The 255,823-nt window shown below is 41.4% G+C and overlaps 4 protein-coding genes across 21 annotated transcripts; 2 read left to right on the forward strand and 2 right to left on the reverse strand.

The window, feature by feature from the left end:
• Nucleotides 1–230: 230 nt before the first annotated feature.
• Nucleotides 231–143,734, reverse strand: UBR1 (ubiquitin protein ligase E3 component n-recognin 1). 6 transcript variants are annotated; one of them, XM_036299006.1, is made up of 48 exons: nt 143,673–143,734; nt 143,202–143,550; nt 128,752–129,008; nt 124,426–124,504; nt 115,787–115,897; nt 105,853–105,983; nt 103,111–103,249; nt 101,852–101,914; nt 101,453–101,576; nt 101,057–101,164; nt 100,329–100,417; nt 98,334–98,432; nt 97,302–97,459; nt 91,512–91,611; nt 90,096–90,224; nt 84,908–85,088; nt 82,390–82,451; nt 81,998–82,108; nt 81,146–81,211; nt 80,789–80,890; nt 75,934–75,997; nt 73,759–73,883; nt 70,085–70,137; nt 68,555–68,657; nt 68,033–68,081; nt 67,485–67,639; nt 65,690–65,789; nt 64,983–65,092; nt 61,465–61,551; nt 57,113–57,294; nt 52,334–52,539; nt 50,872–50,965; nt 49,493–49,642; nt 43,891–43,964; nt 39,621–39,714; nt 38,433–38,581; nt 36,484–36,539; nt 35,371–35,467; nt 33,355–33,422; nt 31,841–31,991; nt 31,307–31,394; nt 22,054–22,187; nt 20,546–20,654; nt 18,628–18,684; nt 13,757–13,834; nt 5,536–5,706; nt 3,708–3,809; nt 231–1,782 (listed from the first exon to the last, which is right to left on the reverse strand). In XM_036299006.1, exons 2-48 carry the CDS (start codon nt 143,280–143,282, stop codon nt 1,641–1,643), a joined length of 5,238 nt encoding a protein of 1,745 aa, XP_036154899.1. In that variant the 5' UTR covers nt 143,283–143,550; nt 143,673–143,734; the 3' UTR covers nt 231–1,640. The 6 variants fall into 6 exon arrangements, 5 of the variants coding, with proteins under 5 accessions (XP_036154899.1, XP_036154895.1, XP_036154904.1 ...); XM_036299002.1 differs by having other exon boundaries at nt 43,867–43,964; XM_036299011.1 differs by lacking the exons at nt 143,202–143,550; nt 143,673–143,734 and adding an exon at nt 132,583–132,605 and having other exon boundaries at nt 43,867–43,964.
• A 25,506-nt stretch (nt 143,735–169,240) lies between these two features.
• On the forward strand, nt 169,241–223,993 carry TMEM62 (transmembrane protein 62). Of its 9 annotated transcripts, XR_004966039.1 has the most exons (18): nt 169,241–169,669; nt 171,311–171,448; nt 174,212–174,257; nt 179,825–179,966; nt 182,796–182,920; nt 183,066–183,188; nt 188,879–189,031; nt 198,087–198,246; nt 206,142–206,255; nt 208,649–208,733; nt 212,323–212,427; nt 214,550–214,668; nt 217,229–218,751; nt 218,965–219,024; nt 219,309–219,394; nt 221,879–222,031; nt 223,074–223,147; nt 223,964–223,993. XR_004966039.1 is itself a non-coding variant. In XM_036299028.1 (14 exons), the coding sequence occupies exons 1-14, from the start codon at nt 169,490–169,492 to the stop codon at nt 217,553–217,555; spliced, it is 1,929 nt and encodes a 642-aa protein (XP_036154921.1). In that variant the 5' UTR covers nt 169,351–169,489; the 3' UTR covers nt 217,556–218,235. The 9 variants fall into 9 exon arrangements, 7 of the variants coding, with proteins under 7 accessions (XP_036154919.1, XP_036154924.1, XP_036154921.1 ...); XR_004966040.1 differs by lacking the exon at nt 218,965–219,024 and having other exon boundaries at nt 221,950–222,031; XM_036299028.1 differs by lacking the exons at nt 218,965–219,024; nt 219,309–219,394; nt 221,879–222,031; nt 223,074–223,147; nt 223,964–223,993 and adding an exon at nt 169,979–170,090 and having other exon boundaries at nt 169,351–169,669; nt 217,229–218,235.
• On the forward strand, nt 218,618–228,433 carry CCNDBP1 (cyclin D1 binding protein 1). 2 transcript variants are annotated; one of them, XM_036299062.1, is made up of 11 exons: nt 218,618–218,751; nt 218,965–219,024; nt 219,309–219,394; nt 221,950–222,031; nt 222,804–222,900; nt 223,074–223,147; nt 223,964–224,040; nt 224,380–224,660; nt 225,933–225,993; nt 227,655–227,701; nt 227,952–228,433. In XM_036299062.1, exons 1-11 carry the CDS (start codon nt 218,649–218,651, stop codon nt 228,064–228,066), a joined length of 1,083 nt encoding a protein of 360 aa, XP_036154955.1. In that variant the 5' UTR covers nt 218,618–218,648; the 3' UTR covers nt 228,067–228,433. The 2 variants fall into 2 exon arrangements, with proteins under 2 accessions (XP_036154955.1, XP_036154963.1); XM_036299070.1 differs by lacking the exon at nt 218,965–219,024 and having other exon boundaries at nt 218,624–218,751.
• A 3,065-nt stretch (nt 228,434–231,498) lies between these two features.
• Nucleotides 231,499–251,316, reverse strand: EPB42 (erythrocyte membrane protein band 4.2). 4 transcript variants are annotated; one of them, XM_036299084.1, is made up of 13 exons: nt 251,048–251,279; nt 249,367–249,552; nt 248,505–248,738; nt 245,481–245,599; nt 244,481–244,585; nt 242,881–243,058; nt 242,191–242,329; nt 241,825–241,928; nt 240,793–241,035; nt 239,158–239,457; nt 235,540–235,700; nt 234,336–234,469; nt 231,499–232,357 (listed from the first exon to the last, which is right to left on the reverse strand). In XM_036299084.1, exons 1-13 carry the CDS (start codon nt 251,055–251,057, stop codon nt 232,195–232,197), a joined length of 2,076 nt encoding a protein of 691 aa, XP_036154977.1. In that variant the 5' UTR covers nt 251,058–251,279; the 3' UTR covers nt 231,499–232,194. The 4 variants fall into 4 exon arrangements, with proteins under 4 accessions (XP_036154977.1, XP_036154986.1, XP_036155006.1 ...); XM_036299093.1 differs by lacking the exon at nt 239,158–239,457 and having other exon boundaries at nt 251,048–251,280; XM_036299102.1 differs by lacking the exons at nt 231,499–232,357; nt 234,336–234,469 and adding an exon at nt 238,386–238,539 and having other exon boundaries at nt 235,600–235,700; nt 251,048–251,316.
• Between the last annotated feature and the right edge of the window lie 4,507 nt (nt 251,317–255,823).

Below are 255,823 nucleotides of genomic sequence, written 5' to 3' on the forward strand. Positions count from 1 at the left end.
GTTCTAATCACTTAATCACACTGGCAAATTTGACAAACTGAATACTGAATTTTCTGATCCTCACCTATCAATTATTACAAATTGTTCAGTGAAGTTTAATCAATTTCCTGATACCTTCTCAATAATTATTCAAGTAGATCATGATTCTGATGCCTGTTCATGTCAATTACTTACTGCAAAATCCACCTTTACTTTACATAGAAATAACAAAAAAAATCTGACCCCAAATGTGCATCATCAATCACTTCACAAATTTTTATTTGCTTGCCTTTGCTGAGCACAAAGAAAGTAGGAAAACATTTACACACATATATGACACTAATCACTAAAGGAAAAATAAGATGATCTTTGAATGCATCTTTCAAACTCCTAACATTATTCCACATACAACAGAAGCTAAAATGGAAGATTTCAACTTATCTTCTGTCTGCTGTTTACATCACAAGTTCTTGATAAAAGTTAAAAGTTTGCACAGATTTTGGAGAGCTTGATTATTTATAAACAAGATGGCTCAACCACAGCATGTTATAACAGGACACAGACTATTGATCACATGGCTTTTTTGGTTGTTTGTACTAGTCATAAAAATCAGTTTATGAAAAGGTTACACACAGATAACAAATGAAGGATTAGTCTTTTATAAAGACATAGGAGGTTGTAGAATTGGCTTCAATTTGATTGTCCTAACTTACAGCTGTCATGCTCTGTTCACTGAGGGAATTTTCCTTTCTTCATTCTATAGATAGTTTACATCAGAACTGCATCAGATTTCTAAGAGTCAAATAGGATGGTACCACATCACGAGATAAGTGAATTCATTTTAGAAACTTGCCTTTGGAAAATGGAAAGTATAATTTCAAAACTCAATGAAGTTATTTGTGGTCAGAGGTGAGGATTATAGATAGACTGTCCCATCAGGGATGAATAATAAATGCACTATCCTAATACTGGCAGAAATTTGCCTTAGAAGTGGCAACTCAGTCCATATAGAGATTTCATTTAATTTCTAACTGAAACAGTAAGTAGCACACTAGGGTATTTCCTTAAAAGAGAAATGACTAAAAATTTACTTTTTTGGGAAAACTTTCTCAATTACAGAATTCTCCAATTGAAGCATACTGAATGATTTCTGCAATTCCTCTTTAGCTGCAAGAAGAAAATCACAGATTATTAGAATCTTGTCAGTGATCCAATGCTAGCCTAACTAGCATTAAATCGGGGGTGAGGGTGGGAACCACCAATAACAAAATTGCAGAGTTAACTAACATACAATAATGTCCAAAACTGCTTGATGTGACTTCATTGATCAGGGAGATGAAATGAAATGGGATTAGAAAGGGAAGTAAGTTTTCTGGATATATTAGCAGAATCAGACACTTGGGGTGAAGGAGCATTTCTTTAGTGTTCTAGAACATAGAACAGATTAGTTTATGCTCTTCTTTTCCTTCAAGCATATGTTCACTAATTGAAAGCAATACTCCATTAAGGAATATTTTATTGATTTATATGAATCTGGGCACAACTGGACAAGGAGCAAAAGACCCTCCAACACTTCTACAGCCCTCCAAAAGGTCTCCATAATTTTGAATCAGTCTTCATTATAGTCTTCATTCGTGATTGTCCCGAGGCAGAGCTGGAGCTCATAATAACTGCCAGTTGAATCCAAATAACATCTGATTCGTTTCCTGGCTCCTAGCAATCTCTTCTATTATGCAGTGTTGTTGCCACACCAAATGGAGCTTCCGATATCTCTCATGACACAAATGAAGGGGGTTGCCTCTCCTTCAGAGAAAAACAACAACAACATGTAAGTTTGATCAAATAATTGTCACTTTGTTGCCTAAATTAGCCTGAACTCTTGAGTTTTCTTTGAGCTGGGAGGAATCACCAGGACAGGGTTTTAAAAGGGATATTTTCCCTTCACCATTGATCACTAAGAACCTAATAGGTTATTTAGCTATTGAAGCAGAAATTTACTCCTTGATTATTCAGAAAATAGGTATTCCATGAGCATTATGAGACCTCATTTAAATGGCCAACAAGGTTTATAATTTGAAGCAGCTCTTTTTTAGGTGGTTAGTCTGAGTGGAGCTCTAATGGCTTTTTAGGTTCATCAGCTTTGATTTCTGATCTTTGCATAATAAAGGTTAGATTTGAGATGTAACACTAATCCCTCAAATTATATTCTGCTCCTCAGAAATATTTGGTTATAGCTGCCCTTGTGACACAATAAATTTGCTGGTGATTAGCACATATTTAAATCAATTTACTCCACAACAATTCTAAGGCTGCACAGTTGGTAACATTATATAACAACTAATCCAAAATGACTTAAGTTTGGCTGTTGCCAATAATGGAGAATTGTGAGATTCTCATTCCTGAGGCACTCGAGTATCTCAGCTAGTTGGGTATTTCTAAACTGCCTAATTAATTTTAAAATTCTGCTTCTTTGCACCTTTTTGGAACAAATCAGATCTCTTATCCTCAGTCAATAACAACTTTCACAACTCAGATTTTTTTTTAATCTTCACTTGAGGGTTCTTTTTTTAAATTCTTTATTGATTAAGGTATTATGTATGTGTCCTCATTCCCCCATTAGCCCCCCTCCCCCATACCCTCACCCCCTGTTGTCTGTGTCCACTGGTTAGGGGTAAGGGGGAGAGATCGAGGGTATTTTTCCATTGATTTTTAGGGAGAGTGAAAGAGAAGGAAAGAGAGAGAGAGAAACATGGATGTGAGAGAAACACATCGATTGGTTGCCTCCTGCACAAGCCCCGACCAGGGCCCGGTTTGGGGAGGAGCCCGCAACCAAGCACGCGCCCTTGACCGAACTGAACCTGGGACCCTTCGGTCGGCAGGCCGATGTTCTATCTACTGAGCCAAACTGGCTCGGGCTTTTCTCAGATTTTTAAATCCCAAAGAGTGTCTCTACAGGTCAATGCTGTCACAATAAAAACAAACCTCTATATGATAAAAGAGGTTCCAAACCCCTGCTAATTCCAAGTAATATATAAATATATATATTTTTAAAATATATTTTTATTGATTTTTTTACAGAGAGGAAGGGAGAGGGATAGAGAGTTAGAAACATCAATGAGCTAGAAACATTGGTCAGCTGCCTCCTGCACGCCCCCTACTGGGGATGTGCCTGCAACCAAGGTACGTGCCCTTGACCGGAACCGAACCTGGGACCATTCGGTCCGAAGGCCGATGCTCTATCCACTGAGCCAAACCAGTTAGGGCCCAAGTAATATTTTTTAAAAAACCCACACTTTCAATTAAACAAAGAGACAATTTACTGTATGGAGATCTAATCTTTATCTGTGTGTACTTTTGTAACTATTGTGCCTTATTTCCTCTTTCTCATACATCATGAACAGTCTCCAGTACCTAACACCAGGAACAATATAGAAAAATTCAGCTTCTAAGTATTTTGCTTTGCTAAAGCAAAGAAGGCTGATGTAGCTGACTAATAAAGAGTTTCAAGTATTGCAATGGAAACAATGAATATCCATTTTAGTCTGAAGTCTCTCACTGAACATTCCAGATTTCTTTCTTTATATATTAGTGTCAATTAAATCTAATTAATGATGAAGAATGGTTGATTAAAACAAACAGAGCATGCAAACCAGGACAGTTGGTATCTTAAAAATGTTGGAGAAGTATTACTCTTAATGTGACTAAAATTAAATAAAAAAAACTCTTACTTCAGGCCAGGATCTGTTTCACCATATTCATCCAAGTAAGGAGCCGGATAGGCACAGCCTCTGGCTTTACCTTCAACTAAGACCACTCTGCATTCTCTGATTCTGAAGGACAACCAACCAAGAGGAAGTAATATTAAGTGCATGTGTGCAAATGATAGGCACTGTATCAAAGTTAATCTAAAGAAAAGACAGCCAATATCTGTTAGGAATTCAGTATAAAGAAAATTATACATAAACAGATAAACTGTGTTTTGTCTAAATAAAGAGAATAAACATTACTCTATTTGTTAAAGCTATGAGAAAGCATCACTGGATTTAGAGACATGGAATCAGTAATACTGACTATATACACTGAAGAGAGAAAGGAGACTATCCTACTCGAGGCATAGGTAACCTAGGAAATGGTGACTGGAATAGTTTCTGTTATGTTTCCTGACCTATGAACTGGGGGGGAGAAAGCTAAACAGAAGAACAGCACCACATCTCCCAGTCTGATAACCTCGGGCCAGGAAGGTCAACTAGGTAAGTGTCAAGCCTTTCCTGGTTTGAACCAACCTCCAACAAGTGCCACTTTGAAGTATTTGGGACTCTAACAGCAGAGAAATGGAGACACAAAAAATAAGGCTTGTGTACACAGGTGATACGTACTATAGAGAGAAATTATAAAATGAACTAGGTAGTGGTTTTACTCGCTGCAGGTTCCCTGGAAGAAGAAAATAGGTGTTGGGGTTTGGCTTCCACACAGTCATCCCCTCATCTAACTGATGCCTACACTGATTACATATGCCATAGACAGGGAGATATTAGTGCTTATATAAACAAACACTATATTACACGGGGGAAATGGAAAGAAAAAGGACAAGCATCCTTCTCAATTTTATCTCACAAGACCAACTTGTTCTCTCCTTTCATAAATGAGTGACTATTGTACTACTCTCAGTTTTTTGCAGAGAGAACCAGGGAAAACACGGCTGATTGATAGAGGAAATGAAAATATTCAAAGGACAACCTAAAGTAACAATTTACATATACTTTAAAAATATAAGTTTTAGGATTCTAAGCTCTTTCACTATATCTTAATATTACACAATTCCAGAGTAATCAATACAAAGTCTGTTATATTTAAGATTTTCCACAAATAATCAAAATCTGAACAACATTCTACTGAAAAAAAAATTATCTTTATTGTTGAAAGTATTACAGATGTCCCCCCCTTTTCCCCACTGACCCCTCCCCCCCGACTCCACACCCCCCATAGGACAGAATCCTACTTAAATTTTTTATTTTTTACTACTTATTTTGTAACTAGAAGCCCAGTGCACGACATTTGTACACGGTGTGTGTGTGTGTGTGTGTGTGTGTGTGTGTGTGTGTATGTGAGAGAGTTCCTCAGCCCGGCCTGCGCCCTCTCGCTGCAGACATCCTGAGAGGATGTCTCGGCGGACATCCTGAGGGGTTTTTAGCACTGCTGCAGAGGTGGGAGAGGCTCCTGCCACTGTCGCTTCACTTGCCAGCCGTGAGCCTGGCTTCTGGCTGAGTGGTGCTTCCCCTGTGGGAGTGCACCGACCATCAGGGGGGGCAGCTCCTGCGTTAAGCGCCTGCTCCCTGGTGTGCGTCACAGCGACTGGTTATTCCACCAGTCAGTTGATTTGCATATTAGGGTTTTATTATATAGGATAGCTTCTCGAATGCAATCTCAGGTGAATAACTGGTCTCTACTCTAACTTGTGATATAATTTCCTATCAACACACTGATGTCATAATGGCCTCCAGATTGAATCCAAATTCCCTAAATTCATTATGAAGCTTTCAGAACACACATACTCACTTCAGGAAAATGCAGACTCCAGCTCCACAGTGAAGTGCATGAAAAATGCAAGCTCCAACCTCTTCCCCATTTACCGTTTCTTGGCAGCAAATGTTCTGAGAACACAGTATGGTCCCACAGAAAAGACAAAGGACAGGGTTCTTTTTCTCATCATCTGCAGACCGTGGGCACCTCAAAAGGGAAGAAAACATTCAGTATGGCAGAAGAACAAAAAAAAGCATGATATATCTAGTTAGCATGAAACATGTTCCCATCACTGGCTGCTTTGCAGCAAAGATAGCTCTTAAAAGACAAGGGAACATTTAATTGCATGATTCCTCTTTAATATTTTCCCCTAAGAAGACTTAACAACAAAAATCTTCTGATTAATCCATAGTAAGAAAATTTATTATTAAATATAGTATCCTGATAATTCTTATAAAGCTTGACAATTAAATATGCTTTGAGATTGAGATTTATTATAGAGTCCAGTCTTCATCTGACATGGCCAATTTATAGTCAACTGCTTCCTCTTGATTCATGTTTAGTCAAGCTTGTGTCCTATGTTGGAGGAATATGACAATATTTTTAAATCATAATTTGCAGTAAGGGTTCAAACACATTTCTCCCCATTTCTTTGAGGTATTAAGATCTTTAGGATTGAAATGAGAGACTGCAGTCTTTGAGTTGATGGCCCCTTCCACCTGGAAACACAGAAAGTCTTAGGAATAAAATAGTGGCCCTGATCGGTTTGGCTCAGTGGACAGAGTGTCGGCCTGCAGACTGAAGGGTTCCAGGTTCGATTCCGGTCAAGGGCATGTACCTTGGTTGGGAGCACATCCCCAGTAGGGGGTGTGCAGGAGGCAGCTGATTGATGTTTCTCTCTCATCGATGTTTCTGACTCTCTATCCCTCTCCCTTCCTCTCTGTAAAAAAAATCAATAAAATATATATTTTTTAAAAAGTGATAGAGTTGACTTACTTGAACCTAATAGTACTTTGAGATCCGATCATTTTATATAGTGGCATGGTACAGCCTTGCTATAATGCCCTCAAAGGGAGCATCACTTTTTGAATTAAAGTGATAATGGTTTTCTTTTAAAAAGGAATTTCCCATGCTCCTATCTCTGCTGTATACTGAACATAATAGAAACATCAAAAATTCCTTAATTTGGGCAGTAAAAAGTAAATGAAACCACAGTAGAGACCCAGCAAGGCTCTATTGTCTAATAGGAGCAAAGGGACTCTGCGCATAGGTCTTCCATTCCTGTCTCCTGTAGATGACAGAGCTGTTTCCACTTCCAGGGGGTTGCTCCAGAATGTAATCATAGCCCTTTTTTGATAAAGCCAACATCTTCTTTCACTTTTAGCACAGGATGGCTGATTCTGAGTCACCAGCTATTTTATAGAGAAAAATAGCTAAAGTATAATAACTGAGCGGCCACATTACACTGAAGCTGGTTCAGTCTTAATGTAAACTAGTGGTGACAATAAAACTGGAAGAAATCATAAGATTTATTTTCATTTTTACTTGAAACCGGTAAGTAGGAATATCATCCAGGAGGACCTTCATTGTGATTAATGACTAACACTCTTTTCAGATCCTCCTAAGAGCCAACAGCATGATAGATACCTTTTAGTGCCTGGGAGAAAATACCTATTCACTGGGCTTTGGGATAGCAATCCAGCCCTAAGATTATGAAAGTCAATGAACTTAAACTGGATGTAATCTTTGAAATCATCTAACTAATTTTTTGAGGGCTGAGAGATAAAGTGAATCAACCACTTCTTTAGTTGGCTGACCTTAATCTTCATGAGACAAGCATCAAGGAGCCAACACCAACAGCAATTCTATCTGGGAGCAGAGCCTGGACTATAAACTGCCTGAGCCCTGGCTGGGCCCTTTAAACCTCCTGGCGTCATGGCTCAAAGCATTCCTTAGTCATTTTTGTAGGGCAGATTCTTAAAGTGGGCCAAAGAAAGGCTCTTTAAGCTCTCAAAATGTTCCTAAACAGCAATCCCTTACTTTGTTCCTTCAAATGACAGCAAGTTATTTAACACATGATTAAGGACTACTAATCGTCACCTTGTACAGTAACTGGTATCCTTAAAACAAAATTAGAGTTAGTCGTGTTTAGTGGGAGTTGTAATTAATTTAAATTTACTAAGAAGTTTGGTTGCAGGACAATGCTTGGTAACATTACAAAACTCCTAAAGGAATTTTGGAATTCGGCAATTTGGGGAAAAGGTGCTTTCTTACTAGTATATCATTCACAAAGTGTTGAATGGGCTTTGACATTCAGGCTGCCGAGATTTTTGCCTTTTAATTACAAGTCACTGTTAGTTTCATGTCATCATTATCAATCTGGTTTGCTATAGGTGGTAGTGTGATGCCAATTGAATGCCAAGGATACATAACTGCATCAACAGGAATTTTGGCTTATTATTTTCAAGACATGATGTGCTGTGATTAAAATATGAAATATTCACATACCAATGGCTAAAGCAGATATGAATATAATTTCTCCACTCAGTGACACTGGTGGTGTACTACTACTTATGAATTTATGCTATTCAAGTAGTTTACATCAGATTATGGCAAGGTAAGTGTAAAACAAAAATTACTGTTAACTTTAGAGGATGTTATTTTATCATAGAGAATCATGTGTTTAAGCTCATATTGTTCTCTTACAAAAGTAACTAACACGTAATTCACCCATGGTATTAGTAATGAGTAGAATATAATTTGTTTATTCTGCTTCTCACCAGTCCTAATCATACAGTGCTTTTTAAAATTTTATTTTAAAGTGATAAGTGAAAAGGAAGATAAAGAAAAATTTTGAGAAACACTGCTTTGAGTAGTGTTTAATCTGACTGAGTTAGAGGGGCTTGGTACCAAAACAGGCTAAGGGGGTATATTCCCTCTTTCCCTTATCCAGGCTTGAACTTGAGTTACAATGCTATTATTTGTTTTACTGTTATAATGGGATTCTATAAAGATTTTGTTTGGGGGAGAAAAGGGTTCTTCAGTGTTTTTTTCAGTGAATCAATGTGGTCACCACACTGTAATGCATGTAAAACTGTTTAAAGATAGATGAATAAACAATGATTCTTACAATGGGGGAGGGGGGATGGAGGGAGAGCAGGAAAGAGGGAGAGAGAGAGAGAGAGAGAGAGAGAGAGAGAGAGAGAGAGAGAGAGAGAGAGAGAGAGAGAGAGAGAGAGAGAGAGTTCTTGTAGCTTTAAAAAAAATTGAGGAGGGATGTCATAGCAGATGGGGGAATAGGGCGCTCCAGGTATCAGTTATTGATCTGGCAAGAATTGACTGAAGCAACTACTCCGGAACTCTGGAGTGTAGATGGACACTCGCAGCGTCCAGAGGAGTACTTGACAAAGAAAGAGACTAGCAAATTTCAGCAAATCGCAGCGTTCTGTGTCGTGACCAGCACCCCCAGGCCTGTAGCAGGTAGCTGTGGGGGTGGCTGCCCGCAATCCTGGTGGGGCTACTGGATGGGCAATAGGAAACTAATCCTCAAAAATCAGGGTCGTATGTTCTGCACGGCAATTCATTGCCGGGCTGGACACAAATTGATCGTTGTTTCAACCACCATAGGCTGAAGTAACTTCTTTGGCAATGATGGTGAAGGGAATTAGACAGAATATTCTTTTTTTCTTCTTCTTTTTTCTGTCCTTATTGGATACAGGAATTTAAGGAAATCTTTGTCAATTCACTGGCTTACCATAGAAATAATGATACAAAGCCTTCAGTAAACACACAACAAGGAATAAAGTCTTTGCAAATAGTGTAGAAAAGTCACTACTAGTGACAATGGCAGCCTTTATCAAGTGACAAGGGCAATTCCTGGGGCAGTGGGGTGGGGCAGATTATCTGATTTCCAGAATTACTAGATCATAATATTCAAAATGTCCACTTTTCAACAAAAGTTACAAAGCTTAGAAAGAAACAAAAATCGATGGCCCATTCACAGGAAAAAAAGAAACTGATAGAAATCATTCCTGAGGAAGCCCAGACATGAGGCTTAAAAAACAAAGACTTTAAATTAGCTCTCTTAAATGCGTTAAAAGAGCTGAAGAAAACCAATGACAAAGAACTAAAGGAAATTAGGAAAATATATGAAAAAGTAGAAAATATTAGTAAAAAGAAATTATCAAAAGGTATGTGCCCCTGTCTGGAATCAAACCCAGGACCCTTCAGCCCGCAGGCTGGCACTATCCACTGAGCCAAACCGGCTAGGGCAGAATCAGTAAGTTTTAAGGCAGGGCAATTGAAATTACTGAGACAGAGGAGCAGAAAGAAATAAAAATTAAAGAAGTGAAGAAAAAAAAGGAACAGAGCCCTAAGGGATTTATGAGACACCATCAATCATGCCTACATACATACACATTACGGGAGTCCTAGAGACACACACACACACAATATTAAAACTAAGCTGATATCAATTCAAACTAAATTTAGGACATTAATTGTAATCCCTATGAACACCCAGCAAAGTTGCAGGGTGTAAGATCAACACATAATAATTAGTTGTGTTTTAATATACCAGCAATGAACAATACAAACAGGAAATTAAGAAAACAATTTCATTTATAATAACATCCAAAAGAATAAAATACCTAGAAATAAATTTAACCAAAAAGGGAAAGACTTCACAGTGAAAGCTACAAACATAGCAAAAAGAAATTAAAGGAGACCTAAATACAGGAAGGCATCCATGTTTATGATATGGAGACTACAGAAATGGAAAAGCCAACCTTCAAGTTCATGTGTTACTGCAAGGGATCCCAAATAATTAAAATGAAAAGGAAAAAGCTGGAAGGCTCAAATATTACAATTTCAAAACTTACTACAAAGCTACAGTAATTAAAATGTATGGTACTAGCATAAGAATAAGACATACAGACCACTGGAACAGAACTGAGAGTTCAGAAATAAACCCAAACATTTATGATCAATTGATTTTCAATGTGGCTGCCAAAACTATTCAATGGTGAAAAATAGTATCTTGAAAAACAGTGGTGGTGCCAACTGGACCCAGTTGAAAAGAAGAATGAAGCCCTAACCAGTCTGGCTCAGTGGATAGAACGTCGGCCTGTGGACTGAAGGGTCCCGGGTTCAATTCCAGTCAAGGGCACATGCCCAGGTTGTGGGCTTGATCCCCAGTGGGGGATGTGCAGGAGGCAGCCCATCAATGATTCTCTCATCACTGATGTTTTTCTCTCTCTCTCTCCCTCTCCCTTACCCTCTGAAATAAATAAAAATATATATAAAAAAGAAAGAAAAGAATGAAGTTGGACCTCCTACCTTATTTCAAAAATTAACTCAAAATGGATACACATCCTACCCTAGCTGGGTTTCTCAGTGGTTAGAACACCAGCCTGCAGTGCAAAGGGTCTCGGGTTTGATTCACAGTCGACGGCACAATACCTTGGCTGTAGGTTCCCCAGCCCTGGTGGGGGTGCAAGCAGGAGGCAACCAATCGATGCATCTCTCTCACATCGATGTCTCTCCCCCCCGCCCTCTAAAAATCAATGGAAAAATACCCTTGGATGAGGATTAAAAAAAACAAACAAAACCCCCCCTAAATCTAAGCGCTAAAATGATAAACCTATTAGAAAAAAACAGGAATAAATCTTTATGACCTCAGATTTGGCAATGGATTCTTTAGCACTGACATGAAAAGCCCAAGCAAAAAAGGAAAAAACAGAGAGAAAATGGACTTTTATGAATCAAAGGACATTATGAAAACACAACCTATAGAATGGGATAAGTTACTTGCAAATTAAGAATATGATTAGTGTTTAATGTCCAGAATATATAAAGAACTGTTAACAACTCAACAATAAAACAGTCTGATTATAAAATTGGGAAAGGACTTAAACATATACAAATGTCCAAGAGGCACATGAAAAGATGTCTGACATCACTGTCATTAAGGAAATGTATATCAAACCACAATGAGCTACTATTTTACAACCACTAGAATGGCTTTAATTTAACAAAACAGAAAGTAGTGTTGGCGAGGATATGGAGAAATAGGAGCCATCGTATATTGCTAGTGGGAATGTAAAATGATACAGTGGAAAACAGTTTAGTGGTTCCTCAAAAAGTTAAACATAGAATTGTCATAATAACCCAGCAATTCCACACCTAAGTAAAATTACTGGAGGAAAATTAAAATACATGTACACACAGAAACTTGTAAATGAATGTTAGTAGTATAATTCATAGTAATCAAAAAGGGGACACGATTTTAAATGCCCATTAGTGGATGAACAGATAAAAAAATTTGAAATATACAATGAAATATTATTTCTCTAAAAAACAAAAAGTACTGATACATGCTACAACTTGGATGAAACTTGAATACACTATGCTAAGTGAGAGAGGTAAGATACAAAAGGTCATACAGAGTATGATTCCTTTTATATAATACTAGAGGCCTGGTGCACAAAATTTGTGCACTGCATGGTGGGGGAGGGGGTGTCCCTCAGCCCAGCCTACACCCTCTCCAATCTTGGACCCCTCAAGGGATATCTGACTGCCCTCCCCTGTGGGATCAGGCCTAAACGGGCAGTCGGACATCCCTCTCACAATCTAGGACTGCTGGCTCCCAACTGCTCGCTTGCCTGCCTGCCAGCCTGATTGCCTCCTAACCACTCCCCTGGCTGATTGATTGACACCTAACTGCCCTCCCCTGCCGGCCCGGTCTCCCCATCTGACCTCCACTGCCGGCCCAGTCGCCCCCAACTGCCCTCCCCTGCTGTCCTGAACGCCCAAAACTGACCTCCCCTGCAGGCCATCTTGTGGTGGCCATCTCTGACCACATGGGGTGGCCAGCTTGTGTGTTGGAGTGATGGTCAATTTGCATACTGGTCATGACTAATTAGCATATCTGGTTGTGAGTGTGAGGGCTTCGTGGCCAATTTGCACATTACCCTTTTATTAGTCATGACTCATTAGCATATCCAGTCATGACTGTGAGGGCTTCATGACCAATTTGCATATTACCCTTTTATTAGTATTATTAGTATAGACTAGAGGCCCAGTGCACAAAATTTGTGGACAGGTAGGGTCCTTAGTGGCTGCTAGCTGCAGGCCAGGGCCTCCCTTCATTCCGTGCTGCCCTCTGGTGGTCAGCGCACATCATTGCAAGCAATTGAACTCCCGAGGGGACACTTTGCATATTAGGCTTTTATATATATTGACTAGAGGCCCAGTGCATGAAATTCATGCACTGGTAGGATCCCTAGTGGCTGCAGGCTGAGGCCTCTCTCCCTGCCCCCGGACCTCCTTCCCTTCCCCTGGCCACCTGCCAGCCCCAGGACCTACCTCCCTTCCCCCAGCTGGCCTGTGAGGGGACAATTTGCATACTACATTTTTATTATATAGGATATCCAGAATAGGCAAATCCACAGAGATAGAAAGCAGATTATTGATTACCAGGGGATTAGAGAAGAGGGGGATGGGGAGTAATTATTTAGTGGATACAAGGTGTTTCTCTGGGGTGATGAGAAAGCTTTGAAACTAGAGAGGTGGTGGTTACACAATATTGTAAATATACTAAATGACACAGAATTATACACTTTATCACGATTAATTGCATGTTATGTGGTTTTCACTTAGAGGAACCAGTTAGTGACCCTGAAACGGCAGGAAACAAGAGCATCCCCAAGAAAAGAGAAAATTTTCTTCAAAGGAGGAGCCACTCAGCAGTGGACCTGAAGAAGTGGCTGGTAGCAAGACTAGCAACTCCATGAAAAAGAAAAAGCACCAATAGCTATGCCAGGAAGATTAGAATAGATAGTACCCTGGTGGGTTATAATCACCCACAGTGCCCCATCCCGATCTCCCAATAAAAACAAATTCCTAAGAGTTGAAAAAAAAAAGTTTGCTAGTGGTGGTGTATATATCAACTGCAAGCTTAAACAAATTTTAATTATGTATTTCTCTCTCTCTCTCTCTCTCTCTCTTTTTTATTGATTTCAGAGAGCAAGGTAGAGGGAGAGAGAGATAGAAACATCAATGATAAGAGAGAATCACTGATTGGCTGCTTTCTGTACACTGTGCCCCCCCCCCCCCCCCCAATGGAGACCGAGCCTGCAACTCGGGTATGTGCCCTTGACCAGAATTCCAGAATTGAACCTGGGACCCTTTAGTCTGCAGGCCAAAACTCTATCCACTGAGCCAAACTGGCTAGAGAAAAATATATATTTCTTCTTACCTGAAATGAGAAGCTTGATTTAGAAGGCAGCTATAATCATCAGGAAGCTCTATCAAACTATTTCTTTTTCTAGGGTACCTAAAAATACAATTTAAAAGGCAATTTTATTAGGAAATAAGCCCAGATCAAAAATTGAGCAATAAAAAAGAAAGTCTTAAAAACAACAAAAGGACCCATACTTGCAATCCACAGTTAATAGATTCCCACTGCTACTAGATTAAAGGCAAATTTCTCAGCCTAGAATTCCAAATCCTTCATCAGCTAGCTTCCTTTCCAAACTCAACCTCCTAAGACTAAATTGTTTCAGCTAGATTTCTATACTATCTAGGATGGAAACATAAAACAGTGGTTAAGAACACAACCTTTGAAATCAGACAAACCTGGTTACAAATCCTAAATTCTCTGACACCTGACAAGTCACTGAACATAAGCTTGTATTTCCTGGTCTGAAACTGATGATGAATATATTATATTTTCTTAATCAAAGGCACACCATTGATTTAATAACACTTTTTTTTTTTGGGGGGGGGGGAACCATAAAAGATTCATGTTGATTTAAGAAATGTTATACGGAGATCAAGAAACATCATGGAGCTGTTGAGGGCTCAATAAGACATTGAAATGAAATATAATATACTTAGTACTTGATGCATGTTTGTAAAAGTTATTATACATTATCACCATACTAGATACAACAAAAGCCTTGCTTGCTGCCTTGGGGAAGGTCATCTGAATAACATGGAATTCTCCTCTCAAACTTCAAGCAATCTAAATTCTCTAATTCCTTCTATGTTCAGCTAAAAATTATTTCCTCTAAGACTAAACTTGTGTCATTAAGAATCTTTTACTCTTTAAATTTCTATAGCATTAACAGTATATTCCATATACAGGAGTGGGCAAAAGTAGGTTAAATTACCAGCCATCATTACATAAAAAACAAATCATAAGTAAGGATACAATATAATAATAAGACAAAAAATATAAATAAATAATACAATAATCTATCCTATCTAATAAAGAGGGAATATGCTAATTGACCCTTACATTGTCACAAAGATGGCGGAACCCACAGCCAATAAGGAAGGAATATGCTAATTTACTGCCTCGCCCTCAAATATGGTGGCGCCCACAGCAAATAAGGAAGGAATATGCTAATTGACTGCCCGCCCTCAAAGATGGCGGCGCCCACAGCCACAAGATGGCGGTGCCCAGTTCCCTCAGCCCCACCAGGGTGGCAGGTGCGTGGCAAGGATGGGCCCACTCCAGGCGGGTCTGGCCTCTCTGCACGCCTGCCTCTGGAGTTCTCCCAGTCTTCTCAGCCCCCCAGCCACCCAGGGCTGGCCCAAGGCACAGGCAAGCCTCAGGTGGCGGCTGTCCAGGGCCACCCGAGGCTCAGGTAACCAGGGCCGGCTGAGGCTTGTGCTGCCGGCAGTGGGAGCAGCAGAGGTGTGATGGGGTGTCACCTTCTCCTGATAGTTGGGTTGCCTCCCGCCCCTGAGAGCTCCTGGACTGTGAGAGGGGGCAGGCCAGGCTGAGAGACACCCCCTCAGTGCATGAATTTTCATGCACTGAGCCTCTAGTCCTATATAAGAAAAGGGTAATATGCAAACTGACCCTAACAGCAGAAAGACTGGGAATGACTGGTCACTATGACAGACACTGACCACCAGGGGGCAGATGCTCAATGCAGGAGCTGTCCCCTGGTGGTCAGTGTGCTCCCACATGGGGGAGCTCTGCTCAGCCACAAGCCAGGCTGATGGCTGCCAGCACAGTGGTGGTGGTGGGAGCCTCTCCCGCCTTCTCAGCAGCGCTAAGGATGTCCAACTGCAGCTTATGCCTGCTCCCCGCTGGCAAGTGGACATCCCCCGAGGGCTGCCAGAGGGATGTCTGACTGCCAGCTTGGGCCTGATCTCCCAGGGAGCGGGTCTAAGCCAGCAGGTGGACATCCTCCGAGGGGTCCCAGACTGCAAGAGGGCACAGGCCAAGCTGAGGAACACCCCCTCCCCGAGTGCACAAATTTTTGTGCACCAGGCCTCTAGTAATATAAATAAAAGCGTAATATGCTAATTAGACTGGACGTCCTTCCGGATGACCTTCCAGATGAAGCTGGGGCTGCGAGGGCTGAGGTGGCCACCGTGGCGGGTGGGGGCTGAGGCACCTGCCGCCGCGGCGGGAGCCAAGCCCCTTGCATGTATTTCATGCACTGGGCCTCTAGTTTATAATAATAAAAGTATAATATGCTAATTAGACTGGACGACCTTCTGGACGAAGCCGGGGCTGTGAGGGAAGCCTGAGTCCCGAGTGCCTGCTGGCGGCCGGAGGGAAGCCCGGATCCCGGGTGCCAGAGGGAAGCAGGTACCAGCAGCTGGGGAAGGAAGGCCCACTATTGCACAAATTTCGTGCACTGGGCCTCTAGTTAATAAACAATAATACAAGAATAAACTGTGTTTTATGTACTCACAACTATAAACATACTTTTGCCCACCCCTGTATTATATGTGTGTGTGTGTGTATGTATGTATATATATATATGTATATATATATATATATATATTTTTTTTAAATATATTTTATTGATTTTTTACAGAGAGGAAGGGCGAGGGAGAGTTAGAAACATTGATGACAGAGAAACATCCATCAGCCGCCTCCTGCACACCCCCTACTGGGGATGTGCCCACAGCCAAGGTACATGCCCTTGACCGGAATCAAACCTGGGACCGTTCAGTCCGCAGGCCGATGCTCCATCCACTAAGCCAAACAAGCTAGGGCCCCTGTATTATATTTTATCCTACTTATGTCTTGAATTTATGTATATAATTCGATTATAAACTACACATTACAAAGCTCTATGTGTTATGTCTTTTAACTCTCCCAGAGTATTTAGTATCATGCTGGGGAAGTAGCAGATGTCTAAAAGGTACACAATGAATTAGAACAAAGGAAAAATGGTATGAGATTAACTAGTCCTAAAATATGTATGTACTCATCTTCTAAACTTTTTTCTACTTTAAGATCTTTCTTTTCTTTTTTTTTGTAGCTTCTTGACCCCTTCTGCCATTCATAGGGCCCGTCTGTCCCCCCCCCTTTTTTTTTTTAGTTTTATTGCTTAAAGTATTACAAAGGGTATTACATACGTCTCCTTTTTTCCCCCACCCTTGACAATCCGATCTTTCTTTTCTTGGTGATGCGAATACTACTGCATCTGAGCACAGGAGCTGGATCTGTAATCTCTAAATCACTAAAGCTGGGTTAAAACAGGTTAAATTACCAGCCATCATACATAAAAAACAAATGGATAGCATGTGCACATTTACAAGGAAGGTGAAAGAGTTCAAAGGGTGAGAAAAGATGTAAAAAGAAAGTGGCAAATGTACATTGTCTCACAGTGTTTGCTTTAGTCATAGAAAAATGGTACTGGTGTTATATTTAAGGCTGAGCAGGTGGGTTTCAACTCCTCTGCTTGCTTATTGATGCAATTCAATTTAAATAAAAATCAGACACTGTACATAATATAAGCCAGGCCCTGGAGGGGATACACAGAAGATAAGCGTGCAGTTTTGGCCCTTGTTTACTGCTAGTGATGTAGTGTACTGGCACGTACACATGCACACACATGCCAACACACATTAGACGATATATTAGGATAGGCTTTTTGGAGGAGGGGATATTTGAATTAGTCCTTGAGGAAGAAGTGAATTTTGATGGAATCATAACTTGAGGAAGAGAGGAGGGCTAAAGAAGTTTTATTGGGCTGAAGCACTGTCCAGTTCTCCATCAGGAAGAACACTGGTGTTGAGACTATAACTCCACATCTTCCAGTACTTTGACAAAACCTCAGATGCATGGCCAGAAGGACCCATACTTGCAATCCATAACAGAAGGCCACACATCTGAGATTTCATATTGTTGGAATCAGCTTTCTATAAGTTTGGTGTGGCTGAACCAAGAAAGAAGGCATATGCAGATTTCCATAGATGCCATGAAATATTTTGAGGAGATGAGGAAGGCTGGTATCTTTCAGAGTACAAAGTGATGATCTTGGAATGTAAAAAACTTCTTTGGGTTGAATTCCATGGAAGTTTGTCACTGATCTGTGTCCCTGAACTACGAAACATGAATATCTGAGCTAAGGAATAATTTCTCTTGATAATTAAACAATTAAGAAATACTAAAAAAGAAAAGTTTTGTTGGGTAATCTAAAACCATATAGGTAGGAAGGGAAAAGAGAGGAAACAGTTCTATTTATATCTTTATATATTGCTGTATTCTCAAAGGAAAAAAAGTAATTTATAGGAATACTGTCACAACCATCTGATGGCTCCAAGATGCCATTCCCTTCCTTTGCCTTTTTTTTGTTGTTAATCCTCACCGAGGATATTTTTCCATTGATTTTTTTGAGAGAGGGGAAGGGAAGGCGGGGGCGGGTGGGGGATGTTCAGGCAGACATTCACACAAATGAGAGAGACACATTGATTGGTTGCCTCCCACACGTGCTCGACCTGGCGGTAATCGAACCTGTAACCCAGGTATGTGCCCTTGACTCGGAATCAAACCCAAGACCCTTTGATGTGCAGGCAGATGCGATACTCTATCAACTGAGCAACACCAGCCAGGGCACCTCTGCCTTTTAATGGACTTGCACTAACTTAAGGAAGAGGAGCTGGTGGGCATCAAACTATTTGGGAAAATGACAGTCAGTCCAAGTGAAAAACAAATGTAGGAATAATCTGACTTCTGGCAAAGACCTAAAAGAAATGTAGGAAACCAGGTACTTAGTGAGAATGAAGACAGACTAGAAAGCTCAACAAATCAACTACTTTTGGAAACATAACTTGTAGATGGGGAAAAAAGGACTAAAAAACAAAACCAACCTGACTATGGTGCTTTTTTGCTTCAAGCAGTTCAGTAAGGCAGGATCTGCACACCACCTATATGAGGAGCAAAAAGAAAAAGCAAATAGGTCATCACAACTTTAGTACAATAGTCACCACTGAGTCATTCTTTCCAAATCTTTCTGTTCCTTCTTTCCAAATTCCTTCTTTTAGACTTTTTACTTTATATCTTGTCCCCTCTCTCCCCTACTTTTTCTATATCTCCGTATTTATTGTTCCCCTCTTTTTATTAATTTCTTTTTTAAAGGGTTTATCAATCAAGGTCCTACTAGGAAAACAAAAACCATTCTGAGTACTTTAGCAAGAGGGACTTTAATCCCAGGAATTGGTAATAAAAGATAATAGAAAGGCTGAAGAGCCAACCAGGAGACAAAACAAAAAACAAAAAAACAAGGCAACCCAAAGATTAGCCAATAACAGGAAGCTCCCACCCCTCCTAGGCTGGAAGAATAAAAGAAAATAATGTATTACTGAAGCCCCGGGGCTAGGGTCACCAGTGGATTCTGGAACCACAGCAGCCTTGTCTGGTGGGAACTGGAGCAAGAGAAGAGCTACAGCCACTGCCAGAGATGCCCCCCCAGGCAGAGAGAGGCAGTCTAAGGACTCAGGCTTCTCTCATACTCCTGGCTTCTAATATCTTCCCAGTGTCTCCCACTGGCTAAACACAGGCAGAAGCCAATTGACAAGGAAGGGAGACTGGAAAAACCTGCAGGGGTCAGTCTCCTGCACGATAGAGCATAGGATGAGAAAGGGCTTTGAGGCAAGCAGGGTCAGGAATGGTACAAAGGGCAGGACTTTTTGTTCCAAAGTTTAAGTTTTTATCATTTGACTACCCTAGAATTAGCAAATTCAAAATGTATTAATTCCAAGAATATAAAAGTAAAATTAGTATAACCTACTGTGATTATTATAATCAACACAAAGGATGATACTGATTTTTTTTTACCCATTTTGATTCATTTTTAACACACTGAATACCTCGTGAAAAATGAGTAAACACAGAAAAGAACCTAACAAGAGATGAAAGCACAGAAAAAGATGACAAAAGACAGGCAGACATTCACACAAATCCTGACAGGGACATGGAAGGTCAAAAAACATTGATTAAAGAAAAAGGCAGACAGTTAAAGGTAATCATTAATCATTACCTTTAACTCAACCCGTGGTTCGCGAACAATGAATATACATCCTGCATATCAGATATTTACAATACGATTCATAACAGTAGCAAAATTACAGTTATGAAGTAGCAACGAAAATAATTTTATGGTTGGGGGTCACCACAACATGAGGAACTGTATTAAAGGGTTGTGGCATAAGGAAGGTTGAGAATCACTGTAAGGAAGTCATGGAGGTAAGAGTAACACAGTGGAAAATGACTGAAAATGGTGGCAGCAAAGACAAAAGTAAGGAGATTGCAGTTTAGGAGGGTAAAGAGTGATCAGGAAGACCAATAAGTAATGGGGTAGAAAAAAGCTTTTCTGAAAGCAAGACATACTTCTCCCAGGGAAATGTAACTGATACATTTTTTATCTACCAACTGTTTTGGATATAGCCCCCAAATGGGGTTCTTTTGATACTTAATTGTGACTTAATGGCTACTGGCAGCATGGTTTTTACTAACAGTCCTTCCCCCCGCCGCCCCAGTTTAAAACTGCGATGATGAGACAGTAGCTCTGGAGAAAATAAGTACAGTGAATGGTACTTGGTGGAACAAGTAGAAATTCCAGCTGCCCATGGCTCTTAGTCTTACCCCAATTCCTGTAGTGGGTAAATTAGGAATCACCTATATTTTTGCCATCTTCAATCAATGCTAATCAATTTAAAAGCTAGCAAGTAATTTTATCTTTCCTAAACTGTATCATAACTCAACAATGATATTTTGTCCCCATAGTACCTCTGGAGGAAGGGTTTTACAGTATGCCAATATTCCTGGAAAAGTAGGAACAAATTTGTGGGTAAAGATAGATAGGTACAGAGTGCACTGTACTCTCCTTCTGTAGAATCTGCAAGAGAATAAAAACACATTTAATAAGCACATTATTCTTTCCAGGTCAACCTGTTAATAGAGGTTTTTCATTGTTTATGTTCATTTCTATACGCTCTCTATACAGAGTGTATTTTGTACTCTATAAAACTCCATAAAAGCGATCCTTTTAAAACACAAATCTGATGAAGTCATTCTCCTGATCAGATGTCTTTAATGTTAAACCACCACATGATATGAAATACAAAGTCCTTATTGTGGCATACAGACCCTACATGACCTGCCCCTGGATGCCTCTTAGACCTCATCTCTATCACCCTCCCCTTGCTCATTATGCTTCAGCCACACTCTTCTTTTCATTATTCTTTGACTGTCAAGAAAAGCATTTGCATTTATTACTCCTTCTGCTTAGGAAAACTCTTTCTTCAACTCTCTGTCAGTTCAACCCTGCTCTGTTTTTTCAATGTCTCTTTGCTCAATGTCTCCTCACAGAAAACCCTCCCATTATTATTTTCCTTTGCAGTACTTATCACCATTTGACAAGTTTATCTGTCTATTTATATTTGGTCTCCCCCCAATAAAAGAAAGAACTTTACCATATTACAACACTGACTAGACTAGATAAATTAATACATGATTTTTTAAAACTGCAAACAACAGATCTATAATGGTAAGTACTTGAAAAGTAGCAACCTATTTTACATAGAATCAGGACAAACCTAGATTCAATAAGTCCTACTAAACTGAGTTCAAAACAAAGAAACTGATAGCCAGTAAAGTGGACCTGGTCAGTTTAATCTCAAAGGATAAAAGGAAGAATCTACAAGCAATTTTGGTGACTCTACCAAAATCATACAAGTGCTCTGATTTTTACCTATACAAAGCCACACGGAAGCCTTCCTGACTTTGATCTAGATTTAAGGCAAGTTAAGAAGAAAATGCCTCTGTTAAATATACATGGCCTTAGTTTAATACTGGAGACCTTTCCAGGAGCATTTTAATTCTTTTATAAAATAGACATGTTCAAAATTTAAACAACTGAGTGTACAGTAAAGTTTTCCTCCTACCTAGCCAAACATTTCTCTTCCCTAAGAGCAACCAATTTTCCAATTTCTTATATATCCCATCCTATCAGTTATATTCTGCATGCAGGCATTTTATAAACTCAAGCACATTAACTATACATAGAAAGGACCCATGAGTAGATTTTGTAGATTGTGAGGCTAATCTGGTTTTCGGTCTGACCTTTAACCTAACACCAGGGCAGGGACACACATGTTCAGAGTGAAAACTGATGAGTGAGGTGGGGAATACTAGAATTAGGAAGTTTTTTTAATGCTCTCCCTTTGTATTCTTGAGGCTGAAGGTAAGAAAAAATAGCCTCTCATTTACTACTATGATTTCATTTTTCTACTTACTGGTAAACAGGTCTTCAGGTGGAGTTACTCCAAGTAAATAGTGGAAAAACAATGCAGCACAACGAAGGTAAGGCATGATGCCATTCTTCAGCGAGACCCACAAATACCAGCCAGGAATATCACAGGCAACGCAGCTAAGAGGCAATAATTTCAGAACAGAACAGAATACTGATGAGCTTAAAATTCTAGATTTTAAACAGACCCTCTTTCAAAAACATAGCTAAGCATTTAAATAATTTTTATCCATTTAATTTTTAAACATTTGAAACAAAGTATTTAACTAGCTATAGCTTCAGTCTATACATCTAATAATTTCCTAAAGAAAACCACAGGTGACGTCAGAGGAATGGTAGCGTAAGAGATCCCCTTTGGTTTCTTCCCTTGAAATGTCAACAACTTGAACAGCTATCTCAACAAATGATTCCATGCTCAATGCACAAATACACCGGAGAGATCCACAGGTGTGGATCATCTAAAGATGTGGACAAGTAGAGCAAAAGGGGAAGGCAAAAGGGAGAGGGGCTGAAACGAGCCAGGCATGCTCACAGCGGGGCTCTGTTGGAGAGGGGAGGAATCCAGTGGTGACTGACACTCCTTGCAGCCAGGAGGAGACTCAGTGGGCGGGAGTGAGCAATACAAGCTGCAGCTGAGCTGAGAGACCTAAGCAAAGACACATACAGCACATGGCAGTATGGCCACGATTATCAAGCGGTTGGCATTTCAGATGGAGAAACAAAGCCATGGAGTTTGGCCACCTTTCCTTAGTCTCCCCGAGCAGTGGTCGCCAACCTTTCGGACCTCACAGACCACCAGTGGTCCGCAGACCGCCAGTTGGCGACCGCTGTCCCATAGCATGCCTCCCTTTGCCCTTGGTATTTATTGGGTTGCATAGCACATTATCTGCAAGCCTGAGAACTAGCACTACAAAGTAATCCCATTATTTTCTGAGTGAAAGGTGCACTCAGTGACCGGTCCCGGGGAGGGGGAACAAGGGGAACCCTGTGGAGGCCCAATGCATTGCAGCTACACAGCAGCCAGAGACAGTGGTGGTGGGTTGACACTGTGGTTTCACAGAGCTAATAAAAAAAACTAGTGATTCAGCGCCACCAACTGGAAAAGAATAGAAAGACCTCTTTATATTAATCTTGAAGTGCCACTCACACATAAATGTCTAGACATTTGATGGGAAGGAACCCATCAAATACCATGAATAACCAAGGTAGTGAGGCAGATAGAAAATGAAAAATCTCCAGAAAACACACTTAAAGACACAGAAACCTGTGACATAAGTGACAGAAAATTCAAGATTGCAGTTCTGAAACTACTCAGTGAGATGTGAGAAAATACAGCAGACAATTTAGAAAACAACTTAATGAACAAAACCAGTACTTTACCAAAGAGGTTGAAACTTTAAAAAAGAACCAAACAGAAATACTGGAGATGAAGAATTATATAAAATAGATCAAGAATAAACTAGTGCCCTAGTTGTTTTGGCGCAGTGGATAGAGCGTCGGCCTGTGGACTGAAGGGTCCCAAGTTCAATTCCGGTCAAGGGCATGTGCCCGGGTTGTGGGCTTGATCCCCAGTGGGGAGTGTACTGGAGGCAGTCGATCAGTGATTCTCTCTCATCATTGCTGTTTCTATCTCTCTTTCTCTCCCTCTCCCTTCCTCTCTGAAATCAATAAAATATATGTTTTTTAAAAAAAGACTAAACTAGTGAGCACAGAAAATAGAGCAAACCAAACAGAGGAAAGAATCTGTGATACAGAAATCTAGAAATGACAGAAAGGAAGAGAGTGATGTGAGCATAAAGAAAAAGAAAAACAGACCTCTACAAGAACTATCTGACTCTATATATTTAAAAGCCTAAGCCAGGGCTGGGCAAACTTTTTGACTCGAGGGCCACAATGGGTTCTTAAACTGGACCGGAGAGCCGGAACAAAAGCATGGATGGAGTGTTTGTGTGAACTAATATAAATTCAAAGTAAACATCATTGCATAAAAGGGTACGGTCTTTTTTTTTTTTTAGTTTTATTCATTTCAAACGGGCCGGATCCAGCCCGCGGGCCGTAGTTTGCCCACAGCTGGCCTAAGCAACCGTTACAACCGAACAACCGGTTGACCAGTAGCTATGACACGCACTGACCACCAGGGGGCTGACACTAAACACAGGAGCTGCCCCCTGGTGGTCAGTACGCTCCCACAGCCAACCTCCGGTGGCCCCTCCCCCTCAGCCGGCCAACCTCCCATGGTCCCTTCCCCTGGCCGGCCAACCTCCCAAAGTCCCTACCCCCAGCCAGTCCCGCATAGGCCTTGATTGCCGGCCAGGCTGAGGAACCCCACCCGGGCATGAATTCGTGCACTGGGCCTCTAGTATAAGAATAATAGGCATACCAGAAAGAGAGGGAGAAAGGGAAGAGAGCCTATTCAAACAAATAGTTGACGAAAATTTATCAAACCTATGAAAAGAACTAGATCCTCACTTCCAAGCAGTAAACCAAATACCTAGTTACCTCAATTCAAAGAGGCCTTCTCCAAGTCACATTGTATTAAAACTTAAAAATTAATGACAAAGAAAGAATTTTCAAGGCAGTCAGGGAAAAGAAAGTAACCTATAAAGGAAAGCCCACTAGGTTATCATTGGACTCCTCAGCAAGCCAAAAAAAGAGTGGAACCAAATATTCAAACGACTGAGAGAAATAATATCCACCAATAATAATATATCCAGAAAACTTATCCTTTAAATATGAAGAAAAAATAAACACTTTTCCAGACATACAGAAGCTGAGGGAATTCATTGCCAAAAGACCTATATTGCAAGAAATACTCAAGGGAGGTTTTTCTACCTGAAACAAAGAACAAAAGGTCACAGTCCAGCTAGTGTGGCTCAGTAGTTGAGCAATGACCTATGAACCAGGAGGTCAAAGTTCAATTCCTGGTCAGGGCACATGTCCGAGTTGCAGGCTCAATCCCCAGAGGGGGGCATGCAGGAGGCAGCTGATCAATGATTCTCTCTCATCACTGTTGTTTCTATCCCTCTGTCCCTCTTCCTTCCTCTTGGAAATCAATAAAAAAATTTTTTTTAAAAAAAGAAGTATGTCTTCTTGATATAGTGTCCCCATTATCATTATAAAATGTTCAACTTTGTCTCGTTACCTTTATTATCTTGAAATCTATTTCATCAGATATAAATATGGCTAAACCTGCTTTTCTGTGTATGTTATTTGCTAAAGAATTATTTTCCACCTTTTCAATTTGAATCTAGATGCATCTTTTTAGCTTAGATGTGTCTCCTGAAGGCAGCATATGGTGGGTTTTGTTTGCAGATCCACTCTGCTACTCTGTGCCTCTTTTTTGGTAAATTCAGTCCATTTACATTTAGGGTAATTATTGATGTGTTACTGGTCCCCCAATGGGACTGGGAATTGAACTATGACCTCCTGGTTCATAGGTCAACACTTAACCACTGAGCCACCATGGCTGGGCAATAGTTTTTTTTTTTAATATTTATATGTATATTTTTATTTACTTTTTTTAATCTATTTTTTATTATTATTAAAAATTAAATCTTTATTGTTCAGATTATTACATTTGTTCCTCTCCCCCCCCATAACTCCCCTCCTCCCAGTTTCCACCCCACCCTCTGCCCTCACTCCCCACCCACTGTCCTCATCCATAGGTGCACAATTTTTGTCCAGTCTCTTCCCGTATCCCCCACACCCCTTTCCCCCACAAGAATAGTCAGTCCATTCCCTTTCTATGTCCCTGATTCTATTATAATCACCAGTTCCTTCTGTTCATCAGATTATTTATTCACTTGATTTTCAGATTCACTTGTTGATAGATGTGTATTTGTTATTCATAATTTGTATCTTTACCTTTTTCTTCTTCTTCCTCTTCTTAAAGGATACCTTTCAGCATTTCATATAATACTGGTTTGGTGGTGATGAACTCCTTTAGCTTTTTCTTATCTGTGAAGCTCTTTATCTGACCTTCAATTCTGAATGATAGCTTTGCTAGGTAAAGTAATCTTGGTTGTAGGTTCTTGCTATTCATCACTTTGAATATTTCTTGCCACCCCCTTCTGGCCTGCAAAGTTTCTGTTGAGAAATCAGCTGACAGTCGTATGGGTACTCCCTTGTAGGTAACTGAGTTTCTTTCTCTTGCTGCTTTTAAGATTCTCTCTTTGTCTTTTGCTCTTGGCATTTTAATTATGATGTGACTTGGTGTGGTCCTCTTTGGATTCCTTTTGTTTGGGGTTCTCTGCGCTTCCTGAAATTGTAAGTCTATTTCTTTCACCAGGTAGGGGAAGTTTTCTGTCATTATTTCTTCAAATAGGTTTTCAATATCTTGCTCTCTCTCTTCTTCTGGCACCCCTATAATTCGGATGTTGGTGCGCTTGAAGCTGTCCCAGAGGCTCCTTACACTATCTTCGTATTTTTGGATTCTTTTTTCATTTTGCTTTTCCGGTTGGGTGTTTTTTGCTTCGTCATATTTCAAATCTTTGACTTGATTCTTGCGATCCTCTCATCTGCTGTTGGGAGTCTGTATAATATTCTTTATTTCAGTCAGTGTATGCTTAATTTCTAGTTGGTCCTTTATCACAACATCGAGGGTCTCACTAGATTTCTTGAGGATCTCACTATATTTATCGGCAGTTTCTAGAAAATTCTTAAAAAAGCTTAAAAGTGTGGTTTTGAACTCTATATCCAGTAGTTTGCTTTCCTCCATTTATGTTATTTGTGTCCTGTTTCTTTGTCTCGGCATTTTTTATGCTTCGCTGTGTCAATAGAGTGGCTTTCTGTGCTAGGTGTCCTATAGGGCCCAGTGGTCCAGCCTCCCTAATTACCTGAGGTAGACACTCTTGGTGCCCCCCCTTGTGGGCTTTGTGCACAGTCTTGTTGTAGTTAAGCCTTGATTGTTGTAGGTAACACTGGGAGGATTTGACCTCCAGGCCAATTGGCTGTGAGAATCAGCTGTGTCTATGGTGGGAGAACTTCTGTGCTGAAGACACCCTTATGGCGCAAGACTTGCTCCAGTGGGGCTTTGGTGCTCACTGAGTCTGCCCCCTGAGTGTGTCCCTTATGGATCTGCAGAGTTATAATTGGATGGTCCCACTCTGACCACTGGGTACACTGGCTCTTGGATCTATGGAGATGCTAATCTAGCCTTTGCCTGAGGCTACCCTGCAGAAGCCAGCTGTAAAGCAATGCAAGTTGCCCTGGGGCCTTGGGCAGCTGCAGTTTGTTAAGTAATTTTCAGATTACAAAGGGCCGGGCCTTTCATATGCAAAAGCCTCTGGGCACAGCTTGGGCGGGGCAGAGCCCCAGGGGATCAACTGGGCCAGCGGAGCGAGCAGTATGGCTGCTCTCAGTCCTGTCCTCAGAGGCCCCGGCAATCGTTGTGTGTGCCTCTGAGAGAAAGCTGACCTCGAGTTTCGACCGATGCCAGACAGTCCAGTTTCCCCCGTATGAGTCTGGGTCCCCAGAGACTCGCCCGGAACTGGAGCTCAGAGCCTGAGACTTCCTCCCGATTGAAAAAGACAATCGTGACCTCAGCCACCAGCCCTCTCCGCATGCACTTCCGCACCTTTGTAGTTTACTTCCGCACTGCACCTCCTCTTAGTCTCGGTATGCTTTTCTCTTTCCTTCTAGTTGTAGAATTTCCACTCAGCCAGCCTTCCTGTGGCTCTGGATGATGTCCGGTCCGTCTTTTAGTTGTATTTTTGAAGGGGTTGTGCAAGGCAGCAATCTCCAGTGTTTACCTATGCCGCCATCTTGGTTTTTTTCCTGGGCAACAGTTCTTAATATGTATGCACCCAATGAGGGAGCACCAAAATATATAAAGCAACTACTCACAGAATTAAAGGGAGAAATAGACCAAAACACAAAGTTGGGGAACTTAATACTTCATTGACAGCTCTAGACAGATCACCCAAACAGAAAATGGACAAAGAAATGTCCTTAAATTAGATCAAATGGACATAATTGACATTTACATAGTCTTGCATCCAAGGACATATAATACATTCTTCTCTAGTGCACATGGAACATTCTCAAGGCTAGACCATATGCTGGGCCACAAAACTAGGCTCAGCAAATTCAAGATGATTGAAATTATACCAAGCATATTCTCAGACCACAATACTTTAAAATTAGAAATCAATTGCAAAAAGGAAGTAAAGAAGCCTGCAAATTTGTGGAGATTAAACAACATATTACTGAAAAATTGAGAGCCCAGAAATAAAACTGCAGGTATATGGGAAAATACTTTTTTTTTTTTTTTTTTAATCCTCACCTGAGGATTTTTTCCTTTGATTTTTAGAGAAAGTGGAAGGGAGAAAGAGAGACAGAGAGAAACACTGATGTCAGAGAGACACATCAATTGGTTGCCTCCGGCATGCCCTGGACCAGGGCCAGGAGCCTGCAACCGAGTACATGCCCTTGAATGAAATTGAACCGGGACCCTTTAGTCTGCAGGCCAACGCTCTATCCACTGACCCAAACCAGCTAGGGGATAGGCAAATACTTTTTAAGAAAGGAGCTAAAAACACACAACGGAGAAAAAAGCCTCTTCAATAAATGGTGCTGGGAGAATTGTAAAGCCACATGCAAAAAAATGAAACTAGATAACTATTTGTCCCCTTGTACAAAAATTAATTCAAAGTTAATTAATTATAAAGACCTAAATATAAGATCTGAAATATAAAGTGCATTGAAGAAAACATAGGTACGTACTAAACTTATTGACCTGGGTCACAGAGAACATTTTATGAATTTGACCCCAAAAGCAAGGGAAGTAAAGGCAAAAATAAATGAATGGGACTATATCAAACTAAAAAGCTTCTGCACAGCAAAAGAAATTGGCAACAAAACAAAAAGGCAACCAACTAAATGGGAGATGATATTTGCAAACAACAGTTCTGACAAGGGGTTAATAAAAACATATAAAAAACTCATACAACTCCACACTAAACAAAAAATTCAATTAAAAAATGAGCAGAGGACCTGAACAGATACCTCTCCCAAGAAGACTTATAACTGGCCATCAGATATATGAAAAGATGTTCAACTTCACTAGCTATTAGGGAAATGCAAATCAAAACTACAATGAGATACTACCTCACACCTGTTAGAATGGCCATTATCAATAAGACATGTAATAACAAGTGTTGGAGAGGTTGTGAGAAAAAGGAACCCCCATTCACTGCTGGTGGGAATGTAAACTAGTACTAGTACTATGGAAATCAGTATGGCAATTCCTTAAAAAATTAAAAATAGAGTTACCATATGACACAGCAATCCCTTTTCTTAGTATCTATCTAAAAAAAACTCAAAATAATTTATTTGCAAAGATTTATGCACCCCTATCTTCATTGCAGCATTATTCATGGTGGCCAAGAAATGGGGACAACCAAAGCACCCTTTTTTAGAGGATTGGATAAAGAAGATATGGTACATATATACTATGAAATGTTACTTAGCCATAGGAAAAGATGAAATACTACCATTTGTGACAACATGCATGGAACTTGGGAATATTATGCTAAGCGAAATAAGTCAATAGAAAAGACTAAGAACTATAAGATTTCACTCATATATGGGATATAAAACTGAAACTCATAGACACAGACAGACAATGCTATGGTGGTTACCAGAAGGAAGGAGGTGGGAGGGTAGTAAAGGATAAAGTGGGCCAAATATATGGTGAAAGAATATGATTGGACTTTGGAAGATGGGCACACAATGCAATATACAGATCATATATCAAAGAAATGTACACTTGAAACCTATATGACCCTATTAACCAATGAATGTCACCCCAATAAATTTAATAGAATTAAAATTTAAAAAAAAGGAATTACAAATCCTACATCTTTACCATGTATATTTCTAAGACAAAGAACTACTTTCTTCTTTTTCCTAATCCTTATAATGAAATATAGAGCAGATACATTTATCACTAACCCAAGTAGCTAGGTGAGCTAAAACAAAATTAATAATTTCCTGATTTCTGTATTAAAATTAACTCGTGATTTGTAGAATAGTAAACTATCCTATATGATACTGTAATGGTAAGACACAAAGAGTGAATAGAATGTAAACTATGGACTTTAGTTAATAACAATCCTATATAATAAAAGCCTAATATGCAAATTGTCCCCTCGACCCAGAGTTTGACTGCTTGCTATGATGTATGCTGACCACCAGGGGGCGGTGCAGAACATGGTGGGCATCGGCGATGCAGCACTGGCAGTGGGCAGCAGTAGAAGCGCTGCCAGCTCCGATGACAGTGGGACCGTGGCAGGATGGTGAAGCAGGTGAGCAGGTGGCGCCAGGCCAAGGCAGGTGTGAGCAGGGCCCGATCACCCTGCCCATTGCCTCGCTGAAGGGGACCAGAGGCGGCAGGGGGTGGGGTTGCCACCTGGCTCCCATGACTTAGGCGGAGGGAGGGCAGGGGGGCGGGAGCCCAGAGGCCCAGGTACTGCCCAGGGCCCAGAGGTCAGCTGGGACCTGCCCTTCCACACCAGACGCTCGTGCTTCAATCACTGGCCAGGCCCAGGGACTGCACCCGTGCACAAATTTTGTGCACTGGGCCTCTAGTGTATTAATATTGGTTTATCAAATTTACCACACTAAAGGAAGATGTTAATAATAGGAGAAATTGTTAGAGGGAATATATGGGGAACACTGTACTTTCTGTTAAATTTTTCTGTGGTTATTGAACACTTACCAACCTATTTTCTATTTTTCTACATTTATTTAAACTAACTGCTGCCATTTAAAAAAATTCTATCAAACTTTGCCTATATTCCCATAATATTTACAAGAGTAAAGATGTGCCAAAACTTCTTTCAGTCTGAGAAACAAATACTATTAAATGGCTAGCTATTATTCCAAAAGCCCTCTGTTCCGTTTTTTAAAATTAAAATAATTCAAAAGTTATACTGTCAAACAACTGAACAAAGACGTGGAATTATTAAAACAATACTAAGAAAGCCCTAGTCAGCTTGGCTCAGTGGATAGAGCATCAGCCTGTGGACTGAAGGGTCCCAGGTTCGATTCGGGCAAAGGGCACATGCCTGGGTTGCAGGCTCAATCACCAGTAGGGGGTGTGCAGGAGGCAGCCGATCAATGATTCTCTCTCATCACTGATGTTTCTATCTCTCTCTCCTTCTCCCTTCTTCTCTGAAGTCAATAAAGAAAAAAAAAAATACTAAGGTAGATTATACTAATGGACTGCTGCTACTCACCCACTTGTATATTGAGAAACTTCTGCCATAAAAGAAGATGCAGAATGAGCCTCTTCACTGTCTTCTTGAATCTGAGCAAGGGGAAGGCCTGAAAAAGAATTCTGAAAGATAAATCTATAAACTGGCTATTCCATTTACAAATTACACCTCAATTTCATGGTTCCAGGATAATAAATAATGTCTTTTCAAGGGAAGATTTTTCCCTTGTTCTCAATCTAAATAGTTGATTCTGATATTAAAACTATTATGTAAACTTTATCAGTATCTTACCCAGAGAAACAAAAAGAGCAAAACCACAGCCTAGCTAAACATGGATATTTAATAAATATTTATTATTATATAATAATTTGTAATGATATATAAAGAGAATCCATAAAGAACAAATGAATGATCCTTCAACATCAGACAAAATACAGAACTTAGAAATATATGATTAACCACAGTACAATTAATTTTGCCAATAAATCATGGGCAAATGTTATTTATAGTTAAATAATGGGAATTTGTCAGTCAGTAAGATAGCAATGTAGTTACCTGTGTCTATGGTAAGAAGTATCTGAAGTATGTGTGCCATGGTGATCAAATGAAAGAGATAAAGGTGGTTATAAGAAGAACTAATTGATGAAGGCTGTAGATCAACAGTGTCATCCCAATACAAGGATGGGAATGCTAACACAGCACCTACCTATAAGAGAAAATGGACATCAACATGAGTAACAACAAAGACCAACACAAATTAATCTTATAACTAACTGTAAAGGGCACCAGATGCTGCATCATGTTTGTATGTTTTTTTTATAAATAACTATCAGAATTTTCCTAATTATTCAAGAGAATATCTTAGAATATAATGTACCATAAATGGAGGACAAAAGTCGTCATCAAACAGGCTATTCCTTTGCTGAGTCTGCTTATTCTAGCTCTAGGCAGTGGTCTCAACTCTGTGAGGTTCAGAAGATTCAATAAGTGAGGATTTTTTAGCAGATAGCTCAAAGGCTCTTAAAATAACACTGATACACAGGTTCCACTCCAGCCCAACCTAATCAAAATCTCAGGGTTTAGGGTTCTGTTTACTAGCATTCTTTTCAAAGTTCTCCCAAGAGATTCCAAAAGACAGGGTTGACAACCACTAGGCAGAGGCCTGCAAAATGAGGGATGAGAACACTGGCTAACACAAATTCCATGCTCCCAATCTCACCACTGCTTTCCCTAGAGAATGTGTTTCGAAGGAATTAGATCATTACAGGAATGGAAAAGTTCTTCAAGCAACTCACAAAACAGTTGCCAGACATCCATGTGTTTGGGGGAAGCCTAGCTGTGTCCCTGGCCAGTTCCTATCACCAAATAACTAACAATTTTAACACATTGCGTATCGCATAGAAATCTCTAAGACATACGCCAGGGTCCGCACGTTTTTGGGCAAACTGCACGTTATTTAAATCATCATAATGCACTTTAGGTGTTGTTTTTCAATAATTATAACATTTTTATTTACAAAAAACAATTAAACAATTAAAGTTCCTAGTACTTTTTTAACGTATGGTACTGCGTAAAACATTTTCCTCTATAAAGAGGGACCAAACAAAATTTACATAAGTATCTAGATTCGCTCCTTTTTCCATGGGCGTGAAAAACGAGAACACTCGTGAGCGGTCCGTAACAGATGGCGCGCGAAACACGAGAAAACTCCTGAGCGGTACGAAATGTGCTAAGATAGCGAAAGCTGTCATTCACTGCTTATAATGTACATAAGTTAAGAAAAAGGGGGAGAGGGAAAGCATTATATATTAGAAAAAGTTTGCTTGTATAATTATAATCAACCATGACAAGACCTATTACAAAGTAAAGAGTAAATGTGCTTTCATTTTTACAGTGGTTTTGATGGTCTCAGTCAAATCTGTATCTATTTGTAAACACAACAGACAAAAGAGACTTCATAGTTTGAGTACCAAAAGCTTATAATCTTGAACAAGGAGCATAGATTTGAATGAGAACACATGAAATTATAAACATGAGTGACTTTTAATAAAATTTCATTGAACACTTACCAAAACATGAAATAGATCTATAGATAGAAGGCAAGGTGTATCTTCTGATTTTAGGTTAGGAAGAACAACTAAAATAAAGAAATAATTATAGGTCAGTCAGTAAGACGGCAATGTAGTTAAATATAATGCAAAATGTAAACATCTAAAACAAATATATAATTGGATTATAGAATAAAGAATCTGATAAACTGGTACATTACAACTTTAAGATATGGGAATCATAATTAAATATAAACTAAACTGAGAAAAGGCTCCTGGAAAGCCTTGGATAAATCTAAGGGTTAGAAGATAGAATATAGGAGGTACAGGTAAAGAAACTAGGATAACTGAAATAGAGATTGTTCAATAAAATTTGCTGAATAAAAAGAATTACTTTTATGCAATGTTCTCTACTTTCACCCCCTAATTAAAAATTTCTAAATGTTCTGTGATAAATAAGTGAATAAATTTGAGGTCAGAAGCAGGGAGAGCATGCAAAGCTGTATAAGTGAAATGAGGATGGAGAAGAGCCTCCTAAACAAAATAATGGTTAATATGGATTGATGACTGGAAGGAAATGCAGATAGCTCAAAAGCTATTGACTTTCTAATTTAGTCAGTCTCTAAATTTACAAGTGAGGGAAGAAGTAAGAAGGAAGTAAATCAAGAATTTAAAACAACAGTAAGGGTTGTCTATATATAAAAATGAGAAAATTAACTGTATTTCAATAAAGCTGTAACTTTTTCAAGTGAAGGCAAGAAGACTCTTTCCAGACTAGGTTAATTTCTTAACCCCAAATTCAAGAGTCTGAACAAAAAGCATTAAAGTTAATTAGGAGCATAGATTTTTGAGTAAAGATGGGTTCCAGTAGTGGTTATGATTATTTGTCATATGCAAGTGACTTAACTTCTCTAAGTCTACAGTATACACAAGATTGTTAGTAGGTTCATTAGCATATGCATTTAAAGCACTTTTCCGAAGTCTGGCATATACTAACCATTTGATAAATGTTATTAATATTGGCTTTATAAAACAAACTAAAGTGATCACAGGGTGATGCCATTAACTAGCTCTTTGTTCTTGACAAGTCACTTGTTTCTAGTTCTTATTTCCTCATATGAAAAATTTTCAGTAATATTTTTGATAGATCAGTTAACATATCCATGACACTATCTTATTTTCTTCTGTGTTATAAACTTCTTTGTTCTCAAGACATTTTAATAACTCTAATCTCTTGTCCTGAATTCTATCATCTTTTCTGTCATATTTTGAGGTATTTTAAAAATCATAAATCCCATAATGTGTGATAAGTGCAAAAGCAGGGAGATGCCCTAGCCGATTTGGGCATAGCATCCGCCTGTGGACTGAAGGGTCCCAGGTTCGATTCCAGTCAAAGGCACATACCCGGGTTGTGAGCTCGATCTCCTGTAAGGGGTGTGAGGGAGGCAGCTGATCAATGAGTCTCTCTCATCATTGATGTTTCTCTCTCTCTCTCCTCCCTTCCTTTCTGAAATCAATAAAAATATATTTAAAAAAAATAAATAAAAAAGCCGGGAGATTATTTGGAAGTGCTAGTAAAACAAGGTATTCAAATTATGACTGAAATGAAAAGAGATACCAAGAAATTAAAAACAAAAACAAAATAGAACTATGCAAACAGGACAAATTGTTCAACATAGCAAGAGGTCTTTTTTATTTTTATTGACTTCAGAGAGGAAGGGGAGGGAAAGAGTGATAGAAACATCGATGAGAGAGAATCATTGATCTGCTGCCTCCTGCATGGCCCCTGCTGGGGATCGAGCCTGAAACCCTGGCATGTGCCCTTGACTGGAATCGAACTTGGGACCCTTCAGTCCACAGGCCAATGCTCTATCCTCTGAGGCAAACCGGCTAGGGCTGTATGTTTTTATTTATTATTTTTGTTTTTGCATGTTCAAAATGAGTGCAGTATGTTGTTTCTTAACAAATACACTGCCAGCCATGTGATGAAAAAGAAATGTAAATAATGACATAGTAATAATTCAGAGACGACTCTACCTGATAGGAGACGAATCAGAAGTTTCTGTATCAGGACCTGAGGACAGGTACTCCTCTGTGCAATGGCAAACTGCATTAATGCTTTCAGACCATTATGCTAAGTTGTAAGAAAGGGGAGGATAAAAAGATAAGGGAAGATAATAGACCTAAGTCATTCACTGTAAGAATAATTAGTTGCAGACTTATTATACATTGTACATTCTTACAAATAAATTACAATATTTTTAATACTTCTATACAATTTTATGACCTGCCCAAATTTTTAATCAATTTTCCATGACAAAGAGGTATTAAAGCTATAATCATTTCAATTTTCATTTAAGTATTCATTTTCTCCAGAGTCAATTTCTTAAATGCTTGATCCAATTTATTCTATTGAGACCCATACAAATAAATATGTTAATAGAAATTACAAAATGATGGCAGGAAACCAGTGAATTCAGGGAACAGTGCTTCTATTTCCCAAACAGAAGGAAGAGAACTAAAAGGAAGCCTACTGTGGACTATAAGTGCCCTGTGCCAGCTGTCAGAAGAATAAGAGGGTAATGGCTAGGAAGGAAGTGGTCTAGGAAGTCCTTGGTTGCCCATTCTGTGTTTACGGAACTACTGAGCACATTTCCTAAGTACCATTTTCAGGGCATGCAATGAGGCTTAGGTCTGAGGCAGGAGTACAGTCCTGTAGTGTCAGGATATGCCCATCAAGGAGCCATGGCTTAGTTTTATTCCATTATTATTATTATTATTATTATTATTCTTGAATTCGGTATGATGATTTATCTAGAGCTAAGCCACCATTAATAACTAAACTTAGTAAGAAGGAAAAAATGTAGGTTTTTAATTTTGCAATAAACAGAGAAGGGGAGAAAAATTAACTAGTAACATCTGAAATCTCTCTTAATTACATTGAACTACCAAGATTGAGTAAGCTTTAAAGTATACAATGGCCATTCAGGCTCTAGGAGACTGAAGTAGCTCCTTAAAAAACAATAACATAGAATTCTGATAATTTTATAGAAAAAGAAATGAATAAAGAATTTTGAGAAGATAAATTAATTGCAGATTCCTTAAAAGATCATACCATGAGTTACATGTACTCTGTAAGAACACACATACCTGTCTATTTTGAAGTGCTCCAAATAGAGGTTTTCCTTCATCTCCCAAGAGGTTTTCTCAAAGAGTAAAAAAAAAAAAAGTAATAAATCCTGAATATTTGGTTTCTGTCTAGCAGATGTTCTTTTACTAATTACATTTTTGACCAGATAATTTCCACTTCTCTGTTTCAAAGTTTCATGTTTAAGTCTATGCCAAAATTTTTAAATCTTTGAGTGAGAGAATATTATAGAGCCAAAGACAGACTGTTTACAAATTGCTACTATAGAATAATTTCCCTGTAGCAATCTATAAACAATACTTGGGCAAAACAAAGCTTCCTGGTTCATTTTTCCCCTTTTAACATCTCTTCTGGGCAAAAAAAATTTAAATAAATAATTTTTATATATAATCGCAACCTATTTTATTATAGTTGACATGTAAGTCAATCTATTGTGTTGAAAAATGCATAAGGCAGATGCAAATAAGTTTATTGTTGTTACAAACAGTATTAAAAAGAATTATAACAGATTAAGAGGAAAAAAGATAAAGTTAAAAATACAAAAAAATGAATTCAGGAATATATTCTGCCTTGTTGGCTAGCATATTTATTGCTAAGCTACTCTTTTCCTTTTTTTTCCCCCACCAATTCTCAGCAGCAGATACATCTATGAGTGGGGAAGACTTATTTCCTTTTTTCTTCCCCCCCAATATTGTAATGTTCTTAACTATGACAACACATTCTGTATATGTCGCTTCATTCTCATGGAAAATGAGATATGTTAGTTAGCAGCTTATGCACTAGGAATAAAGTACAGTATTATGTCCACTGGATAGAAAAGCACCATAGTAAAAACAATGTAACACTATGTTAATCAAATAGAGTCCAATTACTAGATTGCAGAACCACATATGAAGATACAGCCCTTTCTCCAGTGAATTTCTCATCTCGTTTATGACAAAACTGTGACCTTTTTTGTTTAGTGTCTAAATATAAATTCTTGATTCCTAATGCTTATATTCCTACACCGAAAGTCAGATTTTATTGTACTTCAACATACTGTTACTATTTCTCATTTAAAAAAAATATTTTTATTGACTTCAGAGAGTAAGGGAGAGGGATAGATAGATAGAAACATCAATGATGAGAGAGAATCATTAATTGACTGCCTCCTGTATATTCCACACTGGATATCGAGCCTGCAATCTAGGCAATGTATCCCGACTGGGAATCGAACCATGACTTTCTGGTTCATAGTTTGATGCTCAACCACTGAGCTATGCCGGCCAGGCTCAAATATTTTTTGCTTCTATTTCCTATTACCATTATTATAGTTAAAAAAGAGATCAATACAAAAATTCCCAGACTAAATGGCATCAGGCCACATTAATGTACTGAAATAGTCTTCAAACAAGTTAAACTATTTAGGGCTATCAGGGATAAAAAGGAATAATTTTTAGTTGGTCAATATTAATTCTATTTTTACTAGAGGCCCGATGCACAAATTTATTGCACTGCGGGGGGGCGGGGTGGCGGGGAGAGGGGTCTCTCAACCTAGCCTGCACCTTCTTGCAGCCCGGGACCCCTTGGGGGATGTCCGCCTGCTGGCTTATGCCTGACCCCCCTCTCACCCCCAGGGTCAATCCTAAGCTGGCAGTCAGACATCCCTCTCACAGTCCAGGGCTCTCACAATCTGGGACCCCTCGCTCCTTACTGCCTGCCTGCAGTGGAGGCTGGAGAGGCTCCCACCACCACCGCTATGCTCACAAGCCATGAACCTGGCTTCTGGCTGAGTGCGCTCCCCCTGTGGGAGTGCACTGACCACCAGGGGGCAGCTTCTGAGTTGAGTGTCTGCCCCCTGGTGGTCAGTGCATGTCATAGTGACCGGTCCTTCTGCTGTTTGGTCGATTTGCATATTAGGGTTTTATTATATAAGATAAAACACCCAAACCAGTTCTTTTATAGGCTTTACCTATGGCCTGGAGAGTGAAAGCACATGTGCTCCAGGTCATCATGGGGACTCGAGGATCCGTTTCATCAGGAGGCACTTTCAGTCCAATTCTATACACTGTTGTGGCAAAGAGAATGACCATTTCCTTGATGCTATTAGAGTATTTTATCCTAAAAACAAAATAGAAAAAACTTACATAATGATTTAGTCACAGGAGCTAACTACTGAGAAGTCTAATTAGGTATTGAAGCAACAAACAATTTAACTCCTTTTGACAAAATAAGTTGCCCTTTGTCAAGTTAGAGATTAGAGCCTCTGTAGAAAATGTATTCAGTAAGAAAAAATGGAAAAAACAGAACTGTGTCTCCTGTAAGTAGAAAAATCTTACAAAATAGCTTTACTTCCTATGAAAGATGCAGTAAATGATCACAGCAGAAAAGGGCCCAGGCACAAATTAAGGGATTGAACAGAAAAGAAATAAAATTAAGAGGAAAGAGATCAAACATAAGTTTTAGTGTCTGGAAAATGGACCTAGAAGTACTTTTGTGTTGAAAGACTGTGTGGGGGGGTGTTGATAATACCATGTACATGGAGCGATAATTTCTGGTATCCTGAACTTCCATTTGTAACAAGTAACACGCATTTTCAGTAGCAGTGGGATCCATAATATAAATAAGAATCATAAGTAGAAAAAAGTACCTCAGATAATATTCTTTATATAATTCCTGATTTGGATACATTATATTTTTCAAAGTGTCTTCACATAAATATATTTCCAATAATCTTATGAGGTGAGTTAGGAGCTCATTGTCTCAATTTTATAAACAAGAAAAATGAATTGGGGGAGGGGGAGGTGACCTGAAGCTTTTCAGAAGTCACAGAGCAAATTAGATTTGACTTTAACTGAAGTCTCTTAAATTCTGCTCTTCTTGTAGGTTGGACTAAATATAAATGGCATTACTGTTGGACAAAAATAGTTAATTATAGACATAGTTCACCCTAATATATATTACTCTAGTATTTCAAACCACTTAATTTTATTAATACAAATAAAACTCTAGGGAGAAAGAAAAAAGATAAAAATGGGATAAAGAAACAATTTTACAAATAAAACAGGAAGGAAATAAAATACAGAAGCAAGGAAGAATTGTTCTCTACTCTAATTTTCACAACTATCTACAAATTTCTCTTAATTACTTAGATACTTACGAAGACTGAATTCCATAACTCAGGATAGAATGGAACTCAAAAGTGGAATCACCCATCCCTTGATCAAATAATACTGGAATTGTTGGGTTTTCTCCTTATAAATTAAAAGGAAAAAAAAAGAAAAATCATGAGAGTTTAGTCTGACATACACTTTTGTAGCTTTTTAAAGTTATATATGATCATTTTCAAAAACTTTGAAAAAGCTAATAAATAACAAATCTTTCAAAGTTTCTCCATTCAGATAACTTTGTGCGATAGTCTTCTGTACTCCCTATAACTGTTACACATTAGATTTTTTTAAAAATTGATTTGAGAGAGAGAAAAAGAGAGAGAGATTGAGAGATCTGTTGTTCTATTTATTATGCATTAATTGGTTGATTCTTGTATGTGCCCTGAGAGGGGACTGCGCCCACTAGGGCTCGATGCTTTTTAAAAAAGGACAATAGCTATAGTACTGTTCTGTATCTTGTTTTTTCACTAATAGATCAGAAATGTCTTTCCACATCAATAACTTTCCACCTTATCTTTTCATTTTTAATAAATGCATAGTATTCTATTAGTAAAGCAGCATATATTAGTGAATAAGAGCAAAGGATTTGTAACCAAACTGCCTGGGTTTGAATCCTAGCACTGCCACTGACTGTTACAAAGACCTTGAGTGAATATTAAATCTCTCTGTGGTCTCATTTCCTCATCAAATCAGAACTGTTGTTCCCCTATCTGGAATAAGTTGTTTTTTGGTTTTTTTCCCTGGTTGCTTTCAATATTTCCCCCCCTCATCTTTGTTTTTTAGCAGTTTGCATGTGATCTGAGTGTGTTTATCTTTAAGTTTATCTGTCCGAGGTTCACTGTACTTCTTAAATCTGTCAATTTAAAGTCTTTCACCAAATTTGGTAAGTTTCTAGCCATTATTTCTTCAAAAAAAATTTTTCTGTACCATCCTTTTTCTTTTTGGGACTTTAATGAAACAAACATTGAATAAAAAATGATTCCATTATGTCCTAAGGCTATCTCTTTTTATTTCATTGCTTTTTCTGTCTATTCTACAGATAGGATAATTTCCACTGATCTAATTTCAAATTTACTGACTCTTATCTCTCAGTCTCCATTTTACTACTGAGCCCATCTAGTTAATCATTATTTCAGTAGAGGTCCAGCGCATGAAATTGTGCAGGTAGGGTCCCTAGGCCTAGCCTCCTGCGATCAGGGATATCTTCTGCCCATTCGCCAGTCCCCAGGCTGAACACTGCCTCCACCGCCGGGTTGTCAGGCCGTTGGGGTCACCAGCTCATCCCCAGCTGCTCGGGGGGCTCAGGCCTGTGAGAAAGCAGGCGCTGGAGACTTCACCTCCATGCATGTGCGCCCAGCCCGCTGCTGATGGAACTTGCTACCCTCTTGGGGCCACTCACGTGGGTGCCGCCGCCACCGCTGGGGCTTGCTTGAGGACTGATGGAAGCTGCGGGGCTCGCCGCGACCTATCTGCCCTGGTGAAAGTGGCCCCAAAAGGGCAGCACTTTCCATCAGCAGCCGGCCTGGTGCACATGCATGGAGGTGAAGTCGCTGGCGCCTGATTTTCTGCAGGCCTGAGCTCCTGAGCAGCCAGGGATGAGCTGGTGATCCCAATGGCATGACAGCCAGCCCGGTTCTCCCACCACCCACCCCGATTCCCCCGTTCACCATCACTGATCCATCAGAGCCTGCGGGCCAGGGGCAGGGACCAAGAGGTCAGCCGTTCAGCCAGCTTGCCAGTCCCAACCCTCCACCACTCGCAGGCCGGGGGGAGGGTCGGAGAGGTGGTCAATGCCACCTCATGACGACTGGTTGAGCAGTTGTTTGGTCATGACGCTTATGGCCTGTGGCCATTTATTGTATAGGACACTAGAGGCCCGATGCACAGAATTCCTGCAAGAGTAGGTCTTCCTTCCACAGCTGCCAGCACTGCCTTCCCTCTGGCACCTGGGACCTGGGCTTCCCTCCAGCGCCTGGGACCTGGGCTTCCCTTTGGCACCCGGGACCCAGGCTTCCCTCTGGCTGCCAGGAGGCACCTGGCACCCGGGCTTCCTTTGCAGCCCTGGCTTCATCCAGAAGGTTGTCTGGTCTAATTAGCTTTTATTATTTTATTATTATTAGCTTTTTTTATATTATACTTTTATTATTATAGACTAGTGGCCTGGTGCACAAAATTCATGCATTGTTGGGGGGTGTCCCTCAGCCTGGCCTGCACCCTCTCCAATCTGGGACCCATAGGGATCGGGCCTAAACCGGCAGTCGGACATCCCTTTCGCTATCCGGGGTCGCTGGCTCCTAACTGCTCACCTGCCTGCCTGCCTGATCGCCCTTAACCACTCTGCCTGATGGCCTGCTCGCTTCCACTGGCCTTCTTGCCCCCAACTGCCCCCCTGCTTGCCCCCAACTGCACCCCTTGCCAGCCTGCTAACCCCCAACTACCCCCCAACCCTGCCGGCCTGCTCATGCCCAACTGCCCTCCCCTCCTGGCCTGACTGCCCCTAACCGCCTCTGCCTGGGCCCCGCCACCATGGCTTTGTCCAGAAGGTCTCCTGGTTAGTTAGCATATTGACCTTTTATTAGTATAGTGTGGTTTTTTTTTCAATTCTATTATTTCCATTTAGATTTTTTTAGTTTTAGTTTTTTTCTGCTGACAACTCCTATCTTTCCATTCATTTCAAGAATGTTCACCTTTACCTATGTTTCATGATTATATGGCTGCTTTAAACTTTTTGCCTGAAAATTTCAATATTAAAACATCTAAGGATTGGCATTTGATTGTTGAATGATGTCAGGTTCTTTGTATATTGAGTAATTTTGGATTGTATCTTGAGTATTACATTGTACAGTTATGGCTCCTGTTAAAATTCTCTAGAAAAATTTACTTTGTTTTGGTGGGTAATTAACCCAATTAGGTTTAACAAGTTCTGTTGCATTGTATGTGGTTGGTTCCAGTGTTAGTTTTCAGCACCTTTGTCATACTGTTTGGGTGTGCCAGGATACAAACGACTCAGGGATTAGTCTGGGGCTTGAATGGTGATTTAATGTAGCTTCGATCTCAAAGCTGTTGCTAGGCTTCTTGGGCCCTGTTCTGCACAATGTACAGCTTGGAAGGGAGCCCAGGACTTGTGTTGATCTAAAAAATAGATTGCCCTTCTATAGTGCTTCCTCTCTGGAATTTCCCCCTTAACCTCTAGCTCCAAGGGATCCTTTTCCCCAGTTCTTTGGTCAAAATGATAAGTTTCTCTCAGTTTTAGTCCCCTGTGCTATCAGCAACCTTTTGGGGTAAAACTGTGAGATAAAGAGAAAAAAATAATTGAGGATTCACTCTGCATTCTTTGGAATACAGAGGTCTCCTTTTTCTAATTCCTCTGGCTGGAGGGATTGGCTTTCTCTTATGAATTTAGGCATCTACATGGCAGTGCAGCTCTATGACAGGGGCTAGCCTCAGGAGAGGGTCAGAAGAGGTAGGGGGAACCACAAAAGGAATTTCCTTTATACTCTCCAGGGGTTTCTTTGCCTGGTGCTATAGCCAGAGAGCACCTCTCTTGAATTTGTTGCTGGTCATGTCTGTTACAAAGTTCTGTGATTTGGGGTCAAAGCTAGAAAATAAAGGAGGGGGAGGGGGGGAAACCCAGGAAACTCAATGCCTATATTAATCACTCTTCAAATTTTGATTTTTCTCCTTAATCTGTCTGAATTGTTTATTTCTCAGTCTTTAGGTAGTCTTATCTCCAACTGTAAATATATATATATATGAGAGAACAGTTTTAAAATGTTGTTTTTGTAATTACTATTAATGATAACATTAATAATACTAGTAATAGTAATGGCTAACACATATAGTATTTATAGCTCTACTTTCCATAGGATAACTCAACACTTTAATCAATGAGATAGGTAATATTATTATTCCCACTTTATAAATTAGAAAGTCGAGGGTAAGTAACTTGTCCACGATCATATGAACAGTAAATGATGGATATAAGATTCAAACCCAAGCAGTGTGACTCCAGATTAATCACTGTCTATCCTGCTTCCCAGTATAAAAAAAATTATTAAATCAAGTAAAGTGTTTAAAACTAAACTTAGGGCTTTAAAAACCTCTATTTTCTGATACTTAACAAATATAGACTTTTAAACTATATCTTAAGAGCAATAAGTACATTTTTCTTAGAAAATTTATAGATTCTGATACTTAAATCCCACATAGCTAAGTAAAAGATAATTTCAAGCAAACCTTTAGCATGTTTTATATTATAACCTGATATTCTTGCCAGAACAGTTGGTATCCATCGTGCCAGGGTCAAAAGCTGAGCAAGAGCTTCTGCATTCTCACTGAAAAGAGATATTGAAAACTTATTAAAGCCATTGGCACAAAGTCAAGCTGAAAAGCTGAATTTGTGGAGTTCTTCCCTTGATAAATGGCTATATGAAGAAGTCAAATTCTGCCCTGACTGGTGTGGCTCAGTTGGTTGGAGCATCATCCTGTCCACTGAAGGGTCACAGATTCGATTCCTAGTCAGGGCACACACCCACCCAGTTGCGGGTTCCACTCCTGTTTGGGGAACATACAGGACAACCAATTGATGTTTCTCTATCACATCAATGTTTCTCTCTTTCCCTCTCCCTTCCTCACTCTCTAAAATAAATAAAAATATTTTTTTAAAAAGAAGAAAAGTCAAATTCCTCCAGATTAACTGCCTATGTGATAAGGCACATGTGCCTAAAAAATAGTTTTGGGAGGGAGGGGAATTTTAAAAGTACAAGGAATAAGATTCCACCCATATTCCCATCGAATCACCATTCTTTTTTGTTTGTCTGTTTTGATAATCCTCACCAGAAATATATTTTTCACACTGCTTTTTCAAAGAGAAAAGGAGGGAGGGAAGGAGAGAAATATCTGAGATCTCATACCGGCTAGTTGCCCCCTGCATGCTCCCCTACCTGGGAGCAACCTGCAGCCCAGATATGTGCCCTTGACTGGGAATCAAACCTGCAACCACTCGGTGCATGGGCCAACACTCTAACCAGAGCCACAACAGCCAGGGCTGGAATCACCATCCTTGTTGCTCAAATAAAAAACTAGGTGTTCCACTGATTTCTCTGATTCCCTCACACTCCACATTCTAATTTATCAGCTAGTCTCACAGGTTTTGCCTTCTAAATATATCATAAATTGATCACCTCTTTCTACCTCCATTATTAACCTAATCCAAGTCATATCTGAACTAGTTCAATAAACTAGTTCCTGCTTCCGCAAGGGTGTTTCATTATTATATGTGTATGCATCATACAGCAGAACCAGAGGGTTCTTTTAAAAATGTAAATCAGATCAGATCACTCCCCTGTTCAAAACACTCCAATGGTTTCCCATCACACATAAAATGTAATCTTAGCTCATTCATAGCCCTTTTTTGATCTGGCTTTTCACTTGCTCCATTCCAACCATGCTGCCTTCTTGCTGTGCCTTGAACATGCTGACTGTGTTCCTACCTCAGGGCCCTAGCTCTTTTTTTTCTTCTTTACATGGATTACGTCTCATTTATTTTTCACAACATCCCCATTAGTTATGAACTTTTTTTTTAATTCTTTTTTTTTTTTAAAGTATTACATGTCTCCTTTTTCCCACATTGACCTCTCCCCAGCCTTTCCCAGCCCCCAGAACATGCTCTCACCCCCCTATTGTCTGTGTCCATTGGTTATGCTCATATGCATGCATACAAGTCCTTTGGTTGATCTCTTACCCTCCCTCATGCCCCCAACTTCCCTCTGAGGTTGGATGGTCTGCTTGATGATTCTAAGACTCTGGCTCTACTTTTGTTCATCAGTTTATGTTGTTTATTATATTCCACAAATGACTGAGATCATGTGATATTTATTTTTCTCCGCCTGGCTTATTTTGCTTAGCACAATGCTCTCCAGATCCATCCATGCTGTTGCAAATGGTAAGAGTTCCTTCTTTTTTTACAGCAGTGTAGTATTCCATTGTATAGATGTACCACAGTTTTTTAAATCCACTCATCTACTGATGGGCAGTTAGGCTGTTTCCAAATCTTAGCTATTGTAAATTGTGCTACTATGAACATAGGGGTGCATATATCCTTTCTGATTGGTAGTTATGAGCTCTTAATAATTGCATTTGGAAAATGGTGGTTTGTACTATGAAAACCTGGTTACGCTAGGCCTGGGTTCCTCAGAATCCTCTTCCCTGTATGATTCTGGGCTTGATTTTGACAGAACAGGAATTTGAATGAGATTTGGAAGGCAGAAATAAAGCAGCAGCCATTACTCTCTGACAGTCATCATGGTTAGATGCAGTTATGGGCAGACATAAAGGTGTCAGTAGGTTCCAGTTGTCTGTAGCTGCACACCTCTCCTTCACTCTACCTCTCTGCTCTTTTTGGAATGTCTCATCTCACTGATGTATCTTCATTAGATGCTTGAATGTGAACCTTCTTAGGCAAGAGCTCACCACAGATTTTTCCACCAGCAACCTACTCACAATCCTATTTCTACAATTGGACACGACTACCTCCTCAGAGGGACTAGTGGGTGGACACCTCTTATCTTCCAATTCCCCCTTTAGACCTTCACTTCCCCAATGCCTCCCACAATAGTGGTTCAGCTTCCCTCATTGAATCTTGACTGATACGAGGAGATAGGGCCCTGGCTCTTGATAATGCCTGTGTGTGGCATTCTCTTTTCCCTTCATTCAAGTCTCTGAGAGAAGCTCCCTGACAACTCTGTCTACAATTAGTCTCATGCATTGGTATGTCTCTAGTCCTTTACTCTGATGCTTTGGTTTTTTTTACAGTATTTCTTGCATAACACTTCGTATTTATGTTTACTGTTGGTCTTTCCTCTCTGTAATGTCAATTCCATACAGGCAGGGACTTGATCCAAACTATTATTAACAAGCAAGGGGGACCACAGTGTTATCAAAAAGGACTTTAAAATAGGAATTTGCTAATTAAATGACAGTGAAGTTAAAATATATAATAAACTGTGCCCAAATTCACATATCTAGGTACAAACTTGATCTAAGAATTCTTTTAGTTCTCAGTGTACTATGACTGATTATGACCATTTTTTAAAAAAATACTAGTTTATTATTAGTTTTGATAGTTTTTATGTGCTCTTAACTTTAATAATCTTAGATTATACTGATGTTGATTTTCTAAAAATAAAAGTGGCAAACAATTACATAGGTAAGTTCTATTGTCTAATAAAAATGTTTATATAATTATGTATTTCAGATCCTAAGTAACAAAACTGTTACTATAGCTTAAAAAAAGTCACAGGATTCAGAGAACCAGTTGTAAGGATCAGCTTAACTTGAGAAAGAATTGCCCTGAAGCACCGTATTCTTAAAGAAGGTGCTGAATGTTCCTGTAGAGCAGCGGTTCTCAACCTGGGGGCTGAACGGCCCTTTCACAGGGGTCGCCTAAGACCATCGGAAAACACATATATAATTACATATTGTTTTTGTGACTAATCACTATGCTTTAATTATGTTCAATTTGTAACAATGAAATTGGGGTCACCACAACATGAGGAACTGTATTAAAGGGTCACGGCATTAGTAAGGTTGAGAACTACGGCTGCAGAGAATAATTCCTATGTTTAAGAATCCTTATTTGGGAAGCCATTATGTAAAAAAGGCTAACAAGAAGTTGGAAAATCACTATATTTTATTATGATTTATTTTATCTTTGTTTTCACCTGTGTAGTTAGGTATGGCTTTGGAGTCAGGTCTGGGTTCAAATCCTGGGTCTTTCTTGGGATAAATAAAAACTATTCACAGTCTTGTTGAAAAAAAACACACATTCCGTATCTTTAAATGGAAATAATACTACCTACGTCATTAGACTATTTAACAAAATAACCTAGTAGAGTGTCTAGAACAGGGGTGGGCAAACTTTTTGACTCGAGGGCCACAATGCATTCTTAAACTGGACCGGAGGGCCGGAACAAAAGCATGGATGGAGTGTTTGTGTGAACTAATATAAATTCAAAGTAAACATCATTACATAAAAGGGTACGGTCTTTTTTTTTTTAGTTTTATTCATTTCAAACGGGCCGGATCCGGCCCGCGGGCCGTAGTTTGCCCACGGCTGATCTAGAACATATCAATTACTGGAAGAAAGACAGATAAATCGTTCTGATGCCACCATTTTCCAAAAAGATGACATTCTATATTCCCACGTGTTGAGTAGACGACAATTTCCAAATTAGATTTTCTAATGAATGGAATAGTAGAGAAATAGCTACTTATCGACCCTACTTGTAAATCTATAACCTTTTAATTCTTTTGTTGTGGAAAAATGTTAAAAGTATTTTATTAACAAAACCATTTTCTTTTATGTTATCATTACAAATTCAATAAGTTTTTAAAGAAACTAAAATAGTTACAATAAATAGTATTATTATCATCAAGTAGAACAGTGAGAAAAAGAAATACACAAGTGAGTGTTCTAGTTTTCATTAAAAACTAATTAATTTGCTGTTAAACTGCAGTTACAGACAGTCAGAATATAAACTTAGTCTAAATGTTCAAAAACTAACCAAAGATACAAGATGAATCAGGTATTTTTTATTTACTTGTATAGTTAACATTTTGCCCATGTCTCTAAACTGCTAACATTTGGATCTGCCAAAAAACAGAATTAAAATTAATACTACAAAGACATTTAGAGGAACCAAACTCCAAATAGCAAATCTAACGGTGGCAAAGAACTATATGAAAAAAACCAAACTCCAAATAGCAAATCTAACGGTGGCAAAGAACTATATGAAAAAAACAAATCTTGCCGAAACCGGTTTGGCTCAGTGGATAGAGCGTCGGCTTGCGGACTGAGGGGTCCCGGGTTCGATTCCGGTCAAGGGCATGTGCCTGGGTTGTGGGCATATCCCCAGTGGGGGATGTGCAGGAGGCAGCTGATCGATGTTTCTCTCTCATCGATGTTTCTAACTCTCTATCTCTCTCTCCCTTCCTCTCTGTAAAAAATCAATAAAATATATAAAAAAAAAAAAAAGAAAAAGAAAAAAACAAATCTTTGCATCTTTTCTCCTTCTGTGAATGCTGATAGAGATTAAAATTCTTGCCGAAACCGGTTTGGCTCAGTGGATAGAGCGTCGGCCTGCAGACTGAAAGGTCCCAGGTCCGATTCCGGTCAAGGGCATGTGCCTGGGTTGCGGGCACATCCCCAGGGGGTGTGCAGGAGGCAGCTGATCGATGTTTCTCTCTCATTGATGTTTCTAACTCTCTATCTCTCTCCCTTCCTCTCTGTAAAAAATCAATAAAATATATTTAAAAAAAAAAATAAAATAAAATTCTATTGCTACTATCTGGAAGTACCAATTCAGTTGGAAGATTTACATAAAACATAGATTTGAAAAAAAACAAAAAACAAAACAAAAAAACCCATAGATCTGAGTAAATGAATATTCCAATTATTTTAGATTCCAAGAATTGGAGCTATTTTTAATCATATTTTCAAGTAGCATGTTATGAAATTAAAAAATATTACTTTAGCCCTGGCCGGTTTGGCTCAGTGGATAGAGCGTCGGCCTGCAGACTCAAGGGTTCCAGGTTCGATTCCGGGCAAGGGCATGTACCTGGGTTGCGGGCACATCCCCAGTAGGGGGTGTGCAGGAGGCAGCTGATCGATGTTTCTCTCTCATTGATGTTTCTGACTCTCTATCCCTCTCCCTTCCTCTCTGTAAAAAATCAATAAAATATATTTTAAAAAATATTACTTTAAATACCAAAAAAGAAACTAGTAATCTAACCAAAATATGCATAATGAAAAAATTAAAGACATCTTTTTATAAAATTAACCAAAACATAAATTAAAATATACCTGCTTATTGCTCGAGGTTGCAAAGGAATAATGGGGATCACAGTATTGCACAGAGACTTGCAGAGGGGGCAAAGGTATTCTCCACTTTCCAAGTCAAAAAGGTCAACATGAATACGCTGCTGAAAGCTCAGCTGCACAGCTTCAAAATATCTGCAAAATTCCAAGACATAGATCCATTCTCATGTATCCTTGTTCTAATCCAAGTGAGAAAAATCTGAAATTTTGGTCTCAATGTACACGTATAAAATCCACATGCAAAAACACACAATTACAATTATAGAAGAAATAGGATGCCCATTCTATTGGGGTAAAACTGAAGGATTCAGCAGGGTAGAAAAAGATTTTTAAAGAATTTTGCTTAATCATAACTTATCTCCTGCCTCAACAACATGGAGATAGAATGTAGACACTATTTTCTTCAGTTTCCAATGACCAACTGAAGTAGACATCGGCTAATTAGGAAAATTATGCATTTAATACAATGCCAAAAGAGTAAAGCCTATACAAAAGATTTCCCAGTAATTACATTTCTGAATTGTTATCTCTTTCAGAGATAGAACTAGAATTTCTTGTCCTATTCTATCTCAAAAGTATGTTTCAGCCCTAGCCTGTTTGGCTCCATGGATAGAGCGGCGGCCTGCGGACTGAAGGGTCCTGGGTTGGATACTGGTCCAGGGCACATGTCCACGTTTTGGGCTTGATCCCCAGTAGGGGGCGTGCAGGAGGCAGCCAATCAATGATTCTCTCTCAACATTGATGTTTCTATCTCTCTCTCCCTCTCCCTTTCTCTTTGAAATCAATAAAAATATATATTTTTTAAAAAGTATGTTTCACTCTGTTTTGAGGGGAATGAAATTTTTATAAAGGTTACTGTTTCTTTTACACAAATATTGAGCAACTAATTAGTTTGTGAAGAGCAAGTGCAGCCCGGCTGGTGTGGGTCAGTGGTTGAGTGTCGACCTATGAATCAGGAGGTCACTGTTTGATTCCTGGTCAGGGCACATGCCTGGGTAGCAGGCTCTATCCCCAGGAGGGAGCATGCAGGAGGCAGCTGATCAATAATTCTCTCTCATCGATGTTTCTATCTCTCACTCCCTCTCCCTTCCTCTCTGAAATCAATTTTAAAGATATATTAATAAAAAAAGAACAAGTGCAAAGGAATGATGAATTAAGTGAAATTTAAGTTTGTAACTTTACACACCAATTTCTAAGGGTGGTAATGTAATGAGTATCATACAAACAAAATTAGTAATTAAAACCACTTCAATTATTCAAACAAGGAAGGAAGGAAAGAAGACATGAGAAAATATGTTTTGTGGCCTTTAGTGAACTTCAATATTCCTAGTTTCTTTCAAGAATATGTCAGAAAGACAACTTACTTCTGCCAGCACACCGCATGCATTACATGACCACAGCTTCCTGTATAAGTTCCATATGCCAAGTCTGGATCCATGAAAAGTGGGTCCAGGGATTCTGGTATAGGAAGACAAAAATGACAGGTATTATATCCATCTCTCCCACAGTCATAAAAATGGGGGTAGGGGGAAGAGGTTATCACATCTAAAATTCTAATCATAAACTTTCTAAGGTATGTGCAAGAAAAGTGTCACTCTATCATGATAGCAGAATCTGTATTCTCAATAGTAATTAAAAAGAGGAAAATATAAAAATGATTCTAAAATTAGTATGGATTAATGACTAGTTCTATTCTTGGTTTATATTTTTATTTTGAACATTAGGTTTAAGTTGCATTATCTTGGTTGTTGAAGTTATTATCTATGACTCAAGCAATTTACTTTTGTAATCTGACTGGGTAATTTTAAGGGATATTTAGGGGCATTATAATCCACTGGATAAAAGCACACACTACAGGATTCAAAATTTGGTTTCATTACGTACTTATAAGTCATGGCCTTGGGCAATTTACTTCTCTGTGCCTCAGTTCCTTCGTCTATAAAATGGAGCCCATGTTGGTACCTAATTCATAGGGCTATTATATGGATTAAGTGATTAAATACACAGGAAGCACTTATTCTGTGCCTGGCATATGGTAAGTATTCAGTAAATGTTAAAATCAATAGGGTATTTTAAAAATAAAGCTATCTCCTGTTGTGATATAAGTGCAATGCATTGGCTAATTAATTTCTTGCCAAGAAAATGCTTACCAGGAACCTGATGATGAGGCAACAATCAGACATATCCACAATGTAAGACACTGTATGAGACTACTGTCTTGCATTCTTCAAAAAAAGTTATTATCAAGGAAAGAAAAAAGGCAAGTGACTATTCTAGATTAAAATAGACTAAAAGAGACACAACTAGAGGAACACATAAAACATGTCTGGATCCTAAATGAAAATGTCTAGTTAATAAAAGATGTTTTAAGGGTAGTTGGGGAAATTCAAGTATTGATTTTGTATTAGGTAATATTCCTGAAATGTTATTAATTTTCTTAAAGTTATAATGGTATGGTAGTACATAACGAATTGTCCTTAGTTTTAGAAAATGCATGTGGAAAAATTTAGGGATGAAAAATCATGATACTTGCATCCTACTTTCAAATGATAAGAGCAATGAGAAATGGGGAGGGGAGCAGAGAGAGAGAGAGAGAGAGAGAGAGAGAGAGAGAGAGAGAGCTAACAAGAATTAAAATTAAAAAATAAAACAAAGCCAGTATGGCACGTAAAGACCCAAGAGTCCATTTTACATATAGGTAAACTGTGATTTGACCAAATAAGGCTAAATACAATCTTGCTCCCAAAGTTCTTCCAGATAGTAGTTTTTCTAATTATATAATATGAAAAGAAATGCTCAAAAGTATATTTATTAAACAATACATACCCCCTGAGAATTCTATGGGTTTCCCCCTGTGCTGGGTTAAGGCGGTGGATTTCTGGACACAGGCCGATAATACCATGGCATTATTTTCTATTTTCACCTCTTGTTCTTCTTGGCAGAGGATGCATGTCAGCACCTCCTTTTCAGTAATAGATGGACCTCGTTTAGGACCCAAAGCAATTCTAGAGTAGTCACTGACTGGTGGGGTGCTACCAAGAGAAACGACCAGAAATGAGGATACATGTTTTGGTCACTTGTATTATATCTTGGTAGATTTTAAGTAATCATAGGGCAAGAACTTTAATAAAGACAAAATAAAAATTATATTTAGTAATATTAGCTTAAAATCCCCCCACCCCCTGATATTTCTGGCTTTTATTAGTGAATTTGCTTATTATAAAGTACATTTTGTATTGCTAAGTGCAAAAAGAGCAGATCACAAAGTAGAATGTACCAAGAAGTTAGGTATCTGTTTTTACTCTGATTATAAAAGTAAAACATACTTATTAGGAAAATTTAGAAAATCTAGAAAAGTATAAAGAAGAAAGTAAGATGCATTATACTCTCACAACCTAGAAATAATTACTTGTGTATTTCTTTCCAGTCTTTCTATTTAGAACATTTTTACATAATTAAGATCATATTACATATATACATTTGCATACTGCTTTTATTCACTTATATTTCAATATTTTATGTCATTAAAATGTTTTTAGAAACTTTATTTTTAAACGGCTGCACAGTACTCTTACTATATGTGCTTTAATAGTTTTATCCATTTCCTCTTATTAGTAATTTAAGTTTCTATTCTGTTTTGGTAGCTATTAAAAATGTTACACTTTAAATGATTTACCAATTCTTAGGGTCAATGTGTGCAATAATCTATAATAATAAAAGGGTAATATGCTAATTAGACTGTCCTTCTGGACAAAGCCACAGCAGGCAGGGGCCGCAGCAGAGGCCCCCAGCTGCAGAGGTGGTAGACAGGGTCCAGGGCCAAGGCCCTTGCCCGAATTTTGTGCATTGGGCCTCTAATAATGTAATAATAATAATAGTAAATATTTATTAAGCACTAATTGTGATGTGAGGCACACTTTCAAATTCTTTACATTATGTTAACCCATTTAATCCTTCCAACAACCCTCTGAGGTAGGTACTATTGTTACCTCCATTTTTCAGATGAAGAAACTGAGGCCAAAGATATTAAGAGACTTACCTAATGACGTATCACTAGGAAATAGCAGAGCCAGGATTTAACCCAAGTGGTCTGACTTCCTAGGCCATGCTCTGAACTACTCTGCAATGCTACCTTTCTATCTGTACAAGAAACTCTCTAAAATGTCATAGATCATTCAATAAATGGGGAATAATTTAAATGTTCATTATCAATGTAAATGGAATTACATAATACAGAATACTATGCAGTTTTTAAAAGGTGGGTCTCAGCTAGGTGTGGCACCACCTCTTAGAAGGCATCCAGCAATATGTGGGTAAGGTTTAGTTTTTGGTTATCATAAGGACTAGGGCACACCACTAGTGTTTAGTGTATGAGGGACCAGAGATGCTAAATGGCCTGCAATTCATGGAGCAGGAAAAAGAATGGCTGCCCAAATGCCAAGACTGATAAACAGTCTAACAACATATATAAATTTCCAAAACATACTATCATGTGCAAAGTTGCAGAATATGTACATAATGCCATATACTATGCAAATAAAACAAAAGGCTGAATGACACTATATGATTCCTATGGCTGCATATATTCGTTGTGTAATAGCACAGTAAAAAACTATAACAAGGTCTATATAAAATTTATATCTCTGAAAAAGGGCAGAAAGGGGTCCAGGGTTTGGGTAAGTCCTCAAATAGAACTTCAGCTTTAACTCTATTATTTGATTTTTAGAGGAAAGTGAATTAACATAACTATGTAATTGTTTTTGTTTTAAAAATGTAATACTATATTTGTGACTCTGGGATAGGAAAAGACTTCTTAAACATAATATAAAATGTTAAAACTCAAAAAGACTAATAAATCTGTTTTATCAACATTGAAAAATTCTCTATGGCTAAACTTCATAATTAATGTTAAAGAAACAGGAATATGAAAAACATGCAACAAGTTTAGTATCCATAATTTTAAAGGACTTCTATAAATCAGTAAGACAAAAGCAACGCACTCAATAGATGGGCAAAGGATAATAACAGCCAATTCCTGGAAGACAAAATGTAGCAGGCTAGTGAACTATCATATGAAAAGATATCCAACCTGGTATTAACTAGTAATCAGGAAAATTTTGTCTGACACCAATTTTGATTATATCCAACATTTTCAAGTACCGATATATTAAGTATTGGTGAGAATGAGGAAAATAGACACTCTCATATACTGTTGGGAGTAGAAATTGGTAACACTACTTTGGAGGGAAACATGGCAGTATCTATTAAAATTTTAAATAATTATGACTTAGCCCTTTCACTTATTAGATTCCACCCTTGAGAAGTACTTGTACAACTGCAAAAGGGGGCACATAAAAAATGTTCTGCACACACACGTTGTTTACAATAAGAAAAAGTTTGGAAGTAAGGGGAAATCTTAAATGTCCAAAGTAAATATTGTATATATGTTCACAGTATTGAAAACTATGCAGCAGTCTTAAAGAATGATGTAGACTCTATACATCTATATATATTGACATGAAAAAAATTATAAAACAGTGAAGGGAAAAAGCAAGTTAGAAAACAAAAGGTATGCTAAAATAAAAATAAGCCACTAAAAAACACAAGACCCATTATTTCCTTATGTACACCTGTTAATAAATGGTTGAAAACAAAAGAAGAGGTCTAGAACAAAAATTATGTATAGCAATGGTTATCTGTGAAGAAAAATCAGGAATATAGAGAATGGTCAAAGGGGACTTATTAATTTGAGTTGTTTTTAATGAGAGCACATACATAATCTTTGTGCAATCAATCAGGCAATAAAAAGAAATAATGAAAGCATTAAAGCCATTAATTAACCCTGAATACATTTCCTTGTTTTGATAAATATACAGTATTCTTTTCCATTACTTTCTAAATAGTACATTGTTAATATGTAAAACTAGAGAGTTGGGACTTTCTGCTTATTGTTTTAAAGTTTTGTATTAATTTCTAGTGTAATTACCACCGTCAGCCAAGATAGCTTACCTTCATATCATTTTTTAAAAAAATCTTTAAAATATACAGTCATCATTGTTTGTAGTTTGCTAGCATGCTCAGCTTCAGGATTACAGACACATTATGTGGAGTATAATGTTTCTACTGTTACTGCAAAACAATTTCCCAAAAGTATCCACAAGACAAATTATTTTAAAGAGTTGTGAAAGCTTGTTTTTAAAAATAAGGATAGGAAGTATTTACAATATTTTAAATTGGAATGCTTTTCGAACTACCATTATTTTGCCTCCTCCCTTTTCTGATTGTATCTATATATACAGCCCACAAACCATGGCTCTCAAAAGGCTAATTGATGATAATGCTCTTTTTCCCAAGAGCATACCATAGTCAGGACTCAGAAAATCAGACTTACATATTCCCATTCCAATGTGCTATCCATGACAACTATATGCGTTGTCTCCTATCTCTTTAAAAAAATATATATATATAAACCACCTTTTGGTGAAGGACTTTTTCAATCTATAATAATTGCAATCATTATTAGAAACTAGAGGCCCGGTGCATGAATTTGTGCACGGGTGTAGTCCCTCAGCCTGGCCGGCGATCGGGGCTGATTGGGGCCGTCTCACCCAGTCCCAATCGGGGCCAGCTGGCCAGGGGACGGGACCATGAGAGGTTGGCCAGCTGGGGGGAAGCACTGCAGGAAGTTGGCCGGCCACAGGAGGCTGGCTGTGGGAGCGCACTGACCACCAGGGTGCAGCTCCTGTATTGAGTGTCTGCGCCCTGGTGGTCAGTGTGCATCATAGCGATCAGTTGACCAATCATTCAGTCACTTAGGCTTTTATATACATAGACTAGATGCCTGGTGCATGAAATTTATGCATGGCTGGGGAGAGGGGGTGCCTCAACCCAGCCTGCACCCTCTCCAATCTGGGATTCCTTGGAGGACATCCCTCTCGTAATCCAGGACCGTTGGCTCCTAATTGCTCGCCTGCCTACCTGCCTGATTGCCCCTAACCATTTCTGCCTGCCTGCCTGATCACCCCTAACTGCTCCACTGCTGGCCTGATCACCCCTAACCGCCTCTGACTTGGAGACCGCACCAAGGACCCAGGCTTCCCTCCTCTGGCTGGCCGCAGGCACCTGGGACCTGGGCTTCCCTCCCTCTGGCCAGCTGCAGGCACCTGGGACCTGGGCTGGCTTTGCCTGGGCTGGGCCACAGGTGTCCGGACTGTGGGTGGCTTTGCCTGGCCAGCTGCAGGTGCCTGGGGCTGTAGACGGCTCACCTGGGCCAGCCACAGCCACAAGCGCCCGGGCCTGGTTTTGTCAGGGAGGACGTCCAGAAGACGTCTGGTCTAATTAGCATATTGCCCTTTTATTAGTATAGATAATAAAAATGATGTGGAATATATGAACTGATATGTAAATGTGTATCTAAAAAAGCCCATGTATATAAGACAACAGGAGTCAATTTCTATTACTTCTGTTCACATCTTCCTATCTTTTTGTCTTTAAAAATAGTGTAATTTCTTACTATAAAATATATTTGAAAAAACGTTATTGGAGTGAATATGTACTTTTCTTCCAAAAACGGATTTGTTAATTTTTAGTTTTGCTTTGTTTTACCTCTCTTCCTCCATAATGGAGTCCTCTTTTCCAGACATTTCTGATGTACTATCATACATGAGTTTGTGAGTTTCAATGAAGGTTTTCTGTAAGGCAGACATTTGAGCCATGATCTTCTGGCGGTGCAGCCTAGCAGCTTCAGCTTTTCTTTTCCGTTCAGCTTTTTCTTTATCATGAGTAATCTGGGTATGATGAAATCACAAAAATTAGGTAAAAGCTAGTGTTATAATTTGCATATACTGTTCAGCCAGGCAAAATTTCCTAGACTAACAGTCTGATAAAATTGATTACCCCACCCCTTAAGCCTAGATTCAAACTTAAGTCTCAAAATTAGCATACTTTCCCATCATATCATGCAACTAACTGCTTCTTTGGTTACTTTAATAATTTAATATAGCCAAAACCGGTTTGGCTCAGTGGATAGAGCGTCGGCCTGCGGACTGGAAGGTCCCAGGTTCGATTCCGGTCAGGGGCGTGTGCCTGGGTTGCGGGCACATCCCCAGTGGGGGGTGTGCGGGAGGCGGCTGATCGATGTTTCTCGCTCATCGATGTTTCTGACTCTCTATCTCTCTCCCTTCCTCTCTGTAAAAGATCAATAAAATATATTAAAAAAAAATAATAATTTAATATAAAGGCCAAATACTTTAAATACCTAATAAACTGTCTTTTATACTCAATGCAGGTACATCAAGAAAAATATTAAATGAAACAAAATTTTGAAATCATTTGTTAATCATTGAACCACTGACATTTAACCAATTTAAGGCAATCTGATGATGTTCAACAGTTACTCTTAGACCTGATGTTAAGACTAAGATCTTGAACAATATTATTGAGATGTACTGGCATTTTTAAAAAATTAATCTTTATTGTTGAGATTATTATGGATGCCCCTCTTTATTCCCCCATAGCTCCCCTCCACCCAGTTCTCACCCCACCCCAGGCCCTTGCCACCCTACTGTCTGTGTCCATAGGTAATGCATACATACATATAAGATCTTTGTCTAATCTCTTCCCAGACCCCCCCCCCCCCCAGACCCTCCTCCCCACTCCCGCATACACCCTTCCCTCTGAGAACCGTCAGTCTGTTGCATTTCCATGCCCCTGGTTCTATTCCATTCACCTGTTTATTTTGTTCATCAGATTTTTTATTCGTTTGATTTTTAGATTCAATTGTTGATAGATAGGTATTTGTGGCCATTATGTTGGTCATATATTTTATCTTTTTCTTCTTCTTCCTTTTCTTAAAGAATAACCTTCAGCATTTCATATAATACTGGTTTGGTGGTGATGAACTCCTTTAGCTTTTTCTTGTCTGTGAAGCTCTTTATCTGACCTTCAATCCTAAATGATAGCTCTGCTGGGTAGAATAATCTTGGCTGTCGGTTCTTGGTATTCATCACTTTGAATATTTCTTGCCACTCCCTTCTGGCCTGCATAATTTCTGTTGAGAAATCGGCTGACATTCCTATGGGCACTCCCTTGTAGGAAACTAACTACATTTCTCTTGCTGCTTTTAAGATTCTCTCTTTGTCTTTTGCCAAGATCTTGGTGTGGTCCCCTTTGGGTTCCTCTTGTTTGGGGTTCTCTGCACTTCCTGGACTTGTAAGTCTATTTCTTTCACCAGGTAGGGGAAGTTTTCTGTCATTATTTCTTCAGGTAGCTTTTCAATATCTTGCTCTCTCTCTTTTTCTAGCACCCCCATAATTCAGATGTTGGTACACTTGAAGTTGTCCCAGAGGCTCCTTACACTATCTTCATATTTTTGGATTTTTTCTTTTTGCTCTTCTGGTCGGGTGTTTTTTGCATCCTCATATTTCAAATCATTGATTTGATTCTCAGGATCCTTTAGTCTACTGTTGAATCCCTGTATATTATTCTTTATTTTAGTCAGTGTATACTTAATTTCTGACTGGTCCTTTCCCATTTTTTTTGGCATTCTCACTAAGATCCTTGAAAGTCTAAGTACCTTGGAGATTTCTAGAAGATTCTTGAGTAACCTTCTAACTGTGGTTTTGAACTCTATATCCAGTAGTTTGCTTTCTTCCATTTCTTTCATTTGTGACGTTTGTCTCCACATTTTGGCTGCTTCCCTGTGTTTGTTTCTATGTATTGGATAGCTGCTAAGTCTCCTTGAGTTGATGGAGTGGCCTTGTATAGTAGGTGTCCTATAGGGCCCAGTGGCTCAGCTCCCCAATCACTTGAGGTGGACACTGTAGGTCAATGGTCAGCAAACTGCGACTTGTGAGCCACATGTGGCTCTTTGGCCCCTTGAGTGTGGCCACGAAGTTTCAATCACACTGTACGTGCACGTCCACACATGGTAGTTTGTGGAAGAGCCACACTCAAGGGGCCGCAGTTTGCCGACCACTGCTCTAGGTGCACCCCTTGCTGTAGTTGAGCCTTGATTGCTGTTGGCATCACTGGGAGGAATTGACCCCCAGGCCAATTAGCTGTGGGGACCAGCTGTGACTAGAGTGGGAGAGCTGCTGTGCAGGAGACATCCTTATGGAGCAGGATTTGCTTCAGTGGGACTTTGGTGCTCACTGAGTCTGCCCCTTGAGTGTGTCGTTTATGGATGTGAAGAGTTGTAATCTGGTATAATCTCACTCTGACCACTGAGTACACTGGCTCTTGGGTCTCCAGGGAGATGCAAAGTCAGCCACTGCCTGGGGCCATCCAGCAGGAGCTACAGAGAGATCTGCAGATTCCTCCTCCTTGTATCAGGTTTATAAGTGCCCAGACAAGGCCCAGCTGTGAAGCAAGGCAGGCTGGTGATAGGTTTGAGCTCCCTGACCCAGCTGCAGCTTGTTTGACAGGTTTTTAGCCTGAGAAAAGGCAGGCCATTCATATGCAAAAGCCGCTGCACAGCTTGGGTGGGGTTGTAAGTTGGGTGGGCGGGGCCTAAGGGAATCACCAGGTGGAGCAAACAGAAATGGCTGCCAGTCAGCCCTGTAACCACGGAGGTCCCTGCATGAGAATAATGACTGACGCAAGCACCTCCGTCTGGAAGAAAGCTGCCCCCGAGTTCCTGCCCTGATGCCAGACAGTGCAGTTTCTCCCTGTATGTGTCTGGGTCTCCAGAGCCTCACCCGGCACTGGAACTCAGAGGAAGCTCCCGCTTTGTAAATTCAGTTTCTGGTGCCGGCCTTTTAAGAGGAGCAGCTGGGTCTCCAGCAGCCTGTGTCACTCAGCCGCAAGCTGCACTGGTTTTTACAGTGCGCAGGGACTTGTTTTCCCAGCTCTGGGACCCTGGGCTGGGTGTCTGGTGTAGGGCTGGGACCCCTTGCTCCTTAGGGCGGCCTTCGCAGAAGCAATTTCTCTCCCAATTAAAAAGGCGGCACACGTGGGTGCTGGACCTACCCCTTCTGCGCCTGTGCACCTCCTACCAGTCTCAGTGTACTTTATTCTTTACTTCTCTAGTTGTAGTACTTCCATTCAGCCAGCTTTCTGGTGGTTCTGGATGATGGTTGTTCTATATTTTAGTTGTAATTTTGATGTGGTTGTGGGAGGCAGCAAGTACAGGCATTTGCTTACGCTGCCATCTTTTGTACTGGCATTTTTTATTATGTATTCTAACTTAAGCCCAGTGTTTTCCTTTTATAAAGGATATTTAATAAATACAAATAATATTCTAATTTTAAGATTAAAATAATCAAAACCTGATTCATTATATTAAGAAAATTCATAATCTAAATATTACTATTTCATTGAATCTAAAATGTACCATTGTCTATGTTCCACTAAGAATGCGGCTGATTAAATTATAAGAAGCTACTGATTGTAAGACATATCCCAATATCAGATATTAAAAGTTTTTAAATTAATGAAGTATTTCCAACAGAGCTCCACTACACATCTATTTCCTCTGACTTTGTATTATATTGGATAACTACATGTCAAGTACCACTAATGCCTGCAATACAAAAGCTTAATGAGTCCTGGCCAGCATGGCTCGATGGTTAGTATGTTGGCTTGCACACCGGATGGTCACAGGTTTGATTCCCAGTCAAGGGCACATACCTGGGTTGCAGAATCGATTCTGCCCTCGGTCGGTGTGTATGTGGAAGGCAACCAATTGATGTGTCTCTCTCATGTCGACGCTTCTCTCTCTCTCTCTCTCTCTCTCTCTCGGCATCCCCCATCCCTTCCACTTTCTTTAAAAATCAAAGGAATAAAATATCCTCACTCCTTGGATAAGGATTTAAAAAAAGAAGCAGCTTAATGAACAATAGAAAATGGACATCTCATGTACTTTACAATAGGTTCCTTCTAACAGAAAGAAGCAGCTCCTTTATACCAGCAAAGTTCAAAGACAGAGATGAATGTCACCATTATTATAATGTTATTACCTCATCGTTCCTAATAGATTCTGATCCTGATGCAGTTGCTACTATTAAACAAGATTTTTCTCTTAATCGCTTCACTGTGTCAAACATCTGAAAAACAAATAAAATGTTAAAAGATTTGGTTGCACTGATCAGGAACAGAAAAATTCACTAATCTGATTTTGTCATCAAGTGTCCAAATTTCTTTGACTTAAACCACACACACACACACACACACACACACACACACAGTGACTCCTAACTGTGACAAACACCTCCCCTATTTGATTAGCAATGGAGCTAAAGAGGAGGTTCCAGGAATCAAAATAAACTGATTCGATCTGCAGGTGTTACCATACCTCTGCTTTTGCCAGGGAAAATAAAGAATTTAATTCGTTATATTTACATAGCCTATCTAATAAAGAGGGAATATGCTAATTGACTGTCACACCCTCAAAGATGGAGGCACACGGTCCCATCAGGCCCGCCAGGGCGGCAGGTTGCAACACAGCTGGGCCCGCCCCTAGGTGGGTCCGGCCACTCCGCGCGCCTGCCTCCTGAGTCCCCCAGTCCCCAGCCGCCCAGGGCCAGCCTGAGGTGCAGGGAAGCCTCAGATGGCGGCTGCCCGTCACCTTCCCCTGATCGCCAGGTTGCCTCCCACCGAGGGCTCCCGAACTGTGAGAGGGAGCAGGCCGGCCTGAGGGACCCCCGCCCTCAGGTGCATGAATTTTCATGCACTAGGCCTCTAGTCTTCTCATAAGAGGTAATCCTGTTATATACTAGGTTGCTGTTTCCTACTTTTCATTTTCACTTAATCATTTATCTTCAGAGGTGTTTCCACAACAGCTATCTTATTCCTCATACCAAATATCAGGTTCCAACAATACGAAGGTATAAATTTACTGATATTTTGAAGGAGCCTCAATCTCATGTGGAAAAATCTCCCACAAGAAACTTACAACACAACTTTACATTACGCATTTGGATAAAATACCCAATGTTTATAAGAGCAAACACTTATGCTTTTTGTATATTTTGACAATGAACTTGGGTATTTCAACCAAAACTAAATTTTCAGGAATTAATCTTCAATTTATAACATCTTATCTGTAGAATATAAATGTTGGACTAAATCACAGTTCAGTTTACTTTCTTAATAAAGTTAGAATAGTTAACTACTTCTCTTGTTTCTGTTTTGATTTTGTATTTTAAATTATTATGTTGGTAAATTTAACTCAAATACAAAATATTCATGAAATCTACTTCAAGAAAAATCTTAATAATAACATCTTTATCTTACAGTTACATATCCAATTACATTAAGCTTGCTTAAGGAGTGTCTGATCCTATATAATAAAACCCTAATATGCAAATGGACCAAACGGTCGCTATGACAAGCAGTAACTACCAGGGGGCAGATGCTCAATGCAGGAGCTCTGGTCAGCCAGAAGCCAGGCTCACAGCTGGCGAGCGCAGCGGCGGTGGCAGTAGCCTCTCCCACCTCCACTGAAGATGGGCAGTAGGGAGCGAGAGCCCCGGAATGCGAGAGGGCACAAGCCGGGCTGAGGGGACCCCCCTCCCCCCAGTGCAATAAATTCGTGCACCAGGCCTCTAGTTACATAATAAAAAGGGCAGACTTCTTGAAGTACAAATCAGTACAAAGATCTCCATTTGATATGAATGTGGGGGAAAAAAATCATTCTATATTCTAATTATAAAACAATTATCTAGCTGATAACATCAGAATATTTTAATAAATACAGTGAGGGGAAATCCCATAATCTTGGTTTCATGTTTCCATATGGAAGGTTTTCCGTTAAAGAAATATTCCTGGCCTTTATCCATAACCCCTTATACACTCCTTCCCAAAGGCACAGCCATCTACCCAATAGTTCAAGCTCCAAATCCAGAAGTCATCTTTGACTCCTTAATTTCCCCTTCCATCAAATCTATCAGCAAGTACAATAGATTCTACCATCAAATTACACCTTAATCAGTTTAGCTTCTTGGCATTTGCATCCTAGTCTAAGTCATACTTACTTCTACCAGGTTTACTGCAATAATCTTTTAATAGTTTCCCTGATTTTATAATTGTCCCTTATAATCCATTTATCCCACAGCAGAGTGATCTTGTAAAAATATAGATAATATATTGTCACTTAAAATCCTTCAATGGTTTCCCACTGTACTCAAAAGTAAAATCCATCACTTTACCCTGACCCAGTGTTGGCGAACCTATGACACGTGTGTCAGAGGTGACACATGAACTCATTTTTTGGGTTGATTTTTCTTTGTTAAATGGCATTTAAATATATAAAATAAATATCAAAAATATAAGTCTTTGTTTTACTATGGTTGTAAATATCAAAAAATTTCTGTATGTGACACAGCACCAGAGTTAAGTTAGGGTTTTTCAAAATGCTGACACGCCAAGCTCAAAAGGTTCGCCATCACTGCCCTGACCTGTAAGTTCCTATAATGGCCTGGCTGCTGGCTGCCCCTCTGACCTTGTTGCCCATCTCTCTCTCCCTCTTCTCATTGTACTCCAGTCATCCTGGCCTTCTTTCTGGTCACCTTAGAGCTTTAGTTTTGCTGTTCCCTCTTTCTAGAGTGCTCCCTCAGATTCTTATGACTGGTTTCAAGCCATTCAGTTCTAATGTCATCTCCCAAAACAGACCTTTTCTGATTACCCATTTAAAGTTACCCCCTATTCATCTGAATTATCTTGGTATTTTCTTATTTATTGTCTGCATCTCAGTTGGTACATAAGCTCTATGATAGCAAGCACCTTATCTGTCTTGTTCAGAGTCTAGCAATGAGTACAGCACATAGTTGGATTCAATACGTTAACTGAATAACACACATGAATACATTTTATTTTTTTTAAACTCCACTAAAACATAGAGAAAATAGAGTTACTAACATGAAAACATAGGAGTAAGCATAAAAAAAACAGAAGTAGCCCTGACCGGTTTGGCTCAGTGGATAGAGTGCCGGCCTGCGGAATGAAAGGTCCCAGGTTCGATTCCAGTCAAGGGCATGTACCTTGATTGTGGGCACATCCCCAGTAGGAGGTGTGCAGGAGGCAGCTGATCGATGTTTCTCTCTCATCGATGTTTCTAACTCTCTATCCCTCTCCCTTCCTTTCTGTAAAAAAATCAATAAAATATATTAAAAAAACAAAACAAAAAACAAAACAGAAGTAAATGACTTCACAAGAATATAGTGGTTTAATTTTAGAGGCAAGCAGAGGATTCTTCTTTTCTTAAAAAATATATTTTTTATTGATTTCAGAGGGAAAGGGAGAGGGAGAGAGATAGAAACATTAATGATGAGAGAGAATCACTGATGAGCTGCCTCCTGAACACCCCCTACTGGGGACGGAGCTCAAAACCTGGGCATGTGCCCTTGACTGGACTCGAAACTGGGACCTTTCAGTCCACAGGACGACACTCTATCCACTGAGCCAAACAGGGTAGGGCGCAAGTAGAGGATTCTTAAATAATTAAACCAAGATATAACCAGTTATTTTCCAGGTTTACCTGGAGTATCCATGTTATCATGTCCTTCTGGCCTTCTAACTGGGGAATTCCTTTGAGTTTTTCCAAAAGCATTTGTATATTCTGAGCATTCGTGGCTGAACTTCCTAATCCTTTTTTAAAACACAAAAAGTACATGTCACAAGTAAATAAATTGCTTCATAATTATGTATAAATTATAACTTACAGCTAATATTATTCAATGGATAAGCAAAGTTTGCAATTAATCCCTTAAATACATTAAGTTTTTAATGGAAGAATCTGCAATTACAGGAAGTACGCAGTACTGAATTAAACAACTTCAAAACTTGAATTTACTTTGGGTCTCTCTTGCTCATTGTCCCTTGGGGCTGGTAAGTGAAAGCTAATCTTACTGATCTGTCTCTTGCCTTTCCTCCACATGTTTCATGTTTGGTAAAAGTACTTAAATAAGAACCAAAGCTCCAAAAATATGAAAGTGGGAGCTATTATATATCCATAAACTAAATAGATTTATGATGTCTTCAATGATCTAAAAAAAAACCTGTGTATAAATAGAAATAAGATGCTTTTCTCCTTTTGGTCTTATAAGCAATATGCCTGGAGTGTGCTTTGAAAAAACTCTTAATCAGGTAGCATTTAATAAAAATCTAATCTAAACTTATTCTGTTCTTCTAGGTTGAAGACAGTACAAAAAGGCCACCTTATCCTTCGCTCAGCCTAAAACATACTTGAAGCCTTGTGGTAGAAGTCAAAGGTCACTTCTTCCTCAGGAGCTTTCTGAAGCTGCTGCTTTTCTTCTAGTAACCCCAACGCCAGAATATGAAATGCCTACAGGAGAAATATAGGAGATCTTTATGATTGTGCTTCTTCAGGTAAATATATTTTAAACAGATGAATACAAATAAGCAATCTGATAGGTAAAAATGGGCAAAGGTTACAAGCTAGAAGTTTACAGAAAGAGAAATGATAAGTACACATATGAAAAATGTTCAACCCCACTTAATAATAAATAAGTGTAAGGTGAAGCAAGATCATCCTGTTTTTCCCCTACAAGAGTGGCAAAATTTTTTTTACCATTTAGTAAAATACAAAACTGGTAAAGGTGTTGAGAAGCAGGTACTTTTCACCACATTGGTGATGGGAAAGTAAACCGATGTAACATTTTTGGAAGCCAATTTGACAATATCTATAAAAAAATGTAAAGGTACAGACCCAGTATACGAGGAATTAGTATGATAGACACACTCACTTAACTATACAAAGATATTTATATAAGGATGCTCATTTTAGTGTTCTCTGTTATACAAAGACCTAAGAGCAACCTAATGTCTCTTAATAAGAGACTGGTTAAATGCATTACAGATATGCCTACAATAGAATCTGTAGCTTTAAGATTGAAGTAAGCTTATATGCACTAATGTGGAATAATTTCCAGAAGATACAAACCTTTAACAATGCTTACTTCCTAGGAATAGCACTGAGAGTTAGGAAGAGAAATGTTAACTTTGATTTCAAATATATCTGATATGGTATGAAATCTTCTTATTGGCATTTATTTACCATTGCTATAACAAAAATTAAGATACAGATACAGTAAGACAGCATTTAGAACCTGCAGGCCAACAATAGCTAAGAAAAAAAGAAAATTTAGCCTAGATCTGTCTGTCATCAAGTCTTTATTACACTGTCGCTTCATAATACAAGTGAAATAAAAAAAATATATAGAAAATTATGACACAATAATTTGGAACTTTATTATCAGCAGGAGCAGGCTATCCTATTAATAAAAGGCTAATGTGCAAATCAACCAAATGGCGGAACAACCGGTTGCTATGACGCGAACTGACCACCAGGTGGAAGATGCTCAATGCAGGAGCTGCCCCCTGGTGGTCAGTGTGCTCCCACAGGGACAGTGCTGCTCAGCCAGAACTGGGCTCAGACCTGGCATGTGCAGCAGTGGTGGCAGGAGCCTCTCCTGCCTCCATGGCAGCCCTAAGGATGTCCGACTGCCAGCTTAGGCCTGCTCCTCAGTCAGACATCCCCCAAGGGCTCCTGGACTGAGAGAGGGTGCAGGCAGGGCTGAGGAACTCCCCCATCCCTGAGTGCATGAATTTCGTGCACCAGGCCTCTAATATATATATATATAATATAAATAAATGGTTCCCAGAAGTAAGGATACTAAAAACATGATGTGTCACTAAGGAAATCTGTGCCACACCTAAGCTTTTTTTTTTTTTTAACATGTTTTTATTGATTTCAGAGAGGAAGGGAGAGGGAGAGAAACATCAATCATGAGACAGAATCACTGATCCGCTGCCTGCTGCACGCCCCACTCTGAGGATCAAGCCCGCAACCCAGGCATGTGCTCCGACCAGGAATTGAACCATGACTCCCTGGTACATAGGTCGATACTCAACCACAGAGCCACACCAGCAGGGCACACCTAAGCTATTTTTAATGACCTCTGTGTCTCAGGTGCACTAGTTGTGGTTCTGACTCAGGTAATATTTGAGGTTTACATACCATCTGGAGCATCCCTTCAGTCCACAAGTTAGAATCTGTGTCTAATGCCCGCTCAAATATGGTCCTGAGAATGTACATCATGATATCACAATTTAGAAGGTTAATCACTTTGCTGAAAGCAGGACAGAATTCAGGAGGTGGTGGTGGTGGTAATGCTATAGTAGAAGGGAGATGGATGGCAGAAGACACAAACAGGTACATTTTTATTTGGGTTATTCTACATGCTCAATTGCAAATGTCAAAGTCATATATTACATGCGAAAACAACACAATTTTTATTACCTTTAAAGCACTAAAAACATTAATGTCAAGAGAAATATAAATCACTATGTCAATCACCCAAAATAAACTCCATTTGCTATAAATTTAAAATTATATCACCACTGAGGTGGGCCATATCTTAAAATGTGAACAAGAAACAAAGGGTTCTTTGCACTTGTATTAGGTGCCCACACTAAATAAACAAGAAACAAACCACTATATACTCAGCTGATAATAAAAGCACAGGAAATAGTCAAAATGAGTCAATTCAGAATCTCACTTTTTACCTTCATCTTTGTTTTCTTGTTTTCTCTTTTTCTTCTGCATATGTTCAGCCTATATATTAAAAAAAAAAAGAAAAAGAAAAAGAAGACAGTCTATCTTTAAATATACTGCTTGGCAAGCATGACACAAATGGAATACTTTGAAGGAAGCAAGAAAGTTCCACCAACCTACCAAAATATTTTATATACTGAAGTGTGTATTCAAAATGCTACCTTGTTCCAGAAGCAAAATGGTTGTACTAGGAAAGTCTCTGCAAAATAAATGGGTAATATCCTTCCTCAAGAATTTAGTGCCCATTCTTTCAGTCAACAATATTTACTTATTGTCCTTTTCTTGTATAATATAGAAAATTTCAATATTACCTGTACACTAGATAACATTATTGATTCCCTTTTAATTTCTTGGATGAAATAATGGCCTCTATTAATAAAAACGAGTATGAAACTACAGAAAATTCCAGAAATTTTTCTGTGGAGTTAAAAAGCATTTTAGGTTTATTTTCTGAAGAGGATATCTTTTCCTACCTTGCTATGCTGTGTTTTGGAGTAATGATAAAAGTACATATTGAAGTCTTTCAATGATTCATCTTTTAGTTCATAAACTCCATGGCCTGATACACCTGGTTTCCTAAATAAATAAAAAATACAGAGATGAACTGCAGTTGTCTTGAAGAATAGAATACAGACAAAATAAGAACCTAAAAAGTAATCAAAAAGTCAAAATCTAGCAGAAAAAAACCATAATTATATCTCACTCAGCTGGCTTAAACTGAAATGACAAATTCATTCCAATATTAAAACTAAAAACATACACTGTATGCTCAAAGTCCTGATAACGGCTAACCTGTATTTCATAATTATGAAATTCAAACAAATCTAAGGAAGTTTATTTTATACGACCTATAATTGATTCCATGACCTTTTTAAGTTCCTAAGGATTCTTTTTTAGCCTCTGAAACCTAAAGGTTGTCTGTTTAACTAAAGCACATTGTGTTATCTAAGGTCAAATCTAAAAATGGTAGAGAGGGGGAGAGAGAAGAACATTGATGTGAGAAAGAAACATCAATTGGTTGCCTCCTGTATGCACCTCGAATACACAAGCTGGGTATATGCCCTGACTAGGAATCAAAACGGCAACCTTTTGGTGCATGGGATGGGATGACACTCAACTGACTGACTATATCGGCCAACACATAAAATACTGTTTTAAATCTACTAGAGATTTTCATGTTCAGGATAAACAATTTTTCAAATTTGGGTGAAAATACTTGCAACCATTTAAGATGACTGTGTTTTACCTTAGGATAGAGATTTTCAACCTTTTTCAGCTCATGGCACACATAAAATAATTGCTAAAATTTGGCAGCACACTAAAAAATATACTTTTGCCAATCTGACAAAAAAATAGCATTATTTTGATTCATTTACATCAGACAGCTATTGCTGTGTTGGCTGTTGTCATTTTTTACTAGACAAGAGGGAAAAGAGGTCAGTGCCCCTAAATAAATAGGTATTGCATGTTTTGAAAATTCTTGCAGCACATCCATTGAAAATCGCTGCCTTAGGACAACTACTGCATGCCAATTTATGTGTGTGTGAGAAAACACTTCAAAATTGAATTAAAATATGTAAATTTAAAATTGGTTGTGTATTGAATTTGCCTCAAGGTCAGTAAATATACAATTCTTTTTAAAAACAAACAAACACAAAAATAAACCTACTAGAAAAGTCTAAAATTAATATGTAAAATGAAAATTTATAGAATAAATAAGTCTTGGCATAGTTCATGGGAAAGACTATGGGTAAGGTTTCTTTGTTACATACTAAATCACTTAATATCACACATATGGGTATCTCTCATTCACCTGCCCCAAATACTCATTTCTTCAACAAACATGTATTAACGTGCCTACTGTGTGCCCCTTGTCCTCTTTCTAACACTCTATTCTAGTTCTTGGGAATTCAAGCAAGAATTTCAGAGCTTCTACAAAGTATCCAAAATACAAGACCAAAGATTGCCTACTCTCAGAATAAGCATAAGCATTAAGTACTTACTTAAATGTGGCTACTTTGTTTATAACATTCTCTAAGCCGGTTTCATTATTTTCCTGTTGAAACATAATTTTTATTATTTTTACCTTCATATAATGACTTTTTCTTCTCTTACTGAGAAGTAGAATTCATTTTCAACATTCCTGAAGTACTTTATACACAATAAATAAAAGATCAATTTCCAATATAAAAAATTAGGCCTAAACACAATTAACTTTGTTTGGAGGGAACGATTTCTTAATAGAGGTAAGACCTATGTATAAACTGTTTAAGGAAGAAATTTTATCTAAGTTTGCCCTCATATGCATGTATATATACACACACACACACACACACACACAAACAAACACACACACACACACACACCCCAAAACTGGTAGTTCAAAGAAAAAGAACTTTATGTAGTACATTCATTACCCACACCATTTAAGCACATGCCCATGATGTACTAATTGCTAAAATCAAGGTAGCAAAATAAATGGGATCTATAGCAAAACACATATGCAAGTGTCCAAATGTAGTCTGGCTTCTGCAATTATATATATTTTTTCTAATTGCCTGAAACTTTTCTTTGAACAAAGATTTTTTTTTTTAATGAAGTCATTTAAAATCAGGAAAAGGACCTAGTCAAGACAGTAAACTATCATAGATTCCTATAGTCTTGCAAAAATTAAGGAAGACTCCTTTAAAAAATTGTACTTGGGGTAAGCAGTAAAAAGTTAGGTATACCTGAAGCATTTTCTTTTATTATAAGTACTAGAGGACTGGTGCACAAAAATTTGTGCACTCGGGGGGGAGGGGGGGTCCCTCAGCCCGGCCTGTGCCCTCTCGCAGTCTGGGACCCCTGGGGAGATAACGAACTGCTGGCTTAGGCCTGCTCCTAGGTGGCAGAGGGCAGGCCCAATCCCTAGGTGCAGCCCCTGGTCAGGCTCAGAGCAGGGCCGATTGGGGAGTTGGGGCGCCGCCCCCTGTCATGCACAGAGCAGGGCGATTGGGAGGTTGTGATGCCACCCTCAGTCACGCTCAGGGTAGGGCCGATTGGGGGGTTGGGGCACCGTCCCCTGTCACACTCAAGGCAGGGTTGATGGGGAGGTTGCGGCGCCACCCCGTCATGCACAGAGCAGGGCCAATCAGGGGGTTGGGGCACTGCCCCGTCACGCACAGAGCAGGGCCGATCAGGGGGTTGAGGCGCTGCCAATCTCACACTCAGGGCACGGCCCGTGGGGGGTGGGGGGGTTGCGGCGCCACACCCTGACACACACAGAGCAGGGCCAATCAGGGAGTTGAGGCGCCGCACTCTGTCACGCACAGAGCCGCAGGGCGATCAGGGGGTTGGGGAGCTCCCCCCTATCAGGCACAGAGCAGGGCTGATCAGGGGGTTGGGGCGCCTTCCCCTGTCACGAACAGAGCAGGGCGGATAGGGAGGTTGTGGCCCCGCCCCCTGTCACACACAGAGCCGCAGGGCGATCAGGGGGTTTGGGCACTGCCCCCTGTCATGCTGATCCCGGTGCTGGGAGGCATATTACCCTTTTACTATATAGGGTAGAGGCCTGGTGCATGGGTGGGGCTGGCTGGTTTGCCTTGAAGGGTGTCCTGGATCAGGGTGGGGGTCCCCACTGGGGTGCCTGGCCAGCCTGGATGAGGGGATGATGGCTGTTTGCAGCTGGTCACACACCCTTCAGGGTGGGGTCCCCACTGGGGTGCCTGGCCAGTCTGGGTGAGGGGCTGAGGGCTGTTTTCAGGCTGGGGGTGACTGAAGCTCCCAACTGCTCCTTTTTTTCTTTTCTTTTTTTTAATCTGGGCCAGCTTTAGCTCTGAGGCTTGGCTCCAGCTCTGAGGCCTCAGCTGCTGAAAACAGGTATCTGGTTTGTTTTGGTTCTATAATCGAAACTCTCTATCAACTCCAGCTCTGAGATCCCAGCTCTCTGAAAGCTGATTTCTGGGGTTTTGTTTAGCTTCTATATTTGTTACAATGTTTTTTAAACTGCAAGCTCAGAGGCCGGCAAGGCAGGCGGGGAACGTTGCAGTCCTCCGTCACTGAAGCAAGCAAGCCTCATGTTCAGTTTAAGCTGCCTGGCTGCCGGCCGCCATCTTGGCTGGCAGTTAATCTGCATATCGCCCTGATTAGCCAATGGGAAGGGTAGTGGTTGTACGCCAATTACCATGCTTCTCTTTTATTAGATAGGATGATATATATATTACTAGCAGTATGTGAAATTACTTTAAGTGGCACACACATATTTTTTAAATTTTGAATAATTATTCACTTACTGTAATATGTATTAAAAAAATAATAATCCAGAACATCAAGCCTACTATTTCACTGATATTATTGCTTAGAAAGATGCTAAGGAAAATGTAAGTAAGTTGATTTTAAAATGCATTCATAATTATAAAATTGGTGAAAGGATATCCAAAAATTATACAAGTGACATGCCAAATGGTTACAGTTTAAGAATGAGTTAACAGGAACTAAACTTATCAGGGTGGTCACTTTGTAAGGTATATAAGTGTCTAATCTCTCTATGTTGAATAACTGAAACTAACAATATTATATGTCAACTGTAATTGGAAAATAAATTAATTTTTTAAAAAGTGAAACTGGAAAAAGATATAAATAAAAAGATACAAATTGGGGGTAAAAGGGTAACCAATAGTCAAAAGTTATCTCTATTCTACTTCTCTGGAAAGCCCTAATAGTACAGATAATTCTAATTCTCTTTTAAGAATCATTGTTCTAATTCATAATTAAATCTCAAGGGGAAATATATGAGACTCATAATCTTTAAAACTATACTTAAATATCAGTATTTACAAAAACATAAATATCACCCATGGCAGACATTAAAATGCATCCCAGACCTCCAATTAGATGGACTACAGTTATTAATACAGGCCCACTCTGGGAGGAATGAAACATTGCGTAGGGCACCAGCAATCTACCATGCATCTATCTAACCTTCCTTCCTTCCTTCCATCTGGAGTCAGACTTGTATCACAGTCTGATGGCTCCCTACCAGCCTTAACCAGCTTCCTCACCATTTTCTCTCCTAGGCATTGTTCCTAATAAAATCTTAAATGTTTTGTCTTGACATCTGCTTCTCAGAAGACTCAAACTAACACCCACCCAAATATTTTAGGTAGCCCGCCTACCGCCCCCCACCCCCCCCCACCCGCACCTTTCCTCTGAAAAAGTCTTATTTTAAAGTAAACAAAAGGTCAAGGAGTTTCTTGCTCTAAAATGTCTCCTAAATAGCCAGAATGTTTCTAAAATGTTTCCTAATGTCCCAAAGCCCAGACTTAAAATTTATACCACTAAAGAATGAATGGTACCCTGACCGGTTTGGCTCAGTGGATAGAGCGTCGGCCTGCAGACTGAAGGGTCCCAGGTTCGATTCCGGTCAAGGGCATGTACCTTGGTTGGGGGCACATCCCCAGTGGGAGGTGTGCAGGAGGCGGCTGATGGATGTTTCTAACTCTCTATCCCTCTCCCTTCCTCTCTGTAAAAAATCAATAAAAAATATTTTAAAAAAAGAATGAATGGTGATGGTTTTACATCAGAAGAATTTGCTAAACAAATTTTCCTAAAACTTTGCAGTAGTTTCCAATTAGAGAAAAAGAAATAACTATCCATCCCATCTTGAGGTGAATGAAGTAAAAAACAAAATTGGTCTTACATTCTCAGGTAAATTTCTGGCAATGGCACTGTGTGGCATGGGTTCAATACAAAGCAAGTGAATAATTTCTCTCATTGTGACCTCTTCTTTGGTCACATTTCCCACTCCAGGTACATAACGCTCGCCTAAAACAGACAATGAGAAAAAAAGTAAAACAATTAATTGCTTTCTATTTAAATCTCTTCCCACCAGGAGCACTTATAGACAGAACATTGCATTAAATTAAGTCCATGAGAGAGGGACTGAAAATTATTAGACATGTTCCTAAAACTGAACAAAAGTCTATATGCTGAAAGAAGGAGGAAGAAAAATGACGAGATCTAAAGAACACAGCCCTTCTCTTTCTTTTGCACACACACATACATATACATACACATACTCACACATTATAAACAAGGCCCTTCTATTAAATTAGCATGTGTTTCTAATCCAGAAAACAAGGCAGATGGCATTGAATGTGCAGTGGCCATCAATGAATAATAGCTTTTCTTTCAAGATCTTCCTCAATTTTGTCTTTGTTATTTATGAAAGAACAAAGTGAAAACTGAAAAACAAAATACTTAAAAATGTCTTTATAAATTAAATGACAAAACAGTAATATGTATCAGGAATGAGTGGTGTTGCTAAAATGCCCACATGATCAGGTTTCCATTTTGAATCTCAATAAACTACCAAATGGAGAGAAAATACTTAAATTAACAAGAACTTCATTGGTGTTAATAGCATCTAATTCCCATTGCCTCAAGAAGGCTTACAATATCTGGCCATATGTCACCACTGATTTTCAATACTATAACGTGTAAAAAGTCCAATGATACCTACAAGAAGGTTATTAAAAAGACAGTAACCCTTTGTCTAAGAGAATTGATGAATTCTACAAATTAGCCAGAGAAAGACTTTTTGTTAAATGAATTCATTTCCCACAGACTTAATCCTTTTTATATCTGTAAAGCACCTTGTAATTTTATTTTTTTCACCAAAAACAGTATCCCCTAGAATTTTAGTGCTAAAAGGAATTATCGAAATCATATAGATTACCTTCACTTTACAAATCACGAATTTGAGACTCAAAGAATGTAAATGGCATGCTCTTTATAGTTGACAACAAGGCCAAGACTATATCTTTTGATTCCTAATCTGAATCTTTTTCTACTTTTAATGTTTTCTCCATTATAAGATCAGAGATTTTATATGCTTTTTAAAAAATGTTAACTCCTGAAATTAATGAATTTAGGAATATAGCAAGTATTAACTAAAAATCAAATCACATAGGAGAAAAAACCCCAATAGATTTGACTAAAAATAATAAAAGCAAAATAGGAGCAATAATAAATTAGTAAAAATATAAAACAGCAAAAATATAGTATAGTATTAGAATTTTTTAAAGCATTCCAAGAATACAAAAATTCCCCTCAAGTTTTTATAACCTAATAAAGTATATCATTAACTTTAAAAATCTTTTACACATTTTAATTTGTCCATTTTTTTCATCAGTTTCCTATGGAATATTCTGGACAAGAAGGGTTATTAGTACCTGAAAGATTTACATATCACTTAGCAGTAAAGGCTTACTACACTTCCTGCTGAGATAAAGCAGCTAGTCTAGCAACTAGCTCTAACAAACCAATAAAATGAACGCATGTTTTCAGATTTAGCTACTGGCTAGAATCACCAGGAACTATTAAGACAAAACAGAGTCTGCTGCACTAAAGTAAGAAACAAGAGCCAGAATGAGAAGTTAAGGACTTTTCCTTAGCTGGTAAAATCAACAGAGTCTATAAAACAGAACATACAAAAGTAAGTGTGGCCAATATTTGCACCAAGTAATTTAATAGAATGACACAATAAAAATATATTTTACTTAGACCTATGTTACAATGAAATTTCATATCTATAGAAAATTTTCGGCATTCAACAGTTATTTTTCACCTACATTTCTAAGATAAATATCCCAGATCTCTATAAAAAAGTCCAAACAATTACAAATTAGATATTAGAAAGATGTAATAGCTGTGTTTTTCTAAAAGGTGGGTTTCTAAACATATTAATCACATTACTATACATTCTAAGCTATATTTGGGAGATGAGTAAAGTGGTAAATTATAGCTCTTATTAATGTTCTCTTTAAAAAGTAACCCAACCCATATGCTATTTCAAAACATGTTTTAATCTTACCCACAATATAGATGAGGATTTGAAGCATTTCTTCTATTAATGTATTATATTGTTTAATCAAATCCTATAGAATCAAAAAACAATAAATTAGTTGTATAAGAACCAAAACCCTCCACAAAACATATATTTCTGCATCAGACTCATGGTCCCTCTAAGTCCAGTATTTTCTTTCAACCACAGCAACAGAAAATTATGAGGTGAATAATTCTCTTTTTGACATCAAATTCAAAAAGGTTCATAATATCTGGCATGTAACAAGAAATAGATAAATAACTGCTAAATACTATTATTGTGTTACTTATTTCCTTCATAAACTTAAGTCAACAAACTAGTTCTAACCTTTAACTTTTCCTCTACTACAGGCTTCCTTCTTACCTGGGTTGGTGAGGCAGTAGCTTCAAATAGATACTTAACAATTATGGTGAGAGTACCTTTCCATAACACAGTTCTCATTAAGCACTATTGAAAATTATTTATTTATTTTCACTAAGTATAAAACATTTATTTTCACTAAGTATAAAAATTAGCTTTGTATTTTATATCTAATACATGGCCCTTTGCAAGTGACTTCTAATCTGAAAGAATAAAATAATGTGATTTATAAATTCAAAGTAGTCAAGAGCTACTTTATAAGTTGTTATCAAATATTAAAACAATGAAGATGTGAGAAAACTCCATGAGACAAATTATAAACTGAAAAATGTAGCAAATACAATAAATAAATAATTAATATCCTTATTAAATAAGGAACTTACAAAAACAGAAAAAGGGCAAAGGACAGGAACAGATAATTCACTACAAAAGGGGAGAAAAGCCAATAATTATGAAAACATAGTCACCTCACTGATAATTAAAAATTACAAATGAAAATGAAACACCACCTTTCATCTATAAGATCAACAAAATTAAAAATACCAGTGCCAGCTTCTCCAGTACAAGGATCCAGTAACAACATATGCAAAGTGGTAACCAAGGGATATGACTGGTTATCTATTACTTGCTCTTTTGTGGAGAGTGATTTGCTGGTCTTCTCCCAATCATCTAACCCAGTGATGAGCAATCTATAGCCAGTGGGCAAAATCCACCCCAAAGCCTATTTTTATATGGCCCAAACAGCTAGGAATGATTTTTTACAAAAGAACATGAGCAATCAACTGTATGGAACACGAGTGTTGAGCCTCAATTAAGTAACATAATATAACAACAAAATCCATTCTCTTCCTTAGTAGACTTATACTACAAAACTCAATTATTATTATTACTAGCGGCCCAGTGCATGAAATTCGTGTACTCAGAGGAGGGGAGTCCCTCAGCCTGGCCTGTGCCTTCTTACAGTCTGGGAGTCCTAGGGGGATGTCCAACTGACAGCGTAGGCCTGCTCCCTGCTGGCAGTCAGACATCCTTAGCACTGCCACCACTACCACTGCGCTCGCCAGCCATGAGCCTGGCTTCAGGCTGAATGGTGCTCCCACTGTGGGAGCGCACTGACCACCAGGGGGCAGCTCCTGCATTGAGTGTCTGCCCCCTGGTGGTCAGTGCACATCATAGTGACTGGTTGTTCTGCTGTTAGGTCGATTTGCATTTAGCCTTTTATTATATAGGGTATTTTTAATTTCATCAACAAAAATTGTGGAAATTTATTTTCTGTTTAAGTACCTACTTTCACTCAACTTGGCCTCTGGGCTCACAAAGAATTGCAGTTATTGTTAAAATAAAAAGGAACCAATTACTATTTCACCAAGTTTAGCTTAATTTATATGTAATTTAAGTATGCTATTTTGTGGTATCATTTTTGAAATTCATATTTATTCGCCACACACAGGTTTTCTTTTTTTTTCATTATTGTTATTGTTTTTCATTTTCAAAGGTAGCTCACATTTTGAGGTTGTTTGACAGCTTGTTTCTGGTGGGTGCCAAATAATGTGCAGTGTGGTGTTAAAAGGTAATTCAGATCATCTAAATATATGCTTCAATAAACACAATTTAGAAAGGCCAAAAAAATTTTTTAAATGCTACTACAGATGTACTGCTAGAGAAATCTTAAATCAAAGTAACTTTCCTGAAAGCAATTTGACAATATACATGAGGAATCTTAAGAAAAAGCATCCACTAGCCCTGACCAGATAGCTCAGCTAGTTACAGCATCGTCCCAATATGCCAAGGTCTGGGTTTGATCTACAGTCAGGGCACATATAAGAATCAACCAATGGCCCAGCCAGTGTGGCTCCGTGGTTGAGTGTCGACCTATGAATCAGGAGATGGTGGTTGGATTCCTGGTCAGCGCATATGCCCAGGTTGCAGACTTGATCCCCAGTAAGGGGTGTGGAGGAGGAGGGCCAATCAATGATTCTCTCTCAATATTGATGTTTCTATCTCTCTCCCTGTCCCTTCCTCTCTGAAATCAATAAAAAGATATTTAGGGGGGAAAAAATCAACTAATGAATGCATAAACAAGTGGAATAACAAACGGACATCTATCTGTCTGTCTTTCACTTACTCTTCTCTTCCTTCCTCTCTTTCTAAAATTAATAAAGAAAAATTTTTAAATATATTTGTATTGATTTCAGAGAGGAAGAGACATAGAGAGAGATAGAAAAGAAACATCCATGATGATAGAGAACCTTTGATTGGATGCCTCCTGCACGCCTCACATTGGGGATTTAGCCTGCAACCCAGGCATATGCCCTTGACTGGAATCGAACCTGGGACATTTCAGTCCACAGGCCGATGCTCTACCCACTAAGCAAAATGGCCAGCGCAATAAAAAATTTAAAAAAAATAAAAAGCACATTGTTTTGTCCAGCAAATCTACTTCAAATAATTTATCTTAAGCCCTAGCTGGTTTGACTCAGTGGATAGAACATCAGCCTGTGGACCAAAGGGTCCCAGGTTCGATTCCGGTCAAGTGCATGTACCTTGGTTGGAGGCTTCTCCCCAGCCTAGGCTCTGGTTAGGGTACATGCAGGAGGCAACCAATCGATGTGTTTCTCTCACATTGATGTTTCTCTCTGTCTTTCCCTCTCTCTTCCACTCTCTCTAAAAATCAATGGAAAAATATCCTCGGGTGAGGACTAAAAAAAATAATCTATATCTATATATATAAAAGCCTAAGCAATCAAACACCTGAACAACTGGTCAACTGGTCACTATGACACACACTGACCACTAGGGGGCAGACACTCAACGCAGGAGCTGCCCTCTGGTGGTCAGTGTGCTCCTATGGCCAACCTCCCATGGCCAGCCAACCTCGCACTGTCTCTCCCTCGGCCGCCCGTCTCCCTCACCCCCACCCCTAATCAGCCCTGATCAGTAACGATCGCTAGCCAGGCTGAGGGACCCCACCCGTGCACGAATTTGTGCACCGGGCCTCTAGTAATAATAATAGTTAGGCAAGTGTTTAAACCTAAAAAAAACCTCTTCAGCAATAAGGAACTAAAATAGCAATTTTGAACCTTTTTCATCTCATAGCACACATAAAAGAATTACTAATATTCTGTGGTACAATAAAAATATATGTTTTTTGCCTATCTGACAAAAAATTAGGTATAATTTTGTAGGATTTAAAAATAATAATAAATAATAGTAATTATCTATTTTTTTACTCCAAAATGAATTTAAAAAAAATCAGGTACCTATAGTTGTATATAAGGATTTCTGGTACCAAGAATTAACCAATCACATGCAACCTTATTATGTGACATGACCAATAATATGCAACTCTATTATATGATCTATATATTTATGGTTCAAGACAGAACATTTACACCAGATGGCTATTGTTGTGTTGGCTGTTGTCATTTTTTTATTTGACAATGTAAGGGAAAAGAAGTCAGTGTCCCTGACAAAATAGTCAGGTCAGGTATTACATGTTTTAAAAATTCTTGCAGCACACCAGTTGAAAATCACTGGACTAAAGTATAATGCATTCATACACCACCATTAAAAATGATGATGTAAAAAAATGATATAGTTGTATATTTATTTAGTAAAAAGAAAAGGCCCATTGCAATATTTTATTAAGTACAGAAAGCAAGTTATAAAATAGCACATACAAAATGATCCAATTTTTGTTTTAAACAAACAAGACACCAAAACTTTAAAAGTGATCAATTTGCCCTGACCAGTTTGGCTCAGTGTATAGAGCAGGGGTGGGCAAACTTTTTGACTCGAGGGCCACAATGGGTTCTTAAACTGGACCGGAGGGCCGGAACAAAAGCATGGATGGAGTGTTTGTGTGAACTAATATAAATTCAAAGTAAACATCATTACATAAAAGGGTACGGTCTTTTTTTTTTTTTTTAGTTTTATTCATTTCAAACGGGCCGGATCCAGCCCGCGGGCCGTAGTTTGCCCACGGCTGGTATAGAGCGTCGGCCTGCAGACTGAAGGGTCCCGGGTTTGATTCCAGTCAAGGGCATGTGTCTTGGTTGTGGGCATATCCCCAGTAGGGGGTGTGCAGGAGGCAGCTGATCGATGTTTCTCTCTCAAACTCTCTATCCCTCTCCCTTCTTCTCTGTAAAAAATCAATAAAATATATTTTTTTAAAAAAGTGATCAATTCTAGGATGTAGTGTTTCATGTGATCTTTTTCTTCATTTAAAAAAATCTATATGTTCTAATTTTTGCAGAGTAAAAGAGTATATGTGAATATATATGTAAGAGTATATGTATGTATCTGTAGATGTATATATATATATATATATATATATATATATATATATATATATATATATATGTTACCTGTATGTGTGATTTTTGCAGATACAGATAAAAAATACCAATACTAAATATGATTAAAATAGTTAACAATAACATTTTATTTGGAATTATTTCACATCTCAGTTTCTGTTGCTTACCTGGTCATTTGTAGATATGGTCTTTTTAAAAGCATCAGCAAGTTCATACCTCTGAAGTATCAGTAATAAGAACTTGTTGGGATCCATTAAAGATGCACCAATCTGTGAAAGACACAGAGCATCACAGTTTGTGTGTATTAAATCAGAAACATTTTGCTTCCAATAGTACTGTCAGAAAAATTATAAAATAAGTCTGTAGAAGAAAATGTAGTAGTCCCTTTTACTTCTATGATGTCATATTTTAACAGTGAGAAAAATTTAAGTAACTTAAAAAATAATTACAACATCTTCTCTTATTACTATGAATCTAAGAAAGAAGGTTAAGACATAAATACCAGAAATAATTCAAATAGGTACCTGAAGCATGATGATATCTTTATCATACATTTCTTCTCTGCACTTAACATCCTGGTAATAAAACACCTATAAAATAAAAGGTAGAATAGAAGCTACAAGAATTATTTTATCTCAAACAGAATTCTCAATAAAACTATTCTTTTTTTTTTTTTAAGTATATACTTTTTTTTTCTTCCTTTTTATTGCTTAAAAAAAAAACTATTCTTAAAACTTTCTCTAAACTAGGAACTCCAAGAACTCCTTAGTGGCAAAACACTAAATTGTAAATCTACAAAACATTTTAAGGGACTTGTGAGGATAAGGCAAGAAAATGTGGTATGAAAATATTTCAGAGTTTAAAAATGCTTTATATTAGTTAGTACTCTTGACATGTATAGTTAAAAATTTTATTTTTCTTAAATTTAAAATACCCACTTCAATAAAAGTAAATCAATACAATCAATCATAACACCATTTTTCTCCCAACTGTGGTATATTTACAATTTCTATTTCCCCAACTTTTAGGAAATGCACTTCTCTTTATTTGCTCTAAAAGAGAAGGAAAAATTATAAGGTGGCCTTAATTAAGACAGGTTGTAGGAAGGCTACTGGTCCCCAAGCAAGGTAATCTTTAGAAAAGACCTATGTTAATGGGCAGGTTTCTGGTGGTACTACTGGCTGTCACCTAATCTAGCCACTCAATAGGATAAAAGTAGAAATGTCTACATGGTCACTAGAACTTTCATTTCTGACTATATAAGAAAACAGAAAGCAAATACTCAGCAAAATCCAGGGACACAAGGTAAACTGATATTTTTTTTTAAATTAGAAAATGAACACATTCATAAATGTGAATAATTGGCCTTACCATACCTGGCTAATGAGAGAGAGCCCATTTCTTCGCCACATCTCAGCAACAACCTGGGCAACTAATACCAGACAACGCAAAGGAAATTCTACTAGTGCCTCTACTTGAAAGTCCTCCTGAAACAAAGTGAGGTCAATTTCATTATTTCTCAGAAGGCTTGGATGTGTCTCACAGTTATGGCAATATATATATTCTTCAGTATTCTTATCAGTAAGATAAAAGGGCTTGAATTAGATGACTGAATCCCTATGATTCAGATTTCAATGTACTACATATAGATTTAAAATTACTAAATGGGAATTATTCATGTGGGTTTCAAAATATTTCTTCCCACTCATCCACCAAAAGATATTTAAAATAGGATATAAGCCAGTCAACACTCCATATAGGCACTTACAAAAGGCACAAATTCATGCAGTCTTGGAACACCGCCCAGCCTGCTTAAACGCACATGAAGACCTAATGGTTAAAAAATAAAAGGAGAAAAATTAAAAAGTAATAAATCCAATTAAGTTTGATTCTTAATCAACTCATCAAATTTGGAAATTTGTGAAATTTAAAAATACCATTTATTGAGTTTAAAAATGACACCTCAAAATATAAACTTTTGATTTCTAATTCTGAAAGTATTACTAATATATTTAAGTTCCTACACTGTGCAAGGTATGCTTATACATTATATAAAAATAATATGTTGTTTATAAAGACATGCTTATTTTTCACTTAACCAAGCATCGAAAGAAACAACTTAGATCTGTCTTTTTTTATAAAAATAGAAGTGACATAAAATGACATGTCCATTACACAGCATACCAAAAATAACTAAAAGTGGGTCAACGACCTAAACTCAGGAGTTAAAATTATAAAACTCTTAGAATAAAACATAGATAAAAGGCTCCAAGACATTGGATTCGGCAATAATTTCTTAACTATGACACCAAAAGCACAGGTAACCAAAAGAAAAATAAATTATAGACTATATCAAAATTAAAACCTTTTGTGCATCAAAGGACACTATCAACATAGAGAAAAGGCAACCCATAGAATGGGAGAAAATATTTACAAATCATGCATCTAATAAGCAGTTAACATACGGAATATATATAAGAACTCCAACAACCCAAAAACAAAAGATCTGATTAATGCCTGGCTGGTGTGGTTCAGTGGTTGAGCATCGACCCATGAACCAGGTGGTCACGGTTGGACTCCAGGTTGGGGCACATGCCTGGTTTGTGGGCTCGATCCCTATAGGGGGTGTGCAGGAGGCAGCCGATCAATGATTCTCTCATATCATTGTTGTTTCTGTCTCTCTCTCTCCCTCTCCCTTCCTCTCTCTGAAGTCAATAAAAACATACTTTTTAAAAATGACTTGAATAGACATTTCTCCAAAGATATACACATGGCCAATAAGCATAGAAAAAGATACCCAGTATCACAAATCACTAGAGAAATGCAAATCAAAGCCACATGAGATATTTCACAATCACTAGGATGGCTATTAAAAAAAAACAAAAAGAAAGTAAGTGTTGATGAGGATGTGGAGAAGCTGGAATCCTTGTGCATTGCTCATCCTATATAATAAAAGGGTCACATGCAAATTGACTGAATGGCGGAATGACCATCACTATGACATGCACTGACCACTAGGAGGCAGACACTCAATGCAGAAGCTGTCCCCTGGTGGTCAGTGTACTCCCACAGGGGGAGCGCCGCTTAGCCAGAAGCCCTGAGCCAGGCTCCCCGAGGGCTCCTGGACTGCAAGAGAGCGCAGGCCAGGCTGAGGGACCCCCCCCCCAAGTGCATGAATTTCGTGCATCGGGCTTCTAGTAGGAATATAAAATGATGTAGCTGCCATGAAAAACAGTATGGCAATTCTTCAAAAAAATTAAAGAGGAGAATTACCTTAAAATCCAACAATTCTACTTATAGGTATATATCCCAAAAAATTGAAAACAGGACTCAAAGAGATATTTGTACACTCATGTTCATACCAACAGTATTCACAATAGCCAAAAGGTGGAAACAACATGAAGCATCCATTGATGAATAGATAAACAAAATGTGACATATACATATTATAGAATATTATTCAGCTTCAGAAAGGAAGAAAATTCTGATACATGCTACCACATAGATGAACTTTGAGGACATTATGCTAAGTGCAATAAGTCAGTTATAAAAGGAGATGTGTATGATTGCACTCATATGAGGTACCTATAATAATAAAGTTACAGAGACAGAAAGTAGAATAGTGGTTGCCAGGAAATGCAGGGAGTGGGAAATGAGGAGTTAAGTTGAATGGGTACAGAATTTGAGTTTGGGAAGATGAAAAATATTCTGGAGATGGAAATTGGTGATGCTGCACAAAACAATGTACTTAATGCCACAGAACTAAACAGTTAAAATGGTAAATTTTATATTATGTATATTTTAGCACAGTTAAAATATATACACTTCTATAAAGTTTAAAACAACAACAACAACAACCCTGACAGGGCTAGTTTACATGGAAATGCAAATCAAAGAATGAATAAAGGAAATCTATGATCTTTCTTTTGGTGGTGAAAGAAACAGTGACACCAACAACACTTGTGCAATTTGGCAGAAAAGAGATTAAAAACCAGCAACAAGATTTTACTATATTGAGATTTTGGCGGGAGATGAGTTATCAAGTTAGTCTTTAAGTGTGTACTGTAAGATCCATTTGCTGACCAAGATGACAGAAGGCCTAGGAAAACAAGCATCTTAGATGTTTAGTGACAGCTCTTTGAAGGACAGTGACAGATCTTAATTGCAGTATCTGATCTGAGTATGCCTATACATACTTAGCATAGAACAAAAATAGATATGATTCTAGTCCTCTGAATATCTAGGAAACATAGCTAATAGAAACAAAGCAAAAAACTAACACTCACCAGCAAGAGTCCTTGAGAGTGGAAGATGTATGCTTACGAGATCTTCAGATACTCTGTAGGACTTAGTTTCCAAAGTGTGACCACACAATTGTACTACTGTCTTGCTACTAGACATAAAACTTGTACTACACCTCATCACAGCTTTGTGACATTCTTTATAAGCCACTAGTAAGAGTTCTTCCTAGAAGAAAAATGGAAATAAAATGACAAATGATCTACTTTACCACATTATTCAATAAATATTTGCTAAGTACATGCGCAAAATTGTTCTATGTATTACTAGGGCTACCTCCACAGGATCTGTAAACCAGTAGGAAATATAAGAAAGAGAGAGGCACATGCCTGTATACACACACACAAAGTGAAAAATTGTACTAGTAAGTACCATGTAAATGATAGAAACTATTCCACTAAGAGGGGGGAAAAGCATCACAAACAACTGGGAAGACATAGTGTGAAAGCAATTTTTGAGTGGGGTCTAAAGAATAAGCAGAATATAAATATGGAGAAAAGATGAGAAAATGATGGCATTGTAAGCAGAGATACAGAATAAGCAAAGAGAAATAACGGAGAATACACCTCCTGTTCAGGCAATAGAAAGGAATAAAAACTAGAAAAATCCAAGGTTTTGTGGATGGAATTAATGAGCAATTAAAGTGGAAATATGCCTTGGCATTGGCATGTGAATACATTGATGGTATCTGAAGTATAATAATATAGACAACTCACTGCTTCAAGAATTAATGGGTGTCAATAGAGTAGAGAGTAATGTTAGGAACCAACGAAACCAGTAGGAAGATTACTACAAAGTCTAAGTGTAAGGTGATAAAAGGTCTCAACTAGAGTGGGAGTAGTCAGGGCAAAAAAAGAACCCAAAATAAATGTTAGGATTATCACTTCTTTGTTGTTGTTAATCCTTAACCGACTATATTTTTCCACTGATTTTTAGAGAGTGGAAAGGAAAGAGAGAGACAGAGAGAGAAACATCGATGTGAGAGACACATTGATTGGTTGCTTCCTGCACATGTCCCAAAAGGCCGCTTTTTAAGATAGTGCTTCTCAAACTGATTTTATCTTCAAAAAGGAATACTATTATCAAATAAATTTTGGGACTATCCCTCTTAGAAATTAGCACATTAATTAAAGAGTTTGAGAAGTTCAGGCCCTGGCTGGGTAGCTCAGTTGGTTAGAGCATCATCCCAATAAAACAAGATTGTGGGTCTAATCACTGGTGAGGGCACATACAAGAATCAATCAATGATCCTGGCCGGTATGACTCAGTTGGTTGGGCATTATCCTGTGCACCAGGAGGTTTGATTCTCAGTCAAGGGCACATGCCAGGGTTGCAGGCTCAATCCCCAGTAAGGGGTGTGCAGGAGGCAGCAGATTTATGTTGTACTCCCACATGAATGTTCTCTCTCTCTCCTCCTCTTTCTAAAAATCAATATTCTTTCGCCGAAACCGGTTTGGCTCAGTGGATAGAGCGTCGGCTTGCGGACTGAAGGGTCCCAGGTTCGATTCCGGTCAGGGGCATGTACCTGGGTTGCGGGCACATCCCCAGTAGGAGATGTGCAGGAGGCAGCTGATCGATGTTTCTCTCTCATTGATGTTTCTAACTCTCTATCTCTCTCCCTTCCTCTCTGTAAAAAATCAATAAAATATATAAAAAAAATAAATAAAAATCAATATTCTTTTTAAAAAAATCAACCAATGAATGCATAAATAAGTGGAACAACAAATAGATCTCTTTCTGTCTCTTTAAAATCAATAAATTTAAAAAAAAGTTTAAAAAGTTCAGTGGCTTAAAAATTCCTGTTTGAATTTGTTCAACCTAGCATTTCCCAATCTTATGTGAGCATAGAGCTTTTATTCTTTAAATATAATTTTTAAAAAAATATGTTTTTTATAGATTTCAGAGAGGAAGGGAGAGGGAGAGAAGACAGAAACATCGAGGATGAGAGAGAATCATTGATTGGCTGCCTCCTGCACACCCCTTACTGGGGATCGAGCCCACAACCCGGGCATCGAGCCCACCGGGCATGTGCCCTTGGATGGAATCAAACCCGGGAACCTTCAGTCTGAAGCCCAACACTTTATCCACTAAGCCAAACCAGCTAGGGCGCACAGAACTTTTTTTTACCATCAAAAATATCTGTTAACAATTTAACACAGAGAATGCAGTAGCTCTTGAGATTTCCCATATGGATGAATGTATGAATCATAGTGTCATTAATGGAACAAGAGCAGTCAAGAAGAGAACATGCAAGTTGTAAGTAGAAGGAAATGATGACAAATCAATTTATTATATTCTTTTTTCTTTTAAATGATTTCAGAGAGGACGGGAGAGGGAGAGAGAGATAGAAACATCAATTATGAGAGATAATTATTAATTGGCTGCCTCCTGCACACCCCCCACTGGGGATCGAGCCCTCAACCCAGGCACACGCCCTTGACCGGAATCAAACCTGTGGACCCTTCAGTCCACAGGCCGATGCTCTATCCATTGAACCAAGCTGGCCAGGGCTCAATTCATTATATTCTGAATTTGAAATAAGTGTAAGATCTAAGCAGGAATGTCTAACACACAAACAGAAATGATATTATAGCTTGAAAGAGTCATTTATATGAAGTTTTAATTGTGGTGGTAGAAATAAAAAGAGACTATTGGGAAAGGTCTCATTTAAATGGGCAGTCAATAGAAATATTGGATAATGTAGATTTGTGAAAATTAGAGGGAAAGAACGTTTCAAAAAGGTTAAGGTACTCAACAGGAAACGATGCTATAGATATTTTAACGAAGATGGGGCCTTAGAGAAGACCTCTGAATTTGGTTACTTAAAAAGATCCTTTGAAATTTTTCAAAAAGCAATTCCTGTCATTTGGTGAGGGCAGAAGCCAGACTCTAAAGAGCAACAATCTATACTAATAAAAGCCTAGGTGGTCCTCGTGCCCTCACGTGATGCCCTCACATCATCACAAGATGGCCACCACAAGATGGCTGGCAGGGAGGGAAGCTGGGGGTGAACAGGCCAGCAGAGGAGGGCAGTTGGGGGTGATTGGGGCGGCAGGGAAAGGAAGTTGGGGGCAACCAGGCCGGCAGGGGAGGGCAGTTGGGAGCCAGCAGGAGAGGGCAGTTGGGGGCGACTGGGCCAACAGGGGAGCAGTTAGGCATCAATCAGGCCAGCAGGGGAGCAGTTAGGGGGCGATCAGGCTGGCAGGTAGAAGCAGTTAGGGGTAATCAGGCAGGCAGGCAGGCAAGTGGTTAGGAGCCAGCAGTCCCAGATTGTGAGAGGAATGTCTGACTGCCAGGAGGGATTGGGCCGAAACCAGCAGTCAGACATCCCCCGAGGGGTCCCAGATTGGAGAGGGTGCAGGCCTGGCTGAGGGACACCCCCACCCTGTGCACGAATTTTGTGCACCAGGCCTCTAGTCTATACTAATAAAAGCCTATGTGGTCATCAGGCCCTCACGCCATGATGCCCTCACACCGTAATAATCCATCATCAGGAGGCTGTGTGTGCAGCAGGTGCATGCGGGTGGGCGGGGCTGCCTGCATGGTGAGGCACTCGCAGGTGGACAGGGACTTGATGCTGCGTGCACGTTGTGCAGGCGGGTCCCAGCTGCTCTGCATGGTGATGCCGGGGATCCCGGCAGCTCCACACAGAGCTGTGGAGGCAGGTCCCGGCAGTTCCACATGGCACAGAGGCGGAACCCCTGGCTCCGGCCTACCTCTTTGGGGCAATCCATTGAGGAGCCCTGGATAGGTGGGCGGGGCCTACCTCTTTGGGGAGATTGATCGCGGGGCTCCCTCACTGTGAGAGGGCACAGGCAAGGCTGAGGAACTCCCCTCCCGAGTGCACGAATTTCCTGCACCGGGCCTCTACTAGTAGACATAAATGACTTCAGAAGGCTTGACAGATGTCAAGATAAACAACAGACATTTTGACCTCATCTCCAAGAATTATGCATGCCCTTCATAAAACTGAGAGGAGCCAAAAATATGTTCTGTGACTAGTTGCTGAACAATATTTCCTGTCTTTGTTCTATAAAGCTACTGTGCTGGCCCTAGCCAGTTTGACCCAGTGGATAGAGCATCAGCCTGTGGATTGAAGGATCCTGGGTTTGATTCCAGTCAAGGGCACATTCTTGGGTTACAGACTCGATCCCCAGTGGGGGCATGCAGGAGGGAGCTGATTAATGATTCTCTCCATTATTGATGTTTCTGTCTCTCTCTCCCTCTCCCTTCCTCCCCAAAATCAATAAAAATATATATTTTTTAAAAAGCTGTTGTGCTGGATTAAGGTCTTTTGTGTCTATCACTAACTGCTGGTGGTGGAGCAGAAAAGGAAAAAAGAGAGCAAGAATATAGTTTACAGAGGTAGCAAAGACAAGTAAGGGAACTTTTATTCTTGTTGTTTTTAAGGATATGCGTTTACAGGCAAATGAATGAAAGAGTGGGAAATACCAGAGGAGACAACTAAGGAATCAAACTCCAGAAAGAACTAATATAGGTTGGGACAAAGAGCCTTGGTAGAGACATTAGTTTTAGAAAGTGATGAAAAGAAAGAGACCAATAGTGAAAATACAAACTTAGTTGGTGAACAGACTGTGGTGAGAGATAGAAACTGAAGAAAATGAAAGAATTTGACTCAGGTGTCAATTTTCTCAGAACAGAAAATAAGTAAGCTCTTACTTCCAAAACAGAATCTGTGGTAGGGTTATGATCTAAAAGAGGGTTATGGTCTAAAATTATTACTTAAGGAAATTTATTAGTCCTATATTTTGAAATTAATTTTCTTACTGGTTTAACACATGTAATAAAGCACTTAATTGAATGAATAGCCATCCCTCTCCATTGTTGGAATATTTAAAAGTCTGTGTTATGTGGTCCCAATTTCCATATTATTTATATTCATGTCCAAGGAAATAAATACATACATAAATAAATGTATGTTGTATTTTTTAAAAACACTTACTATTTCTAAGGTAAATTAAACTACCATGGAGAACACTTTCTAATTAAGTGTGAAAAACTGAATTTTCTTCATAAATTTTAATAAGACAGAATCAAATATATAAGAAACTACTTAAATAAACTTTACATCAAGGACGTTGCAATATAAAACTAAACTATAATAAGCACTAGAGCACTTAAAAAGACACTGCTCCTACTAACAATTTTACTTACATCACAAGCACACCACTCTTGGAACATGAGTAAAATATTCTTCAATTGCATCTGTATGGCAATGGCAGCCTCCCAGTCAGGATCCACTTCTATATGTTGTCCAACCTGTCTTCTAATTTCTTCCATTCCCTGCAAAAAAAAAAAGTGATTAACATATATATATATATGTGTGTGTGTATAGATAGATAGATATATGCCCTCTTTTTCACTCCTCTACTAGCAAAACATAGAATTATCAGGATTCATATTCATATACTAGTATGCGTAGCTTTTTGTTGTTGTTGTTAATCCTTACCTGAGAATATTTTTACCATTGACTTACACAGATAGTGAAAGGGAGGGTGGGTGAGGGAGGAGGAAGAGAGAGAGAGAAACACTGATGTGAGAAAGACACACGGGGCCCTTGACCAGGAACTGAACCTGCAACCTTTTGGTGGGCAGGCTGATGCTCTAAACCAGTGGTTCTCAACCTTCCTAATGCCCCGACCTTTTAATACAGTTCCTCATGTTGTGGTGAGGACACCCAACCATAAAATTATTTTCATTGCTACTTCATAACTGTAATTTTGCTACTGTTATGAATCGTAATGTAAATATCTGATATGCAGGATGTATTTTCATTGTTACAAACTGAACGTAATTAAAGCATAGTGATTAATCACAAAAACAATATGTAATTATATAGTGTTTTCCGATGGTCTTAGGCGACCCCTGTGAAAGGGTTGTTCGACCTCCAAAGGGGTCGCGACCCCCAGGTTGAGAACCGCTGCTCTAAATAGTGAGCGACACCGGCCAGCACCACATGTGCATAGCTTTTTGACATGGCTGTTATACGAGGTCAGAATGCATAGATTCAGTTCTCAGCTCGGTCACTTTCTAGCTGTGTGACCCTGATAAAATTATTTCTAAGCTTCAATTCCCTTATCTATAAAAAGGGAGGTAATAATAGTAACTACTTCATAAGATTGCTATGAGGTTCAAAGAGATAATTCGTGTAAAGTGCTTATTACAGTATCACATAAGGCAGGATCAGTGAGGCAGTGTTTGCATTTTATTTCTAGTTTGCTAGATATATTCTTCCTGATATAAAAACCAAAATTTGCTAAGAAATATTAAAGACTCAGGTTAAATTTTTTTTTAAATATATTTTTATTGATTTTTTTACAGAGAGGAAGGGAGAGGGATAGAGAGTTAGAAACATCGATGAGAGAGAAAGAGAAACATCAATCAGCTGCCTCCTGCACACCTCCCACTGGGGATGTGCCCTCAACCAAGGTACATGCACTTGACCGGAATGGAACCTGGGACCTTTCAGTCCACAGGCTGACGCTCTATTCACTGAGCCAAACCAGTTAGGGCACAGGTTAAATTTTAAAAAATAACTTTATCTTACTGGTGTACAGAACTGTACCATACCTGCATACAGGTAAGAATCTTCAGAAAAGATCGAAAACCTTTAAGGAATTGCATTTTTAATCTTTCTGTCCAGATGGTGGGCTTGCTGATTAGGATGTACCTACAATATTAAGAGACAAAGAAATATTTCACTTCCATATTTTGAGATAGTTTAAGGTACTCGGTTATAAACAATATTGATTCATCAAAATTATGTATTATAATTTCTTATAATTAAAAGCTCTGGGCAGAGCTAGAATTATCCCAGCAATATGTGAATGCTCCAGAAGAGACAGATGTCAAAGCTAAGCCTGACTTCTCCACTCAAAAGGTAGTTCTGATTAAATGAACCCAGAAGCAACTTACCTTATCACAGTTGGATAACTATAGTACAGATTTTTTAGGATTGTTTATACCCTTCACCCAAAGGCAAGTAAAAATTGCCTTCAGCCTCAAAATGCATGTCAAAACAGCGTGTGTAGAATACACGCTGTTTGTACAGACAAATGATTTCAGAATATTTTTAAAAATATATATTTTATTGATTTTTTACAGAGAGGAAGGGAGAGGGATAGAGAGTTAGAAACATTGATGAGAGAGAAACATCAATTCAGCTGCCTCCTGCACACCTCCTACTGTGGATGTGCCCGCAACCAAGGTACATGCCCTTGACTGGAATCGAACCTGGGACCCTTCAATCTGCGGGCCAACGCTCTATCCACTGAGCCAAACCGGTTAGGGCTTCAGAATATTTTGTAAACTAATAAATACTTATTGTACTAAAATTACACACTTTCCCCCTCCCCGCAAAAGACATGCAGTCATGAGAATTACAGAAAATTCACAACACATATAGTAGTTTGGTCTAAGAGGATTTAACAACTTTGTTGTTGCTGCTGAGTGTATAATGACTAGAGATTTGTGAACATCTGCACTGGTTCTCCAGAGCTATTTATTCCTACGACCTGATTTCAGACAATAAATACACTACAGTTGGGGATGGGGGGGAGTCAGGATATTTGGAACTGGTTTCATATCCAGTGAAAACAATGTTTATTGTGAAATGACTTCTCAGAAAGGAATCTAGCAATTATAAAAATTATTTTGCACTCAGTCAATCCCAATCAATTCCTGTTAAATATCACACATTGGGAACATAAACATGACCAAGACAACCTGTCCTTGAGGTCCTTAGTATACTGGGGAAATAGATATGGATAGTGGACACTGCAATACAATGTTAAGCACTAAAAACAAAATAAAATACAAAGGAAGGAAAGTAGGAACATAAAAGACAAGGCAACAAAGATTGGAAAAATATTTTTTTACTTTGTAAAGATTGTAAGAATTGTAGTTTAATTCTCCCTTTCTCTAGATATCCATTAATATGTTAAAAATATAATCATACACTAATAACCTTTCAAAATCTCCCTCCCTCCCTCCCTCCCTCCCTCCCTCCTTCCCTCCCTCCCTTCCTCCCTCCTTCCCTCCTTTCCTCCCTCCCTCCCTTCCTCCCTCCTTCCTTCCTTCCTTCTTTCCTTCCAGGCTCACCCAAGGAGTGAGGATATTTTTTCCATTGATTTTTTTTAGAGACAGTGGATGGCAGGGGGAGAGGGAGAGAGAGAAACATCCACATGAGAGACACATCAATTGGTTGCCTCCTGCTTGCATTCCAACCAGGACAGGGAATTGAACCCACAACTCTAACCATTGAGAAAAACTGGCCCGGGCTCTAAATCTTTTTTTAAAATCTTTATTGTTGTCCTAACCGGTTTGGCTCAGTGGATAGAGCGTCGGCCTGCGGACTGAAGGGTCCCAGGTTCGATTCCAGTCAAGGGCATGTACCTTGGTTGCGGGCACATCCCCAGTAGGAGGTGTGCAGGAGGCAGCTGATTGATGTTTCTCTCTCATCAATGTTTCTAACTCTCTATCCCTCTCCCTTTCTCTCTGTAAAAAGTCAATAAAATATATTTTTTCAAAAATCTTTATTGTTGAGAGTATTACAGATGCAACCCCCCCCCCCCCCGCCATTGTAAAGGTAAAAAAGACTAAAGTTTATGATCTTACAGTGAACAAATGGTATCAAAGTGTGCTTGTTTACCAGAGCACTGCTACTCAAAGTATGGCACACAAACAAAAGCATGAGCATTATCTGGGTATTCTTTAGAAATGCAGACTTGTAGGCTCTAGTCAGACCTAGTGAACAAAACTCTGCATTTTAACAAGCTCCCCAAATGATTTGTATTCATATTAAAATTTGAGAAGCACTGTTCTAGAGAATTTATATTTCTAGTTTTTAGTAAACTCACATAGTTCATGCCTAGCAGACCTAGCAAGTAGAGAAGATGTGAGGGATAAGAAGAGTGAAAAGAATAATGAAGGAAAGGAAAAGAAAAGGAGTCTGAAGATAAAAATAGGTGGCAAAAGCAGTGGAAGGAGAAGAAGAAAAGCAAGGGAAGGATGGGAGAGTAAGAGGGTGATTTGGTTTGAGAGTCTACTATCCTTTTTAGAAACAGGAACAAGTTGCAGGGGTGAGGAATGTCTGGCCCATGGGCCATTATTACAAGGCCTTCAAAATCATGTGGCCTGGCCCTGCCAAGGCATTAGGGGTGAGTTAATGAAATATCTGACCAAATATAGCAGGCTAATTTTTAAGCTGATAATTTTTTATGGCCCTTGAATTACGTTATAGATATTCAAATGGCCCTTGGCAGAACAAAGGTTCTCCATCCCAGGGTTAAAGTAACAAAAGAGTAATATTTACTTAATAGAACCAAAGTTCAACTGCATCTCTTTTCTACATTTCATTTTCACAGTGATTAGCAACTGAGACACAAAGTATCTCACGAAATACCCCCTGAGAGTGAATGAGAAATGAAACTAAATTAATAGAGGTTTATTATTTAAAATGACTGCGGTATAGACCTAGGCAGTTTGGCTCAGTGGAGAGAGCTTCAGCCCGAGGACTGGAGAGTCCCAGGTTCAATTCCAGTCAAGGTCACAAACCTCAGTTGCAGGCTCGCTCCCTGGGCCCTGTGTTTCTCTCTCTCTTGTCTCTTCCCCTCCCTTCCACTCTCTCTAAAAATCAATAGAAAAATATCCTCAGGTGAGGATTAACAAAAAAAGCAAAACACAAAAACAATAAAAAGTAAAATGAAATAAAATGATCCTAGTATAACAATCCTTTCCTTCTATTATGCAGACCTCAGAGTACTGTGTTCATTTATTCACAACTAGCTTAAATGGTATACATTCAACTAGAACCGGTTTAGTAGAGAAGGACAATAATTTAGAAGGAATTTTAAATATGAAATGAATATGGCTAAGGAAACTAATGAAACTCAACCAGTGAAGATTTGGCAGATATGCCTGCTATCTTCAAGTTAAATGAGAATTGAAGTTCTGAATGGACAAAGGGAAACATAGAACTACAGAAGGAAAGCTACAAAAAGACAGAGTTCAATATAAAATAATGAACTTGTAAACAGCTGGAAGGGGCTACTCAACGGGTGGAATACACTGGTTTGAGAGAATGAAAATTTTCTGAGGCAGACTTAACAGAGCTTCTACTAGTACTAACAAACATTAAATACTACAGTCAGATTAGTAGCACATATGGTAAGACTATGGAGAGCTACAAATTCTGAAAGAATTTAGACTTTATTCTAGAAACAATTAAAAGACATTAAATATTTGTGGTTATTTCTGATTTAAAAGCCGGGTTCAGAAAGAAGTGGCAAATAAATAAATCTATGGGGAAAGAGTAAAAATAAGATATGACTACAAAATTTGTACTAAGAATGACGGAGAAAATGGGATTCAATAGCTATTTGTTAAATGAAGGGTATATCTGATTGATGTTTTAGGCTAACTTTCAGAGAAGTTTTATTGATATTTATTTTGTGAGGCTAAATGATGAAGTGAAAAGAATTTGAGTATTATAGGTAAAACAGTGCTGGGCTCAGATCCAAGGTCTGCTACTTACTAGCTCTGTGACCTTAGGCAAATAATTATAATCTAAAAATAAAATTAAATCACGTAGCTTATGAGAATGTTGCAAGAATAAAATAAGGTGAAATAAGTTAAGCTCCTTAGCACATAACAGTTACTAAAAAAGAACAGAAGCTAGGCTGGTGTGGCTCAATAGTTGAGCAATGACCTATGAACCAGGAGGTCATGGTTCAATTCCTGGTCAGGGCACATGCCCGGTTGTGGGCTCAGTCCCCAGTGTGGGGCGTGCAGGAGATGGCTGATCAATGATTCTCTCTCCCTCTCCCTTCCTCTCTGAAATAAAAAAATATATTTTTTAAAAAAGAACAGAGGACACTCATGAGAGTGAGTTACATGAGAAGCCTAGAACAGTATCTGCTGGACAGGTGCTCAAAATATGTTCACTTTCCCTTTTCCTTGTATTCAGAGATATCACTATTTAGGTAAGGATGTAGAAGAGAACTTGTAAGCATCAAAAGAGTAGGAAAACTTTAAAGTTGCCTTCCAAACCAGGATCTCTTAAAGTTTTATCATATGGGTATGCAGGGATGTCATGACTCTAAGTTATTCATCATAAAGAATAACTATAATCAGAGATCCATAAAATAAAATATGATGAGACAATGATGTGATAATGCATCTCTTCTCTGGATATAAAAATAACTCAGTTACAAGAGTACTTCACAGTGAGAGCCACAGTAAAGAGATTTTTACTGTACAGTAGACCAAAAAATGATGAATATACTAATTTAACACTGATAACTATAAGCACTCCATTGGAGTTTTTGTATATTTTTTGTTTGTTTTGCCTAATATATAATTTATGCAGAATTTGTGAATCACAATAGCTAAATGGTGACTTACTACTGAATTCTTCCACCGTCTCGACTTGTATTGAAGATGTAATAACATAATAATTTACTGAACTTTAAAGAAAGATTTGTACGTCATAATCATATTCAGAAATTGAGGAATTTGAAAAGGTCTGGAAGCATTTTCCTCATCAAGGATCCAAGGCATAATTCCAGAAATCTTTCAAATGTATTTTTAAAATAGATTCAACTATTTCTAGGTTGGTTTGGAAGTCTATTTGTTTCCATCTCTCTATACCCTACAATGTACCCTACATGGTCACTAGAAGAAGGGGACAAAATTTGATTTTTCCCCCTCAGGACTAGAAATAATTATGTCATGGAGCCCTTCATTTTAAATAGCAAACTAAATGAAATATATTTTACCTTAATAGATTCTAAAAGAAAAGAATTTTTTGAAGTTTATGAATTATTTAATAGTTGATATTACAACCCTTATAATATTCACCATTTATTACTAAAATAAATTCCCTTTTAGGTCCAATAATCCCAAGATTTATCATGTGATTTCCATTTTAGTTTAAAAAGAAACTCTCCACTTTCTTCAAGGAGAAAAACTTAAGAAACCACTGATGAATATCAATAACTTGGCTACATGCATGAAAACGGGAGTTAAAACAAAATTCACACCAACTAAATCATCTGAAACTATGCCCGAAGAGACTATACAAGAGGGACAGAACCAAAGTACAGAAGTGGAACTAAGTGGAGATTCATTTACTGACCCTAAGTTACTGTGACAGGCCCCTTTTTTATTAATTTGGTTTTAACTCTATAAGAAGCCTTCACTTAAAACATTTATTGACGTGAGACAGTAAGGGTTCTTTTTACTTCTCATTATAATAAGTGAATCTTAGATAACCAAAAGCATCAGAGGTTTATTTACAAGACAGAACAAATAAGCAGTGTGTTTAATAAGTACCTTCACCTTTTGACTCGAACAACTTACTTTAGATCACATATAACAGCATATACTCGTCCCAATTTGTCCTGGCTATAACCCTGGAAGTTGAATTTGTTGTTCCTATCCAAGTACTCAGGCAAAACTTCTAGCAAAGTTTCAGTAATGACAGAAATAACATTCTGCTCTTCAATAAGATGTCGAGCCTGCAGAATATTTCAAGATGTTGTCTTTAGTATTAACTTATTTGGTTGGTCAGTAAGTCATTTTTAATATGTTTACTGAAGATCAAACACAGTCCTTTGTCTCACAGAACAGCAATTTCTGAGAAGCTATTTTCTAAAAGTAAAAAATTCCCTATTCCTCAATAACTAGAAAACACCTGTCTGGACACTCCAAACCCATTACTAAGATTATTTATATAATGCTTACCATAGGCAATCATACAATGAACAAAAGTAGAACAATCACAGATATACTTCATAACTTCTGTCACATTATTATTTATTATGGCACATCCCCCTAACTCCCAGCCACTATCTCTTCCCATCCCTTTCGCTGGACTTTGAAATGGGAAAGTATAGTTAGCCAAACTGTCCAAAAGAAATAGGAAAAAAAGTAGCACAAAAGGAAAGCAGAATCCTCTACTCTCCTCCCAGTTCTATGCAGCACTATATCTCCCACAATACTGTAGTCATACCCTGCACCTGCTTTATCTTTACTCACCCCAATAACTAAAGGACAACAACAACAAAAAAAGCAAAACAAAAAAAAAATTGGTATTGAAAAGGCATTGCTCCTACGTTACTCTTAAAACTGAGAAATAAGCTCTGGAATTCACGGATCAGGACTTTAAGACAAAGGTAGTGCCATCATTCCCACTTCACAAGTTACCTTGTCTTCGGATACCATTAATATATTATTCACATGCAGATACCACTTAAGTATTATTCAATTTTCCAGATGAAATTAGCCCAACAAAATGATTTTGACATTGTTTTGAATCAACACTAAGCAAAATTCTTAAAAAACAAAACAAGTTTTACTTAAAAAGATTGCAAAGAAATTATTAATACATACCAGAGTAGGAACAGTAAACATCTGAACTGACAGTGCAGTTATAGAGATACTTCTATCATGATCATCACTGATATATTCTTTCTGCAGCTGTTTATAATACTGAAAGATATAATAAGTAATAAGTGGAGAATCAATTAAAAATGACTACTGAAAACTTAAAAATCCCAATTTTAACAGCTGCTGCAAATCTGTTTCTATATATAAGATGACAAGTATTATAATTCCTATTTCTTGATGGGAAATAATATGGTCAACAAAAATATATTAGAAAGAAAATAATGAACAAGAGACCAAATATGAATTCAACTGCCCAATCTCACAGAGTTGGAAGTGAGAACTATAAAAAATGCAGCCCTTGCTGGTATGTCTGAGTGGTTAGAGCATCAGCCCACTCACCAAAGGGTCACGGGTTTGATTTTTGGTCAAGTATTCAATTCCCCAGGCATGTGCAAGAGGCAACCAATCGATGTGTCTCTCTCACATCTCTTCTTCCCCTCCCACCTTAACCCTCCCTCCCTCCCTCCTACTCTTTCTAAAAATCAATGGAAAAAATATCCTCTGGTGAGGCTTAAAATAAATAAATAGATGTTAAAAACAAACAAACAACAAAATGCACAAAACACACACAAACACAGGTAAAAAATCACAGAGGACTGCAATGGTGCAGTATATCCTTCCTCCAAGTGGGATCTGGGGTAATCGCTGCAAATTCTACCCCAATGGTATAGGCCATGGCCTATATTCCAAGTACTTATAAACCGATATGAGCCAGAAAACCAACCAATCAGATTCAATCTAGCCTTAAACAGAGTGGATGCTGGCTGTACATAATTTCTTATCCATATTGGTGCACACCAGCTGAAAATAAACCCTGACATATTGGGAGGCCAAAAATAATAATACATTCAGTCATGTAGTATTAGAACCTTGATCTACATATTTAATTTTATCCATTAGAATTCCCATAGATTTAAGAGGTACCCAGTGCATACAAAAAATATCATCTTAGTAAAGAGAACTGATTTTGTATAAGAAAATAATTTCCTTTCAGATTACACATATTGTTCAATATTGTATCTCTAAAGAATTTTAGAAAAATAGAGCTGACAACCTGAATTATCACCTTTTAAGAAACCAAATGTCTTAGTTACTTTTAACAATCTACTTCTAAAATCCAGGGAGTGAAGGATCTTACCCTATAGTATCATTTGCCTTTAACAATCATTATTTCACTTTCTGCTTCCAGTTCTATCCTGGGTCCTACCTCTGCCTTGTTTTAAGTTTTACAGAACTGCCTGCAATTCAATATCAAAGGATCCTAACAAGTAGTTATTGGATACCTAACATAAGGCAAAACAGAACTCTTGCCCATATAATTCCTGCCTCCCTTTAGCATTCTTTTTTAAAAAAAAAAAAAACATATATATATATATATATATATATATATATATATATATATTTAATTTATTTCAGAGAGGAGGAAGAGGGAGAGAGAGATAGAAACATCAAGATGAGAGAGAATTATTGATTGACTGCCTCCTGCACACCCCCTACTGGGGATCAAGCCTGCAATCTGGGCATGTGCCCTTGACCGGAATCGAACCTGGGAACCTTAAGTCCACAGGCCGATGCTTCATCCACTGAGCCAAAGTGGCCAGGGCCCTTTAGCATTCTTATATGTTCCTTTTCCCTGCTATGACTTTCAACTAGTCGCTTCTATTCTTATTATATTAACAGGCAAATGATTAGAAAGGATGAATGAACGTGATAACTTCCTATTGTTCTGTCTCAGCAAATAATAGGTCATTTCCCACCTTTCTCCTCTCCCAGACTGTTTCCATACTAGCAAATGTGAAAATAAAAAACTGTTTGACAAAGAAATGAATCATAAAATTAAATTCTGGATTCATAATTATCCCCTTTATTTCTATTACTTCATTTACAAAAATGTTTTCTATTTCTGTTTATTGATATCTATTTATAAAGAGCAATTACCTTTACAAATTCCATAGCAAAGAATTTTTTGTATTCCATCTCCATAAAAAAACTGCTGAAGATCAATTCGTGAAGGATCTTACGGGCACCTATAAATCATTTTTGAGGGGAAGTGGGGTAGTATCACCAAGGCAAAAAAAACATTCCAGCTATTAGAAGTGGCAAAATATTATAAAATTATTTCACATGCTAGTAGACCTCAAGGACTCAAATATGAGTAGTATTTATTATATTATTTAATAGATAGAATTTAAAATATATACATATATGGCCTTTTTCCTCTTTTTCTGTAGTCTTCTCACTACTTTATCTTACTTCATTCTACCTCTCCCAACATTTCTCCACTCCTTTTCATTCTATTTCACTCAAAACTACTTACTCTTTCTTCTTCCCTTTTCCATCCCCTTTAGCCTTTCTCTTACCTTTCACTTTTTGTTCTTTGTTTAGATTTATAAAAATTAATATTAGTACAACTTTAATAATGGCACTACATACATATACATACTTCTTTTACTGATGCTGACTAAATGAAAAGGCACTATAATTAAAAGGCAGTATCCCCAAGTTTCAACATAGAAGAATACATATTGATTGGTCGATCTTACCTTAATGTTTATCTTATAAACCAAGATCATTGATAATAGTCAACAAAAGAGGTCATAGCTCCACTTTACGGTCATAATCTTCCTTTGCTTCATAGCAAACAGCATAAGCAAAGATCCACCTACCTTTATAAAGCTTTGCATCCCAAAGCATTAGCCTGCTTATGAGACAGGGATTCTCAGAGCCAGGTTCTTCTCTAAGGCATGCTTGGCAAAAGATCTGTCTAAAATCACCTACAAAAAAAAGTCATCACATAATTTTTATTCTTAAACATTTCTCCCAAAAGTATGTTTCCTATAGCATGTGAAAAAAATTAACATTAATCTTTGCACATTTGATAACAAGGACAATTCTGTCAACATCATAGAATCAAGAGCCAATAAAATATTATTTACAGTACTTGAAATTCATTTCTGAAAATTAATCAAAATATATTAATAAAAGAAATTTTATTTTATACTTAATATTTTTAATTTGTAGCTATTTAAAAAAAACAACACAGTATTAGACTATATGCTTACTTGAATAGCTCATAATTTTGTTCATCCAGGAGCCAAGACGTAAAGCAAATTTCTGATGAGCCATAACCTCAGAGTGTAAAACTTCTACATGAAGTGGATGTTGAGAGACATTTTCTGAATGACTCTACAAATAAAAGGAATATAAAAGAAAACCCTAATTTTAAAAGTTTTGTTTTAACTAAGTAATCTATTCTTTAAAAAATAAATTACATGACTACTGCAGTTCCAAATCTCTGGATCCAAATACATCAACCCTATCTTTACTTAGGATGCAAAACCCATTTCAGCTTAACAATAACCCACAACCGTCGGACCAACTATGAAACCCATTTCAAAAAGATAGTAGTTTTACATGTGCATTCCTCTTATGTTCTCTTTGTCCCTAATTCAGAAAATTACCTTTATATCTTCTTTTGCTTCCTGGCAAGCAGCAAAAGCACCTGCTTTAACAGCCCGACGACCCTAATAATAGACAAACATGAGAACTAAATAGCAGAATGACAATCCAAATCAATTAGTAATATATAGCCCAAAAATCTAATCAGTTCTTAATTATTAATCATTTGTCGACTGCCTAAAAGTTAAAAGATGAACGATAAACACAAATGTTTAACACCTTCGGGTAGCTCCAGAACTTTTAATACCACTAGTAGAGAATTTCTATACTTTAGGATTTTAGATTTCCTGCCTAGCAAGATGTCAGTTCTTTACTTTCTGTAGTGTACTCGATTTCCATCTGATAATAATAACTGAAGTTTAGTAAACTGCTGCTATATGCTTTAAATACTTCTCATGCATAGCCCCAGCCAGTTTGGGTCAGTGGAGAATGTTGGCTGGCGGACTGAAGGGTCCCAGGTTTGATTACGGTCAAGGGCACATGCCTGGGTTGCGGGCTTGATCCCGAGTAGAGGGCAATCAGGAAGCGGACAATAGATTCTCTCTCATGATTGATGTTTCTTATCTCTCTCCCTCTCCCTTCCTCTCTGAAATCAATAAAAATAATAAATAAATAAGTAAATAAATAAATAAGTACTTCTCGTGAATAACTCAAAGTTCCTCAGCATGTGTTGCACAACACACTTAAGGTCCACTAGTGGGCGAGAGGTGTGGCCAGGATGTTGTTTCCTCAGCCCGGGAACCACTACACTAATTACTAACGCCATGCTGCTTCTTTCACTATATTACACTCCTCTCTAGGGCAGGATTGTGTTAAACAGTCTTTCTATACACCTGAGGAACTCATTGCTTTGGATGGAAATGAAATAAAAGCTGAGCCATAAATGAATATTATTCTAAAAATAGTTTTAATGAATGTTAAAATCTCAGAAACATACACTTTTAATAATTCACACATTTATTCATTCATTCAATAAAAATTACACAAACGGACTGAAGTTGAGCCAACATTCTTTACTCTTTGCCAAACACATTCAGCCACCTAATTACCTAGACTAAAAGAGGAAAGTTATAGTTATCTACAACTATGATACACACATAGAAAGGTCAAGTTTTAACCAGTTTGTGTAGGATATAAGAAATGGGTGAAAAAGACGGTTGTACCTAACACAATACTAGGGCACTTGGCAAAGGCTCAGTCAACACCTAACTTCCAGGAACGGATATAAGACAGTACAATAATTCAAATGAAGCTCACAAACCTCTTTGTCTATGGCAGTGGTATGCAACTGGGCCTCTGCAAGCTCACAGTCAAGAGCTCTTTGTAGACTGTATATGACATGGTCATATGAATGGTGTTCGTCATTAAAAAGGACACAATAGTATCTTTCATTCTTCTCCCTGTTTAAAAAATAAGATAAGCATTCAGATATTGCAACAAATAAACAAAAGAAAATATGAAAAATAGACTAAAGTAATATGACATTTGTACCAAAGCAGCATTGTGTAAGTTCATACATATGAGAAAGTACCACTATAATACTCATATAGGAAATTATTTTAAGTAGTACAGTACTGTGGAATTTTAAAAACCCTAATAAAAGTATTACCTTTTCCATGTCTTTTCCCCAACTTTTTTTTAATCACTTCCAGATACAGATTATTATTATCATCAGTTTATGTTTTTTTAACTTTCTTAAAATATATTTTTATTGATTTCAGAGAGGAAGGGAGAGGGAGAGATAGAAACATGAATGAAACAGAATCATTGATTGGCTGCTTCCTGTACTCCCCCTACTGGGGACCGAGCCTGCAACCCGGGCATGTGCCCTGACGGGGAATCTAACCGTGACCTCCTGGTTCACAGGTCGATGCTCAACCACTGAGCCACCATGGCTGGGTGTAGATTATTATTGTCAGTTTAGTGGCAGGAACACATTGAAAGAGGAAGGGAGAGGGAGAGAAAGAAACATCAATGATGAGAGAGAATCACTGACTGGCTGCTTCCTGCGCGCTCCCCACTGGGGATTGAGCCTGCAATCCGGGCATGTGCCCTGACTGGGAATTGAACCATATCTCCAGGTTCATGGGTTGATGCTCAACCACCGAGCCACACTGGCGGGGCCATCAAATATTTTTTAATCTTAAAGGCCTGGGCTAAAGGGAGACACTGTGCCCAAGTCCCTACCTTTGTTCACAACCTCCTGGGAACCTGAAGTTGGTCCAGGCCAGGGTCATGGTTTTAATACCACTCTTCTTAACTTCTCATCTTGACAAAGGAAGAAATGCCTCAGACTCAGAACCTTCAAGCAGGCAATAATACTAACATTTTAATAACATTTAGTTCTTATTGAATTTATTTTTGTTTTACCTTATATTTCTGATTTTACAGTACATTTAAGTTTTTTTAAGTATATAGGCTTAAAGTGCAGGCACTACCATTTGACTGAATGAGGGGCCTTATAGACATTTGGGTGGCTTAGGCTTTTAGACTTGTTGATATGACAATGCCTCTTCCATCTCTAAGAAGAGTATAATGTCTACATTTGAGAGTGGTGTGAGGATCTTATAAAACATGTGAAAATAGTTGTCATGGGCTACACAAATTTAGATGTTATCAGTTTTCAACAGTTTATATAATATGCTTTTACAATGCGCTCAATTATTAATCCTCATAACTCTAAGAGGAAGATTTTCTTGGGCCTCTTATAGCTTAGGATATGGAAGCTCAAAAGGATTTCTTCATGGTCACAATGCCAATAGGCAGTGAGAAGGACAGAGCTCAGATATGTGAATGTGAAGTATGCTGCCTCCATACACATCCACACTCAAGCAACTTTCCCTTTACAGGCAGGCAGATTGCTAACTAGTATTTTGTTGACCAACACAATTCTTACACAAGTTTAACTGATGCTATCACATATTTGAAATTAGAACCTTTGTGGACATAATCTCTGATGACCTGTATTTTCCCTAGCAGTTTTTGGCCCAGCAAGAGTAAAACAATGTTTATTGTCTTTATAAACTTAAATTCTTAATTTTCTCTCCTAAAATAAAACAAACCATAAAACCTAGTAAATTCAAAGAAGAATAATATATTTGTGATTAGATTTACCCACAAGGCCCAAATTATATCTTCATATCAGGTCTGGAATCCCCTTTTGTATTTGTAAATAGTATAGCCTTGGAAAGACTTATTTATGCCTATTAGGAATTCCTGGATTTGGGGCTTAAAGATGTTCAATATCTACAACTGAAATAATCCTAGATACCAAAGCACAGGGCAAAGGGCCAATTCCTAATTCCTGCCAACAAGCGTATTTTATTGTTGTTGTTTTTTAAATGTGCAACAACCCACCTGAGGAACACATTGAGAGAGGGAGAGGGAGAGAGAGATAGAAAAATCAATCAATGATAGGAGAGAATCACTGATCAGCTACCTCCTGCATGCCCCTGACTGGGAATTGAGCCCGCAATCTGGGCATGTGCCCTGACTGAGAATCAAACCATGACCTTCAGGTTATACTCAACCACTGAGCCACACTGGCCGGGCCATCAAACATTTTTTAATCTTAAAGACCTGGGCTAAAGGGACAGACACTGTGCCCAAGTCTCTACCTTTGTTCACAAACCTACTGGGAGCCGGGAAGTTGGTCCAGGCCAGTATCAAACTGGGCAACTTACTTCCCTACTGGTATAAGTGGCTGCGAGGGACTTATAAATCATTTAGAACATAACCCTGCAAATAGTTTTTTTGGTTTGTTTTTTTCTTAAAAATCAGAAGATTCTGACTAGGTTCTTCTTTTTGGCTTAACTTCTGTTAGCACCTAGCAGAACATCTCATATAAATGGACATTTTAAAAGTATTCCAAAAGACGATTCTCTATAAAATTTGCATAATGGTAATAAATTAAGCAGTAAATAACAAAAACATTCTTCCAGCACTTATTTTGCAATATAAATAACAATCACTAAAACTTATAGCTTTTGAAAAATTTCCCCACCTTATTTGGAGTTCAGAAGGCAGTTCTTTTTCCTCTTCCCATATAGTCATTTCTACAATGTATTTTATCACTGAAGGGAACATTTTCCTGGCTTGGGCAATTACCTCTTCATTCAATGAACAACGTAAATTCTGTAAGAAAGCAGAGAAAAACACACTACCAACATTGTATACAAATAAAATGTATAAAGAAGATAGTGTTATTAATTTATAATTATGTATATTTATTTTTTTAAGATTTTAAAATTGATTTTTTTTTTTTTTAGAGAAAGGAAGAGGGAGAGAAAAAGGGAAACATCAACGAGAGAGCAAAACGTCAATTAGCTGCCTCCTGCATGCCCCCTACCAGGGATTGAGCCCAAAACCTGAGCATGTGCCCTGACTGGGAATTGAACCTGCAACTTTTCGGTGCATGGGATGACACTAAACCAAGTGAGCCACACCAGCCACGGCTATAATAATCTATAATAATAAAAGCATAATAATAATAAAAGCATAATATGCTAATTAGACCAGACAGCCAAATGGCCTTCAGGGCCACCTTTCTGACGAAGCCGGGGCTGCAAGGGCAGAGCCCCTTGCATGAATTTCGTGCATTGGGCCTCTAATGAATTTTAATAAGTTCATTACACCATCCTCCAGGAATAAAACTGAGTTGACCTCAAGTAAGTTGCTATTTATATAAGTTTAGTTTAACTCCTTGTGGCCAAGTCAGTGCTACAGATAACAGAAAGGAAGGAGACAGGACCATGCCCCTCTTCACCCCCTTTTAGTGATGCTCTGCCATATGAATGTTCTCAGCCTTTCTGAGTAGCCTAACTATGATAATATCAGAGAACCACTGGTTATCTCTTATAATTTACAAAAATCTTTCTCACACCCTGGCCAATGTGGCTCAGTTGGGCGTCATTCCATGCACCAAAAGGTTGATGTTTTGATTACTGGTCAGGGTACATGCCTGGGTTGTGGGCTAATCAGTGGGGAGCATGCAGGAGACAGAACGATGTTACACTCTCACATCAAGATGTCTTTTCTCCCTTCCTCTCGCTCTAAAAATTGATAAATTATTCTTTAAAAAAATTTTTTTCTCATAATTTAAACTGATTCCCATAGCCACTCTGTAAGAAAGGCAGAGAATTAATGACATTTAAAGGATAAGGAACCCATCCAAGGTCAAAGAGCCTATAAATAGAAGCAAAACTAAAACCTGGGTCTTTTGATTCCCATAAGAAACTTTTTATTACAGAACATCATCTCCTTAATAAAAGGCTTGTTCAAACCAATCAGCAAAAAAAAAAAAAAAAAAAATGCATTCAAATGCTCTGTATCATAAGCCATTATGGAAATGCAAATCAAAATCACAATGATATACCTCTTCACACCTGTCAGGATGAGTATAACGAAAAAGGCAGATAATAACAAGTATTGGCCAGGATGTGGAAAAATGTGAACCCTTACACTACTGGTAGAAATATAATGGTGCAGCCAATTAGGAAAACAGTCTAAGAGGTGTCCAAAATGTTAAGCATCGTTAACATATGACCCAGCCATTCCACTCCTAGGTATCTATCAAAGAGAAATTTAAAAATGTCTGCACAAAAACGTATACACAAATGATCATAGTAGCATTATTCTTAATAGCCAAAAAGTAGAAACACCCCAAAAGTCCATCAACTGATAAATGGATAAATAATACGTGGTATATATCTATATATTGGAATATTACTTGGTCATAAAAAGGAATGAAGTACATGCTACCACATGGATAAACCCTGAAATCATGCTAGGTGAAAGAAGTCAATCACATATTATATCTTCCCATTTATAAAATACCAGAGGCCTGGTGCACGATTCATGCACTGGTGGGGTCTCTCAGCCTGGCCTGTGGGGACTAGGCAGAAACCGCCTCTCCAACATCCCCCAAGGGGTCCCAGATTGCGACAGGGTGCAGGCCAGGATGAGGGACCCCACTGGTGAACGAACAGGGCTGGGGAGGGACCGCGGGAGGGCTCCAGGGGGTGTCCAACCCTGTCTCGCCCAGACCCAGCAGCAAGCTAACCTACAAGTCTGAGCATCTGCTCCCTGGTGGTCAGTGCACATTATAGTGACTGGTCAAACGAATGGTCAGACACTTAACATATTGGGCTTTTATTATATAGCCTGTTCAAACTTGGCAAAACTACAGAGACAAATTAATTGCCGAAGGCTGGGAAGTTTGTAAAAATTGAATGACTGGTTTCTTTGGAGATGATGAAAATCCTATCCTATCTAATAAAAGAGAAACATGGTAATTGGCGTACGACCGCTACCCTTCCCATTGGCTAATCAGGGCAATATGCAAATTAAATGCCAGCCAACATGGCGGCTGGCAGCCAAGCAGCTTGAAACTGACATGAGGCTTGCTTGCTTCAGTGACAGAGGACTCCAACGTTCCCCGCCTGCCGCTGCAGGCCTCTAAGCTGCAACTCTAAGCAACTATGTAACAAATATAGAAGCTAAACAAAACCCCAGAAACCTACTTTAGTCCGCCGGGCTTCAGCCAGCAGGATCACAACATTGTAAGCAAAGGCCAGAAACCTACTTTCAGCAGCGGAGGCCTAAGAGCTGGAGCCAAGCCTCAGAGCTAAAGCTGGCCCAGAATAAAAAAGAAAAAAAAAAAGAAAAAAAGGAGCGGTTGGGAGCTTCAGTCACCCCCAGCCTGAAAACAGCCCTCAGCCCCTCACCCAGACTGGCCAGGCACCCCAGTGGGGACCCCCACCCTGAAGGGTGTGTGACCAGATGCAAACAGCCATCATCCCCTCATCCAGGCTGGCCAGGCACCCCAGTGGGGATCCCCACCCTAATCCAGGACACCCTTCATGGCAAACCAGCCGGCACCCACCCGTGCACCAGGCCTCTATTCTATATAGTAAAAGGGTAATATGCCTCCCAGCACCGGGATCAGCGTGACAGGGGGCAGCGCCCAAACCGCCTGATCGCCCTGCGGCTCTGTGTGTGACAGGGGGCGGGGCCACAACCTCCCTATCCACCCTGCTCTGTGTGTGACAGGGGAAGGCGCCCCAACCCCCTGATCAGCCCTGCTCTGTGCCTGATAGGGGAGAGCTCCCCAACCCCCTGATCGCCCTGAAGCTCTGTGTGTGACAGGGTGTGGCGCTCCAACCCCCTGATCGGCCCTGCTCTGTGGGTGATAGAGGGCGGTGCCCCAACCCCCTGATTGGCCCTGCTCTGTGCGTGACAGGGTACAGAGCCCCAACCCCCCTGATGGGCCCTGCTCTGTGAGTGACAGGGGGAAGTGCCCCAACCCCCTGATTGGCCCTGCTCTGTGCGTGACAGGGGGTGGCGCTGCAACCTCCCCATCAACCCTGCCTTGAGTGTGACAGGGGACGGTGCCCCAACCCCCCAATCGGCCCTACCCTGAGCGTGACTGAGGGTGGCATCACAACCTCCCAATCGCCCTGCTCTGTGCATGACAGGGGGCGGCGCCCCAACTCCCCAATGGGCCCTGCTCTGAGCCCGACCAGGGGCTGCACCTAGGGATTGGGCCTGCCCTCTGCCACCCAGGAGCAGGCCTAAGCCAGCAGGTCGTTATTTCCCGAGGAGTCCCAGAGTGCGAGAGGACACAGGCTGGGCTGAGGGACCCCCCTCCCCCCAAGTGCACAAATTTTTGTGGAACGGGCCTCTAGTGTTCTATAATTGATTATGCTGACAGTTACAACTCTATGAATACAGTAAGAAACCATTGAATTATACACTTTAAATGGATGAATTTTCTTATATGGTATGCAAGTTATAACACAATAGCGTTATTTAAACCAGTGGTTCTCAACCTTGGCTGCACATTAGAATCACCTGGGAATCTTTTTAAAATCCTGATTTCTGGGCCTCATCCTCCGGAAATTCTGTTTCTTTGTTACTAATGTTGTGGCCCCACCCCATAATAAAGAAACAGAATTTCCGGAGGATGAGGCCCAGAAATCAGGATTTTAAAAAGATTACCAGGTGATTCTAATGTGCAGCCAAGGTTGAGAACCACTGATTTAAACAAAGGACTCAAAAAGAAAAGAAAAGAAAAAAATCATAGTAGCTCTTTAAGATAAAAAAAAAAAGAAATCCAGTGGAAATCCAGTATAAACTTGTGAGACACCTGGACAGTGTTGGAGAATAATTGAATTAATTCCTTGGTGGTATTGGAAAAAAACACAAAGAACTGCATATTAACAAATAGTAACTCTTCTGTTTCAGAAATATGAGATGTTGTTCCATTTATTTAGATATTTTAAAATTTCTTTCAACAATATTTTATAGTTTTCAGAATATAAATTTCATACTTTTCTTCAATTTATTCCTAAATATTTTATCTCTTTGATACTATAATATATGGAATTTTTTCATTAACTTCATTTTCAGAGTATTCATTACAATGTATAGAAATACACGTAAGTTTTTGTTTTTTAATAAGAAACTTTTTTGCTTCTTTTTCTTTATGTATATTTTTTTTTATTGATTTCAGAGGAAGGAAGAGGGAGAAATAGAAACATCAGTGATGAGAGAGAATCACTGATCAGCTGCCCCCTGCACACCCCTTACTGGGGATCGAGCCCACAACCCAGGCATGTGCCCTTGACCGGAATTGAACCCAAGACCCTTCAGTCCGCAGGCTGACATTCTATCCACTGAGCCAAACTGGCTAGGATGAAATACAAGTAATCCTATACAATAAAAGCCTAATATGCTAAGTGGCCAGTTGTCTGTTCAACCAATCAAAGCGTAATCTATACTAATAAAGAGCTAATATGCTAATGGTTGGGACACCATAGTGGGTAATGACCACACCATTAGCATATTAGCTGGGACGTTGCTCCAGATTTGGGGCGGAAGCAGGTAGGTGCCTGGAGGAGGCGAGACCATCCCATGCCAGGGAGGACAGGGGTGAGAGCCCATAGTGCCCCCCTCACCAGTCCTTTGCCACCCATCGCTCACACTCTGAGTGCCCTGTGGCCCACGTGCCAGGGGAAGGAGCATAGTGCAGCAGGTGGGAAGCTTCCACGCTCTCCTCCGGTGCCATGATGGGGAGGAGCTGCCACGTTGCTCCCGAGATGGGGAGGAACTGGGGAGGCACCTAGAGAAGGTGGGACCAACCCGTGGCGATTTGAGGGACTGAAAGCGGGGCTTAAAGTGGCCAGAGAAGGCCAGAGGATTTTGGGGCTGGGCCAGGCATGCTGGAGCTCTGCGTGGACAGGTTTGGGTGTCAAGGCAAGGCTGCAGGTGGGTGAGCGGTGCCGCGTGATTTCGCGCGCTGGGCTCCTAGTATGCTAATAATATACTAAGGCCACTCAACCGCTCGCTATGACGTGCACTGACCACCAGGGGCAGATGCTCCGACCAGTTAGTTAGCTTGCTGCTGGGGTCCGGCCAATCAGGACTGAGCGAGTTGGACCGGACATGCCCTAGAGCCCTCCTGAGGGCCCTCCCCATCTGGCCAACCTCCCACATCCCGCTCTGGCCCCGATTGTGCACCGGTGGGGTCCCTTGGCCTTGCCTGTGCCCTCTCGCAATCCAGGACCCCTTAAGGGAAGTCGGAGAGCCGGTTTCTACCCGGTCCCGCAGGCCAGGCTGAGGAACCCCACTGGAGCAAGAATTCATGCACCAGGCCTCTAGTTTTTATATAATTATCTTTTTTAAAAAATTTTTATTGATTTTTTACAGAGAAGAAGGGAGAGGGATAGAGATTAGAAACATCGATGAGAGAGAAACATCAATCAGCTGCCTCATGCACACCCCCTACTGGGGATGTGCCCACAACCAAGGTACATGCCCTTGACTGGAATCAAATCTGGGACCCTCAGTCCACAGACCGACGCTTTACCCTCTGAACTAAACCAGTCAGGGCTATATAATTATCTTATATCCTATAATCTTGCTGAACGGATTTATTAGTTCTAATTATTTTTTAATGGATTCCTTAGGATTTCCTATATATTTTATATAAATCATGTCATTTGTAAATGGAGCTAGTTTTACTTCTTCCTTTCCACTATGAATGCCTTTTATTTCTTTTTTCTTGACAAACTGTCCTGGCTAGAACCTCAAGTATAATAGTGAATAGATGTAGCAAGAACAGAATCTTTGTCTTCTTCCTGATGTTAAGGAGACAGTATCCTATATAATAAAAGAGAAACATGTAAACTGACCATCCCTCCGCTACACTCACCAGCCAATCAGGAGCAAGTATGCAAATTAACCCAATAAAGATGGCGGGTTAATTTGTATACACAGGCACTGGGTGGAGAGCAGAGTGGGAGAGCTGGCAGCTTGGGGGGACGTGGTTCCCTCGGTTGCTCCCCCAAGCTGCTGGGCGGAGAGCCGAGTGGGAGAGCCGGCTGAGAGTGGAGCGGCTTGGGGAACTTGGCTCCCCAAGCCGCCAGACAGAGAGCAGAGAGGGAGAGCTGGCAGCTTGGAGGACTTGGCAGAGTGAGAGGCCGTGGGACGGAGACAGAGCAGGAAGAGAAAACCAAGAGCATGGGGAGCACCAGGAATTCTGGGAATAGTAGTTCTGTTGGCAGCCCCAGGACCTAAAGCCGAAGCCCAGAGCACAGGGAGCACCAGGAATGCTGGGAATCGGAGTTCTGGTGGCAGATGGATCTCCTAGGCACTACAGCAAAGTGAGCCTGGAGCAAGTTACTGTTGTGGTGGAGGATGGAGGGAAAGCAAAGGTGAGAGACATAAGTAAAATCAGAGTGTCCAGGAAAAATTAAAGGGAAGGTATCCTAAAACTTCCAGGAAATCTCCACCAATGAAGCAAAGAAAAAAAAAGATGCCTCAATTACTCTGTGAGCAACAAACCAAACTGGGTTGGGGGGGTCTCAGACAATTCGCTCATATGATTGCAAAGACAGACAGAAACTCCCAGATTGGAGAGGGCTCCCCTGAGAGCACCTAGATTGGAGAGGGTGCAGGTCGGGCTGAGGGACCCACCCCCAGTGCACGAATTTTCGTGCACCGGGCCCCTAGTCCAGTATAATTACAGCTTTGAGTTTTTCCTAGATGCCCTCTATCAGGTTGAGGAAGTTCTCTTCTATTAATTTTAAGTCTTTTTTTATCATGAAAGTGTGTTGGAATTAGTGAAATGCTCTTGCTGCATCTTTTGTGATGATCACATGGTTTAATTTTTTATTCTATAGTGGGGCTTTGACTTACGAGTTTAATTCGTTCCGTGACGGAGCTCGTAACTCAAATTACTCGTATATCAAATCATAAAGTGAACGCGAGTGAGACACGTGATGCTGGGCTGATGTTGTGGCATTCACTGTGACGTTCGCTGTGCCAACTAGCGGTGGGGTATCTGAAGCTGGCTCGTAACCCGAATTTTAGCTCACAACTCAAAGCAAAAAATCGGCCGAGAGACGGCTCGTATCTCGAAAAACTCGTTAGTTGGGACACTCGTAAGTCAAGGCCCCACTGTATTTATATGGTATATTGCATTGACTGAATTTCAGGTGTTAAGCTATGGCCTGCATTTTACATCAGATGATGCTCATTATGCCACATCAACCCACTATTAGCAGCGATTCATGACTGGCTTCAGGAATGACAGCATGATACCTCCATTGTAAAGTTTCATTTTTTTCTCTTATGACTATCAAGTAATCTATGAGATGACAATTTAGAACCATGTGAATATTGTTCCTTATCAAGTCAAGTCTCAACGGTTTTCACATCCAGTAATGATCCTTATTTATCATATACTAGTGGCCTGGTGCAGAACACCTCTCCAATCCGAGACTCTTTGGGGGATGTCCGACTGCTAGTTTAGGCCTGATCTTGGGCATCGGGTCTAAACCGACAATTGGACATCCCTCTCATAATCCGGGACCGCTGGCTCCTAACTGCTCACCTGCCTGCCTGCCTGATCGCCCCTAACTGCGCCCCCTGCCAGCCTGACCACCCCTAACTGCCCCCTCGTGCCAGCCTGGTTGCCCCCAACTGGCCCCCCTGCTGGCCTGGTCACCCCACTGGCCTTCCCTGCAGGCCTGGTACCCCCCAACTGCCCTCCTCTGCTGGCCTGATTGCCCCTCTCTGCTCCCCTCCGCCAGCCTGGTTGCCTACAACTGCCCCCCTGCTGGCCTAGTTGCCCCTCACTGCCCCTCATGCTGGCTTGGTAGCCCCTCACTCTCACTGCCCCCCTGCCGGCCTGGTTGCCCCACGTAGCCTGCTGTTTGGTCATTATTGTGATGGTGTCCTGACCAATTTGCATATTACCCTTTTATTAGTATAGATTTCCTTAGGGCTTGCAAAATGTTGATTTTTGTTATTCTAGTATCCTTTTTCTATTAGCTGGTATTCGTCTAAAAAAAAAGCTTTGCCCTAGCCAGTTTGGCTCAGTGAACAGAGCATTGACCTGTAGACTAAAGGGTCCTGGGTTTGATTCTGGTCAAGGGCACATGCCCCGTTGCAGGTTCAATCCCCAGAAGGGGGTGTGCAGGAGGCGTGCAGGAGCAGATGATCAATAATTCTCTCTCATCATTGATGTTTCTCTGTCTCTCTCCCTTCCTCTCTGAAATCAATAAAAATATATTTATAAAAGAAGAGCTTTGCCTCATCAACTGAAAATACTCGTTTACCATGAAACACAATTCCTACCAACTTTTAAAGAATTGATACAATAATCACTATGATGACAACAAACTTCATCTTTCTATTTTTGCTTTCTCATATATGTTTCATGGGTTTTTTTTATCTTTAATATGAGTTAATGAATTATTGCGGTTATTTGTTATTATTTTTTGATGCTACAATTGTCCAACTCCGGTCAATGGAAGTCCTTTTAAGTTGTGTTCTTCCTTTGACATAAACCCATCCTTATAAGCTTATGTATTCCCTAAGGCCTGGAATCTAGTATTTTCACAGCAATCCCTGATCACATTTAATGGAAAATGGTACTTAAAGAGATCAAAAGCTGGGCCCTAGGGGTGTTCACTGCTTTAGCATTATCTGGAACAGTTTAAAGAGTACAAAAACTCCTTATTCTTAAAGTTTTGAAAGGAATTCCTCTGTGAAACTATTTGAACACTAGGAGCCTGTTGCATGAAGATTCGCGCACCTGGCTGCCAACACTGGTTTTTCTCCGGCACCTGGGACCCAGGCCCTTGGTCTGGCCACAGTGGAGAAGCCAAGCCTCTTCAGTCTTCAGTCCAGCCGGAGCCTTCAGTCTTCACTCCACACCTGCATATGCAAATTAACTGCCATCTTTGTTGGGCTAATTTGCATAGTCACTCTGATCGCCTGGTGGACATAGCGGAGTGACACCAATTTGCACGTTTCTCTTTAATTAGTGTAGATGGCATTTTTTAAAAAGTATTGTCTCGTGACAATTTTCTGAATTTCTTCAAAGCTTACAAATATTTCAGGTGTTCTGTTTATTAATAAATTGGCACTTTATATTGTTTGATAAAGTAATCCATTTTCAAATGTATTTATAGTCATATAAAGAGTTTTTTTATAATGCTTACAATTCCTTCTGTGATTGTATCATTATTTCCTCATTCTTCTTTCTTATATACAACTGAGTTGGCTCACTTCTTTTTTTTCTTGATTAGGATGTATAGTGAATAATCAATTTGTTGACTCTTTTTAAGGAAAGTAATTATTAAATTTATGTGTCAGTTCTTCAGTTTCCTAATTTATTACATTTGGCTTCTAACAATAATTACTTACATTTGTTCTTTTAGGCTTAAATATGTATTGTTCACTCTTATCAAATTGACTGCTTAACAAAAAGTATTCTGAGTTATCTTTTCATTATGAATTCACTATTAGGATTCTCAATGGAATTCAGTTTAACCCATACACAAAACATTTATTTCTATCCAGTTTCAGCAAGCTTAAAGTAGTTAGCATTTTTTATTTAAAAAAACAAAAACAACTAATATTCTTACCTCTTTTGTAGTAGCTGCTGCTCCAGGTTCATGACTTATACAAAAAGGGCCAGTTTTCCATGCCTCGGTGTCTCCACAGTCACAAAATCCTCCTCCACTAGAAGTATGCATCTAAGAAATGAAAAATGAGTTTGTCTTGATTTCAAAACGTATTACAAAGCAAGGAAGAATGACACAGATAACTCAAATAATAAATGTTCCCTAATACTTCTACCTTAATTGTGTTTAATGTAATGGAAACTAGATATGTAAAAAACCTGAATACTAACCACAACAAAAATTTACCTTCAAATTTGAAAAATTTTTGAAATATGCTCTAATTTTTAATAATAGTTTTTGCCAAAACCGGTTTGGCTCAGTGGATAGAGCGTCGGCCTGCGGACTGAAAGGTCCCAGGTTCGATTCCGGTCAAGGGCATGTACCTGGGTTGCGGGCATGTCCCCAGTAGGAGATGTGCAGGAGGCAGCTGATCGATGTTTCTCTCACATCAATGTTTCTAACTCTCTATCTCTCTCCTTTCCTCTCTGTAAAAAATCAATAAAATATATTTAAAAAAAATAATAATAATAGTTTTTAAATTTTTCTACTAATGGAGAACAGATTGTGTAGTGTGCAAAAAAAATCTACACAATTCCCAGAATGCTTTAAGTAATGTGATTTTCTAATTAAACAGACACTTTAAAATAATTACAATGATACTTATATATTGTACTTAAGAAATGTAAAAAGTATTTTCATCTATTTGGTGTCCTATAGCAACTAAAATGATTTACATTTTTCCTTTGAAAGTTCTTGAAAAAAAATTAAATAAAATATATTAAGCCAGATAGAGAATGACAATGGCCTGATTTTGAATTCCCTGACTGGGAATCGAACCATGACCTCCTGGTTCATGGGTTGATGCTCAACAACTGAGCCACACTGGCTGGGTACCTAATGTTGTTCTTGAGTTATTTGTGCCAACTTACATTCCCATTAAAAGGATATATTTCGGAGTTGATCACACTGGGTGAGTTTTTCTGTTACTCATGGGCTCTTTTACTGTGTCAGGGCACACGCCCAGGTTAAGGGCTCAATCCCCAATAGGGGCATGCAGGAGGCAGCTGATCAATGATTCTCTCTCACCATTGATGTTTGTATCCCTCCCTCCATCTCCTTTCCTCTCTCGGAAATCAATAAAAATATATTAAAAACAAAACAATATTAGGCAAAAATTATCAAAATTTTAAATGTATATACTGTTCAATCCAGAAAATCTACTTCTAAGAATCTAGCCTTAGGCATTCTTGAATATATACACTGAACTATATGAAAATAAAGACATATGTACACTTCAATATTTGTTGATCAGTGAAAAACTGAAAACAATATAATTGTTTATACAAAGTGGATGAGTTAAATATATGATGATATATTCCCACAAAGGAATACATGCACAATTAAATAAGGCAAGAGTAGGGATGAAAGACACAAATATAAATACATCGTTGTCATTTAGTAATTATAGAGACATACACAGGAATGGAACAGAGAAAAAGAACATTATTATATGTATCAACATAGAATTACACCCATGATATACTGTTAATTTAAAAACAAGTAGCAAAATAGAACATACAGTAGGATCCCATTTATATATACACACACACAATACCTCTCTAAATATATAAACATATGTATGTCTGTGTGCATGTTTGTAAATACATGTTTATAGATAAAAAAGATCTGTAAGGATGTACAGTAAAGTGTGTTTAGTTTAACAAAGAAAGTACAAGGGGGCAGAAAGACAAATATAATTTTTATTTATAATCTTCTGTATTATTTGAAATTTTAAAAGGTAAGTTTTATTATATTGCCTAGGTAAATAAACATTTTTTAACACTGTGTGTTTCAAAGATAATCCTCCTATATAATAAAAGCCTAATATGCCAAGTGTCCGGTCGTCTGGTCATCAGTTCAACTAATCAAAGCATAATATGCTAATGATATGCTAAGGCAGCTCAACTGTTCACTATAACAGGCACTGACCACCAGAGGGCAGACAGTCGGCCAGTAGCTATGATGTGCACTGACCACCAGGGGGCAGACGCTCTGACCAGTAGGTTAGCTTGCTGCTAGGGTCCGGCCTATCAGAACTGAGCGAGACAGGCTGGACACTCCCTGGAGCCCTCCTGCGATCCCTCCCTGGTTGGCCAACCTCCTGCGTCCCTCCCTGGCCCCAATCGTGCACCGGTGGGGTCCCTTGGCCTGGCCTGTGCCCTCTCGCAATCCTGGACCCCTCGGAGGATGTTGGAGAGCCAGTTTCCGCCCAATCCCACAGGCCAGGCCCAGGGACCCTACTGGTGCATGAATTTGTGCACTGGGCCTCTAGTATCCTATATAATAAAAGTCTAATATGCAAATTGACCAAAAGGCAGAAGGACAGATCACTATGACATGCACTGACCACCAGGGGGCAGACACTCAACTCAGGAGCTGCCCCTTGGTGGTCAGTGCACTTCCACAGGGGGAGCGCCACTCACCCAGAAGCTGGGCTCATGGCTGGTGAGTGCAGCAGCAGTGGCGAGAGCCTCTCCTGCCTCTGCGGCAGTGCTAAGGATGTCAGATTGATGGCTTAGGTTCGCTCTCTGGGGCAGGCCTAAGCCGTCAGTAGGACATCTCCTGAGGACTCCCGAACTGTGAGAGGGAGCAGGCCAGACTGAGGTACCCCCTTCCCCGAGTGCACGAATTTTGTGCACCGGGCCTCTAGTCTATATAATAAAAACCTAAGCGACTGTTATGGTGGAATAACCAGAATGACCGGTTGCTATGATGTGCACTGACCATCCGGGGGCAGACACTCAATGCAGGAGCTGCCTCCTGGTGCTCAGTGCACTCCCACAAGGGGAGTGCCACTCAGCCAGAAGCCGAGCTCATGGCTGGCTAGCATAGCGGTGGAGGCAGAAGCCTCTCCCGCCTCTGTGGCAGCGCTAAGGAGCAGTGATCTGAGTGGTAAAGAGCAGTGAGCAGGCAGGCAGTAAGGAGTGAGGGATCCCAGACTGCAAGAGGGATGTCCACCTGCCAGCTTAGGTCTGATCCTCTGAGGCAATGGTTCTCAACCTGTGGGTCGCGACCCCTTTGGGGGTCAAATGACACTTTCATAGGGGTCGCCTACATACATCCTGCATACCAGATATTTACATTACAATTCATAACAGTAGCAAAATTACAGTTATGAAGTAGCAACGAAAACAATTTTATGGTTGGGGTCATCACAACCTGAGGAACTGTATTAAAGGGTAGCGGCATTAGGAAGGTGCAGGCCGGGCTGAGTGACCACCACCCCAGTGCACAAATTTCGTACACCGGGCTTCTAGTATGTATATAAATTCTCATTATGTAAGATTACAACAGGCTGATGTTAAAATAGACCGAGATAGTTATTTTTATAATTAAATCTTAGATATCACCAGCTGTGCCTATGATTTAGTGCTTTTGATCCTAACACTTTATTTCCACACATACTTGTTGAAAGCCTCTATGTCCCAAGTACCATGACAGACATAGGAGGTATAAAGTATATGAGATCTGGACCTTGTCCTGGAGAGCTTATAGTCAGGTAGGGATGAAAGACACAAATATAAATACATCACTGTCATTTAGTAAATATAGAGACATACACAGAAGCGGAACAAAGAAAAAAGAACATTGTTAGTGAGCTTTGTTTTCTTCTCCAAGTTTATTCTAATTGACTCTAGAATGTGTTCCAAAAAGGAGTGCCAAGATTACAAGCCGGCTTGGTTTTCAGTATTAACTTCCAAGATGCAAGAAGACCCTAGTTAGGTGAACTCAACTACTATTTTGGTTCTACTTGATCAAAGTCATATTATTCTGATCTTGGCTACTTAAAATTTATTCTACTCTTCAAATCAAAGACCTTGGTCCTGTCAGCAAGAACAACTGCAAAATAAACTGCCAAATGCCTTGTTCCTATTATCCAGGATGATAGCAAAGTAAAGTAGCAATGCAAAGGTATTCCATATTCACCATTCCAAAATAAGGTAAGAGAAACAACATTAAGAACAATAAAATAATTTCATTTCAATAGTGATGGTAAAAGTATTTTAAAAGTCGGGTTCAGTTATAAAGTTTCTATTAAGAGGTTTCTGCAGGTCCTGCAGGTTTCTGGATTGCTGACTGTACTACATTTGGTATAGTTCTTTCCTATAGCAATTTGGAAAAATGTATTAAGAACCTTTAAAAGTTCTTTAAAAAAATAGAACTAAAATTATTTTTTAGAGCAGTTGGTTTAAAGAAAAATTGAGCAGAAAATATCAAGTTTATATATAGCCCTTCTTCCCCTAATCCTAGAGTGTTTCCTGTATTATTAAGAACTTGCATTAGTGTGGTATATTTGTTACAATTGAGGAGAGTAACCAATGATCAAATATGTAAATTCCACCAGTGATTAGCTTTGTAATCTTGGGAAAACATTTTAACCACACTATATTATAGGCTTCTCAATCTGTTTTTCCTTGTGCACAATATTTATAACCTATATCTATAGCCCAGTACTTCCTGAGCTTAAAGCAATAATATTGAGGCCAGTCTAAAAACATAAACATCACTTTCAACTCTATGGAAGACACAATCTACATAAAACTTTAGGCATGTTACATGTCCAAAAAGAAACATCAGTCCTGGCCGATTAGGCTCAGTGGATAGAGTGTCAGCCTGCGGACCAAAGGGTCCTGGGTTTGATTCCAGTCAAAGGCACCTCAGTAGTAGGCTCCTCCCCTGCCTGGACCCTGGTCAGGACAAGTGCAGGAGGCAACCAATTGATGTGTTTCTCTCACATCAATATTTCTCTCTGTCTTTCCCTCTCTCCAAAAAGCAATGGAAAAATATCCTTGGGTGAGGGTTTTTTAAAAATACACAGAAAGCAGCATCAAGTTATTATGTTTGTCTAAGCCAGGGGTGGGCAAACTTTTTGACTTGAGGGCCACAATGGGTTCTTAAACTGGACCGGAGGGCCGGAACAAAAGCATGGATGGAGTGTTTGTGTGAACTAATATAAATTCAAAGTAAACATCATTACATAAAAGGTTACAGTCTTTTTTTTTTTTTAGTTTTATTCATTTCAAACGGGCCGGATTAGGCCCGAGGGCCGTAGTTTGCCCACGGCTGGTCTAAGCCCAGAGTAAAGAACCAATACTGCCCTAACCGGTTTGGCTTGGTGGATAGAACGTCAGCCTGCAGACTCAAGGGTCCCGGGTTCGATTCTGGTCAAAGGCATGTACCTTGGTTGAGGGCACATCCCCAGTAGGGAGTGTGCAGGAGGCAATTGATTGATGTTTCTCTCTCATAGATGTTTCTAATTCTCTACCCCTCTCCCCTCCTCTCTGTAAAAACTCAATAAAATATATTTTTAAAAAAAAGAACCAATACTATTACTTGAGAAGTATATTTCAGCTCAAAATTACAAGGTTGTCTAAAAATGTAACAGGAAAAGAAAAAGCCCTCAACCTCATTAGTAATTAGGAAAATTAAATTAAGATCACAATGTGACACTATTATATAACCATCAGATTGGCTAAAATTAAAAAGACACCAAATCTTGCAAAAATGTGGAGCAATGGCAACTCTTATATACTGCTGCCATAAGTTGGTATAACCACTTTGGAAAACAGTCTGATGTTATCTATTATGAATGAAGATTCATATACTCTAAAACTGGGGTGGGCAACCCCTGGCATGCGTGCCAAACATGGCACGCCAGTAACTTTTGCTGGCATGCAAAACCCTCTCTTATAATCTTCCATTTATAATTTTTGTGAACATTTGAATGACTTAAATGTTAAATTACAAGGAACTTGCCGGAGTCCATTCATTGTCTTTACTAGCTGAGTTTAGACAGAGACCCCCCAAAAAAGGCTAGTAACCTTTGACGTTCTAGTAAAGGTCAGAACTGTGAACTACCCAGTTAATTTGGGTGATAACAGTTGAAGCATCTCCACCTTAGTTCACTTAATTCCTTAGGTACTTATGTAGATCTTTGTTGATTATTGTTGATCAGATACTCCTGGAGATCTGTTGATGAGCTAATCAGATATTCTGCCTATTCCTGAAAATTGTCTGCTGATGTGTGTCATTAAAACCTCCTTACCCTAAGGGCTACTCCAGATGAATAAAAGCTTGGTGAGACCTGAGCACGGGGAGGAAGTCTTTCCGGACTTGCCCGCCTGGTCCCCCGGTATTGCAAAATTATCTCGTGTCTCTTTCTTTCATTTGTTGTGCGGCTCTTCTTTCAGATACCGAACCCTACTCCATGCGGGTCGTGGAAGGAATCACTCAGCAGAACTGGCAAGACACTTGATGTTATGTTTGGTTACATAAAGGCTTTTGAAAAGAAACTGGAAGTCTTTAAGAGGGATGTGAATGGTGAGAGATTTAGATATTTCCCAAACCTCAAGAGGCACATCAAAGACCTCCCAAAAGATGACAAAACAGACTGTCAAAGCCTTCAAAAGCTGTTCTTAAACATCATCGAGTCAACTATTGAGCAGTTCTTCTCAAGATTTGCGAAATTCAGAGAACTGGAAGAGACAGCAAAATTCATGAGGTTTCCAGACAGCATGAAACTGGAGGAACTAAACTTACAAATGTTTTCATGGATAGACATGGCTGACTTGGAAATGCAGTTGGTTGAATTTCAGAGTAGCTCAATTTGGAAGCAGGAATTTATTGACCTTAGAGTTGACTAGGAAAACATTGAAAAAAAGCGATTAGAGACAGAAGTACCAGAGAGAAGTGTCGAAAACGAACTATTGAGGACTTGGAATGCCATTCTGTAGAGGGCCGCCAGGGAAGCACCTAGGCATTTTCTTATAATTATTGTCAGCTGAACTCAGAGCTTAGGCAGAGCCACACCCTGGGAACATGCTTCCCCAATAAGGCTGGACATGTTAATCAGGCAGGGGCGGAACTAGATAGGTAAATCTAGGGCTTTAAAATAAACCTGCTGTGTGGCTCAGCCGCTTTTTGCCGCCTCTCCATCAGAGAGGATGGCGCCCACCTGGCCCCAGCTTAAAATCTATTTTCGCGTCTTGGTCTTTCTTTAATTTCTTAATCCCCAGCTCCTCCACTCAGCAAATGGACTGTTTCCTTTTCCATGCGGGACATGGAAAAGAGAGAAACAGCCCCCCACACCATTCCAGAAAATTTTTTGTTTAAAAAACTTTGCAACAGCGTTACTCTCCATGTTTTCATCCACATACGCTTGCGAATCTTTGTTCTCAGTGATGAATTTTGTTAAGTCTCATAATAGGAGTAGTAGCCTGACGGATGAAAGTAGTAGCTCATGCATATCTCTGAAGGTCATGAAATATAAGCCTGATGTACAATCTCTGTCATTAGTGATGCAGCAGCAAAAGTCCCACTGATAATATCAAACCGAGTCATAAAGTTTTCTGTAGGACTATCAGTGTACATGTATACATTAAAAAATAAATGTATTTTTCATCATCATATACTGTGTTTTTGTCGCTTGAATGAATTTTATTTCTTCTTCAAGGTTCTTCACATACACCTTAAGAGATATCAAGTAGGCATAACATGTTCTCAAAAAATTAGAGTTGGCACACAGAAGAATTTTGAGTCAGAGATTTTGCTGGTTTTGGCACGCACTCACAAAAAGGGTGCCCACCCCTGCTCTAGAACTCAGCAATTCTATTCCAGATAAATAGCCCAGAAAAACTACTGTACATATATACCAAAATGCACAAATAAGAATGTTCATAGCAGAATTGTTCATAATAACCACAAATTAGAAGCAATCTGCATTATCCATATATAGCACAATAAATAAAGACAAAATGGATTACTGAGCATATAAGGCCAATGGACAAATTACAGCTACACACACAATGCTGAATGAAAGAAGTAACTCAAAAGGAAAAAGATACAGTATGACTCCACCTATATAAAGTTCAAAAACCAATAAAACTTGCCCTAACTGGTTTGGCTCAGTGGATAGAGCATCAGCCTGGAGACTAAAGGGTCCTGAGTTAGAATTTGGTCAAGGACACATGCTGGTCAAGGTTCAATCCCCAGTGGGGTTGTGCAGGAGGCAGTCAATCAATGATTCTCTCTCATCACTGATGTCTCTATCTCTCTCCCTCTCCCTTCCTCTCTGAAATCAATAATATATATATATATATATATATTTTTTTTTTAAAAACACACAAAAAAACCCAGATAAAACTATTCAATATGATTTGAGTGATAAGCTAAAACGGAAATAAAGGACAAATTATTGTGAGGGGTGAGAGAAAGATTATGATCCAGGAAGAACAAATGGGAGGAGGCCTCTGAGAGCAGGCAATGTTTTATTTCTTGACCTCAGTAGTGGTTACACGAGTGTTCACTTTATAGTTGTCCTTTAAGCTGTTCATATACCTTACACAACCTTTTGTATAAATGTGACATACTTATAAAAAATTGTATGGGACTACCTCTTCCTCATATAATATATTTAATCAGAGCTAAAGTTACACACATCAGAACTGTAATAGCAGGAATTCAAGTACTGGTCAGGAATATGAACTAGGTGGCCAACAGATTCCTGCTAATCTAGATATTTTATGGCTCTATTTTCATACCTTGTAACGATGGTTTTTATGAACACTGTTCTGGAAGCAGTCCATACAGAGTACACATGTTGGATCAATTGCACAATCCCTGAAAAAGATTAAAAATCAGAATCCAAAATTTAGATTACTCCCACTGATGCTTGCGGACTATAATGTAATGTGAATGAGTTTCCTATATGATCCAAACTAATTATAAAAATGCTTCAAAAACTAAATTTCAAATAATTTTAGCTTCATTTTAGCCATAGTTGAATGTTTAAGTTTGTATATTTCATTTTGTTTCCTAAATCATTCTCATTACTTTGAGTTTGCACATGGTTTCAAACTGTTAAGATACACTTCAAAATTAGTTTTATGAAGAAGTGATTAACTGCCAGAAAACAATTCCAGCATGTCGTAATTTCAAGAGTTTCATCAAAAGGTTGATGAGACTTGGGGACTCAACAGGGCTGAGTCACACATGTAGTCACCTGTTCGGAATGGCTAAAGGCATTTCCCCAAACCTGAATAGGAAACTGATTGTGGCTGCCAGACAGTTAGAAGGCATCTTAATCTACATGTTATTGCCTCCTACTGGCCAAACACCTGAAAAGCCTTAGGCTATTCCCCTGACAATGCTTCTGTACCCTTTGAAACCTTACCCTTTGAAGTGTATTATCTCCACCTTGCCTTAGGACAAATTGTGTTAATAAAAGCAAGGGTCCTAGACAAGGCGGCAGTCTTCAGTTCCTTTAGCTGAAGGTCCTCTGACCCCCAATGTCTTTCAAAATTATATCTCGTCTCCGGACTCTTTATTAGTCTCTGGATTTCTATGTCATCTATGCATAGCCTTTTCCAGATTCCTGAACCCTTCTTGATGCTGGGACAAGAACCCCAGCAATTAACTTTTAAAAAAGTATTTGCAATCATCTTACCCATTACATTTACAAACACTTTACAAACAATGATTGTTCAATGGTAAATAAAGCTTGGATAAAGACAAAAGCCATTAGAATGTAAGCATCATAAGGGCAGGAATTTCTATTTATTTAAAAAATTTTTAATTTATTGATTGATTTTAGAGATAGAGGAAGGGGGAGAGAGAAAAACATTGATTTGTTCCACTTATTTTTGTATGCATTGGTTGATTTTTGTATGTGCCCTGACATGGGACGGAACCCGCAACCTTCGTTATCAGGACAATGCTCTAATCAACTTAACTACCTGGCCAGCATTCTATTTATTTTAAACGAGAGGCCCAGTGCATGAATTCATGCACACATGGGGTCTCTCGGCCTGGCCAGCGACTGGGGGCCGGCGATCGGGGTCCATTGGGGCAGTCTCGCAGATCAGGCTGATCAGGGACTGCCGGGCCGGCCGGGGAGGGACAATGGAGAGCTCCAGGGCATGTCTAGCCCTCTCACCCAGTCCAGATCAGATGGACCCCAGCAGCAAGCTAACCTACCAGTCTTCCCCCTGGTGGTCAGTGAGCGTCACAGCGACGGATTGAGAGGTCAACCGAATGGTGGACCGAGAGGCTGGACACTTAGCATATTACGCTTTTATTATACAGGAGGATACTGATATGTCCCAAACACCATAAAACAGTGCCTACTACATGTTAGATATTGAACTAATATTTATTGAATGAGTGAAATTCAATCTCTCTTCATCTCTTCCCTAACAACAGCTTTTAAAATGTACTATTTTATTTAATATTTTCAGGAAAACACTAAGGACAATATACAGTAAGTCCTCACTTAAGGTCACCTATAGGTTCTTTGACTTTAAGTGAAACAACATATAACAAAACTAATTTCAGCCCTGGCTGAGTGGTTCAGTTGGTTGCAACATCATCTGGTATGCTAAAAGGTTGCAGGGGTTCGATTTTCCCAGTCAGGACACATACCTAGGTTGAGGGTTCAATCCCTAGTCAAAGCACGTATGGGAGGCAACCAATTGATATTTTTCTCTAACATCGATGTCTCTCTCTCTCTCTCTCTCTCTCAAAATCAATTTTAAAATACATATCCTCGGGTGAGGATTAAAAAAAAAACACACACACCAAAAATATAATTTTTACAATAGGTTAATTGATATAAACAAGAGTTAAGTTCCTATGGCATCTTATCACTATAATGAACAACACTGAACAAAATGTTGGGGACCTGCTATAAATTGGTGCAAAATGCAAAATTAATTTTCTAAAAATAATTTTTTTTTATTGATTTCAGAGAAGAAGAGAGAGGGAGAGATAGACTGAAACATCAGTGATGAAAGAGAATCATTGGTCGGCTGCCTCCTGCATGCCTCCCACTGGGGATCGAGCCCTCAACACAGGCATGTGTCCTTGACCAGAATTAAACCTGGGACCTTCAGTCCGCAGGCTGATGTTCTATCCACTGAGCCAAACTGGCTAGGGCTACAAAAGTAATTTTTAAAATATTTAGAAGAGTTGAAGATATGGAATTGGAAATTTTAAAAATGAATCTTAAAAGAATAACAGGAAATAAAAATTGCCTAACAATGTTCTCTAAAATGTATTTGATCTACTGACCTATTTAGAGCAGGATTTCTAAACCTCAACAGTACTAAAGTTTTGAACCAGATAGTTGTCAGACATAAAGATGTCCTGTGCATTGCAGGATGTTTAAGCAGCAACCCTGTCTCTACCCACTAGTACCATTTCCCCAGTTGTGACAATTTGAAATGCCTCCATGTGCCCTAGCCAGTATGGTTCATCCCGGTTAGGGCACATGCCCAAGTTGCAAGCTAGATCCCCAACAGGGCCTGCAGGAGGCAGCCAATCGATTTTTCTCTTTCACTGATGTTTCCCTCACCCTTCCTCTCTCTCTCTCTAAAAACATCAATAAAAGCATATATATTTTTTAAATGTCTCCATGACACTTTTGGAGAAATAGGGTCTACAAATGTCTACTATGCTTTAGTTGAAACTGATTGGGGCTTCAGCTAAAAATATGTAAGATAAATGAAGTATATCAGGCTATACAGCAAAACAGTGTACAAAACACATAAGCTGACTTTTTCCTGATGAAAGAATTGGATAAAAGATAGTAAGTTCTAAACAACTATTAACTAAATATAAACCAGTCAAACCTAGAATTACAGTAAAGCAAAAAACAATTTCTGTATTTATAAAGTCTAAAAAGTCCCACTTCTAACCCAACCTACACTACCTCTATTAAAGGAGAAAAAAGAAAAACAACTAAAAGTGCTGCTAAGATCTAAAAGTTGGAAGTTTCAGGCAGGATTAGGGAGTGAAAAAGTTTTCCATGTTTAAGGCAACTGCTCTCACAAACGGTAAAAGCCTAAATCTGTTTCTAGTTTCCATACCACTGGCCTCCTTTACCCAGTGAAATTCTTTCTACCCTTACAGGTCTGCAATCCTTTGGCACCAAATCTCACTTGGTAACAAAAACTGACTTGAAATAACATGAAACTACAGACTCTATGTATACCACTTGCTGTGAATATTTACAGATTTCTTACAAAAATGCTGTGTTTGATGATAAGATCCTGCCTTGACTCTGCTAGGGAAGTATAAAAATTCTGAAATACACCTGGCCTCAAGAGTTTCAAATTAAGAGTATGTGGACTACATAATGAGGCAAAAATCTATCACTTCTGCACACTTTTGGAGAACATGAAGAAAAAATGAGAAAACTGCTTAATTATGTCATATTAAAAAAACAAGCTGCCGGCTGACGTGGCTCAGTGGTTGAGTGTTGACATATGAACTAGGACAGTGATGGCGAACCTGTGACACACGTGTCAGAGGTGACACGCGAACTCATTTTTTTGGTTGATTTTTCTTTGTTAAATGGCATTCAAATATATAAAATAAATATCAAAAATATAAGTCTTTGTTTTACTATTGTTGCAAATATCAAAAAATTTCTATATGTGACACGGCACCAGAGTTAAGTTAGGGTTTTTCAAAATGCTGACACGCCGAGCTCAAAAGGTTCGCCATCACTGAACTAGGAGGTTCAGGGTTCGATTCCTGTGAAGGGCACTTGCCCGGGTTGTGGGCTTGATCCCCAGTCGGGGGAGTGCAGGAGGCAGCCAATCAATGATTCCCTCTCATCATTGATGTTTCTATCTCTCCCCCTCTCCCTTCTTCTCTGAAATTAAAACAAATTTTAAAAACAAACAAAAAAAAAGCTACTAGTATACTAGCAAAAACAGATGTATAAGTGCATAATAAAAGGAAGTTAGTTAAGTAGGATTATACAAGTAATAAACCAAGAAAGGTACATCATGAAATAGGTGTACCTGAATTACAAAATATCAATATTGTAATTACAACCAATCCTGTAAATTTCTAATTCTTACCTACAAGAATATGTTGTTTCTCCACTTTTGAAAACCTTCCCACAGAGTTGAAATACTCCACTATGTTTTAATTTCTCTAAAGAAATATCTGGATCTTCTCCAAATAAATACCATTCCAGTGGAGTGAATATTGACGTCTGTATACTCTCCTCCTGCTTTTCCAAGTCTGGGTCCATTTCAGCAAAATAAATTTCGGGCACCAATTGTGCCAAATGGTGCAAGAAAGTAGTATGAAAATCAGCTTGCTGATCCCACCACTGAAAGAAAAGAAAATGAGTAGATTTTGTTGTAAGTTCCTTCTTAAAATTCTAGGGGCACCAGTAATAGCACAGTTCTGTAATTTCAGAGAAAGTGACCTACAATATATTCTTATTTTATCCTTTGCCAATACAAAAGGAAAGTGGGTGATTAAAAAAAAGTCTTGGAAACAAGTGATTGCCCACATATACCATAGATACCTGGAAAAAAGAAAAGCAGCTGGAGTGGGTGAGAATTATCCTTCCCTTCTGAAATGGCTAATTTTGGGTGTGTAAAGGTAACTCTATTATCAGTTAGAGGCTGTACAGACAAAGCATTCCCCTACAGTATTAGTTTTTTTTTTTCAAGAACCATGCAATTAATGAGAGATCAAAATGAATGAGTGCCAAAGAGTTTTTAGAACACAATAAAAGCACTAACCATCAAAGAAAAAAAAAAAATGGGCCTCATCAAAAGTAAAACCTGCTCTTCAAAAGAAGCTGTTACAGATGGCTTCTATGCCATGCTTATTTTTAAAAAATATATATTTGTATTGATTTCAGAGAGGAAAGGAGAGGAAGAGAGAAACATCAATGGTGAGAGAGAATCACTGATTGGCTGCCTCCTGCACGCCCCACTGGGGATGGAGCCTGTAACCTGGGCAAGTGCCCTGACCCGAGAATTGAACCGTGACCTCCTGGTTTACTGGTGTAGGTCAACACTCAACCACTGAGCAACACCTGCTGGGCTATGCCATGCTTATTTACATCTGAAAGCATGCTCAACATCATTAGTCATTACAAAAATGCAAATTAAAATGACAATGAGATTACCCTACAAAACCCATTAAAATGTAGGTAAAAAAATAAAATAAAGCCCTGGCCAGGGTGGCTCAGTTGGTTGGAGCAGGTTTGATCCCTGGTCAAGGCACATAACTAGGTTGTGGGTTCGATCCCCAGTTGGGGCACATGCAGAAGACAACCAATTGATGTTTCATGTTTCTCTCTCTCTCACTCCCTCCCCTCTTTCTAAAATCAATAAGCATGTCCTGGGGTGAGGATTAAAAGAGTAAACAATGCTACCCTAGCTGGTGTGGCTCAGTGGATGGCCTGTGGACTAAAGGGTCGCAGGTTCGACTCCAGACAAGGGCATTGCCCAGGTCACAGGCTCCATCCCCAGTGGGGAGTGTGCAGGTGGCAGCTGATAATGATTCTCTCTCATTGTTGATGTTTCTATCTTTCCCTCTTCCTTCCTCTCTGAAAGCAATAAAAATATATAAAAAAAGAGTAAACAATGTCATGTTGCTTGACTTAGACAAACAAGTGTCAATACTTCTGCAATTAAGAAAAAAACTCTTAAAAATCTGTAAAATATATTTAAAATGACACCAAATAGTTTCAAATTATCTCCCTAATGATATTTATTAACTAGAAAGGGAAAAGATAGTAAGTATAAAGTAGAGACCCTTCAGATACCAAGTTAACCAAGTGATTAAGATAAATATCACTAATAAAAAATATTAATATCAAGAATCCCTTAATATGATGCCCTGAGAAAAATATGGTACCATTTTTGTGTTATTCTTGCCCAAAATGTATAACCTCATTCCAATCATGAAAAAACATCAAATTGAGGATCATTGTACAAAACTGATCAATAATCTTCAAAAGTATCAAGGTCGCCGAAGCCAGTTTGGCTCAGTGGATAGAGCGTCGGCCTGCGGACTGAGAGGTCCCGGGTTCGATTCCGGTCAGGGGCATGTGCCTGAGTTGCGGGCACATCCCTTTGGGGGATGTGCAGGAGGCAGCTGATCGATGTTTCTCTCTCATCGATATTTCTAACTCTCTCTGTCTCTCTCCCTTCCTCTCTGTGAAAAATCAATAAAATATATATTTCAAAAAAAAAACACAAAAAAAAACAAAAAAAAGTATCAAGGTCATCCAGCCAGTGTGGCTCAGTGGTTGAGCATTGACCTATGAACCAGGAGGTCACGGTTTGATTCCCAGTCAGGGCACATGACTGGGGTTTCCCGGGTTTCAGGCTTGGTTTCCGTAGGGGGCATGCAGGAGGCAGCCAATCAAATGATTCTCTCCCATCATAGATGTTTCTTTCTCTCTCTCCCTTCCTCTCTGAAATCAATAAAATATATATATATGTATATATAGATAGATAGATAGATAGATATTAAAAGTATCACAGTCATGAAAAACAAGGGAAGACCAAGATACTGTTACAAATTGAAAGAGACTATGAAGAAACTGAGACACAGACTGGAAGAGATAAAGGAGAAATACTAAATGTAATGTGGGATCCTAAAAAAAACCCTGGAACAGAATAAGAACATTAGTGGGAAAACTGGTAAAATTCAAATAAGGTTTGTAGTTTAGTTATTATCAATATTAATTTCTTTACCCTAATAATTATACTAAGGTTATGTAGGATGTCAACATTAGTGGATATAGGCCTGAGAGATATAAAATAACTGTCTGTGCTATTTTTTCAAGTTTTCTGTAAGTCTAAAATGAGTCCAAAATAAAAAGTTACAAAAGAAACTGATAGTGCAGATGTTTATTTACTAATATAGAGAGGCATTAATAATATACTAGAGGCCCAGTGCACAGGTAGGGTCCTTAGGCCTGGCTGGCGATCAGGGCCAATCAGGGCTTTCCTTCCCCAGCTGCCGGCCAGGGAGTGCCTTCATTCCATACCGCCCCCTGGTGGTGAGTGCACGTCATAGAGGGTGGTTGAATTCCTGGTCGGTGGAACTCTTGAGGGGACAATTTGCATATTAGCCTTTTATTATATAGTTCAGTAAAGTAGGTTACAAAGCAATATGTATGAAATCTCATTTGGATTAAATATTAATTGTATTTACATGGGGGGAAATCAGAGGGAATATATACCAAAATGTTAACAGTTGTGGGTAGTGAGATTTTAGCATATTTTCATGGACTCTGTTTGTATGTTTGCTTACCTATGAATAATATCTTTACAGTGCTTCCATATTAGGGGGATAATTTTTTATTATAAAAATTAAGACATTTTACTAAAACCTTTTTTAAAAAACTGTGCCTTCCAGCCTTGGCTGGCATGCCTAAGTGGTTGAAGCGTCAGCCCACGCACAGAAGAGTCGCGGGTTCAATTTCCGGTCCCAGGCATCGTGAGTTCAGCATTGGGAGGCAACCAAACGATGTGTCTCTCTCATGTCAATGTTTCTCTCTCTCTCCTCCCCAACCACTTCCACCCTCTCTAAAAAATTGATGGAGAAATATCTTCAGGTGAGGATTAACAACAACAAAAAAACACCAAACAACAATAACAAAAAAACCTGTGCCTTCCAGCCCTGGCTGGGTGGCTCAGTTGGTTGGAGCATCATCCCATACACCAAAAAGTTTGCTTTTGTTCTGTTTGATTGCTCTTAGTAATTTTCCCAATTTAAGAATAAAATTAATAATTCTTTATTGAATTCCCAGATTTTTTTTTTCCAGCATCTGGAATTAAGGGAAGGTTTTCCTAATTGTTCTCTGAAAACAAGTTCTCACATATTTAAATTCCCAAACATTCCAAATATTTCCCTCATCCCCAGGGACTTACTTGGATGCTTGTTTAGGAACATCATTCTGAAAAAGAAACTTTAAATATAGCATATAACTCTTTTTCTAATTCTTCTGTTTTGAAGTGGTAACAACATCTGGAGGCTCTAGAAGTGGTCATGTGGCAAGTACTGGGTTAGTAATTGAAGCATCTCTAGCACCAAGAAATCTTTTGGTTATACAACGTTTTCTTGTGATACCATTTGACAGGTTCATAAACATAAGAAAACAACAACCCCTAGTTCAACTGCTTACACCATAGGGAAACCCTACCCTATCTGATAATTGGGTCTCTAAGCCTGTCAAAACATTTCCTTTAAGCCAACTTCCATTCTTACAGCTCACAATTAACCCAAAATCTACCTTCCTGTAACTTTTAGCCTACACTGCCTGAAATGATCCAATACAATTTACTCTGCTATTTTACCCAATACAAAACATTTCCTCTCAGTCAACTTCCATTCTTACAGCTCACAATTAACCCAAAATCTACTTTCCTGTAACTTTTAGCCTACACTGCCTGAAATGATCCAATACAATTTACTCTATTTTATCCAACAGCCTTTCAAATAAATTAAGGTAACTATTATATTTCTCCTTAGTCTCTTCATTTTGAAACTGAACTAGAACATAGAAACTAAAGAAATGTGTCCATTCCTAATGACATAGTATCCAGACCGTTCTCCATTTATGGAACATGTACAATATGCCTCCACACAGGGGAGCAGAACTATTTATTACCTTTCTTATCCAGAGCACTAAATTGCTTTAAAAGATCGTGTTCTTTTTTTGCCAGTCATATCACATTATGACTTAGTGAGCTTGCAGACAATTAAAACCCTAGATCAGAGGTCCTCAAACTTTTTAAACAGGGGGCCAGTTCACTGTCCCTCAGACATTCCACACATGCGCACTGCGGGCCCGGGATGAGTCGGCTGCTAAGCAGGACAGGCAGCGGCGGCAAAAACACCCGGCGGGCCGGATAAATGTTTTCGGCGGGCCGCATGTGGCCCGCGGGCCGCAGTTTGAGGACCCCTGCCCTAGATCAATCACATATAATTGTGATGAAAGATAGAGTTTACTGTTATTTACTTGAGTGTAGTTCATCTTCTAATAGTTTACTTAATGCCATTCTTCAGAACAAAGTCTATTTGACTTGTTTGGAAGAGTGGAGCTATAACTACTTAAGGTGTCTTTATGGACTACCTTTTAAAATGCCTTTGAACTTTTGGTATTTATGAGTAATGACATTAGCCACAGAAGGACAAATCTATTAATTTATCCACTGGTGGTGGTGATTGTTTTTTTAATACAGTACACACATATTCTGCCTTAGGAAGAGAATATGAGATATGTACCCCAGAGTTTAGGAAAGCAGATTTCATTCATCAAAAGACTTCAAGGAAAGCCTAGAAAATTGGAGCATGAACTTATGGTTGGAGGAGAAAAAGGAAGAGAATGGTTTAAGAGGGACAGTATGTTCTCAAAGCCATATCCTGACTGCATGTTTATGTATTTCAACAGGGAAGAAAAAAGAGGGGCCTTGTTATCACATGACTCTATATTTGTCCCAGCCTATTTTATCAATGCCATGAAGACATAGTAAACTTCCTTATCATATTTGCCAACACAAGGCTTGCAGGGATAAAAAATTCTCCTTAGGCTGACATTGCATTGAAACTAATAAGGTGAAGCTTAATTGTGATTAAAGTAAACTCCATCTGGACAAGGCCTATGTCATTCCCATATAGCAAGTAAGCACTTTGGTAAGTACTAGTATAACTCTTCCGGAGTTTTTCAGTAACTTTATTTAGTAGAGCATGTTTCGATAACCACTTAGCTTATTAGAAGGGTATAACTTAACATTAAAAAAAAAAGGTTGTACCAAATGCTTTAAAAAAAAAAAAAACCAAACTCATTATATAACTACTAGAGGCCGGGTGCACAAAAATCTGTGCACTTGGGGAGGAGAGGGGGTCCCTCAGCCCAGCCTGTGCCCTCTCGCAGTCTGGGACCCCTCGGTAGATAACGACCTGCTGGCTTAGGCCTGCTCCCGGGTGGCAGAGGGCAGGCCCAATCCCTAGGTGCAGCCCCTGGTCGGGCTCAGAGCAGGGCCCATTGGGGAATTGGGGCGCCGCCCCCTGTCATGCACAGAGCAGGGCGGATTGGGAGGTTGCGATGCCACCCTCAGTCACGCTCAGGGTAGGGCCGATTGGGGGGTTGGGGCACCGCCCCGTCACACTCAAGGCAGGGTCAATGGGGAGGTTGCGGCGCCACCCCGTCACGCACAGAGCAGGGCCAATCAGGGGGTTGGGGCACTGCCCCTGTCACACACAGAGCAGGGTCGATCAGGGGGTTGGGGAGCTCCCCCCTGTCACGCACAGAGCAGGACCCGTCAGGGGGTTGAGGAGCTCCCCCCTGTCACTCAGAGAGTAGGGCCAATAGGGGAGTTGGGGCACCGCCCCCTGTCACACAGAGCAGGGCGGATCAGGGGGTTGGGGCGCCGCACCCTGTCACCCACAGAGCAGGGCTGAGCAAGGGGTTGGGGAGCCGCACTCTGTCACACACAGAGCCGCAGGGCGATCAGGGGGTTGGGGAGCTCCCCCCTATCAGGCACAGAGCAGGGCTGATCAGGGGGTTGGGGTGCCTTCCCCTGTCACAAACAGAGCAGGGTGGATAGGGAGGTTGTGGCCCCACCCCCTGTCACACACAGAGCCACAGGGCGATCAGGGGGTTTGGGCGCTGCCCCCTGTCATGCTGATCCCAGTGCCGGGAGGCCTTGCAGCTCCGCTGGTCCCGGTGCTGGGAGGCATATTACCCTGTTACTATATAGGATAGAGGCCTGGTGCACTGGTGGGGGCCGGTTGGTTTGCCCTGAAGGTTGTCCTGGATCAGGGTGGGGGTCCCACTTGGGTGCCTGGCCAGCCTGGATGAGGGGATGATGGCTGTTTGCATCTGGTCGCACCCCCTTCAGGGTGGGGGTCCCCACTGGGGTGCCTGGCCAGTCTGGGTGAGGGCTGAGGGCCGTTTTCAGGCTGGCGGGCAACTGAAGCTCCCAACCTCTCCTTTTTTCTTTTTCTTTTTTTATTCTGGGATTTATTTACGTTCTATGGCTGTCACTGGAGCTGAGAGCCAGCTTTAGCTCTGGGGCTTGGCTCAGCTCTGAGACCTCGGCTGCTGAAAGCAGGTCTCTGGGTTTGTTTGGATTCTATAATTGAAACACTGTTTCAGCTCCAGCTCCGAGGCCGGCTGGCTGAAAGCAGGTTTCTGGGGATTGTTTAGCTTCTATAATTGCAACATTGTTTCTTAGACTGCAGCTCAGAGGCCGGCAGCGGCAGGCGGGGAACCTTGGCTTCCTACGTCACTGGAGCAAGCAAGCCTCCTGTTTGCTTCAGCTGCCTGGCTGCTGGCCACCATCTTGGTTGGCAGTTAATTTGCATATCACCCTGATTAGCCAATGGGAAGGGTAGCGAAGTTACGGTTAATTACCATGTTTCTCTATTATTAGATAGGACTAGAGGCCTGATGCACAAAATTCATGCAAGAGTAGGCCTTCCTTCCCCCTGCTGCCGGCACCAGCCTCCCACTGGCACCCAGTACCTGGGCTTGCTTCCCTCTGGCCGCCCACAAGCACCTGGGCTGGCTTCCCTCTGGCCCCGGCTTCATCCAGAATGACGTCAGATCTAATTAGCATATTACCATTTTATTATTATAGATAGATAACTTATACCTCAATAAGATTTTTTTATATCTGTACTGATTTCAGAAAGGAAGGGAGAGGGAGAGAGATAGAAACATCAATGATGAGAAAGAATCATTAATCAGATGCCTCCTGCATGCCGCCTACTGGGAACCGAGCCCACAACCAGAGCATGTCCTGACCAGGAACTGAACTGTGACCTTGCGGTTCACAGGTCAACACTCAACCCCTGAGCCACACCAGGAGGCCTCAATAACATTTTTTAAAAATCCTCCCTATTTTCCAACAATAAAGAATTTAAATTTATATATATATATATATATATATATATATATATATATATGATCTCTTATTTGCCCTGCCAGCATGGCTCAGTGGATAGAGCACCAGCCTGAGCACCAAAGGGTCTCGGGTTCAATTCCTAGTCAAGGGCATGTACCTAGGTTGCAGGTTTTATCCCCGGTCCTCAGTCGCATATGCACTTGTATGTGCAGGTGGCAACCAATTAACATGGCTTTCTCACATCAATGTTTCTCTCTCTCTCTCCCGCTTCTGTCTCTCTCCCCGTCCCTCCTTTCCACTCTCTCTAAAAAGCAATGAAAAAAATATCCTCGGGTGAGGATAAATCAATAAATAAGTAAGTAAAACAATACCCAGCTGGTGTTGCTCAGTGGTTGAGCATCAACCCATGAACCAGGAGGTCACCAGTTAGGTTTGATTCCTGATCAGGGCACATACCCAGGTTTCAGGCTCAATCCCCAGTAGGGGGTGTGTTTCTCGCTCATCTATGTTTCTATTTCTCTATCCCTCTCCCTTCCATTCTCTGTAAAAAAAAAAAAAAATCAATAAAAAATTTTTTTTAAATCCTCCCTATTCAATTTTAAACTTTTTAGCCTTATAAACTCTTAACCTTCACCTCCCTTCCTTCACCTCCGCTCTACCTCGGCTAGTGTCTCCTCATTCATTCATTCATATATTCAATAACAATTCTGAAGCAATGTTGTAGGTAGTGGAGATACTGATGTGAACAGGAAACAGTTTGTATTATCAAGGAGTTTATTATCTAGAACAAAAGATAGACAGTAAATAGGTAGTTATGAGTAGAGCCTGAGATATGCTATATACAAGAGTATGAAAAGGATGCTATAGGAACATAGAGGCACATCTAAACCTGGCTCTGCCATTACAAGCACCTGATGTGCCTCCATGTTCTAAAACTCCAAATTTCTGACCATAACATTCAGTCCTTCAATTTATGTCAACATCATAACTTTAATACCTTAAATCCCACCAATCCCCTTCGCTTTCCTTAGCTCCCTGTTCAGTCTGGACTCCAAGGTTAGCCATTATCCCAATATGCTCCCTACTTCTGTCCTCCTTCCCCCAATCACTACCATTCTTGCTAAAATAAATCACTAAGGTTGATCCTCATTTATTCACTAAGAGTATGTAAATGTCTGCTATATCAAGCACATACTGGTATATATCAGTATACAGTGAGACATGATCCTTGCCTTCATGGAGCTTACATTCTGGCAGGAAAGACAGACATTTAAATAAGTAAATAAAGATAATACAGTAATTACAGATTGTAATAAGTACAGTAGAAGAAATAAACAGGATACTTTGACAAAGAGTAAGAGGAACCCATCTTTTAGACAGGGTATCAAGAAAAAACAGAAGAAAAATACTCTAAGGAGGGGCAAAAAAACAGCAAGCAAAGGCATAGGCCCTGAAGCAAGATACAGCATGGGCTTGTTTTAGAAACTAACAGGCCAGGTGGCTAACACTGAGAGAAGAAACTAACAAGAAATTAGAGGACATGTAGAGGCCGATCAGGCAGGATCTTGAATGACTTGTAATGCATTTAGATTTTATTCCAAACACAATGGAAAATCACCAAGGAATTTAGGCAGGAAACTGACATGAATATGATTTAGTCTTAAAAAGATTTACTCTGGTTGCTAAGAGGAGAATGGACTGAAACAGGGCAAAATGGAAGCAATGAAGCCAGTTAGGAGGCCACTGCAGTTGCCTAGCAATAGATGGTGACTATGACTAGAGAGGTGGAGTGGAGACACAGAATTGTTTGTGTTCAAGAGCTATTATGGAAGTTTCATCTACTGAGACAGGAATAACAAAACTCTTGATCTGCCTTCCTGTTTCCCCCTCCCAAAATCAGGTCATTCCTCAGTATATGACACAACTATGGCCACGAATGCTTAAGCCAAACACTGGTGATCCAGATGTCATCTGTTTCTTCCCTCTTGCCTCATGCTCAATCCACAAGCAAATCTTTTTGTTTCTGCCATACTTCCAAATTCTCTCTCGAATCCAACCTCTGCTTTCCATCTCCAGTGATCTCTCTCGTACAAGCCACCATCACCTATGGTGTGGATAAGTCACTGTAGTGGCTTCCTAATTGCTCCCCTATTTGAAACACTTAGACATCCAAGTGGACATGTCAAGTAGGTAGTTGGATTTGTGATTCTGGAGCTCAGAAGTGAGATGACCTAAATTTGGGAACTGAATGCATACAGGTGGTATTTATAGCCATAGAACAAAATAAATCACATAGGCAGAGAGTGTAGACAGGAAAAAGAAAAGTACCACGCCAGGAAAATCTTCTGAGATGGACTTATGAAAGTCCAGTTGAAGAAGACAGAAGCTAAAAGCTGTGTTAGACCACCCCATATACTATCTGAATTTCCAATTTTTCTCAGTCCTCATCTTCCTGAACCTAGTAAACCACCCTCTTCTAGACACTACACTCTATGACACTACACTACTCTCACCTCATTCCTGCTTGGCTACTCCCTTTCTAGGTCCTTCCCTGGTTTTTCCTCCATCTTCTGCCCCTGAAATTCAACCATTCCTGTTCCGCCTCCTTCTCTCTCTCTCCCCCTTTACCCTGTCTTACTCCATGTCCGTCTGTCTCTCTGTATGTATGTTCCTATATACGCATATACACATACACACACACTTTCCTCCTCAAAGATCTTATCCCTCCCCACAATGTCAAGTCTGTACTGAGAACTTCCAAATGTCTAGCTTAGTCTTACTCAATGTGTGGCCCACAAGACCAGGACTTCAAAATTAGTAGGGGATGCTGATCTACAGAATCAATTACCCTAATCATTATCAAGCAATGGCTTTTATAAATGTCCAATAATTCATACCTATTATCTCACTATAATTGTGTTAGGTGATACTAAGAATTTGATAGCCTTCATACATGTTGATAGCAACATGACAGAAAAATGACCAAGGAACTAAGAAGGAAGTTTGATTTAAGGATAGCAAGAACTATAGCCACAAACAAAACTCTAGTGGAGTTGGTAAGAGTTCTTAAACCTCTGCAACACTCCCATATTTATTATTTTTGTTTTACCTGCCTCCCAATGTTGATTTAAAATACAAATTATTCAAATGTCAAAGAATCGTTGAGCTTGTTTTGCTTCATAGCAAAGAAGAAGTAATCTGGAAAGCCAGAATCTTACTCCAGTTAGGATAAAATTAAAGATAGTAGATTTAAAAATAAAAGGAAAGTAAGATGCTATCTGGGATCCTCAAGTAGAGAAATCCAAGCCAAAAAAGTGATCATGAGGCTTAACAGTCACAAGTCTTCATCCACTTATATCACCCTATCTTGTATTAAAATCATTTGATCGCTTGTCTTATCTGTACCACTGGCCTGTGACTTCCCTGAAGCTTTTGCACCTCTCTTGGAATCTACCTGCTACTTTGCAAAATCCAAAGCCTTACAATGAAATTTAACATTTCTTGAAGTAGAGTTTGCAACGTAACTCTAGCTCGATTCCTGTACCATTATCTCCAATGCCAAATAAGTGAAGTCCAGGTTGATGAGATTTTACTATACTACTTGGAAGGAATACATCAAAGCTTTAAATGAACACTCGTCATCTTTAGCAATGCAAAATTACAGTAACACTTCTGCCCACAGCACGCAGTTTCTCCATTACCTCTAAGATGTACAAAGCACAAGCTACCACTGAAACCAGATGTTTACAACTGCTTCCAAACTTTTCCCCTCTTCTCATTTCTTATTATCTCAGACTAGAGGCCCGGTGCACAAAAAGTTGTGCACTCGGGGGGAGAGGGGGTCCCTCAGCCCGGCCTGTGCCCTCTCGCAGTCTGGGACCCCTCGGGAGGTAATGATCTGCTGGCTTAGGCCTGCTCCCAGGTGGCAGAGGGCAGGCCTAATCCCTAGGTGCAGCGCCTGGTCGGGCTCAGAGCAGGGCCGACTGGGGAGTTGGGGCGCCGCCTCCTGTCATGCACAGAGCAGGGCGGATTGGGAGGTTGCGATGCCACCCTCAGTCACGCTCAGGGTAGGGCCGATTTGGGGGTTGGGGCACCGCCCCATCACACTCAAGGCAGGGTCAATGGGGAGGTTGCAGCGCCACCCCCTGTCACGCACAGAGCAGGGCCAATCAGGGGGTTGGGGCACTGCCCCCTGTCACACACAGAGCAGGGCCGATCAGGGGGTTGGGGAGCTCCCCCCTGTCACGCACAGAGGTGGGTCAATCAGGGGGTTGGGGAGCTCCCCCGTGTCATGCACAGAGCAGGGCCCATCAGGGGGTTGGGGCACCGCCACTGTCACACTCAGGGCAGGGCCGATGGGGAGGTTATGGCTCTACCCCATCACACACAGAGCAGGGCCCGTGGGGTGGGGGGGTTGCGCCGCCCTCTATCACCCACAGAGCAGGGCCAATCAGGGGGTTGGGGCGCCACCACTCTCACACTCAGGGCAGGGCCGATGGGGAGGTTATGGCTCTACCCCATCACACACAGAGCAGGGCCCGGGGGTGGGGGGTTGGGGTGCCGCACCCTGTCACACACAGAGCCGCAGGGCGATTAGGATGTTGGGGAGCTCCCCCCTATCAGGCACAGAGCAGGGCCGATCAGGGGGTTGGGGCGCCTTCCCCTGTCAGGAACAGAGCAGGGCCGATAGGGAGGTTGTGGCTCTGCCCCCTGTCACACACAGAGCCACAGGGCGATCAGGGGGTTTGGGCGCTGCCCCCTGTCATGCTGATCCCAGTGCCGGGAGACCTCGCGGCTCCGCTGATCCCAGTGCTGGGAGGCATATTACCCTTTTACTATATAGGATAGAGGCCTGATGCATGGGTGGGGGCTGGCTGGTTTGCCCTGTAGAGTGTCCCGGATCAGGGTGGGGTCCCCACTGGGGTGCCTGGCCAGCCTGGATGAGGGGATGATGGCTGTTTGCATCTGGTCACACACCCTTCAGGGTGGGGGTCCCCACTGGGATGCCTGGCCAGTCTGGGTGAGGGGCTGAGGGCTGTTTTCAGGCTGGCGGGTGACTGAAGCTCCCAACTGCTCCTTTTTTTCTTTTTTTTTTTCTTTTTTATTCTGAGCCAGCTTTAGCTCTGAGGCTCCAGCTCTTAGGCCTCTGCTCCTGAAAGCAGGTATCTGGTTTGTTTAGGTTCTACAATCGAAATTCTGTATCAACTACAGGTCTGAGATCCCGGCTAGCTGAAAGATGGTTTCTGGGGTTTTGTTTAGCTTCTATTTTTGTAACTATGTTTCAAACTGCCAGCTCAGAGGCCTGCAGCGGCAGACGGGGAACGTTGGAGTCCTCCGTCACTGAAGCAAGCAAGTCTCATGTTAGTTTCAAGCTGCCTTGCTGCCAGCCTCCATCTTGGCTGGCAGTTAATTTGCATATCGCCCTGATTAGCCAATGGGAAGGGTAGCGGTCGTACGCCAATTACCATGTTTCTCTTTTATTAGGTAGGATAGATGCTCCCTCCTTCCATACCAGCAATGAAGTGAGGTTGAATTACTATTTGGGGTAGGGGATAGCTGCAAGCACTGCCACAGCTGGGTGGCCCAACCCTTATTCAAACTCCCTCCCTACCTGGTTTCTATCTCCCAGCCAAACTGGCCAGTCCCTGGGGTGGACTCTTATTTCTGGAGTTCGCTCTGTTCTCTCATAAAACAATGCTCAAGTGTCTGCGGTATTCAAATACTCCAAGAAAGCTTCCACTAAAACTACAAACCAAAGAAACTGCAGGAAGAGGTGTATAGCCTACACTTTCCTGCATGCAAGAAGAAACACCACCTGACAAAAGTCAACATCATGCCACAACCAATTATTTGAATATTCCCTACATATCTCCCCACTAGACATCCAGACTATTACCTAATGTTACTGCTTACGCCTAACCTCTGTCGGCTTTCTCTCTGCAGCCAGGCGACGGGCTCAAATTTGCTCACTCTCTGTTGCCTTCCCATTCTTTCCACCTATAGATCCCGATATTCATTCATGGTATTTCTCTGGCTGGAAATGTCTGGAAGTCCCTTTTCCACCTTGCAAAAGCAGCGACGGAAGACGGACTCCTCCATTGAGGATGAGGCCCGGGGTTCTCCAGATCCTGGGCCCAAGGACTCCAATTGCTACACCTCGTATCTTTCCCTGCAGCCCAGAGCTGACATGAGTGGACAGGGGCAGCACACTCTGGCCCTGTCGGTCCCCGCCCCGTCAGCTATCAACCCAACAGCAGGTGCTGCACCCGGATTCCAGCCGTCAAGCGGGGGGTGGGGGGGGGGGGAACGCTGCGTCTACGGGAAAATAGCTCTTCCTCCCAGCCCGCCGCAGCCCCCGACGCCACAGACCAGCTACCACCATCACCAGTTCCCTCCATGCCAGGACGGAGACATGCTGAAGCTCGTCACCGCTAATAAATGACAGGGGCATTCTACTCCGCGGACCCGGCCGGCAGGAAGGTGGGCGAGGGATGACTTTGTATTGGGTGGCTGCCTTCCACATCCATCCCGATGACTCCCCCTCCCCGGAGCCGCCATGAGCGGTGCAGCCCCACATCCTCCGAAGCGCCGCAGGGAGGCACGGGGGGTACAAAAGGCACTGGCCCGCGCGGACTTACAGATGCCAGTCCCCGCGGGGTCTGGGGCAAGTCCGGGCCGACTTCCATCCTCTCCACGCCCCTGGCCTCCTCGTCCGCCATCTTGAGGGGAACCGACGCCTGCAGCTGCAGACCCCCGGCCGCAGGCGAGCGGAGACCTGTGGCCGGTTCCAGAGGCGCGGGACGACACTTTTACGACGGCCCCTGGAGTCGAATTTGACGCAGAATCGAACAGCGGCTTCCGGTGCGCTTTCCGGAAGCAGGCGTCACGGTTCTCTGGGCGCGTGGGTCTTCCTTCCCTACTTTTTTAGTCGTAGAGCTCGGTGGCTGAAGGTTGTGTGTCTGGTTTCGGTGCAGGGAACTGTTGCATCTACGAGGTAAAAAAATAATAATAAAATAAAAAAATCGGCGTCCGTTGTGAAAGGGGAAAAGCCGGGGCCAGGGTCTCCTGGCCGGGTCGTTGGTGTAGGTGTGTGTTGTCTCTCTACGTACCTGCTGCGGTTCCCGGGAGCCCATCAAAATGAAAAAGCACTCGAAGCTATCACGTCTTTAGGAAGGTAACCCGTGGGTACTTGCGCATGCGCACAATGAAACTCAGGCCCCAGCGTTTTGGGGAGTGGTGGTGAAGAAATAGCGAAAAATTGGGAACCTATTCGTCGGTGAAGGGAAGATACAATTAACATGGTAATCTGCATTATGGAACACCGTGCATCTCTTAAAAAGAACAAGGTATAGACCTATGTAGAAAGATCAAGATAACAAGGGAGGAGGGGAAAAAACAGTCACGTAGCCACAAACCTTATATTTAGGCTTACATAAATTTAAATGCGAAGGGAACATCCTGAAAGGGAAGAGAACAAATGGTAGTTTGCTCTGAAAACGGGAAGAAGAGGAAGGTGGTCAAGAGCTACTTTAGCTTCATCTGTAGTTTTAAGTTGTTTGCAAAACATCATTTTAAAATGTATGTTTTTAATAAAGGGGGAAATAATAAAGCTCCTTTTAGAAAATAATAAAGAGTTAACTCTTTGGCATTAGGTTAAGTCAGATCTTCAAATCATAAAAATAATTTTTAATGAATTTAAGGGTGAGGTACTAAAAAAATAAAAAGTAAAGTGAATATAAACAAAAGTAAAGTATAGCCCAGCCAGCATGGCTCAGTGATCCAGCATCATCCTATGAATCAGAAGGTCATGGTTCGATTCCTGGTCAGGGCATATGTCCAGGCTTGATACCCAGTGTGGGACGTGCAGGAAGCAGCCAATCAATGATTCTCTCATCATTGATGTTTCTATCTTTCTCTCTCCTTCTCTGAAATCAATAAAAAAATATTTTTAAAGAGTATAAAATAATCCTAAGACCATACAATTTGAAAGCCACTGTTGTAGAGACATTCTTACTGACTTGGGAAGATACAATATCTTGTTGGGGGTAGAAAAAACAAGTTAACTAAAACAGTATGGTTGTGCCCTGGCTGGGTAGCTAAGTTGGTTAAGAGTGCTGTCCCAATATGCCAAGGTTGGAATATGATCCCTGGTCAGGGCATATATAAGAATCAGCCAGCGAGCCCTGGCTGGTGTAGCTCATTTGGTTGAATGTCCTCCCAATTTGATTCTGGTCAGGGCACACGCCTGGGAGCTTGATCCCTGGTTGGGGACCTGCAGGAGGCAGCAGATCAGTGTTTCTCACAGCAAATTTCTCTTTCTCCCTTTCTGTTCCTCTCTCCCTCTCTAAAAAATAAAATAAAGTCAATTAAAATCAACCTCCCTTCTTTCCTCTCATTTACTCTCTCCGTTCCCTGTCACCCTTCCTCCCTCCCTTCCTTCCCTCCCCCCCCCCCCGCAAATGAATAAATAACAAAAATAGTATGGTTCTGTTTATGTAAGACAAAAATGTGCCTAGATATTTAAAAATAAACTACACAAAGTTAAAAAGTAAACAAAACCTGGGAAGAAATGTCTGCAACATAGGATAGACCAAAGGATAAAATCCCGAAGACTATTCCAAGAATATTAATTACCAAAATATTGCTCTTGGTTATCCTTAGGTTGCAAAATCACAGAAATCACTTTCTGCTTAACTGTATTGTCTAGTTTTTCTTGTATTTATTGTGTAAATATTTTAAATCTACCCATTTTTTAAAGATAGATAAATATCTAGTGCCTGATAGATACCCACCCAATCTATCCAATTCAAAAAGCCTTCTTGATAATGTATTTCCTTATCTAGCCAGATGTGGTGTGACCTTTCCCCTCCTCTTGGAGGAACTAATAGCTGTATACCTAACCTCTGGAATCAGACTTTCTGGATTTGAATTTCTTTTTTACCACTTGTTGATTGTGGAACCTTCGGCGAATTAACCTCACAGAGATTTGGTTTTCTCATCTATAAAAATAGACCTGGTAATAAGACTATTTTCCTCATGATGGTTGTAAGGATTAATGAGATTCCACCTGAAGCCCTACATGCCTGGTATTGTTCAGTACAATGACTGCTAGTATTCAGGATGAACATTTTTGTAGGTTTTTTCCTGGCTGTCCTGCACCTGGTGGCAGCTTCTCAATTCAGTGAAGGAGATCTTTCCATTGTGGGAAGTCTTATTTCAGGGTGACAGTGTCCCCAAACCCATGGTTAGATTTCATTTCTGCTTAGTATCCTCAGGCAGCAATCTTCATTCAGCCTATTCATGCTAAAAAACAATTGTGCCTCCAGCTTCTTGGTCATCTGCAGTTCCTTGGGTTTCTAAGCGTTTCTTTCTAAGCCTGTCCTCAGCTTCCTGCAGAATCTATGGATCCCTGATGTCCTTTCAGTAGATATCCTCTTAAGATAGCTAGAGGTGGTTTTTATTTTTTGAAACTGAAAGATTTCTAATTGATGCATTAACTATTACGTCATTATTTATAAGATAACACTGCCTTATATTACAGCTTGTCTTGGCCTGTCTTATTTTTGTAGTTCCTTGAGTACAAGAACCAAGATGTATACATAGAACTGTCAACTACTATTTTAAGGACTTTAGATACATTTTAAAGTATAACTCACAAAAACAATCCTGTGATGTAGTTCCTATTATCATCATTGTACAGACCAGGAAATTATAGCTTGAACATGTGAGATTGCTTGTTCAAAGAACCGCAATTACCAAGTGACAGAAACCTAGATTCAAAACCTAGGTCAGTCTGGCTTCAAAATGTATGCCTTTAACCATTTCACTCTCCTGCCAACTATAAAAAAATTTTTTTGTTTCCTTTACTGTTTTGTATGTTGTAGTATAAATGTCTATTGCTAAATAAATTAAAATATTCATCATGTGCCGAAACCGGTTTGGCTCAGTGGATAGGGCGTCGTCCTGCGGACTGAAAGGTCCCGGGTTCGATTCCGGTCAAGGGCGTGCGCCTGGGTTGCGGGCATATCCCCAGTGGGAGATGTGCAGGGGGCAGCTGATCGATGTTTCTCTCTCATCGATGTTTCTAGCTCTCTGTCTCTCTCCCTTCCTCTCTGTAAAAAATCAATAAAATATATTTTAAAAAAATATTCATCATGTATCTGGCATTTAACATCCCAGTACATTTACAATAGACATTTTATAGGTCATTAACCAAACAAAACAGATATTCACTTATCAATTATTGCTCTTTTCTGATTTAGAGCAAGATATGGGTAGTCCTAGTGTAGGACAGGACTATGAATTTGTTTGATTCTTATGCAAAGACATCCCTTTTTTTTAATTAGTATCAGTTCACAGTAAACTTTGTGAATAAATATGCTACAAGAGCACTTTGCAGGTGCCATTTTCTGTTTAAAGTGTTATCAACAAATAATATACATTAATTAGCTTTCTCAGGGCCCCAGAATGACACAGTCCATTGAGATAGCCATGCTCAGAACTGTTTTCCTTAGACTCCTCATTTATGGGTTGTGCTGGAGGTTTTCAACCCTGATTACATATTAGAATCGTCTGATAATTTTTTTAAAATTCCAATGCCTGGTGTCACTCTAGTGAGTCTGATTTAATTAGAAAGAGGTGAGACCTGAGTATCCTTTAAAAAAAAAAAAAAAATCTCCCAAGGGATCCTAATGAGAACCTGTGACTGATTCCATTTTAACTGACCTCTTTCTTGGGGTTATTTTCTCATGTGACACTACATGATTCTTCCTGCTTGGTACAAATCCTTGATATTCCGCATCCATTTAGAAAGAGTAACCCTTATTGGTTTCCCTATTTCTACTCTCTTCCTCATACTCATCCTCTATTTTCCTGCCAGAATTATTCTTAAACGTAAATCTGATCATGTGACTCTTACCTAACTATATTAGACTAGAGGCCCGGTGCACAAAAATTTGTGCACTCGGTGGGGAAGGAGGGTCCCTCAGCCCGGCCTGTGCCCTCTCGCAGTCTGGGACCCCTCGGGAGATAACGACCTGCTGGCTTAGGCCTGCTCCCGGGTGGCAGAGAGTAGGCCCAATCCCTAGGTGCAGCCCCTGGCCGGGCTCAGAGCAGGGCCGATTGGGGAGTTGGGGTGCCGCCCCCTGTCATGCACAGAGCCGGGCGGATTGGGAGGTTGCAATGCCACCCTCAGTCACGCTCAGGGTAGGGCCGATTGGGGGGTTAGGGCACTGCCCCCTGTCACACTCAAGGCAGGGTTGATGGGGAGGTTGCGGCGCCACCCCCTGTCACGCACAGAGAAGGGCCAATCAGGGGGTTGGGGCGCTGCCCCCTGTCACACACAGAGCAGGGCCCATCAAGAGGGTTGGGGCTCCTTACCCTGTCATGCACAGAGCAGGGTTGATCAGGGGGTTGGGGAGCTCCCCCCTGTCACGCACAGAGCAGGGTTGATCAGGGGGTTGAGGAGCTCCCCCCTGTCACTCACAGAGTAGGGCCGATAGGGGAGTTGGGGCACCACCCCCTGTCACACACAGAGCAGGGCCAATCAGGGGGTTGGGTCGCCGCCACTGTCACACTCAGGGAAGGGCCGATGGGGAGGTTATGGTTCTACCCCATCACACGCAGAGCAGGGCCCGTGGGGGGAGCGGGGGTTGGGGCGCCGCCCTCTATCACCCACAGAGCAGGGCCGATCAGGGTTTGGGGCGCCACCACTCTCACACTCAGGGCAGGGCCAATGGGGAGGTTATGGCTCTACCCCTTCACACACAGAGCAGGGCCCGTGGGGAGGGGGGGTTGGGGCGCCGCACCCTGTCACACACAGAGCCGCAGAGCGATCAGGGGGTTTGGGCGCTGCCCCCTGTCATGCTGATTCCGGTGCCGGGAGGCCTCTCGGCTCCGCTGATCCCGGTGCTGGGAGGCATATTACCCTTTTACTATATTGGATAGAGGCCTGGTGCATGGGTGGGGCTGGCTGGTTTGCCCTGAAGGGTGTCCTGGATCAGGGTGGGGGTCCCCACTGGGGTGCCTGGCCAGCCTGGGTGAGGGGATGATGGCTGTTTGTTGCTGGTCACACACCCTTCAGGGTGGGGGTCCCCACTGGGGTGCCTGGCCAGTCTGGGTGAGGGGCTGAGGGCTGTTTTCAGGCTCACGGGTGACTGAAGCTCCCAACTGCTCCTTTTTTTTTTTTTTTTTTTTTATTCTGGGCTAGCTTTAGCTCTGGCTCCAGCTCTGAGGCCTCAGCTGCTGAAAGCAGGTATCTGGTTTGTTTGGGTTGTATAATCGAGACACTGTATCAACTCCAGCTCTGAGATCCCAGCTCACTGAAAGCTGGTTTCTGGGGTTTCGTTTATCTTCTCTATATGTTACAGTGTTCCAGACTGCAGGCTCAGAGGCCGGCAAGGCAGGAGGGGAATGTTGGTTTCTTCCGTCACTGAAGCAAGCAAGCCTCATGTTAGTTTCAAGCTGCCTGGCTACCGGCCGCCATCTTGGCTGGCAGTTGATTTGCATATCTCGCTGATTAGCCAATTGGAAGGGTAGCGGTCGTATGCCAATTACCATGTTTCTCTTTTATTAGATAGGATGGCTGCTTTATAAGATAACTTTTAACCCTTAAGCATGGCATTCAAAGCCCTTCTCAATCTGGTTTGAAACAACTTTTGCTAGTCTAATGTCCCTTGCCACACCACTTAAACTATCTAAACTATATCTGTCACCTATACCATATAGTCCCTTGACCTAGAGAGCCCCCTCCCCCACTTCCACACCTCTTTCTATAAAGAACTTTCTGTTTATTCTTTAGAGGTCAGTTTATATGTGACTCCCTCTGAGAAGTTTTCTGGTTCTCTCATTCTCCAATAGGCAGAATCATTCCCTCTGTGCTTTCATTGCACTTTTAATTATTTCGATGCCTGTTGAACCTGTTAGACTATGAGCTTCATGAGAATAGGAATTCTGTCACCACTTTGTATTCATAGAAAATGGTAGCTGCCTACTAGATCATGGATGTCCAGTATTCCTGGAAAAAAAACAACAACCTCAAAAAAGACTAAAATACTACACACACAAATTATTATAATTGAAATTTAAAAATGGTTCTTAAAATAGTCTTTAAAAATCAATTCACAAAATGTGTATTGATCTCCAAAGCCACACTAGAGGCTAGCACTTGTATTTATTTCATTTTAGAGACTCCTTCCTAGGGAGAGTTTTCACTTTGAGAACTTATTAAAATACAATTTGTGTTGCCCATCCAGTGTGGCTCAGTGGTTGAGCATTGACCTATGAACCATGAGGTCAGGGTTCGAGGGCACATGCCCGGGTTGCAGGCTTGATCCTCAGTGTGGGGTGTGCAGGAGGCAGCCGATCCATGATTATTTCTCATCATTGATGTTTCTATCTCTCCCTTTCCCTTCCTCTCTGAAATCAGTAAAAATATATTTTAAAAAATACAAGTTGTGTTTGGAGAGGATAACCTCTTATCAGATTACCTTTTAGTGGCATTAGTTTAACAGATGCTGGGATGTACATGTTAGAGGTTGGGTTTCAAAAGAAGCTGATTCTGAAGCAGAGTTTAGCATACAGGTTTATTAGGGAGAGTTTCTTTCCCTGTAGAAGGGAAAGAAAGGGAAGGAAACATGATTGAGCTGAGAGGCAGAGCTGCAGTGCAGTCTGAATGAAGGCCTTAACCAGCTTGGCATTTATGAAATTGGACTAGTTCTTTAGAGATAACAGTGGGTAAAGAGATTACAAGAATGAAAAAGTTGAAAACTGTTGGGGTCCTGCCCCAGCAGGTCCAGGGGTTCCCAAAGGTGTGGACGGAGTTGGCGAAGAAGGAAGGACGCGGAGGCAGCGTTTGGTTGATCAGCGTAGCGAGGTTCTTTTTTTATTCTCCTGTTACATCTATATTTATACCATTTGATCCTATAAGCAATCATATCATGGTATGTTTTGGGTAACGTTTTACAGTTCCTTGTTTCTTATCTGACCTTTGCCAAAAATCCTGTCTCTATCTAGTTCTGTTGATTTTAATCTTGTCTAGGTTAATTTCTGTGTTTCCGTTACAAGGTCACTGCTCTACTGATAAGCTACGAGGAAGTGACTGAAGGAGATTATCCTACCCAGTAAAGGTTATGTCCTCCCAGCCTCGCTGTTTACCTTCCCTGGGACTGCCCTGTGTTGGTGGGTCTCCAGGGGTATAGGCTTTGGTGCTTTCCCTGATGCACAGACCCCTGGGGATGTGGCCCAACAAGTCCCAAATTTATTGCCAACAGTCTTAGTCCAAGTCCTTCATAAGTAGTACATGGTATTTCTGTAACACTAGGGGGTTTTACTGATTTATTCTCTTCCTTAGTCCTGTTAATCCCTAACCTGGGGAAACAACCTTTCTCGGGACTCAGAGGAGGCACAGTGCGGAAGTCAAGTACTAAGGTGCAGAGGTGTGCGCGGAGCGGGCTGGCGGCTGAGGGCGAGGTTGTCTGTTTCAATCGGGAGGGAGTCTCAGGCTCTGAGCTCCAGTTCCGGGCGAGTCTCTAGGGACCCAGACTCAAACGGGAGAACCGGGACTGTCTGGCATCGGTCGGAACTCGAGGGCAGCTTTCTCTCCGAGGTTTGCAGCAGTTGCTGGGACTCTGAGAGGCAGAGCTTCCGGGGACAGGACTGAGAGCAGCCATAACTGCTCGCTCCGCCCGCCCTGTTGATCCCCTGGGACCCCGCCCTGCCCAAGCCCTGCACAGAGCCATTTGCCAGATAGCCTCAGGCAAGGGCTAGATTAGCACCACCCTAGAGGACAAAAGTTCTCCCTCTCCCACTGCAGACACAGCTGATTCTCACAGCCACTTGGCCTGGAGGTCAAACCCCCCCCCCCCCAGTATTACCTACAACAATCAAGGCTTAACAACAACAAGACTGCGCACAAAGACCACTAGGGGGTGCACCAAGAAAACATAAAAAAATGCGGAGACAAAGAAACAGGACGCAAATGTCAGAAATGGACGATATAGAGCTCAAAACCACACTTTTAAGGTCTTTCAATAATTTTCTAGAAACTTCCAATAAACTTAATGAGATCTACAAGAAATCTAATGAGACCCTCGATGTTGTGATAAAGAACCAACTAGAAATTAAGCATACACTGACTGAAATAAAGAATATTATACAGACTCCCAACAGCAGACCAGAGGAGCGCAAGAATCAAGGCAAAGATTTGAAATGCGAAGAAGCAAAAAATACCCAACCGGAAAAGCAAAATGAAAAAAGAATCCAAAAATACGAAGATAGTGTAAGGAGCCTCTGGGACAGCTTCAAGCGTACCAACATCCGAATTATAGGGGTGCGAGAAGAAGAGAGAGAGAAAGATATTGAAAACCTATTTGAAGAAATAATGACGGAAAACTTCCCCTACCTGGTGAAAGAAATGGACTTACAAGTCCAGGAAGCGCAGAGAACCCCAAACAAAAGGAATCCAAAGAGGACCACACCAAGACACATCATAATTAAAATGCCAAGAGCAAAAGACAAAGAGAGACTCTTAAAAGCAGCAAGAGAAAGAAACTCAGTTACCTACAAGGGAGTACCCATACGACTGTCAGCTGATTTCTCAACAGAAACTTTGCAGGCCAGAAGGGAGTGGCAAGAAATATTCAAAGTGATGAATACCAAGAACCTACAACCAAGATTACTTTATCCAGCAAAGCTATCATTCAGAATTGAAGGTCAGATAAAGAGCTTCACAGATAAGGAAAAGCTAAAGGAGTTCATCACCACCAAACCAGTATTATATGAAATGCTGAAAGGTATCCTTTAAGAAGAGGAAGAAGAAGAAAAAAGTAAAGATACAAATTAAGAACAACAAATATGCATCTATGAAGTGAATCTAAGAATCAAGTGAATAAATAATCTGATGAACAGAAGGAACTGGTGATTATAATAGAATCAGGGACATAGAAAGGGAATGGACTGACTATTCTTGGGGGGGAAAGGGGTATGGGAGATGCGGAAAGAGACTGGACAAAAATCGTGCACCTATGGATGAGGACAGTGGGTGGGGAGTGAGGGCGGAGGGTGGGGTGGGAACTGGGAGGAGGGGAGTTATGGGGGGAAAAAAGAGGAACAAATGTAATCTGAATAATAAAGATTTAATTTAAAAAGAAAACAACAACAACAAAAACCAAAACAAAAAAGAACAATCCAATCAAAAAATGGGCAAAGGACCTAAATAGACACCTTTCAAAAGAAGACATTCAGAAAGCCAAGAGACATATGAAAACATGGTCAAAGTCACTAATCATCCGAGAGATGCAAATCAAAACAACAATGAGGTACCATCTCACACCTGTCAGAATGGCTATCATCAGCAAATCAACAAACAACAAGTGCTGGAGAGGATGTGGAGAAAAAGGAACACTCATGCACTGCTGGTGGGAATGCAGACTGGTGCAGCCACTATGGAAGACAGTATGGAATTTCCTCAAAAAACTAAAAATGGAACTCCCATTTGACCCTGTGATCCCACTTCTAGGAATATATCCCAAGAAACCAGAAACACCAATCAGAAAGGATATATGCACCCCTATGTTCATAGCAGCACAATTCACCATAGCTAAGATCTGGAAACAGCCTAAGTGCCCATCAGTAGATGAATGGATTAGAAAACTGTGGTACATCTACACGATGGAATACTATGCTGCTGTAAAAAAGAAGGAACTCTTACCATTTGCAACAGCATGGATGGAACTGGAGAGCATTATACTAAGTGAAATAAGCCAGTCAATGAAGGAAAAATACCACATGATCTCACTCATTCATGGATAATAGAGACCATTATAAACTTTTGAACAATAATAGATACAGAGGCAGAGCTGCCTCAAACAGATTGTCAAACTGCAGTGGGAAGGCTGGGGAGGGTTTCGGGGCAGGAGGGAGAGGGGTAAGAGATCAACTGAAGGACTTGTATGCATGCATATAAGCATAACCAATGGACATAAGATACTGGGGGGTAGGGGAGGCCAGGGGATTGTCAAGGGCAGGGGAAAAAAAAGGACACATAGGTAATACCCTGTGTAATACTTTAAGCAATAAAAAAAAAATCTATAGATTGCTTTGGGTAGTATGGACATTTTTATGATGTTGATTCTACCAATCCATGAACACAGTATGGTCTTCCATCTGTTTATGTCTTCCTCTATCTCTTTTTTCAACGTCCTGTAGTTTTCTGAGTAGAGGTCTTTTACCTCCTTAATTAAGTTCATTCCTAGGTATCTTAATTTCTAATACTTATTTTTGTACCTTCTAATCTAAGAGTGGCTTTAAATAGTTGGAAAAATAAAAATAAATAATCTGTGAAATGGGAAAGTTATTTGAAATTCAAATTTCAGGTCTGTAAATTTTTTTTTTTTGTAATACTGCCACTTTTCTCTGGCTGCTTTTAGCTGAGTGCTTGCTGCAGAGACCAGATGGCCCACAAAGTCTGAACTATATACTCTCTGCCCTTTACAGAAAAAGTTTGTCTTCCCTAGAATATAATATAATACAACTCTGCTCTAAATAGAGATGGCATAGTCACACTGACATGAACTTTGAATACTGTCCTAACCAAAATTGTGATACAATTGTGGCAGGATGGGGTCTGTGAGTATGAATGAAAGTCCTTGAGGGCATCCCTTGTGGTTGTTGTGAAAGAAGGCTAGTACCTTAGAGGGAGTTATAGGATATCACTTAATCCTGAAAGCCCCATTCTATCACCATTGGCATGTCAAGAGAAATATGGAGGTCAATAACAAAGAACTGAGCTCTAGAACTGCAAGTCTCCTCTGAAAGATGTGAATGAGGAACACTTGGAACCCAGCGTTTTCTGAGTAGTAAACATTTTCTTAGTGGCAAATGTAGTGAATGAAATACCACTTCCTTAAACTGAGTGCATGTGTAGTTTTGAGTAAAATAAAAGTTATTATTAGAAAATAGGGTCCATGAAGGTGATCACGATATGCCACCCCAAAACATGCCGCTTTGGCATAAGGATTATTTCTAGCTGAAGGCAATTAATAATCAACAGATACAGAAAGGGTTCTCTGTGCTTATCTGCCTAAAAGCAGGGCATAAATTTCCTCCCTCCCTCTCCTGGACCAGGATGTGAAGAGTGACCCCTATCACAGAAGACAGAGAGCCAGCACCAAGATGAGCCTACGTAAGATGAACCTTACTTAAAAAACAAAACAAATAATATTGTAATAGCTATGTATGGGCCCGGGGTACTTGAAATAATAGGGGGACCACTCTGTAAAGTGTATGATTGTCTAACCACTATGTTGTGCACCTGAAACTAATACAGAATAATATTGAATGTGAACTATAATGAAAAAAAAGATGGAAAATTGTATGTTGTATGTTTTTCATCATCATAATAAGAAAAAAGAAAATTGAGGGCCTAGCAAAGTACAAAAACCCCCACAACTCTTCCTTTAGTTCCCCCATATATTTCTTAGTTACTTCCCCACAATTGACCACCCTTTAAGCCCAAACCTTTGTTGAGAAGGGTATATATATGTATATATAAGCTCACTAGTCTAACTGCTGCTTTTAGTTATGTTTGGTTACTTCTTTGTTGAGAACTCCTGCTCATATATATTAAAAAAAATTGTAAACTTGTATTCCTTTTCTTCTGTCAATCTATCTTTTGTCAGTTAAATTCACAGATTCCCATTTACTGATGAGGGTAGATGACGCTTTTCCTCCTAGTCCTCCATAACAGATGCCTTAGTCCCATTAACAGTATTCCTAACAGGAGAGCTCCAGTCTCTCTTCACATACCTCTAGTGCCGGTTGGGTGGAAAGGGTTATTATTTATCCAGAGCTCCTGATTCATACTTGAATAGAGACAATATACAGAAGTTCAGCCTCTACTGAATCCCAACCAGCAGAGGAGGGGCGGGTTCCCCTCTTAGGTCTCTGGTCTTCCTCTGTTTGTCCTGGCTCTGCCCTCTCTGCCCAACTCAACTCCCATGTCTTTCGCTAAGCATTAATGTCCAAACCCAATAGTCCTTGGCACCCTGGAATTTGGCTTGAGGTCATTTACTTTAGAACTCTGTCTCTGTGCTGGCCACCCAGGACCACTCCCACCCCACGCACCAGCTCACCAGCACCGGCTCTTCACATTCTGATACCCAATGTTCAGAGGGTATCATCACATCAAGGGTATGACAGAATGACAAAAGAAAACACGCTGTTTACCCATGGAGGCCAAGCCTCCCACCACCAGCTGGAAGGGGCTTTGAGAGGGGCGTGACCAGAAGAGGAGGGGCAGGTTCCACTCTTGGACAACCATCCCACCCCTAGAACATCACTGAAACTCTGGGGCTTTCACTAAGAGGTACTCCCCCTGGAGGCAGAGCAAACACAAATTAGTGAGCACTGGTTGGTGTCTTTCTTTTGGCTGGAACTCCCCATATCATGTTGGGCACGTCAGGCTCTCCAGACCTCAATGTTTTCCCCTGTTTAATGAGGGACATCTCCTGGTTACCACGGTATATATAGACTGTCAGGAATTAACCATCCCCAAAAGAGAATCATGGCCAGATACCGAATTCTTGGATGATAAGATGAATTTATCCTAGGTTATGAGAAAAAATATATATTGTGTGTTTAAAAAAATATTTTAGTGGATGAGAGAAAAATGGCGACCAGCAGGAAGGTAGGGAAGGAGAGAGTGTGAGAGCACAAAGAAATGATAGAGCAGTGTGTGGACGTGTGTGGTGTGTGTGTATGAGCTAGGGACAGTTAGATTCTGCAGGTCTTCTAAGGGGCTGCTAAACCGGGCAGTCTTAGGCGGTGGAGTCCCCGCTCCCTGCGTGGACACTCCTGGGTGGCCAGCACAGGCACAGCAACCACGCCATCTTGGGAAACAGAGCTGCTTGAGGCTAGGATCCTGGCCTCAGCACCACCCAGCCTGATCTCAGATGCATACCAGGACCCTGCAGCCACTGGGGACAGAGACCTGTGACCACAGCTACAGACCTGCGGACACCAAAAGTTCAGAAATCCCCGCGGCAGATCCATGAGTAACAGAGCCCATGCCCCCTTCCCGCAGGCTCATGGGCAGCACCAGAGTAACTAACTGATAGACCCACCCCTTGCCGGGGCCTCAGCGCTGCAGGAACTTTAGCCTGGAAGTGTGTGAACACCTTGGAACTGATGCCGCGTAGGGCCAGGTTCCGGAGTCCTGGGCTGGGAGCAATCATGGGAACACCAGGAACTGGTCCTACATGCACTGCTGGCTTCAGAGCCCTGGGCTGGGAGCAATCACGCGAACACCGGGAATTTGTCCTGCGTAGCACAGTCCCAGGGACCCTGATTCTCTGGGCAGGAGGCAGCACCAAGCACCAGTGACTTAACTGTGTTTCTTATCACCTGCGCCTGAGATCCTGATTCCCTGTGCGTTCATAGTAAGAGCCAGTGACTCCAATTCCTGGTGCAAGGGCACACAGGGACCCTGATTCTCAAGGCAAGGTCGCGCGAAGCAACAGAGACTGTGATACTGGATTCGTGGGGAACTCTGACTCCTGGCGCACGCTAGGGGGCTCTGGTTTTCAATACGCTCCAGGGGGGTCTCTGGTTCAGCATGGTGCAGGCAGGGTCCCTGATTCTAAGGGGGCGTATGAGGCCACATTGAGCGCTGACAACACTGACTCTGAGCAAGCCTGGTTCCCACCAACCCACAACAACTACACATCTTAGTGTCAGAGCTCTTCAGTGACACTAGGGTGGCGGGAGGCTCCCACTGCATACGGCCCATGCCCACGCAACTCGACGTTTGAACCATCGGGAGATAATCAGAATGAAGAGACAACACAACACCCAGAGGAAAGACAATGAGGAGTCGCCAAGAAAGGAAATTAATGAAGTTGAAGCATGCAACATGACCGAAAAAGAATTCAGAATAATGGTTGTACAATTCATTCACCGGATGGATGAGAAAATCAACAACCTATGCAAGAATCAGGAAGAAATGAAAAGTGATATAGCTACAATCAAAAACACCATGGAAAGTTTCAACAGCAGACTAGAAGAAGCAGAGGACCGAATTAGTGAGTTAGAAGATAAGGCAGAGAAACAAGCTCAATCTGAACAGCAACTGGAGAAAAAAATTAAAAAGCAGGAGGAGAGCCTAAGGGAGCTTTGGGACAACATGAAACGAAGTAACATACGCATAATAGGGCTGCAAGAAGGACAAGAAGAGCAGCAAGGATTAGAAAATCTATTTGAAGAAATAATGACAGAAAACTTCCCAGATATGGGGAAGAAAAAAGTTACACAAGTACAGAGAGTCCCAGGCAAGATGAACCCCAAAAGACCCACACCAATACATGTCATAATAATGATGGCAAATGTCCAAGACAAAGAGAGAATCTTAAAGGCTGCAAGAGAGAAACAGAGAGTTACCTACAAAGGATCCCCCATCAGATTATCAAATGATTCCTCAACAGAAACATATCAGGCCAGAAAAGAATGGACAGAAATTTACCAAGTGATGCAAAGCAAAGGACTGAATCCAAGAATACTCTATCCAGCAAGGCTATCATTCAAAATTGAAGGGGAAATAAGAAGCTTCACAGACAAAAAAAAAAGGCTAAGGGAGTTTATCACCACCAAGCCAGCAATGCAAGAAATGCTAAAGGAACTGGTGTAAAAAGAAGAACTAAAAAGCCCAGAAAGAAAACAGCCACAAAAAAATAGAAATGGCTACAAACAAGTACCTTTCAATAATAACTTTAAACATAAATGGACTAAATGGTCCAATCAAAAGACATCGAGTGGCTGATTGGATAAAAAAAACATGACCCATATATTTGCTGTCTACAAGAGACCCACCTCATTAGAAGGGACTCACACAGACTGAAAGTGAAGGGATGGAAAAATATCTTTCAGGCAAATGGAAATGAAAATAAAGCTGGGGTAGCAATACTTATATTGGACAAAATAGACCTCAAAGTGAAGGCCATAACAAGAGATAAGGAAGGCCACTTCATAATACTAAAGGGATCAATACAACAAGAGGATATAACCCTGATAAACATATATGCACCCAATGCAGGAGCACCCACATACATAAGAAAACTCCTGGAAGATATCAGGGGAGAGATTGACAACAATACAATCATAGTAGGGGACTTTAATACACCACTGACATCACTGGCTAAATCTGCTAGACAAAAACTCAGCAAAGAAACAGCAATCCTAAATGACTCACTAGATCAGATGGACTTAATCGACATCTTCAAAACACTTCACCCCAAAGCCACAAAATATACATTCTTCTCAAGTGCTCATGGGACATCCTCAAAAATAGACCACATATTGGGTCACAAACAAAGTCTCCCCAAATTCAAGAAGATTGAAATCATACCAAGCATCTTCTCAGACCACAAGGGCATAATATTAGAAATAAACTACAATAAAAACAACTCAAAATACTCAAACACTTGGAAGCTGAAGAGCATGTTATTAAAATATTGATTGGGTTACCAATGAGATCAAAGAAGAAATTAAAAACATCCTGGAAAGTAATGACAATATAAACACAACAATCCAAAACCTTTGGGACACAATGAAAGCAGTTCTGAGAGGGAAGTTTATAGCTCTACAGGCCTATCTCAACAAACAAGAAAAAATGGTAGTAAATCATCTAAATCTACAGCTCAAAGAATTAGAAAGAGAGCAACAAGAAAAGCCCAGAGTGAGCAGAAGGAAGGAGATAATAAAGATTAGAGCAGAAATAAATGACATAGAGACCAAAAAAACAATACAGAAAATCAATGAAACCAAGAGCTGGTTCTTTGAAAGGATAAACAAGATTGACAAACCTCTAGCCAGGCTCATCAAGAAGCAAAGAGAGAGGACCCAAATAAACAAAATCAGAAATGATAGAGGCGAAATAACAACAGATCCCACAGAAATACAAATGATTGTTAAAAAATACTATGGACAACTCTATTCCAACAAACTAGACAACTTGGAGGAAATGGACATATTCCTAGAAAAATAAAACATTCCAAAACTTAATCAGGAAGAATCTAAAAATCTCAATAGGCCAATAACTATGGAAGAAATTGAAGCAGTCATCAAAAAGCTTCCAGCAAACAAAAGCCCTGGACCAGACGGCTTCACAGGGGAGTTTTACCAAACATTCAAGGAAGAACTAAAACCTATCCTCCTCAGACTACTACAAAAAATCCAAGAGGAAGGAACACTTCCAAGCTCATTCTATATGAAGCCAGCATCACCCTAATACCAAAACCAAGTAAAGACAACACAATGAAAGAGAATTACAGGCCAATATCCCTCATGAACATAGATGCCAAAATCCTCAGCAAAATCTCAGCAAATCGGATCCAGCAGTACATCAGAAAGATCATACACCACGACCAAGTAGGATTTATCCAAGGGATGCAAGGATGGTACAATATCCACAAATCAATAAACGTGACACATCACATAAACAAATTGAAAGAAAAAAACCACATAGTCATATCAATTGATGCAGAAAAAGCATTTGACAAAATTTAACACCCATTTTTGATAAAAACTCTCAGCAAGGTGGGAATTGAAGGATCATACCTCAACATAATAAAAGCCATATATGACAAACCCACAGCCAACATCATACTCAATGGACAAAAACTAACACCATTTCCCCTAAGAACAGGAACAAGACAGGGATGCCCACTCTCACCACTCCTGTTCAACATAGTACTGGAAGTATTAGCCATTGCAGTTAGACAAGAAGAAGAAATAAAAGGCATCCAAATTGGAAAAGAAGAAGTAAAACTGTCCTTATTTGCAGATGACATGATATTATACTTAAAAAACCCTAAAGACTCCATCATAAAACTATTAGACTTAATAAAAGAACTCGGCAATGTAGCAGGATACAAAATTAACGCCAAGAAATCTATGGCATTTCTATACACCAATAGTGAATTTGCAGAAAGAGAGACTAAAAAAGCAATCCCATTTACCATCGCACCAAAAAAATTAAGCTACCTAGGAATAAACTTAACTAAAGAGGTAAAAGACCTCTACTCAGAAAACTACAGGACGTTGAAAAAAGAGCTAGAGGAAGACATAAAGAGATGGAAGAACATACTATGTTCTTGGATTGGTAGAATCAACATCATTAAAATGTCCATACCGACCAAAGCAATATATAAATTCAACGCACTTCCCATTAAAATACCAATGGCATATTTCACAGACCTAGAACGAACTCTCCAAAAATTCATCTGGAATAAAAAACGACCCCAAATAGCTGCAGCAATCCTGAGAAAGAACAAAGTAGGTGGGATCTCAATACCAGATATCAAGCTGTATTACAAAGCCACTGTTCCCAAAACTGCCTGGTACTGGCACAAGAACAGACATATAGATCAATGGAATAGAATAGAGAGCCCAGAAATCAGCCCCAACAATACACTCAATTAATATTTGACAAAGGAGGCAAGAACATACAATGGAGTCAAGATAGTCTCTTCAATAAATGGTGTTGGGAAAATTGGACAGATACATGCAAGAAAATGAAACTAGACCACCAACTTACACAATACACAAAAATAATCTCAAAATGGATAAAGGAGTTAAATATATGACGGGAAACCATAAAAATACTAGAAGAATCCAAAGGCAACAAAATCTCAGACATATGCCGAAGCAGTTTCTTCACTGATACAGATACTAGGGCATTGGAAACTAAAGAGAAAATAAACAAATGGGACTACATCAAAATAAAAAAGTTTCTGCACAGCAAAAGAAACCATCAACAAAATAACGAGAAAACCCACTGTGTGGGAAAACATATTTGCCAATGTCATATCTGATAAGGGCCTAATCTCCAAAATTTATAGGGAACTCATACAACTTAACAAAAGGAAGATAAACAATCCAATCAAAAAATGGGCAAAGGACCTAAATAGACACCTTTTAAAAGAGGACATTCAGAAAGCCAAGAGACATATGAAAACATGCTCAAAGTCGATGATCATCCAAGAGATGCAAATCAAAACAACAATGAGGTACCATCTCACACCTGTCAGAATGGCTATCATCAGCAAATCAACAAACAACAAGTGCTGGAGAGGATGTGGAGAAAAAGGAACACTTGTGCACTGCTGGTGGGAATGCAGACTGGTGCAGCCACTATGGAAGACAGTATGGAGTTTCCTCAAAAAACTACAAATGGAACTCCCATTTGACCCTGTGATCCCACTTCTAGGAATATATCCCAAGAAACCAGAAACACCAATCAGAAAGGATATATGCACCCCTATGTTCATAGCAGTACAATTCACCATAGCTAAAATCTGGAAACAGCCTAAGTGCCCATCTGTAGATGAATGGATTAGAAAGCTGTGGTACATCTACACGATGAAATACTATGCTGCTGTAAAAAAGAAGGAACTCTTACTATTTGCAACAGCATGGATGGAACTGGAGAGCATTATGCTAAGTGAAATAAGCCAGTCAATGAAGGAAAAATACCACATGATCTCACTCATTTCTGGATAATAAAGACCATTATAAACTTATGAACAAAAATAGATACAGAGGCAGAGCTGCCTCAAACAGATTGTCAAACTATAGCAGGAAGGCCAGGGAGGGTGGGAGGGCAGGAGGGGGCCGGGTAAGAGATCAACCGAAGGACTTGTATGCATGCATATAAGCATAACCAATGGACATAAGATACTGGGGGGTAGGGGAGGCCAGGGGATTGTCAAGGGCGGGGGAAAAAAAAGGAGACATATGTAATACTCTTTGTAATACTTTAAGCAATAAAAAAAAAATTATAAAAAAGAAGTATATGCAAGAAAAAAATTTTAATAAAATATTTTAGCAAGTTGAGAAAGAAATACTGTGCAGACAAAACTTGAATACATACAAAGGTAAAACTTATACATATGTACATGTAAGTATATAGTAAGCATCTAGGTTGAACCGAAGGTTTGGATTTATAAAAGCTGTTTTAAAAATAATCGTAAAAATTATTTTTACAATTCTAGTAATTATCCAGCTTCCTGTTATTCTTTCCTTTTACATGGGTGATAATTGTTAGCCTAGCCTTTTGTGTGTGTGTGTGTGTGTGTGTGTGTGTGTGTGTGTGTTCATTGACTAGAGTTCCTGGATTGTCTCAATTGGGCCTGGCATATTCCTTGTCAAGAAATATTTCCTGCCCTAGTCGGTGTGGCTCAGTTAGTTGGAGTGTCATCCATGTGCCAAAAGATTGCCAGTTCGATTCCCGGTCAGGGCACATACCTAGGTTGCAGGTTCAATCATCAGAGGGGTCAGGGTGCATACAGGAGGCAACTGATCAATGTTTCTCTCTCACATCAATGTTTCTCTGTCTCTCTCTCCATCCCTTCCTTTCTCTTTAAAAAGTCAATAAAAACGTATTCTTAAAATATATATTTCCTTCCTTTTCAACATTAGGGACTGTTTTTGTTTTATTTTGCTTAATCTTTGGCTTGTTGGATGTGTAGATATCGGGAAGTCCTTGGATATGACTTTAAAATGGCAGCGACTTGAATGTTGCGGTGTTGGAATACAGGTGTAAATATGGAACACGTTCAGAAACAAATCCTGAATACCCTCTGCAAATTTGGAAAGATATACACAGTATAGGGAATGTTTATTGATTTGATTGATGATTGCTTGTTTTGGAGTATTTGGTGGAAAAGTTAATCCAGGCTCCTCATATGGGGAGAATTTCATGATCCTCCGAATTTCATGATTATTTTAGAAAACAAAACAATATAAACATGAGTTTTATGCTTACTGAAAGTAATATACATTTTAAAGAAGAAGCAAACAAAAAAGAAAATATAGAATAGTACCACTGTCCTCATCTTCTGGCTCTAATTCCCTCTCAGTTTCTACTCCTGGTACTTATAAGGACCTGTCACAAGAGTGCTAGTTTCTTATTTAAAAAAAATTTTTTTTTGTTAATCTTCACCCAAAGATATTTTCCCATTGATTTTTAGAGAGAGTGGAAGGGAAAGGGAGAGACACACCGAGAGAAACATGGATGTGAGAGAGACACATTGCTTGGTAGTCTGTGCATGCGCTCTAGCCTGCAGCCAAGGTATGTGCCCTTGACTGGAGTCTGTGGGGACAGATTGTACTTGAAGAAAGAGGCTCCCATATTGAGCTGAGAAGCAGGTGGATATGAAGTGGGTGGTCCCCATTACAACAGGAGTTGCCAGTCTTGGACTAAGGTCATTCCACAGCTGTGGGGGGAATCAGCCTATGTTAGAACAAGGAAAGTCCTGAGAATGTGATGAAGTAGTTAAGGCTGGAGACTTCAGGACCAGTTTATGAAGAATCAGGCCTTGTGGAGGGTGGGGGGGTGGGGTGGGGATTTAATGGGGGGGGGGGGATGAAGACACGTTTGTAATACCTTAACTAATAAAGAGTTTAAAAAAAAAAAAGAATCAGGCCTAGGTTCAGGCCTAGGTTGGCTTGCAAACCTAGGTTTGTTGGGATTAGCTTAATTTTAGAGGTAAGAATTTCCACAATTGAGGAGTCATTTCTGATTCAAATTGAATCAGACTTGGGTTAGAGGTCATAAATAGGCTGTGATCTTGGGTTCATGCTTAGCCCTGGAGCCAAAGGTTTCATTTAAGGGCACAGCTGGTCAGAATATTCTGTCCTTGTGTAATTAGTAAAATGTTTGCTCTCTCTCTCTAAATTCTAGCCTGCTTATCAAAGATTTACAGAATCTTCTAGATTGGACCCAGATCAGTGTGTTTGTGTGGGGGGGGGGGGAGGGGGCGGGGGGGGGGCAGGATTAATGTACCAACTGGAAACAGAGATTTAGAAATTTCTCTCTTCCTTGGATCCCTGCCATCGCCTAGCTGTCTACAACCCCCACCCACTTTTGCCTTACTCTCCTCTTTTCCCTTGATATAAAAGATGCCTGAATTCTGGGCTCTCTTAAGATTGATTTTCAAAAGCTATAAGGCACCCCCATCTGCTTGAGTTGGGCCTTCTTGATCAATAAACCTTTCCTTTAAATTTCGATGTATTGAATATTGGCCCACAAACTCTGAACAGGTAACATTTGCAGGTGATCAACCACAGCATTGCAACTCTGGTGAAGGGGGAAAGGGTGTAGAAAAAGAGGGTTAGACAGATAAAGAACTTGCCAAAGATAACACAAGTAGGAGGAAAGAGTCAGGATGTGAATCAAGATACATACAACTAAAAAGGAATGAGACTGAATGTTCAATGGAAGGAACTTTGTTTAGACATTCAGAGAGTAGTTCAACCTACCAGGAGAATAAAATCTAGTTTGCAGAGGGACAAAGTAGATTCTTTCACCATGTCTGTGGAAGTGCTATAGGCGCCAGAAACACCAACAAAGATATCAGACAGCCCCCTGAGTTGAAGGGAGAGGGCTGTCCCCTCCTCGGTTCATGCCTGTCTCGTAGGAAGGAATTCAAAGAGTGACCCTAGCTGATTGCGTTGTAGTAAAGCAAATTTACTAAATTTATTAAAGAAGCAAGGCAAGCAAATCTATCATACTTCTGGCTTATGGAAGCACAGATGGACTTCCCAGCTAGTCTGAGAAGTGAGCCTGGTGGAGATTTAAGGGGTTATACTCCCTTCTATCTATAGGTTTTTAAATTTCTCTGCTGAATATCTTGGTACAGATTAAGGTCTCCCTTTTACTTTTTTATGGCTTTCCCAGAATTTATGAGAAGAATTTGGCAATTTTATCTTTTAAGGAGCCCCAAGACTGCTGGCTTCTCAGTTTAAACAATGTGATGAACACTCCCTCTTCTCTCCTCCTTCCCCAAAACGACTGACTTCTTTGAGATAAATCTCTCCCTTCTTTCTTTCCCCCTGCCCCCTCCTGCCTTAGCAGTTCCAGGGTGATCTACACTGTGTATTCTGTGGTTAGGGAGAAGAGGCATTAAAACTCACCCTTCTTTCCTGCATTCTTTGGTTAGGGAGGAGAGGCATTAGTCATTTGTTCTCAAGCATCCTTGGTTGGAAAAGATAAGATCTTGGTCTTGCTTAATTTTCTTGTCTCAGTTTCCCTATTCCTCTTGCCCTGGAATTTTCCTAGCTTCTCATTATCCTGTAATGGAAGGAGTTACAGGACCCAGTTTTCAGTAGACTGCATCAATCCTGGGGTTCAGTGATTTGGTGAACATTAAAAAAACATGAACAAATGTATTTGTCCAGGATAGGAGTAAATTTTGAAAAGAGGACCCAAGATGGATCTATAATGGTTTGAGCACCTGTCAGTGAAGCCTGTCAGCCATCTATGTATTCCATGTAGGCTCTTTGGAGAAAAGGTTAAACAAAACTTGTAATAAAAGTGCAGGTGAATTCAGTACAAGAAATACATAAAACAATGTATTATTAACAGAGCGGAAAGGTAAAAGGAATTCCTAGGCACAAAGTGAAAGCAGATACCAGGATAACAACTGTGTAGCAGACATGGTGAACAAAGAGGCCAGGTGAGAAGTCAGAAAACTCTGAAAAGAGGCCACTTCTGAGAAATAAAAATGACACAATATTTGAAGGGTTTAAAAGTACCAACTAGAGCAGCCGTGGGCAAACTACGGCCCGCGGGCCGGATCCTGCCCGTTTGAAATGAATAAAACTAAAAAAAAAAAAAAAAAAAAAAAAAAGACCGTACCCTTTTATGTAATGATGTTTACTTTGAATTTATATTAGTTCACACAAACACTCCATCCATGCTTTTGTTCCGGCCCTCCGGTCCAGTTTAAGAACCCATTGTGGCCCTCGAGTCAAAAAGTTTGCCCACCCCTGAACTAGAGGTTTCGACAACTGGTAACAAGTTTGAGTTAGTGATAAGAACTTGGAAAACCAAACAGAAAAATCAAGATAATTCAGCACTGAAGGAACATGAGTTGTGCAAGAAGAGAATAGTTATTCTCAAACAGGGGTTAGCAAAATATGGCCCTCAAATCCACCTGTTGCCTGTTTTGTACAGCCTTTAGGCTATGAACAGCTTTTACCTGGTTGAATAAGTCAAAAGAAAAACATTTCATAATACACGAACTTCCAATTTCATGTTTATAAAGTTTTTTTTGGAACCCTGCCACCTCATTCTTTTGTGTAACGGTAGAGTTGCATAGTTGCAATAAAACAGTCTGGCCCAGAAAGCCTAAAGTATTTACTGTCCCCTATAGAAAATTTTGCTAACTCAAAAAAATGGTTATTTTTCTCTTTACATGGTCATTATTGAAAACTCAGAAATATGGATAAGCAAAGCGAACATAAATAACCATAATCTCATATAATCTCACTATCCCAAGATAACCATAATTAATAGTTTGGTATATATGCTTCCAGGCATTTTTTTTCTGTGTGTGTGTGTGTGTGTGTGTGTGTGTGTGTAAAATGCACTATACTCTAGTTTTAGAAAATACTCATTAACATGTTAACATGCTATTTTTCTTCAATATTACTTAAGATTACTGTATGCTATTCCCTTATATGGCTGTGCCATTCTATTTTTAAGACATATTGTGGACAATTTACTGTAGTTTCTAGTTTTCTCCTATTATAAACTTTGCTTTAATAACTTTACTTATTGGTAAATCTCTGTAAACATCCATATTTTTCCTTAGGATTAGCTATATATGTAGAAATATCAGGTCAACTAGAGTGTACATTTTAATATTTTATATTTTTACTTATTTTATTGATTTTTAGAGAGACAGAGAGATATTGATTTTTGTTGTTCCACTTATTTATGCATTTATTGGTTGATTTTTTTTGTATGTGCTCTGATTGAGGATCAAACCTGTAATCATGATGTATTGGGATCTCTAACCAATTGAGCTACCCAGGAGAATAAAATCTAGTTTGCTGAGTCCTGACCGGGAATCGAACCACGACCTCCTGGTTCATAGGTTGATGCTCAACCACTGAGCCACCGCAGCTGGGCTAATATTAGCTTTTAACTATTTTCCTCCCAGTCAGCTGTCAAATTCTGTAGGTTCTGTATTTACAATTTTACATCTGATTCTTCCTTTCTAATTTCAGTGTCATATTCTCCCATCTTCCTTCTTCCTCCATTTTCCTCTCACTACCTGGATGGCTTAGTCTGTTCAAGCTACTAAGACAAAGTATGACAGACTGAGTGGCACATAAAGAACAGAAATTTATTTCTCACAGTTCTGGAGGCTTGGAGTCTAAGAGCAGAGTGCAGCATGGTCGAAGCCCTCCTACAGGATGCAGACTTACTAACTTGTCAGTGTCCTCAAAAGGGGATGTGGCAGGGATCTCCCTAGGGTCTTTTTTTATTATAAGGGCACTAATCCTATTCATGAGGACTGGATCAAAGGCCCGCCTCTAAATATTACCACATTAGGAGTTAGGATTTCCACATATGAATTTTGTGGGGACACATTCTGACCATAGCACTGGATTATTCCAATATCCTTCTAACAGGATTCTCTGTTACAACTCTCCCCTTGTCCAGTCGCTTTCCAATGCTATTGCCAGATCTATCTTCACTCTTGGCATTTATAAAGGCCTTCCACAATGTGGCTGAAACCAAGGGTCTGGTCTCATTACTGTGATTCTTCTAGATAAAACCTAGGTCCAGCCAAATAAAATACTTACTGTCTCCTCAATATGCATTTTCTCACCTTAATACTTTAGTTCATGTTGTTAGGTCCTGGTGGAAAATGCTTCTCCTCGTCCCCACCTCCCCACCCCCAATCTCTGTCACTCAGAAATACTATCCGTTCTTTTTCTGTTGTTGTTAATCCTCATCTGAGAATATATTTTTCCATTGATGTTTAGAGAGAGTAGAAAGGAGGGAGGGAGGGAAAGGGAGAAAGGGAAACATTGACGTGAGAGAGATACAACTGGTTGCCTCCTGCACGCCCCCTATTGGGAATTGAGCTGGCAACCCAAGCATATGCCCTGACAGGAATTGAACCAATGACCTCTTGGTTCCTGGGTCGATGCTCCCTAGTCCGGCAGCACATGAACATTCTTAAGCCCTTCAAAGGTTTGTGGAATTTGGGTATTTCCAAGCACTGCTGCACAACTGAAAAATGCCAAAGGTTAAGTTCCCAGGCTAGTTAAAGCAGGAAGAGAATTGCTTCCTTTGCCTTAGCCTACTTGATTTTTATAATTTAGCAGCTTGACATAGCGACTCCATTTTATTTCTTCACTCTTTTCCTCAGCCTGAATCAAATTCTTCGTGCCTGGCTCATTGTAAGTATTTAAAATGTATTAAATGAACGGTATACACTCCATTGGAATACTATGTAACTAAATGCATGTGAAATCAGGTTTAAGAGAAAAAAAATTTAACAAAACATTGGTATTACATCTAAAAAACCCCTACATATGGAAGCAGGTTGTTAATAATCAGAAGGGGCCAGAGAAAGTCAACTGTCACATGTGTACTGCAATTTATTATATTATTATTATTATTATTATTATTATTATTATTATTATTATTATTATTTGTGTGTGTGTGTGTACTGCAATTTAAAAGGTGTCCTCGTGCATACTTTGATTCTCACAACCCTGTGAAATACGCTCCGGGAGGTATTATTAAGCTGTTTGATTGGTAAGGAAGCTGACGCACAAGAGGTCAGAAATGACTAAGGCGGGGCCGGAATTCTAGCCCCGCCTCCCGGAACCGGCTCCTTCCCGGACACCCCTCGGCAGCCCCGAATGGCGCTGGGGGTCTCTGTTTGCTTGTCTTCACCCCCGTTACTTTCGCAAACCAAACCCAGAGCTGCAGGCGGCCGCGAGGGGCCGGTGCCCGGGAAGGCGCAGGTGCCGGCGGCGGCGTTCCAGAGCGGCGCCGTAGGCTCCGGACCGAGCCCCGAAGGTCGGCCGGGGCCGCTCCCGCGGGGCCGCGCCGGGCCGGGCGGGCGGTATGGCTGCGGTGCTGGCCTTCCGGGTGCTGGCGGTCCTGGTGGCCGCGGCGCTGACGGCCGTGCTCCTGGAGCACTACGGCCTGGCCGGCCAGACCTCGCCGCTGCCCCAGCCCCGCGTCCCCAGGAGGCCGCACCCTGCACCGGGCCCCGGAGCCAGCAATATCTTCTGGGGTCTGCAGGTGACGCTGGGGGGGCCTAGCCAGGGGCGGGGGGCGGGGGGAGGGCCTGGGTGCAGAGCTGGCAGGACTCGGTGAGATGCTGGCAGTTTCCGCGGGGGCAGGACCCGTGCCCATTCAGGCCCCCAACCCTGGGCAGGGGCGGGGGCGGGGGTGGGGATGGGGGGGCGCCTCGGTCCTTCCCTGGCGGGGGTGGGTTCTCTGTTGCACTGCATCTTTGCTTTTTCCTGCCCCCATAGAGAGCCGCTGGGTCGCTCTGTACGTGCTGCCTCTTCCTGACTCAGATATCTGTTTAATACCTGCTTTCGGCAGATATCCGACCTTCACCTGAGCAGGTTTCATGACCCAGGCAGAGCTGCAGACTTAGAAAAGTTCTGTTCTGAAACTATTGACATCATTCAACCAGCTCTCGTCCTAGCAACAGGTAGGGAAGGTTGCTGTGCTGTCATGTTGTTCTGTGGTCCGGAAGGTAGAATGATAGCCAGGGCTGCAGCCCTTCGCTTTGGCCCCAGGGGAGTCCTCCTGTAGAGGAGATAACACCTTATACGTCCGTTTGCCTGTGGGTAACTGAATCAAGATCCAGGATAAAAGATTTGTCATAGCAAGGTTTTGTTAAAGCGGTAGAAGCAGGACTCAGTGTCCTCATCTTAATGTCTGCTGTATTTGTATCTGTTTTTGATGTTGCATTCCTGAATTTGAGAGGGGATTAGGGAAAGCCCTTTAACCACAACTCAAAAGTTACCTTTAAAACAAAACGCACTCATGTTTCCATGTTTTTTACAGTTAATCATATTGTCAATTGTTTGAGGCTTAAATTGCGCAGGACACCTTTTTCTTCAGCCCTTGGTACTTCTGAGACTTGGGTTCCCTAGAGTTTTCAAACCCCTAACCATTTGCTCCCAAACCATGTTGGAGGAGGAGCTAAAGGAGCATCTATCTTGTCTGCTAGGGGATTCACCCCACCCCCCTTACTGAAACACCTCTACTGATATGATGGAATAGCAGTCCTCATCTTATGGCAAACTTCTATTTCAAGGGTCTGTCTAGTTTTCTAGAAATTTTGGTATTTCTTTGTCCAATCTACACCTTCCAGATTGCTTCTTGCTGTAAAAATAATACTTGGTTAGATTACAGCCGTTGCCATAGACATTAGGCACCTGCCCAGACTGTTGGAATTTCTTATAATTTTCATTACAGTCCCATGCTTTCTTTTTTATTTTTTTTAAAATATGTTTTTATTGATCTTTAGATTGAGAAGAAAGGAGAGGGAAAGATAGAAACATCAAATATCAATCGGCTGCCTCCTATGGGTGATGCAGCCTGCAACCCGAGCATGTGCCCTGACTGGGAATTGAACCAGCAACCTCTTGGTGCATGTGTCAATGCTCAGTCCACTGAGCCACACTGGTCAGTCCATGCTCTCTTTAAATATATATTTTTTCACAACCCATTTCTAATATAGGAGGTCAGATAGGCATTTGCTAAGCTATAAGGAACAAATGAATGGACTCAAAAGTGGTTATGCTTACACATGTGGAATACTTTAAGTATCTGTTCCTTCAGTGTGCATTAAAATAAATTGAACCTTGAACCTCCTCTGGGGTTTATTTTGTATTGCGATTCAGTTCTTATGTAAATCTGCAGGGGATCTGACAGATGCCAAAACAAAGGACCTGTTGGGATCTATGCAGCAGAAGGTAGAATGGCAAACTTACCATAGTATCCTGAAGAAGACAAGGGTCATGGAAAAAACCAAGTGGCTTGATGTCAAAGGAAATCATGGTAAGAGCCAAGACCCACATGTATTAAGGCTATATTTTTATTTCCTCCAGGAGCCTAGATTCTTTCATTTAGATTATAAAATGGGACATTGTAACCTAGGTTTAGAGATACTAAAGGCCACAATTCTGAAATACAGCTATGATATGTGATTTTAAAACGACAGGTGTCACCTGGCCAGCGTGGCTCAGTGGTTGAGCGTCGACCTATGAACCAGGAGGTCATGGTTCGATTCCCCATCAGGGCATATGCCCAGGTTGCGGGCTTGATCCCCAGTGTGGGCATGCAGGTGGCAGCCGATTAGTGATTCTCTCTCATCATTAATCTTTCTCTCCCTTCCTCTCTGAAATCAATAAAAATATTTTTAAAAAATAAGTAAATATGAAACTACAGATGTCAATGTTGGCCTTAGAGGGGAAAGTTGTATGGTCCTTTCTTCTTTACATGGAAGAAAAGCTTCTAGCAAAATCCATACAGGTGAATATTTTAAAAAATATGCATTTTGCTAGGTGAAAGAAGCCAAACTTGTCAATCTATATACTGTATGATTCCAGTTTTATGACATTCAAGAAAAGGCAAAACTATGGGTAGATAACAGATTGCAGTTGTCAGGGGTGAGGATGGGGAGAAAGTTGACTATAAAGAGGCTTCAAGAGAGAATTTTGGTGGGTAGTGGAACTGTTCTGTATGTTGATTGTGGTGGTACATATGTTACTGTGCATTTCTCAAAATCCATAGAACTGTACATCACAAAGAATGAATTTTACTGTGTATAAATTGAAATTGCAAATAAATCCCCATCAGCATGAGGAGAGAAATGGATAATCCCTTTCTGTTTTTAAATGATCATTGTTGTGATAGTAAGGAAATGAACTCTTCTCCAAAAGTATCATGATGGTAGTAGATTTGCTGGTTTTATAAAGGTTGACTTTCTTACTGGTTAGTTACTTAATTTGTCTGCTTCATTTGATTATTCATTAGTGGTAAGTACCTAATTATATTTTTAAAAACTCTACTATTTTAAGCAGATAAGTCTGTCTGGTGAAATATACAGCTGTTGGTTTGATTAAAAGATGCCTTCTTACAAAGCAACTATGAATTATAAATTGAAAATAGGATATCTGGCTTACAGCTTTCTCTGCTATATTTACATTTCCCCTTTTCCCTGATCCTAATTAGTGGTACAGGTCAAATTCTTTTGCAATAAATAATAAATATGTGTATTTTTAAAAAAAGTTTTCCAAGCCAAGGTGCTGGCTTATTTCAAGTAAGAAATATCAAATAGACTCTTGTGTTTAAATAATCTGCATAGTCCTTGGAGTTCATAAAAATCTAACTTAACTTGCATAGGCATAAATGTTTATGGTATGGGCATATACATACATGCTGTGCTATCATAGGAGGAGAAACTAATCTTTACTAAAATGTATAACAATTTTTCTCTTACTAAGCAAGAAGTTACATATACATTATATTCCTTTGGGGCTAGAATGGACGTACAGATTAATTTCTAAGGTTATTAGAAATGTAGTGGATTCCTGGAATTGAAGCAGTTTTAGCTGTTGGAATCAGTCTGTCAAACTATGAAATCACTGTATTTCCAGATAAATGCTCTATGACATCCTGAACCTTAACCCTTACCATTATGTATTTCCTTTCTTACTGAATCTTCTTTAAGATTTAAGGGGAGCCCTGGCTGGTTTGGCTCACTGGATAGAGCGTCGGCCTGGGGACTGAAGGGTCCCAGGTTCAATTCCGGACAAGGGCATGTACCTTGGTTTTAGGCACATCCCCGGTGGGGGGTGTGCAGGAGGCAGCTGATCGATGCTTCTCTCTCATCGATGTTTCTAACTCTCTGTTCCTCTCTGTAAAAAATCAGTAAAATATATTAAAAAAAAAAAAAAGATTTAAGAGGAGAGGGGCTATTATCAAAGTAATCTGTTTTTTAGAGGCACTTGGTATGTATCCATATATCAGGCATCAATCCAGTCCTTGCTGGCTTCCAGAATCACATGATTAAAACAACAGCAATACCATCCAGTCTTATACTTTCAAATTGATGTGTATTCTAAATAGTACATGATTCAAAGTACAGTGGGGCCTTGACTTACGAGTTTAATTCGTTCCATGACGGAGCTCGTAACTCAAATTACTCGTATGTCAAATCACTGTGATGTTCGCTGCGCCAACTAGCGGTGGGGTATCTGAAGCTGGCTTGTAACCTGAATTTTAGCTCGCAACTCAACTCAAAGCAAAAAATCGGCCGAGAGACGGCTGTATCTCGAAAAACTCGTTAGTCGGGACACTTGTAAGTCAAGGCCCCACTGTATTTATTATTCTCCAGTATACTAGTTGCCTTAAACAAGTTTCCAGATAATCTGAATTCTGTTTTCAAATTTTAAAAATTATCAATCTAATTTATTGGCATTCTACCATTTAAAGTGTTATTGAAAGAATTGTAATTTTTCTTTAGTCATTAACATGTTTGCACTTTTTAAAAAAAATATTTCTACTAATTTTGAGAAAGAGAGGAAGGGGGAGAGAGCGAGAAAGAGAAACATCGATGTGAGAGTGGGACATTGATTGGCTGCCTCCCACATGCTCCCCACTAGAGATCGAGCCCACAACTCAGGCATGTGCCCTGACTAGGAATTGAACCAGCAACCTTTTGGTGCATGGGATAATGCCCAAACAACTGAGCCACACTGGCCAGGGTTCATTTTTCTTTTTAATATAGATGATGTTTGCTCTTTTCTTTTTAATTAGATTCATTCAATGTTCCAAGTCTGGAGAGCGTCGAGAATTATTACAGGTACTGTAATGAACAGAAGACAGACCATCATGTGTTACAAGAAGGGTACAGTCAATGAATGGGTGAAACATTTTTTAACAGATAAATTTCTATTTATAGAAACTGGTAATTTAGAAAAGGAAACTTTTTTTTTTAATGTGTATGACATTCAATTTTTTGTTTTTGTTTTGGGACTTCTTTTAATTGTTTTTATTTCATGTGCTTTCATGCTTTTTCTTGGGTTATGGTACTTGTAATATTCCACATAGACATTTATTTATTTGTTTATTTATTTATTGCCATTGATGCATAGCAGAAGTCATTTAGATCATAGCTTGTCAGCTAGAATACTATAGGTTTTAGGAATGCTGAGATACTGATTTTCTCACCCGCTAGGGTGGCTGAAGTGCCCAGTTGGTCACCTCTGGCTGCTTTATCCTTTCATTCCAGAATGTCACACAAATATTAAAGTTTTCTTTATGTGCAATGTATATGAAAAAGATGGTGAATGTGAAAGGATCTTGAGTTAGAAAACTGATTCTGTAATCTCAATGTGTTAAGATTTTTCTTTTGATTATAATTTCACAGTATTTCTGCATTGTCAGTCAAGTAGCAAATATTTATTGAGAGCCCATCATTAGTTAGATAGCATGAGAGATACAAGAGTTAATATTCGTAAGACTTCTGTATAAATGTTTAAGATTCCGGCAGGTGGGTGTAGATCCACCGGTCATACAGCTACCTAGACAACCCTTGTATGTAAGTTCACTTATTAAACTGGTCACCTACAAAAAAAAAGAGTTAATATTAAAAAATATAGTCTATACCAGTGATGGCGAACCTTTTGAGCTCGATGTGTCAGCATTTTGAAAAACCCTAACTTAACTCTGGTGCCGTGTCACATATAGAAATTTTTTGATATTTGCAACCATAGTAAAACAAAGACTATCAAAGAAGCGAAAATTGTGTCCAGTCTTTTTTATTTTTTAATATTTTTTATTGATTTTTTTTAGAGGAAGGAGGGTAGAGGGAGCAGGGAGAAAGATAAAAACATCGATGACAGAGAAGCATTGATCAGCTGCCTCCTGCACACTCCCTACTGGGGATCAAGCCTGCAGTCTGGGCATGTGCCCTGACAGGGAATCGAACCAGTGACTTCTTAGTGCATACGTTGACACTCAACCACTGAGCCATACTGGCTGGGCTGTGTTCAGTCTTAAAAGAGGGGTAGCATTTCAAAAAGTAAGATACTTCGAGTGGTATATTTTAGGCAAAAACAACAACAACAAAACCAACCCCAAACAAAAAAACAAAATAAAGCGAACTCCCTGAACTTTAAAAGCTAGAATGAACTTTTAGGGGCAGTAAGGAAACTGGTTATCACCAAAATTAGGGTTCATAATGAGGACTGGTATCTTGGGGCCAATTTAATGGAGGTCTTAAGTGAGAAGCATAGAGATTTAGATGTGATGAGTAATAGTTCATAATCCAGTACAAGTTCCTAAGAAGACAAGTAACATAATGAAAATAGTATCTTATAAAGACAATTGCACAACAACAACAAAAAGATAAGGATAAAAAAGAAAAAAGAGGGAGAGACTGGAGCTGTATGGATACCAAATAGAAGAGTCCTGCAGTAGTCCAGTCACAGTATGAAAAGGGCTTGAGAAGACAAACCTGTCTAACTAAGTTCCTGGATATGGGAATGGTGGCATCAATTTGAGGATGATATGTCAAAAAGAATTGGTTACCATATAATTAGTCGCCATAACTTGGAAGAGGAGGTATTCCTCTTTTGTTAATGTGAGAAAAGAAAAGGACAGAGATGAAAATCTTTCACTTTCTATTAACTGTTTGTGTCTTTGATTGTGACTATGGGAATGGAGTTAAGAAACATTTTCAAAGAAGAATTAATAGGGTTTAGGATCTGAGTGTTTATTGGGAAAGTAAAGTTATTAATCCCTTTAAAGTTTCTTATCTTTATACTAGAAGCCCGGTGCACAAACTTCCTGCACGGGGTGGGGGGAGGGGTCCCCTCAGCCCAGCCTGCACCCTCTCCAATCCGGGACCCATCGGGGGATGTCTGACTGCCTGCCTGCCTGATTGCCCCTAACTGCTCCCCCTGCTGGCCTGGACATCCCCAACTGCCCCCCCCTGCTGGCCTGGTCGCCCCCAATCCCCCCCCCCCCCGCCCCGCTAGCCTGGTCACCCCTAACTGCCTCCCCCGCCAGCCTGGTTTCCCCATGCAGCCTGCTGTTTCATCGTTTAGTCACCCCTCACTGCCCCCCCTGCTGGCCTGCCTGGTCACCCCACACAGCCTGCTGCTCAGTCATTTGGTCATCCCTCACTAACCCCCCTGCTGGCCTGGTTGCCCCACGCAGCCTGTTCGGTCGTCCATTCAGTTGTTTTGGTTGCGACGGTCACTTGGGCTTTTATATATATAGACTAGAGGCCCGGTGCACAAAAATTTGTGCACTCGGAGGAGGGGGGGGTGGACCCTCAGCCTGGCCTGTGCCCTCTCACAGTCTGGGACCCCTCGGGGGATGACCATCTGCTGGCTGAGGCCTGCTCCCCAGGGGATTGGGCCTAAGATGGCAATCAGACATCCCTCTGGCAGCCCAGCAGCCCTCGGGGGATGTCCACTTGCTAGTGGGGAGCAGACCTAAGCTGCAGTCAGACATCCTTAGAGCTGCTAAGGAGGTAGGAGAGGCTCCCACCATCACCGCTGTACTGGCAGCCATCAGCCTGGCTTGTGGCTGAGAAGAGCTCCTCCATGTGAGAGCTCACCAACCACCAAGGGCAGCTCCTGCATTGAGCGTCTGCCCCCTGGTGGTCAGTGTGTGTCATAGTGACCAGTCATTCCCAGCCTTTCTGCTGTTAGGGTCAGTTTGCATATTACCCTTTTACTATTTAGGATAGAGGCCTGGTGCATGGGTGGGGCCTGGCTGGTTTGCCCTGAGGATGTCCCGGATCAGGGTGGGGGTCCCGCTTGGGTGCCTGGTGCCTGGGTGAGAGGCTGATGGCTGTTTTCAGGCTGCCCGCACCCCCTTCAGGGTGGGGGTCCCCACTGGGGTGCCTGGCCAACCTGGATAAGGGGCTGAGGGCTGTTTTCAGGCGGGCCAAGCCTGCAACTGAAGCTCCCAGTCTCTCCTTTTTTTTCTTTTTTCTTTTTTTTATTCTGGGATTTATTTACCTTCTGTAATTGAAACTTTGTTGCGGCTCCAGCTCGAGGCTGGCTGGCTGAAAGCAGGTATCTGGGGTTTGTTTGGCTTCTATAATTGAAACATTGTTGCGGTCCTGCTCGCTCCAGCTCTGACGGCTAAAAGCAGGTATCTGGGGTTTGTTTAGCTTCTATAATTGTAACATTGTTGCTTAGAGTGCAGCTCAGAGCCCAGCAGCGGCAGGCAGGGAACCTTGGCTTCCTCCATCACTGGAGCAAGCAAGCCTCCTGTTCGCTTCAGCTGCCTGGCTGCTGGCCGCCATCTTGGTTGGCAGTTAATCTGCATATCCTGCTGATTAGCCAATGGAAAGCGTATCGGAGGTATGGTTAATTACCATGTTTGTCTATTATTAGATAGGATTTTTGTTCCTAAGTGCCTAGCCTATCTGAGTTTAATAAATAGCACATATCTACATATCTTCATATCTATCTATCTATCTATCTATCTATCTATCTATCTATCTATCACAGAAATATCAACCTGAAGGAAAGAAATCTTGAAGTTAAATCTTGAGCTTAAGAATGCCCCAGAGGATGTGGAGAAAAGGGAACACTAGTTCACTGCTAATGGGAATGCACTATGGATAACAGTATGAAGTTTTCTCAAAAAATTAAAAATGGAACTGTCATTTGACCCAGTGATCCCACCTCTGGGAATATATCCTAAAAACTCCGAAACACCAATCAGAAAGAATATGTGCATCCCTATGTTCATAGAAGCATTATTTATAATAGCTAAGCTGTGGAAATAGATCAAGTGCCCATCAATAGATGAATGGGTAAAAAAGCTGTGGTACATTTATACAGTGGAATACTATACAGCTGTAAAAAGGAGGGACCCTTTACCCTTTGAGACAGCATGGATGGACCTGGAGACTATTATGCTAAGTGAAATATGCCAATCAGAGAAAGACAAATATCACATGATATCATTTACTTGTGGAATCTAATGAACAAAAGGAATTGACCAACAAAATAAGACTGAAAGCATGGAGGCATGAACAGACTGACTTAACTTGATGTGGGGTTGCAGGGAGGAGGAGCAATAAACCAAAACACTTATATGCATAGTCCATGGACACAGACAATAGTGTGGTGAAGACTTGTGGGGAGGGAAGGAGGGGAGAAAGTAGGTATTAGGCAGAGGCGGGTAAAGGGGAAAAAAATGGGAGACATCTGTAATACCGTCAACAAAATAATAAGAAAATAATTTAAAAAAGAGTGCCCCAGTGAATGCCAAAATCCAGAATTCAAAAATGTTATTAACTATCATATATTTTAACCTCTCCCTTTAAATAGTTGGATTTATTTTTTGATAGTTGGATTTTAACGTGTCAAAAATACAGCAATATAAACAACATATGAGATTATAAAATCCTGAAGAATAACTCTGAAAACCTATTGAGCAGGAAAAATATAAATAAACTTTTTAATGAGGAAGAAGCCCTGAAATGAAAATTTTAAAAATACCAAGAAGAGAGGCAATAGAATTGACTATTAATTGTAATATGTATGATAATTTATGATATAGTTGATGGCTGTTGTGGCTTAAATTTAGCTCCCTGATGGCACATTAAGTTTCAGAAGTTTATTTGTATTTTTCATATATGCTTTTAGGTAAAAAGTCATATAGGACACTTAGATATTTTCTTAAAATGTTCTGACATTTGAATACTATAGGTATACCCCAATGTAATCTATACTTTCCTTACATTTATTTAACAAATATTTAACAAGTGCCTACTTTATGTACTATGTTACCCATCCTTTCGCTCTCCTCTTCACTCTCCTACTTTATGGACACCTGAACACTATTGACACTTAAGATGGTGAGGACTTTTATTACTGGATATGGACCCTGTGAATGTTATCAGTATGTTTTTAGGAACTGAAAAAGGTTTACTGACTCATACCTAGACTATCATTTTTCTCCTGGTTCGATGGCTTCTTTACAAGGTTTTATCGCTAGTTAAGCCTCTGTAGTCCTGTTTTAAGAAATAAACACTTTTGTATCTCACTGCACCAAGAATTCTACTATGTACTTAGTAGGACTTCACTACAGTTTTAATGATTGGTAAGTACCATTTCACTAGGTTCTGACCGATCTCTTTTTAAATGTTTAGTGGACTGTTAAAATCGCCCCCTACTTCTCTGCTTTACTTGGCAACTTTGTGTGTTGGTTACTGTCTTTAGAGACAATGGGATAAAAATATTTAAAATTTCTTTTACACTTTATCCATTGTGGATCTAGTTCAGTCTGTTTCTCTGTCAGATCAGGGGAGGCAAACCATGGTGTGATATTAGGGCATTTAAACATATTCAGTTTTTTTATGATTGCATTAAAACTTTTCTGTCTTGTATTTTTTAGGAAATATTCTGCCATACGTACGGATGGCTCTTTCCATTATGTTCACAGTACTCCCTTTGGAAACTATTCTTTCATCTCTTTGGATGCCACCCTAAACCCAGGGCCTAAGAGGCCCTATAATTTCTTTGGAATTTTAGATGAGGTACAGTAAAAATCTCACTTCTCTTTGTAGCTAACCTACTTTTCTCAGATACATGTGGCTCACTTAAAATTATCCTAGGGAAACAAGTTCTTATCTAAAAATGCTTGAGAAAAAAGTTTCCTGAGATTACAGGTATAGCCAGAAGAAATTACTGGCTACTTCAGTACTGTTATAAGTACCTCACATTTTATACTTATATTTATTCAGTAAACATTTATTAAATATGTACTAAGTGTAAGATGCACTTAGCAAGGTACAGGGCATACAGCTTTGTATACTATATGGTATATTCCTAAATCCCTGCAGTTGCCATTTTTAACTGAAGGTCTCTCTCCCTCTCTCTCTCTCTCTCTCTCTCTCTCTCTCATCTCTTTCTCTCAGTATATATATTGAAATAAATAAGTTCCTTTTAAACAATTTTTTGTAAGCTAGGTGAAAACTCTTTGTAAGCTGGATTAAAACTGGAAAGTCACATCTGAGAACCTCTCATTATTTCTGGGTACAACAAATAACAACTCATTAAATGTTTAGTGAGCACATGCTCATATGCAATACGTATGTGTCCATGTATAAGAATACAAAGGTGATATGGTCAAGTCCCTAGCTTCTTAAGATATTTAATTTAGTGGTGGGGCATAAGACCAGTGCAGAAATAACTCATAAAAGGCTGAATTTGCTAAGTGCTGCAAGAGATTCAAAGTGATATGAGGGTGTAGAGGGGCTGGAAATCAAGTGAACAGAATATTGTCTGATGCATTGTGTTATATTGGGCATTTTGTTTAATGTAGGTGTAATTTCTTTCCTGTCTACCAAATGTCTTTAGACCGAGTTGATTAAAGTGTTATTTTTAAATGTATTCCTCAGAATAATGTTTTTTAAGGTATGATTCAAGGATCATCTGCATAAAAATCGGCTGGAATCTTATAAAATGAATATTCCCGGCTTTACTTGCAATGTATCAAATTAGAAACACTTAGGGTGGGGCCCAGGAATTTATTGCCAGTAGCACTTTACAGATAATATTAATGTATATTTACATATGTGCAAGTTATTTTTGAAATCAACTTCTTGAGGGATGATTTACATATAATAAAATACACTCATTTCAACTGTTTGAAGAGTTTAAAAAATATATGTATATATATTTTTTTATTGATTTCAGAAAGGGATAGGGAGAGAGAGAGAAACATCAATAATGAGAGAATTATTAATTGGCTGCCTCCTGCATGCCCCCTTCTGGGGACTGAGCCCCAAACCTGGGCATCTGCCTTGACTGAGAATCAGACTGTGAGCTCCTAGTTCATAGGTTGACTTTCAATCACTGAGCCACGCTGGCCAGGTTGTTTGCAGAGTTTTGATAAATGTCTATACTGGTGTATAACTCTCACCACAACTAAGAACCCCAGAAAGTTCTCTTGTAAAGTCAGTCTCCACCCCCAGTCCCAGGGGACAATTGTTCGGGGTTTTCTGTCAGCATAGATTAGTTTTGTTTGTTCTAGAGTTTTATATAAATGAGATCATACAGAATGTACTCTTGTATTTGGCTTCTTTTGCTCAGTATAATGTTTCTGAGATTTATCCATACTATTGTGTATATCAGTTCTTTCTGTTTAAAAAATACATTTTTATTGATTTTTTTTTTCTAATCGTCACTTGAGGATATTCTTCCATTGATTATTAGAGAGAGTGGAAGGGAGGGGGAGAGACAGAGAGAGAGAAAAACATCGATGTGAGAGAGACACATCAATTGGTTGCCTCCTGCACATCTCCCAACCGGGGATTGAGCCTGCAACTGAGGTACATGCCCTTGACTGGGGATTGAACCGGGACCCTTTAGCCCTTGGGCCAATGCTCTATCCACTGAGCAAAACTAGGGCTTTATTGATGAGAGAGAGAGAGAGAGAGAGAGAGAGAGAGAGAGAGAGAGAGAGAGAGAGAGAAACATCAATCGGCTGCCTCCTGCACACTCCATACCAGGGATTGAGCCCAAAACCTGGGCAAATGCCCTGACTGGGAGTCAAACTAGCAACCTCTCGGTGCACTGAAGATGCTCAACAAACTGAGCCACACCGGCCAGGGCAGTTCTTTTTTTTTTTTTAAATCCTCACCCGATTTTCCATTGATTTTTAGGGAGAGTAGAAGAGAGAGGGAAAGGCAGAGAGAAACATCAATATTAGAGAAACACATCGATTGGTTGCCTCCTGAACCTCTACCAGAGGCCAGGCCGGGGAGGAGCCTGCAGCCAAGGTATGTGCCGTTGACCGGAATTGAACCTGGGACCCTTTGGTCCACAGGCCGACGCTCTATCCACTGAGCCAAACTGGCCAGGGCCAGTTCTTTATTTTTAAATTGCCAAGTAGTATTCTGTTGTATGGCTATATGCAATTTGTTGATGGTTTCTAATTTTTGGCTACTATGACTAGAGCTGTTAGAAACATTCAGGTACAAGGCTTTCTATGGACATAATATGTATTTTGTTTTAGTATCAGTATCCTCTTTATTAATTGCAGTGTGGTATACAGGGCTGAAAAGGTTAGTGTTTCTTTATTTTTATAAAGAAATTTATAAATTTTAAAAATGATGTAAGGTTACATTGATTATTTTTGTTCCCTCATCTATTAAATGGGGGTAATACCTGCCCTGTTTATATTATATGTGAAAACAGTTAGAAACTTACAAACATCCATACAGGTCATTAATTAGCAGGGTGTCAGCCCGAAACATAATACACTTTTTATTATAATATTTGAAGGGTGTTGTTTAATCTATTGACATTAGATTTCAGCCTGAGCCTAATTAAAAGATTCTTCTATTTTTCTTCCTTTTTAGAAACAGATGGAGGAGCTTTTATTATTGTCAAAGGAAAGTAATCAGAGCAACCACACTATTTGGTTTGGACACTATACAACATTTACTATTCTTTCTCCATCACCAGGAGTTCAGTCAATAATGAGGTGAGGCAGGCTTCTAAAATTAAAATTAATTGTTTTTAGTTATTTTATATTGCTCTACCTATCTTGCTTTTCTGAAGAAATATTTGTATGAGTTTGGCACACAAGTTATTTTTATTCATTATTCCATTTATTTTTCATTGGTTAGTTCAGCTATAGCTTATTTGTGTGGGCACCTCCATACACTTGGTGGACTGATGCCTGTTTTGCACACTCGTCACTACCAGGGCACTTTGGAACTTGAGGTGGGAGACTGGAAGAACAACAGAAGGTAAGGGGTAGTTACCCCACAGAATAAAACTTACACATGTTAACACATTATGGACCAGTAGTTTTATTGCTAGCTTTACCCAGTGGCCAGATAAGTTTCTATTGAACTAGTACAAAAAATGTTTTACATAAATGTTAAAGGCATGCTTTAAAATTACATACCCATTGCATTTTGAAGTTATTTATTACATGTTCTTACAAGCTAATATCTTTTTAAAGTATGATATTTTGTAAAACACTGTAATATGAAGCGAGAATTCTCGTGATTCATCCGCAATGTGTTAAGTTTGCTAAAACAATAATAGCTTTCTTAATGCTATCGTGGGTAATCCCAATTAAGGAAAAACTTGTGATACTTCTGTTTTTGAAGTAATTTGTGTACCTGGCAATTTTTGTTGTGCAAAAACTTTTTACAACAGTTATGTTTGCTATCCCTATGTTATGTTGGATTTTCAAGACACATCCATTAGGAAATAGTTCTCAAACTCTAGTATGCATAAGAATTCTGGAGGATCTTATTAAAAACTAGAGGTCCGATGCATGAAATTCATGCACGGGGGTGGGGGGGTCTCAGCCTGGCCTGCATCCTCTCCATTCCAGGACCCCTCGGGGATGTCCGACTGCTGGTCGGATATCCCTCTCGCAATCTGGAACCACTGGCTCCTAACTGCTCACCTGCCTGCCTGCTTGATTGCCCCTAACCAGTCTGCCTGCCTGCCTGATCCCCCCTAACTGCTCCCCTGCCAGCCTGATCGCCCCTAACTGCCTCTGCTTCGGCCTCCGCCACCGTGGCTTTGTCCGGAATGACAACCAGAAGGTGTCCAGTTGACCTGGTTTAATTAGCATATTACTCTTTTATTAGTATAGATTAGTCAGCTCAGACAGCCAAAACAAAATATCATAAATTTGTGTGCCTTAAACAACAGAAATGTATTTTTCTCACAGTTTTGGAGGCTGGAATTTGGGGTCAGGGTACCAGCATAGCATCGTCCCATACACCAGAAAGTGGAGGATCCATTGCCAGTCAGGGCACATGCCCAGGTTGCAGATTCAATACCCAGTCCAGTGAGTGCAGGAATCAATGGAACAATGTTTCTCTCTCCCTTCTCTCTGAGATCAATTAAAATGAATGATAAATAATGTTCTCTAAGTATGGTTTTAACAGGAAAGACATTAGTGATCTATGAAGTGAAAAACTTGTTATAACACATATATACAGTATGACCCCATTTTAAAAAAATTGATTTCAGAGGAAGGGAGAAGGAGGGAGAGATAGAAACATCAATGATGAGAATCATTAATCAGCTGCCTCCTGCACACCCGTACTGAGGACCAAGCCCGAAATTTGACCAGGAATCATATCGTGACCTCCTGGTTCATAGATCAATGCTCAACCACTGAGCCCCACCAGCCGGGCCCCATTTTTATCAATACCAGGCACATGAAGTACATGGGCAAGATCTCACTCCTAGACAAAAGTCTGAAATTTCCCAAAGTCCTCTGCAGCTAGGTTTCTGGATATGAATTTGTTTCTGCCGATTGGATGCGCTTGCACAATATTTTGAAGGCAGAAGTGGGGCAGAGGCATCTTCCCGCAGTTTGGGCTGTTTGCTGCTGGTGACCATGTTTGCAGAGATGTGGAGGTTTTCTGCAGCGGAATCCAGGCTGTGCACAGGCAGTTGTGGCAGAGGCAGTGCCCAGTGACCTGTTTTGTGGGAGCTGGAGGGCACTTGCGGGGGCAGCAGTTTCCCAATCCCCAGGTCACAGCTGTGCCAGAGTGCCCTAGAATTCAGTTGTGGCTGAGGGGGCAGGTCCTCCCTCTGGGCAGGGAGTCTTTCCTGGGGGCCCAGCCTAATACCCACTCCTCCAGCTTCCCGATGATTTCCCAAGCACCAATTCCCTGTGTTAAATTCTCTCCTGCCTAAAATAGCAAAGATCTAAAAACATCTTGGATCCTCTCCTTTCAACAAAAACAATGCTGCACAGGGTCAGGTCTGAGAAGTGGCTGAGGTGTTGCGGAAGGCTCCCTTCTTTGAGTCTCAGCTTCCTCTTCTGTAGAACCGAGACCAAAGATTATCTGTTCATAGTTACTGAAGACCATGGCAGCTGTTTCCCAAAGATGGCCACAACATTTCCCATCCCTTCTGTTGCCTTGCCACTTTCCGCCACGTCCTCTCTCTTGAAGTGGGGCTGACTTCTGAATTCCAAGGCCAAGGCCGAAAAGGCTGGGGCTGCAGCCTGCCCACCTCGCCAGGGTTTCCAGCTCCAGGCCCACCCACGCCGCTTGGGGCTCTGTCTGGTGCGGGGCCTTGCCCTCCTGGCTCACTTCCCCTCCTGTCTGCCGCCCAATGCCTCGCTGCACATCATGGCCCACCTGCTGGTGCTGCTGGGCCCAGCAGGCGGGGTAAGAGCCCACGTTGGGCCTCACACCTCCTGGCTCCTATATGCCGCTGCCCCCTACACCCCCTGACCCCTATTCCTGCTGCTGTTCCGACCGAGCCAGACACCCAGGTGCTGTGCGCGGCCCGCGGGGACTGCTATGGTCACCAGGAAAGCCTCCCCACCCCATCCCTGATTCCAGCGCCCCGATCCCAGGTCCACTTCCACCCAAGGAGAGCTTTACCCGTGCAGCTGCCCGAGCCTGAGACCGAGCAGCTCCAAGGTCCCCGGACCCCAAATTCCTGCCAGCCAAGGCGGTTGGCCAGCTGGCCCCGCCCTGGTCAGGGTGTTGGGGGCGATCCGGCCTAGATCAGGCCGGTTCACTGGCCGCAGTGGGTGTCATAGCGACTGGTCGTTAGGTCGTTATGGTCGTGACGGCACTACAGTCTCTGGCTTTTTATATAGATAGATAAAACTTTCTAGGCTCTACCTCTAGAGATTTTGATTGTGTTGATCTGGGTAAGGACCCAAGAAAATGCATATTTTAAAAACATACTAGTGCCCTAGCTGGTTTGACTCAGTGGATAGAGCGTTGGCTGCGGACTGAAGGGTCCTGGGTTTGATTCTAGTCAAGGGTACATGCCTGGGTTGTGGGCTCGATCCCCAGATGTTTCTATATTTCTCTCCCTCTCCCTTCCTCTCTGAAATCAATAAAAATATATAAAAGTAAATAAATAAATAAAAGCTGTTGAGCAAAAATATGTTACTTAAAAATAAATAAATAAAAGCATACCAGGCACGCTATGGACCAAACTTTGAGAAACACTAGGACCAGCCCTGGTGGGGTAGTTCAGTTGGTTAGAGCATCATCCTGATATGCCAAGGTTGTGGATTTGATCTCCAATGGGTACATATAAGAAGCAAGCAATGAATGCATAAAATCAATAAAATTTTAAAAGAGAGAAAGAAAAACACTATGACTAGAAATAAGTAATTTTCTCTTTTGAATTTTATTTAATTTTTTTAATATATGTATTTTTTATTGATTTCAGAGTAAAGGAAAGGGAGAGGGAGATAGAAACATCAATGATGAGAGAGAATCATTGATTGGCTGCCTCCTGCATGCCCCACACTGAGGATGGAGCCGCAACCCAGGCATGTGCCCTGACCGGGAATCGAACCATGACCTCCTGGTTCATAAATGATAACCACTGAACCACGCTGGCTGGGCTTTAATTTAATTATTAATTTTTATTTTTTAATTGATTTTTAGAGAGAGAGGAAAGGAGAGAGAGAAAGAGAAACATCTATGTGAGAGCAAAACAGATTGGCTGCCTCTTGTAAACCCCCTACCTGGGGTTGAGTCCAAAACTCCAGCATGTGTCCTGACCAGGAATTGAATAGGTAACCTTTCAGTGCATGGGATAATGACCAACCAACTGAGCCACACTGGCCAGGGCTCCCCTGAATTTTATCTACATTTCTAGTTATTGCTATAAGATGTTAGTGATTTAAGTTCTTCAAATAGATGATAATTGGTTTTGTTAAGGTTAATGTCTTCCTAAGAAGAAACATAACTTATCAAAAGCATATAGTATAATTAAACATAGAAAGAGAACTAAATATATTATAACTTTGATAATACCATTTAAGTGCACTAATTTAAGTATCGATGAGTATCACTTCATTGTTTAACTATTATCAATTACTATTTATTATGACTCAGTGCTCTGAAGATATTAGGTACCCAATAAATATTTGCTGAGCTGAGTATGTTTTCTTTCCATTTTTAACTATCTCCATTAATTAAAAAGCAGCTTTACATTGTAGGTGGTACTTACTCATTTTAGTTGGTTTTGTAGAATCTGGGTAAGAGCTACGTTTGAAGCCTGTAATTAGTTGGCTACTGGCTACTGTAATTACTTTGAGCCTTATAAGACCTGTCTTTTCATGACTGAAAGGCTGTGGGCTGGGCTGGAACTGCCTTGTTCCTAATCCTTGATCGGCCTCTTTATTTAAGTGATATTAATTATGAAACTTTTTTTCCTCTTCCCACCTGCTCTCCTGTATTCTAACCCTGGGGTTTTATTTGGAGTTTTACTGAAAGTACCTAACTTACCTGCCCTTACTAAACATTTAAATTGTACTAGTAAAATAGTTTTAAAAAATTGTAGATTAGTAATATTAGGCCAGGCTTTGTTATAGATGCAAATAAACGTGTGGCTTAACACAACAGATGTCTATTTTTTCCTTCATGTAAAGCTGGTATGAGTCAAGCCAACTCTCTTCTAGAGGGTGACAGGGATTCAGACTTCCTCCATCTTAAAAGGCCACTATTTCAACACTTCAATTCCCGTACTTTGGACCAGAAGTGTGGTATGTGTCACTTCAGTTCACAGGCCATTGGTCAGAACTAGTTACATTGTCCCAACCTAATACCAGGGACTCTGGGAAATGCCGGGGAGCACAGGGAGTATTTGGTGAACACTCTTGTTTCTGCCATAGTTAATTATTTCTCAGTTCTAAAAGTTAGAAAATGCAGAACTGGTTATTCCTTTTTGTTGTTAATCCTCACCCGAGGATATTTTTTCATTGATTTTTAGAGACAGTGGAAGGAAGGGAGAGAGACTTAAGAGAGAGAAACATCAATGTGAGAGAGACACATCATTTGCTTGCCCCCTGCACTTACCCCAACCAGGGGCCGGGGGTTGGGCCTGGAGCCAAGGTACATGCCCTTGACCAGAATTGAATTCAGGACCCTTTGGTCCACGGGCCAATGCTCTATGCACTGAAACAAACCAGCTAGGGCAAAACTGGTTATTCTATAACTTTCATTGTGCATTTAGAAAATCAAGACAACTTAACTTTTGTTAATTTCTTTGAAATTATAGAAATAAAGATTTAACAGACAAGTGAAAGGTTTCTAATTGTGTTTATTTTAATATTTTATGTAGCATTGTTGATGGTGTGAGGAATGTCAGATATTAGGCTTAAGATGAATATCTCAGGCTCAAAATGAATTAATTCAACAAGCATGAATTTAAAAATTAAAGAGTGCATGCTATGTACTAGACATTTATCAAGGCACAGTTAAATTCATGGCTTCAGTCAGATCCCAGTTGTTGTGACAAATGTGAAGTATAAAGTGATAGGGGCCAGGGAAAAAGACAGAAAAACAATATTATTGACTCTGCATTCAAATTCATGATCTCAAAAAGTATACTTTTATATTTTTACATTTGTTCTGTATATAACCTTCATGCCTCTTAAAATGTGAAGTGACTAATTGCCTTATTGCTCTCTGGTCTCTAGGTACCGCATCTTTGCTTTTGATCATGACCTCTTTAGCTTTTCAGATTTGATCTTTGGTGAGTGGCCTGTGATACTTATCACCAATCCTAAGTCGCTCCTGTATAGTTCTAAACATGAACCACTAGAAAGACTCCTTCACTCAACACACATCAGGTATGTAGAAAATTTTCAGAATTTACTTTCAGTTTGATATTGATGGAGAATAAATCATTGTGACTGCATTCCCATGTAACAGCTATGAGAGGTCCCACTTTAGTTGTCTCAACAATTAAACATTATGTAAAGACTAGAGGCCCGATGCACGAAGATTCATGCAAGAATAGGCCTTCCTTCCCCTGGCTGCCCGCACCACCTTTGCTCCGGTCGGAGCCGCCTTTCCGCCTCTCACCTTGTCGCATCAATGTGCATATTCCCTCCTATTGGCTGTGGGCGCTGCCACCTTTGTCGTGAAGTTACGGTCAATTTGCATTTTCTGTCTTTATTAGATAGGACTAGAGGCCCAGTACACGGGTGGGGTCACTAGGCCTGGCTGATGATCAGGACCGATTAGGGCCTGCAGGCCGGGGGAAGGGACAGGGGACGGGGGTTGGCCACTGGCCCTGAGGAAGGAGCCAGCTCTCAGCCCCCATGGGAAAGGGGCCACGTCCACTGCCACCCACCCCCGGCTCCCTGTCCCAGCTCGGGCCCTGGGGAGAAGGCAACGGGTCGCTGGGAAGGGTGTGGAAGGAACAGATGCTGGCGCCTTGCCACTGCGTGGTTCCCTACCTCCCCAACTCCTCCTTCCTTCGCCGCCTCACCGCCACCGCTGGAGATGGGTAGTGGGCCAGTTGGAGCCTGCCAGCTGGGGAGAGGGACAGGGTGTGGGAGCTTGGCCACCGGCCCCAAGGAGGGAGCCAGCCCTCGGCCCCTCTGGGAAAGGGGCTGTGTCCACCACCACCCACCCCCGGTTCCCCATCCCAGCCTGGGGCACAAAGGCCCCAGCGAGGTTGGGAGAGGAGGCGGCGGTCACCAGACCAGGCATAAGGAACGGACACTGGACGTCAATGCTGCCCCGGCCACGGGAGGTTGGCTGTGGGAGCGCATTGACCACCAGGGGGCAGTTCCTGTGTTGAGCATCTGCCCCCTGGTGGTCAATGCACGTCATAGCGACTGTTCGACCGGTCATTCCAGTCGTAATGGTTGCTTAGGCTTTTATATATATACTAGAGGCCCGGTGCACAAAAATTTGTGCACTCGGGGGGGAGAGGGGGTCTCTCAGCCCGGCCTGTGCCCTCTCGCAGTCTGGGACCCCTTGGGAGATAACGACCTGCTGGCTTAGGCCTGCTCCCGGGTGGCAGAGGGCAGGCCCAATCCCTAGGTGCAGGCCCTGGTCGGGCTCAGAGCAGGGCCCATTGGGGAATTGGGGCGCCGCCCCCTGTCATGCACAGAGCAGGGCGATTGGGAGGTTGCGATGCCACCCTCAGTCACACTCAGGGTAGGGCCGATTGGGGGGTTGGGGCACCGCCCCGTCACACTGAAGGCAGGGTCGATGGGGAGGTTGCAGCGCCACCCCCTGTCACGCACAGAGCAGGGCCAATCGGGGTTGGGGCGCTGCCCCCGTCATGCACAGAGCAGGACCGATCAGGGGGTTGGGGCGCTGCCCTCTGTCACCCACAGAGAAGGGCCGATCAGGGGGTTGGGGCGCCGCCACTGTCACACTCAGGGCAGGGCCGATGGGGAGGTTATGGCTCTACCCCGTCACACACAGAGCAGGGCCCGTGGGGTGGGGGTGGGGGGGTGGGGGCGCCGCACCCTGTCACACACAGAGCCGCAGGGCGATCAGGAGGTTGGGGAGCTCCCCCCTATCAGGCACAGAGCAGGGCCGATCAGGGGGTTGGGGCGCCTTCCCCTGTCAGGAACAGAGCAGGGCCGATAGGGAGGTTGTGGCCCTGCCGCCTGTCACACACAGAGCCGCAGGGTGATCAGGGGGTTTGGGCGCTGCCCCTGTCATGCTGATCCTGGTGCCGGGAGACCTCGCCGCTCCACTGAGCCCAGTGCTGGGAGGCATATTACCCTTTTACTATATAGAATAGAGGCCTGGTGCATGGATGGGGGCTGGCTGGTTTGCCCTGAAGGGTGTCCCGGATCAGGGTGGGGGTCCCCACTGGGGTGCCTGGCCAGCCTGGATGAGGGGATGATGGCTGTTTGCAGCTGGTCACACCCCCTTCAGGGTGGGGGTCCCCACTGGGGTGCCTGGCCAGTCTGGGTGAGGGGCTGAGGGCTGTTTTCAGGCTGGGACTGAAGCTCCCAACTGCTCCTTTTTTCCTTTTTTTTAATTTTTATTTTGAGCCAGCTTTAGCTCTGAGGCTCCAGCTCTTAGGCCTCCGCTCCTGAAAGCAGGTATCTGGTTTGTTTAGGTTCTACAGTCGAAACTCTGTATCAACTCCAGGTCTGAGATCCTGGCTAGCTGAAAGATGGTTTCTGGGGTTTTGTTTAGCTTCTGTTTTTGTTACTATTTTTCAAACTGCCAGCTCAGAGGCCTGCAGCAGCAGGCGGGGAATGTTGGAGTCCTCCGTCACTGAAGCAAGCAAGCCTCATGTTAGTTTCAAGCTGCTTGGCTGCCGGCCGCCATCTTGGCTGGCAGTTAATTTGCATATCACCCTGATTAGCCAATGGGAAGGGTAGCGGTTGTACACCAATTACCATGTTTCTCTTTTAATAGATAGGACTAGAGGCCTGGTGCACAAAATTTGTGCACTCAGGGGTGGTCCCCCATCCTGGTCTGTGCACTGTCACAGTGCGGGAGCCCCATGATCAGTCACCCCAAAGAGGTAGGCCCCACCCACCCATCTGAGGCTCCTTGATGGATTGCCTCAAAGAGGTAGGCCGGACGGAGCCAGGGGTCCTGCCTCTGTGCCGTGCAGAGCCAGGAGGCAGGACCCCCAGGCAGGCCTCGCCGTGTGGAGCTTGGATTAGGCAGGACCCCCACGCAGGCCTCGCCGCATAGAGCCGGGGGACCCCCAGGCAGGCCTCGCTGCGCGGACCCAGGAGGAGGCAGGACCCCCAAGCAGTCCTTGCTGCGCAGAGCTGGGAGGAGGTGAGACTCCCAGGCAGGCTTTGTGCTGTGCACGCAGCGTCAAGCCCAGCCCCGCCTGCCTGTGCATGCCCACTGTGCATGCAGCCATCTTGTGATGGCATGAGGGCATTGTGGCGTGACGACTACTTAGGCTTTTGTTAGTAAGGATACTAGAGGCCCGGTGCATGAAAATTCATGCTCTGGAGGGGAGGGGTCCCTCAGTCCAGCCTGCCCTGTCTCACAGTCTGGGAGACCTCAGGGGATGTCCTACTGACAGGTTAGGCCCCCCTCCCCGTGGAGCGGGCCTAAGCCACAGTCTGGTCTTCCTCTGCAGGAGGTGACCGGGCTGATCAGGGGAAGGCGCCGCCCCCATCACCCTGCTGCTGCTGCCACTGCTAGCTATGGCGGCTCTGAGGCCTGAGGCCCGAGCCTCGCAGCCGCCAGGTCTCATGGCTGCCTGAGCCCACGGCCACAGCTGCCATGAGCCCCTGGCCTTGCAGCCGCTGTGGCTTTGTCCGGATGAACATCTGGATGGACATCCGGAAGACATCCGCCCTAATTAGCATATTACCCTTTTATTAGTATAGATAGACAAATTGGTTACTGTTTCATTACAATTCAGTTAAAAATATATTTTAGCCCTGGCCAGTGTGGCTCAGTTGGTTGGAGTGTCGTCCCCTATACCAAAAGGTTGCAAGTTCTATTTTTAGTCAGGGCACATACCCAGGTTGCAAGTTAGATCCTCGTCTGGGTGTGTTTGGGAGGCAACTTATCGATGTTTTTTTTCTCTCTCTCCCTCCCTTCCTCTTTCTAAAAATCCCTCTCTCTCTCTCTCTCTCTCTCTATCTATCTACCTATCTATCTATCTATCTAAAAAGCAGTAATATGCAAATGAGGTCAAGACTCCCTAACAGTCATGACCAGCTCAGGAGGAGGGGCCGGGTGTGGCCCTGAGCCTGAGAGAACAACACGCAGGTGCAGCTTGGAGCCTGAGAGATCAACACAGAGGGGCGCCTGCTCCGAGCCTCAAGCCTCAGACACGGCTGGGGCAGGCCCCTAGCAGACACACACACACACACACACACACACACACACACACACACACGGCACCTGCTCTGAGCCTACGCGGCTGAGGTCACCTGTCAGGGCTGTGAGGAGAGAGGAAAGCCTATCCTGCCACGTGTACCAGTGCCCAGGAGGTGCTTGGGCCCCTTGGTCTGAGGGGTCTTCTCCAGGGCAGTCTCCTGGTTGCTTCTCCGGTCCCGGTCAAGGGAAGGAGCCAAGGGTGGGGGAAACGAGGCCAGGCCAATCAGATTTTCCAATTGTTCCCGGCTGTGCGTTTGCTCCAGGGGTGGAGGGAGGAAGTTCTCCACACAAAGGCAGGAAGGCAGAGGTGCTCTGTGGCAAAGGCAAAGGCACAGTGGCCCTGGGACAGCCCGAGGGTCTGCAGCACAGAGTGCTGGGCAGGGCAGCCACCGCAGGGGGCCATCCCCGGCACCTCTCACCCCTCCAAGGACATCAGCTCGGGATGTCACAGTCAGAGGAACAGACCCAGACAGAGTTGAGACCTGCCCCGGTCACATAAAGCTTCCAATTCAGCACCCTCTCCACGCTTCTTCAAGTTCCCAACCATTGACTGAACACTTTCTATCAAGTTCCTAGAAGGTGGTAATCCCTCACTAACTGTGGTTTTAAGAGGGTTCCCTTTACACAGCTTTTACACAGTATGCCTCTACACAGCTTTCTTGAAGAGGCACTTACATGCCATACTACTCACCCACAGCAGGCATACTGTTTGATGCATGAATTTCCTCAGCAGCTCAACCACCGACACAAACCGTTTTCAAGCTTCCATCACACTGTTTGCCCATCTGCAGTCAACTCCCCCCCAGCCCCAGGCAACCACAGGTCTGCTTTCTGTCCCTGTAATTTTGTCTTTTCTAGAAATCTCCACATTCTTTAAAAAAAAAAAAAAAAAGCGATAAAAAAAACAAAAACAAGAACGCTGCTGTCTTCAGGCCTACAAAGGGGAAGATGACTGAGGGCAAAAAAGATGTCTCCGTGAAGGGCCTAGAGCAGTGGTTCTCAACCTTCTGGCCCTTTAAATACAGTTCCTCATGTTGTGACCCAACCATAAAATTATTTTCGTTGCTACTTCATAACTGTAATGTTGCTACTGTTATGAATCGTAATGTAAATATCTGATATGCAGGATGGTCTTAGGTGACCCCTGTGAAAGGGTCGTTCGACTGCCAAAGGGGTCGCGACCCATAGGTTGAGAACCGCTGGCCGAGTGTGTGGGGCCTGGCCCCTCCTGCTTTAACTCCCAGATGAACAAACTCAGGGTCAGAGAGGTCTGGGGTGTGGTTCAGTCTTTTCAACCCATGCCTGCATCCCAGATGCTAATGACAGTGGCAGCAGCGGTGGTACTACTCAGAGCCCGGCCTGGCCACACCAGCCCCCCCACCCCAGTGGGCACACACATACACACACACGGGGGCGCCTGCTCTGAGCCTCTGACACGGTGGGGACAGGCCCCCAGCGGACACATACACACACACACACACACACACACACACATACACACATACAGGGCACCTGCTCTGAGCCTCCGTGGCCAGACTGCAGCTTAGGACATCCTGTCAGTAGGACATCCCCTGAGGGCTCCTGGACTGTGCGAGGGGGCAGGCTGGGCTGAGGGGACCCCCCCCCCCGTGCACAAATTTCGTGCACCAGGCCTCTAGTGTGTATGTATGTGTGTGTGTGTATATATATATGTGTATATGTATATGTATATGTATATGTATATGTATATGTATATACTGAGTGGCCAGATTATTACGACCACCCCATCAGTACAATGAAGTGAATTAGTTATGCAAATAATAATAATAAGACCTTGAGAGTATTTGCTTAGGAAGTTTTCAATATTCAGTATTTTTGGAAGTGTCAATGAAGTACTGATGGGGTGGTCATAATAATCTAGCCACTCGGTATGTATGTATGTATATACACACACACACACACACACACACACACATATATGTATATATATTATATATTTACTAGTATGCTGCTGAAAGTTTAAAAAGTATCCAGAAACCCATAATCCTACCATTATTACTTTTTTTATTTTATCTTCCTGTTATTATGTTGTTATAATTATAATATACATATTCTAGGGTTATTCTAAGATATTCGTTTGTATACTACTTAAAACAGTTATATTTTATATCAAAAAATTTTTTCATTTTGCTACATAGCCTTCCAAAAAAGAAAAAGCTATATAAACCTTATGGAATTAAATATTCCATTGCCATGTGAATGTGACTGTAAATTAAAGAGACTTATGAAACCTTTCTCAAACATAAAGGCACTCTTTTAAATATATGTACTTTATTTTTAAGCATATTTTTATTGATTTCAGAGAGGAAAGGAGGGGGAGAGAGATAGAGACATCGATGATGAGAGAGCATCATTGATTGGCTGCCTCCTGCATGCCCCCTGCTGGGGATTGAGCCCACATCCTGGGCATGTGCCCTTGACTGGAATCAATCCCTGGACCCCTCAGTCTGCAGGCTGTTGTTCTATCCACTGAGCCAAACCAGCTAAAGTAGTATATGTACTTTATGCTCTTTTAAATTTTATTTTGAAAAGTAATACAAGAGCCACCTTTGGAAAATAGGGTGTGGGATTATATGTGTATCCCCACCCCTCACCAATAGAACTATTATTAATGATTTTGAGTTTCCCTTAGTAGGCATTCTCTTTTAGGCATCTTTTTACATAGTTGTAATAATAGGGCACAATCTATTCTTATTTTAAAAATATATTGGGCTGACATCCAATCTAATAATAGACAAACATGGTAATTAACCGTACCTCTGACACGCTTCCCATTGGCTAATCAGGGCGATATACAAATTAACTGCCAACCAAGATGACAGTCGGCAGCCAGGCAGCTGAAGCAAACAGGAGGCTTGCTTGCTCCAGTGATGGAGGAAGCCAAGGTTCCCCGCCTGCCGCTGCCAGCCTCTGAGCTGCAGTCTAAGAAACAATGTTGCAATTATAGAAGCTAAACAATCCCTAGAAACCTGCTTTCAGCTAGCTGGGCCTCAGAGCTGGAGCTGCAACAGAGTTTCAATTATAGAAGCCAAACAAACCCAGATACCTGCTTTCAGCAGCCGAGGTCTCAGAGCTGGAGCCGAGCCTCAGAGCTGAAGCTGGCTCTCAGTTCCAATGACAGCCATAGAAGGTAAATAAATCCCAGAATAAAAAAATTAAAAAAAAGGAGAGGTTGGGAGCTTCAGTCACCCACCAGCCTGAAAATGGCCCTCAGCCCCTCACCCAGACTGGCCAGGCACCCCAGTGGGGACCCCCACCCTGAAGGGGGTGTGACCAGCTGCAAACAGCCATCATCCCCTCATCCAGGCTGGCCAGGCACCCAAGCGGGACCCCCACCCTGATCCAGGACACCCTTCAGGGCAAACCAGCCGGCCCCCACCCGTGCACCAGGCCTCTATCCTATATAGCAGGGGTCCTCAAACTTTTTAAACAGGGGGCCTGGTTCTTTGTCCCTCAGACTGTTGGAGGGCCGGACTATAGTTTTTAAAAAAAACTATGAACAGATTCCTATGCACACTGCATATATCTTATTTTGAAGTAAAAAAACAAAATGGGAACAAATACAATATTTGTATTTGCATGTGGCCCGCGGGCCGTAGTTTGAGGACCCCTGCTATATAGTAAAAGGGTAATATGCAAACTGACCCTAACAGCAGAATGACTGGGAATGACTGGTCACTATGACACACACTGACCACCAGGGGGCAGACGCTCAATGCAGGAGCTGCCCCCTGGTGGTCAGGGCGCTCTCACATGGGAGGAGCTCTGCTCAGCCACAAGCCAGGCTGATGGCTGCCAGTACAGCGGTGGTGGTGGGAGCCTCTCCCGCCTCCTCAGCAGCGCTAAGGATGTCCGACTGCAGTTTTGGCCTGCTCCCCGCTGGCAAGTGGACATCCCCCGAGGGCTGCCAGGCTGCCAGAGGGATGTCTGATTGCCATCTTAGGCCCAATCCCCCGGGAAGCGGGCCTAAGCCAGCAGGTGGTCATCCCCTGAGGGGTCCCAGACTGCGAAAGGGCACAGGCTGGGCTGAGGGACTCTCCCCCCGCCCTCCGAGTGCACAAATTTTTGTGCACTGGGCCTCTAGTCTACATATACAAATCCTAAGTGACCTTTACAATTGGTCGCTATGATGCGCACTGACCACCAGGGGACAGATGCTTAATGCAGAAGCTGCCCCCTGGTGGTTAGTGCTCTCCCACAGCCAACCTCCCGTGGCTGTTCAACCTCCCATGGTTCCTGCTCCTGGTTGGCTGGCCCCGATCAGCCCCAATGGGGACTAGGTGAAATGGCCCCCATGGCCCTGATCGCTGGCCAGGCCAAGGGATCCCACCCATGTTTTCCATAGTGGCTTTACCACTTCACATTCCCACCACCAGTGAATAAGGTACCCAATTACTTTTTAAAATGGGTACTAATTTATATGTTATTAGATATTGTACTTTTAAGAAGATTAACTACTTAATCTGGAAAAAATGGTATCAAGCTGTTTTAAGATTTTTTTTATTACTAGTTAAGTAAAACATACATTTCTCAGGTTTTTGTTTTTTTTAATAGGAGCTGGATATCAAATTTGGGCATTATATTCTCTGGGGCCTGGTAACCTTAGCCTTATTTGTAACATTGCTTCTTTAGGGTAGATAGAAGAACCAAATGAGTGGATGGGAACCAAATAGGAGATGGTAGGCTTGACATTAGATGAACAAATGTCTAATTTACATTCTCTTTCTATGAGAAAAACCAGGACTTTAGGAGTTTCTTCAGAAAGAACTTTGGGTCTACTCCAAAGTATACTCCAGAAACTACTCCAGAATAGTTTCAAATTTCTCACCAGTTCAGGTTTGCTGAATTATGCAAATCCAAAAGCCACCATTCAGAAAGAAACCAAATTATATGAATAGTGGTCCCTACAGTAGTACCATGTCATGATTCTGCCTATACTTTTATCTTTTCAGGTTATAATAGGTTATTCTCCTTTATAAAAACAATGACAAATACCTAAAACCTGTGCTATATATGCTTTCATTTCAGAGTCTTGGCCTTTTCCTCATCCTCCATTACTTCTGTCACAGTTAAGATCGATGGAGTTCATTTAGGGGAAGCTACTCATTTGTCTGGTCCTATTTTCACACTGAAGTGGAACCCAAGAAACTACATTAATAGTACACATAATATAGAAGTAATTGTCCAGGTAAGTTAGTAATTTTCAATTCGCTGTATAAATGTGATTAGACTGTAACCACACTGAACTCCGATTTGGCGGGGAAGGGGGGTTTTGCAGTCAGTTGATAAAGGTGAAACTAAGTTTAATAAAAATTTGGATGCATTGGATTTGTCATGTTCTGAAAATGTGCACTCAGGAGTAATTCTACTTTTAGACTAAAAACTGAGTAGAGGAAAAGTGGAGTGTGCCACTACTGGCCACAGTCCCCCCTTTTTCTAACGTCAGGGAATCATTCTTTTGTTTTCTTTCAACTGTGGCCCCAGTGTCTTTTAATAATGGGAGCAAAATTCACCAATATACCAAAAGATAATAGAATAAGTCAGAAAACATGTATTTATGTATCCATGCCTTTGATTGCTTTCTCCAAATACAGGAAGATTGTGTCATTATTTTGAAAGCTCTAGGACAGCAAATTTTCAAGGCAATAAAGGATTTTTTTTTATATTTGGGGTATGCATTCATAGCATGTGCATTCACTGTCTGCCTGGCATTGCTCTGATTTAACCTGGCAAGCATTTAATTCACTAGCACCTGCCAGAGTAGACAGTGATCATTGTTACCAAAATAGGGCTGTTTCATCAACCTTATGAAACTCTTTAAGGGATAGATTGTGCTCAGAAATTATTTTCTAAAAAAAATCCATCAATATCTATAACTTTATGGTTTGATGACAGTTTTTAACTGTTAAATCTTTTAATATTAACTTCGTTTGAAACATGAAGTAATCCTTCAGAAAACACATGAAATTATTTTCATTACTTTTTTTTTTTTTTTTTTTTTTGGTCACAGAGAAGGATTTTTGAGCAGGAAGGAGCTGTTTACTGAGCCCTGATGTCAGGCACTTGAATTTTGTACTTTATCCATATCATAATCCTGTATGCTGGGTAGCTTTATCCCCGATTCATAGATAAGGAACAAGAGAAGGCACTTTACAATGTCACTGTCTTTGAAGTGTTCTGCTTAGGAGGAAAAAGGAACACAGGGAGGATGTGGAAGGCGGGATGGCTGGGGGTGAACTCTTAATGTCTTTCATATTAGGAGTTGGTCATTTAAAAAAGGCTTGAAGGTATGAGTGCAACTAGAATATTCCCTGTGTCATGGGAAGAAGTAGGAGCAACCATAGGCGATCTGCTCACTGTAGGAATGGGGAACTCTCAAATCCTTGGATTGCTCCAGAATCTCAGCTTCTGTAGTTTTATGAGAAAGAAACTTTATTCATATTTCTTGAAATATTTCTGGTTATCTATCTGAATCCTTAGTAAAAATGTGAAATCACTATACTTTTTATATCTTTAACATTTCTTGCAACATTATTGAGGTATAATTTACATATAAAACATATAAATACAATTTGGTAAGTTTTGACATACATACACATCCTTGAAACCATTACTACAATCAATATGATCCATCACCCTCAAAAGTGTTCTTGTGCCCTTTTGTAACTACCTTCTTTCCGCGCTCATTTCCAGGCAACCAGTGGTCTGTTTTCTGTCTACGTGTGTGTGATAACTTAAAAACATTCGTCTACTGAATATGAAATAGGGAACCTGGTCCCCTCATTCATCAGTGGGAACATTATGTCTTTTCAAATACGTTATGCTATATAGATAAGTCTGAAAGAAAAATCTGTGAGAATCTGGCCGGTGTGGCTCAGTTGAATGTCATCCTGTGCATTGAAGCTTTGTCAGTTTGATTCCTGGTCAGGGCATGTGCTCAGGTTGTGGGTTTGGTCCCCAGTTGGGGTGCATAAGGAAGGCAAACTGATTGATATTTCTCTCTCACAGCGATGCTTCCCTCTCTTCTTTCTCTCCTCTCCCTTCCTCTTTAAAATTAATTTAAAAATTTTTTTAAACATCCGTAAGAGATCACATCAATTTATTATATTGTATTTTACCTACTTACTACAGTGGGGCCTTGACTTACGAGTTTAATTCATTCCGAGACCAAGCTCGTTAAGGAGCTCGTTAACTCAAATTACTCTGTCAACTCAAAGCAAAAAATCGGCCGAGAGACAGCTGGTATCTCAAAAAACTCGTTAGTCAGGACACTCGTAAGTCAAGGCCCCACTGTATATTCATTGAATATAGGTTCCAGGCAGCCTACCAGCAAACATTCTCAGATCAATTCTCAGTGTGGTTCCTGAATTAGTAGCATCAACACCACCTGGGAAATTGTTAGAAATGCTAACTCTCAGTTTCCTTCTCAAACCTATGAACCAGAAACTGGAGATGGGAGCCGGCAATCTTTTAACAGTCAATCCCTCCAGGTGATTCCGATGTGATGTGCATTAAAGGTTGAGGACAGTATTTTAGACTGTTGTATCTACTTTGCCAATTTAAAGACTAGAAATTTCTATATCTCAATTAAAGAAAATCTCTGCTTTAAAACAAGAACTTATCACTGAAAGTAAGAATATTTGGAGTATAGTTAGATAAATGCCAGCAAAGCTTCTTTACACTATTTAAAAACTTTTGTATGAGCATTATGCTAAGCGAAATAAGCCAGTCAGAGAAGGATAAATATTACATGATCTCACTCATTTGTGGAATATAATGAACAACATAAACAAATGAACAAAAACAGATCCAGAGACAGAGAAGCATCGATCAGACCATCAAACCTCAGAGGGAAGGTAGGGGAGGGTGTGGGTAAGGGGGAGAGATCAACCAAAGGACTTGTATGCATGCATATAAGCATAACCAATGGACACAGGCAACAGGGGGGTGAGGGCATGAGTGGGGGGTAGGGGGGCAATGAGGGGATAAGGACACATATGTAATACCTTAATAAAAGGAAAAAAAATAAAAACTTTTGTATGATGGCTAATTTAAAAAATATATGGAAGTGTTAATACTATAATGAATTCCCATGTATCCATCAGCCAATTGAATAGTTATCAACTCATGACCAGTCTTTTTTCATCTATACCCCATCCACGTCTCTCCTTCCTGCACCATGATGTCATTTTATATGTAAATATGTCAGTATGATTTACTAAAAGATAAGGACTATATTTTAATGTAATCATTAAAAAAAGTAACCATAATACCATATTATACCTGAAAAATTAACAGTAATTCCTTAATATCAAACCATCTAGCTAGTGTTCAGTTTTCCCAATTTGTCATATATGTTTCTCTCTATACATTGCATTTAGTTGATTCAAATCAGAATCCAAACAAGGCTCAAATATTGCATTTAGCTGATTTATCTCTTTTGTCTCTCACCCCTCCTGTTTTTTCCTTTATAGAATATATATATTCTATATATATTTTCTTTGGAAACTGGGTCTTTTATCCTGTAGAATTTCCTGTGTTCTAGATTTTTTGCTTTTTGATTTGAGTCTGTTTTTTTTTTAGCAAGAATACTTCATTTGGTGTTTTATTCTTTCACCAGAAGACTATAATATCTGGTCATCTCTTTGTTAGTAAGGTTAAGATTGATCAGTGTATTCAGGTATTGTTAACCTTATCTAATGATGTGCTGATAAATATTTAACAACCAACTTGGAGGATGTTTGGAGTGGGAGCTGCTTCATAGCATTTCTCTGATTTATACTAGTTTCCATTATATAAATATTCCTACCAACACAACATCAATTGGCTTGCAAAATTCCTGAAAATTTAACAACTGGTTCTGTGAGTCAGTCAAGCCAGCTCCAGCAAACTGCTGGCTTATCCCTCCATTCATTGGGAAGTATCCAATCATCTTTTCATTGAAGGATTTCCAGCAGCTATTGATTATCTTTGCCTAGATCCATTATTTCATTAGATTTATAAAATGATGATATTCAAATTGCTACTCCTTATTATAGGAGTATTAATTAGAATAGGTCTATAAAGAAAACATTTCTCTATTCTTTTTGGTACCCAGATATAGAGTTCATACAAGAAAGACAGGATAAATGCTTTCTTTTTTTTTTTTTAATTCTTTATTGTTCAAAGTATTACATATGTCTCCTTTTTCCCCCATTGACCTCTCCCCGGCCACCCATACCTGCATCAAATGCCCTCACCCCCCTATTGTCTGTGTCCATTGTTCATGCTCATATGCAAGGATACAAGGCCTTTGGTTGATCTCTTACCCCACCCCCCCAACATCCTTTGCCTTCCCTCTGAGGTTTGACGGTCTGTTTGATGTTTTTCTGTCTCTGAATCTATTTTTGTGCATCAGTTTATGTTGTTCATTATATTCCACAAATGAGGGAGATCTTGTGATATTTATCTTTCTCCAACTGGCTTATTTTGCTTAGTGTAGTGTTCTTCAGTCCATCCATGCTGTTGCAAATGGTAAGAGTTCTTTCTTTTTTTACAGCAGCTTAGTATTCCATTGTATAGATGTGCCACAGTTTTTTAGTTCACTCATCTGCTGATGGGCACTTAGGCTGTTTCCAAATCTTAGCTATTGTAATATAGGGGTGCATATATTTTTTCTGATTAGTGTTTCTTATTTCTTGGGATATATTCCTAAAAGTGGGATTACTGGGTCAAATGGGAGTTACATTTTTAATTTTTTGAGGAAACTCCATACTGTTTTCCACAGAGGCTGCACCAGTCAGCATTCCCACTAGCAGTGTACTTTTCTCCACATCCTCACCAGCATTTGTCATTTGTTGATTTGTTGATGATAGCTATTCTGACAGGTGTGAGATGGTACCTAATTGTTGTTTTGATTTGCATCTCTCGGATGATTAGTGGCTTTGAACATATTTTCATATGTCTCTTGGCCTTCTGTATGTCCACTTTCTTTTATTTTTATTTTTTATTAATTAAATCTTTATTGTTCAGATTATATTTGTTCCTCTTTTCCCCCCCCAATAACTCCCCTCCACCCAGTTCCCACCCCACCCTCCTCCCTCACTCCCCATCCACTGTCCTCATCCATAGGTGCATGATTTTTGTCCAGTCTCTTCCCGCATCCCCCACACCCCTTTCCCCCCCAAGAATAGTCAGTCCATTCCCTCTCTATGTCCCTGATTCTATTATAATCACCAGTTCATTCTGTTCATCAGATTATTTATTCACTTGATTCTTAGATTCACTTGTTGATAGATGCATATTTGTTGTTCATAATTTGTATCTTTACCTTTTTCTTCTTCTTCCTCTTCTTAAAGGATACTTTTCAGCATTTCATATAATACTGGTTTGGCGGTGATGAACTCCTTTAGCTTTTTCTTATCTGTGAAGCTCTTTATCTGACCTTCAATTCTGAATGATAGCTTTGTTGGATAAAGTAATCTTGGTTGTAGGTTCTTGGCATTCATCACATTGAATATTTCTTGCCACTCCCTTCTGGCCTGCAAAGTTTCTGTTGAGAAATCAGCTGACAGTCGTATGGGTATTCCCTTGTAGGTAACTGAGTTTCTTCCTCTTGCTGCTTTTAAGATTCTCTCTTTGTCTTTTGCTCTTGGCATTTTAATTATGATGTGTCTTGGTGTGATCCTCTTTGGATTCCTTTTGTTTGGGGTTCTCTGCGCTTCATGGACTTGTAAGTCTATTTTTTTCACCAGGTAGGGGAAGTTTTCTGTCATTATTTCTTCAAATAGGTTTTCAATATCTTGCTCTCTCTCATCTTCTGGCACCCCTATAATTCAGATGTTGGTACGCTTGAAGCTGTCCCAGAGGCTCCTTACACTATCTTCATATTTTTGGATTCTTTTTTCATTTTGCTTTTCTGGTTGGGTGTTTTTTGCTTCTTCGTATTTCAAATCGTTGACTTGATTCTTGCAATCCTCTAGTCTGCTGTTGGGAGTCTGTATAATCTTTATTTCAGTCAGTGTATGCTTAATTTCTAGGTGGTTCTTTATCACAACCTCAAGGGTCTCATTAGATCTTGTAGATCTCATTAAGTTTATCGGCAGTTTCTAGAAAATTCTTGAAAAACCTTAAAAGTGTGGTTTTGAACTCTATATCCAGTAGTTTGCTTTCCTCCATTTCTGTCATTTGTGTCCTTTTTCTTTGTCTCCGCATTTTTTATGCTTCCCTGTGTTGATAAAGTGGTTTTCTGTGCTGAGTGTCCTCTAGGGCCCAGTGGTTCAGCCTCCCCAGTTACCTGAGGAGGGCACTCTTGGTGCACTCCCTTGTGGGCTTTGTGCACAGTCTTGTTGTAGTTAAGCCTTGATTGTTGTAGTTATCACTAGGAGGAATTGAGCTCCAGGCCAATTGGCTGTGAGAATCAGCTGTGTCTGCAGTGGGAGAACTTCTGTGCTAGAGACACCCCTCTGGGGCAAGACTTGCTTCAAAGGGGCTTTGGTGCTCACTGAGTCTGCCCCCTGAGTGTGTCCTTTATGGTTCCACGGGGCTGCAAACTGGATGGTCCCACTCTGACCTCTGGGTTTCCTGGCTCCTGGATCTCTAGGGAGGTGCTAATCTAGCCTTTGCCTGAGGCTACCCAGCAAAAGCCTCAGGGCTTGGGCAGGGCGGGTCCCACAAGATCAACAGGGCGGGGCTAGCAGTTACGGCTGCTCTCAGTCCAGCCCTCAGAGGCTCTGCTTCTCAATGTCCCGGTAATCGCTGCAAGCCCCTTGGAGAGAAAGCTGCCCTCGAGTTCCGACCGATGCCAGACAGTCCCGCTTCTCCCGTATGAGTCTGGGTCCCTAGAGACTCACCTGGAACTGGAGCTCAGAGCCTGAGGCTCCCTCCCGATTGAAAAAGACAACTGTGCCCTCAGCCGCCAGCCCACTCCGCATGCGCCTCCGCACCTTAGTATTTTACTTTCGTACTGCGCCTCCTCTGAGTCTCGGTATGCTTTTCTCTTTCCTTCTAGTTGTAGAATTTCCACTCGGCCACCCTTCCTGTGGTTCTGGATGATGTGCGTTCCATCTTTTAGTTGTATTTTTGAAGTGGTTGTTCGAGGCATCAAACTCCGGTGTTTACCTATGCCGCCATCTTGGTTTCTCCTGTATGTCCACTTTCGAAAAGTGTCTATTTAGGTCCTTTGCCCGTTTCTGATTGGATTGCTTATCTTCCTTTTGTTAAGTTGTATGAGTTCCCTATAAATGTAGATTAAACCTTTATTGGATGTAACATTGGCAAATATGTTCTCCCATGCAATGGTCTTTCTTGTTGTTTTGTTGATGGCTTCTTTTGCTGTCAGAAGCTTTTTATTTTGATGTAGTCCAATTTGTTTATTTTCTCTTTTGTTTCCATTGTCCTAGGAGATATATCTGCAGGATAAATTCTTAGTTCTTCCCCCATCTCCCTTTTCTAAACCAGTGTTCAGAATAATGAGTGGTTCTTTAGTATCTGCCAAAGATAATGATATGAGTCTTCTAGTTTTAGAATCATTATGAATGCAACATTTTAAAATTCATATGTAGCATGTTTTAATCCATTGATTTATTCTTTTTTATGCTCAAATTGTTTCATCTTTGGCTAGTGGGAACATCTCCAAATTGGTCACTAAGTCCTTTGATACAATCCTAATAGTCTTTGTTAATTTTTTTTTTTTTTTTTTGCTTTCCCATATGACAAGATAGTCCAAGCCCTTCTTATGCATTTCTTACTCAAGAACTGGAATCAGCCATTTTTCTAAAGAGCACTGGTTCTTCATAGTGAAAAACAATACTTTGAGACCACAATTGGCACTAGCCCAGCTAGTTCACAGCTATTGGGTTTGTTGTTATTTCTAGGCCTTTTCAGTGAACATAGGGAAATAAAGATTTTTTTTAAAAAAAGCAAATATGTTGTGAGAACATGGTGACATTTCCAATTTAAATCTAGAATTACAAGGTTCTAAAGATATTTCCAATTTAAATCTAGAATTACAAGGTTTTATATAAAAGTGCTTGTAGGAAGAATAAAAAATAAATGAAAAAAAAAGTAGCATGATAGTTTCTTCTCTGCTCTGCTTCTAACTAGGACTCTGCTGGGAGAAGTAAGAGTGTTCACCACATATTTTCTCTTGAAGAGGATAATCAGCTCAGATTTGACCCTCTAGCATCTTTTATTCTTCTTACAGATTACTGCATGGTGGTGAGTAAATTCAACCTAATGTTGTGTGTGCTTCTACTGGATTTGGTAGGTCCAAAATCATAAATAATTATGTGATGAGAAAGCTGAACCTTATAAAAAAGAAACATTTAGTTATTCATCTAGAAGAATAAAATGTTTTTAAGTTGAAAGGCATAGACAAGTAATACCTGTTTTGGGATCTGTCTCTAACCAATGCCATTAAACCAGGATAACTAAAGGAATTATAGGGACTGTGTGTCCTATACAACAAACAATATGTGCTAAATGTAGAAGACGTGGAAATTTTAGAAATAAAGTGAAACCATTCCAACATCATTCTTTGATCACACTACCCATTATAACCATTGTATTTGTCATTATGATATTCTGTTTTCTCTCATATACATTTGCATATGCGTTTTTAGTATAAAATAGTAAGTAAACTTTTAGTTCTCTTTTGCTCTCTGATTTTTCCCATGGAGGAATTTGTTTTACTAGTATCTTATATCAATTTATATTATTTAATAACATGATGTTATTGACTGCATTATATTGTCATAGATACACCTTAAGCATTTTTTTTTAAATGTTTGAGACCAAGCATCCCTGTCTTACTACGGAAATGAGTCAGACAGAGATTGTAGGAAACACTCTCAGCAGGGGTAAGCATTTCCCTGTTGCTGGGTGTTTGTTTCCAGTTTTTTCCTCTACTATATAAATACTGCTTGTATCTAAGTTTTTGCATATAGTAGTTTTGGGGGATAAATTCCTAGAAGTGAATTGCTAGATGAAAGAGTTGACACATTATTCTATATACTTTACTTACTTATTATATAATTACATAAATTACTTATTATTTATTATATTCATTGTTTTTTTGTTTTTGTTTTTTGTCTATCCTCCTTTAGTAAAACATAAGCCCTATGAAGGCAGGGATCTTTATCTGGTATGCCTAACCTAGTAGGCCCTCAATAAAGATTTCTTGAGCAAATAAATGGGTATATATATTTTTTTAGTTTTTAATATACACTGTCAAATAGTGTTCCAGAGAAGCTGTGGCAAATTATACTCTATTTCCCTCAGATCTCACCTATCCTGGGTATTAACATGAAATCTTCAAAAGGTATACACTACAATGTTAAGAAGGAAATTTAAACCTCCTTTAATTTCACCTCCTCACACTTAAACTGTGAATTGATTATTATTTTAATTGGCTTTTATTACTTGTGTGATTGTGTTGTGTAAAACTATGACTAATGGGTATTTGTATCTAAGTTTTACAAAATTTTTGTGTCATTTTTCTTTTGGGGATTTTTAATAACTACTTAGATCAGGCTTTGAAAATGTTGATGTTCTATGAATTATCTGGGAATATTAGTAAAAGGCATATTCTAATCAGTAGGGCTGAGGTGGGACCTGAGGTTCTGCATTCCTAACAAGCTCAAGATGATTCCAAAGATGACCTTTGAGAAACAAGGATCTAAATTACATTTCTTTACTGTTAGTTAATCACCAAGTGAATGACTTCTTGATGGAGAAAGCAAAAAGAAAGTGCAGTCTCTGTTCACTCAGCTGCAGTGTACTGTGCACTGGTTTTTTTATTCTTATACAAATTTAATCAATTTTTAAAAATTGATTTCAAAGAGCAAGGGAGAGGGAGAGAGAGAGATAGAAACATCAATGATAAGAGAAAACCCTTGATTGGCTGCCTCTTGTATGACCCCTACTGGGGATCGAGCCCGCAACCTGGGCATATGCCCTTGACCAGAATCAAACCAGGGACCCTTCAGTCCACAGGCCGACGCTCTATCCACTGAGCCAAACTGGCTAGGGCTATTCTTATACAATTTTATTTATTTATTTATTAAAATATATTTTATTGATTTTTTACAGAGAGGAAGGGAGAGGGATAGAGAGTTAGAAACATCGATGAGAGAGAAACATCAATCAGCTGCCTCCTGCACACTCCCTACTGGGTATGTGCCCGCAACCAAGGTACATGCCCTTGACCGGAATCGAACCTGGGACCCTTGAGTCCGCAGGCCGACGCTCTATCCACTGAGCCAAACCAGTTAGGGCTCTTACACAATTTTAAATAAAACAAAACAAAGTATGCTTCTCCTATAACAATGAAAATGGACTATTTTAATGTGATCATTTTTTATATCTGTATAAAATTACATGGTTTCAACATGGTATAAGTATCCAAATTCTAAAAGAGTAATGCTGAGGCAACTTATAATTTTCTTATTTTGATAGATCAGATGTTTGATTTTCTTTGGCTACATATTTTTCTTATATAGTCATTTCTGCTAATGATGTCATTTTCATTTTTGTTAATGAGGCCATTTTAAAAATCTTAACGAGAGCTGTGCCCATGTATCTATTTCACTGTAACACCTACTTCTCTGCAGGCCCGGGTCCTTTTTGCGCTGATTGTGCTGATCCAGCTCTTCATTCTCATTATCTATAGGCATCAACGATATCTAGAGCTTAAAGGTTAGTCACAGTTTCTTTCATTCTTAGAAGACTTTATTTTAAAGTAGTACGTAATGTCCTCACTATTGCCAAATGATAAATATGAATATAAATATAAATTGTCTTTGCCTGAGCTCTGTGAGGTATACCCTTTCAACTACCACACATTTTCCATAGTACTCTAGCTTAAAAAAATAACCCAACAAAAACCAAAACCTTTAATCGCTTGCTGCTACATGAGGCTCAACCAAAATGGGGGGGGGGGGGGGGGGAAATTACCATATAGCTCAAAGTTGCCAAACATCTCTACTAGACATTGAAGTGTTACCTAACTAGCCATAGTTTCACCCAGTTACCTGTAATACATTCTAGGTAATTATTCACTGTTCATACCGTGCACATTTCTGCTTCTGCACTTTTGCCCAGGTCATCATCTCTAATTTAAATTGTTTTCCTAAACTTGTCTAATCTTAGCCTCCTTTAGGGCTCATCTCAAAACCACCTTTTCCATACCATTTTCTCCAACCATTCCAGGTCATAATGAGCTCTTGTTTCTCTAAGTCCCTATAGTCCTTCCTGACGATTAATTGATACATAATTAGCCAATCACTTGGCTTTACATAACAACTTCAAATGATATACATTTTCTCCTCAGCCAAACTCTAAGTTCCTCAATGCAGGAGCCTTTGTTTTCTACTTCTTGTTTGTTTTCCACAGCACCCAGCACCGAGTTGGTGCATAATAGACAGTAAATACTTGTCAAATTAAACTTTCCTTATCTCTTCTTGGCTTGGGTGAAATTGCTGAGGTCAGGGACTGATTATGGGGGAGGGGAGAACTGTAGTAATGACTAAACAGTAACATGGTTAGCTGAATAGGTAGTGCACTACTGAATGTTTTCCTGCACACTCTCTCTCTCTCTCTCTCTCTCTCTATATATATATATATATATATATATATATAGAGAGAGAGAGAGAGAGAGAGAGAGATAGTAAAACTTCTATGAAAAAGTTCCAGAAACATTATTGCCCACATATATTTTGCACATAATGTACATATATAAATATTTGAGGAAGGGCCCCAATCTCATTATGTGGGAATACCAATATCTTTGTGTAGTTATGTAAAATTTACAACATATTTTACCTGCATTATCTCACTTAATTCTTACAGCAATCTTAAGAGGTAGGAATTATTGTCCCCATTTTAAACATTAGAAAACCAAGGACTGGAGAGGTTATATAGATTGTCCAAAATGTCATAGCTAGTAAGAGACAGAGGAGAGACTTAAAACGCAAGTCTTCCAATCCCAGGTCAGTTTTTTTTTTTAAAAAAATCTTCACCCAAGGACATTGTTCCATTGATTTTTAGGGAGAGTGGAAGAGAGAGAGAAAGACAGAGAGGAATATTGATGTGAGAGAAACACATAGATTGATTACCTCCTGCACACACCTGACTAGGGGAGGAGCCTGCACCGGAGGTATGTGCTCTTGACCAGAATCGAATTCGGGACCCTTTGGTCCGCAGGCCGATGCTCTATCCACAGAGTCAAACTGGCTAGGGCTCCAGGTCAGTTCTTTTCTTTAAACAACACTTCTCAACTTTGACTACACTTTAGAATTCCATGGGGAACTTAAAATCTTACTGTCTACACAGTACCAATTACTACATCAGAATCTCTGTAGGGATAGGACCTAAACCAGGGGTGGGCAAACTTTTTGACTCGAGGGCCACAATGGGTTCTTAAACTGGACCGGAGGGCCGGAACAAAAGCATGGATGGAGTGTTTGTGTGAACTAATATAAATTCAAAGTAAACATCATTACATAAAAGGGTACGGTCTTTTTTTTTTTTAGTTTTATTCATTTCAAACGGGCCGGATCCGGCCCGTGGGCCGTAGTTTGCCCACGGCTGACCTAAACAGTAGCTTTTGAAGCTCCTCTGGTTTCAATATGCAGTTAAGGCTGAGAAGCATGGCAAAAGCAGTATTTCTTAGGCTACTTAGAATCACCTGGATTGCTGCCTAAGCTCCCCCTCTCCCCAAGGTCAATTAAATCAGAATCTCTGGAGGGTGAGACCTGGGCCTGAGTATTTTCTAAAAGTTCCCCCAGGTTATTCTAATGTGCAGCCAAAAGAGAGAATCATTGCTTGAAGTCTAAAGTATAGCTGCCTCTAAGGTTAAAGGATTATTTATTTACTAGAGACCCATTGCACGAAGAGATTCGTGCAATAGGCCTTCCTTCCCCTGGCTGCCGGCACCGGTTTTCCTCCGGTACCTGGGACCCAGGCCTTCGCTCCGGCCACAGCGGAGAAGGCAAGCCTCTTCAGTCTTCAGTCTTCAGTCTTTGCTCGGGCTGGAGCCTTCAGTTTTCACTCTGCACCTGCATATGCAAATTAACTGCCATCTTTGTTGGGTGAATTTACATAGTCATCCTGATTGGCTGGTGGGCGTAGTGGAGTGATGTCAATTTGCATGTTTCTCTTTTATTAGTGTAGATAATAAATATCCACCTATAATTATTATTATAGGTGGATATGTATTACTACTTTGAGAAGTACCAGGTTAGGACAAGAAGGAAGCTGAGACAGGAATGAGTAGCAAGTGTGTAATACACAAAGGGAGAAAAGTTATACATTATCACGTTTTGTATGAAATTAACTGTTAGCAGGCTGAATGATGTTATATGCTAGCCTGTGAAGAAAGACATACTAATTAACTTACATCAGGCTGTCTTACCATTGGGATCAGTTCTCTAAATACTTTCCACCTCTAAGGTTGCTCAGTGTGCACTGAGCTTCCTATCATAGTCTTCTGCTGCCTGATTTATGATCAGCCACATAATGAGTGGAATGGCTGCCTGGGGTTGAGGATCTGGAATACTTAGTCTGTGGCCACAGAATGGACCTTCTCTGTGTGAAGCCCTTAGACTTGGGCTTTTTGGTACTTTATTTTAAGAGATGCTTATTTGGAGAGCTTTATGGATCCCTTTCAATTGTAGTAAGAGGATAGCTGGGAGTTAAGAGTTGTATCACATATTGGAAAGGAATATTTGAACAGGTACTCATACTTAAGATTAGACTGGAGAAATGTATTTCTTTGATATGCCTTTGATATATTTTGACATACCTTTTGGAAGTTTGTACATTTGGACATTAAATCCCCTAGAAAACAAAGACTTGAGTATAGATTTGTATTTCAAGCACACATGAAGATAAACTAGTATCATCCTCTGGTGGGTCTTTTTTTAAAAATCTTTATTATTGAAACTATTATATATGTCCCCCATTTTTCCCCAGTGACCCCTTGTAGCCCTCCCCCTGGCAGGTATTTCTATATTGTTTTCAGTCATTTTGAAGTGTGTGTTCGCGTGCACACTCCTCACAACTATACCATTGCTTTGAATTTCTCACCCTCTGCAATTCTAAGTGAATTGGGCTCATCAGGATTCCCGCCAACTTACAAATTTAAAGTGGTGTCATCTGTATAGTTACCATATAACAACATATTTGCTGAATATATAGGATAGCCCATGGAAGTCTTCTAGAAAATGTTATAAAGAAATTAAACTTTATGTATGTTCATTGGATTTTTCAAATTTATTCTCTTTAGGACCTCCAGGATTTATAAATTTGACCTCATTTTCCCTTCATGTCTTGAGCAAAATAAACATCTTCTACTATTCTGTCTTGTTCCTGACTCTATATACAGTGCTGGGTAAGTCAATTAGGAAACCTGAGATTGTGGAGCAATCAGTAGAGTCATTTAGGCTCTGTAGAGCATAACACACGGCACATGGTTCCTTCATAAGTCATTTCCTTGGATATGGTCTTGGGAAATAAAATTGTTTCTTAACGTGTTTAAGGGGCATTTAGTTTACTTAAGAGTGCTAAGGAAACCATTGCAGAATCTGTGTAGAAACTTAATAGGAGATAGTTCAGCTTAATTGCCATCTCTTCAAAGCAGCCTTTTTTGACTACCTTCAAGTTTTATCCTCTATTTCATCATGCTTTTTATTTCCTTCATTACTTTATCAGAATTTATGATTATCTTCTGTGTTCATCATCTTTTCCCTTATTAGAATATCCATTGATGTCTTTTCTCTCTTGTTCACCTTTATGTCCACCACTAAGAACAATGCCTAGCATATAGTTTAGTGAATAATTTATTAATGTGTTGCTTCTAAAAAAGAAAAGAAACTGAGATGAGCAGTGAGTTTAGTTATATCTGAAACTCTTCTGTTATATTAATTATTATGCCCAATACTTATAAAGTCACTTAACCACTTATGGAAATAGAAAGCACTGAGTTGTTTTTTTTAAGCTTCTTACTAATGTACCTTACTGACTAAAAATAAATTAGGCTATTTGTAGCTTAGTCTTTGTTTTACACTTTTATTCCACTAGAGAACACAAAGTAGTAAAATAAAAAAGATGACATTTTACCATCCTATATAATAAAGAGCTAATATGCTAATTAGACCAAACAGCAGAACGACCATCCGGACGACCTTGCAGACGAAGCTGGGCCCTGAAGCTGGGCTGCAAGGGCTGAGCCCCTTGCACAGATTTCGTGCACAGGGCCTCTAGTACTATATAACAAGCTATAGCAGATTCCCCTTTGGAAGTCAGTTTTCTTGTTTGTTGAAGCTGATTTGGACACATGTCTTACACTGGAAGACAAAGCAAGTGATTTGGTTCCTGGCTGTGAAAGAAAACATGGAGAGGGCAGAAGTTGCTTCATTTTTAAAAGTTGAAACTTCAAGGGAAAACACTTTTTTAGATGAATATGTATCTAATGGAGTTTATTAGTAATATATCTGAGAAAAGTACCTATGACTTTTTAAAAGCTGAAGTCTAGTCTTACCAGCAAATTATAGTATTGCATTTTAAGAAAGGGAATCTGACAGTCCCTTAATCACTCTTTACATATAGTAGTTCCAGGCACCTGCATACTGAGAATGGGCAGTAAATAATAGTAGGGAGGAGGAGAGAAAAGTCATTCTGGTATTATAGGTGAAAAAATAAAAAAGCAAGTTAAATTCTGTTCATGTTCACCCTGCCTATATAGTTGATGTATAAAGTAATGACTATGGATCAGCAAGAAAAGGTAAAATATTAATAATCATTAACATTAGTAATAAAGAGAAGTACATTTTAGAAAGATGAAAGTGGTTGAAGTTTTATAGCTTAAATGAGTAAATCTCAGTCATCTAGAAGATTAACTTTTGAGGAATACCTCTTTGCTTCTTTTTTTTTTTTTTAAATATATTTTATTGATTTTTCACAGAGAGGAAGGGAGAGGGATAGAGAGTTAGAAATATCGATGAGAGAGAAACATCGATCAGCCGCCTCCTGCACATCTACTGGGGATGTGCCCGCAACCCAGGTACATGCCCTTGACCGGAATCGAACCTGGGACCTTTCAGTCCGCAGGCTGACGCTCTATCCACTGAGCCAAACCGGTTTTAGCACCTCTTTGCTTCTTAAAGGAAATGTTAATGAATTGTATTGACGTAATTACTGCAACAGAATCTCCTAAGATTTGTGAATACACTCCTGTATGTTTCTGGAGTTACAAGCTACATATCTTGTCCAGGTATAGTATGTACTCAGATGATTTCATAATCCAGAGAAATATGGAGTAAAGGAGCAAATAGTTAGTTGGTTAGCTAGGATATCGGGTGCAGCATAGAGATTAGCAAAGAAAAAAAGCTATGTAAATAAAATGCTTATAGATGACTAGTCTCATATTTCTTCGTTATTCCTGCAAATGCATCTTGTGATGTATGTAATCAGAGTCATAGTTATTTAATCTTCCCTCTCCACTTCTTCTTCAGGACCATGGTTCATTGGTGAAATTACTAAAGGCAAAATGGGTTGCTGCTTTTCCTTTGGGATCTTTGTTGATGGGCGTTTCCTACAAGGCAGTTTAACATTTGTGGTTGGAATTCTCCAGGTAAGAAGTCAGAAAAGCAACTTAAGAACATCTTGACTTTGTCAGACTAATTGTGTAACACTTAAGAATTAAATTCAAAATCCCAAATTAGATACCATAGATCAGTGATGGCGAACCTATGACACGCGTGTCAGAGGTGACACGCGAACTCATCTTTTTGGTTGCTTTTTCTTTGTTAAATGGCATTTAAATATATAAAATAAATATCAAAAATATAAATCTTTGTTTTACTATGGTTGCAAATATCAAAAAATTTCTATATGTGACACGGCACCAGAGTTAAGTTAGGGTTTTTCAAAATGGTGACATGCCGAGCTCAAAAGGTTCGCCATCACTGCCATAGATCATGTTTCCTAATTTACTGGCAGGCAGTATTTAATAACTGGTATTTTGTTTGCCTTTTGAGTACTGCCTACGCTCTTCCACCATTCTCATGTAAACATCTAAAATACATTTTTGGTAGACAGGGTTTATAAGAGGGGAAAGAGGTTTTGGCTTCTGTTGCTTGTTTCACCGTGCTTTTTATTGACAAAATGAATGAAATAAGGGACTTATGGTAGAATAAAGGATAGACTTCTGATTAAACCAAAATTGATTATGAAAATGAAGCAGGAAAATATTTCAGAAGGAGGAAAGGAAAATGACACATATAAGAAAAGTATTCAGTTAACCACTGGAAGCTGCACTGGGCAAAACTAGCCCTGGGTTTCCTAGTAATGTCTTATTGGTATACTTGTTTTGGAAACACTGATACATTTGATTTACATTTTGATCGAAATACCTTTAAAACAAACACACACGCAAACAAAACCCTGACCCATAGCAAATCTCTATAAATAGGTTTGAAAGATATTTACCTAACCATTTATTTTACTCACTTAAGGGGACTAATCGACCAAAATCTGGAGGTAATGATCTGGAGTTTTGGAAGAGATCCAAAAACATTGTTCAAAATGAGTTTGAACAATGTTCAAACAGGGTAGTAAACATGATCAGCAGGATTAGAGCTAAACAAATAGGGAAGACCTCTGCAAACTGGCCATAGGCCCGAACGTTCTCTATAAAGCTGCATTTCCTATGTGTATACGTCTGGGTCCAGTTCAGTCTTTTTGTTATGTAAATGGAGGTTGTCTCTCAGGAGCACTCTTGTACCAAGTAAAACCTGAACCGTACCAAAGGGTGGGTATATATTCATACTTGAATAGTAGTACATTAATGATGGATCTTAACTACATCTAGGCTCATGACTCCCAAATCTGTATCTCTGATCTAGACCTGTTCTCTGCACTCCAAGTGCCTATATATCCAGCTGTCACTTCTCGTCTTCCCTTAGATATCTAACAAGCATCTCAATTTAAAAGTATACTTTTAATAGGACCTTTAATTTCTACCCCCAAATTTGTTCCTCTCTAGTTAATTTTAATTTTACTAAATGGCTCCACAATTTACCCAATTTCTTTAAGATGTATCTCCAATCCTTCCCCTTCTCTCATATTCTTTCTAGCAAGTAATACCTTGTTTGCTCTGTCTCCTATATATATCTTGAATCCACCACTTCTCTCCATCTCATTATTACCACCCTAATTTAAGTCAGGGCCATGCAAAATTATTACCTTAAAAATTAGCCTGCTATGCTTGGTCAAACATTTAACTCACCTCTAAGGCCTTGGCAGGGCCAGACCAAATGATTTCACAGGCCTTATACGACCTGCAGGCTGGACGTTCCCCACCTCTGCTTTAAGCAGAGCAGTGACATGATCGGGGTCCTGCTGATTGCCCAAATTTCCACCTGGCTCATCATGTTTTAGGCCATTGGCTTTAAATAGGCCAAGACCTCACCTACCTCTGGGCTTTTCATTTGATCCTTCTTCAGGAATGCACTTCCTCCCATTGACTCATTCCTGTACTTCAGGCCTCAGAGAGTTCGTCTGCCATTTACCCTCTTATTTTCTTTCTAGATTTTCTCAAAATCTGTAATTAATTTTTTTGAGGGGAGGGGGGGTTATCCCTGTTAGAATTCAAGCTCTATAATGCATCTTTTCTGACTTGTTTACCAGTATGTCCCAGGCCTAAAGTGTTGCACAGGGCTTGCCACATAATGGATGATGAATGAATGGTACAGCAGCTAAACCTGGATTATAACTTAAACCTTCTAATTTGTATTCCAGTAATCATCATGGTACTTCAAATAAAAATACAGAGATTAAAAAAATATTGATACCCAAGTAACCCCCTCCCTCTGCCAACAAAGCATGTGAGCGTGTGTATGCATACATATTCAATTCATTTCCTCCTTAAACATTATCGAGGGCTTCAAGATAAGTGAAGTGATACTTGCCTTTAAAATGAAAGAAAGGATACAGGCCCAAATATACAACTAACCATAAGTCAACTGTTGTGATATAAGCAAGTGTGATTGAAGCATAAAGAATCAGAGAGTTAACCCCCCAAGAGGGAAAGCAGCATATTCTTAGGAGCTACCTAATATATTAGTGAGCCCTGGCCCTGACGCCTCTGAGGGCTTGCTAGTAAACTAATGATGATGTTCTCCTCTTTCCAGTTGGCATTTTTTAACATCCCCTTGATGGCTTACCTGTGTTGGAGCTTGCTGCAGCGGTGCTATGGTCACAACTTCAGGTCTCATCTCCGTCAAGGAAAATACTTGAAAATTATTCCTGTTTACCTTTTTGTGTTACTGCTATACATCTGGCAGATTTATGCCTGCTATTTTCTTCAGAGGGCATATGGCACTCTAGCTTTTTTCTTCTCCCCTTTGCGGACCTGGTTGACACTGTTGACACCTGTTCTCATTCATCGCGTATGGACACTGAACTCCAAGGAGCTTGTCACCTTTACAGTGCAGCTAAAAAGCCACCTGAGCTCCTGAAGGCCATGTCTCACCATCTACCTCTGTCGCCCAGGCCTCTGCCCCAGCAGCAGGTGGAAGGCCAACACTGGTGGGCAAGCTTCAGGGAGCTGCTGCTCCTTGGCTGCCTAGGGGTTGGGTGATTACCCACTACTGATTCCTGCAGAATGGACTTGCAGAGGAGTCTCTAAATGATGCTATGATTCCTTCCTTCCCCAAGAAGGCAAAGGGTTGATTTACTTCTGTGAAGGGTAGAGGACAGGGGCTGGGTGTGTATGGGCGTATCTGAGGCCCAGTGTTTTTAGGGCTAACTCATGTAAAGTACCGAGCACAGTGTCTGGAACTCAGCAGTCAAGGGTGCCACTTTAGAGTCGGAGAACCAGTGTGAACTTGGACCTGACCCTGACTACCCTGGCACTATTAGCTCTCAGTCTGCTTTAACGGCAGGCTGGGGCCTCCGCTTCTTCAGTGGGGGAGGGGGAGTTTCAATCAATCAAATACAGTAAATGAATGACAATAGGAAATAACTCGTCCCAGCCCGTGTGGCTCAGTTGGTTATCCTGTGCACCAAGAAGTCCTGGGTTGAATTCCCCGTTAGGCACATGCCCCGGTTGCAGACTCTATCTCCAGTAGGGGGCATGCAGGAGGCAGCCAATGGATGTTTCTATCTGTCCCTCGCCCTTCATCTCTAAAAATAAAATCAATAAAAACATTTTTAAAAAATGGAAATAGTCTGGCCAGTATGGCTCAGTGGTTAAGCTTAGACGTAGACCTATGAACCGGAGGTCACCGTGTGATTGCCGGCCGGTCAGGGCACAAGCCGGGGTTGCAGGCTCAATCCCCAGTGCGGGGTGTGCAGGAGGCAGCCGATCAATGATTCTCATTATTAATGTTTTCCCCTCTCCCTTCCTCTCTGAAATTAAAAATAAAAAAGGAAGTAACTCCTCGGGGGCGGGCCATGGGAGGCGTGGCCTGGTCTGGGGCGGGCGGGGCGGTTTGTTGCCGGAAAGGACCCGGGTCTGTGACGCCGGAAGTGGAGCGGCCGCAGCAGTGCGGCCCCGGCCCCGGCAGCTGCCTCGGCGCCCTGCCTGCCGGCCCCAGGCCGTCTCCGGAGATGGCGAGCGCGGCGGCCCCTGCAGCGCCCTCCCTTTCCCCGCCTCTGGAGCAGCTGCGGCATTTAGCCGGGGACCTGCGGCTACTCTTGCCCGGAGTGCGGGGTGAGCGGACGCCGTTGGGACGGGCGACCGTAGGGACGGGCTTGGGTCGGGAAGAGGCCCAGCTGTGGCGGGGGTCGGGCGGCGTAGCGGGGGTCTGGGTGCCGGGGAGGGAGGCCGGGCGGAGGAGGCGGGGGTCGGGGGCCCAGGCGGCTCCGGTCACCTCTGCTCTTCCTTCCGCCACTGCCCGCGGGCGCATGCCCCCCACCCACCCAGTGGGCGAAGCCCTGGAGACCGCCAAGGAGTTCAGCCGGGAGACGTTTTGGCGCCGACTCAGTGAGTGCCCCTGCTGCTGGGGACCCCCACCTCCCGTCTGCTCCCAGCGGCCCGCCTGGCCCCTCCCTCTCTCCCCTCCCCCGCATCCTCTCTGCGGGGGCCTCACCGGGCCCGCCGTCGGCACCTCGGAGGGTGAAACTGTGAACACCGGTTTTTGGAGGTGCTTTGAGACCTCTCAGCCAGCAGGGGTGGAGAGGAGCGCGTTATCTTAAAGTCCGCGCAGCCGCGGCAGCCGGGCCCTGTGGGCACTGACCGGCGCCTGCCCTCCCCGCTGTCGCCCCCAGATGAGGCAGCTGAGACGGTGTCCAGGGAAGCCACGACTCTCACCGAAGTCTTCGCTCGACTCCCGCGGCCACCGCCGTCCGCGCAGGTGGGCTTTGCGTTCCTGTGCTGCCTCCTGATTCCTTAGGAATCCTCTCTCCATCTTTCCACCTCTGAGCTCAGCCAGGGGACTTATTCTTCTTATCTGTCAAACAGGACTGCAGTTCTCACCCCCCAGGATTGTTGTGAGGACCACATTGCCACGTGCAGGGCCTGGCCTGGAGTAGGCTGGTCTTCTAAGTAGAACTGGTTCAGCTTATTACCTTTCTGGTCATTTAAGCACTTGCTATTTGTTTTCCCATAACTCACCCCCATCTAGCAGATGAGTCAGCAGGCTCAGAGGCTAGGGTTAAGGTGTATAAGCAGTGAGTTAGGATTTAAATTAGGATCTATCTGATGTCTAAGCTATACACCTTTTTTGTTACGCTACATCCCTTTTTATATTCAATTATTTTTATATTAATCAGTAACAATGTATACAGTATAAAATTTAAAAGATATCAAAGTTAAGTGTGCTACAAAGTTTATTTCTCCGTTCCCTAGTTCCTTTTGAATTGCTCATAAGTATTCTATGCATATGCACATTTATGTATATATGCCTGCTTCTTTTTACACAAATGACAGAATGCCATAAACACTTTTCTGGATCTTTTTTAAAAAAAATTAACACCCTGGCCGGTTTGGCTCAGTGGGTAGAGCGTCGGCCTGCGGACTGAAGGGTCCCAGGTTCGATTCTGGTCAAGGGCATGTACCTTGGTTTCGGGCACATCCCCAGTGGGGAGTGTGCAGGAGGCAGCTGATTGATGTAACTCTCTCTCCCTCTCTCTTCCTCTCTGTAAAAAATCAATAAAACTATTTAAAAAATGTTTTAAAAATTAACAATATAGTTTGCAAATTGATTCTCAGCAGCACATATAAAGTTGATCATTTCTTTGTAATGGCTGCAAGGTATTCAGTAGAGAGCATATAACCATAATTCAGGTAGCCAGTACTCTATGTAGACATTTAAGCTGTTTCCAATTTGTAGCTATTATAAACAGTGCTGTAAATTGCCTAATACATTCTTGGTATATGTGTGTATATTGGTAAAAAAACAAAACAAAACCACACACATATGCAACAACAACAAAAACAATTCCAGGAAGTGGAATTGCTAGAACAAAGACTTTATGCATTTAATAACCCCTTTATTATAAAACTAATGAAAATAAACATGTCAACTGTGACCAAGTGTGCTCTATGCCCAGTTTTTCTAGAGCTAGGTATACTGAATTTGGGATAAATTTATTTAAAAATGGCATACTCATTGCCTTATTTGATTTTCGCAGTTAATAGTTTCGTTTTCTTAATCAATCTATATTTCCAGATGTTTTGAAATGGAAAAATACTCTTGCTGCACCTACAATGATAAACTCTCTCCCCCTACATAACTCAGAGATCTGTGATGAGGAAATGAGATTAATTATATGAGAGCACTTGAAAAACTTTGTGGAAGAAAGTCAATATTTATTTCAAAGGGAGTTAGTAATAATACCTTGTTTTTCTTACCTGCCAACTCCCTTCTTTCAAATATTCTTAGGACTTGCTGCTAAAATTCACAGCTAGTAAGATACCGTGAGGAGGCAGCATAGAACTATTTTCTGTACATTCTTAGGTCAGTGGTTTCACTCAGATGGAAAATTAGAATTTGGTTTTATTTGAATTATATATATTTGAATCACAATTGCTTAGGATCTCAGCATGCTAGTCTTACTGAATAATAGTTATATTATTTTTAATTTCAGTTCCATATGGACATTTCCTTTTATAAACTTATGTATTTGGATGTTGAAGGAATGTCAAATTGCCATAAAAGTTTCTAAACACTCTCAGTCACTGTCCTTATCCATCCCAGACTAGTAAGCAGTTTGGGGACTGGCACCATTCTGTAGAGCACATTTTGCATAGCACTGGCTTAAAATTTAGCAGCTAAATGAGGACAAGGAAGATAAGTGAAAGTCAGTGTCTGCTTAGAAGGCAAATAGTCAACACTGAACATTGTAGAGTCCATTATTACCTTTAGGCATATTATGATCCTGCAGAACTAGAGAAAGAGAGAGACAGACACCTGGTTAATGGTCTAAGAGGATGGGCAAACTTTTTCTGTAAAGGGCCAGATAATAAATATTTACGCTTTGCAGGCCAGTGATGCAACTCTGCCCTTGTAGTGCAAACACAACTATAGATAATATGTAAACAAAAGAGTATGACTGTGTACCGGTAACACTATTTAAAAAAACCTGGCAGTGCACCTGACTTGGCCCAGGGGTCCATAGTTGGCCAATTCCTGGTCTAAGATAAGGTGAATATTTCACAGCAGAAATCAAGAATAAGTTTTTCCAGCTGTTTCTTCATGTTTTATTGAATTACCAGCTCAGTACCTGGTGTCCGGCTAACTTCTCTCTAGTATGTGATGAGAATAGGACAAGGCCTAACTCATACTAGGACTTCAGAAAGGGTTTGTGATGTTATACCGTTGTCTTCTCTCTTCCAGAGTAGAAGAGTTGACCAGATTGATCTAATCCATTTCGTTTTTCATTCTGAAATTGGTCTACCTCTTCATAGGAAGCCCAGAGGCTCTGTGAACAAGTCCATGCTGCCATCAAGGCAATTATTGCAGTATACTATTCGCTTCCCAAGGATCAGGGTAAGTCACTGTCACACATAAACATTGGGTAGACCTTGGCTAATGTGACAGCTTATGTACTGAAACTTTACCTTGCCCTCAATTTGAGCAGGTAATGTAACTTCCTCATAAAATGCAAAGATAACTTCATAATGGAAGTGACCTCTGTAAATAAGCCTTCAGCTATAGATGCTGTGTTCCCATCCCCCTCGCCTTACCTGACTCTAAGGTTTCTCATTCTCACTAGCTCCTTCCTCTCTAACCCAATATACCATCACAGATGCTGGCTAAGTCTCACCCCATACCCAGGCCCAAGCTATCCCCAGTCTCCACCCATATTATATCACACTCTATTGCTGAGTTTCCTTATACATTAAGTGGCTTCCATGTCTTTTTTATTTTTTACTTTTATTGATTTCAGAGAGGAAGGGAAAGGAAAGATAGAAACATCAATGATGAGAGAGAATCATTGATCAGCTGCCTACTGGGGATAGAGTCCGCAACCCAGGCATGTGCCCTTGACCAGAATCGAACCTGGGACCTGCAGGCCGGCGCTCTATCCACTGAGCCAAACCAGCTAGGGCCATGCCTTTCTTATAATCAGCAGTCGGGAACGGTGGGAAGAGCAAGAAAATGACATGGGGACATAAGTCGACCTGTTTTGTGTGGGTACTCCAATTACAGCATGTGCGTGCACATTACCTTAAGTTCTGTAGTGCTTACACTCTTGAGGAAAGTAGATGTTGGCTTCTGGAAAGAAGACCGGCTGCTTAGTCTTTGGGTTTGGCTACAGGAATCACTCTGAGGAAGCTGGTTCGGAGCGCCACTTTGGACATCGTGGATGGCATGGCTCAGCTTGTGGAAGTGCTTTGCACCACTCCAGCTCAGAGGTAGTGATGCCACGGTTGAGTATTAGTTAATGGGGTTCCTTGTATCAGGAAGGGATAAAAGCTCAGTTCAACAGCAAAATTGTAGTGTAACTGAGAGTAATAACCAGGAGGAAGGAGCTCTTTAGGACAGGAACCTAGATTATTGATATGTCCTTATTGATTCCTTTCCTCAGCCCTGAGAACAATGACCTTATTTCTTGCAACAATGTCTGGGTTGCGTGCGAGCAGGTGCCTCAGATACCAAGAGGTGGGTAAGAGTGGGAAGTGGGTCATTGACTCTGATGGCCAAAGCAGACAGACCTCTCATACTAGCTTCCAGTTTTGTACCATATATATATTTTAACTTACATAAAGAGTTTAGTCAAATATATATACTTTATTACCAATAGCAAAAGATAGGTATGAATACTTTCTGCCAGTCTTTTTAGTTCTCATATTTCTTAATTCAAACTCGGTTTGCTGTGGCTCTGCTTCTTATTGAACCCATATGGCTTATTCTCCTGGTCCTGCCTGCCCCAGAATCAGTATTTCTTTTCTTTAAAAAAAAAAAAAAAGAAGCTTTTATTTATTTTTGAGAGGGAGGAAGAAAGAGAGAGAGAGGGAAACCAATGTGAGAGAGAAACATCAATCAGATCACCTGCCTCCTGCAACCCCCCCTGCTGGGGATTGAGCCCACAGCCTGGGCATGTTCCTGACTGGGAATCTAACTGGTGACCTTTTGGTACATGGGGCGATGCCCAACCAACTGAGCCATACTGGCCCTGGCCCCAGGTTCAATATTATGAGACATACTGAAGCAGTTATGAGGTAGAACCAGCTAGGTCAAAAATTGTGGTCATTCAAGAGGACCATTGAGAAACACCTTGTGACCATTTTACTTGCAGTGAATGATAAGCTTTTTAGCCCCCTGTTTTGATATCCAGAGGATGTATGTGAGAATTTTACATTAAACCACTGGCCTTGTTGAATGTCCTTGGCACTCCCTTCAAATGGGGACATTGTTGATTGCCCTTTGCAGACATCAGAGAATTGTTGGGTTTCTCCTCTAATTTTTTACTTACAGATAACAAAGCTGCAGCCCTTTTAATGCTGACAAAGAGTGTGGATTTAGTGAAGGATGCACATGAGGAAATGGAGCAGGTGAGACGACGTCTATCTTTGCTGGTCATTGGAAGGCAACTGTGACTAGTAGATGAGAATTGGTTATAAAGACAGGAGATGTCCTGAGCACTGGCCGAATAAGTCCCAGCCTCACTCCCATCCTCCATCTCCCACCTGCACCCCATGCTGGTGTGTGATTTAGTACCACTCCCCTGTCCCATTGCTGGACTAGGAGAGAGAGAGGGTTTATGCAGTGATCCAACTCTGTCGCCATTAGTGAAGTAGCTAGCTGAGGTTTGGAACAACTCAGACATGATGCTGAAAGTACAACAGACTTTTTTTTTTTTTGGCATTCACATAAATGATGGTATGTCTTAGGCTGTGGAAGAATGTGACCCTTACCATGGCCTCTTGAATGATGATGAGAACAACTCTGACAACCATGGTGATGAACAGGATGATGTGTTGGGGTGTCCAAACAATCAGGACTCATATTGGTCAGAGGAAGATCAAGAGCTGATAATCCCGTGCCTTGCGCTGGTGAGAGCATCCAAAGCCTGCCTGAAGAAAATCCGGATCTCAGTGGCAGAGAATGGGAAGAAGGACCAGGTGGCCCAGCTGGATGACATTGTGGATATTTCTGATGAGATCAGCCCTAGGTAAGTGTGAGCTCTACTTGAAATACCAGTTCTGATATTCTGAGCAGCAATTCTGATCTCTGCTTGTGTTGTCATCCCAGTTTTTCCCCCAGTTTCTTTTTATTTTGAAAATCTTCAAGCCTACAGGAAAGTTGAGAAAGTATTGCAGCGAGCACCCACACATATCCTTCACTTATTATTCACATTATTTTCTATATCGGTTTATTTCTCTATAGATAGATGTGCCATTTTTCCCCACTGAACCATTTGAGAGTAAGTTGCAGACATCAGTGACATTTCACCTTTAAATACTTTTATTCTTATTATAGCCAAGAAATTTAACATTGAACAAATTAATATGATCTAATATTCAAATTTGTTCAGTTGTCTCTAAAATATCTTACAGAATTTATTTTTTTTAATCTTACGTTCTGTCTTGGTGTCACATTGCATTTGGTGGTCATCTCCGTGGTCTCTTGAAACTAGAACAACCCCTGTCTTTTTTAGTCTTTTTCTTAATTGACATTTTTAAAAATCCAATTTTTAAAAAATTGGCATTAACAATTTAAAATAATCTTTGTAGAATATTCAACAATCTAGATTCATGTGACTGTTTTTTCATGATCATATATTCAACTTAAAGATTTTTTGGCAAGAGTGTTTTGGGCTTCTCATCGCGTCACTTTGAGTGTCACGTGATGTCAATTTGTCCCATTATTGGTGGAACTAAATTTGATCACTTGGTTAAGTGGTGCCCACTTTGGTGGCATTATATGGACGAACCCCTCCTATATTAGTTATTAAATTGGTGGTTTCAGATCCTCACATTTTTTAATGAATCATGTCTTCTCCTAGTGCAGTGATGGCAAACCTATGACACGTGTGTCAGAGGTGACACGCGAACTCATTTTTTTGGTTGATTTTTCTTTGTTAAATGGCATTTAAATACATAAAATAAATATCAAAAATATAAGTCTTTGTTTTACTATGGTTGCAAAGATCAAAAAATTTCTATATGTGACATGGCACCAGAGTTAAGTTGGGGTTTTTCAAAATGCTGACACGCTGAGCTCAAAAGGTTCGCCATCACTGTCCTAGTGAAACAGGATATATATGTGTTCAGTAAATACCCGTTGAGTTGATTGTTTATTGGTTGCCCAATTTAAGGAACTGATAGGCATTTCTGGGGCAGTCATTTTCTTATTGGTTGGCATCCTTAGTTGTGTGCTAGAGCCACATAGCTGTGCTTTGTTTCATTTTTTGTTAATGGTTATTTTTACTTTCTGCCCTTAGTGTGGATGATTTGGCTCTAAGTATATATCCACCTATGTGCCACCCGACTGTGCGAATGAGTGTAAGTACCTGCGTTGATAAACCCAGTTGGTAGAATTTTACCAATCACTAGCATGTTCTTTAAGCTGTAGGAAATACATTTGTGACACTTGGACATAAGTACAACAGTAATATATTTCTTACATGTGTTTTTTTTTTTTTAAGGGGGTTCCTAAGTTCAGCTCTCTCTTTAAATGTGACCACTGTTGTTGTTTTGTTTTGTTTTTATTTATTTATTTTTATTGCTTAAAGTATTACAAAGGGTTCTTACATGTGTTTTGTGCTTGATAAATATTTGCTGAATTATAATAGCCATGAGCTCTGGTAGTACTGTTTTCTATAACCACCTGGGTAATCATTTAGAAAAACCCAAAGACCTTAGAAAATGCTTCTTTGAAGAGAATGTCTTAATTACTGTAGTGCTTTCAGATCTTCTCATCTGAAGTCACCTGTTTCTAATTTCTGCTATAGGCAGAAATACGTGTTCCAGAAAACAACTCTGTTCTAATATAAACACATTATGTGATTTAACCATGGAGGATCAAGTTCTTTATAAAATCTGATTATATTGTATTCTTTGAAGTCCTGGGTTCTGTGCTAGAGAGAGTTCTGTTTTATTTTTATAAACTCAAGTTCTTTTTTTTTTTTTTTAAATATATTTTATTGATTTTTTACAGAGAGGAAGGGAGAGAGACAGAGAGTCAGAAACATCGATGAGAGAGAAACATCGATCAGTTGCCTCCTGCACATCTCCTACTGGGGATGTGCCCGCAACCCAGGTACATGCCCTTGACCGGAATCGAACCCAGGACCTCTCAGTCCACAGACCGATGCTCTATCCACTGAGCCAAACCGGTTTCGGCAAACTCAAGTTCTTATCTCTAACATTATTGAAAGGAGAAGTAAACTGCCAAATGGCTTATATTCTATAATCAGATGTATCAATCCTAATCATATTTGATAAGTTAAATAGTGGAAATTAGATACATCAAAGTATCTTCATAATATACAAACACCTTGAAGGAGAATAGGATATTTTTGGGCATTAACTTTTTAAATTTGTATTCACTTTTAAAAAATTGACTTCCTAAGAAATAAACATCTTTAGCAATATGCCTTCTCAATTACCTTGAGTAAAAATATAAAATATGTATTATATATTGATGGCATACATTCATCCTCATGTTATCTTGTCATTGGTGTTCTTAAAATTCTGTACGTAGATTTTTAAAAAAGAATAAGGATTTAAAAAATATTTTTTATTATTGATTTTAAAGAGAGAGGAAGGGAGAGAGAGAGAAACATAGCTTGTTTGCCTTCAATATGCACCCCTATTGGGGACCGAACCTGCAACCCAGGCATGTGCCCTGACCAGGAATCAAACCGGCAACCTTTCGGTACACAGGACAGTGCTCAACTGACTGAGCCACACTGGCCAGGGTTATACGTAGATTTTTAAAAAGAAAAACAGTTGTTTCTACTATATGTTTAGAACTATCAGAAGTTGGGACAAATTCAGATTATATTCTTCCTTTTGCTGTTTTATTAATTTAAAATATTTTGTTAAAAATCTTGTAAAAGTGTTGTAGCAACAGTATTATTAAGATTTGGCTAAATAGTAAAGAATCCAAAATCAGGGTGAGTCCTTACCATAAAAATAAACCTTCTCTGTTTCTTTTCTAGGCTGCAAAACTTGTGTCTGTTCTAAAGAAGGCACTTGAAATTACAAGGTGAGTATGAGGACTTCTCCCCAAATAGATGTTTGAGAATAAACCTGTCCAGCCATTCTCAACTCCCAAACCCCCATTTGAAGGAGCGGGTATGGAGTTTTCTTTCAGCTTCAGTTGTGGAGCAACTGAGCTTCTGCAGAGAAACTTGCCTTTTCTTAATTTAATTTCCTCTGTGCTTCCTGTTGAAGATATGTTTTCCTTTGACAATACAATAAATTTCATTTCTTTTTCCCCCCCATTCCATTCACAGAGCGAGTCATGTAACCCCACAACCAGAAGATAGTTGGATCCCTTTACTCATTAATGCTGTTGATCATTGCATGGACAGAATCAAGGAACTCACTCAGAATGAACTTGAATTATGAGTTTTCAGGCTCATTTGTACTCTCCTCTCTCCTTTTCTTACTGTCACAGCCAGGCTCTGATGTCTGCTTTTAAAATGGGGCTAGAATGTTTTCTGGTTTGAAAAGGAGTTTCTGTCTATATTTATCAAGAGGCACTATTACCAAAGATTGTTGGTTAGGCCAGACTGGCAATTATTTATAAAACGTATGAGTATGATATATTTTTCTGTGCTAGCTTCAAAAGATAATGGCATGATTTTGTGTTTCTTAATCTCCTCCCAGAGATTCCTGGGGAAGCTGCCTCATTCCCTATTTGCAATAAAGTATATTGATTCATTGTTAAAGATGTTGACAATCTCAATAAAATACTAACCTGCCAGTGCTTAAATGAGTACTCCTCCAAAGTTTCTTTCTACCAGAAATACAGGTGGAAACTAAAACATTGCTTTCCTTTAGGCTTAAAAGTCTGAAGATCTGATTCTGTTCAGAAGTATGCATAGAACAGAACACTTGACTTTAAAGAAAGTGACTCCAAAGCCCCTCTTAGTAATTGAGCATGTTATATAATATCATTATTCTTATAAGTCCTTCTGAATATTATTACAGGTCACTCCATGCCTCTAAAATTATTTTGTGGTATTGAGCTCATTTGTTAAGTTTGTTAACCTTGTTGAACCAGATTTGTTTTTCTTATACATACCTGTATTGTTTTCTGTTATATATTACATGTCCCCATATATAAATACAAAATTAAAAGCAAAAAAAATTTAATTGATCTTTTAGAGGAAGGGAGAAAAAGAGAGAGAGAGAGAAACATCGATATATTGCCTGCTGCACATGCTCCAACTAGCAATCGAACTTGGGTACGTGCCCTGACTGGTAATTGAACCCACCATCTTTGGTGAACAGGATGACTTTCAAACCAACCAAGCCATACCGGCCAGGGCTAAATACAAAATTTTTATAAACCAAAAAATTTTAAATGTATAAGCTTATATAATGTTAAGTGTCTCTTTAGTTAAATCTTTTGCAAAATCATCACCAACCTATATAATAAAAGGGTAATATGCAAATAGACCAAACAGCAATCAAAGCGTAATATGCTTATGATATGCTAAGGCTGCTCAACTGCTTGCTATGACTTGCACTGACCACCAGGGGTCAGACAGTCAACTAGTCAACCAGTTGCTATGATGTGCACTGACCACCATGGGGCAGATGCTCCGACCGGTAGGTTAGCTTGCTGCTGGGGTCTGGCTGATTGAGCAAGATGGGCTGGACATGCCCTGGAGCCCTCCCACGGTCCCTCCCCGGCCCCATCATGCATTGGTGGGTCCCTCAGCCTGGCCTGCACATCCTTGCAATCTGGGACCCCTCAGGGGATGTTGGAGAGCCGGTTTCAGTCCGATCCCACAGGCCACTCCCCTTGGGAGGGCGCCAGATGCAGGGCTTATGACTGGCAAGCACTGCTGTGGCAGCGTGAGCCTCTCCCGATCAGGACTGATTGGGCGCGAGCCTGTGGCAGGCACAGTGGGGCCGGGATGAGTGGGAGGGGCAGTAGGAGCTGCAGGCAGCGTTGGACTGCAGGTTTCGGCCTAATCCCTGTAGGCCACACAGAGGGACCCCACCCATTCACGAATTCATGCACCGGGTCTCTAGTCCTATATAATAAAAGGCTAATATACAAATGGACCCAATCATGAATGACCGTTCGCTATGACACACACTGACCACCAGGGGGCAGACGCTTAATGCAGGAGCTGTCCCCTAGTGGTCAATACACTCCCATAGGGGGAGCGCTGCTCAGCCAGAAGCCAGGCTTAAGGCTGGTGAGCGCAGCAGCAGTGGTGGGAGCCTCTCCTGCCTCCACGGCTGTGCTAAGGATGTCCGACTGCCGGCTTAGGCCCGCTCCCCATGGGAAGAGGACCTAAGCCGGCAACCAGACATCCCCCGAGGGCTCCCGGACTGCAAGAGCACAGGCTGGGCTGAGGGATGCCCTCCCCCCGTGCACAAATTGCATGCATTGGGCCTCTAGTCTACACTAATAAAAGACAAAGATGCTAATTGACTGTACCTTTGTTATGCCCTAAGTCACGCCCACCAGCCCAATCAGAGCGACTATATGCAAATTAACCCAACCAAGATGACGGCCGGCAGCCACGGAGCTGGAGCAAGCAGTAGGCTTAGTTGCCCTGGCGATGGAGGAAGCCATGCTTCCCGCCAGCCCTGAGCCTACTGAGGTCTCCGCTCATGGCAACAAAGTTTCAATTATAGAAGACAAATCCCAGATACCTGCTTCCAGACAGCCTCCACTGGGAGCTTGGGTGGCTGGGGGTTGTGGCCAGCCTGCAAACAGCCATCAGCCCCTCACCCAGGCTGGCCACACCCTCATGGGGTGAGGGTCCCCGCTGGGGGGTCTTGGCCAGCCTGCAAACTGCCATCAGCCACTCACCCAGACTGGCCAGGCACCCCAACAGGACCCCCCTACCCTGAAGGGGGTGTGGCCAGTCTGAAAACGGCCCTCAGCCTTCACCCAGGCTGACCAGGCACCCCAGTGGGGACCCCCACACTGAAGGGGCTGTGGCCAGCCTGCAAACAGCCACCAGTCCCTCACCCAGGCTGGCCAGGCACTCCTATATAATAAAAGGGTAATATGCAAATTGACCCTAACAGCAGAACAACTGGGAATGACTGGTCACTATGACACACACTGACCATGAGGGGGCAGATGCTCAATGCAGGAGCTGCCCCCTGGTGGTCAGTGCGCTCCCACAGGGGGAGCTCTACTCAGCCACAAGTCAGACTGACAGATGCCAGTACAGCAGTCGTGGTGGGAGCCTCTCCCACCTCCTCAGCAGCACTAAGGATGTCCAACTGCAGCTTAGGCCTGCTCCCCGCTGGCAAATGGACATCCCCCAAGGGCTCCCGGGCTGCCAGAGGGATGTCTGACTGCCGGATCGGGCCTAAGCCAGCAGGTGGTCATCCCCCAAGGGGTCCCAGACTGCGAGAAAGCACAGGCTGGGCTGAGGGACCCCCCCCCCCCCCGAGTGCACAAATTTTTGTGCACTGGGCCTCTAGTTTAATTATAATTTTGTATCAGCCTGGAAGATTATATCTTGGAAACAAGGTAAACCTGTAGTTTTGCATATTCTGGTGACTTGACTTGGGCCTTATGTATATACTGCGATCTCAGCAACTTCTGCTGCCCATTCTTTTTCTTGTGTAGGTGTAATTCATCCCATCTGCCCTTCTGATGTCTCTAGGTAGAAACAGCAACAGTAGCCATTCTTTTGAGCACTAGTGAGTACTTGGGGTTGAAATTCCTAAGGCAAGAGTTTTAATTTTCCTTTATAAAGTGCCATTCTGTATATTTAACAAATGCCATAAAGAAAAAGAACTAAAGTCAAACCGAGAAAGTGCCAAAGCAACAAAATAATGTGAACAAAACAATCATTACTTTGTACAAAGGGAGTTCAGTTTTTTTTATTCTTTCTTACAGGGCCTATTTTCTATATACTTAATAATTTTAACATTACTAGACCAAATACATGTTACTGACATCAGACTTTAATTGTGGGATACTTAATACATAAAGAACTCTCATAAAACTTATCTATAGCTAAATCTAGAAGATCATTCTACTCTTAGACCCTATGTTCTGTATTTTATAACTTTGTTCAATCATCTTTGAGACTTTAAGGATAATGGTCAGGGACAGCACCGATCAATGTAATAGGGTTATCTAAAAATTCCATTTTTAGCAATTTAAAAAATATATGATTTAAATGTTAAGTTCTTTTCCTTTCCTGTAAGTGAATGAATGTGTTAGTGAGTACTAAAGTGGTTATGAAAATCCTGAACCAGAAAAATCTGAATGTACTCATCTGAGTACCTTTTTAAGGATCTCCTTTTATCACCCAAGCCCAGTAGTTTCTAAGGCAACTAGTCTTCACAGCTGCCTTAAGCTGGAATGACAGAAATGGATGTCTTTTCTGTTGATTTCTGGGAATCTAGTTTTGTTCTTGGTCACCCTCCTGCTCAGCTTGAATGGAGATTCATTTGTCTGGTAAGCAAAGTTTCCCTTCCATTTGGTTTTAGAGCATATAGATACAAGAGGATGGTGGGGGCCATGATGCTGGAGCCGCTTGTTTAAGCTGCAAGTTCAGGGGCTACCACAGTGACACTTCTGTAGTTGGTTAGGTTCTGGAACATGTTGCAGTCCATTTCCACATTGAGCCGCTGGAGCCCCACCTTCACCGGTGTGAACCAGAATTGGGTGCACAAGGTGTTTCCAGGTCGCACGGGACCTAATCTGAAATAAAGGAAAAGGCAGGTGCTAGTTCTGTCCCAGGCTGGTTGCTTTGCTGGTCCCAGTGACTCTGATCCTTTCCTACCTGAAGAGGTGGATCGTGACCTAAGTACCTTGCTGTTGAAACAGGAGGTTTTAAGGGGGTAGAAGACGGGAGCCGCCCTATGGTGAGCAGTTTCATGGGTGAGAAGAGAAATCCTATTCTAAGGGCTTCCAAGCTGCATCTGTGGTTTATCATCTGTGACTTCAGTCTGGTCCCAGTCTCTGTAACAGTATTGGGGTGTGTTTGGAAAAGCTATCACTATGGGACCCTCACACTGCTAAACACAGTGGGTATGGCAGGTGCATTGAGATGTCAATAGCCAACAGGTGGTGGTTGGAGCCTTATCAGCAGCCTCCTGGCCTGCCTGTGGGCCTTATGGTGACTGAGGGAATGGTACAGGTTTTCTTTGAGGAGCTTTGCCCCACAATTGATCTGGAAGACCACAGAAGTCTGGTTAAATCCGAACTTATTGGCAAGAATGACTCATTGAGCTTCATGAAGCTGAGGCAGTGGTTCAATACTAGACAACCTGTCAGGGACCTCAGGGACGGTACAATAGTCATCATGAACTCTAAAGTATATACTGTGTTATTCAGTGAAGGATGTAGTGGACATAATGAGAGGAGAGATGATGAAAGAAGATATTTGCAGCATTTAAAACCAACAAGGGACTAATACCTAGACTCTACAGGCCACTCCTACAAATCAACGAGGAAAAAAAGTGGGAACACCAAGAGAAAAGTGGTCAAAGACCATAGACAGGAGTAAATGGAAAAGGCTTATAAACACACGAAGAGTTAAAACAATAATGAGATAGTGCCTTATTTCCATTAGACTGGGAAAAAGAGAAAGTTGGGTATTGCTATGAGTGGAGGAATAGTAGGAATATAGAAACTGTCATGGAGTGCTGGAGGGAGTGAGGCTTCTGCAGCCATTCTGCAAACAAAGCTGATAGTACCTGGTCAAACCAGGTCACATCCTATGACTCAGCAATTCTATTCCTGGCATCTATATCCTTTCCTCCCCCACCAAAGTTTCAAACAAGTACATAAGGGGCCATCTGGAGATGTTCATTGCAGCATTATGTGTGGTGTTTGAGAGTTGGAGGTACTCTGGGTACCATCACTGTGAAGTAGAGTGGTAGGTAGCAGGGGATGTGCAGTGTGTATTATGTAGCAGAAACAATGGACTGGATATATGTGGATGGATCTTAAAAACATAGATCTGAGTGAAAAGTAAGAAAAAGAATTAGACATAACATCACTTATACAATTTAAAAATATAAGCTCATGCCATGGCCAGTGTGGCTCAGTTAGTTGGAGTGCTGTCCTGTGCACTGAATGGTCACAAGTTCGATTCCCAGTCAGGGCACATACCCTGGTGTGGGTTCAATCCCTGGTTGGGGCATGTGCGGGAGGCAATTGATCGATGTCTCTCTCACATCAATGTTTCCCTCTCCCTCGCCCTCTCGCTCTAAAATAAAGAAAAATAGAGGCTCATGAGGCAATAGTGCACATTTTACACATACTAACAAAATGATATGAAGTGTGGTTGGAACGGGAGTAGGGATAAAAGAGATTATTTAAACAAAATTCAAAATTGTGGTGGGCTTTAGTAGAATGCCGTTTTCGAGAGGCAGCCTCCCCGTGATGTTCTCTAGTACCCAGTCCTAACCCTGTCACCTGCACTCACCAACAATATTGAAGCTCTTCCGGCATGACAGGGCAGCAACCAGGGTCAGGGGGGAGCCCAAGGAGTACACGGCCTCCCACCTTCCTGTCCTCCTAGGATGAGATAGGCCCTAACCCCTTATTTCTACTTCAGGGCATGTTTTCTCTGTCTCCATGGACACACCAAAAAGACAGTTATTAACCTTGGGCCCAGTGTTTCTGACCAGTTGAGATGTGTCAGTGGGATGAGAAGCTTGTGGTCTCTTACCGGTAGCTCCTCTCTCTGTGAATGAGCCCCCTTCCGAAGATGGAGATCACACAGTCCTTCATGGGAGCATCTAGGGAGTTATGGATGCTGACCGAGGCCGAAAGAGGCTGATACTGCTCCGCTGCCTCTGGCATCTGTGGTAAGAGACACAGTACTCCTTCCCCTCCTGGGCACCCTCCCTGTACCCTCCTATCTCTGCCATCCTGACCCAAACACCACAGCTGCCTTCTTTACCCCTCTGCCTGGTCTTCCTGCATTTACCCTCACACCGGATCCATCACAGACCGTCTCTGATGGTGCCTCTCCTCCACTTAGAGACCGTGGAGGGTTTCCCATGGTCTCTGGAATAAAGCTTCGGCTGGCATTCAGAGCCCTTCATGGTCTGACCCCAACCCACTTCTCCAACCTTACTTGTTCTTCCCTTGACTAAACAACATTCAAGCCATATTGGGTGCTTTCCCATCCTCAGCACACCCCTCGGGCTCCTTTGGGCCTCTTCTACTTGCAAGGGCCTTCCCCACGTCTGCATTGGAAGCTTGCCCATTGTTCCAAGTATAAATGCCACCTTCTCCACGAAGTCTTCCTCAAACTAATCGGAGTTACTCCCCTTTACTTCACTTATCCCGTAGTGACTTTGTGGCTCTATTAAAGCATTTACATAGAAGACCAACATTGTGTCTCCCTTACGCAACTATAACCTCTTTAAGGGCATGGACCAAGTTGCATTAATTTTGGCCAGGGTAGATGTGGAAGGATGACTGGGTCAAGAGCCATAAGTCTCTAAAATGTCCCATTATTATGATCTTGGGCATGTTGCTCTCTAGGAGAGATTCCTCATCTGAATAATGGGAACAGTTCCACCACACAGGGCTTTTGAATGAAAAGAAATGAAGTGAAAATGCATTGGCCAATGTATAAAGTGCTAAATAAACACCTGCTATTATTATTATCTCTATAATTATGGAAGCTACAACTGGGGAGGACCAATCTTTACTTAACCACATAAGAAGCTGGAAGATTTAAACCTGAATAGCACATGTAAGAAGCCATCTCTTTCAAAACAAGGAGCTCTCAACATAGCACGTTCTGGTGATCCTGCAGCAGTCACCTGCACTGACGCGTGACGCCCTCTGATTCTTTCTGAAACGGGGACCTGAGCAGTAAGTATTGCATGAGAGCAATCTGGGGAAAGACTGGTGCTTACCTCAATGGCAAGGCGTGGTCTACCAATGGCGATGTCTTCCTGAGCAAAGCAGCTGAGGCTGGACTCTGAGTGCGTTGCCACAGCGGTAAGTCTGAGGAAGCTGTTCTCAGGTGGGCTTCGCGCAAAATGGGAGAAGGACAGGCCGGTGGTGATTCTCCTAACTGAGATACGTGACAGACGAGTCAGTGCAAAAAGCTGAGCGCGCGTGCCCCGGAGACAAGCAATAGTTACACACAGAATGCAGAGGAGTTGGGATCTCACTGAAGCCAGAAAGGAGCCTCATTCCTCACAGCAGTTTCAAATTTGAACTCATCCAAGAACCCATCCGTCACCGCCATCACCACCCTCACTAGCACTTTTGGCAGACCACCTCCTTGGGGTTGTGGACACAGTCCCTGTGAGCTAGAACAAGTTAAGCTCTCTGGGCCTCAGTTTCTTTGTCTAATAGTCACACCTGCCTGGTGGGATGGCTTGTGTTAAATGAGATACTGCAAATGAAGTATTTATCTCAGACCCTGCCGCACATTGTTACTGAATATGTGCTGACTTAGTTCCTTCCCATTCTCTGCTTCTTCTCTTTCCCCTTTGCAGAGAAAATAAAGCCACCCTTCATCCTTGAGGAATTCTTTCAAGCTCATGTTCCCATTCCCAAACTACAGACATAGACATCTACCCTATCTCTCACTGCTCCCCTAAGGGGGATGACGTGTCCCCACTGCGAAAGTCAAGTCCTCTGTTTTTATTTTTATTTTTAAATATATTTTATTGATTTTTTTACAGAGAGGAAGGAAGAGGGATAGAGAGCTAGAAACATCGATGAGAGAGAAACATCGATCAGCTGCCTCCTGCACACCCCCTACTGGGGATGTGCCCGCAACCCAGGTACATGCCCTTGACCGGAATCGAACCTGGGACCTTTCAGTCCACAGGCCGATGCTCTATCCACTGAGCCAAACCGGTCAGGGCAAGTCCTCCGTTTTTAAAATCTATGCTCCATCCTGACCCTACCAGTGCCTAGCTGTTTAACTTTGGGCAAATTATTTAACCTCTCTGTGTCTCGGTCTCCTCATCTGTAAAGTGGGGATAATAATGGTTCCTGCCTCATTAGGTTGTGAGGATAAATGAGGCAATGCACATATAACACTTGACACACCATGTTTGCCATTAATAAGTGCCCCAAAATGTGAGCTATAATTATTCTTCTTGTCTCTCATTTCCCAAAGAGTTGCACCATCAATTAAAACCCATCTCACCCTGGGTGGAGGTGGGCAAAGGGCATGGGGGTGGGGGAAATGGCAGACATCTCCTATAGTGTCAACAATAAAAAATTTAAATAAAAACAATAAAAGCCATGGCTGGTGTGGCTCAGTTGGTTAAGAGTCATCCCATGCACCAAAAGGTTACCGGTTTAATTCCCAGTCAGGGCACATGCCCAGGTTGCGAGTTCGATCTGTGTAGGAGAGGCAATCAATCGGTGATTCTCACATCAATGTTTCTCTCTCTCTCTCCCTTCTTCTCTCTGAAATCAATAGAAATGTATTAAAAAATAAATAAATAAGTAAAACCCATCTTCCCTGAGGTTTCAGTCTTTTGCTCTCTGATTATTTTCTTCAGCATGTAAGCAGATTTCACTTTCTCTCATCTTAAAAGAAAAACAACCAACCTCCCTCTACCCAGTGTCTCTGACTACCACCCAACCTCTCTTCTTTAAAATTTTTTTTAATTCCTCACCCAAGGATATGTTCTTACTGATTTTTAGAGAGAGAGAGGAAGGGAGAGAGAAAGACGTCGATGTGAGGGAGAAACATCAATCGGTTGCCTCTTGCACATGCCCCAACGAGGGAACTAACCCAGAGTCAGACCACTCTGCCATAGAGGCTGTTCAGCCTTGATGTCTCATGGCCCCGCTGCTGCATTGCTGGGTGCCGCCTTCCTGTCTTTGACTTCTCTGTCTCCCTGACTCTCCGCTCTTTCCCTAACTGCCCCCCAATGCTGGTGTTGCCTGTGTTTCCTCCTCACCCTCTCTTTTCACAGTCCTCCATGCCCCCTTGAGCTCACTGATGCCACGATCTGGTCTCCAACCCAGACCTTTATCTTGAATACCTGGTATGGGTTTCCTGCTGCCTACTGGCCATCTCACGGGCTTTCAGACCCAACATGCCACAAACAGAACCCATCATCTTTCCTCCCAAACCTTTCCTTCCCCATTTTCCCTATTGTAGAGGCCCACCCAAACTGGAAGCACCCCCACCCCCTCCCCACACACATACACATACATACACATATTCACAAGTTCAATCTATAGCTTCCTTAATATGTTTTCATTTGAAGTGCTGATAGTTTAGTTTGTTCTTCATTTCTTGATTATCACAAAAACCTTTTAACTTCTAATCCAGTTCCTCAACAATGGATGCACATTAGAATGATATGGGGAGCTTTAGAAAACAATCCCAATGCCAGGCCATACTTCAAATCAGTTTTATCCGACTTTGGTGGTGAGGCCCAGGTATCAGTATTTTTACAGTTCCCCAGGCGCATCCAAGATTGAGAACCACAATTTCTAATATGACCCCTTCCATTCCATTCTCCCAAAAGTTCTTTTTTAAGAATGAATTTCTAATCATATTGACCCCTGGCTCCCCACTGCGCAGAGAGCAAAACTCAACTGCTTAGCATGACCTACAAGCTCCTGCATGATCTGGCCTCATCCAGCTCTCCCCCCCCCCCCCCCCCCGCCGCTCCGCTCCCTTCCCCACCCCCTTAGAAGGGGAACATGACAGAGTGGAGAGTGGGGTGGTGATTAGGAGACTGTTGCAATAATGTAGATGCCTGCACATTGAACTCACCCAAGGAATTACAATTTTTTAAAAAATGTTTGGCTCCAACCATGGAATTTCTGATTTAATTGGTCTGGGGTGCAGGCTGACATCAAATTTCCCCAGGTGATTCTGATTGTAGGAACATTTGCGAACAACCGCTCTTGTCCAGGAAATTTCAACCCTAGAATAACATGGGGAGTGTTTTAAAAACACCAATGCCCAGACCCCACCCCAGGCCAATTAAGTAAGAATCTCTGAGAGGAAGAACCTGCACACATGCTCCTCTGCCTGGAATGCCCATGACTCACTTTTCCGGCCACCACTGTCCTGCTCACCCTTTAGGACCCAGAGCCGCTTGATTTACTTGGAGGCAGCCTGTGCTCCAGTCTGGGTGCAATGCTCCCTGCCATTCTATTCTGTTTACCTTGCCAAACACTTCTTACACTGCTGCTGTGGTCTGTGTACTTACCTTACTGCAATCAGAATTGTGGGGTGTTTTTTTTCTGTGTGAAGCACAATAACTATATATATGTGTATATATATATATATATATATATATATATATATAGAGAGAGAGAGAGAGAGAGAGAGAGAGAGAGAGAGAGAGAGAGAGGGAGAGAGGGAGAGAGAGAGAGAGAGAGAGAGAGAGAGAGAGAGAGAGAGAGAGAAAGAGAGAGAGAGAGAGAATACCAGGAGCTAGAAGCCACCCATTGAGACCTGCAGGGGGAGCCTTATGGCTGCAGTCTGCCCAGGGTGGGAACTGGGTGTCTGGGCATCTGGCAGGGCCATAGAGAGTTACCCAGGTTGGCACTGAGCGTAAGGAGCAGCTTCTCCCTCCAGAGCTCAGCAGCCAGGACGCCGTTGTAGTACACGGCCTGCACCCCAATTGCCAGCCGCACAGCCTTCTCCTGGTCACTGGGGTTCACCAGGGTCACGGAGAACTGGGCATCCCCTCTCAGGGGTAGGGAGCTGGGTGCTTCCAAGAACAGGTACAGAGGATCCGCAGTCTCGAGACTGGGAGGATGGATGCTGTTGTCTTCCCCATGCTCCAGTTTCTCTTTCTGGACTCTCTCCAGCACCTCTTTTTCTTGAAGAGATCCTGAAGAACAGGAGAAACAAAGCGGGCCTCTTACCCAGCAGGCATAGGCCCTTCTAATAGAAGCCCAGGATTAAGATTTATTTACCCACGGCTGCTCAAATGCCAAAGTCACAAGAACTTTGCAAACCTCTAAGGGCATATTTAGCTTTTTTTTTTTTTTTTTTTTTTTTAAAGTCTGTGTTCGGCACAGACACAGCATGTCCCTTCCAAGTCACTCAAGGACCGAGCTCTTTTTCAAGTGCCATGAATTTGCCCCTTGAACAGTTGGGAGAGCCAGCTTTTGGACAATTCACACTGTCTCTGAGGACAGTTTGGGAGAGACTTGAATCTTCCCTCAGTGAAGGAGTTGGAACTTATTCCCAGGGCAATGGGGGCCATGGAATGTTCTGGAGCAAGGGTGTAAGATAATTATACTGAGAGAGACACAAGTCTTAGAAAGCTCATTCTGGAAATGGAAAGTTTGGAAATGGAATAATGATGAAGAGACTGCAGGCAGGGGGTCCAGTTAGGCGACCATTGGAATATTGTGGACAAGAGATGACAAGGCCCTGGGTTACCTATAGGCAATGGGGAAGGAGATGAGGAGACAAATGTGAGAGTAATGTGGGGCAGTGAAGGGGAAAAGACAAGAGTGCAGGCCTTATTATCGGAACAAATAGGTAGACAGCGGTGCCATTAACTAATATGGAGGGAGGAACAGGTTAAGAGGGATTGGATAAGCAGGGGAGAGGAAGAACAACATCTTTTGGCAGCTGGGTTTAGTATTAAGTGTGTTGTTTTGTAGCAAAATTGGGGGCAATTTTGCCCCTCAGGAGACATTTGGGTATGTCTGGGGACACTTTTTTTTTTTTAAATATATTTTATTGATTTTTTACAGAGAGGAAGGGAGAGGGATAGAGAGTTAGAAACATCAATGAGAGAGAAACATCAATCAGCTGCCTCCTGCACACCTCCATACTGGGGATGTGCCTGCAACCAAGGTACATGCCCTTGACCGGAATTGAACTTGGGACCCTTCAGTCCGCAGGCTGACGCTCTAACCACTGAGCCAAACCGGTTAGGACTGGGGACACTTTTGTTTGTCACAACGGGTGGTGGTGGTGATTGGTGATGGAGGGGTGTTGGCATCTGGTGGGGAGAGGTCAGGAATGCTGTACAGCCCCTCACAACCAAGCGTTCCCTGGCCCCAAATGTCAAATGTCATATTGACATATATTTCTCATAGGTCAATACGAGAAATATGGTGGGGAAAGAACCGCAACTCTCCACGGCCTGCATCCCCCCTCTTTGCTATTTCAGGAGCTGAGGAGCCCGGGGCCCTCCCCTGGCCAGTACCTTCAGGGTACTTGTAGTTCTGAGTGATGTCCTCACAGCGGTCATTGCCCACACCTTTGGTGCTGATGTTGCTGCCCACATACTTAGTGTTGGAGTTGGTCAGCGCCAGTGTCCCATCCTCACAGCACTTCCAGACCACGCAGGAGGCGTTTACTGAGGCAAACATGTCTGCTACTGCGGGGGTCAGCCCCAGGATCCCCTCCTTGACCGCTCTGACCGGGACCAGATCACAGGCCTTCAGGACTAAGGGAGAGAAAGGTCAGTGGGCAAGAGGAGCCACACCCAGACCTCTGCTTGGGTCAGAGCTCCATAACCTCAGTTCCCATCCTAGACCCTATTTTCCCTCCCCGGGGATTAAGGTCAGAGATGGGCACTAAGCAGGGTTTCTAAGAGGGCGTGCAGAGGTGAAACAATGTTTAGTGACAGTAATTTTGGTAATGGTCGGTGGCAGGAGCCCTCTCAGAAACTGGACAGGCAGAACCCCAGAGAAACATAGTACACAGGCGTTCCTAAGCCAGCTGTGCTATGGATGTGATAGGAATAGGTCACTGTTCTGTTGCTGGGGAAGGAAGAACCATCTTTTTATGGATCCTAAAGACCTTTCCTGAGCTTAAATCCAGACTCCTTCTATGAGCTTGAACCTATTTTGATTCCCTCTTCATCCATACCCAGAATCTCAGAAACCCCATGACAAGCCCCTGACCCGCAAATCTACCAGCTCCCTTCAGGCCCTCTGCCTTTCACCGAGGCCCAGCTCTCTCACCTGCTGCTCTGAGGTGGGGCGCGTCTCCCCACAGCCCGGGGCTGAGATGGCTGACACCTTTGTCCCCTTGAGCCCCCTGGCAACAGGTCGGCATTCTGCCAGCCACTACCATTCTCTCCACTCTTCTTGCTTTAGGGAATGCAAACCCCTTTTGGACCACCTGTTGTTCCTGTTTCCTCTCCAAGGGACTCCTTCAGCCCAGGCACTCTGTGCAGCCCAGGGTGGTCCTGACCCCCCCCCCCCCCCCCCCCCGCCCCCTCAGGTTTTACCTGCACCTCCCTTAGGAGCACTTGGGTACAGAGTCTGCCATCCACCGTAACCCGGGGGCAAATCAGGCCGGGTCATCCAGCACTCTGTGGAAGTCTGGAAGATCCTGAAGGTTGCAAAAGAGCAATTTAAGTGCCAGAAAGAGTCTGGAGGAGGTTCTAGAAATAGCAGTTGCTGTTGCCATGGGGATGGGAGTTGCTGTGTAAAAGTGGCCGTAACACCAGGAAGGAGCGTGCACGCCACGACTGACCCTCAGCGTCCTGCCTCCTCTCAGAGCCTGGGCCACTCGGGGTGGTGGGTTCCCATGGGGCTGGGGCCCAGGTTTGGAGCCCTTCCAGTCCGAGACTTCATCCCCTTGGGCTGCTCACCAGATCCGGCCTCGCTGGCCCTCTCCGTTCTGCAGGCCCTCCTCGGTGTAGTACTCGTCCACCAGCAGGCCCCCGCCAGTGCCCTGGGCGGAGGAGAACGTGGTCACGACGCGCGCAGGGATCCCCAGACTTCGAAGCACTGCGTGGAAGGGGCAGAGTCAGAGGGGCCACAGGGCCTGGTGGGTGTTGGGGTACGGCTAGTGTTTTCAGGGTCTCTTCTGGGCAGGCAGTGTCTTAAATGCCAGGTGACGGCGTGGAACGACGAGGGGCACATGCACGGGAAGTTAGAACTGACAGCCGGCACAGGACCTCGAAAGGCCAGGAAATGCGGTGCACACAAGCCACCCGGCAGGCGGAGCCCACGGAGCGCTGCAGGCTCGCTCTACTGGGGGAGCGGCAGCGGGAGTTTCGGGTGAAAGTGAGTTTGGGCGCAGAGTTCCCCAGATGGGCCCAACTTGGCCGAGCGGGAACCGGAGCAGAAGCTGGTCAGGAGGAGCCGCCCTGAGCAAATACTGCGTTCTTGGCCAGAGGGTGCCCCTGCGCCCGCTATGGATGCGATGGAGGGGAGGGAAGGCGGCTGGTGGGGCAGTACCTGCTTTTGGAGACGTCTCTCCCACAGGGGGGCCACCGGGCAACCCGACAGGAAGACACTCTACTCTGTACGGTGGTCAAGGTGAGCCCGATCCGTACCTGTGCAAGCAACAGCGGCCAGCACCCAGGCCTGGCCCTCGTACACAGGCCGCCCCCGGCCCGTGCACCACTGCCGCAGGACGGGCGCGCTGCCCCTGCGCTTGCTCAGCAAGGCCCCCTCCTGGGCAGCCTGGGTCTGCGGGGTGGGCAGGACACTCTTCTCCTTGAGAGCATGCAGCTGTTTGGGGAAACACGTGGCTGTTACGTGAGTCCCAGGATGGTCAGCTTCCGGGGTGGGGTGGCGTGGGGTGGCGGTGAGCGGGTGAGGTGAGGGTGAGAGGGTAAAGTGGGGTGGGGAGTGAGGAGGGCTCATCGCAGTTTTCCAAGGGTGGTGAACAGTCCATCTGCATCAGAATTACCTGGACCATGTTAAACCTGCAAATTCCGCACTAGCTCACTGGGTTATAATATTTGGGGTGGGGGTGGGGGGGCGCTGGGAGGAGTCCAGGAACCGATTTTTTTTTAATTTATTTTAAATTGATTTCAGAAAGGAAGGGAGGGAGAGAGGGAGATAGCAAATCAATGATGAGAATCATTGATCAGCTGTCTCCTGCACGCCCCCTACTGGGGATCAAGCCTGCAACCCAGCATGTGCCCTGACTGGAAATGGCACCTCCTGGTGCATAGGTCCACTCTCAACCACAGAGCCTTGCCGGCTGGGGCAGGAATCCACCTCTTTAACAAGTCCCCTAGAAGCCAGGAGTTTGCGACCACACTGGCAAAGAAAGCCACAGAGCAGCGTGAGAGCGCCCCCCACTGGGGGCTGGGTTCCCGGCTCCTTCACTTGCCGGCCCTGATGCCTGGGAGGGTGTTGGCCCTCCTATCCTACCCTTCCTCCTCCTCACAGGCTGGCTCTGCCCCTCACCACATCTTCAGAGGGGAGCCCCGTGGAACCAGAGGAAGTGGCGACACATCACTCTGTGAAAGGACTTTGAGGAACAACAGGAAAGCAGCAAGCTGCCATCATGGTCTGCGTGTCCTTGGGAATAATTTACAAATAAAAACAAGTCCCGCCCTAACTGGTTTGGCTCAGTGGATGATAGAGCGTCGGCCTGTGAACTGAAAGGTCCCAGGTTCGATTCCGGTCAAGGGCATGTACTGTGGTTGCGGGCACATCCCCAGTAGGAGGTGTGCAGGAGGCAGCTGATTGATGTTTCTCTCCCATGGATGTTTCTGACTCTCTGTCCCTCTCCCTTCCTCTCTGTAAAAAATCAATAAAATATATTTTAAAAAAAACAAAAACAAAAACAAACAAACAAAAAAAACAAGTCCCTCTGGCCACCTTAGCCGCTGAGTAAGATGGACCCCACTCCCTGCCTTCCAGAGGCCTGGGCCTCCAGTTTGGGCTGGGGGAGGGGTGCTCTGAGGACACCCAGGCCAGGTTGAGTCCTCGCTGGCTTGTCCTGGAGGATGGTACCTCCCTTTGTTTTTCTCCCCCTGTGGCTGCTACTGTCCTCCCCTCCGCACTCATGCCCTTCTCCAGGGACTATCCCCCACTCCCTGGGAAGAGGGACTATTTGTGTTTTGAAGGTACTCAGGGCCGTAGGGGGGGGGGGGGCAGCTCTGTTAGAGGGCTCCCGCTTCCCCTCCTCGCACTCACCACCGCGCCCAAAATGCGGGCCACATGCGCAGGGTTGCCCCACTCCTCCACCTGCTCGTCCATGCTCAGCAAGTCCAGGCTGAGATCCAAGACATCCCCCTCAAACTGTAAGGACCACACAGAGCAGTGATGAAGGGTCTCCATCCCACAATTCAGCCCCATCACCTTGTCCTTCTCTTAGACTCAGGCTTCCCTCCGTCCTCCCTTGCCTTGTCTCCCCCCTCCCCCCCCCCTTCCGCCCCGTGCCCCTTGGTCCCGGTGCCTGGCAGTCCAATCCTTTGCCTGTTCTGTTATTCGACTCCCCCGATAAGGTGTGAATGCTTGAAGACCAGGGCTGTGTTGTTTCCTTTCATTTCTATCTTTATCCATTTAGTGCACTCCTACCGCTCCTGCTAGCACCGACCCACGTGCAGAGGATACCAAGGCAGCTCCTGCTCTTGCAAAGCCCACAGTGAGCAGCGGAGGGGGACCCTAGCCACTTAGACTACAGGTCTCAGCAACGTGGCCAGGGCTCTAGGAGGGATGCCAACGCAGAGCAGCGAGCACAGTAGAGATTCACTCTGCCTTTGGGGCTGAGGAAGCTTTCAGAGGGTCTTAACAGATGGGTAGGAGCTTCCCAGGTGATAACGAAGGGAAGCTATTGCAATGGGGGGCGGGGGGGACATTCAGGGGCTGGCTGGTCGGGAGCTGGAGCACGGGCGGCTCTCGGAGAAAGGAAAGCGGTGGCCTGTCTGTGAAGGGTCTGTGTGTCGTTCAGGGGCTGGGTTTATATCCTGTAGACAGTGGGAGTTTAACAGAGGGCTTTGGTTGGTGTGATCTTTAAGAAGATAACTCTGGGACCTGTGGAGGGTGGTCTGATATGGCCCTGGGGAAAGAGAGGTTCAACATGGCTGAAATGTCCTAAACATGTTGCTTTTGGGCCTGCCATCTCTGTCTGGCCTGAGCACTAACGGTTACGGGGCAAGCACTGTCCCTTCACCTTCCCCAGAGGCCCCTGTACCTGGCCAAAGTCCCAGGACTCTTCCTGGATGCAGTCAGCCGTGCCCAGGTAGATGAGGCCGTTCTGGTTCAACAAGTACTCACAGCGTTGAGCCTCATTCTCCAGGAACACAGCATCCTCTGGGGAGAGGCAGGCAGGAATGAGGGCCTGTGGGGTGCTAGGCCTGCTCTCCACATCCTGGCCTCTGGCCCTCCCTGCCCAGGTCAGTTTGGACTGTACGTCTCCCCTTCAGCTCTGGGCTTAATGAGGACTGAGGGAGGACTTCCTCTTTTCACTGCCCCCTCTGGGACCTGGCCTCCTGTCTGGTGGAGAGAGGGGGCAGGGGGCAGACTTTCTGTGTCAGCCAAGGTGGCCTTCATGGTCAGCCAGGAACAAGCCAACCCTAAAAATCCTACTCGTTCCCAGAGACATGTGCAACCCGAGTGCTACCATCCCAAGAGAATGTGCCAGCAGCCCAGGGAGCTTCCCAGTGGGCCTGTTATATCTCTCTCCCAAGTTCAATTTAAACAAAATAGTGTTTAGAAAAAAACAATACAACATAGGTTGACGGGGGGAGCAGAAGGGAAGAGCAGCATTTGGCAAGACAGGGTGAGAGGGAGCAGTGGGGCTGGCAAAGAGAAAGACAGAGCATTGGCTTTCTGCCTGCGGGTGTCCAAGGAGGTCTAGGACTCCCACGGTCTCTTGTTGGTGCCCCTCCTGCTGTCCGCATCCAAGGGTTGGGCTGGGAAGGAGGATGGGGGCTTTGAAGAGTCCACTGCCCACTCTGGGAAGCCGGGAGTGCTGGGGGATCTGCTCTGCTTCCCAAGTGTCTCTCTGCACCTGGTGCTGGGGGTGAAGTCGCGGGGGGGGGGGGGTATTAGACTGGTTCCTGGGGACAAGCAGGAGAAAAAGATTTCCAACCCCCCCGCCAGGCATCCATCTGGGGTGGGGGTGCTCAAAGCAACAGAAGGGTAGGATATTAGCCATCAGGAAGCCCTAAAATCAGAGCATATGCCCAAGGAGCCCTCGACTCCTGTTCCTCTATCCCAAGTACATTCTATGAAGTCAGCTGGACACCCCTTCTTTGGAAGTCACTTCAAACTGAAGTGTTTGGCCCGGGTTGCAGGGCTCTGGGAAATACCTGATCAGAGCTCAGGTAGCACTATGCTCCTGTCCTCTGCTTGGGTGCAGCCTCCCTTTGATAAGTTCCCTGCTTATGAATATGGCTCTGACTTTCATTCTAGGATGTAAAATTCCCTTTGGAATTTAGGAAAGCCCCATCCCCAGGTATCCAGGATGAGACTGAGTCCCAGACAATCTCTGAAAATCTCTTACTCACCTCGCAGTGAGCAGAGCAAACAATACACTCCTGCTCAGATGGACACATGCACCTACACACACAGACACACACACACACACACACAGACACACACACACCTACACACACATACCTACACACACCCACACACCCACCCACCCACACACACACACACCCCTACACACACACACCTACACACACACACACACACACACACACACCTACACACACCCACACCCACACACACACCTACACACACACACACACACCCCTACACACACATACCTACACACACCCACACACACACACACCCACCCACCCCCACACACACACAGACACCTACACCTACACATACCTACACACACACCTACACACACACCTACACACACACCTACACACACACCTACACACACACCTACACACACACACAGGCTGTCCCTACAAGCCAACCATGACTAGATGTTAGTTCCTATCCATTATTCCACCTATCCACCCTGCTAAGCACAAAGAGAGCCTTGAACTGAGGAAGGAAGGGGGATTGGAGACTAGAGAAGTAGAAATAGGGAGCCAGTGGGGATTCAGGTGCTACATGAAGAGGGAGTCAGGAACTAGAGATGGGGCTGCAGGAACCTGGGAAGATTTCTTCAAATTTCCTCCCATTTCCCATCCCTGCCTTGTAAGGAGGCCCCTTCAGGGAGACCAAAGTATTAAGGTGGGTGGTAGCAGATTTTAAACGCGAAGACAGCAAACTCACTCTCAAATTGGCCCACATCTGCTGGGACACATACTCTTCACTTCCTTCACAGCTTTGCCCTTGCCCTGGCCTCCTTCTTTTTCCCTACCTAAACAAAACTTGCTTTATCCCAGAGGGGCGGGGGAAGGAAAGACAGACTCAATAGTCAGAAGAATAGATGCCCTGTTGGCTCCTGTTGGGGCCAAATACCGATGAGCTCTTCTAGAGGAAATAGCTCCAACAGCCTGGGCTGATCTTTGCCAGAGGTGGCCGCTGGTTGGGCAGCAGGAAAGCCCACCCATTGGGCGCTGAGCTACAGGAGGCCAGCCCTGGAATTTGAGGCGCAAGTGGGATATTTCCAGGCCTCAGTATGGAGAGAACCCAGCAGTCTTCAGTAGTAAGAACAGAAGAAACAAGTGGAGAGAAGCAGGACAGATTTACTGTGAGGCTGATGGAACTGAAGCTTTGGGGCCCCTCACTAGCACAGACCCCCTTCAGGCCCTAGGAGGGACCTTAGCAATTCAAAATTTTGTATTCTCTTTTTTTAAAAGAGGGTTCCCCAAATTATATAAACCTGTTTTCACAAAACCTGGATTCACCTAGAGATAGTCTATGGGAGGGCAGGGAGGTAACAGAGCAGCTTATCCCTAAGTTCTTGCCCTTTTACAATAAAGAGCAGCTCTCCCGGGGTCATCTCTGACTCGTATCTCCTATGACCAAATAGCCTGAGCCAACGCCAGAGTTTGGTGGTGAGATGAGCCTTTGCTTTCAGTGGGGAGCCCCAGGCTGCTTCTGCCCAGGGTGACACCAAAACAGGACTCTGGATCTGAGAGGCCATTCATCTAGGAAGCAGACTCCCCAAGAACGAGTGCTGGTGCTGCCCTCAGAGGGAGTTGTCCACTGGGGACTGGGGCAGGCGCTCCCTGCCTGAGCTGCACCCATCCTGTACCTTGAGGACCCTGTGCAGGCCAGGCTGACCCAAGTCCAAACTTACCTCGAACCCAGGGGTTAAAGAGCAAGGTGAACTGGCCTAGGAGGTGTGGCTTCCTGCGTGAGACCTGCAGCAGGAGTGAGTAGTGCCCAATGACCGCATCGGAGGGCGTGGTCACAGAGATGGTCCAGGACTGGGCATCTCTCTCCTCCACCACCGCACTCCAACTCTTCCGGTTCCCCAGACTGGAAATTGGGAAGGTGGCTTGGGTCCTGTTGGCCTTGGAAGGCTGCTCTCCTGCAGTCACAAATGACCAGACGAATGTGTCATTGGGACCACTTGGTCACAACTGAGTAATAGAGTCAAGTATAACAAAGTTGGAGCAGTTAAAAAATTAGTTTGGGAGGAGAATAAGAGGCCCATCCATTAATGGAAGGCAATAGAAGATGATGGGAGCACTCAAGTTCTCTTGTGCCCATGGACCTACATTTAGACATTTTATAGTCTATGAAATGGGCATGGTAATAATACCTGCTTCCGGGTGTCAATGTGAGGTCTTAATGAGATATTGCATGTTAATCCCTTGGCCGAATATCTGACATGTGGTACAGATCCAATAAATAGTAACAATTAAATATGATATTCAGCAGGGATTAGATCCCCTTCAGGCTTTTCTACAGAACTGATATTATATTTGCAACTAAAAGGAACCCCCTAGTGATAATGCTGCGAAGCAACTTCTGAATCATATTAAACAAGACTTATTGTGTACATTATCTTCTCTTCACAACAGCCCTGCTGGGTGGGCAAAACTTCTTGAGGTCCAGGTACCATGTAGGTCATTTGTCCCTTAGTTCCCTGAGTGGGTGATGGGAAAGAACCCTCCAGTCCTGCTGCCAAAGGGGCCCAGGCCTGCTCCACTCACCAGTTTGTGCAATGAAAGCCACCTTTTTTAGGGCAGGCAGATATGCATGGACTGGAGCCCGGAAGTGCAGCCTGATGGTGAAGGGCTGTCCCCTCCTCACAACTAGGCGCCTGGAGCTGATGTCCTTGGTATGGTGCTCCTCATTGTTTCTTGCTGCCTGGAAGTCGCAGCTCTTGATCCCCAGGGCTGTGTGGAAAGAGAGAAAACACGGAGACTAGGCAATTGTGACAAGTAAGTAAAAGCAGAGACTCAGGAGTCAGCAAGACCAGGGTTCAAAAATTCTTGGCTCAACTTACTAGTTTGCTAAGGCAAATAACTTAACTACTATGACCCTCAATTTTCTCTTCCTTAGAGTGGTCACTCCTCCTTGCAGGGTTGTGGAGATGAAATAAAGTGATATATATGTATGTATATATATATACAGTAGTCCTCCCCACCCCCTTATCCCTAGGGGATACATGCCAAGACGCCAGTGGATGCTTGAAACTGCAAATAGTACAAAATCCTATAGAATACCAGAAATTTTCAACCGGTGTGCAATAAGAATTTTTTAAATGTGCAAAACCTGACTGTTTAGTCAGGGGCATTGACCTCTTTCCCCTTAAATTGTCAAAGAAAAAAGTGAAAACAGCCAGCACAACAATAGCCGTCCAGTGTGAATAAACAAAAATTATACCTAATTTTTGTTAGATCGGCAAAAAATATATTTTTGGTGTGCCACAGAATTTTATAATTAGTTTATATGTGCCATGTGATGAAAAAGGTTGAAAATTGCTGCTATATACTATATTTTTCCTATACATACACACATGATAAAGTTTAATTTATAAATTTGTCACAATTAGAAATGAACAGTAACAATAATAAAATAGAACAATTATAATAATATACTGTAATAAAAGTTATGTGAGTGGTTTGGGGCCATTCGTAAGTAAAATAAGGGTTAGTTGCATGCAAGCACTGTGATACCACAAAAGTCTCTCTGAGAACCGAGATGGCTACTAAGTGACTAAGGGGTGGGTAGCATATGCCATGAGTACACTGGACGAGGGGATGCTTCACATCCCAGGAAGCGCACTGTGTGGGATTTCATCATGCTGCTCAGAGTGGCCCACAACCTAAAACGTAAGGATTGTTTACTGCTGGAATTTTACATTTAATATTTCCAGATCACAGTTGACCATGGTAACTGAAACCACAAAAGTGAAAACATTGATGGGGGGACTACTGTAATACACTTAGCTTAGGGTCAGACACATAAGTCCCATTAAATGAAACTGATTATTATTGTTGTTAATAATAAGAGCAGTGCTTGTTCTCATTGTTGACCCCTTTTCTTGTCCCAATCCTGAAGCAATGAATAAAATCCAGAATCTTGCTCACCTCTACTCCTATTTTCTACGCATATGATCCTGGGACAAGACTATAAATCCATGTTAGCCATTCTCACCATCTTACCACCATCAATTATGACCACAAACTTACTGCCACAACCTACTCTGTTGCTACTGCATAGCCCCACCCGCATCACCACCTCCACTACAGCACCCATTACCACTCCTCAACATAGTCACGCCACCCGTCACCTCCACCACCATCCTACTTCCTTTCATGAAAACACACAGTGATGGTGGGGCCACTGACAGTCCAGCAAGCCCCATGGAGAGTTGGCGTGGCTCACCCTGTCCCATGGATGCAGGCTGCCCTTATCCACTTGGCCACAGGAAGTGTCTGTCTTGAACTGTTGCTTGGGGCTTCCTCTCTGAATCTGTCTTCCAGACAAAAAAATAATGGAGGTACTTTTGTTGGCTTAAGAATCTATAAATAGTGGCGTTTCCTTCTGCTTCTCTTGTGAGCTCCCTGACAAGTTACTTCTCTCCTGTTCCCTCCCGACTGGTATCTCTTGAACCAGCTGTTGGGAGTTACCATTTTTTCATTTTATCTCTTGAGCCAGGAGGCCCAGGCAGGGTATGCCTGGCAGGCTGGAGTGGGAAAGATCTGCCATCTGAAGAATCCTGGGAGAAACCTCTAAGTCTGGTGCTCCAGTGGCCTCAGGCGACCCTCTGAGATGTTACCTGGAGGACACTGAACGACTCTGGAAGAGATGACTCCACAAATAGGAAGCCCACATCCAACCCCAAATCTCAGGCCCTAAACATAGCACGGGCTGTAAGTTGCTAGATGTTTGTGGGCTGTTTTTTTTTTTTTAATATATTTTATTGATTTTTTTACAGAGAGGAAGGGAGAGGGATAGAGAGCTAGAAACATCGATGAGAGAGAAACATCGACCAGCCGCCTCCTGCACACCCCCCACTGGGGATGTGCCCGCAACCAAGGTACGTGCCCTTGACCAGAATCGAACCTGGGACTTTTCAGTCCACAGGCCGACGCTCCATCCACTGAGCCAAACCGGTTTGGCTTTGTGGGCTGTTTTGATAATACAAAGAGAGAACATGCTTGGGACTCATCTGTGTGAAAGAGATAAGGAGGTAGAATTTGCTGGTGAAAAATAAATGTCCTGAAAGCAGAAGCCAGAGCCCAAACTCTTCTGAGCCTGTGTGGTCTGGGGCTCTCTATCAGAGGGTGTGGAACTATCTTGGGATGCAGAGCCCCTTTTTTTTTTCTTGTTCTACTTGTCTAGTCACAGAGGAGACAAGACACAGGAGAGGATCTCCTATTTGGCTGCATTTGACCTTCTACAGCCCAGCTATATATTGGGCTTCTGAAACTGTCACCAGAAGCATTCTCAGGGCAGCTCTACTGGCCTGCTTGCATGTGGGCTATCTGTAGAAGGATATAAAAGAAACAGCAAAGAACAATGGTTGCCTGTGGGAGGAGAACTGGCGGTCGGGGGGGAGGGGGGGTGTCATACGGGGATTTTTCTGCTGTTGGCTCTTTTATACTTTTAAAACTTTAAACCATTGCCCATTTGGAGAATCTTATAAAAAAAATGAAGCTGCTGCCTTCTCACTCCCCACCCCCCAAAAAAGATTTGTCATGAGAAATGAAGAGGTAAATTTTTCATTATTTGATGAGGATATGTTTTTTTACTTGGAAAACATGAATCTGCTAAAAGTGATTATAAAGGATAAGATAATATGTAAGCTGATCTTAACTTCGATGCATTCTCAATAAAAATGCCACCCAGCCAACATTGCTCAGTGGTTGAGCATTGACCTATGAACCAGGAGGTCATGTTTCACTTCCCTGTTGGGGTACACATCCAGGTTGCAGGCTTAGTCACCAGTGGGTGGGGGGGGGGGGGGGTTGGTATGCAGGAGACAATAGATCAATGATTCTCTCATCATTGATGTTTCTCTCTCTCCCTCTCCCTTCCTCTCTGAAATCAATAAAAAAATATTTTAAATGCCAACAAGGTTTTTTTTTCTGACACTAGAAAAGTTGATTCTAAGGTTCAAAAATAAATTTCTAAAGGCTTCCTAGATATTAAGACATAATGTGATATTACTGTACATAAACCAAATGTATGCATTAAGTAAGTGCTAAATGTGGCAAGTAATATTTAACTAACATCTACCAAAACTTAAAATGTCTATACTTCTGAGTCACCCTTACATATTCTATCATGCAAATAACCAAATATGTATAAAATGAAATATATACAAGTATATCCATTGCACTGGTAGTTACAATAGCAAAATATTGGAAACTACCTAAATGTCCATAAATAAGGTACTGGACAGATAAATTATGAGACATGCATTCAAAAGAATACAAGCCTGAAAAAGAATGAAGTAGCTCTATATCAACTGATACAGAACAATCTCCAAGCTATATTGTTACATGGAATAAGCAAGCTATAGAGCAGTGTGAAGAGAAAGCTACCTTTGTACACAGGATATGTGTGTGTAGGGAGAATATATATGAATTTACTTGTGTTTATACAAAATATTTCTGAAAAGTTATTGCTTCTGGGTAGGAAAATTCAGCCCCACGTAGCTTCACAAAAACCCATGATCTAGCAGTATTTCACTTGGGGCTCTTTTGGGGTAGCCTATGAAACAGATACTCCTTTGGTTGACCGGTGAGTGCATAATGTGAGAAGGATAGAGGGAGGAATGACTGAAAAGGTCTGTTCTGCTTCCTAGCACTCACACCTTTTAAGTCCCCAGCCTCTGGCAGAAAAACAAATTGTCAGCTGCTGTGTACCCAAGAATTCATTTATTCACTGATGACACAAATATTTATTGAGCACTGCTGTGCATCAGGAACTTATCAGGCACTGGTAATTCAGTAATAAATGAGATAAATGTGTCCCTGCTACCCAGGAGCTTATATTGCAGCAGGGGAAACGCAGTATGAAATGCTTACACCATTAATTATTTACTTGCTATAAAGAGAGGCTTCAAGTTCTAGGACCTAGGTGTGGCGGTCAGGAGGCTTCTCAGAGAGTGATATTTAAGCTGAGAAACTGGAAGGATAAATGGGAGTTAGCTAGCTAATGGGGCAAGGGGAGGGGCTGGGTGAGAGGAGAGAGAACGGCATGTGCAAAGGCCCTAAGGCAGGGAGCAATTGAAGGAAGGCCATGGAACTGGAGCACAGATTGTGATGGGAAGAGGTAAGGCAAGGGCTAAACCTTGCAGAGTTGAGTCAAATGTTTTGATTTTTTCCCCTCAGTGTTCTTGGAAGCTATTGAATGGTATTTTAAGCAAGAGAATAACACAATCAGATTTGCATTTAAAAAATATGAGGCTGAGTAAAATAGGGAAAAGTATTTAGTGAGGGGAAAAGTGGAAGAGAGAGGACCAATAAAAGACATGGTTCAAGTGAGAGATGATGGTGGCCTGGTCAAAGGAGTTTTGGTGAAGATAGAGGTGGACAGATTTGACAGAAATGTAAGGGGTTAAATTGGCAAAACATGCTAATGGACAGAATTTGAAGAGCAAAGAAGAAAACACATTGAACATGACTCCCAGGTTCAAATAAATTAATTGTGCTGGTACATTGCTTTACAAAGCACTTTCATATACGTTATCTCGTGTGATCTGAACCTCAGTCTTGTAAACTAAATAAGGGATCATTATTTCAATTTAATTGGTGATGATCAGGGAGTAAACATGTTTATTTTAATGAATGAATAATGAATAGCAGACTAGCATGATACCATCTCCCCTATTGAGAATAATTAAAATACTGCCAGAGAGATTTTAAGATGACTAACAATGAAACATAATATTTCAGAAGAGCATATACTAAAATGATGCAAAAGATGAAAGATGAGTAGAAATGGAGATAAAACAGAACGAACAATGAAGCTAAGAACCTACATCATACCTATGTCTATATACATGCTGTCCACTCACTAGTAATGTATCCATCTCTAAACTCCCAGGAGTTGAGGCTTTCCCAACATCCCACAGGTTATATGGTAAAGATGACTCAAACTAGGGTCTTCCAGCCCAAATCCCATATATTTGATTTCACATTGGCTGTAATCTAAACCACCACTGAGAAGGTCTCTGTATTCAAATCTTCTAAAAGTTCTCAAGGATTTCTGCTTTTAGATATAGCAGACGAGCATGATACCATCTCCCCTATGGAGAATAATTAGAAAAGCTGAATAAAAATTTAAATATCGGAAAGCATCAAGGCAGCAAGGGTTTGAGGGATGGAGATCTGGAGAGAAGAGAAGCTCAGAGAGGTGAGCCTGACAGACTGTCACTTTTCCCTTTGGGGGATTTGCTGATTCATAATTGACAGATGATAGCTTGCGAATCTGAGCAGATCTTCTGGCCATCTCACAGGGTTGGAGAATAAAAACTGAACTTCCAGGGCTACTAAGGATGAAGGGCCTCCATAAACACCCCAGATCTTCAGTGGGCCCCCCCAAAGGTCTGTACCCCAGGAGTAAAGATACATAGGAAATAGACTAAAACTTATAAAAACTGAAACATAGTTTTGTTTGTTTTCAGGAACTCAGTCAATGGAAGTTTTTATTCCCGTTGACATTGTCATGGATATTATCATCGTTATTATTATTATTTATCTAACAAAGTTGTAAACATTGGAATAGCATGGAGTGGTTTAAAAAATTCTTTTTATTGTGATAGAACATTTATCATCTTGAGCATTTTTAAGTGTACAGTTCAGAGTGTTGAGTATATTTTCATTGTGTGAAAGATCTCCACAACCTTTCCATCCTGTAGAACTGAAACGCTACGCTCATTAGGTACAAGTCCCTTTTGCCTACTCTTCTCAGCCTCTTGCAACCACCATTCTCTATATCTATATATCTAGTAGCATTCTTTCAATATTAATTTGACTAATTTAGATACTTCGTGTAAGTGGAAACTTATAGTATTTGTGCTTTTTTCACTTTAGCATAACATTCTTAAGGTCCACCCATGTAGTAGCATGTAACAGAATTTCCTTCCATGCATAATATTCTATTGTATGTATATACCACATTTTGATTATCCATTCATTCATTGATGGT

Source organism: Myotis myotis, unplaced genomic scaffold (assembly GCF_014108235.1).
Source record: "Myotis myotis isolate mMyoMyo1 unplaced genomic scaffold, mMyoMyo1.p scaffold_m19_p_1, whole genome shotgun sequence".
Classification (NCBI taxonomy): Eukaryota; Metazoa; Chordata; class Mammalia; order Chiroptera; family Vespertilionidae; genus Myotis; species Myotis myotis.

What these genes read in the sequence shown, in the direction of transcription:
- EPB42 (XM_036299084.1), bottom strand. An exon ending in CTTTAACCCCTGGGTTCGAG is followed by an intron (nt 245,600 to 248,504) that starts GTAAGTTTGGAC and finishes GCCTCTCCCCAG; the next exon opens with AGGATGCTGTGTTCCTGGAG. An exon ending in AGTCCTGGGACTTTGGCCAG is followed by an intron (nt 244,586 to 245,480) that starts GTACAGGGGCCT and finishes TGGTCCTTACAG; the next exon opens with TTTGAGGGGGATGTCTTGGA.
- UBR1 (XM_036299002.1), bottom strand. Translation starts at nt 143,282, where the DNA reads ATGGCGGACGAGGAGGCCAGGGGCGTGGAGAGGATGGAAGTCGGCCCG. An exon ending in TTGCTATGGAATTTGTAAAG is followed by an intron (nt 98,433 to 100,328) that starts GTAATTGCTCTT and finishes TATATCTTTCAG; the next exon opens with TATTATAAACAGCTGCAGAA. An exon ending in AACAAAGTAGCCACATTTAA is followed by an intron (nt 68,658 to 70,084) that starts GTAAGTACTTAA and finishes TTATTTATTTAG; the next exon opens with GAAACCAGGTGTATCAGGCC.
- CCNDBP1 (XM_036299062.1), top strand. Translation starts at nt 218,649, where the DNA reads ATGGCGAGCGCGGCGGCCCCTGCAGCGCCCTCCCTTTCCCCGCCTCTG. An exon ending in CACATGAGGAAATGGAGCAG is followed by an intron (nt 224,041 to 224,379) that starts GTGAGACGACGT and finishes GGTATGTCTTAG; the next exon opens with GCTGTGGAAGAATGTGACCC. An exon ending in ACCCGACTGTGCGAATGAGT is followed by an intron (nt 225,994 to 227,654) that starts GTAAGTACCTGC and finishes TTTCTTTTCTAG; the next exon opens with GCTGCAAAACTTGTGTCTGT.
- TMEM62 (XM_036299026.1), top strand. Translation starts at nt 169,282, where the DNA reads ATGGCGCTGGGGGTCTCTGTTTGCTTGTCTTCACCCCCGTTACTTTCG. An exon ending in GGAGTTCAGTCAATAATGAG is followed by an intron (nt 182,921 to 183,065) that starts GTGAGGCAGGCT and finishes TTCATTGGTTAG; the next exon opens with TTCAGCTATAGCTTATTTGT. An exon ending in GACTGGAAGAACAACAGAAG is followed by an intron (nt 183,189 to 188,914) that starts GTAAGGGGTAGT and finishes TGACCTCTTTAG; the next exon opens with CTTTTCAGATTTGATCTTTG.